The sequence below is a fragment of the Cynocephalus volans genome, chromosome 4, assembly GCF_027409185.1.
Source record: "Cynocephalus volans isolate mCynVol1 chromosome 4, mCynVol1.pri, whole genome shotgun sequence".
Lineage (NCBI taxonomy): Eukaryota > Metazoa > Chordata > Mammalia > Dermoptera > Cynocephalidae > Cynocephalus > Cynocephalus volans.
The window spans coordinates 50,591,239-50,879,596 of record NC_084463.1 but is presented as its reverse complement, the minus strand read 5'-3'; the positions used below and the strand labels follow the sequence as shown (position 1 = coordinate 50,879,596).

The 288,358-nt window shown below is 41.5% G+C and overlaps 5 protein-coding genes and 2 pseudogenes across 5 annotated transcripts; 4 read left to right on the top strand and 3 right to left on the bottom strand.

The window, feature by feature from the left end:
* Positions 1-4,847: 4,847 nt before the first annotated feature.
* LOC134376774 (histone H3.1-like) lies at positions 4,848-5,267 on the bottom strand. The gene has a single exon (XM_063095300.1). The coding sequence runs from the start codon at positions 5,256-5,258 to the stop codon at positions 4,848-4,850; it is 411 nt and encodes a 136-aa protein (XP_062951370.1). The 5' UTR covers positions 5,259-5,267.
* Positions 5,268-30,912: 25,645 nt separating this feature from the next.
* LOC134376771 (histone H2A type 3) lies at positions 30,913-31,744 on the bottom strand. The gene has a single exon (XM_063095295.1). It carries the CDS (start codon positions 31,729-31,731, stop codon positions 31,339-31,341), a length of 393 nt encoding a protein of 130 aa, XP_062951365.1. The 5' UTR covers positions 31,732-31,744; the 3' UTR covers positions 30,913-31,338.
* Positions 31,745-32,041: 297 nt separating this feature from the next.
* On the top strand, positions 32,042-32,422 carry LOC134376773 (histone H2B type 3-B). Its single transcript, XM_063095298.1, has one exon. It carries the CDS (start codon positions 32,042-32,044, stop codon positions 32,420-32,422), a length of 381 nt encoding a protein of 126 aa, XP_062951368.1.
* A 3,751-nt stretch (positions 32,423-36,173) lies between these two features.
* LOC134376130 (histone H2B type 3-B-like) lies at positions 36,174-37,084 on the bottom strand (annotated as a pseudogene).
* Positions 37,085-51,023: 13,939 nt separating this feature from the next.
* Positions 51,024-60,331, top strand: RNF187 (ring finger protein 187). Its single transcript, XM_063094794.1, has 5 exons — positions 51,024-51,211; positions 51,436-51,952; positions 53,171-53,263; positions 58,139-58,360; positions 59,160-60,331. The coding sequence occupies exons 1-5, from the start codon at positions 51,024-51,026 to the stop codon at positions 59,160-59,162; spliced, it is 1,023 nt and encodes a 340-aa protein (XP_062950864.1). The 3' UTR covers positions 59,163-60,331.
* An 85,209-nt stretch (positions 60,332-145,540) lies between these two features.
* Positions 145,541-275,677, top strand: LOC134376775 (death-inducer obliterator 1-like). Its single transcript, XM_063095301.1, is given in 19 exon segments — positions 145,541-145,562; positions 149,389-149,452; positions 154,509-154,627; positions 163,827-163,919; positions 197,531-197,589; positions 242,930-243,095; positions 245,093-245,930; positions 246,865-247,186; positions 249,314-249,514; positions 252,777-252,990; positions 265,351-265,795; positions 265,933-266,092; positions 267,240-267,356; positions 267,867-268,002; positions 268,242-268,746; positions 269,042-269,195; positions 269,894-269,983; positions 270,885-271,080; positions 274,654-275,677. Coding segments are annotated over 13 exon segments (4,047 nt in total). The 5' UTR covers positions 145,541-145,562; positions 149,389-149,452; positions 154,509-154,627; positions 163,827-163,919; positions 197,531-197,589; positions 242,930-243,095; positions 245,093-245,094; the 3' UTR covers positions 275,325-275,677.
* Positions 213,822-216,898, top strand: LOC134376759 (zinc finger protein 717-like; annotated as a pseudogene).
* Positions 275,678-288,358: the final 12,681 nt, after the last annotated feature.

Here is a 288,358-nt window from a genome sequence, read left to right as displayed (position 1 = left end):
AGTAAGCATTAAACCAGAACATCGTGCGCATCACAGGCAACTCACTAAGAGACTGAAAAGATGAACAGCAACCTCACCCTTTCATCAAGTTGAGTGGCTACCACCCATTCAGTACCTCATGGAGCTCTTGCAATTCAGAGCCAGGTGACATCTGAAGTGAGGCCCATCTCCTTCCAGGCAGCTGGAAGACGGAGTGTTGTCTTCCTCGATGATTATGAAGGAGATCAGAGTGTGCCATCCCAACATATGCTATGAGTACATAGGCATGGGGATTATTTTGAGCTGAAGACAATTGAAGAAACCTTTTTGGGGACTAAAAGCAGAAACTTTGAGAAATGAGGACTGCTGAAAATCTCCTCTCTAGGGGAGTTTTTATGGCCACGCAGAAGATGGAAATTCTGCACCAAGAAGAGTCTGCACAAACAATCCTTACTAAGCAACGCTTGTCTCCTATGCATGCCCTAGTCACCTTCCCATAATTCATCACCTGTTGTTAAAAATGGTATCTGAGTGTCTGAGCCTAACAGCGTCATTGGTTTTTCCTTTTTCTCTGAAACCTCCATGCATGTAAAATTAAAAACTTAAGATGAAAAGTGCATGCTTTTTCTCCTGTTAATCTGGCTTTTGTCAGTTTGCTTTGTAGGCCCCAGTTACAAACCTAAGAGGGTAGAGGTTTTTTTTCCTTCCCTACAATTACATTTCAGAAATAGCTCCAACGTCCTTCAGGATATATTCCTGAGGTGTCACACTGGCAAGAGGTGTGTTTAGTCATTAGCAGGATTTACATACGTTTGAATTTGAAAAAAAACAGAGCATGGGGCTGCTGGTTAGCTCAGTTGGTTAGAGCACAGTGTTACAGTGCCAAAGTCAAGGGTTTGGATCCCTGTACTGGTCAGTGGCAAAAGAAAAAAAGAAAAGGACAGAGGGTGAAATACTGAAAGAAAGGGTTATAGTTTGCCCTTATACACAGGGTCCCTGCCTGTTCCTCGCCCTCCCTGCTGCAAGCAAGATGTGGGATATTCAACAAGTTCTTGTTAAAATACTGCATCAGCCTAGGATTTCAGTATTAATTTTCTGTTAGGGACCCCTGGTTATTGGGCTGAGATGTTTTTTCTTTATAGTAAAACAATTGGAAACAGACTTATCCTCAAAAGGAAAAACTATAAAATCATTAAGGAGAATCAGAAAGCTCTTATGTATCCTGATAAGTTGTTAGGTTTACTAAAAGACAGGTCAGACAACAACATATATACTATGCCAACATTTAGGTAAAAATCATAATTAGATGATTGTATATGCACCTCTTGAAAAATATACAAGAAACTCCATCTGAAGGGAAAATTAAGGGCTGAGAAACCCCCTCCAATTGAAAAAGATTCAATTTTCACTATATAAACTCTTGAAATTCTTAAATCTTATACCATTTCTATAGATTGTCTTTTTAAAAATAAATAAAATTTTGAAGTGAAAATGTCAGCCATGTCAATTCGGAAACCAAGTCTAAACAGTTACAAGGCGGCTGTCCCTTCACTGTGACGGTCAGTGGCACTCTTTCAGTGTGATGCTGCTCCCTCCAGCCCCCATGAAGTTATTAACATTGCAGAGAAGACGAGAGAAAGAACCAGGCACTCCTGAAAAATGGTGTGCTCCATTGAACGGAAAGGAAGACGGGCCCCCGGAAACAGGACAGCAGGGCCATGGCATCTGTGTTCAACCCTGACTCCTAGTCAGGAAAGTCCATTGTGTCGTGTAAAGACAAATCCAGGTTGTGACGGACTGAATGTCTGTGTTCCCCTGAATTCCGTATGTGGAAATCCTAACCCCAAGATGATGGGGTTAGGAGCTGGGGCTTTGGGAGGTGATTAGATCATGAGGGTGGAGCCCTCATGAGTGGGATTAGTGCCCTAATGAAAGGGACCCTAGAAAGGGTCTTCACCCCTTCCACCATGTGAGGACACATGAAGAAGCTGCCATCTGTGAACCAGGAAATGACCTTGAGAAACTAAATCTGCTGGCACCCCATCTATGACTTCCAGCCTTCAGAACTGTGAGAAATAAATTTGTACTGTTTAAAAGCCACCCAGGCTATGGTATTTTGTTATAGCAACCTAAACAGAGTAAGACGACATAAGACAGATTAACAGGAGAAAAGCATACAAATTTCATTTTAACATATACAAGGGCGGCTTCACAGGAAAATGAAGACCCCCAAAGTGGTTAGGCCTAAGGGCATGTGGGCCATCAATGCCAGACACTGCTCAGTAAGTTTACATACCAGGTTGAACCAAGAGTAGTAATTTGTAAAGAAGTAACTAAAGTATATGAGGAGGCTAAACGAAGATACAAGTTATTTTAACAAGGTGTGTATTTTTCTCAGCCTCAAGTCCCCATCTCTGGTGATAAGAATCTTTCTGGTCTCCTGGTATAAGAGGGGCATGTTTCCCATGGGAGTCACGTCCCCTGCTTTCAGGAAGAAAACAGAAGTGCCTTTAGCTCAAGGTAATCCACATGCCCACCTGGCATATTTAGGGTGGTGTATTCTTCTTTCCTCCAATGCCCAGCCCTTTCTTTCCATTGTTTATTTTCAGGGTTTCACCTGTTGATTTTTAGAATGACTCATTTCGCTTGTAAACGCTCCACTCTGAGGCTGTCTCTGTAGCATTCAGGGGCTCACAGAATTCAGTAGCAGGGGAACAAATGTTCACATTTCAGCTTACTATTCCCACATGATTACGACTGCCAGGACAGTGACAAAGGCCCCAGTCCTAACTGTAATAGTTTCATAGTTTTATAAAAATGATTCAAATTTTCCAGATGAGACTAAATTAGTTCTCATGACAAACACTTGAAAGCAATTAACTTAAAAACAGTCAAGCAATTGTTTCCTACCACAGAGGGCAGCGTTACTTGTTCTGTACTTAGAAGCTATTTCCTGAGCGACCCCAGTTATATCACAAGGGGGAGAACCTGAGCCTCTCCTGTCTCAGTGCTCTCTCCTCTTCCAGCTTTTCTCAAGTCATCTTCTCTCTGCACCACCAGGTTGGTGGCATGGTATCTGGAGAGTGAGATGGCATCCCCATGGGGCCCAGTTGGTACATCTCTGTCGTTGGCCACCCCGCGCAGGTCTCAGCATGTCACTCTCTAGCTTTGGATCCATATGGTTCTGAGTCAAGGATTCACATGGGACCTGACGTTTGTGTTGCCTGCAAATCCCTGGATGTGGAACCCTTACTGGGCTTTATCAGTTCTGCCGTGCTTCCTAGTGAAAGAAAGTGAGCCGAGATGCCGGCTACCGTTCAAACTTTTATTAAAGAAAGAAATCTGCTGGGCTGTGTGCAAAGTAGCAGATAGCCCAGGGCTGGCCTGGAAAGGGGACAGCCCCAGGTGTGGGTGGTAGAGCTTATATTGGTATGTTGGTGCCAAGAGCTGGGTGATACCATATGCTAATGTGGATCAGGGTGGAGAACTGCGTCCTTGCGGAAGCAAAAGGGGTTTCTGTTTAAGTCAGGAGGCTTCTCCTAAAGGGAAGGGGGAGGGGAGTGGGCGAGGTGGGCGGTGACATTTTGTACTTGGGCTTGTCTAAAGTGGCGCTGGTTATGTTGCAGATCTATTACCTGGACAGGTCCGTTTCTTTCTGCTCAGAATTAACACTGCCTAGTGCAGAGCTGTGCCCCTTCCGCACAGACAGTCCTGGGGATGTAACACAAATGTGTGTGTTGGAAAGGCTTCCTTGAGTACTGTATTATTAGTCTGCTTCTGTTTATAACAGTCTCTGCGTACTGTTTTCTGGACAGTCCTTCAAGGATTTGTCATCAGCTAACTTACGTACATTCTAAAAGAGGAGATTTCAATTGTGTGCGTACTCATTTAGTTGCTATAGCGTTTGAATTGAGTCGGCAGGATATAGGCCGGGCTCAGAGGCTTCCAGATCCCACTATTGCATTCTGAGAGCCTCTTACTCACACCCCTTGCTACTCATAAGAGCACTTTTTACTATCATTGCTTCTACATGCAATACAAGCCTCCTTCACTCAACTGTAAGCCCCTGGAAAACCGAGTGGCCAGTGACAGTAGGGAATGGATTTTACTCTGTGTTCTCAGCACCAGAGAGTGCCTGGTTCCCATTAATTTAATAAAGCCTTTAGTGAAGAATTGTAATTTGTACCAAAGAAAGAAAATTCTTACATCCGTATCCTTACAGCCATTCTCAAGTTATCCCAACCTAAACTCCACTATTGGGTTCCTGGCTAACCACCCTGGTGACAGGATTTCTCCTCAAATTGATTCCTCGCCCCTCCTCCCCAGATTATCAGTCTACTTTATAGGGCTGGGACGCCTGTTTCAACGTGCCGGCATGTGGGCCATCCATGCCAGACACTGCTCAGGAAGTTAACTACCGGGGTAGAGCAGCTCCTTCCAATTAGGCTGTTAACACGTGACTCTGGACTTCTGGCCTAACTGGAGATGGGCTGAGAACACACACGCCTCTAACCAGCCCCACAGCAGATGGGCCAAGTTAACAATGCACCCACGCACTGGGCTTCCAACCTAACTGGCACTAAGCCGAGTTAGCGCGCGCCTATCTAGGCTGCCGTCTGAACAGATGCTCCAGTTAGTGCAGACAACTAGCGGGGCTCGTAACCTAACTGGCATCGGGCTGAGTTACCGCAAACACCTCATTAGGTTTGTTACCCAATTGATAAGCGAACAGAAGGGACAGAACCAGCATCAAACCAGCCAGAAACCCCCTGGACAACCGCCACGTTACAGCCACTTTCCCGACCAAGTGGGTGGCTCTGAAAAGAGCCTTTGGAGTGACAGGACCTCAGGGCGATCGCCCGTGGAGTCTAGACCCGCATCCCGCGGAGGCGGCGCGCCAGCTGCATGTCTTTGGGCATGATGGTGACACGCTTGGCGTGGATGGCGCACAGGTTGGTGTCCTCAAACAGCCCCACCAAGTAGGACTCGCAGGCCTCCTGGAGCGCCATCACGGCCGACATCTGAAAGCGCAGGTCCGTTTTGAAATCCTGCGCGACCTCTCGCACCAGCCGCTGGAACGGCAGTTTGCGGACCAGCAGGTCGCTGGATTTCTGGTAGCGGCGGATCTCGCGCAGCGCCACCGTGCCGGGCCGGTAGCGGTGCGGCTTCTTCACGCCGCCGGTGGCCGGGGCGCTCTTGCGGGCTACCTTCGCGGCCAGCTGCTTCCGCGGCGCCTTGCCGCCAGTCGACTTCCGCGCCGTCTGCTTGGTGCGAGCCATGACCACGAGGGAACTCCAGCTGCCTCAGCTCCTACTCGCACTGAGCGGCTCAGCGCTCTCGCTTTTATAGAGCCCGCAGCGCTCCCATTGGTTGGCCGCCGGGTGGCGCGACGGCAGGCTATGCTCTGATTGGCTCTTGAGGCGCTCATGCTGGGCGGCCTGCCCTTTATATTCTCGACTCACAGTCCTGGCCACGACAGCTGGCACCTGCGTGTTGGGGGTTGTTCCGGGTAAGCCAGAGCACTGGGCGTCATCACTCGCTTGCAGGCTCCGTCATTTAGTCTCAGCGCTCCGCTTTCTCTCCGTCCTCTCCATGGCTGGAGCCCATGAAGAACCCTCCAGAAGCTAGCACAACACATTGTACCTTTGCACACTGACAATGTTGAATTTTCCCCAGCAATGAGATCCTGAAAAACAGCCACAGTTAAAAGAAACCCCCAAACCCTTAAGACCTACAAAAAACCCCCTTCCCATATGGGTCAGAGGAGGCTCATTATGCTGAAGGAGTTTAAAACGTGCCTTTCTGGGGTCCACGGTTTAACTGTTGGTTAGCACCTGGTGCTGGTAACACCAAGGTCTATGGGTTACGATCCCCATACCGGCCAGTCGCCAAATAAGTAAATAAAAATATGCCTTCCTGTCATATTGACTATTTTGAGGTAGAGACACTTGAGCGTACACACGGCAGCACACGCACACCCAAAACAGCAGGTGCGTAAAGATCGCTTTGACTTTTTGTGCTGTTTCTTAAAAGCAGATGAAAGATGCTCTCCCTGTATTGGCAGGAAAGTTACATCGTTACCAGCAAGGACAGGAAGTTGCAGCCCAGGGAAATCTGTGCAAATCTCGTTAAACTAACCCTTAATGACTAGGAAGACCTAGTCACTTTTACACAATTGCTCTTCTTTGTTCAACCTAGTTTATGAGTACTTAGATCTAGTCACTTCTCACCCAGTTAACCACCCTAGCCCAAGCCTCTTTGCCTTATCAAATTCCACAACTTACTATTGTTTGTCCACCTGCTCCTTTGGGTCTTCATTTCCTTATAAAGGCTCCTGTGCCACGTAAAATTCGTGAGTAACCGGCCTTCTTTCCGGGCAGGGAGTGCTTGTCAAATTGGTATTGGCATTCTGATTGGCTGACATCCCACAGGCGTTTTATCCAATTAGAGAGCCGAACTGGCATCAGCTAATTTAAATGTGTGATTTCATCCAATCAGACGCTAACTTTATCTAAGTCCTCATTTGAATATGAGCCATAGAAATAGGGCCATTTGTGCTAATAGCTTTTTCAGGTTAATTGCTATTTCCACCTGCAATATGTTTCTGCACCCGGGAAATGTGACTGTGAGTGTGGGCTGCTGTGCTTTCCCGGTGGTCCCCTTCAGCAAGGCACACAAGTGCTTTCACACTTGGAATCTCTCTGACTTCTGCTGCTGCGTCTTTCTTACTCCTTCTGGAGAAAGTCCTTTGCTTTTCAGGTTCCTGTAATTAGACTGGGAAATCCAGGCTACTCTCTGTATGTTAAGGTGTGTAACCTTGATGACATCTGCAAAGTCCCATTTGCTGTGTGACGTATTTACAGGTCCCAGAGACTAGAGCATAGACACGTGGCGGGGTTGGTGACGTATTTAGCTGTCATTACTGGAATTACTGGGGATAGATAATAAAAACAAAGCTCGTACCTTCACAGGCGGGTTTATACGTGTTGATAGGATTTACGTCCTCGCCATGAGCACACACACACGGCTCAACAAAAAGGGATGTAACTTCACTGGAAGCGTTTTCAAGAACAATGTCACAATGAAACGGGGTGTGAGGGAGAACTCAATGCAGAAGTCCACGGTGCTATTTTGTCTGAGTTTCTCAAGGGCAGGGATGTTTCCTGTCCCCTCAGAGTGTGGTTGAATGAATGACTATGGAGCTATCGGAGACATAACAGATATTAGGGTTCTGTGTGGATACAGCACGCCTTCTACAGCAGAACATGTCTGCTCTCAGTGAAAAGAAATGAAGACAATAATGAAATCACAGCCTCCTAGAGTGTATGTGAAACAGTCGAGGGAACTTCAAAAAGTTCATGGAAAGATTTACATTATCTTTCAATACACATCTTTGAAGTACTCTCACGTGCATAGCCATGACTTTAACTATGACCATATGACAGGGTCATGCCAAATAAGAAGGTGACCTCAAAGTCTTTGCAAACTGATTAAAAGGACCAAAAATAAAGTGCTAAATGAGTTATTTTTCTTAAAAATATATGGAAAATTTCAAACATATAGAAAGATAGACAAAATGATGAAACAAACCAGCAAGTGTCAGCCTGAGACCAATCTTGACTCGTTTATTTATTGATTTTGGGCACTGGCCAGCGAGGAGATCTGAACCCATGACCTTGGTGCTGTTAGCTCCACACTCTGACCAACTGAGCTAACTGGCCAGTCCTTCACTCATTGCTACCTCTACCCTCCTCTCGATTATTTTGGAAAAAAGTCCAAAAATTGGGTTATTTCACATGTAAATATTTCTCTGAGTTCTCAGGCCATCCAAGTCCACTGAAAGAATGTAGTTCAATATTTCAGAGGTATAATTAATGACATTCATCAACAAATGACAGATCCCGTCTTCTAGGTGTGCATCAGAAACAGTCTTTCTCCAAGAGTATACCACACAGAGTTTATGGTCATGTGGGTTTTCAAAATGGCAATAGCAGAGCAATTTTATGAGACCATTATCAGGAGCAAAGTGTTTTCTCAGAGCCATGGTATATGAGTTTGCTGGGGCTGTCGTAACAAAGTACCGCGGATTGCGGGGTTAAAAAACAGAAATTATTTCCTCACAGTTCTGAAGATTGGAGGTCCACGATCCAGCTGTGGGCAGCTCTGGTACCGTCTGGGGCCTCTGTCCTCGGCTTGCAGAAGCATCTTCTACCGTGTTTCTCACACTGTCTTCCCTCTGTGCAGGTCTCTGTCCAAATTCCCCTTTTTAGAAGGACACCATGTGTATTGGATTAGGGCCCATTCTAATGACCTCATTTTAACTTGATGACCTCTGTAAAGATCCTATCTCTATATAAAGTCACATTCTGAGGTGCTGGGTGTTAGGACTTCAACATATGAATTTTGGGGGGACACATTTCAGCCCATAACACATGATCACTATCAATAAGATCTCATGGAACCACCACAAAGAAAGCAAAACTGACCCTAAAATCACAGCTTCCAAGCAAACAAAACCATGGTCCTTTAAGGTAACCCCTTGTAGCCAGTTGCCTCAGATATGCCCAGAGATTCCTCCCTCCTGGTGTTCCTGCCTGAGGCAGCGCCCACCCCTTGCCTTACTGACTTTCTTGAACAAATGGATTCTGGCAGAAGTGATGACATTTCTGAGATTAGGTTATGTGACTTCCCATCGTGGGTTTCTCTCGCTCTCTCTGGGGAAGCTGGTGTCATGCTGTGGGCAGCTCAGAAGAGACGTCCACATGAGTGAGTCCAGAAGCCAAAAGTCCCACGCAAGTGCTTGGGAGCAAATCTTGCCCAAGTCAGGTGTGAGATGACTCCAACCCTGATGGCACCCTGATCACAGCCTCCTGAGAGGCCACAGGACCCAGACACACTGCATTCAGATTCCTGCCTGTCAGACAGACACCGTGAGATAATAATACATGTTGGTTGCTTGTGTTCAGCTGTTAAGATTGGGGGTAACTTCTTATGCAAATATTTCCTCCGTTCCAGACCAAGATTAGCCATACGATGGATCTCTGTTTAGCTAGAACCTTGGGTCATATTGTGTGATATGAAAATTCACCTTAAGTAGCTGCCTTTATGCTGCTGTAACAGAATACAACAGACTGGGTGATTTATAAACAACAGAAATTTGTTTCTCACACAGTTCTGAGGCTGGGAAGTTGAAGGTCAAAGTGCTGGCAGGTTCAGTGTTTGGTGAAGGCCTTCTCATACATGGTGCTAAGTGTCCCTACATGGCAGAAGAGCAGAAGAGAATGAACCCACTCCTTCTAGCTCTTTTATGAGGTCCCTCGGTCCCTTGTCTTATCCATGAGGGCTCTGCCCTTATGACTTACCTCCTAAAGTCCCCACCTCTTAATACAATCAACATATGAATTTGGGGGGACATATTCAGACCATACCACTAGACTTTGCTCTCTAAATCAAGTGGTTAAGCAGTAAAACCCAAATTTTCAAGCAGTTTGTTTGTTTATTTATTTATGTTTTTGGTGGCTGGCTGGCACAGGGATCGAACCCAGGACCTTGGTGTTAGTAGAATGCTCTAACCAACTGAGCTAACCAGCCAGCCCCAAGGAATTTTACACCCAGTGATTAGAAGAAAGTACATTGTATAATAGTTGGGATTTCATAATAATGTCAGTTTTATTATCGACTCCTAAACAGCTCTAGTTTATCAAATCAGGGCTGTGGTCCTAAGTCAGGCAGCTTTTGGTGGTAGCTGCTGAGAAACAAACAGTTCCACAGACACAAACAGGCACTTCCTGCCCATGGCCTGTGGGGGCTGCAGGGCTCTGGGCTCCGCTCGGCTGGATGTGTTTCCTGTGCCTTCTCATTCAGGGGCCCCAGAGCTAGCAGTCGGTAAGTGGCACTCATCCCACGGGGATGAGGCAGGCAGTATTTGCTGGATGATATTAAATCTCAGAACATCCAACTCTTTGCCACAGGAATGCACTACCGTTTTCTCCATTCCACACTGAATATACATTACTTTTATTTTTATTTTATTGTGTGGGGGAGGTGGCTGGCCAGTACAGGGATTGAACCCTGGATGTGGGTGTTATCAGCACCATGCTCTAACCAGATGAGCTACGTGTCCAGCCCCAATGTGCATTATTTTTGAAGGGTGGCCAAACACGCCATCCTGAAATATGCCACGTCGGACTTCTGATCAAGATGGCAGAATAGATGGTCCCCAGTTTCACTCTCTCCCACAATCAACCAATTTACAACTATTAAAAAGCAATGACAGCCAAGCTGGGGCTGCTTGAGCTCAGGGGAATAGGAGGAGAGACGTACAGAGCGCATGAAGGCAGGAGTAGCCACGATGAGAGAAAGAAAGGATCACTCCGACTGTTTCAAGCCCCAATGACTTCAAGGCTGGCCCTGGTGAGCACACAGAGCAAGGGCTGGCAAAAGCCACAGCTTTGCCCTTCCCATGAAGTTGCTTGGAGGCAGCAGGGTAGAGGAGGGCATTGAAGACCCCAGGCCAGCAGGACCACTAACAGGGTTCCCGTGGACTCACATAGGAGTGAAGAGCCACAACAACTGAAAAAAAGAGCCACTCAGAGGCCAGTGAGTCCTTGCAAGGGACCAGTACATGGCCCGTTCCATGCGAACAGTTTGGAGTTCAGGTGGTGGGGGAGACGGGCCCACCAGGGGAACTAAGGCACAGCATGGACAGCTTACCTGCCCCCCAATCAGCACAGGACCACTCAGTGGTGACTGGTTAGGAATGTAGAACTGCAGGGGGTACAGTGTGATGAGAAGACTCAGGCCCAGACCAGAGTTTCCACAACCCAGGTGTATCAGACCTCATAAAACCCATTAGTACATACGAGGTCAACAATTAAAACCTGAGCTGCACAAAAAGCCTTCCCTAGACAATCAGCAGCAAAGTGGCAATTTAGCTCAACCACAGAGCTCAAATGCTGGTTCCCATAGGAAGTTCCCCCATTTTAGAAGTAAGCAAAGGACAACAAATTAGTCCCAGTGCAGAATTTAAGTGACGGGAACAGCAAATAATCCAATGCAGAACCGAAAGAAAAAACAAAAAACCCCATAGATCAGAGACAAAGTTCTGATATTAATCGACAAGAGTCTAACACCACCGAAGAACACCTATAAAACCTAGAAGGACTGGAAGCCCCTTGGGCTCCCAAGCTTGGGTCGTGGGAGGGCCAAGGGCCTCCATATCCAGCCCAGCATTGACCACCAAGCTGCTGCCAGAAGTGCCCCAGGCTCCCAGAGTTTGGGGGAGCTGAGGATCTTAACCCCACACCCCCAAAGTCCACATCCAGCCCAGCCACAACTGGGCCACTGCTAGAAGCCCCCTGACAGAATGTGGGGGTAACATGGGCCCCGATCACAAGCCCCTCCTCCTTCCTCTCTTCCATTCTATCCCATCCGCCTCCCCCCACAACTGTTCTGCAACATCTTAGAATGTAAAAAATAATAATAATAATAATTAACAAAAAAATAATAACAGTAACCTAAACAATAACAATCAGTCCAAAATGGCCAATACTTGATTAATAACTGACAGCTTCTCTCATCTTTGCCCCCACTTCCAACTTAGGACCAACCAAAGAAAGCCAAGTATGTGCCCCTAACCAGTCACATAAGATGCCTCACTTGTGCTTAGCTTGTGTCCGAGTCTGTTTTGTGCTGCTAGAACAGAATACCACAGACTGCGTAGTTTATAATGAACAGAAATTTATTTTTTTAAAAAAATCCACATTGGGAGAAGGGTTATTTTGAGCTGAAGGCAATTGAGAAGAAGATGCAAGAAAAGCTCTCTGTCCTCCCCCTACTTGCCGAAATGCAGGCCATAAATTTACAAAGGTGTCCCCCTCTCTTCTCTACCAGGCAGGACAAAAGTCATTCATCTGAGATGACTTTAGACCCTTATCAGCCAGAAGACAGCACCACAGGGATCCACATAACAAACTCACTAACTGACCTGCTTCTACCACTAGTTCCCCACGTATTCGCCTTTCCACAATTTGCTGCCCCAGAAGCTCAAAGTCCTTTTCCTTTGTCTCATCGCTTCTGTAAAGATGGATTGTCCTGCGTTGCAGATGCTGTATAAGCCAGAGATCTAACCACCTCTTCGAGAATTGCTCAGCTCCGGGCATCTCCCCTGTATCCATAAAATATACATGTTAAGAGACTTCGGTTTTCGTCTTGTTAATCTGCCTTTTGTTACAAGGGTCCCCAGCTAGGAACCTGGAAAAGGTAGAGGGAACATTACTTTTCTTCTGCTACACTCTCCTCCCAAGAAGGACAGCCAAAGGTCTCATGTCACAACAGCACCAGGCTTCAAGTCCAGGATCTGACCTTGACACTAAGATGACAAATTCCTTGTCCTCCTCTGCTCCCCAAGGTACGATGGAGAAGCAGAGTGGGACAATTTGGGAGCAACTCCAGTTTGTGACAGACAGGAACGCAGAAAGCTGGCAGTCACTGGCCCACAGGGAATCTGGAAGTTTTCTGCAGGAATGTTGCTGGGTCCCCCACTGGGTCCCCCTTCTTGGTTAGGCAAAGGCTCTGCCCCTGGAACATTCCCTGAGCATGGTTCTCCATGACTCCTGTGTGTGCCTTGGAAAGGTCTTTATCCAACACCCTCAGTCTCAGCTAAGGCGGGCTTTGGAGGATACGCTCTCCCCACGGGCCCAGCGGCTTTCTCCACCTGCTTCATGCTCATGGAAACTTGGTGGCTTCAAGGTCTTTTTCTATCTGTGGATCAATCAGAGTCTCTTTTAGTCCAGGCTAGGAGGGTGCTTCTGTTCATGCAAAAATTTAGGAAGAATTGCATCCAATGCCAGCCAGCTCCAATGTGGCAACTCCCAATGCTTGTTGACAGCTGGGCCTCTCTCCTGCTCTCTGGATTTAATTACGTGAACTTAGAGTCTTCAGGTCTTCTTTAGCCAAGAGATTTTTTTATTTGGACATTTCATTCCTGTGAAAACATTTATTGGGAGCCACATGATTCCAAGCAAACATTTGAACAGCGATGAAATAGCTGGACTAGAGACTTGGTTTTTGGGTTTGAGACTTTTCTCAATAGTCACATCTTTGATATGCAGATTGCTATAGCATCTTAATTTGTCCTGCAATACCTGTGTGATGCTTGATTCTATGTGTCAACTTGACCAGGCCATGGTGCCCAGCTATTTGGTCAAAAACCAGTCTAGATATCTCTGTGAAGGAGTGGACCAAAATTAAGGCTGCTGAGGTGAAATGTGAGGATCGACCTGGGAAATGTGAGCGAAATGTGAGGGTTGACCTGGGAAATCAAACCAACAAAGTTGGGAAGTGTTCTGAAGTCTATTACAACCTGAAAGATTTTATGAGAAAGTTTGGAAAAGGGAGGGGGACTCCCCACACCAGAGTTGTCCCATTTCATTGCTGGGCAAAATACAGAAGGTATAACCCACAGATTACAGCACAGGAGCAAAAAATGTCTATGTGCAGGACGAAGCATCTTTGTACAGGATGATGCTTTGGCTATTCTTAAAAATAACTTGGTGTCTTACTTAGAGTTAGGAGGCTGTATATTAATTGGTACATCAATAATTTAAAGAACTTACATGAATTCTTTGACTAAGAACAGGATGTCTCACCCAAGCCATGAGGCCCCCTTCAAGGCAATTGATATTTTTGAGATCTGCTTGTGTTGCTGAGTCAGCTACGGGTCATCAAAGGTATATTTTTAGATGTGATTCACATTTACAGTCAGTAGACTTTGAGTCACGCAGATTGCTCTCTGTAATGTGGGTGAGCTTCATCCAAACAGCTGAAGGCCTTGAGAGCCAAGACAGAGGATTCAATGTAGAAGAGACAATTCTGCCTCCAGACAGTAAAGGTGAATTTTGGGTGTCAGCTTGACTGGGTTACAGGGTGACCAGATATGTGGTTAAACATTGTTCTGGGTGTGTCTGCGAGGGCATTTCTGGATGAGACTAACAATTGCATTGGTGGACTGAGAAAAGAAAATTGCCCTCCCTAATGTAGGTGAGCCTCGTCCAATCAGTTGAAGGTCTTAAGAGAAAATACTGGGGTCTCTGGAAAAAGAAGCCAGCAGATGGCCAGCCAGATAGCCAGACTTGAACTGCAGCATCAACCCTCACCTGAATTTCCGGCCTTCTGGCCAGAGATTTTGGATTTACCAGCCCCATGATTGTGTGAGCCAATTTCTTAGAATAAATCTCTCTCTGTCTATCCTACTAGTTTTATTTGTCTGTAGAGCCCTGACTGAGAGGACCTGGAATCTGCATTTTCTCTTTTCTCCTTCCACACTAGTTGTTACAAGCCAAATTCTTTTCTGTGCTTATCATGTTTTTGTAATACCATATCACAAGCTACTAATAACATCCATTTATGCTGCGCTACTAACACTCTACAACCAGACTTCTCTGCTCAAAACCACAGTGCACTGGTGGCATTTTTGCCTTTTGGATATTGCGTTAGATGGTCTCACTGCACAACATGAATGTCTGGGTTTCCAGCCTGTCTTGAGTTTCCTGCCATAAGTTGTAGGAACCTGCTTCCCTACGAGTCATTTCTGTGTGATAAGGCTGCATAAAAACAGCCCCAAACCCCAGTGACTTACAGCAGAGCCCTGTGTGTTTCACAAAAACCACAAGCTATGGGAGGGGAGAGTAGGGGGCTTATACCAACACACTTTTCTTCTCTCAAAGTTTTGGAGGCCAGAGGACTGAAATCAAAGTGTTGGCAGGGTGGGTCCTGGGTGAGAATGGCAGAAACGTTCGGCTCAAATGACTCCATCCAAACCCTATGCTCTAAAACACTTTGACCAAACTCTAGCATCCCTTTCCTAAGGCTGCATTCCTGGATGGCCTTGTCCCCTTCTGAGTTCCTGTCTGAAAAAGCTCAGGCTACTGTCTTAGGCCATCTGGGATGCTGTAACAAAACACCATGAACTGGGTGGCTTATAAACCACAGACATTTATTTATCACAGGTCTGGAGGCTGGGTGTCCATGATCAAGGCATGGCAGATTTAGCGTCTGGTGAGGATCCATGTCCTGGCTCATAGGTGGCATCTTCTCACTGTGTCCTCACATGGTGGAAGGGGTGAGACAGCTTTCTGGGGTCCCTGTTATAAGGGCACTAATCCCATTCATGAGACACCATCCTCATGACCTAATCACCTCCTGAAAGCCCCACTAATCCCATCACATTGGAAGTTAGGATTTCAACATAGGAATCTGGGGGGACACACACATTCAGAGCACAGCAGCTGCCAAAAGAATTTCTGGTTTATTCTAGCCAACACCTGAAGGTAGCCTCCTGACCTTCTTTCTCAGAGCATTCAGTTAAAAACAAAAAGCTTACTATTGTGTGTGCTTTTTCTGTTGCTTTGAGATGTCTGTGTCTCCTACAACCTGGGAGAGTCTTTCTCAAGAAACTGAGAGCCATTCCTTTGAAATCAGGACAGCTTGTGGCTCAATGGAAAGGCAGATTCCTGTCTTTGATAGACACAGATGGCCTCATCATGTTTGCATTGACTAATCCTTTGTAATTTTTCACCTGAGCTTCCACTTGCCTCCAATCACTCTCTTTAAAATGCCCGATCACTGCTATGCAGATCGGACTGGAGCTCAGCTCTTTCCCCTACTGCAGCAGCTACTTCATGAAAATCTGTTTTTACCACTTGGACTGATGTCCGGCTTTGTTTACCTTTGACACAGGGGACGTAGAGGAGGACCTTTCCTCACCTCTTCCAGCTTTGGGCAACTCCGGCAATACCGGGCTTGCGGTCGCACCACTCCGATCTCTGCCTCCCTCTTCGCGTGGCTTCTCCTCTGTGTGTATCAACACTCCCTCTGGCCCTGTAGGGTCCTCCAGATCCCCCTGCTCTTTTTCTCTGTCCTGACCGAGAAACACAGGGCGCCTTGACGCCTCTGTGACCGGTCAGCTGCATGTTTTCATAGCATGCTTGAACCCAAGTGGGGGCCTTGAACATTCCCAGGCACTGATAAAGGTGTTTAGGTTGTTGCTGAAAACACTGAAGATCAAACATGTGGCTAAATACAGAGAAACTAACCTTGCCCCTGAGAAAAATTCCTTCGACCTTCCTATAAACCTCATAAACCAAAATCCTGTTGCAGACATACCTGGATGGAGCCTCTCTTTTCCTGTCAGTCTCAATGAAGCCATAGCCCTGTGCAGCAGGTCACCTGATAAGTACTTTGGACTGATCACCCTGGCATTCAGTGCTTCTTTCTTTGGGATCCCAATCGGCTCCATTCCAGGATAGCATGGGGCAGTCCCCTGTAGGAACTCCCTAGCTGCCATTTTGGGGTGACTCCACTGTAGGTTCTGCTGGATGGAACAGCCTTTCACCTAGAAAGAGTCATGTGATTGCACTTAGGGCTCACCCAAATAATCCAGGATAAGCTCCCTTGTCAAGATCTTTGACTTACATCTTTTTCCATATAAGGTGATATCCATAGGTTCTGGGATGAGGAAGTGAATATATCATTGGGTGACTATTTTCTCAGCCAACCACACACAGGTCCATGGGGAACAGAACAGGAAATATTATTCTTGGGGAGTGAGAAATGGGGTGCACAGTTGGGGGATATTTGCTAAACTCCAAGTAGACCAGTCCCGAAATGTGATTTGGGAGGTGGAATGTGGAATGTGGGGCAAACCCATCTCCCACCATGATCGAAAATGAAGAGAAGGAAAGAGCAGACGGGTGACCTTTCTTAAATTTGTATTGCTAAATGCGGTGATCCAGATGGAAAACCCACACACATACACACATGCATATGCACATAGGCTATCTGGCTTTGCCAAAGAGAAAGGCCACATATGAGTTATGTGAAAAAAAGAAATATTCATATAATCAGTGGTGCCCAAGAATCACGGTTCTACCTCATGTTGATTCTTGTTGGGTAAAACCAAATGGAGGACAAAACAGCCAGGAATCTGTGGACAATAGTGCATGATGCTGATCTCAAAATCAGGGGTACACAGATCAGTTGCCTATTTGTAGATATGCCAATTAACATCCAACATAGTCCAGTTGCCCTGTGTTTATGTGAAGAAATGCAGATAGCACAACCATTAGGACCCTGAGCCCCCCAAACAGCAGCAACCATGCCAAAGTCGCAGTATTTTTTATAAAATAACTCGAACATGTTCTTTCCCTCGAACAGTTTGTTACAGCAAGTGTGCACGATTCACCAGAACCACTAGGTTGAACTGAGCATCTGCTTTTAGAAATGTTTTTTCTTTGTGTTTGCAATGTTGCTATGGACTGAGCCTGTATGCCCCCCTCCCCATTTATTTGTTGAATCCTAACCCCCAGCGTGATGGGATTAGGCAGTGGGGTCTTTGGGAGGTGATTAGATCATAGATGTGGCGCCCTTATAAAAGGATTAGTGTCCTTATAAAAGGGTCCCCAGAAAACTGCCTGTCCCTCTCTCTGCCATATGAGGTTGCCACAAGAAGTCAGCAGTCTGCAACTGGAAGAGGGACCTCACCAGACCCTGACACTGCTGGCACCCCGATCTCGGACTTCCAGCTGCCAGAGCTGTGAGAAGTAAATGTCTGTGGTTTGAGCCCCCCAGTCTATGGTATTTTTGTTATGGCAACCCAAACAGACTGAGACAAATGTTCTCACTTAAGGATCAAAGGCATCAAAATTGTCATGGAAGGACTGTCAATGATCAGAATGACTTTTTTTTCCTTGTTTTATTTTTATTTTTTAATTGACACATAAAAATTCTACATATCTATGATGCACAACATGATGTTTTGAAATATGTGAAGATTGTGGAATGGCTAAATCGAGCTAACTAACATATTCATTACTTCACATATTTGCGTGATGAGAACATTTAAAATCCACTCTTAGCAATTTTCAATACATGACCATACATTGTTATTAACTATGGTTATGTTGTACAGTAGATGTCTAGAACTCATTCATCCTGCATAACTGAAACTCTGTATCCTTTGACCAGCATCTCCTCCCCCCCACCCCCAACCCCTGGTAATCACCATTCTACTCTCTGCTTTTATGAGTTCAAGTTGTTTAGATTCTGTATATAAGGGAGATCATGCCATATTTGTCCTTCTGTGACTGAATTATTTCACTTAACATAGTGTCCTTCAGGCCCATCTGTGTTGTCACAAATGACAAGATTTCATTCTTTTTTGTGGCTGAGTAGTATTCCATTCTGCAAATACACCATATTTTCTTTACCTGTTCAGTGGACGCTTAGGTTGGTTCCGTATCTTGGCTATTGTGAACAGTGCTGCAATAAACATGGGCGTGCAGATATCTCTTCAACATACAGATTTCATTTCCTTTGGGCATATCCCCAATAGTGGGATTGCTGGATCATGTGGTAGTTCTATTTTTAGTTTTTGAGAAACCTCTCTGCAGTTTCCCATAATGGCCGTACTAATTATCACAATGACTTCAAAGATCGATATATGTCCACAGGATAGACACGTACATGACCATTAAAAGGGAGCACAGTAAACACGAGAATCAGGAACAGCTGTTCATTCACTTATAAAAAATCACAGGCAAAACAGAAGTTGCACTTTCTCCCCCTACCCTCACCCTCTATGGACACTCAGCTCTTCAATTTAGTCTATAATACTAATTTTCCTTAAGAGCAACACAAACTCCATGAAACGTAGTTTAATCCACGTCTTCAGTCAAAACACGAACAAAAACCGAAATCCCATGATAGATCTGAAATAGTTTTTTTGCTATCAGAAAGCAAAGAGGCTTTCAACAATTTTAGGGGCTGTCCTAAAAGGACAAAAGAGACATTTTAAAACATCTCCCAAGGGCCACAGCGTGATCATTTGAGGATCAAACGCCACGAATAAAAACGGTTAATCAGAACATGCTTAGTCTATAAAAGAAGAGTTAACGTACGGAATTCCGATCATAAGACAAGAAAAGGACGGAAATAAGATTGTGTTGAATTTTTATTGATTTGGTAAAAAGGAACGCGTGGATGCATAGGGGTGTTTTGGGTTTTTTAAAGCATATGTCTATTTATAAAGTTTAGAGATGGACGTGTGTCTGTCTGTCTAAGCAGGAGAGAGTGAACAAAACCCTGAAAGCCCAACAGCGCCAGGGCAAGTGACCGTGGGAAGGCGCGTGGGGAAAGCCAGGCTGGGCCGGGTGCGCGCTGAGGCTGGCGGACCTGGGCTCTTTCCATCCGTGTGCGCCCGGGAACAAAGGCGGCCTGTAACGCGCCACCCCCTAGCGCGGGCTTTTGGAACCACCCGATTAGAGAACAAAGTCGACTTTCAGGAGGAGCGAACCGCAGCCCTTACATCTGGGGAATCCGCAATCCCGCGAGAAATCGGTGACGTGAAGCGTGTGAAGCCAGGAGAGCGCCCGAGATGCGGAGCCGCAGCGGGAGCGGCGGTCGGCACCAGGAGCCCGCAACCAACGTGGCCGAGCCTTTGAATCGACCCGCAGGGAAACGTCCTTCGGCGTTTCTCGCAATGAGTCCGGACTGTCTAGCGCTGGAATCCGGAGCCGGCAGCACCACCGGTCTCCCGACCCTCCGGGTGGCGCGCGCCAAAGCCCGTGCGCTGCGCTCCTGCGCTCCTGCAGCCTTGGATCCCCGCACCCCTGCGGCCGGGCACCCTGGCACACCGCCGCCCGTGCGCCCCCATCGCGCAGGTCCCCAAGACCGAGCCCGACCACGACGGCTCGGCAGGATGCGCGAGGCCGGTGCGGAGGCTGCGGCCCCAGGCAGTGGGCCGGAAATGGCGTCACGGGCTCCGAGTGACACGAAACTTCAATCTCTTTTTACCTTTCAGCCAAACAGCGTGCGCTTTCTCCCCGATAGCCTCTGGGGACCCTGAGGAGGCCGCGCCTTCAAAGTCCCTTTGCAGTGGATTTGTTGCATCTCAGAGCCAGTGGGGGATGGGGTGGGGGTCGCACCCTCATACTTGGGTTCCTAATTTTCTTTTCTTGGAAACTTTCTCTCAGCCCAAACCGGAGTGTGCTCGTCTGACTCTGGTGGGAAAGGATCCGGTGCGGCGGGGTCGCCCGGCGGTGGGACAGGGCCACCCTCCTCTCGTTGGCTGTTTTGCCACTGGAGCTCAATTTAATTCCTTCTCTCCCTCCACTGTCTAGAGGGAGAAGAGTCCTTTGCTTAAAAAAAAAAAATCATCGAATCTCCGTTGAGCATCTTAACTGCCAGGCAGAGCTCTTCGCACGCACGTCAGACGAGAACGCGCCTCCTGGAGCCTACATTCCAGTGGGGCGGGCGGTGACCGTGCACGTGAGCTGGTGGCGCCGCGTCGCAGAGGTTTGCACGCTAAGCAGAAACAGGGCCCTATAAGCCCGTGGTGGCGCCCCACGGTGGAGATCAGAGCGGAAACTGGCAGGAAGAGCCGCAAGGCCCTCGCGGTGGGCGCCCGCACAGGACAGAAGGAGCTGGCGGTGGGAGGAGACCTGGTCCGCGGAAACGGGAAGGGAGGAACTCACAGCCCAGCAGAAAGACTGGGGCTTGCTTCGCTCTCTGAGGAATGTCCACCCTTTTCCTCAATGGCTGTACTAATTCACCTTCCCACGAACAGTGTGCAAGGGTTGCCTCTTCTCCACACCCTCGCCAGCACTTATCTCTTGTCTTTTGACCACAGTCACCCTAAGGAGAGCGGAGATATTTCACTATGGTTCTGATTTGCATTTCCTTGATGATTGGTGATGTCGAACGTTTTGTCATATAACTGCTGACTTTGGAGAAACGTCTGTTCAGGTCCTCTGCCCACCCCACCCCCCGGCCCCCGTTTTTTTTTTTTTGTTTGTTTGTTTGTTTGTTTTTGGCAGCTGGCTGGTATGGGAATCCGAGCACTTGACCTTGGTGTTATAACTGCCCATTTTTTAATTGGGTTATTTTATTAATTTATTTGTTTTGCTATTGAGTTATAAGAGTTCCCTATATTTTTTGGATATTAACTCCTTATCAGATGTATAGTTTGCAAATATTCCTCCCATCCCATAGGTTGCTTTTAACTTTGTTGATCCAGCAATCCCGTCTCTGGGTATATACCCAAAGGAGATAAAATCACTATCTGGAAGAGATATCTGTGCTTCCATGTTCATTGCAGCCTTATTCACAATAGCAATATATGGAATCAACCTAAGTGTCTGTCGATGGATGAACAGATAAAGGAAATGTGATTTATTATTATTATTATTATTATTATACATTGTAACATAAAAATGAATATTATTCAGCCATTAAAAAAAAAGAAATCCTGCCATTTTGGGCAATATAAATGAATCTAAAGGACATTATACTAAGTAAAATAAGCCAGACAAAGAAAGACAAATACTGCATGATCTTATTTATTTATTTATTTATTTATTTTGCAGCTGGCCAGGACATGATCTCATTTATATGTGAAATCTAAAAAAGTCAAATTCAGTGAGTAGACTGGTGGTTGCCAGGGGCTGCGGGTGGGGGGTGGGAATGAGGTGATGTTGGTCAAAGGGCACAGACTCTCAGTTAACGACGGACCAGTTCTGCAGATGTACAGCATGGTGACTATAGTCATCAATAATATATTGTGTACTTAAAATTTGCTGAGCGGGTAGATGTTAAGTGTTCTCACCACTCACGTAGCTATGTGCATTGATGGGTGTATTAACTTGATTGGGGTATCATTTCATAATTATATGAAAACATCACATTGTACACCTTAAATATATACAAATTTTAATTGTCAATTATACCTGAATAAAGGTGGGAAAAAGTAAAAATACATCAAAAAAGCAGTCTTAACAATAAAAAGAAAAGACTGGGGCTTTTCCTTGCAGAGCCATGCTCAGCCCCTGGAGGGTTTCTGCGAAGTGACCTGAGGTGGTTCGCCGTCAAGGGCTTTGAAACTGTATAAGTAAATCTCCTCAGGCCAGAAACGTGACAGTTTTAAAAATATGTGGGGGGCGAGTCTGTCATCCACAAGCGCCCCACAGCATTCATCCTCCTCAGACGCGAGGTGCCGATAGTCTACACACCTGGATGGGTGCTGTCGCGGACATGCAGTTCCAAGAGCGCAGGTGTCCTCGGGACTCAAGCCAGGCAACGTTGCTCCTGCCCTCGGAGAAGTGACCTTGCTGTTGGGGAGACAGGAGTCACCCACATATCCACAATTCGACGGAAGGTAACATGCCCAGGCTCACTTGCCTTGGGGTAGCCTCCCACAGCTGCTGGTGCTGGGGACCCGTGGGAACTCACTTTGAGGCTACAGGGCCTGCAGCAGAAAGGCTCATAGACCATGTTAAAAAGTTCAAATCATGCAGTTTATTAAATCAATCAGAAACACACGTCGAAAAGCAAGGGGAAAGGGATGAGGTAAGTTGACTCATTTAGGGAAGGCATCGGTGGGGAGGAAAAGCTGCCCACCTGACCTTGGGCGCCGGTGGTCATAGGTGCTGACGCTCTGCCATCAGCCTTTTCCACGGATAGTGTGGTTAGGAGGGCCAGGGCTCAGGTGTGAGCAGACGCAGCCTGGAGGCAGGTGCGGCCACACGAGGACAGGTGGGCCTGCATGGGTGTCCCCAGCAGGTAGTGGAATTTAGTGGATGTTGATAAATATGGGTATTGAGTGCCTCAGATGTGTCATGCCTGTTGAGTATACCGGGAATATTCAGTGCCTCTGGTATATTTAGTGTTATGCTGATATTTAGTGCCTCTGGTATACTTAGTGATCGTAAATATTTAGTGCCTCTCGTATACTTTGTGACCCTGAATATTTAGTTCCTCTGGTTTATTTAGTACTCATGTATGCCTAGCTCATCTTGTTTATTTAGTTATCGTGAATAATTAGGGCTTTGGCATATTTTGTGATCATAAATATTAAGTGCCTCTCTCTCACATATTTAGTAACCCTGCATGTTAAGTGCCTCCTGTGTACTCTAACAATCATCAGAATTAGTGCCCAGATGCCTTCTGTTTATTCACTGCCTGGCTGAATACTCCCAGGCTCTCTTCCCTTTAGGGCCCAGGCCCTACTCACAACTTTTTTTTGGTGGCTGGCTGGTATGGGGATCTGAACCCTTGGCCCTTTGGACCCTGGAGCTGTAACACTGTGCTTGAGCCAACAGGCCAGCCACTACTTTTCTGTGCTTACCTCATCTTAGGAGACTCATCCATCCTACTGATGTGGGGCCTTCATGGCGTGAGGAAGTGAGAGGGCTCAGCCTGTTCTAAAACCAAGGGTTTTGTTTTACTGTGGGGTGCTGAGTTTCCTTACATGTTCTAGTTTCTTGACTTTCATCAGATATTTGGTTTGCAAATATCTCCTTCCAGTCTGCAGCAAGTCTTTTCATTCTCTTCACCTGGGCTTTTCAGAATGAAAGTTTTTAATGTTGATGAGGTCCAAATTATCAGTGTTTCCTTTCATGGATCATGCTTTTGGTGTCAAGTCTAAGAACTCTTTGCCTAGCTCTAGACTCTGATTTTTTCTGTATTTTTTTCCTACAGGTTTTGTAGTTTTACATTTTCCATTTAAGTCTGAGGTCCATTGTGAGTTAATTTTTGATCAGGCGTGAGGTTTAGGTTGAGGTTCATTTTTTCCCCTTTGTGAATGTCCACATACTCCAGCACCATTTATTGAAAAGGCTGTCCATCCTCCACTGAATTATTTTGTATCTTTATAAAAAAGGATCAGTTGTGTACATTGAGTGGAACTCTTTCTGGGTTATTCATTCTGCTCCATTGATCTATGTGTCTGTCCCTCTATTGATACCATACTGTCTTGATTTTTGTAGCCATAACATCAGGTAGAGTGATTCTTCCCACCTTATTCTTCTTAATAACGATTGTTTTAGCTATTGTAGGGCCTGCGTCTTTCCATAGAAATTTCAGAAGAAGTTTGTTTATACCTACAAAAAGACCTTGCTGGGTTTGTGATAGTGATGCTGGAGAAAGGGTCTGGGGAGGCCCAATAGCTGGCCTTAATCTACCCCATCCTCTTACCAGGTTCTTGACTCTGCCAAAGGAAAGAATTCAAGAGTATAGACATGGTAGAAAGTGAGAACAGGTTTAATATAATGCATAAGACATGAAGATTTCACAGAGAAAGTGTGGCCTACCTCCCGAGACTGAGCAGGGCCCACACTAAGTTTAATACAAAAGTAAGAAATACACATTCACAAAGCGCAGGCTGGCTCTAGAATGAACAAGAGCCTGCTAAAGGCATGAGTGATATAAAAAGAAAGAAATACACACTCGACAGGCAGAATGTGGGCTGGCCCCAGAGAGAGTGAGCAGCAGCCTTGCCTCCTGCTGGAATCCCACTTTTATGGTTTCACTATCTAATGCATATTCAAGCTATCTAATGAATATTCAACTAAGGGGGTGTTTCCCAGTTATGTAACCTAGTCCAGCACATGCAGAGTGGTCTTCTTTCAGAGCATGTTCATTGGTCAAATTCTATCACATGCACTGAACATATTCAAGAATATTCTGTGCTCTTTAGCACCTCTAGTGGAAGGTCATTCAAAGGATAAACTTCCTTACACTGAGCATGCTCGGTCACTGGGGTTGTATAAGCCTGTATAAATTCCTCTTACCCAGCCTGCTCAGCTACTTGATTTGCATAAGTCCACCCCTTGTGGTCTCAATCTCCCCTTGTTGGTGATGGAAATGGGTCCAACAAGCAACAGTAACTCTCCTCCAGGGGAGGGCCTAGAAGAGGAGCCTGAGACCTTGGGAAGTGGATTGAAACCCAGAGGTGTGTCTTGTAACCCAAACCCAAGGAATCTGAGCACCTCCTACCTCGAGAGGAATTATGTTAAATCTATAGATCAGTTCGTGTAGAATTGGTATCTGCTATGTGTTGTTGTCTAATCCGTAAACCTAGTATATTTCTCCATTTAATTAGATCTTCTTTGGCTTCTTTCATCCATGTTTTGTAATTTTCAGCATACATGTCCTGTACATGTTTTGTTAGATCTATGCTAAGTGTTTCACTTTCTTTGGAATGATTTTAAGTAGTATTGTGTTTTTCATTTGAGTTTTCCCATGTTCATTGATTATGTGCAGGAATGCAAATGACTTTGGGTTGATCTTGTATTCTACAACCTTGCTGACTTCACTTATTAGTTCTAGGAGTTGTTTTGTAGATTCTTTGGGATTTTCAATGTACACAATCATGTCATCTGAAAATAGAAGGTTTTATTTTTTTCCATTCCAATCTGTATGCTTTTTATTTCTTTTTCTTTTCTGTTCCTTATTGCTCACTGACTGGAGCTTTTAAAACTATGTTGAGTGAGTGGTGAGACAGGCATTCTTTCCTCAGTCCCAATAGAGGAAAAGCAGTCTTTCACCATTAATTATGTTGTTAGTTGTAGATTTCTTGTAGATGCTCTTAATCAAGTTGAGGGAGTTCTCTATTCTAACTTTCTGAGAGCTTTTTTGTTATTTGGATTTTTATTTTTGTTTTTTGCTGGCTGGTATGGGGACTGAACCCAAGACCCTGATGTTATTTTTACCACATTCTAACCAACTGAGCTAACTGGCCAGCCTGTTATTATTTTTAATTAAAAAAATTTTTTTTTAATCATGAAGGGCTGTTGAATTTTATCAGATGCTTTTTGTCAAATGCATAAGTTAATTATATGATTTTTCTCTTTAGCCTATTGATACAGTGAATTCCATTGATTGGTTTTAGGTAGATTGTATCGTCAAGCAGGGGAATTAAGTTATTAACGATTAAATTTAATCGTTCCTCTACTTTCCACTACCCACACTTACAACATAAATGATAAATGATTAGCAGGGAGTCTACTGAAGTAGTCAAGGTAAGAAAATGGGAGTGTATTAATTTCCTGTGGCTGCTGGAACAAATTACCACAAACTGGGTGGCCTAAAACAAAAGTAATTTATTCTCTCACAGTTCTGGAGGTCAGAAGTCTAAAATCAATGGGGGTTGTGCTCTCTCTGAAGGTTCTAGGGGAGGATCTTTCCTTGCCTCTTCTGGGTCCTAGTGGCCCCAGACATTCCTGGGCTTGTGGCTGCATCGCTGCAATCTCAGTGTCTGTGATCACGGGCCATCTCTCCTCTGCTTGTGTCTCTTATAAAGACACTTGTCATTGGATTTAGGGCCCACCTTGGTAATCCAGGACAGTTTCCTCATCTCAAGCACCTTAACTGAATTACATTTACAAAGACCCTTTTTCCAAATAACGTCACATTCACAAGTTCCAGGGATTAAAACATGGACATATTTTTTTGAGGCCGTCCTTCAGCCCACTATGGGTGGTATCCAAGACTAGGGTGGTAGCAGCTGAGATGGAGAGAAGTACACGCATCCCCGATGTTTCAAAGTTAACATTTGGGATGGTCTCCATGTTGGTAAGGAAGGAAAAAAGTGAATAGATGGCATGGCTGTGATCTGAATGTTTATGTTCCTGCTTTAGTTCAGATGCTGAAATGGTATTAAGAGGTGGGGCCTTTGGGAGTTAAGTCATGAGGGTGGAGCCTCATGAGTGGAATTGGTGCCCTTATCAAAGGGACTCCAGAGAGCTCCCTCACACCAAATCTGCTATGCCTTGATCTTGAACTTTCTGCCTCCAGAATTGTGCACAATAAATTCTGTTTATAAATCACCCAGTCTATGATAGTTTGTGGTAACAGCCCAAATGGAGTAAGACAGGCAGCTTTTATTGGTCTGTGTTGCTTAATTGAGTAACTGGAGGACGGCAGAACCATTTGCTGGCTGGAGAAGACTGGGGGAGGTATGGATGTGGGGGTGCGGGTGAGGAATGAAAACCCTCACGTGATTCTGATGCAGAGTGAAGTCAGGCCACCCTAGCTGGTAGAAATATCAAGCAGGTGCATGTGAGCATGGGGAGCTGGGAAGACATCTGCTGTCGACAGTGTTTGGGACTCACTGAAGCCATGGTGTGGTTGGGATCAAGAGAGAAGAGGAAAGCTCAGGGGGGAGCCACCAGATCCTGTGCTGGGTGACAGCCATGGTAGGGATTCCTCCCACCCAGCAAGCATGGCCTTGCGGCTCCTCTCATCAGGAAGTGGAGGCTGTCCCTCCATGCACTGAGCTCAGCGGTGGGGACAGTGTCTCACTTCCAGGTGGGGCCTCAAGGGTCCATGGGCTCACCACTGAGCCCCTAGCTGGCCATCAGTGGGCGGCAAACTCCATGAGCCTGCTTTAGCTTGTTCACCAACCGCCTGCTGTCTAGCAACCAGCTGCTGCCCCATGGGCACACGGCATGACATTTGGGCTGATGTGTTATTTCCCAGGAGAGAACTGGAAGGGCCTAGCCAGCAGGTGACAAGTAGGGGCCCAAGGGTGAGCTGAGGCCAGAGTCCACCAGGCGCTGGGGACGGCCTGGAGGCAGTCCAGGAGGGTTGGCTGCCGGCTGCAATGTCATGAGGCTGTGCAGCACTGCAGACCTCGTGTCCCCAGCCACTTGCACAGAAGCAGCAGGAGCCAGGTGGTGGGATAGAGCTGACCTGGAGGGAAGGGATGTGGTGGAGGCCTGGATGGATGCGGCTTTCAGGCATTTGCTGAGCCAGCCGGCATCCCACTTGGCCACTGAGGCCTGAGGCTTGGTGAGAGATGTGCAGGAAACCAGAAGCTCCTCGGGGCATGCTGACTCTGAGGACCAGCGCTGGGACGCTGTGGGACAGGAGTCAGAAGCACAGGTGGGGACAACAAGCTCAGCACATGCGAATCCAACAGGAGTCGGCACAGGGCACCCAGATGTGTTCTCCTGAAGGAGCCATATCATTCCTCTGCTAACCTGACACTTTAACCCAGAGTCTAAGGGGAACAAATTGCAGGGAGCAGGGTGGTCAATTTTTGAAAAAACGGAGTGATTCTTAACCATGTTGGTGCATTGTAACCTGTGAGAACTGACCTAGAGAGAGAAACTAAAGGTACAAGGCAGGGGCCCTGGAGACAGACCCAGGCCCAGGACGGGGGAGGAGAGGGATGTGGACACAGCAAACCCAAACTGAGGATTCAGCAAAATCACAAAGACTATTTTGGGGGATGTTTCCCAGGCCAGCTCAAGCTGCGTTCGTCCTCTGAGACCTGATCCCCCTTTTATCATCTTCCTTGATAAAATGCTCAACCTCAAGGACCTGTGGAGAGTGACCGAGATACTCCTGGTGAAGGCACCCATGTGCCAGTGACACAGCTGGCCAGGGAAAAGCCACTGTGCTCCCTCATGACACAGATGGTGGGTAGAGCCTGGCAGAGGTCAGCTGCCCACAGCCATGTCCGGAGTGAGACACTGTGGCCACCTAGAGTGGCTCGACGTCCCTCTTCCCATGTGGTCTCCTAGTGATGGCTGTTTCCATACCAAGGACAGCGCCAGCTCCGACTCATTATGTCAAGGTGGGACAGTGGTGTCCTGGAAATTACTAGATTGCTCCTCTTTCCCCCAGGCATCTGGTCTACCCTGTCTCCTACCCCTCTCAGAACATAGGCTTCCTTGATCTCTGCCTTTTCTTCTCCTGATTCTTATTACTTGGAACACGTTCATTTACTAGGTTCAGATTCTTTTTTTTAATTGAGGCAAAATTATGTGACATAAAATAAACCACTTTATTTCGTTTTTAGTCGGCTGGCCAGTAAGGGGATCCAAACCCTTGACCTTGATGTTATAACACCTGCTCTAATCAGCCAGCCCTTCCCTTGAACTTTAAAAAGAACCATTTAAAAGTGAACAGTTCAGGGGCAGTTCGTACATCTACAATGTTGTGCAATCACCACCTCTAGTTTCCAAACATTCTCATCACCCTACAAGGAAACCCTGTACCCATTTAGAAGCAGTCACTACCCATTTTTGTCCCTGCTCCAGCCCCTGGAAACCGCTAATCTTCTTTCTGTCTCTGGATTTGCCTATTCTGAACATTTTATATAAAGGAAACCATACAATATGTAGCCTTTTGTGTCTGACTTATTTCCAGACACAAGATTATAAACATAATATTTTCAAAGTTCATCATGTCATAGCATGAGTCAGTGCTTCATTTCTTTTTAACAACTAAATAATGTTCTATCGTATGGACAGACCACAATTTGTCCATCCATCAGTTGATGAGCATTTGAGTTGTTTCCACCTTTGGGATATTACGAATAACGCTGCTACGAGCATTTGTGGACAAGTTTTTACGTGAATTTATATTTTCATTTCTCTTGGGTACATACCTAGGAGTAGAATTGTGGGGCCATACAGTGCTTTCTTCTTCTTGCATCAGTCTGATAAGCTCTTACAGACAGAGGCAACTCATGGTATTTTATGTTTCTGAGCCTGATAACCTGATAGATGATCAGACTTCAAAACCAGAGCTGTCCAGTTGAACTTTCTGTGATGCATGGAAACATTCTCTCTCTATGCTGTCTAATATGGTATCCACTGGCCTTGTGTGGCTAGGATAACTTAGAAACTACACCTTTGCATTAAATTTTAATTAATTGAAAAGCAAATAACCCGTAGCTTGTTCCTGTGTATTGGACAGCTCAGCCTTAGGGGTGACAAAGTGCTACTCTGAGTGGACCTCTCACCACACTGCCTCCCTCTTAACACCCCATTTGAATAATTTCTTTAAAATCTGGAAGTCCACAGGGTATCTCAAACACCTAAGCCCTCAGCCCCTGAAAAAACTTTCTTCCTAATAACCACTTGAAGGGCTTGAAAGAGATACAAAGACTTACATAGCTATAAATACATAAGGACAAATTTCAGCTAGAATTGAAGGCTCTCCCGAGAAACACAATGGATGGATCTGGAAAGCTGTTAACACTCTCTTGGCCAGTCCTTGTGGTTTTGTTTTACTGAAACGGTGCCTGTTTGTTTGTTGCACTACCTACATACACTTTCCATGAATATCCTTTTGTTTTGATCCTCACTGTTAGAGGAGCAGTTGCTTATCAATTTTAGAGGCAAATAGGTGCACTTGGATATTTTCTAAAGACAAGCAGATTTGTGACTAGTTCCAGATGGTGTCTGGGGAGGCCTGGTTTGGGTAGACCCAATTTTAGTGAGATAAATGCATATTATATAATATTCTAAAATTGCCTTACTGGTCTGTCATAATAAAGAAAACCAATGAAAACAGTAGAGATTATAATAACAGGAAAAGGGTAACACTGACCTCTGACTTTATGGCAGGCATTTAAAAAAAGGGATAATCATGGATTAACTCATTTAATCCCTTCTCCCCCGTGAGGTAGGTGCTATGAACATGGCCATTTCTAGGCTGACTTTGCCTGGAGTGTCTCTGGAACTCTAACCCCTCCTTCATAACGGAATGTGGAGTTCAGGAACAGTCGTCTTCTCAAAAATCCACATATATTCGTATATTTCTTAACCTGACTCTGAAAATAATCATTTTAAAGTTCCTGAACTTGCGAACCTAGTTTTCCTTATCAAACTCACCATACATATTATTTTGTTCTGATTTTAGCAATTAATTAATGGGATCTTTGATGAATGTTTGACCAACCCAAATTAAACATATTAACTTCCTTTAAATAATTATCCAGGGCTGGCCGGTTAGCTCACTTGGGAAAGCATGGTGCTGGTAACACCAGGGTCACAGTTTCAGGTCCCCTACCGGCCAGCTGCCAAAAAAAAAGAAAAAGAAAATTACAAAATTATCCCATTCACAATTGAGTCTCCTTGAGACGTTTACACTTCCTTTTAAAACCTAATAATTTGGTTCAAGTATTGAACACATCTGCAGCCAACAAACCCTTTCCGACACCTTTAGAATTCCCAAATCAATTAAATCTTAACTCCTGCGGACATGTTAAAATTCGACAAACTCACTCACGCACTCACGTTTTTAATGGAAATACCAAGTTTTACCTATCAGAATGCCAAACGACAAATTCTTAAAAGATGAGAAATATTTTTGACAGATGAGTCGATCCAATTGTCTCTGGAGTAAGACATATTCGGTGATGTCCAGATGGAGAGCTTCCTGTAATCCAAGGTGACTTGCCACTAGCAACCATGAAGATGCCTTCAAGAACGGCAAGATTAAGCCCCCACCAGACGCTATGGGGTAGGAGTCAAAAGGGGCGGCCGCCGATCGGGCGAGTACAGCCTGCCGCAGACAGAACCCGCTGCCCACCTCGCAAGCGTGCGTGTCCCGCTCTGCCTAGACGCCCGGTGCCCGTGCGCACCCTCTCCTACCGCTGATGTGCACATCAATATGCGCTTGGGGACTGGCTCTTAAGCAATAAATGGCAGCGCCTTCAGTGCGGCTCTTTTGTGGAAACAGTGGGTGGCTCTGAAAAGAGCCTTTGGTGTCCTGTGCGGGCCCCCGGCCTCACTTGCCTTTGGCCTTGTGGTGGCTCTCCGTCTTCTTGGGGAGCAGCACAGCCTGGATGTTGGGCAGGACGCCGCCCTGTGCGATAGTCACGCGGCCTAGCAGCTTGTTGAGCTCCTCGTCATTGCGGACGGCCAACTGCAGGTGGCGCGGGATGATGCGCGTCTTTTTGTTGTCGCGCGCAGCGTTGCCCGCCAGCTCCAGAATCTCGGCCGTCAGATACTCGAGCACGGCAGCGAGATAGACTGGCGCGCCGGCGCCCACGCGCTCCGAATAGTTACCCTTTCGGAGCAGCCGGTGCACGCGGCCCACAGGGAACTGCAATCCCGCCCGAGAAGAGCGCGACTTCGCTTTGGCGCGCGCCTTGCCGCCCTGCTTCCCCCGGCCAGACATCTTGAACTCAAACACAGACAATCAGAACACAGAGCACCGGAGCAGCAACTCACACAGCAGCGAGGCCCAGCGAGCCCTTATATATGGTCCGGAGGTAGGCTAGATGGCAGCTCCCGATTGGACAGCAGCGCTAGCCAATCAGAAAAGGAAGCCCGTGTCTCCTAATTTGCATATGCCTTTCCCAGAGATGACGCACGCAACATTTAATCCAATCAGAAGTGAGCAATTCCTGATCCTTCATTTGAATACAAGACGTACAAATAGGGTTGCTCGGCGTGTAATTCGGTTTTGTTTGGAGACGTCTGCCGTCATGCCTGATCCGTCCAAATCAGCTCCTGCTCCCAAGAAGGGCTCTAAAAAAGCCGTTACGAAGGTTCAGAAAAAGGACGGGAAGAAGCGCAAACGCAGCCGCAAAGAGAGCTACTCTATTTACGTGTACAAGGTGCTGAAGCAGGTGCACCCCGATACCGGCATTTCATCCAAGGCCATGGGCATCATGAACTCCTTCGTCAACGACATTTTCGAGCGCATCGCCAGCGAGGCCTCCCGCCTGGCACACTACAACAAGCGCTCGACCATCACGTCTCGCGAGGTGCAGACGGCCGTGCGCCTGCTGCTGCCCGGGGAGCTGGCCAAGCACGCCGTGTCCGAAGGCACGAAAGCCGTCACCAAGTACACCAGCTCCAAGTGAGGCGACCCCAACGCTCCGACCCCAAAGGCTCTTTTCAGAGCCACCCACACGATCGAGAAAGGGTTTCCAACACGGCTCGGGGTTGCGTAACCGCGTGTGTCTGCATGCACCTCAGCGATTTTCTAGTTGCTGGGTGCAGTCCGGCCTGCGTGGCGCGCGGGTGAGTGGGTGTGTGCGCGTGTGTGAGCAGAACGGAGGAAAACAACTGTTCGTTAGCAGAAACCTGCGGCGGGAGCCGAGCAAGGGCCGCTGTGTTAACTCTCGCCTCCGCCCAGGGTCGTTAACGTACAAAAGAGATACACGGGGAGCTTTTGGCTCCAGAAGCCCTTCTGTAGCTAAAGGGCGCATTCCAGGGTCCCGCTCACGTAGACGCAGTCCAGGGCCGGGTACGGTTGTGTGCGGCGTGCGTCTTGCAGGTGAGGGGCGCGGTCACCTCCCTCAGTAGCACCCTACCCTCCCATGTCCCACTCCCTGTCGTGAGTGAGGCCCGGTGCACTAAACCACGAGTTTAGTGGGGTCCCGGGTGTTGTCGCGCTGCCCTGGCGGTGGCGTCTGGCTCAGTATTTCCTTATGGCCTTTCCATGCCTACCTGAACCAAAAAGACATCTTTAAGCGATGAACGTACTGGGGGGCTGTTTGCTTGGCAGGATCCCGCAAAGGCGAAACATTTGCAACCGGAAGGGCAAGCGCGGTGACAACGCAGCACTCTGCACGGGGGCCGAAGTCGAAAGCGACCCAGCTGCAGGTAGCTTTATTCTTTCTGCGGGGTTGGTGGGGGAGTGTCAATTTAAGAGGAAAAGAATTTCCCTTTCCTGAACAAATGTTACTTCTCTTTTCAGTCTCATTTTTTTTTTTTTTCTTTTTCTGTGAAGCGTTAGTGACACAATAACCCTTTTCTTACCCGAATTTATGGCATTTATTTGGAGAGTGCCATTCTGGTTCAGGGCAGCGAAGAGTCTTTATTCTGGAAAGGACATCGTTTACCTTTTGATCGGCTTGGCTCTTATTTACAAAAAGGGGATTCCTAATGGATTACTTCTTTGGACCGTTATGAGAATTAGGAGCATGGAGAGTTTGTGTCGCCTACGGCAACAATTAAAAAATTCAATCAATTTCAGTAAGAGATAGTTTTCCCCCCTCCCCTCCAATCATCTGTGCAAAGGGAGCCGGTTGCAGGCCCAGGCCGGGGCGGGCGGGGCTCGGGGAGGAAACGTCACCACCACAGTGACTGTATCAGTCCTCCCGAGCCTTTTTTTTTTTCTTTCTTTCTTCTCCCTGCGTGGGTCCACTGTAAGAGTTTTTGAAACCTTCACACGTTTTAAGATTGACATGTAAAATATTTTTATCAATAAGTTCAAATAACTGCAAAGATACATATCCCAAGTAGGTTTTAAAAGACAATTGTCACATCATCAGTCTTTTAAAGGTACTTATTGGAAAGTCAATTTGCTGGCGTAATCAAATGATAAAATTTATGATCATTCTTTAATAGATATTTACATGATTCTTTTCATCTCCTTGAACTCATATTTTCATTCCTTTGCTGCCCCAGAATTTCATCTTATGTAATATATATTTTGTATGTTTAGCAGTGTTTTATCTATCACCCTTCTCTACAAAAAATAAATATGAAATTTAAACATCTAAGTAAGTCTCTCAATGTTTTAAAAAAGCAACTGGACAGTACACACTTTATAATGATCGAAACCTAATTAACAAACAAAAAATAAAATTTTAGTAAAACTGACCTTTTTTTAATGAGATGGATGGATAGTGGCACCTTCCTTCCTCCCTCTTTCCATCCCTCCCATCTTTTTTTCCACTTGCCTCCGTGGTTCACACACCCATAGGTTTGTACAGAATCGGTGTGGTTGCAGTGCAAGCAGTGTACAGAATTATTTCTGTTCCTTCATTTTCTTTCCTTAATATAAAATATATTCTGAAAAAAACATTTAAAAATTTATAGGAATGGAAATTTTGTCATGGCCATTCTTCTCAATTCTCTGCCTTCCTAGTTATAATCCAAAATTAAACAGAGAGCCGTCATCCAAAGTAAGTAGGCCTGGCCAGGTTAGCTCAGTTGGTTAGAGCACCATGTTACAACATGAAGGGCAAGGCTAGGACACGAAGGTCAAAAAAAAATAATTTAAAAAAGTAATTGGGACTTGTCAACACTCTTAAAACTACCAAATCCAGTCCTCTCCACTATGAAACAGGTGTGCAGTGACCAACTTGGAACATCAAGCCCTCAGCCTCCTACCAACATAGATTTGGATTCAATATCCTAAACCAGCATTTGCAGTCAACATGAAACTACTCTCACAGAGCCACATAATTCTCTACCTTCATGCATTTAAAACATAGGTTTAGAAAAGTGACCAATTGTGTCAGCAGTTGGCAACAGCGTTGTTAAGTACCAAAGATGTCAAGGCACAAAGTGAATATATCGTAGTTTGCAAGTATAATTCTATAAAAATAAATTTAGGTGTGGATAATCTAAAACATTGATAACAGTTTTCAGTCCTGACTCCTCTGGCACAACTTTAAGTAAAAACAGCTGCCTCTACTTGCTGTATCAGCAGCCCAGGCCTAAAATGGGTGGGATTTGTCTCTGTTCCATCGCCTACGATCTATTAAGGGAGAAGCAAAGAAGGTAAAACAGGACCCCTGCTATTGACATTTTACAATCAAGAAAATGGAGAGAAATTGTATACAGAATCCACGTCTGTAATTACACTGTCACAACAGAAAAAGGCAAGTGTTAATGTTAAACTGCCAAATATGTGAGAATACACATGCTCCTTTAGTCTGGATCTGAAATAATTAAGCTAGATGCTTAAAACTAAAGTTCTGGAAGAAACTGGAGGGATTTTGCCCGCACAGAATCTAAAAGGCACTGAAGAGACTGCCCCTCCCCCACCTCAGCTAGACATTTCAAGTTGAATTTGCTAATTATTAGGCAGTAACCAAAGAATTCAAAAGGAGGAGCCAACTGGTTAGTTCAGTCGGTTAGAGCACAGCCTTGTAAACATCAAGGTCAAGGGTTTGGATCCCACACGGGTCAGCTGCCAAAAAAAAAAAGACTTTGGAGGGAATGAACTGTCCCTTTAAAAAGAAACTTCATAAGCAAGAAAGTGAATTTACTGTATGAAACAGTGTAAGAGGTTAGCTGTGGGTGAATGCGTGGCTGTCACTGGAGGTGGTATGGTTAAAGGGCCAGAGAGAACCAAGTCGCAAATCCATATCCCAGGCAATATTTGGGCTCTTGGAGGGTGGGTTGCTCTAAGAGATTCTTCGGCTTGGGGAGCCTCAGGTACTGGACATTTTTTAGAGGGAGGATAGCTAGGCCTGCATGCCCCGCTGTTACTTAATGTACCGTCATTCAGTGAACATCAATCAAACTTTGCCTATGATTTACTGGATTTTAATAAAAGACACTACATTTGCTTTACAAAAACCAATTTTCACCATTTGCTAGGCTTACGTTGATACATGTACATATATGTACACACACGCATAAATACACGTGGGGGATGAAATGCCAGAATCTCGGAATTGGGGACATTTTAGCTGAGTGGTGAAGGTGGAGACCAGCGTCCATGCACTTGCCGTTTTGTTTCCAACAGGAACACGTGGCATAGAAGAGGTGCTTAGCACAACTCTGGTGAAATGTTTGATTTTGGCTAGAAGCTGATTGTGTCTAAGTGGCAAAGTTGAGAGGGAAAGAGTCAGTGAAGGCCGGTCCCAAGAGTCACCGCCACAGCAGCGCTACAACACCCAGGGCTTCACCAAAAGATCCTCCAGCCTCACCCATGAGACACTGCAGGGAGATGGGCAAGAGATCTTCCTGGAGGTGACCCGCGCCCCTCAGGCACACGGCAGACGTCACAGTGACACGATATTTATGGATAGGATGCACGGGCGGAATTTGCATCATCTCCTAATTCTGCCTGTGGCGTTAACTCTGCAAGTCCTTGGGGGGAGTTACTGTGCCATTATACACAAAGAGCCTAGTTTTATCTCACGACTTGCACCCCCACTGTACAGTCGACCTTCCCCAATCACCCCAATTGAATCGCAAATCACAGAACATGTGACACCCTCCTTTCCGAGCTTGGAAGTGGCTCTGAAAAGAGCCTTTGGGGTCGGAGCGTTGGGGTCGCCTCCCTTGGAGCTGGTGTGCTTGGTGACGACCTTCGTGCCTTCGGACACGGCGTGCTTGGCCAGCTCCCCGGGCAGCAGCAGGTGCACGGCCGTCTGCACCTCGCGAGACGTGATGGTCGAGCGCTTGTTGCAGTGCGCCAGGCGGGAAGCCTCGCTGGCGATGCGCTTGAAAATGTCGTTGACGAAGGAGTTCATGATGCCCATGACCTTGGACGAAATGCCGGTATCGGGGTGCACCTGCTTCAGCACCTTGTACACGTAGGCGGAGTAGCTCTCATTGCGACCACGCTCGCGCTTCTTGCCGCCTTCTGCGCCTTGGCGATGGTCTTCTTGGACTCCTTCTTAGGGGCCGGAGCCAGCGGGAAGGCTCCGGCGAGCCAGTGAAAGCACCGAGACGAACAGAAATGCAGCCGGGGCAGGGTTATTTGTCATCTCTATATTCAAATGAAGGCTCCAAATCTCTAGCATCTGATTGGACACCCTGATGCCCGCGGCCATAACCAGAAAAAATTTATGTAAATAAGAGATGCCGGGTCTTCTTTCCTATTGGAGGATAGTTCAACCAATCCGGAAGCACGCCGGCCCCGCGTGGGAGCTCAGTGTGCGCATGTTTGTTACAACCCTTTGTTTTAACCCGGAGCAGATTTTTGTCTTCATGTACGTGGACGTGGCTGAAAAGGAAATGAAGACCGTCACAAACCCGCATCTCTCTCTGCTCTGGCTATGAGGCAAAAGCAGTGGGGACATTTTCTTCTGCCACTAACAGCTAGGGAGGGGAAGCTGATGCTTATTTAGCAAGAAGCTGATGCTTATTTAGCAAGAGAGGGGTGGGAATGGCGGCTTCCAACTGCTTTAACCATTTATTTCCCATTCACGTGTTTCCTCCCTAGACATCAATGAGATACATTCCTTTTAGAATTCAAGGGTAAATACAAACCGTTTGTTAGGAAACGCAGAAAATAGTACTGAATATATACTAAGTTGGAGGTAGTAGCAGGGAAGCTTTTTAACTGAAGAGAGGAATTGAGTGGGTTTCAAATGACATGCTAGTCTTTCATATTGTTATTATTAATGCCGACGAATCCCATTTGAAGTGACAGCCATGACGCTGAGAGCCTCATATGCATGATCTTGTCTGTCTCCTAATAATTCTAAGAGGTAGGGACTATTGTTGGTCCCTAATTACACACCAGAACACAGACTTTTGGAAGTCACCAGTCTCAAGTTGTCTCCTCCATCATATTAACGCCCAAGATAGAAACATACGTTGTTATATATTTCAGCATCACCTGGAGAGTTGTTTAGAAAAACAGGATCTTGGGCCCCACCCTAAATGGATTGACTCGAAATATGCATTTTGAAAAGTTTCATGTGCATGTTACAATTGGGAAGCTCTGGTCTGAAGGTCATTTATCTTCCCTGCCGTGGGCAAGTAACTCACCTTCTCTGCACCTCCATTTCCTCATCTGTAAAATGAGGATATCCAGGTCTACCTCACAGGGCTGCTGCAAGTTAATGTGTGTGAAGCAGCTGGCAGGATTCCCAGCACACATATAGTACCTGATTTCTGTTAGCTTCTTTCTTTCTCAGAACTGACCCAGCCACCAGCAGCTGGGACTGCCTCAGCTGAGCTCCCTCTATGCCCTGGACAGCTGCACCACATAAATATGTAGCAGGAGCTTTTCCCCTAGTCCCACCAGAATAGGGACTAAGCTGTCATCCCCAGGGCAAGGATGTGGCTTTCATTTCTGATCTCTGGAGTGGAACACAGGGCTTGGCACCTAGCAGAGGCCCCATCCGTGCTTGTAGAAGGAATAAGCCTGTGAGTTGCGGCAGTACCCTCTATATAAAAGTCTGTTGTCTGAGGTCCACTGGGCATCTTGAGACTGTGGGTTCCCTGTGCTGCTCTGGACATACTCAGCATTAAGCATTTTATCGGTTTTCTTTTAAAATAGGTGGTTGATTAACAAACATTTCTAGAGTGCTCACTAGAGCTGGGTAACACTTAACAAATACTTAATTCGATTTAGTTCTCATAACAGCCCTTCAGGGTATGCACTATGATAAAGATTCTTTGCTTTGACCAAACTTTGGTTTGGCTCCTGAACCTTCTCCTAGGCCCATCTATGCACTTTTTTTGAAAATCCAGATTTAGCAAAGGACCTTGTGAAGTAAATTTAGCAAGAATCCCCCACCCTTGATATCGGACCACCCTCGACATCTGATCATTTCTCATCCCCTCCCTGGCCTCTCTTCAGAAGAATCATGTTAGGTCACTTTAGCCAGAATCCCCCTGACCCTTAATGTTTCATCTTAGTAATTGTCCGTCCACTGACCCGCACGCTACTCCTTGGTTATATATTTCCACTTGCCCATGCTGTGTTCAGAGTTGAGCCCAATCTCTCTCTCCCACTGCAAAATCCCCTTACTGTGGTCCTTACACATATCTCCATGGCCCTAAATAAAGTCTTCCTTACCGTGCTTTAATGAGGGTTAACTTGAGGTTTTCCTCGTAGGAAAGAAGGAAGGAATGAAAGAGAGAAGGAAAAAGAAAAAGAAGGAAGGAAAGGGGAGGGAGAGAGAAAGAAAAAGGATGCAAGCAAAGAAACAGTGGCCTCTGGCTTACCCACATGGACAGACAGCTGTGCTTGGGAGTAATGGCTTGGAAGAGAAATTTAAAAAGGTTCAGAAGATTAAAACCAAAAAAAGAACACTCCCCTTTCCCCCTCTTTAATGGCTCTAGAGTACAGTGCCTGCTGCTGGAAGCCATTCAGTAAATATGTTGAATGAATGGCTGAATGCCTGAAATGAACACATTTTAACATCCTGGATTTTTGTGCAGCTCCGGATAGCACACTCTTTCCTACCAGGATAAAAGCTCTCTGAAGGGATTGCCCTCCCACCCCAGCCAAGAAGCCAGGACCCTTTAAAATCGTCACAAACACACCTTTAATTCAAATGACACATTGCAATGGCAAAGAAATGGCACTTACGTTTTGCTTTGTTTCCCCAAAAGAGTGTTTATTGTCGATACTGGAATAGCTTCCCTAAGACAGGCTACATGGAGACCCCACTGGGAGGGAGAGATCTGTCTGGGGGCAGCACCCTGCAAATTACAGAAAGGACAGATTAAAGGCATCTTAAGAGTGAGTTGGAACATTTTGGCTTTTAGAATTGGAGGAGGAGGGGGTGGCTGAAATGACAGAGCATGCCGTGGGTTTTGCAAATAACATGGGATCTAGATAAATGTTTGCAGATTGCAAAGAAGGAAAAGAGGCAGCCTTTGTCCTCCGCACAGCTTACAACTGGCATCCTGAGGACAAAGGCCTTCCCACTACCACCGGGAAGCATTTCCACCCAGGAGTCTCCTGTGGCGAGCGTCGACCTGGGGCGCTGGAAAGCCCCCTCTCTTAAAGATCTTGCTTTCTAGGGGCCGGCACTCTGGGACTTCCCAGCCCAACGCATGGAGGACCCGGGATCAAGGCAGGTGCTCATGGCAGCCAGCCACCCAGAAGCGCCCGCCGCTGACCAAGGAGAGGAGGCAGACCGGCTGATTTCCAACGCCCTTGTTTGCAGAAGCGGCTTCTATGGCCATTTCCATTTTATTCCGGTAAATAAAAAAGCTGCAAATGCCAACGACAGGTGGAAATGAAGGACAGGTAGCTGGGGAAGTAAAATAGAAGCGCGAAACCAGATGAATGCACCGGCCTGTGAAACGCTGCACACCATCCCGGCACGCCGTGCACAGGCGGGCGACTGCCCGGAGGCCACACGCGCTCACGCCCGGGCTCCCCGAGCCGCGCGAGGTCACGCGCGCAATGGGTGGTCGGTGCCCCCCGCGCTGAGGGAACCCGAGCCCCGTTCCCCCTCGCTCCCCGCACCTGAGCAGCGTCCTTCGGTGGCTCTATTTGTCCCGCGACGGCGCTCCTGCAGGTTTTCGTGAAATGTTCTTCAGCGGAAGTGCTCTGCCCACCCCAGATTTATATCATATTCTCTCTTCCTAAGTGTCAGGTCTGTTCAAAACGAATCTAGTGGCTTCAGGCAGTATTTGGAGAAGATATGGAAACCAGGCGACGCACATGTCACACGACTGAAAGACATGTTATGAAAAGAATCTGTATGTTTTCAGCAGGGGTGGCCTCCACCAGGGAAGGGAGAGCTGTGGGGTGGGCAGGGAGCGGAGGGGCAGGGGAGGAGATCGACGGGAGGCGCTCGGGGAGAGGAGCTGGGCGGACGGGCGGGAAGGGTGTGCAGGAGCGGGGGTGAGGGTGGGCGGGAGGTGCGCAGGGAGGGGAGTGTGGGGGTGGGCAGGGAGGTGGCGCCGGAGACCAGGGGGAGGTCAGGAAGCGAGGGGCGCAGGGAGGGAGGCGGGTAGCTGGCCACACCCCGCACATGTCCCCGGAGACGCCCTTGCTCGTCCTGCGCGGCTTTGCCTAAGGTCCCCCACGCTCCGAAGCCCCAAAGCAGCTGCATCCCTGCTTAACCCGCGACAGCAAACCACGGTGACGTTCAAAGACAGAGCACAGATGCGCATATTATACAGCAAATTCCAAACTCAGAAACACAAGTGAGGGACGCAGCAGTAAAGCTCAGCTTTGGAAAGCTCCGTGGAGTGCATCAGCCCATCGGTTTGCCAGGAGGGGACGGGAGGATAGAACTTGCCCCAACCGAGATTGTCCGGTTCGGATAAACACCAGCAACTGCGGCTCTTCCTCTGCGCGTGCGAGCTGCCCCCGACCGTGTGTGGGAGGGGACGGCACCTGTCCCCCTCGGTATCCAGGCGTCGCGGCACCCCTGTAACCCCAGCACGTCCCTGTCCTGCACCCGGCGCCCCAGCGCTCCTGCACTTCGGTATTCCGGCACCCTTGCGTCCCCTCACCCCCCTTTCCCGAGCCCTTGCAGCTGGGCACCCCGCAGCGCTGCGCCACCCTCTCGCGCGCTGCCCTCCTGGCGCCCGGGGCGCCCCGTGGCGCAGGACCCCAAACCGAGTCTTTGCAATGGCGTGGCAAGGGGAGCGAGACCCGCCTGGAGTGGTTCTGAGGCCCCGGGCCTGTGCACCGTCCTCGCCCAGCACAACACTGCCACGCCCAAGGACCCGCAGCCAGTGCGCCGCATCCGCGGCCACCAGCCCCTCGGGACTGCGCAGAATGCTCTTCTGGAAGAAACGCACCACGTCAATTAGGTGACCCGTGTTCCTTTTCCCCGAAGGTTTTTGACTTTTCTTTCGTCTTAGCGGGCCCTATAACATCTGGGCAGAGATGCAGCTTCTCCGTCGCGTTTCAAAGCATGTTGGTGGGGGTCGGGGGTGGGCATCGTGGGATCCTGTTTGCAATTCTAGACCCTTCAATCAATCCCAGTCTGAACTAGGAAATGAGCTCACCACCAAGTCTTTCGCCTTCTGTCTCTTCCTTCAAAGGCTCACTGGAGTCCGGACTGGAGACCCCGCCTCCTCTTCCTCTAATCTTGTTTTGGAGCCTCGGATTCTGGGGCCTGCATTCCTCCTAAGTCGTCGCCTCTACGGGGTATTGTCAGGGTTAGGCATTATTCGTATGCTGGAACACCAAATAAATTCTAACATTTAATTGAAAATTCCCCCTTCCAGAAAAGGAGCAAACTCCTGCAATTTCTACAACATTGAAATAAACCCCCAAAGGCCTGTAGCCCGTAGCTGCGTTGGGTGGCATCTTTGATTTGCTATTTTGAATTTCTTTACACCTGCACCCTCATCTGCATGGGGTTATCCACCTGCCCCATCCCACCTATAGTAACAACTTTCCAAAAACTCTTCCTTATTACTTGACAGATTTTTTGTTTCTTTGTTTTTTGGGGGGGCGTAATACTTTCACAAAATGTGACCTGATTTGCACACATATATCCACTTTTTCTTAGACCACATACTCAGAGGGGATGCCTCCTTCAGATTTTCTGGGACAGCCCTAAAGCTTTCCCACAGCTGTGTAACACCGGCGGCCAGCACACATGCTACTGAAGTCAGCAGACCCTCCAGAGACCAGCATTTACTTTCTTTCCGTGACTTTCTTTTTCCACAACCAACAATGGTTTTTGACTTCAGATGCAAGCAGTTGTAATGCCTTGGGTACCTTCCTCAGGTTATAGGAAGTTCCTGGGAGTTGCTCCTGTCAAATGGCAAACCAAACGGGCTTCCTGGGACCAGCTGAACACGGGTGACTATGCTGGAAGTGGCCAGGCAGTTTCTAAATGGGAGTAACAAACCCTTCCCCTAAGGCCCAAGCCTCAAACTCAACCCTTTTCAAAACTGAACTCACCTTCTTAGCCCGGCCCCTCTCACTCCACGGCACACAGAAAGACTGGGTGGGATCATCTCCCTCCCTCCCCATTTCCAACCAAAGGCCACACTTCTCTCCCTAGTTCAGCGTCACCAGGCTCTGGCCAACACTCACAGAGCCACTTGGGTGCAGCTCGTGCAGGGGCAGGCATTTGGGATTAGTTGCCCAGCTTTCTTAGGAACCTCCACTCTCACCTTGGCCTCCTTACAAATAGTCCACATTTCTGCAACCGGGTGTTGGAACATTCGGGAAGCTGGTGACATCTCTTCACCATGTAGTCCTTGCTATGCACACGCCATGCCACTGGGTACTCTACCCACAATCCCGAGCTTGCTCTGGGCCTTGTCTTGTTGTTTTATTTTTGGCAGCTGGCTGGTATGGGGATGCGAACTCCTGACCTTGGTGTTATAACACCGCATTCTAACCAACTGAACTAACTGGCGAACCCACTGTTTTAAAATAGTTTTTAAAAAAAAGTATTCAGGTTGGTGAGGCCAACAGATCAGGAGACAAATGCCATTAAAAAGAGAGTTTATTACTCACAGTTTAAGAGGAGGGGGCATGCATTGCCTCAGGGTCCACTCAAGGAAGCACCAGGGTCTGTCAGGAGGCAGGGGATCAAGGAGGAAATGTGGGCAAGAACCTTTATAATAGTCTGCATGAGAAGGAACCAGGAAGGCAGGGTACACAGGCTTAGACTGGCTGGACTGAATAATTTCCGCTGGCTCTGGGGCACAGAGACTGGCCCCAGTTGTTGAGTACCTGCCCTGGGGGGATGAGGCTGCAAGTGTGAGAGCCCTATAGAGGAGGTGATTGGGGAGTTGGCTCTGGACTGGTGGGTTTGTATAGGAAATGTCCAATCCCGGTGAATCATTTACTATCTCTAGTAATTGACTAGCTCTAAGAGGGGCCATCCCTTTGGCCAGCAGGGGCCCAGATGTGAAAGCATCCAAAAATACAAGAGATAAAAGGCAATTAATACACTTGTGTTCCTCTTTCTGCCAGGAATGCCGCTTGAAAGTGATCACAAACGGGGGCGGTGGGACAGGGGGATGCTGATGACACAAAGATTACATCCTTGCTCCTTGAACCCCCCACAATTTTGTATAGCTGTACAGTAAACCCTCATCTCACCACAGTGTCCCATGTTTAGAGAGATGGCTGTCATCAACCATGGCTCAGTATTGTCTCACGAACCCTTGGTGTGTGCAAGAATCTAAATCTCCCAAGAGAGCCAAAAAACTCAAATCAAACTGGAGCCCAGAGGAACCTGTGCTGGTAATCGCACTATTTGTTGGGGATAGGGGATTGTTAGGGGTTAAATTGTGTCCCCCCAAATATTCATAGGTTGAAGCCCTGCCTCTAGAATGTGACTGTGTTTGGAGATGGGACATTGAAAGAGGAAATTAAGGTAAAATGATGTCATTGGGGTGGACCCTAATCCCATAGGACTGGTGTCCTTATAAGAGGAGATCAGGACATAGACACACACAGTAGGATGACCGCATGAGGACACAGGGAGAAGACAGCGTCTACAAGACAAGGAGAGGGCCGAGCCTGTGGCGCACTCAGTAGAGTGCTGCGCTGGGAGCGCGGCAACGCTCCCGCCGTGGGTTCGGATCCTATATAGGAATGACCAGTGCACTCACTGGCTGAGTGCCGGTCACGAAAAAACGACAAAAAAAAAAAAAAAAAATTTGGCAAGACAAGGAGAGAGGCCTCAGGAGAAACCAGCCCTGCCCAGACCTGGATTGCAGACTTCCAGCCTCCAGAACTGTGAGAAATAAATGTCTGTTGTTTAAGGCACCCAGTGTATGGTGCTTTGTTATGACAGCCTTCGGGAAGTTGTAAGATTTAGACAGAAGAAGTCAGAGAGCTATAATATGCGTCTGAAAGATGTGCAAGGTACCAACTTTTTGAGTTCCAGTCCACATTTTCATCAACATTCAGGTTAAAGGTGAGAACCAGGTGCTGAGATTTGAGCAGAGATTCTACCATTTATTAACCTCAGGGCCTATTGTTCATTCACGTTAGGGTCCCTATCATTCATTTGCTTCAGTGCCCTTAGAAAGAAATCCCAATTTGCTTGGGTCCAGATGATGAAATGGTTTTAGAATTATACACAGAGATGCAAACTCTTAGAAATATTATTGCTTTTAGTTTAGGTATATTTGGACTTTTAGGGTATTAAATTATTTAAGCCATTTTGACACTGAGATTGAAAGATTGGCATGATAACTGCAATTAAAATGAAAAATTGAGTAATTGATTTTGATGCAATTCTTTAAGTCAAAAAGGTTAAAAAATGATACAAAGATTACCCATAATATTGCATAGTAAAGGCAACCTAATATTCCCCATCTGTAAGTTTGCCCATTCATTTTGCAAAAGTTATTTCCATCCCTGTTGAGGGTGCGGGTAGAGCAAAGTGAACGTGGGCCCTGCCCCAAGATGTGGACCATGGCCGAGCTCACCTGCACTGTCTCCTGGCCCTGCAGGTGACTCTGTAGGCCTTCTGGTATTTTCTTCATCCTTCTCTTTTTTTCTTCCCTTGGCCCCTGATACAGCTTGGATGTGTTGTCCCCTCCAAAAGTCATGTGGAAATTTGATTCCCAATGTGGCAGTGCTGGAAACTGATTGAGTCACAGAGGCGGATCCCTCATGAATGGATTAATGCTCTCCCTGGGGGAGGGGGGATTAATGACTGAGTTCTTGCTCTATTAGTTCCCAGGAGAGCTTGTTGTTTAAAAGACCCTGGCACTTCCTCTCTCTCTCTTGCTTTCTCTCTTTTGCTTCCTCTCTCTTGCTTTCTCTCGCCATGTGATCTGCTTGTACCCGCTGGCTGCTGCCACTTTCCACCATGAGTAGAAGCAGCCTGAGGGTTGTCCCAGAGTCATAAGCCAAATAAACCTCTTTTCCTTATATTACCCAGTCTCAGGTATTTCTGTTATAGCAACACAAAACACACTAAAACAGCCCCTGACTGTCATGTGTGTGGCCCTGAGCAACTGGGCCTTGCTAGAACTTACCCTCTTTCTCTGGCTGGTGCTGGTCCCAGCCCTGGACAGGAGGTCTGACCTCGGGGTTCTCAGGCTCTTTCTGTGGTCCTGCAGCGCCCAACACAACACCCACCCTGGCTTTGGCTGAGACATTTGGAAGTTAACCTCATCATCAGCAGCAAATAACTGATCGAAATTCCTGTGGAAATGGGCCAATGTTCACAGTGACAGATTTGAACACCTACCACTAGGACAATGATAAATCAATTACACAGTAAGCAGAAATATTAAGGAGCTGAATAATACAATGAATATCTTCAGCTTTTAGAAATATACCCAACAAGCAGAGAACTCACTTTCCTTTTGAGCCTTCAGGGAACATTAATGAAAACAATTCATCTGTGAAGTCACAGAGGAGGATTCCAATTACTACCAGGGAGCTTATGTCCTACATCCCTGGTGTGTAAAGTTACAAATCAATAGCCAAATTTTAGCTACAAATTCCATATATTAAGAAAACTAAATTATATATTGCTAGATGATGTTTGAGTTAAAAAAAAATTTATGCAAAGTGAAATAAGCCAGACACACAAGGACAAATACTGTAGGATTCCACTCACATCATGTCCCTAGAGGAGTCAAGTTCATAGAGACAGAAAGTGGATTGGTGGGTGCCAGGGGCTGGGGGAGGGGCAATGGGAGTTAGAGCTTAATGGGGACAGACTTTTAGTTTTCTAAGATGAAAGAAGTCCTGGAGATGGACGGTGGTGATGACTGCACAACAACGTGAATGTATTTAATGCCACTGAACTGTATCACTTAAAAATGATTAAGGGGCTGGCCAGTCAGCTCACTTGGAAGAGCATGGTGCTGATAACATCAAGGCCAATGGTTTGGATCACGCACCAGCCAGCCACCAAAAAAAAAAAAAAAAAAAAAGATCACGATGCTACATTTTATGTCATAAATTTTGCCATAATAAAAGAAATCATGTGTGAAATTTTAAAAATGTAGATTCTAATGAAAAGAAAATACTGTATAAGTAAAAATATATATATGTGACAGTGCTAAGCTATACTTAAGGGTAAATACAGCATTAAAAACACACTATCAGGAATGGATTCAGCCTTGAAAACAATCTTTCAAGTGGATGATTTTGAAGACCTAGAAAATCTTGGAAAACCATTCCTGCAGATAATGCTATAATTGCAATTTATATTTGCTACTTACCTTTTTCCTTTCAACACTTCATCAGTTGTTGGTCTAATCACGAAAATTCCTGTCCTGATTTTTTCTCTCTCTTCAAACCTTAAATGCTTCTTCTTTACTACAATTTCTCTTGAGGCAGGAAAATACAAATGGAAGTAAAAAAAAAAAAAAAAAAAGAGTATTTTAGGCAGTTTTGTGCAGGTATTAACCTGATGTGTGACACTTTTAGTCTCCTTTTCTGTAAGACACGGGAACTGGAACACATCCCCCAGTGTTAACATTTTTATGATCCCATTTTTTTCTTTTTCATTTGCACATGGAAAATTTGGAGGAATACCACAGTGACTTCAAATTTACCTCCTAGTTAACTGTATTTCTTAGTGCTCTTTCTGCCTTTTAGAAGCAAAGAAAATCAATTACTTTAAATTCCTTTTCCATGTGCCAGACGTGAAATTTCCTGAGTCATATCTTCTTCACCTAAACATTTTTGTACCTTTGATCATTTCTCTTACACATGAAGTTTATAGTCTCTTTACCACTTTTTCCTGTACACCCTGAATTTTGAGAATAGAACTTCAAGTAGGGTAAAGCCACAATGCAGTAAAAAACACATAAAACGCACATCAAATACACAAGTTGAATAGGAGATTATAAATTCCTGTAATTAGAATCCTTCACTTCTATTCTAGTGGTCTGTTTTGTTGCCGTTGCATTTTTTAAAAAACTCCTTTACCACCCTCTTACAGAAAATATTCAGATATTTTGTAGTTGCTTGCCAATGAAGTCCCTAAACATTTTACATGAATCAATTTAAAATATTATCTTGAGAAAAGGAAAAAGGTTCCATACTGCTATGGGTCAAATGTGTCCCAAAAAGGAAACCTGACCCCCATTCTAACAGTGTTTAGAGGGTGGGAAATCCAATTATGGTATTTGAAAGCTGGGGCCTTGAGAGGTGATTGCTTAGTGAGGACTGTGCCCTCCTGGATTAATTTTTTTTTTTTTTAGTGGTGGTGGGCATTGTAGTGGATTATATTATGTCCCCCCAAAATTCACTGAAGCTTGAATTGTGTCCCCCCAGTTTTATGTATTAGAAACTTGGCCCCCACTGTGACTGTTAAAAGGACTGGAAATCCTATTATGGTAATTGAAAGGTGGGGCCTTGAAGAGTGACTGGATTGTACGATCATGCCATAGTGAATGGATTAAAAACGGTGGTCAGGGGTGTGGTGCCGAGGGCTTTAAAAGAAGAGGAGAGTCTGTCTCTCTCTGCTGCTCTCTCTGCTTCCACCATCTTGCAATTTGAGACCCCTGGGTCACTGTTGCCACCACGGGCTGGACTTTGGACTTCCCAGCCTCAGAAACAGTAAGCAATAAATTCTTAATGTTTCCTAATAAACCACCCAGTTTCAAGTATTTTGTTATAAGCAACAGAAACGGACTAATACAGGCGTGGTTCTGATGGCTTTGCAGGAGAGCGAGTGAGAAGGTTATCTCTGTTTTGCTCCTGTGAATCTGGCCATATGACATTCTGTGTTGCTGTAGAGAGTCACTACCAAGAACAAAGCCCTCACCGATGTGGAGGACCTCGGCCTTCCCAGCCTCCAACCTATAAGAAATACACTTCGTTTCTTTATAAGTCTCCCAGTTTCAGGTATTCTGTTATTAAGCAACAGCGGCGGACTGGTCTTCTTTAGTTACTTGATGTTGAGAGTTGATGTGATGGGAATCCAAGAACATCAAGACAGCCGACACTTGTAAATGTGCTACCATCTTTTGGGTGTCTATGAAATGTAATATTGAGCAATGATAATGTGTAATATTGGAGCAAAGGCTCCACTCCGCCTCTGATGGGAAAGTGGAAGTCTTCAACTTTCCAAAAGATTCACGAACAGATGAGGGTGAAGGGGCACCTCTCTTCACCCGACCCCAGTACAGACAGCACCAGGCTAAATCTCTCATCTGAAGGCCAGAGAGGAGGGAGGCTGGAGCAAGAAATGCCAGGTGGCCTTGTCATCATGTTGGAAGTGGGGATGCCAGCACCACACTGTGGGTTCCGCTGGCAGTAAAGGGGAGGGACTGACAGGCAACCACATTTGCCAGTTCCCGTTTTCAACTCCTGTACACACATTTTAATTTGATGAAATGGAAGGCCTGTACAATTTGTGAGTCATTCTCCAGTTATTGGATCTTTAAGGTTTTTTTTCTCTCCCCAAATAGTTATATGACAAACATTTCTCAACAAAACAAAACAAAAAACACAAAACAAAAAAATTTTTTTACAGGCTTTACTTCCATTTTGGGTTATTTTTATAGTCTGATCGCTGAGAAGAGGTATTAACACATATTGCTGCATGGTTTCCCAGAAGCACTATCTGCAAAATCAAGGTTTTTCAGAGTTTTTTATTATTGGTCTAATTACTTAATAGTAAATAAAAGAAATCTCATTTTTATTTTCCTATTTCTCAATAACTGGTCATACTACATTTTATTTCCCAGATCTATTCAATCGTGTTTTTTCGTGTGAATTGACAAGTCCCACATGTGTGTGTGTGGGGGTTATCTTTCCATTGTAATCTTCCTTACCAAATTTTATGAATTCTCTGTATATTTGGGGCTAAAATTTTCCTGGTTTGGCTGTTTGCCTTTGAATCCTTCTTGATTTTTTTTTTCACTCGCAAGATTAGTCCAACATGACTTTTGTTTTTTGTTTTTTACTTGTCTCTCCACAGCAATCCTAGTTTATCCAGTTAATCCGCTTGAAGCCTTCTGTATTAGTCTGTTTCTGTTGCTTACAACAAAATATATGGAAATGGGTACTTTGTAAGAAAATGATATTTTTTACTTACAGTTTCTGAGGGTGGGGCGTCCAAAGTCCAGGGAACACATCTGGTGTGGTGACAGTGACCCCTCACATTGCACGATGGTGGAAGCAGAAAGCAGAGAGAGACTAACCTCATTCACTCCCTTTTTAAGCCTTCAGAAACACACCCATGACCACCAATATTAACTCCTTCATTAGGCATGGTCCCACAATCTAATCACCCCTTCAAGAGTCCACCTTTCAATTACCATAGTAGGTTTTCCCACCCTCTTAACAGTCACAGTGGGGGCTAAGTTTCTAATACATGAAACTTGGGGGATACAATTCAAGCTTCAGTGAATTTTTTTTGGGGGGGGCATAATTCAACCCACTACACCTTCTAACCTTTACTACATATAACTAAGCTGAGTTTGCTAGTCTCACTTCTTATTGCCTACCTAGTGCATTTCCAAGTCTACACCAGATTTTTTAAAAAAACCCTCCAAAACAAAACTACCTCTGAGTACCTTGCACTTGTATGAAATAACAGATTCATGTTCTAAAATTTAAAAGTTACTTAGGGTCAAATTACATATTTTTTTAAACCACGCGCTTACTAATTTTCAAAATGAAAAAAATAGATTACTCCTCCCCAAAAGGATTTTTTCTTCCGTTTGTTTTATTCAAAAACAGTGCAACAACATAATAAACTGGGTCGGAAGGTATTCATTTATAATTTTAGTACTTAAAGAGTTTCATTTTAGTTTTTCCATATGTGTTTGTATTTTTTATAGGTACACCCTATTTAAATTTTTTTGGTATCTTGATTTTCTTTAGCTAACATTGTGAAACATTTTCCCAAGTTGCTTACAAATGCTTATCTGACGTCCTCCGCTGCTCAGTCAATGAAAGGGAGCTTCCTCCCCTCCACAGTCCCCCGCACCCGTGTACAGCGCAGGGCGGACAGCGGACACCACGGCCGGCCCCAGGGGCCAGAGCAGAGGCCGCGCGGGGAGGTCCACGCGAGACCTGTCCACGCAGGGAGGGTCCGCCCTGGGAAGATCGAGCAGGATGGTGCAAGTGGAGGATGTCCACGCGGGGCTGGGCACACAGGACGGATGAGCGCGAGGACGCCCCACGTGGGACACTTCCACGAGGGCCAGTGCGTGAAGGACGGGTGCACGCGAGGACCTGAGCACGCGAGGGGTCCCCACACTCGGAGGAGCCGCCCAGGGCAGGCACGCCCACGAGGGGCGGGGCCGCGGGAGGGCCCACGCAGCCGCTTTCCGGACCCGTCCCCGCCAACGTGGGCGGGGTCACTCTCTGCCCAGGTCCTAGCAGCTACAAAAATGCCTTTAATAGCGGACTCTCCAGATAACAATAAAACTTTGTTTCCCTCTGGGTGATGAGTCATTTGTACGGGAAGTGACAGCTCTCGTAAGATTTGAAGGTACCGACGTCGGCCGGTCAACGGGCATGACAGTGACGCGCACCGCTGCCAGGACCCTGCGTGGAGCGAACCGCCGCCAGGACCCCGTCCCGCGCGCGCGTCCCCGGCGCTGACGTCGTCGTCGTCCCTGGCTCACTGTCGGTTCTGCTCTCCGGCCTGCCTGCGCCCTCTCCGGCCGCGCCTTCGCCGGCCCCGCCGCCCGCAGCCCTGGCGCTCCCCGCCGGCCCCGCCGAGGCCGCCTGCGCCCTGTGCCAGCGCGCGCCCCGGGAGCCGGTGCGCGCCGACTGCGGCCACCGCTTCTGCCGGGCGTGCGTGGTGCGCTTCTGGGCCGAGGAGGACGGGCCCTTCCCGTGCCCCGAGTGCGCCGACGACTGCTGGCAGCGCGCTGTGGAGTCCGGCCGCCCGCCGCTCAGCCGCCGCCTGCTGGCGCTCGAGGAGGCGGCCGCGGCGCCCGCGCGCGACGGCCCGGCCAGCGAGGCCGCGCTGCAGCTGCTGTGCCGCGCCGACGCGGGCCCGCTGTGCGCCGCCTGCCGCATGGCCGCGGGCCCCGAGCCGCCCGAGTGGGAGCCGCGCTGGAGAAAGGCGCTGCGCGGCAAGGTGCGCCGAGGGTGGGGGGTCTCGTGCCCTGCCCTCTCCGGGGATCCCGCGGCGCCCTGCGCGCCCCCTCATCCCTGCGTCCCCGCCTCCGGGCCGTGCCCTGTGCCCCTGCCCACCCCAGCGTCCCTAGCCCGGCAATGCCTTGTGTACTCGTCCCCACATCCAGACAGTGTCCCTTCTCCCATCTCTCCCCATCATCTTATTTCCTAACCCAACTGTGCCCTGCCCCAGCCCTGCCCCCTAGGTCCCCTTTCGCTCCCAAAGATTGACCACTTCCCCTCAGTGCTCCTTTGGGCCTGACGTCACTGCAGCAGCCCCCGCCCCCTGCTGGTGAGGCCCTGAGTTTCTGTCCTGGGGATGAGGCCTTCAGCCCTTGTTCAGTGCGTGTCCACTGGGCCGCCTTCTCCCCGACCCGCTGGGCCACACGGCCCGCACCTGGCTTCCCTTCAGGGTTACCCCCGTCCACCCTGTTCTGGAACATCCTCTGCTGTGCTCTCGACCATCGCGTGTGGTACCTGCCATGAGAGTCTGGCCACAGCTGGGTTGCAGGGGCCTGGTGTGCGCCTGTGGTGGGGTGAGTGTGGAGACAGCGATATTCTGAACGAACAGACAGCCAGGTCCCTGAGTACCAACAGTCGTGCCTGGTCCCTGCCCACTAGAGGAAATGACAGAGGCTAGCGCGGCGCGTTTGAGCCTGAGCCGTGTGCCAGGCGCTGTTTCCTGCGTTCTGGGGATGGCGCCTGTGTGCCACCCATGAGCAGGGGGAGGTGAGGGTCAGACTGTGTTTCTGGGCTCTCCTGCGGTGGAGCTCCTCCCAGTGGGCACAGCGACCGTCTTCTGGGTCAGGCAGGACAGTGGGCAGGGAAGGCTGTACAGGCCTGTGGTGCGGACAGAGCTCACACTAACCGGGGCCTGTTCACGAACGCGGAATTAATTATGAAACACACCTAAACAGCCGCCTAGCTCGGGCACCCAATTCCTTCTGAAAAGGAGCAAAGACCAGACACCTTTTAAAGGCTTGTAGCTGTAGCTGATTAACCCCCACCACCTTTTTTTTTCTGCATTTTATCTTCAAGGCCAAGAGCATGCACTTGAGGACTGTTTATGGGACAGTCAGACTGTTAGTGGAATCAGCCGTTGTGATGGCTCCCCAGACCGGGCCAAGCCGGGGGACCCAGACCTTCTGCTCATCACCCAGTAACTAACCTCTCTGTACAGGAAAACAAGGGGTCCGTGGAGATCATGAGAAAGGACTTAAACGACGCCCGGGACCTGCACGGCCAGGCAGAGTCGGCGGCTGCTGTGTGGAAGGCAAGTGGGTGTGTCAGAGTCTGTGTGAACTAGGGGACGCCTGGATGCAGGACTCTGGACAAACGGAGCTGGCCAAGCAGGCCGGGCCCCCAAAGCCGAGCAACTTCCTGGCCTGGTTGCCCAGGGGAGGGTACTCTAAGTGGACTTTGATGAACTCTAGGGTATTTTTCTAGAATGTGTTTGGGGTTATTCTGAAGTAGAATCTGGTGAGCTTTTTTTGTTTGTTTGGTGGCTGAAGGGTACGGGATCTGAACCCCAATAGAATCTAGCCAAAGTGAGTGGGAATCCTCTTTTACTCTCCACATTGTACTGGTAGGTGATTTGCAGCATCCACCTTTTTTTTTTTTTTTTTTAAATACACAGAACTCTTTTTGTAGTACTCTTGGTTCTCATCTGAGAGCAGCCCGTTATTTTCCAGTAGAACCAGCATTGTGCCAGGAGACCTTGCTAAGTATTTGTCTTGGTCTGTTTGGGGTGCTATAACAGAATACCATAGACTGGGGGGCTTAAACAGGAGACATTTGTTTCTCACAGTTCTGCAGGCTGGAAGTCCATGATTAAGGTGTGGCACATCTAGTGTCTGTTGAGGCTGCTTCCTGGTTCATGAAGCACCTTCTTGCTGTGTCCTCACATGGTGGAAGGAGTGAGGGAGCTCTCTGGGGTCCTTTTATAAGGGCACCAGTCCCATTCATGAGGGCTACACCCTCATGACCTAATTGCTTTCTAAAGCTTCTGCCCCCTAATACCGTGACCTTGGGGGTTAGGATTGTCAACGTGTTTATTGGAGTGGGGACACAAACATTCAGTCCATAGCAGGATTGCTTTCTTCCAGTGCTGTATGAGTCCATTTCTGTTGCTTATAACATAAATACCTGAAACTGGGTGATTTATAAGAAAACAAAATTTATTGCTTATAGTTTCAGAGGCTGGGAAGTCCAAAGTCCAGGGAACACATCTGGTGAGGGTCTTCTTTGGTGGTGGCTTCGCAACAATGCAGGGGTCTCAAGTGAGAGAAAATGGCACAGCAGAGAGAGAGAGAGAGTGCTCCTCATGCACTCCCCTTTTAAAGTCCTCAGAACCACTCCCACGACCACCTGTTATTAATCCATTCACTATGGCATGGTTCTACAGTCTAATCACCTCTTCAAGACCCTACCTTTCAATTACCATAATAGGATTTCCCACCCTCTTTACACTGTCACAGTGGGGATTAAGTTTTGGGGGGACATCAATCCACAGCATTCTGCCCCTGGTCCCCCAAAACTCATGTCCTTTTCACACACAGATGCATTCATTTCATCCCCAAAGTTTTAACTTGTTTCAACTCGAAAGTCCAAAGTCTCAAGGTCTCATCTGTGAAATCAAAACAAGTTATCTACTTCCAAGATACAATGGTGGGACAAGCATAGGATACATATTCCCATCTGGAAAGAGAAATAGTAGGCCAAAAGAAAGGGGTAACAGGTACCACACAAGTCTGAAACCCAGCAGGGCAGGCATTAAATCTCAAAGCTGGCGAATCATGTACCTGGAGTCTATGTTTGATCTCCTCTGTACACTGGTGAGGGGGTTGGGTCCTCAAGTCCTTGGGCAGCTCCGCTTCTATGGCTTTCCTGGTCTCAGTCCACACTTCTGCTCTCCCAGGCTGGTGTTCCACTCTGGTAGCTCCACAAGTCTGGGGTCTCCATCGCAGTCCCACTGTCACGGCTCCACTAGGCATGGTGCTGATGGGGTTTCTCTGCTGTATGTCCAACTCCACATTTCCTCTTGGCATTGCTCTAGGGAAAGCTGTTTGCAGTGACTCTACCCCTGCAACAAATCTCTTTCTGGGCCCCAGGCTTTTCCATACATCCTTTGAAATTGGGGTGGAGGCTCCCAAGCCTTCACAGCTCTGACATTCTGTGAGCCTGCAGACCTAACACCATGTGGACGCCACCAAGGCTTCTGGCTTAGAGCTTCCAAAGGTGCAGGTCCAGCCACACCTGGGGCTAATTTAGCCACTGCAGGAGCAGCCAAAGTAGCTGGGGTGTGGGTGCGGGTGTGGGTGATGGAAGCAACTTCCCAAGGTGGCCCTGGGCAGCAAGCCCATGGAGGGCACCTTGGGCCTGTTCCCCAAGACCATTCTGTCTCCCTAGGCCTCTGGGCCTATGATGGAAGATGCGGCCTCCAAGATCTCTGAAATGCCTTCAAGGCCTTTTTCCCCTTCGCTTTTCTTCTGTACTCATCTCCTTAGCAAAGTGTCCTGGGCTACACCCTTGCCTTTGTGTCCAGGGTGAAAGTTTTCTAATTTTTTGCTCTCTGCTTTCTTTTGAATTGTAAATTTTGGCTTTACCTCATGCCTTTACTGCCATGTCTCAGCATAGGCTGTTGTAAGCAGCCATGCATCTTCCTTAATGCTTCGGTTCTTAGAAGTTTCTTCTGCCAAATAACCTGGGTCAGCATGTTGAAGTTCCACATTAAAACTTTTGGGCATGAACAAAATGTAGCCAAGTTCCTTGCCAGTTCCTAGCTAGGGTGATCTTTGCCTCAGTTTCTAATAAGTCCCTTCTCATTTACATCTGAGATCTTCTCAGAATGGCATTTATAGTCCGTATTTCTATCAGCAATCTGCTCACCACCATTTAACCACTCTTTAAGATGTTCCAAACTTTCCCTGGTTTTCCTTGTCTTTTAAACTCCCACCAGCAGCTGGGCTTTTTCTAGCCTGTTCTTTAAAATTCTTCCAGTTTCTACTCAACACCCAGTTCCAAAGCTGTTTCCACATTTTCAAGTATTTGTTATAAGCAATATTGTACTTCTCTGGTACCAGTTTTCTGTATTAGTCCGTTTCTGTTACTTATAGCAAAATACCTGGAACTGGGTAATTTATAAGAAAATGAAACTTATTGCTTACAGTTTTGGAAGCTGGGAAGTCCATGGTCCAGGGAACACATCTGGTGAGGTCTTCTTTGGTGGTGGCTTTACAGCAATGTGGGGACTCACATGGCAGAAATGGCAGAGCAGAGAGACAGATAGCTCCTCATTCACTCTCCTTTTAATGCCCTCAGAGCCACACCCCTGACCTCCATTATTAATCCATTCACTACGGCATGGTCCTACGGTCCAAACACCTGTTCAAGGTCCCACTTTTTGATTACTGTAATAGGATTTCCCACCCTCCACTGTTGTAGTGGAGACTAAGTTTTGAGGGGACATCGGTCCACAGCAGGTGCCTTCCACAGCATTATACCCCAAGGTAATGTCACACTATAGTTCTTTTAGGTTACTCACCAGCAAAGCTACACATTAGTTTAAACTCTTTCTGGTGACTTTTTCCTCTTATATAGCAAAATCTGTACTGGTTTCTTGATTTTTATAGCTTCTGTACCCTGTTTTGTTTAGCATATAAAAACAAAGTGCTTTTTAAAACTACAGAAGCTCTCGGATTGTGGGTCTGCACCTCAAAACCAAGGCCACTGGTCCTACCACCGTGGTGGTGCCCTGTGCTCTGGATCCAGCCCAACCCTTGCCCACTCCATGGAGGCCTGAAGTGCAGGCCTTCCTCGGACAGGGACAGAGAGGTGACAGATTGGGTACATGATGCCTATTGGACCACATGCTTTGGGGACCTCCAGTTTTTTCAGTAACCCTGTGTCACCTCAAGGTACTTGTTTAGCCCACAAATATTAGCAGATAGTGACTTTTAATTTGGCTTTCTTTGGGGGGTTTTGGTAGAGATGCTAAGATGAGAGAAGCCTTCTAAATTTAAAGGAAGGGGTTTGTGACATCCCATGTGGGCCAGCATCTGACATATTCTCTCCCAGCCACAAAAGTGTTGGCCTTTCATGACCATGCTGTCACCTGCACATTGTGGCCCAAGGCCAGCTCAAAGACATCAGTGAGTCCAAGTAAAGTCAGCAGCATCCGGCCACACTCTCCTGTATCTGAGTTAAGTGGTGGCCGAGAAACGGCAACATTTTAGTTGAAGGCAGATTGGGTGGTGTTTAGCTTGTGGGGTTCAGGCGAGGGTGCAGTCGGGAAAGTCTTTAGAAAGGTGAGGGCATGTTTTGACTCAACAGTCACATGCCAGACAGACCCGTAGACCCAGCAAAGATGCTGAAGGATTCACCGTTCCCTCTGCCACGGGAGACCAGCAGGGTCTTGGCACACAGCTGAGTATTTTACGGTGCAGGGATACAAAACTTCACCTCTCCCCTAATAGGGTCCCAGGCGGGGCCCAAGAATTAAATTGATGTGACAGATGAACAGGGGAAAAGCATGCACATTTATTTAGCACAAGTTTATGTGGCACAGGAGCCCTCATAAAGAAATGAAGACTCAGTCAAATCAGTGACACACTGAGTTGCACAGAGACTAGTAAGTTATGAAAACACAACTAAATCATGTGGGAGGGTTAAGAGATAAGAGTTATTTTAACAAGGTCTGTGCAGAATTCTCTTGGCCTTGACTTCTTATCCTCGACGAGAAGAGTGTTGTTCATGGGGCTGGCCAGTGAGCTCACTTGGTTAGAGCATGGTGCTGATAACACCAAGGTCAAGGGTTTGGATCCCTGTACTGGCCAGCTGCCCATAAATTAAAAAAAAAGAAAAAAGACTTGTTTCTTTTGGTATAAGGAGAGTATCTTTCACACGGGATCATCTCCTGCTTTTAAGAAACAGCATGAAGGTCAGAGTGCTCTTGCTCCTGTTATTTAAGTACCTTTAAATTAATATAGCCAGAACGCAAGGGCAGCATATTTTGGGGTGACATTTTTAACTGCAAGAGCAGATGGGATTCTCTTCTCCCAGGGATGGGGCAGCAGTAGTGGGGGTGGGGGACAAGGTGTCCACTGGGGTCTTGAGGACACAGATATCCTTTCTGCTGCCCGCCCTATAGGGACATGTGATGGACCGTAGAAAGAAGGCCCTGACTGATTACAAGAAGCTGCGGGCCTTCTTTGCCAAGGAGGAGGAGCACTTCCTGCAGGAGGCCGAGAAGGAGGAGGACGCCCCGGAGGATGACCAATCCGACCCAGCCGAGCGGTTCCGGTCCCTGCTGCAGGCGGTGTCAGAGCTGGAGAGGAAGCACCGCGGCCTGGGGCTCAGCATGCTGCTGCAGGTTTGCTCGCTCATGCCACCTGGCTGTGGTCAGATTGGAGCATAGACGCTGCAGACTGCACAGGGTGGTTACCAAAGACCAGGCTTAGAACCTCTGCCTGGCTGCCACCTGCTGTGGCCTACTCGGGCTGAATTTCATGTATGAATGGGCAGTCAAGGAACATATATATATGATGGGGTCTTATGCTGAGGAGGGTGAGAAGTCCATGGCCTTCACATGGGAGGGGACTTTTGCACCCCAAATGCTGACCATCGAGGGCCACAACTCTGCTCCAGGACTCCAAAGGTGGGAGTGGCCAGGTCACCCCTCAGTGCATCTTTGCCCTCTGCCCTGGGGCCTTACCTGAACCTTGAGTCCTGCAATGACCCCCTCTGGGCTTCCCACAGCTGGGACTGCAAGGCTGGGACCAGCAGTTCCCTGTTTGAGAGGTGTCATTAATCAGCTCTGAGTGGTTCAGTCGCTTATGGCCTCCATGGGTGATGAGGCTTTTGCCTTGGGGAGATAGAGGTCTGGGGTTGGTGTAGGTGGGGGCATCAGATCACCTGCATTCTGGGTTTGCTGTGCCCAGGACCCAGATGTCTCTCTGTCTCTGTTTCTTTCCTTTGTTCTCTCTTCCTCTCTCTCTCATCTGTCTTTCTCTCTGTCTCCATCTTTGTCTCTCTCTTTTTCTTGTCTCTATCTCTCTGTATCTCTCTTCTCTTTCTCTTTATCTTTATCCCTCTCTCCTGTCTGTCTCTCCTGTCTCTGTCCCTCTGTCTCTTTGTCTCTGTCTCTTTTTCCCTCTCCCCTCCCCATGCAGTGATGGTGCTGATGCAGAAGCAGAAGGGACACCTTCCACAGCTGGCAGCAGCAGCAGCCCCCCCACCAGCCGCCCCTCCTCATCTCTATGGAAACCATGAGCTCCTGGACTTGGGGTGAAGCATTGGCCGTGCCCCCACCTGTGGTTGTTCCAGCTGGTTACATGCTTCAACAAGGTGTTCATTTTCCCTTTTCCTTGCTGCGGCGTGGATGTTTTCTTGTGAATGTTTTTGGGCTGTGAACATTTCCTAGTACAGGTAGCCATGGGGACACTACTCTGAGTATCCCCAACTCTCCACAGAGCTCCTGTCATGGTTCTTTCTTTCATCACTGACATGCCTGGTAGCTTGTGGCCGTGCCCTTTGCCCTGGGGATGTCACCTCACTGTCCCAGGGACCCAATCCTGCATCTGCCACACAGTGCCTGGGAAGTGCTGTTTCATGGGATTTTCTGTTCCATGGGGTGCTCATCACCAGGTCTGGAGGTCCCTGTTGAGGTTGGGTTTGGGGTTAGAATCAAGGAAAGACAGCACACGTAGGGCCCTGACTGCAGGTGGACCTGGCCCTGCAGGGAAAGGAAAGGGAGAGGCCCCTCCTCTGGGGGCCTTGCTGTGTTCCTACTTCTGGCTCTGTCCCCCTCCTCTCCCAGCCTGAGTCCCTCATCCCTTCACCGTCTGCCCCTCGGATGCTGACGGCTCCCTGGAACCTTCCCTGGGCTCCTTCTCACCTCGAGGAAGAGATCCCCTTTCGGCGGCAGTGGGCAGGTGGCAGCTGCAGGCCCCACCCTGGCATTTCATCTTGCTGTATTTGTGGCTTTTCTCACATCGTATTTCCTCTGGTGGGTGAATTTTGCAAAACCTGTGATGTAGCAGTAGCATGGTGGCCTGCAGCACCATTGTATATAGATTCATTAGTCCATGTGACAAAACTCAGCACTGAGTAGGCAGAATCTCGAGGTTGGGAAATGTAGATGCAGACACATGTTTAGATTCAGCCCTGAACAGGCGGTTTGGGGAGAGCTGGGCTGCGGTGGGGGAGGGGGGTGTTCTCTGATGAAGCTCTTCAGCCCTTGTAAGTCCCCAGCCTTCAGTACAATGACCGCCAGGCTCACCTGCCCTGAGTGTGGGCTGGGCTCTTGGTGCCAAATAAAGTAGGATTGCTCCAGCTTGTTTAATTCATGTCCCTCCTCTGGTCTCTGTGTGTCCACACGGCCTCTTCCCCCTCCCGGTCTCAGTGTCAAAGAAACAATTACTCAGTGCCGCTCATGAAAGCACAGCAGGGAGGACTTTACTGAGGACCATTGCTTACAGCGTAGGGCTCGCTGCAACAGGGTCTTGCAGTGGTGGAGAGAGATTGGTCTCAACTCTGAACATAGCAGGGGCAAGAGGGGATTTATAGCCAAGGAGCAGGGTGGGGGTCCATGGATGGAAATCACTAAAAGGGGACATCAGGGGGGAGGGGGATTCTGGTTAAATCAGCCTAACAGGATTCTTGCTGCAGACAGGCCAGGGTGACTGGATATCACCTCGGGGATGGGGGCAGATGAGGAGCCTGATCACATACAGGGTGGTCAGGTATCGAGGGTGGGGAGATTGTTGCTAAACTGACTTAACAAGGTTCTTGCTAAATCTGGATTTTACAAGGATGCACACAGACGGCCCCAAGAGAGACTGCAGGAGCCTGACTCGAGCTTTGCTGAGCAGAGCATCTGTTGCTGCTCCAGCCATCTCCCAGCCCTGAGACTTGGGTCCATCTCTCACCATCTTTCCATCTATTCAGGGTTCGGTCTCTTCTCCCCCAGCGTAAGGCCCCAGCCTGTTGCCGTTCCTCCGTGCTGTGCCCGCGATACTTGCCTGGCCACGACCTGACAACACACAGACTCTCTCCCAACACCAAGCTGTTCTTATCAGGGCAGCCAGATAACCTGCAGATTGGGAGGAAATTTCTCCAGTTCATCAAATCCAACAGCTGGTTCACATTCCTCGTCTCAACTCATGAGTCAGTGCAACCTTCTTTAAAAACAAAATTTTTTTATTGTGTATATTTATTGGGTACGATGTGATGTTTTGATATATGAATATATTGTGGAAGAACTGAATCAAGCTAATTAACATATTCATTACCTCACATATTTTTTGTAGGGTGAACATTTAAAAATCTACCCTTGGCAGTTTTCGAGTTTACGGTAATTGTTAACTATAGTCACCAAGCTGTACAGGAGATCTCTAGAACTGATTCGTCCTGCGTAACTGGAGCTTAGTACCCCTGGACCACTATGTGCCCAATGCCCCTTTTCCCCAGCCCCTAGTGACTGCCATTCTACTCTTTACTTTGATGAGTTTGACTTTTCAGAGTCTGCACATGAGTGAGATCATGAGTATTTGTCTTCCTGTGCCTGGCTTATTTCACTTAATGTTCTCTAGATTCGACCATGTTGTTGCAAGTGACAGAATTTCTTTTTTAAGTCTGAATAGTATTCCGTGGTGTATATATACCACTTTTTTTTTAATCCGTTCATCCATTGTTGGACAATTACATTGATTCTGTGTCTCGACTATTGTAAATACTGCTGCGATGAACATGGGGGTGCAGTCCTCTCTTCGACATACTGATTTCAAACCCTTTGGGTATATGCCCAGCAGTGGGAGTACTGGATTATATGGGAGGTCTTTTAAAATATTTTTGTTTATTTTTTTCAGCAGCTCCCTTGACCTTGGGGTTATAAGGCCGTGCTCTAACCAACTGAGCTATTCAGCCAGCCCTATTTTTAAGTTTTTGAGGAACCTCTGTACTGTTTTCTGTAATTGATTTATGTATTTGCAGTTCCACCAACAGTGTACAAGGGTTCCCTTTTCTCTACATCCTCACCAACACTCGTTATCTTTTGTCTTTTCGATAATAGCCATACTAACAGGTGTGAGGTGCTATCTCTTGATTTCAATTTGCATTTCCTTGATGATTAGAGATATTGAGCATTTTTTCATATGTCTGTTGGCCATTTGCATGTCTTTTTTTTTTTTCTTTAAAGATGACTAATTGGGCGGCCCGTGGCTCACTCGGGAGAGTGTGGTGCTGATAACACCAAGGCCCCGGGTTCGGATCCCATATAGGGATGGCCGATTCGCTCACTGGCTGAGCATGGTGCTGACAACACCAAGTCAAGGATTAAGATCCCCTTACTGGTCATCTTTTAAAAAAAATAAAAATAAAAAAATAAAGATGACCAGTAAGGGGATCTTAAACCATGACTTGGTGTTGTCAGCACCACGCCCTCCCAAGTGAGCCATGGGCTGGCCCTGCATGTCTTCTTTTAAGGAATGTCCATTCAGCTCATTTGCCCTCTTTTCTTTCTTTTCTGGCAGCTGGCCAGTGTAGGGATCTGAAGCCTTGACCTCAGTGGTACAACACTGACCAACTGAGCTAACTTGCCAGCCCTGCCCATTTTTTAATCGGGTTATTTCTTTTCCTACTATTTATTGAGTTGTTTTGGTTCCTTGTATATCTTGGATATTAACCCCTTATCCAGTGTATAATTTACAGACATTTTCTCCCAGTCTGCATGTTGTCTCTTCGCTGTATTGATAGTTTCCTTTGCTGTGAGAAGCTTTTTACTTTGATGTAATCCCATTTGTCTATTTTTGCTTTTGTTGCCTGTGCTTTCGGGGTCATAGCTGAAAATTCTTTGCTCAGACCCATGTCAAGAAGCCTTTTCCCTATGTTTTCTTCTGCTAGTTTTCCAGTTTCAGGGTCTTATGTTTAAGTCCTTAATCCATTTTGAGTTGAGTTTTGTGTGTGGGATGCTCCTTTCTTTATGGGCTTTCTTCCGGGGTCCCTCAGGCACCACCCAGCTTGGGTCTCCTCTTGCTGTAGGGATGCTCCTCCGTCTCCTTGGTGGGCTGCACTCTGACCTCTTCATGCTGAAGAACTTGGGGCTTCTGTGCTTGGTCCGTGTCTATCCTGCAGGCACCGTTCAGTGACACTGTGTGTTCTGTGGTCTCTCCATCACCTCTCCAGCATGGGTCTTTCTCCCTCACTCCATCCCATGTCCAGCTGCCTGCTCAACAACTTCTCTGAATATCCACCTCATACTCACCCCATCATAAACCAAGGAAGGGCCCGATTCTTCCAGTTCTCATGCATACATGCGGGAGGCATCTGAGTGCTTTCCTGTCCCAGCCCATGTTAGATCTGCAAGGGAATCCCGTTGGCTCTTCCTATAGCCACAGACCCTGACATGGCTCCACCTGCTAGCATGCTGGGGTCCGTGGCACTGTTGTCTCCTAGCTGGGACACCTGGGAACTTCACCTCCCTCCCCTCCATGTTCCAGCAATACACTCCCAACCCGGTGGGGAGACTGATCTTAAAAATTCATAGGATGAACAAGTCTAGAAATCTAATGTACATCATGGAGACTCACAGTTAATTGTACTGTATTTGGGATTCTTGCAAAATGAGTAGATTTCAGCTGGTCTTTTGCCACACACACAAAAAATGGGTACTTATGGGCGGTGATGGCTATGTTAATTTGCATTACTACATAGTAACCCTTTTGCTGTCTCTATACAAGGGTACTTCAAAAAGTCGGTGGAAAATGGAGTTAAAAGATAAGCCCATGAACTTTTTGAAGACCCTTCATATATCCATAACATCATGTTGTATACCTTAATTATACATAATAAAATTTATTTAAAAAAAAAAAGCCAGAGCCTGCTGCTGCTCCCAGCTGACCGGTCATGGTGGCCTCTATGCTGTTTCTTCCACATACCAGGTGGGCCACACCTTGGCCATTGTTGTCCATGGAACGTTCCTACCCCAGATAGCTGCGTGGCCAATTCCCTCACCTCCCTCAGGTCTGTGCTCAAACAATATTTCACACAAACAGCTCGAAACAGATGCTCCTTACCGTGAGAGCTCCGGGAGGCCACATAGTGCACATGTTCTGTGTGGCTTCTTCACAAGCAGATGTCCTTTGGGCTGTCGAGGGCAGGACTGGGCAGGAGGATTTTCTGAGGTTAGCACAGGGGGGCACGGGAGAGGAAACTGAGGCCAGACTTTGCAGAGAGGAAGGAGAAACAAAGGTTGGTTTGCTGGAAGGTAGGGGACATATTTTAAAGAAATTGATTGATTTATTCAGTATCTTGATACCCTGTCCTCTAAGTCTTATCATCAGAGCTTGGTGGGAAAGTCGTGGATAGCAGGGGACTGAAGCTTGATTTTAATTTCAGCATCCTTTGTCCAAAGAGAATAGATAAAAACATTAAGGGCCATTTTCTCATATGTTACTTAGTTGAGAAGCTATTATTCCATCAGGTTGACAATGACAACAAAATATAAGGAGATGCTTAAATTTGTTGGTAGTGGGAATTGCAAATTAAAACAACAGTGAGGTGCTGCTTTATCTCCACTGGGCTGACAAAAGCCGGAAAGCTAGTAATGCCGAGCACAAGTGAGGTTGTTGCATTGGATGAGCCCAGAGACAGCACGCAGTGTAGGCTGGGCTGCTATTTTGGAGATCAGTGTGCAGTCAAACTAAATATAGTCGTGTGTCACTTAACGACATGGGTATGTCCTCACAAATGTGTCCGTAGGTGATTTTGTCATCATACAAACGTCATGGAGTATACTCAGGCAGACCTAGATGGTACAGCCCACCACACCTAGGCTCTATGGTGTAGCCTATGGCTCCCAGGCTGCACACCTGTTCAGCATGTTACTGTACTAAATACTGTAGGTAGTTGTAACACATGGTATTTGTATACCCAAGCATATCTTTTGGTTAGAGCATGGTGTTGGTAACACCAAGGTCAAAGGTTTGGATCCCCATACCGGCCAGCCACCAAAGCAAACAAACAAAATATCTAAAGTGGGGAAGGTACAGTAAAAATACAGTGTGAAAGGTAAAATATGGCACATCGATATAGGGCCCTTAGCATGCATGGAGCTTGCGGGACTGGAAGTTGCTGTGGATGAGTCAGTGAGTGAGTGGTAAGTGAGCTTTGTGAAGGCCTAGGACGTTACTGTGCACTGCCGTAGATGTCATAAACACTGTACACTGAGACCGCACTAAATTAAAAAGAATAATTGCACTACGATGTTACAATGTCCACGATGTCACGAGGTGATAGGAATTTTTCTGCTTCATTATAATCTTATGGGACCACTGCAGTGTATGCAGGTCCGTGGTTGGCTAAAATGCTGTGCATGACTATGAGAGAGTGAGGCCAACCAGAAACCTGTGGACACACTGCCCACCTGCTTGCGTGGGTGGTAGGACTCTCTGCACCCTTGCTTCGAGGCTGTCAGAAGAGCCCGTTTGCCACCAGCACACAGGCCGGGCACCCCCCTCGAGAGTCTAGTGGTTTCCACAGGTGAGGTGGTCAGGTTTATAACAAAAAATAGTGCAGCTTCTACTCAATCAAAGGTTTCACAGCCAGAGTTAAGAAAGAGAGATGGAATCGGGGGATATTTGCAGTGCCCAAAGCAATGCAGTTAATACCTAGACTATGCAAGGAATTCCTGCAGATCAAGAAAAGCAAAAACCAAATGGAATGAAAAACTAAAATGGGCAAAGGTATGAAGAAGGAGCTGGTATAACAAAATGCCATAGACTGGATACCTTATAAGCAAATTTATTCCTCACAGTCCTGGAAGCTGGAAGTCCCAAATCAAGGTGTGGTAGATTTGGTTTCTGGTGAAGATCTGTTTCCTGGTGCATAGAGGGCATCTTTTCCTGCCCTCAAACATCAGAACTCTTGGTTCTCTGGGCTCTGGACTCAGACTGAACTACACCACCTCTTCCAGCTGTGGCCTCGCACGGGGTCCCTGTTATAAGAGCACTAATGCCGTTCATAAGGGCTACACCCAGTCACCCCCCAAAGACCCCTCGTTCCAATTCCACCCCATTTCAGGTTAGGATTTCAATATATAAATGTGGGAGGGAAGGGGCATGAGCATTTAGTCTATAGCAGGAGCCGAAAAGGCTTGGAAGCCTAGGAAGAGGGGCTCAAACTCGTTCGTTTTTCTGGAGCAACAGAAATTGGTCGCCAAGAGTAATGCCTTGACCTGTTAGGTGGGGATGAGAAAGCTTCCCCGCTGCAGCCTTCTGTGCCGTTGTGGGGGACGGACATTCTGCAGCACCATCTGGCTGGCTGACTTGGTCAAAATAAGGACATGATTACCTGAGGACCCAGCAATTCCATCCCCGGGTGTTACATTCCAAAGCCGTCCCCTCTCAGGTCTATGAGGGGATGCACACTTGGTGCTGGTGGCACTGCTGGGGTGGTGGCAGGCAGGGTGGACACCCAGCACCCTTCCATGGAGAGGTAGAAGATAAAACAGGCGAAAGAAAGTCAAAGCAGAAGAGCGGGACATGGCGTCACTGTGGGTGGCCCCTTAGGGCACACGGTCGAGTCACAGACGGCATCATCATCTCTGTGTCCTTACATGGAGGAAGGGGCGAGGGAGCTCGGGGGTCCCCATATTAAGAGCGCTAATGCATGCGTGAGGGCCCCAACGATGTGACCTAATCACCTCCTAAAGGTCTCTCTTCCTAACTCCATCCCAGTGGGGGTTAGGATTTCAGCATAGAAATCTAAATACCTACAAAAGTAAGAAGCAAAGTAGAAAAACACAGAACCGTTTACCCAAACTTAAAAGGTGTGCGCATAGAACAACAGTTTGTGGTTTAAAAGGCCGTTTTAAACAGATAAACAGGGAGGGAAGTGGGGGAGAGGACTGGGGAAGCAGGGGAATAAAAATGAGAGTAAAAGGAGACGGGAGAAAGAGAATGGGGGCGGGAAGCTGCAGCTGCTCTTGGGGCTGTCCTGGGGCTGTCCTGGCTCAGGACTTCTTTGTGGAAGAACGTCAGGTCCCAGGGTACATTAAGTCCTTCCGTTTGGGTTTTGTTTGTTTGTTTGTTTTTGTAAGTAGCACCTATCAAATCGTGGGTGGGGTAGGTGAGGGAAGGCTCAGAGGTTTTTGGAATATGAAAGTGCTATGCATACAGGAAAAGGTTGGGCCCACTGCAATAAATGAACAAGAACACTTCCATTATTCCAACATGCAGGTAAACTAATGTCTCAGTCTTCTCGGGAGGCTGTGCTCTGGCTCAGTGCTCCCCTTCCTTGACTTCTTGGGCCCCAAAGACTCGCGGCCAGGTCCCAGCAGCTGGGAAGCCTCTGCCCCGCTGGCCTCCAGCCTCCCTCAGCTGGGGAAGGCAGGCAGCTGTGCCCACCACAGGTTGTCCAAGGACCAGCGTCAGCACCCGCCCAGCACCTCCTCAAGGGAAGGCTAGTGCCTGGCAGGGGCTGGAAGCCCACCAAGTAACTAGACAACTGGTGACATGATTCAGAAAGTGGGGTCTCCATAAGTTCACGTGGGGCAAAGGGAAGGCCCCACTGCACCTTTGGACTACAGTCAGATGACTCAAAGGATGCAAAGATGAGGTGCTTTATTTTCTAACAAGAATCTTAATTTGGAGACCAGGGCTGGCAGGTTAGCTCAGTTGGTTAGAGTGCAACCTTATAATACCAAGGTCACAAGTTCGGATTCCTGTACCAACAGCTGCCAAAAAAAACCAAACCGTGGAGTCTGGTCCCCAGGGTGAGCTCTCACGGCCACTTTCAAGGCTCTATCAGCAAATGAGGGCTGCTCCGGACAGGCATTAACCCCACTAGTTTCGCCCTGCACACGGGCGCTTGAAGCCGTATGCAAATGAGGTGATTTTCTAGATCTCGTCTGATTGGACAAACCACTCCCTGAAGCAGCCAATGGGGCTCCCGTGCTGCAGAGCGTCTTCAGCCTGTTGGTGGGTACAGCATCCACGGCCCAGTGCCAAGGCCCCAGCGCGCGCTCTCCGCTGAGTAAAGCGCCGGCTCGCCGTGCCCACGCCGCCACAGTCCCCAGGCCCCTCCCGTCACTCTCTCCGGCGGCTGCAGGCAGAGTGACAAGGGGCGCGCGGCCACCTAGCGGCCGGGCTGCGGGAGCTGGCGCGAGACAAAAACAAGACGCGCATCAGCCGCGCCACCTGCAGTTGGCCGTCCGCAGCGACGAGGAGCTCAACAAGTTGCTGGGCCACATCGCGCAAGGTGGCGTCCTGCCCAACATCCAGGCCATGCTGCTCCCCAAGAAGACGGAGAGCCACCACAAGGCCAAGGGCAAGTGCGGCCGGCCGCCTCCAGGGGCCCGCAGAGGGCACACGTGCTCTTTTCAGAGCCACCCAAATAGGGAGAAGGGCTGCTGATCTGTCTCGTCCTCTAACCTCTCCCGTCCATCTGTGCCACTGGGACCCTGAAGTCCCTGAGGGAAGCTTGGCACCTGAGTTAATTGTCTTGACTGTTAGGTACAAAAGGAGAACCACCGTTGGCATGAACAGGCAATGTGGGCCTGGTCCACGGTCGCAATGTGTGCCTTAGTCTCCTGCAGTCTTTCTTACTCGATGGTGCCGGACGTGGATGCAGCAGCGGCTGAAACGATTCTTCCGGGGCGCTTTAGTTGCGAGCAAGGGATGTCCTCCGTCACGTCCCAGTTGAGGGAGTGCGTCACGGAGCAGAAGCCAGCCCCTGGAAATGAGACTGGCCAAGAAGTCTGTGGGTATCTGTCAGCGCATGCTAGGAGTTAGCTGAGAAACCTAGCAACACGGCGCACCTGTCCAGCCTGCAAAAAAGAGAGATGGATGCTGGATTCTGCCAGGCTCCACCCTCCGCCTCCACACACACCCTTCCACCAAAGCCTCTTTTAATCCCTCGCGCTAGAATATAAAGCTGTCTGTTAACTCACCTCTTCTCCCCGTGTTGCAGTTGTAGACTATCCAGCTAGGAACCCTAACTAGATAGAAGCAGCTGTGAATGAATGAAATCTGGCACAACGGCCCCCGGGGCTCAGCTGTAGCAGATGCTCTGTCTCCGGATTTTAGCAGAGCACCTTTAGAGTCTGTGTGCCCTGGTTGGAACGAGCGTGGCAAAGTCCTGTGAAGAGAAAAGCAAGGATGAAAAAATCTGCCAGCTTCCATTATTATTATTATTATTATTATTATTATTATTATTATTATTATTATTATTATTATTATTATTATTATTATTATTATTAATGCAAAAGGATCACAACTGTTTTAAGTAGAACACAAAAACTGCTTGCTGTACAAGAAATTTTCCTCTTCAGGGCTGACCTCCAATTTCCGGTCAAGCAAATCTCACAACTGTTCCAGAATTCTCCTCTCATTTTAGACCTCTGTTGGCCAGGTCTGAGCTTGGACAATCGCAAAGAGGTCTGCAGGTACCTGTTAGCCAGTCCTGGGAGTTAAACAAACCCTAGAAACAGGGAGAAACTAGCCAGCCTGCAAAAAAGTGGACTTGAAAAAAAAAAAAGAGTAATTCAGAGGCCTCGTTCCTGCTGCTTCCTCTAGTGTCCCAGAGGCTATGCTGTCATCTTAGGCTGTGGCTGTCCTCTCCCCAGCTGATGCCCTTCTGCACCCTGCAGTAGCTGCCTAGACCCAGAATTTCCTTAATGATTTCAGTTGACCAGTGTTTCAATTGCAAGCTGCTAGATGCCCTACCCAGGTAGGGTTTGTGGGTTTGTTTGTTTTTTTTAACCCAGCTACCATTGGCCCTAGTTTTTATATCTGTTACCTGCTGCTATGTAATAATACCACCTTCCACGTGGGTGGTAGTCATTCTTTCTGGAATACTTCAGCAAATGTTACTTTATCTATGCTTCCCAGTGGCACTCTTTGAAGTGACATCTCCACCCATTTTACAGAAGAGCCATTGGAGCTCAAAGATATTATTTGACTTGTCAATGCAGCAGAGCCTGGTGGGTGACTCAGATTGACTGAGCCTGGGTCTGGCAGTGGTCAATTTACTCCTGAGGGTTCTTATCCTGGGGTCCAGGTCTACGTGTTTCCCATGTATTAATGCTCTTACCAAATCCTCCAACCACTTTACACGCTGAGGTACTAGGACCACTGGCCAAGATCTTGATGGGAAACTGAAGCTGTGTGTTAAGAAAGGCCACGGCCACACAGCTGAATGGGCTGGGGCTTTGGCCTTCTGGGTAAAGCCCTCCCTGTCCAGCTCTGGGCCCTGGTGAAGATGGGCCCTCCACACAGGCCCTGCTGTCACAGCCTGTGCCAGGAGCTCTTTCTTGTTCACAGGGCAGCCCAGTCTTCTTCCTAAGGTGGGATTCGGACTAGACCATCTCTCAGGCAGGGCTGCTTAACTTGGGTTAATTCAAGCAGTTAGTGAACTGCATGGGGAGAAATTGCATCTTTATTTTCAATAACTACATGCATTTCCTCCCAGTCTGAATACAGACAACAAACCACAGTGATGTTGGTAGACCTGTGTCTCTGTGATCAATGTTACCTGACAGCATTTGTAGATATTGCAAAATATTATTTATGCCCATCGCTCCTGCAGAATTATGGCAGTAATTAGGTATTAGTGCATTAATAGAGGAGCACATTTATCACTCCAATAGAAATTTTATCTTTAACATGTTTTGACAATGGCATTTTAGTAAAGCCATTGTTCATTGTAGTCCCATGTGTTTTACTCATTTAAGGACAGTATTCTGGGAAGGCTCCAGGCTTCCCTAGGCTGTTGGAGGGATTGCTTCCACCCACCTCTGGGGTTCCATGGCACAGGGAGGTTCTGTGGCACAGGGAGGTCCTTGTGCTCCTGGTGCTGGCTTATCATGTGGGGAAGGGGTAAAAAAATCATATCTTCCTGGGTACCTGTTAATGCCCTGCCATCCTGAGCGTGGCCTGAGGGAGGCTGGAAACATCTGTGTCCATGGGAGACTGTTGGAAATGCAGTGTCTCGGTCCCGCCCGCTCCATGCCAGACCCAACTGTGAGACTCTGCATAGGGGGGAGGTGTTTTTCCTTTATTCTGAGTCCTTGAACAGTTCAGCCACAAGTGCGGTGGCTCACAGCTGTTTCAGCTGTTTTAGGTCAGTCCAAGAGCTCCATGGGTGTTTCTTTCTTCTTGTCAGTCAAGTGAGGCTTTGTCAGGAGTGCAGCCAATTCCCAGCATGAAGCCAGTTCCCAGGAGGGAGTCTGATATGGACTGAACGTTCGTGTCCCCCCATCCCTTCGCCCCGAGATGATATGTTGAAATCCTAATCAATTTGGTATTAGGAGGCAGGGCCTTTGGGAAGTGATGAGGTTGTTAGGGTGGAGCCTCATGAATGGGATTAGTGCCCTTGCAAGAGAAAGAGACTATAGAGCTCTCTCTGCCAAGTGAGGATATAAACACGAAGAAATCTGCCGCGACTTGATCTCGGACTTACAGCCACCAGAGCTGTAGGAAGGAAATGTCCGTTGTTGAAGCCACCCAGTCTGTGGTCATTTGTCACAGCAGCCTAAAGGGAAAACTCATGTTATGTCACTTCCAGTCCAAGCCCCACAAGCTGTGGCCCATTGCATCCCTTGGGAAACACTTGCACATACTCCTCGGACTCAGAGCTGGCTTCTGACTTAGTCCGTGCATGCTGCTATAACAAAATACCACAGACTGGGCGCTTATAAACAGCAGATGTCTATAGCTGACAGTCTGGAGGCTGGAAGTCCCAGATCAAGGTGTGGCAGATTCGGTGTCTGGTGAAGACCCCCTTTCTGTTCATAGAAGTGCCTTCTTTCTGTGTCCTCACGTTGGGGCCAGCCTGTGGCCCCTCCCAGGGACCGGCCTCACCCAGGCAGGTCTGTGCTGTTACACTCCATGAGACCACACGGGCACACAAGGGACATTGTGAGGGACCCTCGGAGTGCACAGCACCGACATTTTGATTATGTTTCTCAATCAGGAATTTGGACATATCCATTAGCTATAAACTGGATTATAATTCTCAAACTTAAACCTCTACTTTGGTGTTGAGTGACATGGATGGGCACACCTGTAAGGAATGAGTGTGTTAGAGTTCTCCCAAGAAACACAGCCAGCAGGAGAGAGAGAGAAAAACAGAGAGAGATTTAAGGAATTGGCTCACATGATTGTGGGCACTGGCAAGTATAAAATCCTCAGGGCAGGCCATCAGGCTGGAGATCAAGGGAACAGTCCATGTCACAGCTGAAGTCCCAAGGCAGTCTCCTGTCAGAATCCCATAGTAGTGAATTGAATTATGTCCCCCCCAAACTCACTGAAGCTTGAATTGTGTCCCTAAATTTTATGTATTAGAAACTTGGCCCCCACTGTGGCTGTTAAGGGGGTGGGAAATCCTATTATGGGAATTGAAAGGTGGAGCCTTGAAGAGGTGATTGGATTGTAGGACCATGCAGTGGTGAATGGGTTAATGATGGTCAGGGCGTGGTTCTGAGGGCTTTAAAAGAAGAGGAGAGTCTTTCTCTCTCTTGCTCTCTCTGCTCCACCACTTTCACAATGTGGTACTCTGCCGTCACTGTCGCTACCACCAAGACCCTCACCAGATATGTTCCCTGGACTTTGGACGTCCGGCCAAAGAAACTGTAAGCAATAAATTTAATTTTTTATAAATCACCCATTTCCATGTATTTTGTTATAAGCAACAGAAACAGACTAATACACCCATGTTCATCGGGGGAAGAAAAGTTTTTGTCTTAAGGCCTTCAACTGATTGGACATGGCCCACCCTCACTAGGGAGAACCATCCGCTTTATTCCAAGACTGCTAATTTAACTGCTAATATTTCCTTTAAAAAAAAGCCTCCACAGCAACAGGGTGTCTGCTGAGGACCCCTATATTCTTTGGCCAAATATTTGGGCACTGTTGTCTAGCTGAGGTGACACATAAAATTAGCCTTCAAGACAAGGAAAAGCTCAGCAGATGGGAGGCCTCCAGCACATGGAAAGCTGGGAACCTGAGCAGAAAGAAAGAGGCTAAAAGAAATGTTTCTCTGCCAAGGCTTTAACGGTTGTCATGTTCCATTTTTTCTCTTTAAAACAAAACCCAAAATAAGTAAATAAAAACAAAATGAGAAAAGAGCAAAACTTAGAATCCGCGGGATGTGGGAAGACAGATACAGCTGTGGACCAGGAGCCCAGATCCGAGTTTCCACGTAGGATCTGCCACTTGGGCAAGTGACATGCACAGTCTGGCCCCTGCCCCCTGCCCCCTGCTTTAAACACACCCTGAGAGGCAAAGCCTGCCCCTGTCCCCACTCCAGCCAAAGCCCTTTGGTCCCAGCCTCTGTTCCCCACCCCTTCATCCCAAACCTCGCCCGACCCCACCCAGGCCATCTCCAAGGAGACCCATCTTTGCCCATCCCCAGCCATCCAGGACATCTCCCATCCCCGTCCCTATGCTGACGGGCCACATGAACCCAACCTCCAAGGACCCAGGTCCCCATGACCTTCCCATCTCCGCACCTCTGTTCCAGGCTAGCCTCGTCCATCCCGGTCTCCCCAGACCCAGTGTGAGGCCCAGTGCGACCCAGCGCATCACCCGCGCCCAGGACCCCCAGTCTCCCTGGCCCCATGCCCACCTTCCTGTCCCAGGCATGGGGCATCCGAGCGCAGACTGTAGTCCCAGAGTGACAGCCTCTGCTGCTCTCAGACCTCCCATCAGCCTGGCGGGGGAGGCCAGGGAGGTCCTGGACAGGGGACACGCACTGCTCACCTCTGAAGACGCACCTGGAAGACAGCGAGGAGACAGGTGCACAGACCTGCGGCCAAGGCACCGCCTCCTCCCCTCCAGGTAGGGGCCACAGGCTGGCCCTACAATGCCCTAGGTCCCTTCCCCGAGAGGAGGGAAACAGTACCGCCAAGGGTCCCTCCTCATCTGAGGGTTAGTTTTGCAGTGGGACGTTTGCTTTGTTCATCCACGGATCCTGCCTGATTTGCCAGGGACAGCTAGTTCCAGAGAGGCTGTAAGATTCAAAAAAGGGAAGGTTGATTTGCAGCCAAGGTGGAGGAGAAAGAGGGAGCTCTTTTCACAGCCTGAGACTCCTGAAGTGGCTCTCCTTGGCCTCACCTGAGATCCTATGGAATCCCAATCCCTCCTGTTTGACTTTGCGGTCACCTTCTAGTTGTCCCTTCTGGCTGCCTTTGCGGTCACCTTCTTCAGATGTGTGCCAGGTGCCATCAGCAAGGCTTTTCCTGACCTCCCTACTTAAAATCCAATACTCCTTGTTACCCCTTCTTCCACTGTGCATTTTTACAGTACTTACCAGCATCCAATATTTTATATATGAACATATTTAATTTGATTGCTGACATTCCCACCTAAAGAATGAGAGCAGGACTTCTTGCTTTTTCTTCTTCCTTATTTTTAGTTCTTTCGCAGGTTGTGTTTGCTGCTCTGTCACAGGTGCCAGAATAATGCCTGGCATGTAGAAGATTCTCAGCACAGAGGCCTTGGAGGTGATATTGGCAAAATCCATATCGTTCACAGATGAGGAAACGAAGGCCCAGAAAGATGGAGGATTTCTTGAAGACACACACTCAAGGTCAAGTCGGGATTCATTTTCGACCAACCTTAGCTGCCGTGATGAAGGAGGGAGCAGGGCATCACCCTCTGGTGGCTTTACTCCTTCCTTGGGCCTGCATAGGGCTTGGAACACAGATCTTAAGGATTAGGTTCTCTGCCCGTAGCCCTTCTACCTCCAACCCCTCACCACCACAGTCTCAGGCCTTAGTAAACGTGGCGATGATGTTACCAACTCAATCATGCTGTGCAATGAAGCCGAGAGAACTATGTGAAGCTGCTTTGGAATTACCCAAAAGGATTTTGCAGGGCATGGCTTTAGATTAGGCTCCCCCAGGACATCTGACACCCCAAAGGCTGGTGCACTAGAGATTGAAAGTTGCACAGTTTACATTATAGGAGGGACTGGAGATGGAGCTGTAGCTGAATTATTGCAAGAGAACATCCCCAAGTTTGTTTGCTTGTGGCTAAGGACAGGGGCTACCCATATCTACCAGATTCACACTGAAATAGATGAGCTCGCTTCCTGGTGCACTGAAAATAAATGTTTGTGGATAAAAAGTGTCAAGGAAATCAAAATTATTCCCAGTTGAACCAGGCCAGCTATTTTGTGCAGCTTGACTTGAAGCTTGAGAAGAATCACAGGCAGTGGTCTGGTTAGAACCGGGGCCCCACAGCTCAGCTGCTCCTGACTGAGAATGTGCCACTGTCCCCTGGCAGAAAACATGATGCTCAGCAGTGAGGCCCATTGCAATGGACAGCCCTGGAGACAACAATCATTATCATACAGGTATATGTTTACGATTATATTCGCATATGTAATTACTCTCTTGATGTAGAGCCAGCACTTCTGGCTTCTCAGAACACCTAGATCCAGGTTTCCTCTTACCTGAAAGGAATAACCTATTTTCACCTCACCAGCTAAAACAGAACTGATTATTTTATCTTAAGGATTTTATCATCTTTACCTGATTTGCTGTTTTCTTTCTTTTCTCAGCTGGCTGCTCTTGTTGGCATTCCGCCTCCCAATCCCATCACCCTCCATTTCCAGCTCTCTGCACTGGTGGACATGTTTTAAGCTCTGTGGCTGCGTTGCTAGTACAGCCATCTCTTTGCAGGCTACAGGCTGATTTGCCTAAGAAATTTTGTTTTTAATGGTTGCAATTAGCAGTGCCACTGTTGTGGGGCAAATGCACAGAGGAATCCAAGACTGATGTCAGTGTTGCAGTTTTTACAGCTCTTTATTTTAGTGTTGCAGCTCTTTGCTCAGCGTTACAGCACCTCTTTTTGCTTGCAAGCAAGGAGAGCACTGGGGAGCAAGGACTCCTAAACCAGTGTCTCCCCAAACAAAGGAAAAGACCCCCTTATACAGCCTAAATTCCCACCCTTTTCCCTCCCAGGTTCCCATTCTGGTCCTCTTATGTAAATAAGGGATGCTGTCCTGCTAATTTTGGATTGGCTGATTGTGGGACACAGTCCGTCGGTCACTTCAGGAGCCTACTTTGCATCTGGCCCCTGGGGGGTGTGAGACTGCTGTTATCTCCCAGAGGGCAGGTGCAGGAAGCAGGCAAGCTACATTGCAGAGACCAGGGTCTGCAGTTTAAAGCAGCCGAGCATAGAGTTTCTAAAACTGTTTCTCAAGTGGAAAAGGGGAAAGCCTTAATAATTAGAAAATGCTTAGGGTTCCCTGCAACACCACACATTAACAGGAAATGTGACATTTATTCAACATTACAACTGAAGTCCATGTGTGCATAATTATGATTTGTGCTGATTATGCTAACAATCATAACAATGAAGCACAAAACTCTGTTCGTATTTCACTATGTGTTTGAGAGATCAAGAGATGGTGGGAAACTAAAAACAAGAAAATATCATCAATCTTGGTATTCGTTCCAGGGCTCTGCTCTAAATTTCTGCAGAATGAAAGGCACCTTTTGATCTGCTGCCTAGAGGGAGGAATACATTTGCAAATCAGGACTACAACTAACTACAGGGCAAGAAGCCCTGCATTTCTCAGGGAAATAACTTTTCAGAGTCCTTAAATGCACGTTACTGCTGACATGACTCTTGGCTGCATGTTGGATTCCTGCACATATAGGGAGTGAAAAGAGGCAGGAGCTCTGGAGCCAGGGAAGGGCCACGTTCCCTGGGTAGAGTGTGTTGGGTTCACCCCGAATCCGTGTAAGCCTGCCTGCTCTCCCTGGCAGGGCACTCAGCACAGTGGGTGGGAAACATGCAGCATAAACCAGTCTGCCTTGTGATCATCCCACAGTACAAACGGGAGGGTGAGGGCGAAGAGCGATTCAGTAACACACAGAGGTTAAAAGCAATGACCCCTCCACTGCGTGTTCCCTACAGTGGGGGAGCTTTCAGTGTTCAGAAAAGAGGCAGCTGGCTCATGTCGGGAAAGACTTCAGTGAAGGATAAAAAGGACTGTGAGATGATACAGATGGGATAGGAAAGAATGTTCCAAGATGAAAGAACAGCACAGGCACATCTGTGAGTATTGCTTCATAATATCAATGTTTGTGGTGGTGTCCCCAAGCATGTTTTAAATGCTTGGCACACGCAACCATCTGCACATATCACCTCTTGACCTGGGGTGGCTGCTCTTCAGCCTTCCCAGGAAGGATGCTTTATATCAGGGAAACAGCTGGCCCTCAGGCCAAAGAGATTGCAAACATGCCTCAGCAGAGCACAGTGTCACCTGAACCCCCTTTCTCTTCCACGGCTGGTTAACGTTAGGTACATCAAGGGCCTGCAACGGGCTTCTCCTCCCCTCCTGCTTGCTGGCTTGCTGGCTTGCTGGCAGTTGTAGAAGCCACTTCCTTTGCTTGGTGGACCAACAAATCCCTTGCCTGGGCCGTTGGGTATCAGTTCCTACACGTCCAACCTTGGGAAAGGTGCTTGTTTTGAGTGGAGTCCGGGATAGCCAGGCTGTTGTCTCTTCCACATCTGGAGTTCTCTTTTACGTTTGTATCCTGGGGACAAATGTTCCAATAAGTTGGAACTTTCATTCACTAGCACATTAATGATTTGTCAACCTAAATGACTTCCTGGTTACTGGAATGAGAAATATCTCATGGTGTTGTTGCCAGAGAACTGATTAATTGCCTAGTTATTTTTGTTTCGCACAGAAAACAGTTGCTACACTTGTCAGATCATATGCAGACTTCGCCTGAGTCTTGCACCCTCGTGAGCCCCTCCCTCACATACATACTTGATAGCCCCTTTACTATCTTAAAAAAAAAATCCTGCTCAGACCTGTAAACCAACACATTCTGAGAGACGGTGTGCAAAACCCTTAATGTGAAATGTGCAGACAGCTCTAACCAGAGCCTTTGGATCTGAATTTCGCTCCTCAGGCTCAGTTCAGCTTTTCATGGGCTTTACCGCCCTGGCCTCTGGCAGCAGCTTTAGCCCAGGTGACCACCACCTCGCCGTTGTGGGTAGCTTCAGTTGAGAGGCTTGCCAAACAAACAAACAAAAAAAGCACACCTCAGTGCTCTCTGCTTCCACATCAGCAAACTTAAACGGCTGCTTTTCCCTTTGGTGGATAACCACCATTTGAAATCTAATTTTTATGCCTACGGACGTTATCAGGAATGTAGTAATATCGAGTTCATCAGCTAGTCCGACCATGGCCTGAGCACTGGCGCCAGTAACACTCCTTCCACCATCAGTCCGGCCAAGAGCCCGCACAAACTGTAGGGGCGCTGGTTTCCTGGTCAAGAACCCTAGAAGAATTGTGCCCAAGAATAGGCCAAAGAGCAAACGTTAAGCTGCACAAACACCACTCCACTTCAAATTACACTAAGTTGTGATAGATCTTGGATGTGGCCGGTGCCATCTTGGACGCAGTTGCATCACCTTGGACGTGACTGACATTATCATGGGTGCAACTGGTGCTATATTGAGTACAAAACGGCCGCCTGTCGTTACACTACCTCTTGGTTTCCTAGACAAAGCAACCCTTCCACTCCCACCTGGCGGTTCCTACCATATTGACTATGTCACCCCTACCCACCACGCCAGCACCAATCCTGGGCCTGATCCCACACCCCCACATCCCCTCTCCCTCCCCCCACGCTTTTCGTGCCCATCAACCCATATAAGCACTGTACTCCCTTTAGCGGCTGCTGCTCTGCCATTTTGAGCGCAGCCTGGCAGATTTTTTTCGTTTAATAAAGCTTGAACGGTACCCAGTGTTTTGGCTCATTTTCTTTCAAGTTGAGTTCTAAACTGAATGGTGCCAACCAGAAGGAGCCCTGCAACATACAAAAGCACTGAAGAATTAGTGCGCTACCTGTGAGCAAAGCCCTTCTTCCTGTATATGTAAGCAAACGCACACAGCCGGGAAACTGCAGTGTTGGGCCCAACCTGGCCCACGGCTAGCCCACACCCACCCAACCCCAAACCACAGCTCTGTGCAGTGTAACTAACAGTGGCCCTGATAAGGGCCTTTCCTGGGACATTCCACACTCCAGAGTCTGGAGAGAGTGCGCCTGGCACCTGAGTGGGAAATGCTCTGTGGGTGCCAGACACCATCCCACATAAAGCACATTCTGTGGAGATCTCTGCGTCCTAATCCACACTCTCCAAAGCTCACACAAGAAAGTAGAAGGGCCGCAGAATCTTCCAGCAGTGCAAGCCACCCCCAACCTACTGCCCAGAAAAGATCAAGCGCATTCCCTAAGGCACAAGGAAACCCTGGCAGAAGTACTGGCAAGTGCTCTTGCATGCCTCACTTTATAAGAAGTTACCAGACCAAACTGAAAACCACAAATGCAAGGTCAAACGTCTTCTGGTCAAAAAATAGCCCTTTGGATTTGGCACCCTCTCTGGAGAAAAGTGGTACTATGGCGTGTTCTTTACTCTCCATTTACAGTTTGCAGGTTTAGAAAAACAAACAAAATGTGAACCACATAACAGTTATGGACAGTCAGAAATAAAAATGACATAAATGAGTGTGTTCATATTGTAATGTTACTTTTTAATTTTAAAATAAAATAGGGCCGGCTGGTTACCTCAGTTGGTTAGAGCCCAGCCTTATAACACCAAGGTCATGGGTTCAGATCTCCAAACTGGGCAGCCACCAAAAAAAAAAAAAAAAATACTCTTCTTTCTGTTGAACAACATGTTTTATTAACTGAAAAGTTTCTGAAGCTCAGCCCGGGGACAGCTTTGGGCATCAAGACAGCAACTGACACATCCCGCTTTCTTTGTAGATGCACTTTTCCCCTCTGAGCACCAACATGGCCCTTTCAGCTGGGGACAGCCCTTTGCTCCCAAGAACGGAAGAGCCAAGTGCCATCGCCTCCTTCTAAATCTCACCTGCGATGATCAAGTCCCTCAAAAGTCATAGAGATGTGAAGAGACGTGGTAAACATGTTCCGAGGGGTGCAAGATAGGAAGATTTATTGAAAGGAGTGTCTGGTATAATGGGGAAAATGGAGTCCACTTTCTTCTTTCCTTTGTCAGAGATAATGCTGGACCCTAGTTAAAGACAGATTTTATTCAGGAATATACTATTGCAATAGGGAAAAAAATCCAGCGTGAATTGAACTTGACTTCGATGTGTGGAGAGGTCACTGATCTTTTTAATGGGAGAATAAGGGGGTGGGGGGAGGGGATGACATCAGGGGTTCAATAGAGTCAGGGAAGTGAAAAATTACAAAAAGCAGGAAGGGGGTGTTGATCCATGTGAAACCCAACCGGGCCTGTGACTGGCTTTTATGGAAGTTAGGCTCCTACCCTCCCACAGAGGCTGGAAGATCTAGGCTGTGAAGGTTAATTTTATGTCAACTTAATAGTAATAAATTGAAACCATGTTGCTTTGCCTCCCATGGATTTGTCACCCCTTTTCCCCTGGGTGACGGAGCTGCCAAAGATTACTGAAAGCCCATCTTTTTTGAGCAGTGAGAAGCCTCAAAAAGGGGTTAATCTCCCATAGCCCTCAATAGCAAGGCATTGCTTCCATTTGGGAAATTAACCCTGAGTTGGGGTTCTCTTCCTGCATTTATTCTCCAGCCCAGGAAGTGACAGGAAGAGACATAGTTTTAACAAGTTTAACAATAGAAGCTGGTAACATTTAGTAAAAACAAGTCAGATGACACTCTGTTAGGCAATTAAGTGATCCACTAACAAAGGCTTGATTTAGCCCACATTCCGTCTCCCTCCAGCAGCCTTAGTAACTTCACATATCAATCAGCAACCAGTCTGTCTTTGAGCCAGCAACCTCTCTCTGTTAGCAGTCTTTATCTAGCCACAGAGACTAAATAGCCTGGGGAAAATTTCCTGTTTCTTGCAAGGTTAATATTTGAAGCTGCAAGGCTTTGGGAAACCAGGCCCTATGAAGTACATTTGCTTTATGAATCCTCTGCAGAACCAGATACTAATGCAGGCAGCACATGGATGATTCTCAGAAGTGTGATGCTGAGTGAAGGAGTCAAACACGCAAGGCGGTGCACTGTGTAATTCCTTTTATTTGAAATTCAAGATCAGGCAAAGAGGGATTATAACGTGGATGCATTAAACAGACCAACAGTGAGGTGGTGGTTATAAACCAACGACATCAACAAGGCCACTGAATTTAAGTGGACTTGTTATTCCAAACAAACACCAAGAGTGAATAAAAGCAAAACAAGGCAGAAGCTGCAGAAGGCAGACCAGTGGTTGCCTGGGGGAGAGGTGGGCATCAGGACAGGGATAGGAAGTTAACTTCCAGCAGATCCGAGGGAACTTCTAGTGAGGAAATGTTCAATCTCATAATGGGATGGCTACATGATTGTATACGATGATGAAAATTCATCAAACTGTAAACCTGAAACTGGCCAACTCTCTTATATACAAATATTACCTTAAAAAAACAAAAAAGAGAATTGCGAAAAAAATATATCACACTGAGGTTGAAGTAAGCAATTTGAAGAGCTCAGTGATAATTTGGGGTTGCTGTTAAAGGAGATGACCAGGGTGAGGACTCTTCTTCCAATTCTCTGTTTTCATCCACACAAATCTCAGCCTCTCTTCAAAGCCCATTTGGGGGCCACCTCACTTCCACCACATTTTATGGCCACTCCACTAACTAACCACATCAGTGCTCCTGACTGTGAATTCTTGGAACACCAGGAATGCCGAGCACTTTTTACATCTCCCTCATCTTTGTATGAGAAACTTGTCTCTCTGAAGCATTTATGGATCCCTACAGGGCCACCATTTGCTGTGTTCTTCCTGAGGAGGTACCTCCTGTATGTAGAAAGGCATGCCCGTCATTCAGCCCCTGTTGCTCAGCTCCACACCTGCTGCAGTGAGTTCAATGGGGGTCCCCAAAAGGTATTTCCAAATCCTAACCCCTAGTGCCTGTGAATGGAAATTTATTTGGGGAAAAAAAAGGTCTTTTCAGCTGTAATAAAGGTGTAGGTCTCAAGATGACACCATCCTGGATTAGGGTGGACCCTAAATCCAAAGACTATACGTCCATATAAGAAAATGTCAGGGGGTTCTGAGACACATGGACACACTGAGGGAAGAAAACCTGTGATGGCAGAGGCAGAAATCAGAATGATGCTTCTACAAGCTGAAGAGCACCAAGGATCACCAGCAGCACCAGAAGCTGGGAGACAGGCATGGAACGGATTCTACCTCAGGACCCCCAGAAGAAAACAACTTTGTGGACACCTTGATTTCAGATATCTGGTCTCCAGACCTGGGAGAAAACAAAATCCTGTTTTTTTGAGTCCCCCAGCACGTTGTGCTTTGCTGTGACAACCCCAGGGCACTCCCACAAGCCTCCTGTGCTCTGCTGTGGGGTGGGGGCCCAGACTCTACAAAGTGCACGTAGCTGCTCCCTGTTAGATCTGGCAATGGGTGGCAAGAGGTAAAGTGAAGGTTGGGGCACAGTCCTGATCCGTCCCTCCCAGAGCCACCCGGCCTCACAGTTCCTGACCAGTGTCGTTTCCCCAGCTCTCTCAGAACCAGCCACACTGCGACCCGCTGAGCAGTGCCCCCCTCACCTCCCAGCTCCTCCTCTGAGCTTCCCTCTACCCCCCACCACAGGACTGGAAGCTGTTTCTGGCAGTCACAAGCCAGCTCCACGACCCCTTTGTGGTCCCCTCTGGTCTTCCAGGCTCTTCAGTACCTAGTCTATTCCCTCTGTCAAAGTGCTGGTGTGGTTTCTGTCCTGATTGGACCCCGACTGATGCTGAGGGCAACCAGGAGTGCTGGGATCTTTGGCTTGGCCTCTGCATGGCCCTGCACCAACCTGTCATGCTGGGGGGGGGGGGGGGGGGGGATCTGAGGTAGACCAGATGTCTGAGTGGTTGCCAGGAGGAAGAGGAGGAGGAAGTGGATGAAGGCTGGTTTTTATTGAGTCGCTATCTACAGGAAGTACATGTCTGACACTGGGCTGGATGTTTTACACATGACTCTGAGTTCCTGTCACAAAATCACCCAATGGTGTACTTATTATTAGTCTGCCTGGGCTGCCATAGCAAAGCACCACAGACTGTGGCTTTAACAACAGAAATCGATTTTCTCACCATTCTGGAGGCTGGAAGATCAAGGTGCAGGCAGGGTTGGTCTCTCTTGAGGCCTCTCTCCTTGGCTTGCAGATGCCATCTTTTCCCTGTGTCCTCACATGGTCATCCCTCTGTGTGTGTCTGTGTCCTAATCTCCTCTACTTAGAAGGACACCAGTCCTATGGGATTAGGGCCCTTCCTAATGACCTCATTTTACCTTAATCACCTTTTCAAAGGCCCTGTCCCCAAGTGCACTTATATTTTGAGGTCCTGGGTGTTAGGACTTCAAAATATAAATGAGGGGGACATAATTCAGCAATTGCCATCACTTTACAGAGGAAAACAATGAAGATAACACAGGATGAATCACAGGCTCAGAGTTGCACCCTTAACAGTCCGGTCAGAATCTAGGGGACTGAACAGAGATGGGCTGGGCTGGGGTGAAGAGAACATGAGCCTTGTCTAGGGAAGGTCCCTGTCTGTTGAGAAGAATGCTGCTGTCTCCCTAACAGGTGTCCTGGGAGTCCCCTGGGAAACGTGAGAGGCCTCTGGGGAGCTGGTATCTTCCTGGGTCTCTCTGACCACTGAACAGATGGTCAGGGGCCTGGGGTCATGGGTCCAGAGGCAGAGAAATGGCTGCAGGGGGTCAGAGGAGAGTCCAGAGAATGTGTAGATCAGGCACCCATCAGTCGCATTGTGAAAGGAAATCTCCCCAGTGTCACAGTCCAGAAAAATACCCACCCGCCAGGGGCGCTGGGAGGGACAGACATGTATTCTTGGATAGGAGAGAGCCTGGTACCTCTTCTTGTAAAAATCCACTGCCCAGAGGCCATGGTGTGGGGACTTGGGGGTCCTTCCTGTTCGACCTAAACTCTCCAGACACATGCCCAGAATCCAGGCCATCCTGTCCCCCACCTCGACTTCCCAGTAATACCTCCCAGAGGAGAACTGCTCCCTGGCCAGGACACAGGGGTCCTGGTCAAACTCCCAGGGTTGGTGGGCAGGTCCTGGCCAAAGCATAGTCATGTCACACTTTTCTGATCATCAGACAGAATGAGTTTGGGACTTGCAGTGTCTGGATCCAGGGATGGGCTTACTGTGGAAAGAAGAGAAGGTCAGCTGTTTGGGGTGTGGGGTCCCCCGCATTCCCACATGGACCAGAAACCCCAGGGTTTGTCTCCCACATCAGGGAATTACTCTCTGTCTCTAGGAATCCCTTCACTGTCCTTGTCTTCTGTGCCAGGAGCCCATTCAAACAGCCTGTCCCCAAGCAGGCAAGACACACGAGCCTGAGAGCCAGAGTCCAAAGGCAAAAAAACACAGGACACCAGACTCAAAAGGCCACATAGAGTAGGATACCAGGTAAATGAAGTGTCCAGAGGGGTCAATCCAGAGAGAGAGAAAGCAAATTAGTGGTTGTCAGGGACTTGGGGAGATGGGGATGGAACAGAATTAGGGTTAGGGCTAGGGTTAGGAAAATGGAAATGGGGTGTAACTGCTTAACAGTTTTGGGTTTTTATTTTAGGGTGATGAAAGTATTTTGGAACTTGATAGACGTGGTGGTTGCATAGCAATGTGAACGTGCTAAATGCCACTGAATGGTATACTATAAAACGGTTAATTTTATGTTATGGGAATGTCACATCAAATGAAAAAATAGAATAAATTAAAGGAAAAAACCACAAAAGAACAGAAAGAAAAAGAACACACATAAAAAAGGAAACAAAGAAGTGAATAAAAAGAGCCACATGTCTAGCCCCTTGTGGATGGGATTGAATTTATCTTTTTTTTAATTAAAACTTGGGACAGTGAGGTGCTGGTAATACCAAGGTCACAGGTTCAGATCCCCACACTGGCCAGGTGCCAAAACAAAACAAAACAAAAACAACAAAAAAGCTTTCTTAAAAAAAAAAAAAAATTAGGTAGAACCAAAGTCTAATCAAGTTTATTAAAAAATAAAATTTTAATGGCTCTTTGGTGCCCCCTTTAGGAACGCATGTGTCGGTACACCACCCTCTTCCCAGTTTCCTCTCAGTTATTAATTAATCAAGCAGATAAAGAACCACTAAGGATAGAGGCTATTTAAACAGCCCGGGTAACAAATTTGATAGAATGAGGATATTTGAAACCTCGCCCCTAGAAATTAGTGTGGAGTACACATGCAGGATCGAGACATTCTGATGATAAGCACGATGAAAATAACTTTTCAAAGAAGACCAGTTATTACATGTTGCAGAGGCCGGATTCTGTGACGCGACAGGAAGATCCTGAGATGCTCCCAAGACCCCCACCCGAGGAGAAACACAGCTTTTCCCGGTTCTTCAATCACACGCTGAAATTTGTGTTATGCAGCAACAGAAAGTGAATCTAGCCATCCAGTACAACAGAGATTGAACTTCTAGATCTGTATATAAGACGTCCATCTAAGTTTGCATAAACACAGCATTAAATGACTTGAGAGTCAAGTAAGAAATTGTCATGGAACTATCAATGTATTTAAAGGTTAAAAATAATTATAATTCCTGGATGGCTTAACGTCGTGAAGATATCAATTCTTTCTAAATTAAACTATAAGTTTAATGTGTTTCCAATAAAGATGGAAACTTTTTAATACTTAAATATGCTAGTTTTGAAGTTTATATTAAAAAGTAAAATAAAAAAGTATATCCGGGAAAATTTTGAAAAAGATACAATATAAAATGAAGTAAATATGATAAAGTCCATTGCAGCATTATTTGTAAAAGCAAAACTGGAAACAATAATAGGAAACAATTACACCGCACTTCCTAGTTGCTTAGTACTATTACAAGTTATGTGAATGTATCATTTTATTTAATCCTGTCACAAACCCAGCAGAATGAATGGAGTCTAGGCTTACCCAATAGTAAAACATGCTACAATAATATAATTTTTTTAAATGTGGTCATAGCAAAGGAATAGATAAATCAATGAAATATAAGAGTTCAGAAACTGACTCTTTCACTATTTGTATTAAACTGCACATTGTAGTTTATTGTACAATTAAATTAGCATTATGTATCTCGGGGAACAAGATTAATTATTCAATAAATCGTGGCAGTGCAATTGGTTAGTCATCTGACAAAAGAACATTTGGACTCCAGTGTCCAAACCCAAATTCACTAAGCGTTATCAAATTTCCCTAGATAAAATTTTAAAAAGTAAAGTTTATGTTAAGAGAAACACTAAGAAACATAAAGTATCAGTTCAAGGACTCATAGCTAGTCACAAGACAAACAACAAATTTTAAAAAAAGTATTAGCAACTTATATCAAAGACGGGTAATAACCTGAATATATGTAATAAAGGGGGAAAGTGTTCTTACAAATCAATATGAGACACAAAAACAGCCTGAAAGAGAAACGAGAAATGATATGAATCAACGACTCATTGAGAAGGAAACATGCATGGCTCTTAAACACATGAAATATGCCCCAATAAACTCATGATAAGAAAGCTGCAAATACAAAAGAAAGATCAAAAAGTTTGATAGCACAGTGAGCTGGCAGGAGTGGGGGGAAGATGGCACTTAAAAGTCCACTGGTTTAAATTCAAATGAATTCATCTTCTAAGGAGTGAAAGATAATAATGTAAAATTTCAAAAAAAACCAAAATACCCAATTTCTAGTAGGCATATCCCTCAGAGTAGATAGCCAAGCATTCCAGTTCCTGGGCTGGAAGTGAGGCAGGGTAGAGCGGGGACTGGCCCCAGGGAGGCTGCTCATGGACAGTCAGGCTGCTGGAGCTGACTCCTGCTAGCTGCAGCTTGACCACCCTGTCAATCAGCTCAACCTTTTGCACAGCTCTGTGGTTTTCTGAGCAGGAAACAAAACCACCAAGTACAACAACGTACTTGTTCTTTGATTCTCAGAAAACAGCTTGCTCAAACAAAAAGGCACCCAAACCCCTTTTTCTTGAATATTCTTCCCCTTCCTTAAGAGAGAAATACACCCCCATCCAGGAACAACTTATAAACCCTTCTCCTAGAATTCAGGAGGCGTGCCTCATCGCGAGGAAATACCCGTGCACCTGCTGCCTGCACTTTCGCTCTGAAATAAACTGCGAGTGCAAGTGTGACACTGGCCTGGGAGCTTGAAGTTACTGTGGGTTCCTGACAGGATTCTTCCCTCGGGAAATCCAAGGACCTGTGTCTCTGACATCAGAAGTACCTGAACTTGCACAGAATAAAGTACGTACAATGGAATCCACTGTGCCGTTATTCGTAAAAGCAAAACCGTAAACGATAACACCAAACGCTTACACAGCACTTCGTAGACGCCGAGTCCTGTTATAAATTGTGTACATGCATTAGCTCATTTAATCCCCATCACAAACCCACCGCATAGAAATTGCAGGGGAGGGAAACATTTTATCCCCTTCTGCTCTTCTAGGTTCTCTGGCTAAAGCTTTGTAAACTGGACTCACAAAAGGCAGATCGATAAGCAAAATATAAACATGAGTGTGTGCGCAGGGGTACGGTGCTCACACACGCGAGCTGATAGAGCTTGGATGTGTCGTCCCCAACAAGCTCGTGTTGAAATCTGATCCCCAATGTGACAGTATCGGGAGCTGTTTAGGTCAGATCCCTCATTAATAAATAAATGTCCTTGGAGAGGGGTCGTAGTGAATGAGTTCTCACTCTGTTAGTTCCCACAAGAGCTGGTTATCTAACAGACCCTAGCATGTCCCCCACCCTTGCTTCCTCTCACATGTGATCTATTTGTACCCGTGGGCTGCCATGCCAATTTCCGCCACGAGCAGAAGCAGCCTGAGGTCCACATCAGACGCAGCTGTCCCAGAATCGTAAGTCAAATAAAACTCTGTTCTGTATAAATTACCCAATTTCAGGTATTCTGTTATAAGCTACAGAAACGGACCCATACACGAGCGCAGAGGTGAAGTGCCTGAGCGGGTGAAATGTGCTCATGCATGTGAGCGCAGACATGAGTTTCTCAAAGAGTTGCTTGGAACATGGAGTTAGGTAGACCCTCAGCAAAGGGACAACACGCTGTTAGAGAAGTGACAAGACAAAGGAAAAGGACTTTGAGTTTCTAGGATGGCAAATGGTGGGAAAGCAAATATATGGGAACCTAAGGCTGGTTAGTAAAGTTTGTTATGTAGGTCCCTCTGCTGCCCTCTCCTGGCTGATAAGGATCTAAAGTCATCTCAGTTCTTCACTTCTGTCCTTCCTGGGAGAGAGGCGAGGGGACACCTTTGTAAATCTATGTCCTGCTTTCAGGTAAACAGAGGGAGGGCAGAGCTTTTCTTGGATCTTCCTTTCAGTTGCCCTCAGTTAAAAAGAATCCTAATGCCAAAGCGGCATATTTCAGGACGGCATATTCGGCCTCGTTACAGTGCTATTATACCCATTCCAGAGACGAACACACTGAAAAACAGAGTTACATAACTTGCCCAAGGTTCGCTTTTGCTTTTTCTTTCTTCTGTTTTCACTGACTATTTTTTCTCACTTATTCAAGAAATTTAAAGTTTACTTTTCACATTTAGGTGTGTGATCCATTTTGAGTTGATCTTTCTGTGTGCTGTGAAGAAAGGGTCCGACTTCTTTTTTTCCATGTGCATATCCAGTTGTCCCAGGACTATTCGCTAAAAAGCCTATTTTTTTCTCCCTTTGTCATCCTTGTTGACAATCAACTGACTACAAATGTGAGAATTTACTTCTGGACTCTCAATTGCACTGATATTTTTGTCCGTCCTCTTGCCAGTCTCTATTACTATTGCTTGTAGCAAGTCTGAAATCAGCAAACGGGAATCCTGCATTTGCTCTTGTTTTTCTGTATTGTATTGGTTACTCTGGGTCCCTTGCACTTATACATGGATTTTAAAATTAGTTTGTCAATTTCTCCCCAAAAGATGTAGCTGGGATTTTGATGGGATTACATTGAGTCTGTATGTCAATTTGTAGAATACTGCCATGTTAACAATAACCATTAGATCCATGAACCAGAAATCTTTCCATTTATTTATGTCTTTGTTGTTTTTCCCACAGTGTTTTGCATTTTCAGTGTGAAAGTTTCATACCTGTTAAACGTACTCCTTTAAAAAAAAAAAAAAAAAAAAAAAGATGACCGGTAAGGGGATCTTAACCCTTGAGTTGGTGTTGTCAGCACCACGCCCTCCCAAGTGAGCAACCGGCCATCCCTATATAGAGATCCAAACCCATGGCCTTGATGTTATCAGCACCGCACTCTCCCAGGTGAGCCATGGGCCTGCCCTCGTTTTTTTTTTTTTTTTTTTTTGATGCTGTTTTTAAAGGAATAGTTGTCTCACACTCATTTTCAGATTGCTCACTGCTACTGTTAGAAATGCTATTGATTTTTTATTCAGTCTTGTAAAACTTATTAATCCTAATACTTTTTTGTTTTTAGTGTTTCCCTAGTATTTTCTATATACCGAAACATCCCATTTGTGAATACAGATTGTTTTACATCCTCTTGTCTAGACTGGATGTTTTTTATTTTGTTTTCTCGTGTAATTACCCTGGTTACTCCCTCCACTACAACTTTGAATAGTATTGGCCACAGTAGACACTGAGGGGCTTTTGTGGGGGCAGTAGGGGAAGGGGGAAAAAAGTTCCATCTTTCACTATAAAGTATGATGTTAACTGTGAGATTTTAGCAGATATTCTTCATGAGGTTGAGAAATGTCCCTTCTATTTTTAGTCTGTCAAGTGTTTTTAATCATAAAGAGGTGTTAATGTATTTTAAGTGCTTTTTCTACAACCGTTGAGAATCAATTTCTACAGAAGCTTTTAAATCAAAAAATCATCTTTCATTCCTATTTCTTCATCTCTGTCTCACAAACATAAAATCCCTCTGGAAGCAAGTTAGGCTCTAAATATACAAAACTGCTGAAGAGTGTACGAATAAGGACTCAAGACCTCTTTATCCAGTTATCCTTGCTGAAAGTGACAATTAGAAGTTTAAATATTAATGATATTTTCCATGGATGGAGGCTACCTAACATGTGTTTCCTTTATAATTTTCTCTCCTATTTATTCACTGCGGAGTGAGAATATTAGCACCAAAGGAGAAGAATGAGTAGAAAATAAACTATATCGAGGGTATGTATGACTAAAATGAAACAGAAAAATAAGCAGAACTTTATTTACACAATAAATATGTTAAAGGAAATAGAATAGATTTTGCCTAGAGATTTCTGATGTGGGTTTGTGCATTTTGAAAATGCTGTTTCTGGTTCCTTTTCCGAGACCCCTGATACCACCTTTTCTATTTCAGGAGCCTGGGTGGTGACCACTTTGTCTGACTCCATCATGTGTGGGAGGTGTCTGTTCCACATTCTGTCACATTACAGGTAAGAGGATTCTAGGAGCCACCTGTGTATCTGTTTTCAGGGAAGCATCTAACAAGTTTTTCTTGATTACTTGATTCTGCTTTCTGGTTTCTTCTCCCTGGACCCCAAGGGATATGTGTTCAATGCTGCTCTCTCTGCCCCCATCCCCAGCATAATGTGGGGACATGTACCCCCCTTCACTCATTACCCCACATGTGACTGGGAGATTTTTGGTGAGGCATTTGACCACAACCACAGAAAATCAAAATGCAAAGCATTAGGTGTGCTGGTCCCTTACAAAAAAAAAAATGCAAAGTGTTTATATCTTTAATTTGATTTAGTTAGTTTTCTAAATAGTGGAAGGTAAGGGTCCAACTTTATTTTTTTTGGATATGAGTATCTCAGCCCCATTTGCTGAAGAGGCTTTCCTGATCATGTAGCCTTGCTGCCTTTGATAAGGAATATTTGACCACTTATGTGAGGGTTTACTTCTGGGCTCTCTGTTATGTCTCATTGGTATAAATGTCTATATTTCAGCCAGTACCATACTGTTTAGAGTACTGTAGCTTTATAATATGTTTTAAAATCAGAAAGTGAGAGGCCTACAACTTTTCTTTTCTTTCTCTCTGTAGTGTTTTATAACTCAGTTGGTTAGAGCATGATGTTGTAATGCCAAGGTCAAGGGTTTGCATCCCCATACCAGCCAGCTACCAAAAAAAAAAAGTGTTTTAGATATTTAATATTTTTGATATTCATATAAATTTTAGAATTCTTTTTTTTCAAAAAATGCAGTAGTGTTTTTGATAGGGGATGCTTTGAATCTATAGATCACTTTGGGGCATATGGCCAATTTAGCAATATACATTTTTTAAATCCATGAACATGAGATGCCCTTCATTTATTTGTGTCTTTAATTTCTTTAGCTATGTTTTGTAGCTTTCAGTGTAGAAGTCTTTATCTTCATTTCTAAAACTTATTTCTAAGCACTTTATTGTTTTTAATGCTATTTTAAATGATACGGTTTTCTTTTTAAAAAAAATGATTTAGTTTAAATTGCCAAAACTTTATGTATTGATGCTGTTTAACATGATGGCTTTCTTTTTGATTTTTTTTTCAGCTGGCCAGTACAATGATCCTTGAACTTGTTGTTAGAACACCACATTCTAACCAACTGAGCTAAATGGCCAGTCTTAACATGATGTTTTGATATTTTTATACATTGCGAAAAGGCTAAATTGAGCTCATTTACATATCTATTACCCCACATACTTATCTTTTGTGTGTGTGTGTGTGTGTGTGTGTGTGTGTGTGTGTGTGTGTGTGTGTGTGTGGTGGAACACTCATAGTCTACTCTTTCAGTGATTTTCAAGCATACAATGCATTATTATTTGCAGTGCCATTAGGATGGACCAGCATGGGGGCCGAGACCTGCTGCTTCGGCAGCTCCTCTGCCCTCTTGCACAGCCCAGCTGCCACCACTGCGTCCCAGCACCAGGGCTCCTGCCCCACAGTCTCCACCTGCCCATGGACAGACACATCCTTCTTCCTGTTAGTCCAGACAAGACAGGGCTGAAATTTTTCCTGTAATCTTTCAGTGAGAAAGTTAAAAAACAAAAAACAAAAAACAACTCACTTCTTCCTCTGCCCCCTAAACAACTGTCCCCATCCATCAGCCTCTACCTCACCTTTTTACTTAGCGCATTCCCTTTTTTGCCTAATTTTTCAAACTTTTTGGAGCTTTTTCTGTGGAGAGGAGAAAGAAGAAAAGATAAATTTGAGAATAATGGGGAAGTGTGTGAGTTCAAATTCCTTTTACATGAGAACCTAAAGAATCCAAACTGCCACAAGGAGAGCTCCCAGCTGAGTCCTAAGGACTCTATGGCACTAGGAGCTCACATGTTGGTCACCTGGGCCCTGTCCACATTTCAGCTGAGAAGCTCTGTTTTTACAGTTTATATGTCAGTATGACAAAGTCTTATTTTGTGTAGCAAACATTTTTTGAAAGTCTCCAATTTGGTAAAAACTGTGCCTGACAGTCAAAAAAACAACAACAAAAAAATAACTTAGCTCTGGGTAAAAAATTCTGAGCTAAGATCCCAGGGAGTCTTAGAGTCCCCCCCATGAGCCCATTCCTGCCTCAGTGTCTCTGACCTCCCAGTCTCTGCCAGGCTCATTCAGGGGCCAATGCCCAGACCTATGTGAGGTCCCTGTTCAATCCTGGTGCTCCTACAGACAGGGGCCCACCCACCTGGAATCTTCTCTCCGTGTCTTCTTCAGTCAATGGATCAGGGTGCTCTGCAGAGCAGAGAGGATGGCATGGACTGAGGAGAAGTTCCTGGGGATCAAGCATTGCTGGGGACGAAAGAGAATGAACCATGAGTGGGGAGTTGGAGGCCACCTGCTCCAGCTTCAGCCTCCCCAGCTGACATGTCCCCTCCTGGATGAGACAGATGCCCAGGGAGACACAGGAGGGCACAAATGGAACCCAATGAGCAGCTCTCACAGAGGGAGGGTTTAGCTCAACCCGAGAAGGAGCCCAGGTAGGAAGTGGGCATCTGCCACTGGGAATCCTCACAATAATTTTTCATTGTAGATATGAGAAAACAGAGACTTTTGAATGTCAAATACCTGCTCAACAGAACACAAAAAAACAGTGGCCACATGTAGAGATGTGGCCTATCACAAAGGAAAACAATACAAAAGTGTTTTCTCTGATATCCTATGGGGGCGTGAACAGGGTCTTTGCAACTAACCAAGTTAGGGGTGGGTGAGGTGTGGCCAGATTCCTTTGAAAGTGCAGACTTAGGTTACTAAATTAAGAAAGCCCTGGGTCTCTCATGACAGGTCTTGCATCCAGGAGCCTCCTGCTCACCCTGCCCTCCCTCTGGGAACCTGTGAGCTTTCCCAGACTCAGCAAGACCTGCCACAGTGAGCCCCTTTCTCTAGAAAGGTGATCAGGACAATAATATGCTTTGTACTGTATATGGCACTGTCTTCGCTGCAAAAGGCTTTCACATTTTTTTAGGTCAAAACCAACTGTAAATAGGATGAGGAAGAGCAAGATGGCAAACCAAAGCTGCCTAGGGCATGTTCCTCCTTCAGAAAAGGACCAGAACCATTAACAGACAGCTGAATATTGCCAGGAGCCTCTGTGGAAGAGTGGAAGAGTGCAACAGAGGACTGGTGAGATCCCTGTGGAGCATAAAAGCCCAGGTGACAGCATACAGGGGAGAGACAGACACAAGGCTTCAGCTGCCGCATCTCCAACACAGAGATCGGCCCAGAAGGAATTTTCCCTTGCTGCGAAAAGGTAGGCAGAGGATCCACGCCAACCCCCGTCCTCACCGCAGAGGTGAGCGGATCTTTTGGCAGGACAAACCCAGAGCCAAGTGTGGGGAGCGGCCTAGAATACAGAGACTGCGTTACTCTAGAACAGGAGCACAAACTGTGCACTCCCCACCCCCCATCTTCGTGACTCAAGCTGATGCAGGGTGGTGCCATCTTAAAACCAGTGCTGTTGCCAGGAACATGTCCTGCCCTGGGGCTCTGCCCTCATCCCAGTGCACTCACAGGAGAGGCTACAGTGCCTTGATCCTGGCAGCCTGAGGCTTGGGCTCACAGTGTCTGTGACTGTGTTCTGCAGTCTGGGAAGTCACCCTAGTTCTGCTGAACTGATGCACCCCAACATCCCAGGCCAGAGATCAAACAGACAGATCCTCCTCAGGTGGACCACGCCCCACTCCTCCCTCTAACTTTCAGCCCCGCTGGCTGACTGAGTAGTATGCATCTGAGCCCCCAACCTGGAAAAGCAGCTCAGGAGTCGACCCTAACAAATACACCCTTGGGCTGGTGGAAATAAAGTGCATCTGTGACCTTTTGAAGAAGCAGCCAAGTGGTTCTGTCCCGAACAGTCCCATCTAGTGGCCTTGCCAGCAGTCCCAGAAGGGGCTGGATTGGCCCCCTCTCTGGGGCCTGCCTAGTGGGCCTGCCCACCTTCCAGAAGCAGCTGGATGGGCCACTTCACTGCATGTCTGCCTAACAGTCCTGCCTACTTCCCAAAAGCTGCTGGCCAGGCTCCCTCACTGCAGGCCTGCCTTGTGGCCCTTCCCACCATCCAAGAAGCAATGAGTGGCTCCACCTACCAACTGGGAAACAGCTGGTTGGGTCCCCTTGCTGCAGGCCTGCCTAGTGGCCTTGCCAACAGTCTGAGAAGCAGCTGGATGGGCCCCCTCACTGCAGCCATGCATAGTGGCCTCACCCACTTCCTGAGAAGTGGCTTGGCAGGTACACCCTTGGCAGACCAGCTCCTGAACTGCTGAGGGAATCATGACCTTGCTTCAGGCCGCAAGAAGTGGCATAGCAGCAGGGCCACTGGTAAACCTGCATTTAGCTAGCTGAGCCAAAGTGCACCCAAGCCCCTGGCTCAGAGAAACAGCTCAGCTGTCATGCCCCTTGGAGACCTTCTCCCAAGTCTTTGAACCATTGCACACACACTTATCCAAATGAGAAATAGCTTGTTTGGTGTGCCCCTGGCAGGCCCATGCCAGGTCAGAGAAGCAGTATGGTGACCCTGCCACCACTGGCAAACCAGTCCCAGAGACTGTGACATACCATATGCTCACACCCCTCATCTGAGAATAATCCAGCAACTGCACCCCCAGTGAGACAGCTGTGAACCAACCCTGGGATCTCTGTGAACCAACCCGCAATTCCTCTCCTGGCAAAGGTGTGCCACCACCACCTCAAACCTCCTGGGTATAAGTTGACTCGCAGACATAGCAAAAGTGGATTACAGTTGAAGAAACTACACAGAGTTTACACTACTGCATCCATTGAACTCTACCCAATCAACACCCTAGGATGCATTTGAGGTTGAAAGTCTTTCCCCATGTGAGCTACTATATAAAACTCAAAGAGGTGACTTTTCCACCAGATGCACAGATATCAGTGTAGAGAAACAAGAAACATAAAAAAACAAAGTAACTTAACAACACATCCACACACACACACACACACACATACGAAAAAAAAAAAAACCCAAAATAATGCTCCAGTAACTAATTCCAAAGAATAGGAAATTACTGACTTTCCAGAAAAGAAATTCAAATTAATAATCTTAAGAAAAATCACTGAGATAGAAAAGAACAAAAACAGTTCAATGAAATCAGGAAACCAATAATAATATTAATAAATAGATTTAAAAAAAATAAAAATCTGAAAACAAAAAGGCAAAGGGAAGAGAAATTAAACTATTGACAGATTCATCAGCACAAAACTGTCTTGAAGGCTTTATTCAATCTTTTTTTTTCTTAAAGCACTTATTGTTATACGTGATGATGCACAGTGCTGATAATCAATAAAGCTGCACAAAATATATGACTCAAATTCTATAGAAGGTTAGCAATTGTTTTTTATTTATTGTATATATTTATTGTTGTTATTATTATTCAAGAAGGCAGAGGGTCAAGTAGATTTTATTTTATTTTTTACTATTGGTTTATGTTTGTTTACATGAAATGAATACATTTAATAACCATTTATTGAGTTATGTAAAGTATAAAAATTCTTTCAGCCATTGTTCTAGAAAGTAAAACTCGTTCCTTTAAAAGGAGTTATTGCAAGATACCAAATGATTGCACACTATCTTACCTCATTCAATAATGTAGCAAAAGTATTTATATGTTCACACCTTACAGAAAGATTGCATAGAAAGGAGCTAAAAATCGATTACCCTGCCTTGCCAAAGTATGTAACTGGAATAGCAACTCTAATTGAAATGATTACATTTGAAATAATCCACATTCATTACCCAAGATCCACTCACCTTCTGCTCAGACTAAACGAGCAGGTAAAGGGAGACTCTGGAAGGGTTCTTCTGCATCCCTTGGGTCTCTGAGTGAGGTTCCCTCTGTGGGCCCCTTGCCCCCAGGGAGGAACACTGCTGTGGCTTCACTCTGATCAAGAGGGGCAATCCTGGGGCACCCTGTGGTCCTGCCTGCACAACATTCCACTCTGCAATCTGGGGGTCAATCCCAGATCCTGGCAGGTGTGGGTACATCTACTCCAATTACACTTTCAAGTGTTGAGAAAGATGAGCAAGCATGGATTTGGAACAACTGAAACCAAAGCAAACCAGCCCTCCAGGGCTCAAACCGAGTGTGGCACAGCACGCCACTCTCTGACGCGGGGCGCACGCCTGCCTCATGCCATGCACTCGCAGAAGTAACAGCTTGGACGCATGTATGATTATTAATTAACCTGTCTGACCAGCGCCTAATTTAAAAAAAGCCCAGAGAAAGCCTAAGCACTCAAAGCCACAAAGTAACTACATTTTACTTTTTTTAGTACTAAAATGTGTTTTCAAGTGTCATATTATAGATATTTATGCTAAAGATTTGCATTTGTGAGGTACCTCTTTACCCTCTTCACCAGTGTGGCTATTCACAAACCTTTTATGTGTTATATGCACCAATATTGTCCTTGAACACATTTTATGATCTAAGGAATTTCACTACATTTAGGGCAAATGTGTTTGGAGTTATGAAGCCAGCTCCATGTGGCTTCTCCCAAACGACCCAGCCTGTTTGCATGGGAGGAATGCTGATTCTCAGACCTGTAGCAATTTTCAGGAGAGTAAGTTGTATTAGAAGGGAAATAAATGTTACAGGTAATTATGAAAGACTTCATTTTCCAAGAGCATGAGAAAGTCTCATCAATCTCTCATTTTTGTTTCTGATGCTGTGAAGCCCAGTGGCTCCTGGAAAACTCACGGAAGAACTCCTTTGCTCACCTCTCAGTGTGGTCCCTGCTGTGATGAATCAGCCTTGCAAATACAGCACAGGAAATGAGCGGTGTTTGGGATAAAGGTCCTGTACGCAGCAGCCTCCTGAGCTACTGCTGATAGCTCCAAATCAATATGAGTCCTGTACATTCTTGCAAAAGCAAGAATTTAAGACAACGTGCTGACAAAATATTATAGGGAACTCAAGGTTTTTCTCCAAAGGGAGAAACATCAAGATTGTCAGTGGGATTGCTTAAGTTCAATATGGGCGCAGTTAAATAAATAATCAGCTCTCCCTCACTGGATTAAGGAAAGGCCTCCTTAACCTGCATCCAGCTGGTTTTATTTGCGGTTAGTGCTGGTTGCCCAGTTAGGGTGACACTAAATCACCCTGGGGACAGTTTGCTGTTGGAGCACAGATGCTCACAAGACCAAGTGTCCTGGGTATCTGGGACACAAATAACAAAATGTCAACTTCAATATCTACCTAATCAGTACTGCATATATCTACAGGAAAAACCCTGTTACAGCATGAAAATTGAAAGAATTTCACCGTGTAGGATGTTTGTCTGATTTCCTCTTTTTTCTCCCATGTTTTGTACGTCTCAGATTGTATACAGGGTCCTGGAATACTCATTCTGTTGTTGCTGCTAATTGCTTTGGCTTAATTAACCCCTCGTGATAGTTTTGGATCATCCTTGTAATTCTAAGGCACTTAAGTTTCTGCAATTTTTCTTCCTTAGGAAATCAACCCCTGCCCGGCCCTTCCCCTGCACAGCAGGGACAGGCTCAGTGCTGACAGGCCCTCATGAGACTCTCAGGTGCCCCGTCTCCTGTCTTGCTTGGGATGTTGTTTCTTGGATGCTCAAGGATGCAGCCCAGCAACCTATACTGAATTTTATCAACATGAGTTATTTTTAATAAACTCCACATTTTTCTCTGGATATGTTAAACACATTTGTATAAAACAATTTTAACAAATATATGCAAACCGATGAGATACTGTGTTCATTATCTATTGCTGTCTAATGATAGCACCACAAACTTACTGGCTAGAACAATGCACATTTACAGTCATGTGGGTCAGGCATCTGGGCTTAATGGGTCCCCCACTCTGGGTCTCACAAGCCTCCAGTTAAAGTGTTGGCCAGGGCTGGGGTCTCTTCTGAGGCTCACTGAGGTGGGCACATGTGGGGTGGAGCAGAGGGTCTCAGATGGGTGGTGAGCTGATTAAGGTTTTGAGTTAGAGCAAGAAACCTGCACCTCAACCCTTTGGTGCAACTGTTGAGATCGGCCCAGAGGGTGCAGAGCCCCTCCCCTGGTCCTGGCAAGGCTGTGCAATGTAGACCAGGGGGTTATGAGCAGCCTCACAGGAGCTCAACCCCATCCGTGCTGGAGTTCTCTGTGAGGGGGATGAAAGGACTTATGTGCCATGGCTGCCCATGGGGTCTGGTTTGGTGTCGGGGGTGGTGGGTAAGGCTCCAGCCAGGGCTGAGGTGAGCCGGCCCCAGCCCCATGAGGGGCAGCACGCCAGGACAGGCAGAGCCAGTGGCAGGCAGCAGACCTGACTCTGGGCAGTGCCTTGCGTATGCCCATGCCTGCTCCAATTTCTGTGTTTATATCTGCTTCTTCTGGTCCTGGCTGTCCTTGTGCTTTCCTGGATTGAGAAGAGGGTGAGAAGAGGCTCAGGGAGCCCGGAGAAGCCGGTCATGAGGTTTTGTAGAGGTATGGCCAGTGTGAAGCTGCAGGGACCAAGGACCGGGGTGGGCTTCCCGGGATGGGCAAGCTCCACAGTGCCCATAAAGGTGGCTCGAATGCTGTCTATTTGGATGTTGAAGAAACACCTGATGCCTGAGAGACAAAGATGACGGGAGAGGGTCTGGTGCCCCACATCCTCCTCCTACATGCACCCTTACCTGGAAAAGCACCTGCACCACGTAGCAGGAGCTAGCTATATGTGCGTGTTGGTGAAAATCATGCTTTCCTTTAGCAATTTAGCAGCAACTTGCTGTTTACATTGCTGCCAATATGTCAGAAGGTATTTTTTTCTTCAAATAGTTGATGCCAAAGTTAGGCTGAACTTTAAAATTCTGTAGTAGAGTCTCGGCTTCACAGCAGAAGCAGACAGAGAGTGGAAATGGCTGTGAAGAAAATGCATATTGCAGATGGCAGTTCATACCCATGTCACACTCAGCACAGCTCGAGATACGAAGAAGCCAATGTGCTAACAGCACGTTAAGCTCAGCAGTTACACTCACACGCTTTATCCTACAGAGGAAACAGGTTCATTCATTGATTGCACCGATGAACCATGCTCCCGCATTAAACTTCCTAAATATTCTGTGTCAGCTGCCTAGAAAATCTGAAAAGCGTGGAATACTACAAATAAAAAATAAGTACCTTGGTAAGCAGAAATTATCATAGTAAAGAAGAAATAAAATATGCAAGTAAACATAAGTAAAAATATTAAATTAATTAAAAATCTTTAACCAAAGTCCAGAGCCACATGACTTAATAAGTTATGTACCCCAAAGAAATGAAAACCAAAAGTCACAGAAAAAAACTACTAAGTGAATGCTCATAGCAATAATATATATTATACACCAACGTAGATACAACCCAAATATCCATTGTCTAGTGAAAGAAAAAAAGGTATGCAGTATATCCATGCAGTAGAATGCTGTTCCCCAAAGTGAATAAAGTAATGATGAAAAGAAATGAAAATCAAAAACATTAAGCTAAATGATAGAAAGCAGACCCAAAAGAAGGTGAAACTTATGATTCCACTTATAATAAATATTTACAAGTCTTACCTATACAGACAGGAAATGGATTAACGATTGTCTTGTTCTGGAGTAGTAAAGGGGGATGAATGCAAGTGAGATGAGTGATGGAAATATGCTGAAGTTAGACTGTGCATGAGGTTACCTAACTCTGTAAATATACTGTAAAAAAAGCGTGGAATTAAAATGTGATTAATATGTTATCTAAATTATATCCAAATAAAGCCTTTTAAAACTTAACATGGAAAAAATTAGTTAGGTTATTTCTGACTCTCAGAAACCCATGTCACAGTCTGAAAATCAAACCAATTTCTTGTTTATTTCAATGAATAAATGAATTAGAGGAAGAGAAAGAGGCAAGGACATAGTGGTAGCATGAAAACGTTCATAGTGGTTATGTATGCAATAGAAAAACAGAAGTTTCTAAAAGTATTAATGGACAGAAATCACATGGTTACTGTCACCAGGCCAGAAAAATGAAGTAAATGATAGTAATTCATAGTCAGAACAGTGCTCGGACTCACAGATTATTAGAAACATGTAACAATGCCATAGGGTTAAGAACACCTGTTATCAAATACAAGTCAGAGAAGCAGTCGCACATGAAGTTTACTAATGACACTCCTGTCCATACCTGCAGGTACTGTTACAGTAGTCTATTACCAACTCTGAAGCTGCACTATGGTCACCCATTTACAAATAATCCTAACAGCCAAATGAAACACCAAACTCCTGAATTTTTACCTCAACATACAACATGTTAACCTTTTACTTACACAGCACGGCTAGCATCCAGTGTATGAAGGTTTTCATAAAAATTGTTAAATTCTTTATTTAAAAGATATGAATATTTAAAATATTAGCAAAACAGGGATAATTATATAGTAAAAGCCATCATAAATTACCATCACACGCCTTCAGTAATTCTTATTTTCTTTCATTTTCAACTATTAACTCCAACTATTATGGTAGTATTTTAAAGTAAATCTAAGACAGCACGTCATTAAGCTTGTTGCAATTTCAGTACCTCTACTTAATGAATAAAGAGGAAAAATCATGAAAATACCATTATAAAACCTGATAAAATACAAATAATACTTCTTATTGTAAAAAAATACCAGAATTTTTAATGCTCAAAGCTTTGGGGTTCTACAATTTCCAAAGACTTTGCATAAAGCCACTTAATATTTTCAGTCAAATATTTAACCTGGAGACTCCAAGAGACTACAAATATATATATATATATATATATATTCTTATTTTTGGTCAGTAGAGCTTGAAAAAAATATCATTTTTGAGCATTTGTGGTGCACATTTGTTGTTTTGACAAATCCTTGTGACCTAGGGAAGGGTTTCCTTTATGAACAGAGCCCGTGGACATGGGGAGGGAGGTCTGCTCTGATTGGTCCTTTTCAGTATTCCTATGTTTTGTTAAGTCTGTTTGTCATTAAACACTTCTTAGTTAGGAATAGCGCTTTATAGAAAGAACAAGAGGAGGGGGAGGAAAAAAACAGAGGTAATTATGGCATAGGAGAAAGAAGAAAAAAACACAATAAAATTAAGTAACGTGAAATAACCTGAATCCATAGCACCTTCTAAGGGGCTCATGTTTCAATATTTTGGTCTTTTTGCATGTCTACATTTCTATGCATTTTTCTGAAAAATGCTTTAGGAAAAAAAAATTCTTAAAAATGGTAAAAATAAACTATGATGACATATGTTTTATTGGTGGAGGTCTATTGAAAGTAATAATCAAATATAGTAAAGCTGACAGACATAAAATCAACATACGTAAATTAGTTTTGATTCCATACACTAATTAAAAAACTATCAGAAAAACAAATTAAGAAAAAAAACAATACAAATCTTAGGAATAAATTAACCTAAAGAGGTAAGAGAACTATTCATTGAAACTCTAAATCCTTGATTAAATCAAGACACATATAAGTGGAAATATATTTCATGTTCAGGGAATACAATAATTAATTATTGTTAAAATTTTATGCTACCCCTAGTAATCTACAGATTCAATGCAATCTCTATCAAAATTTTAATGACAGTTTTCAAAGAAATAGAAAAAAATCTTAAAATTTGTATGGAACCAGACAACCCTGAATACTAAAAGCAATATTAAGCAAAAAGAACAAAGATAAAGGCATCACACTTCCTGATTTGAAATTATATTACAAAGCTATAGCAATCAAATCAGTATAGTACTGGTATAGAAACAGACAATAGACCAATGAAAGAGAATAGAGAGCCTAGAAAATAAATTCATGCATACATGGTTAATTAATTTTCAACAGAAGCATCAAGAATACACAGTAGGGAAAAGATAATCTCTTAAATAAATGGTGGGATAACTAGATCTACCCATGCGAAATAATTAAATTGGACCCTTTTATGTACACCCTATACCAAATATAACTCAAAATGTATTAAAGACTTAAATGTAAGATCTGAAACTTTACAATTTCTTTTTCTTGATTTGACACCAAAACTTAGGAAAAACAAAAATAAATAAGTGGGCTACACCAAACTAAAATGTTTCTAAACAGAAAAGACAACAATCAACAAAAAAATAGAAAAAAACTTAGTAAATAGAAGAAAATATTTGCAAACCATATATACAAAAATGGGTTAATATACCAAATATATGAGGAGCTCATACAACTAAATAGAAAAAATATATAACCTGAAGTCTTTGCTAAAGAAGCATAGAAAACAAATGGGTCAACTAACCAACAAAACCATTTTTAAGAAGTTAATAACAATTCTTCACAAATGTTTTCAAAAAATACAAGAGGAGAAAACATATTCCAACCAACTCATTTTATGAGTCCAGAATTACCCTCATATCAAAATGAACAAAAAAATCAGAAGAGAACACTGTAGACAAATATCTCTTAGAAAATGCATGCATATTATCTTAACATATAAATAGTAAACCAAATTGAGCAACTCATAAAAAGAATTATATAGCACGGCCAGTTGGGATTAAGCATAGTTATGCAGGTTGGTTTAACATGCAAAAATCAATTAATATAAAACACCATATTAGTAGACTAAGAAAACCTCAATAGATGTAAAAAAAAAAAAAAAAAAAAAGCAATGGAATTTTTTTAAAAATTTCATTACAAACAAACAAACAAAAACACTCAACAAACTGGCCATAGAAGGAAATTCCCTCAACCTGATAATGGTCATCTATAAAAAACAAACAAACAAACAAAAAACAACAGAAACCCCCGATTCATATCAAAATATTACACTTAATATTGAAGTTTGCATGTGTATTCATCATGGGTATAGAAACAATATAGGGCTGTCTATACTTTCACCACTTTTATGTAAAATTGTGCTAGAGGTTCTAGTCAGGTTAATTAGGCCAAAAATAAATAAATAAAAATAAAAGATGAAAATTTAAAAAAACTATCACTATACACAGATAACATGATACTATGTATGAATAACGGTAAGAAATCCAACAAAAAGCTGCTAGATCTAGAAATCTAATAAATGAGTCCATCAAGGTTGTAGGATACTAGGTCAACAAGCAGGAGTCAACTACGTTGATGTATACTCACAATGAACAATCTGAAAATGAAATTAAGAAAACATTTTCCTTTAAAATTACACAAAAAAGAATAAAGTAGGGATAAACTTAACCCCCCCCCCCAAAAGCACAAAACTTACACTCTGGAAACTGTAAAGCATTGTTGGAGTTTTTTACAAATCTAAATTAATAGAAAATACAGCAAATCAATCTACCAATGTAATGCAATCTCTATTAGAGACCCCACTGATTTATTTGTAGAAATTGACAAGCTGAATCTAGAATTCATTTGAGATTGCAAGGAACCCTTAATAGCCCAAACAATGTTGGAACAATACAATATAGAAGGATGCACATGTCCTGATTTCAAAACTTACTACAATAATAAGACAAAGTGGTATTGGCATGAGTATAGACATATAGAACAATGGAATAGAATTGAGATTCCAGAAATAAACTCACACATACATCGCTAACTTTCAACAAGGGTGCCAAAGCCATTCAATGGGGGAAAATATTCTTCAACAAATGGTGCTGGACACCTGGATAGCCACATGAAAAAAACTGAATTTGAACATTATCTCACACAATATGACAATTAAATGAAAATTGACAAAGACCTAAACAAAAGAGGTAAAACTACACAATTCTTAAAAAAAAAACATAGGGGGTAAATTTCCATCACCGTGTTTTGACTCTTAGATGTGATACCATATTGGATTTTTAGATACAACACCAACTGCACAAGCAACAAAAGGAAAATAGATAAATTGGGCCTCATCAAATTTTCAGATTTTTGTGCATCAGAAGACTTTCTCAAAGAGATGAAAACTTAGAGAATAAGAGAAAATATCTGAAAATCATACATCTTGTAAGAGTCTAGTATCCAGAATATACTAAAGACTCTTACAACTCAATAGTTTAAAAGGCCAAAACCCACCTTAAAGTGGCTAAATTACTTCAATAGACATTTCTCCCAAGAAGATGTACAAATGACTGAAAAGCACATGACAAGATGTCAACATCATTAATTGTTAGGAAAGGGCAAATCAAACACAGTGAGATACCACTTCACACACAGTAGGATGAAAACAATGTGTTGAAAAGGATGTGAAGAAACTGGAACTCATATATTGCTGGGGGGAATGGAAAATGATTCAGCATTTGTGGAAAAGTTTGACAGTTCTCCAAGAAATTAAACACTGAATTACCATATGACCCAGGAATTACATTCCCGTACTCGAAAAACACTGAAACAGATACTCAAACAAATGTTCATAACAGCACTACTTACAAATGCCAAGTGATGAGAAAAACCCCAAATGTTCATGAACTGATAAATGGATGAATGCTGGAAAATGGATAAATAAGATAATTATGGGTACTTATAAATAAATATATACATATCATGGATAAATGAATGGATACATAGATATCTCTCTATATAATGTTATATATAATTAGTGTTATACCAGCAATATTTACAATAGCTAAATGGTAAAAACAACCTAAATTTCTATCAACTAATAAATGGATAAACACTGAAAAATGGATAAGATAAATATAAATATTTACAAGTAAATATATACATATATTCATATATGTATATGCTATATGTATATATATATACACGAGAGTACTTCAGAAAAGTTCACAGAAAAATAGAATTAAAAGATAATACAAATATTTCCTTGAACTTTTTGAAGTTCCCTCATACACGTGTGCGTGTGTGTATATATATGATAAATGGGTACATAAGCATCCACAAATACGTAATGTTATTTAGACATAAAAATAAATGAAGGACAGACACACACTGTAACACAAAAACATTCACAGTGAAACAAGTCAGACACCAAAGATCACTTACTTTTATGAAATCTGCAAGAATGAGTCAATTCACGGAGCCAGAAAGCATATGGCAGGTTGCTAGTTGCTGGGTGGAGGTGGGGATGGGCAGTAACAGCTCAATCATCTTGAGGTTTTCTTATAGAGTCATGAGAATGACCTCCATAAAAACACAGGCTCCCTGGGTGAAGGTCTACTGAAAGTACTCTTCATAGAGCCCTCTCCACCTTCTGTTTTCTGATTGGTTGATAACGTGAAACTATCCAATCAGGGTTTGTCTACACGGTTCAATCAGAACGCGTCTTTCAGGAGCCCTCATTTGAATACAGAGTCTATAAATGGACCAAGTGAGCCCACGCTGGGCATTTTCTCTTCTGCGGAGCTGGATTTGGGACTGGTTTCTGCTGTGTTCCCCGAGGTGTCTTCCCCAGTTCCAGGACAAGGAGTTGAGAAGCCGAGTGATGACAGCAACGGGAAAGGCTGCTCCGCAGATGTGTCTGAAGAAGAGAAGAAGCAGGTTCCCCCGAGGGGGAGAACTTTGCTGGGTCCACGCGCTTCTCCATCCTCCCCGGACGTCTCAGGCCCGGTGAGTCCCCTCGTTAACTTCTGTGAGCGAGTGGGGAGGGTTTGCAGTGGGAGGAATCTCAGAAAGCCGGTAAATCCGTCTTAGCTGTCCAGGGAGCAGCCGCAGCCCCTACCCCGCTGCAGCCGCCGGCGGACCGGAGCCTCCAACAAGCCTCAGCACTGGTGGCTTCTGCACCCAGCCCTGTGTGGGGCCGCGGGGAGCGGCGGGCGGGACGCGGGTACCGGGCTGGAGCCCATGAGCCGAGAAGGTGCGGGCCTGACCGCCTTTGCCCGCGCCCGAGCAGGGCCACACAGCCCCGTGTCATGGGAGCTGGCGGATGACAGGCGACTCATCGTAGAGGCAAATGACGTTCTCATGCCAAACGTTGAAATTAGACATTTAAGTTATAGATACGTAATATCGCGATGCAGCGCCACTGACAAGATTGTAAATATGTTCCAGGCTAAGGGCTGCTACCACAACACACACGGTCATGGGGAAGCTTTTGGACCGGTTGATATGGAAGAGTATGTTGGTAGTTTCTCAGATGTTACAGGAACTGCACGTCTGTGGCACAATTCCACTTGGTCATGCTATACAATCTTTTCTGTGTTGTTGGATTCAGTGTGTTGATGTTATGGGAGGCTTGCTTGGCCTGCATTCAGTAGGTTCCATAGTTACTTTAGTTACTTTTTCCCTGTGATGCTTCCGAGTGGTTTTTGTATTATAGTAATCCTGGTTTAGTAGAACGAATTGGGTTGTGTTGCCTTCTCTTCTATTTTTTTGAAAGTATTTGTGAAGGGTCAGTATTATTTTTGTTTGTTTTTGTTTTGATTATGCATGTTCATGAGGTACAAAGTTGACCTCACCACGCGTGCCCAAGATGTGATGATCAGATGAAAACCATCAGCATGCCCATTACCACCGATTGCAATTACTCTCCATGTCACCCACCAAACTTCTCCCTAACTTACTTTCCCCTCTTCTCCCATCCACCCCAGGCAACTCTAGGTCTGTTCTGTCTCTCTGCAAGAGCAATGCACCTCTCTGTGGTCTTTCTCTTAGCTCTCACAAATAAGTGAGAACATGCGGTATTTCTCTTTCTGTGCGTGGCTTATTTCACTTAATATAATTTTTTCTAAGTCCATTTATGTTGCTGCAAATGGTAGTATTTCTTTTTTTTTTTTTTATAACAGTAGTATTCCATTGCGTAGATAATATCACATTTTCCGAATCCACTCATTCCTCAATATTATTTTGGATTGTTAATTCTGTGCAGTCATAGAACATACTCTATAATGTGTTGATTGATGTTAGGAACCTGGTAAAATGTACATTGTGAATATGAAAATAATTGCATTCTGCACTTGTTAGGTATAGTATTGTATAAAGAGTAATTAGGGTACATGGTTGATGGTGTTGTTAAATCTTCTGTGCATTTACTAATTCCTTTATTTGAGTTTTCTATGAATTATTAAAACAAAAATCTTAAAATCTCCTATTATGATTCTGGGAATGTTTATTTCTTCCTTTAATTCTATCAGTTTTTGCTTCTTTATTTTTAAGAATAATTCTGTTATGTATATACACCAACAATAACTGTTAGGTCTTCCTAATGAATTGTCCCTTCTACCATTTTATTTCTAGTAATACTATTTGTTATAAAGCATATTCTGCTATTTTATTTGATAATAAAAACTGTCATTGTAGACTTCTCATGCTTACTGTTTGTGTAGTATATGTTTTTCTATTCATTTAGGGATGGTAAAATATAAAAAAAAAAAAGACACACCCTCAAAGGAATTCAATAACTTCCTATATTTATTTATTTGTTGTAGCTGGTGTGTCTCTGTATGTAAAATGGTACCAACTGAATTAATCAACCATACTTTTTTTTTTTTGGACCAGTAAGGGGATTGTAACCCTCAGCACGGTGTTGTCTGCACCACGCTCAGCCAGTGAGCGCACCGGCCATCCCTGTATAGGATCCGAACCTGCAGCCTCAGCACTACCAGCACCACACTCTCCCGGGTGAGCCACAGGGCAGGCCCAATCAATCATACTTTTACTAACATAGTTTGAACGAATGCCCTGGATTCTCTCTCACACAAAATGGAATTTATCTAGATTTAAGCTATATCTTTAGTTCTCCACATAAAGGAAACTTTAGATTTCAGACTTTGCAAAAAAAAGTGTTTTCAGCACATTTTTCTTTCTTATAAATAATATCTTTTCTTTTATTTTTATTTTTATTTTTATTTATTTATTTATTTTTTTTAAGTTTTATTTTGTTGATATACATTGTGGCTGATTATTGCTCCCCATCACCAAAACCTCCCTCCCTTCTCCCTCCCCCCTCCCCCCCAACAATGTCCTTTCTGTTTGCTTGTCTATCAACTTCAAGTAGTTGTGGTTGTTATATCTTCTCCTCCCCCCCCCCCCGTTTGTGTGTGTGTGTGTGTGTGTGTGTGTGTGTGTGTGTGAATTTATATATTAATTTTTAGCTCCCACCAATAAGTGAGAACATGTGGTATTTCTCTTTCTGTGCCTGACTTGTTTCACTTAATATAATTCTCTCAAGGTCCATCCATGTTGTTGCAAATTGCAGTATTTCATTCGTTTTTATAGCTGAGTAGTAGTCCATTGTGTAGATGTACCACATTTTCCATATCCACTCATCTGATGATGGACATTTGGGCAGGTTCCAACTCTTGGCTATTGTAAAGAGTGCTGCGATGAACATTGGGGAACAGGTATACCTTCGACTTGATGATTTCCATTCCTCTGGGAATACCTTTTCTTTAAGTACAGGACAAAGGAAGTGAATTGTACAACATGTCCACCTTTCCATACTATAGAAAACATATAAAACATTTAGAATTAGCCAAGGAATATTTCTGTCTCATTTGTTCTTTTTAAAGTCTAGTGATTTTGCAAAATCACTGCATCATGGGGTAAACGATGTATGAAATGAAAAATTGTCAGTTTCCTTTAAATGGAGAATATAGAGTGGTTTGTAATTTACTTCCTGAGCTATTAGACATCCTCAAACATACAAACATGAATAATGGGTGTTCCAGAAGGAGAGAAAAAAGGAAAAGTCATTAAAACCTATTCAATGAAATAATAGTGGAAAAATTCCTAGATATTGGTAGAGAAACTGACTTTCAGATCCAAGAGACTCAAAGTTCCCCTCACGGATTCAATCCAAAAAGGTCCTCTCTGAAACACATTGTAGTCAAACTGGCAAAGCTCAAAGACAAAGAGAGAACCCTAAAAATAGCAAGAGAAAAGCATTAAGTCACCTATGAGGGAGTCCCAATAGGACTAACAGCAAACTTCTAAGTAGAAACCCCACAGGTCAGAAGAGAATGTGATGATATATTTAAAGTTCCAAAAGAAAAAAGTCTGCCCGCCAAGAATGCTATACTCAACAAGACTATCTTTCACATATAAAGAAGAAATAGTGTGTTTCACAGACAAATAAAAACTCTGGGAATTCAGTGCAACATGACCAGACCTACAAGCCATTTTCAAGGGATTCCAGCATCTGGAATTCAAAAAACAATGTTTAACACCAGGAATACACGAGAAAGGACAAATCTGATAGTTTGGACATGTCCCCATCAAAACTCATGTGGAAATCTGATCCCCAGTGTGGCAGTGTTGGGAGCTGTTTGAGTCATGGGGGTGGATCCCTCATGAATGGATTAATGCTCTCCCTAGGTGGGGGAGTAGTGAGTGAGTTCTCACTCTATTAGTTCCTGTGAGAGCTGGTTGTTTAGAAGATAGAAGACACTGGCACCTCACTCTGCTCTCTCTTGCTTTCTCTAGTCATGTCATCTGCTTGTGCCTGCCAGCTGCTGGCTGCCTGCTATTTTCTGCCATGAGTAGAAGCAGCCTGAGGCCCACACCAGATGCAGCTGTCCCAGAATTGTAAGCCAAATAAACCTCTGTTGTTTATAAATTACCCAGTCTCAGGTATTCTGTTATAGCAACACAAAATGGATGAATACAAAATCCCACTGGTAAAGCACATAGACAAATAAGAAAGAGAAAAACCTATACCATGCCACTTTAGAAAACCAAAAAACTCTGAAGACAAACAACAGAAAAGAAATGAACGAAAGATATTTAAAACCACCGCATGAAAGCATAAATGCCAAGAATTAGACAATACCTTTCAATAACAACCCTAAATGTAAATGGATTGAGCTCACCACTCAAAAGACATAGAGTGGCTGGCTGGATTAAAAAGTTATATCCAATTATGTGCTGTCTACAAGAAACCCACCTCACCTGTAAAGAATCACACAGACTAATAGTGAAAGGATGGAAAAGGGTGTACTACACAAATGGAAGGAAACCAAAAGTGAGTCACAATATCTATTCCTATATAGGATAAAGTAGACTTTAAACCAAAAAGTATGAAAAGAGACAAAGAAGGGCATTATATGATTAAAGGATCTTTTCACCAAGAAAATGTAATGATTATATATGCATTCAACATTGGTGCACCCAGATACATAAAGTAAGCACTATTACTCCTGAAAAAAGAGATAGGCCACAATGCAATAATAGTTGGGGACCTGAACACCATTCTCACAGCATTGGAAACATCATCTAGGCAACAAATCAACAGAGGAACACTGGAATTAAACACACTTTAAACCAATAGGACTAGGTGGACATATACAGAATATTTCACCCAGTAACTACAGAATATGTATTCTACTCATCAACACATGGATCATTCTCCAAGATAGACCACATATTAGGTCACAAAAAAAGTCCCAACAAATTTTTTTAAAAAATTGAAATCATCTCAAGCATCTTCTCAGGCCACAATGGATTAAAATGAGAAATCAATAACATGTGAAACTGGAAACCATAAAAATATATGGAAGATAAACAACATGCTCTTGAATGATCTGTGGGTCAAAAAAGAAGTCAAACAGGAAATGGAAAAGTTTCTTGAGAACAGAAGGCAGGAGCATGGCCACAACTTGGGGCCTAAGAGTAAGCCCTGGGCAGTCTTCCCCTTGCACAGACAGAGGGCAGGAGCATGACTATAACAGTGGGCCCGGGGAGAGGCAGCAGGCAGCCTTCCCTTTGGAGCGCAAGCAAGGGCTCAGTAGGTGCGAGCTGCTCCCCCCAGCCAAAACAGAAGGCAGGCGTGTACTGAAAACATTGCTTCTGCACAAATGGTCCACCACCATTTTTCTTTCGCCATAAAAAAGAATGAAATTCTGCCATTTGTTGCAACATGGATGAGCTTGGAGAGATTTATGTTGAGAGGTGAGAAAGTGTGGGAGGAGAAAGGGGGAAGGCCGTATTTGCTAAAGGACCATAAAAATTGATTACATTGTATAATGAAGAATATACTAATTATCCTGATCTGGTCATCACATATTGCACACAGGTATTGATATTCAATGATGTACCCCACAGATATGTACAATCAACAATTTTCCAGTAATAATTACTTAATTAAAAAAAATCTTTGCTAACATGTTTGGTTATATAAATTTTATGAGAGAATGTTACTGTCAATATTTGAGAGCAGATTCAAAGGTCCTCTTATTATTCTTGGATACTTCAGCCCTGTTCTCCATGCGGGTACCAAGTTTTGGCATAATCTGTGAAGATTCTGCTCATAGAAATTGTGTTTTGCACTGATTGGATTTTTCTTGAAATACTAATACAAGGGCTTAATTAAACTCTGTTCAGACTAATGTGGATATTTATCAGGATAGAGTGGCTGTTTGTATAACATTACTTGAAAATGTTAAAATGCAAATATACAAAATGTAACCTGGAGCAAAAAGCATTAAGGCAAACAATGTGTGTCTTAAACCTATGAAACAGCAGGGAGTATAATATTTGTGATAAAGGCTATGAAAAGGTTTCACTTATACCAGGGAATCCAGAAAGCCATTTGCATCCCTAGCACTGAAAACAAGCTAAAAAAATAACAGAGAAAACAAAAAGCTTTCACCTCTGGCTGATCTTTAGGCTCAGTGAAAACACGAAGTAAAGTATGTGGCAGAGATGTAAACAGCCTTGCTGAACTGAGAAAGAGAGCACCACACAGAACAAATTGCGAAGATCAGTAGTGAACTTTTTAAAAAGGATATTATTTTTATTTTGTCTTTATTCTCTTTTTTTGTTCCTCCAGGTGTTTAAAAAAGTATTTTTCAAACAATTACCTGTACACTAAACCAAAAGAGCAGAAACTTTAGAAACCACACATGACAACAAGTGCAGTTTTAAAGTTAGTTTGGAAAAGTCACGTGACAAATTTTCTGGCTGGCTGCTAAAGATGTGCCCTAACACACACACAGGTCCTGGATGAAAAGATCAGGATATTTATTTTAGGGAATCCAGGCATTTAAGAAAATATCTGTCAAATCACTAGATGATTACTAAGCTAGTGAAACAAATCTTCAAACTTCATACAGAACAAAAAAATACAGTACTTACTAAAATAGTTTACAAAAGTAAATAAACTATTACAACTCACAGCAAGAAACAACAGCATATCCTAGAGAGGGAGAATGACCTAACTTTTATATTATTCACATCACAACACTCAAAATTTTGAGTTTCCAATAAGAAATATGAGACAAATAAGTACACAATATTGTATGGCCTAATCACAGAGGAAAATGAATTAATAGAAAATGTGCTTGATGAAACCACATATAGTGTAAACATACTGACTATCCTTGTATCAGCAGTGGTTAGAAGTTAAGGACTCACTGTGGCATAGCCATTGACCACAAGCCTTGGAAGACATAGAAAAACTGAATATTACCAAGGAGGACGAGATGATGAAGTCCGCACAGTACGTGGCCACAAAGTAGCTCAGCAGCAGGATGATCTGGGTGGCCCCTTTCTCTGGGGAAATGCTTGGGTTGGAGCTGGTGCTCTGCAGGTGCTGGGCCTGCCTTTTGCACCTATACAAGAGAATCACCATGTGCACAGTTAAGAGCAACATGATTCCCACAAAGATGTCCTTAACTGCTGCCAGTGTGGAAAAGAACTTTGTTTATGAAGCCCATGGGAAAAAATGAGAACATTAATAAATGAGAAAGATATTTTCTGCCCAGGTCACATTTGGGGTGGCCACAGTGAAGAACAGCTGGCTGTTACAAAGGCACAAGTTGAGAATCCAAAAGATGAGAAAAAAACGGTGTGATTTGGAAATATGAATTTGAACTTTAGCAATTCAGAGCTGCTGGGGCTGATGGTGATGGCCTATAACATGCTCAGGAGGCAGATGGTGCCAATGGAGAGGCCCTTCATAATCTTGTTTGGGTAGGTGACTTCTTTACATTTGAGGCCATTCTGGAGACTTCCAAATCTATCTGTAGATCAGCATAGTGAGGAGCATCACTATGTAGATAAAGGCCTAGTGACTGATCGTTAGGTCAGAAGGCCTGGGTCTGAGATCCAGAGAAGTGTGAGGATGCAGAGAAGGGCAATGTTGGCTTTCCTTGGAAAATTCCAGCTTAGGAATAAAATACATTTTTTATAGCACTATAACAAGTATTTGTTATTTACCAGAAAAATTAAACAAAGCATATCTGGAAATATGAACCAACAAAGAAGATATGACCATGTTGTCTCTGTAATTGTGTCAGCCATCACCACCACCCACCTCACTGCCCATCATTGTTACTTTCATTGGAGTATTCTGGGTCATCCCTAAGCATCACTGGAGTATCTGCACCCCCCCCCATTATGCTATTTTGTCTACCTTACTCAGACACCACATATACAACGATGCCAATGAGCTCCCCTCTCTGTCTGCCCCCATGGTTCTCATTCTTTCTGTCCAGTTACAGTGACCATGTGTTCTGGAAGTTTTCAGTTCATTTGTATATCTTTTGAATTCCTCAAGAGCAGAAACGATGGCTCATGAACATTGGTATCTGCACACTGGCACACTGCTGAGCACACGTGTGCTTGGTAATGCCTCTTAAACTTAGGTGAATGACTAGAGATGAGTAGACAATCACAAGAGGAAATTCAAGGGTTTGGCTTCTCCGGTGTTGTTCTTTCTGATGTCATTACCAAGATGTGGTGTACTGTGTGGCTAGTCTTTTGGGCTATGGGTCCACTGCTTGATTTACCCTGGCCTTGGTCCTCAATAGCAGAGGGAAACCCTCCAACTTCATTAAGCTCAAGTATAAATTAGAATAACTCATGATATTTGATGCATAGAGATGTTGTGAAGATTGAATTTTAAATGTAGAAAGCTTATATATGATCTTAAAACATAGTAATCACATGCAATTATCAGGTGAAGGTTATATTTTAATTTATTTCTTGAAACTGGCTATAATTAAAACAGTGGAGAAAAACAAATGCTGGCAATGATGTGGAGAGAAGGGAACACTGCTACACTGTTGGTGGGACTGTAAATTAGTACACCCCTATGGAAAACAGAATGGAGGTTTCTCAAACAACTACAGATAGGTCTACCATATGATTCAGCAATCCCACTTCTGGGTATTTACCCAAAGGAATGGAGATCATCACGTCAAAGGGATACCTCCACCCCCGTGTTCAGTGCAACTCTGTTTATGATAGCCAAGATATGGAACTGACCTAAATGTTCATCAGTGGATGACTGGATAAGAAAAATGTGGTATATATGCACCATGAAATAGTACTCTTCCATAAAAAAGAATGAAAGTCTGCCGCTCACAACAACATGAATGAGCTTGGAGAAACTTGAGTGAAATAAGCCAAGCACAGAGGGAAAAATACTGCATGTCCTCACTCATAATTGGGAGCTAAGAGAGAAAGAAGGAAGGAAAGAAAGACCACAGTGGTGTGTTGAACTTGCAGGAGAGAGCAAACCTAGGGTTGCAGAATGGGGTAGGGGAAGTGGGAAGAGGAGGGAGGTCAGTGATTAATTGGGTGGGGGACATGAGGAATAATTGCAATTTGTGTTAATGGGCATGATGATAGTATTGATGTGGATTTCACATCTTGGGCACAAGTTGTGATGGTCAGCACTTTACCCCATGAATGTTCATAATCAATGAAACAAATAATTTATTCCCACTTACAAGTGGCTTAAACACATTACCATAGTTCTTTCTATACAGAGCTTCCCAGATTCCTTTGCCTTAAGCATAAAATAGAACTAATGACCATAATGTTAGATTTTTCTAAAGTTTCTGCTGACAGAAATGTGAGTTTTGCAGTGTTTTTTTCTTATTTTCCCACAGTCCTAAAGAATTATTCCATATACAACTTAAAATTCCCATTCCCTGGCACATGGTCCTAAATTACATGACAGGATAAAATAGGGCAGGTTGCCATCCCTACAAGAAGTCTACATTATAATTTCTCCTTACCCCATATGAACTAATGGAGTGGAAAAAGTGACCAACACATTTATATTTTTTCAAGTTGGTCCTTTAATATAGATATTAGTAGATGTTTAGCTCCTTAATAGAAGGGATCCATGCCTCTGCAGGAAATTTTTATCATCTCCCTAGAATTCTGGGTCTGGAATTCAAAATTACTGAATTAAATAGACACAATTTAGGGTGAATATTGAATTCTCTTCAAATATAAAGTCACGAATTTTCTCTAAAAGGAAAGACATGAAGTGGAAAATAGGTAATTATCAGATATTATCAGATATCCAGCAAAAGTTTTCTACATTAAAGAGGATTCAAATGAAGCAGATAAAATATCATCATGGTCCTCTATTAAGGCCTTATTCGAAGATTAAAGAAATTATATTTTCACCTTATGTTTTCTCATATTGTTCTACTTGTTTTTTTTCTTCCAAACACTTCTAGGGTGTTTTAGTTACCCTAATTGTTGTGAGTTAGCTCTGAGTGTGAGGAGTAACACAAGTGGTTTATTAGAGATTAATTTAAGTAATGTGGACTTTCATGTAAAAATTAATTTTGTAAGATAATAGTCTATAAATATGGTACTTTCTATTATAAGAAAACCAGAGAAACTGTGCCAAGAGTCTGACTGAACAGACCTTGTGAGTATAAAATAGGGGATTATTCCAGGACCCTCTGTCTGGAACCAAACTGTGTCCTTTTATTGCGTTTTCAAAATATGGTTTCTTCTCATATTTCCAAATCTCAAACAAAACAAAACAAAACAGAGAAAAATAAAACCAGAGACTTTAGGCATTATATTTCGTATAAATAAAATGGTAGCATTATGTAGTCTTTTGTGCCTGTGTTAATTAATCATAATGTTTTGAGAATCATTCAAGTTGCACATATTTGTTACTTATTATTGCTGAGAAATATTCTATTGTATATATACACCAAAATTTGGTAATTCTTTCAATAGGTGATGAATTTTACCCATTTTTGGTCAGGTTGTGTTTGTTCTTTTACTGAGCCATACAAGTTTTTAATACACTCTGAATACCGATCTATCGAATATATATATTTCAAAAATTAGTTCCAGGCTACTGGTGCCTGTTCATTTTCTCAACAGCATCTTACAGAGACCAAAATTTTTATTTTTATTTTTTATGGTTTATGCTTTGCATATCCCATGTTTAAAAAATGATTGGCTGTCCCTAGGTCACACAAATTTATTGAGTGCTTTTCTCCTAGAAGATACAGAACTTCAGCACTTGCATTTAGGTCTATAATCCATTTAAAGCTAATTTTTCAGTTATAACATAAAAACAGAACTGATAATCACTGTTTTGCATACAGATGTCCAATTCTTACAAGAAAATTTATTTAAATGATTATTCTTTTCCCTTTGAATTGTCTCAGTATGTTTCTTGTTATGCAGCTGATCACATATATGAGGGTATGTTTCTAAACTTCCTATATCATACAAATTATAATTTTTAAACAACAGCTCACCATCTTAAGTAATGTAGTTTTATTGTTGTCTTAATAATAGGTATTTTAAGTCTCTATTTTTTCAATATTCTTTTAAATAATTTTGATTTTTTGTGTTTTCAATTAAATTTTATAAACAGTGTATCCAATTTTACAAACACTGTAATTACATTTGCATTGAAATAGCAATGACTATATAGATAGAGAAAATTTACATTTTAACTTTATTGAGTCTTTCAATTCATGAACATGAACAACTGTACTTATTTAGGTCTTTAATTTCTCTGAGCTCTTTTTGACATTTTTCAATGTATTGATTGTACTTTATAATGCTTTATCAATATTTCACGCTGTTGCAATGATTTTGAAATTTATTATTTTAATTTTTATTGGCATTCTAAAAAAACACTATTTTTACACACTCAGCTTATTTCCTGTGAATTGCATAACTCAATTGTTTCAATAATTTTTTTTTGCTAACTTCTTAAGATTTACTACATTGAAGATTATGTTATCCAGAGAGAGAGGGGGAAAGAGAGAATTATATTACTTTTCACTCTATGCATTTTGATTATTTGAAATGTTTTTTTACATTGGCCCAAAATTTACAGGAATACTCAATAATCTACAATAATACAGGTAAAAAACTTAATACAATATAATTATTAAAAATATAAATTATTTAAATTGAAGCAGGAACAAATTTAAAAACTAAGAAGAACTGAACAAATTGAGTTCATCAGTGAGATACCATTTCCACAGGCTAGAATTTGAAGGGTGTGTTCTATCATGCTTAAGAAACAAGTATTATTACCACTACTATAATCATTTCATATTATGAAATAATGCATATCTTCTCCCTATCTGTATATGTTATTATATTATTATAAGATCTAATAATGATAGTATGTTGAAGAATTTTAAGTAGTACTTTTACTCAAAAATGAAGATATAGACATATCTCAGCAAGATAACAGTAGATCCCCCAGATATTTCCCCCCCCGAGGGAGACGTGACTTAACAACAATACACAGACCACATGGCTTTTGAAAGAACTCCAGAAAACATTTAAGACGCTCTAGCACCCAGTCAAGGTCAATGTTCGAACAAGATGCATTGAAGCTGGTAGAAAATTTTGTTACATTTACCACCCTAAATGACCCCTCTCCCCATCTGTCTTAGTCTGTCTGGCTGATATAACAAAATATCATAAACTGGGTAGCTTGTAAACAACAGAAATTTATTTTTCATGGTCTGGAAGTTTGGAAGTTTAATATCAGGGTGCCAACAGATTTGACGTTTCCTGAAGAACTTTTCTTTGTAGATGTGACTACTTGTCTGTTGTCAGCACCACGCTCAGCCAGTGAGCAAACCGGCCATCCCTATGTGGGATCCGAACCCGTGGCCTTGGTAGATGTGACTACTTGTATCCTCAAAATGTGGAAGGAGAAAGGAAGCTCTGTGGGACCTATTTTATAAAGTACTAATCCAACTTTTGAGATTCCTCCTTTAATGATATAATTCCACTTCAAATACCTATCTCTACAGCATACTTATAATTAGGTTTCAACATAACGAATTTTAGGAGAACACACACATTCAGCTTATAGCACCAACACAACATGACATGGTAAGAAAAAATCTTCCAACACCTAGCTTCTTCCTCAGGAGAAAAAGAGATACTGGACAAAGCATCTAATGTTCTGGCTTTTTAGGGGTCTTTCCAAGAGACTGTTTTCTGTCTCACCTGGCTCAGAAAGATAATAAAATGGGGGTTTGGGGGACAGACTGGGGACTTTTGGGAACAGACTAGTGCCACAGTTTGTTATATATAGCACCAGTGAAACTAGAATACCACCTACAGACACCAAGCTAAGCGAGAGATTACAGAATCCACAGAAGAGTCAAACCTTTTAATTAGAAAGTTACATAAACAAGCCCAGAGAAGACACATCCTGGAAAAGTTCAAGAGATCCCAAAATTCTCTTATCAAGATTATTGTTGAAAGTATCTCCTGTATAAAAGTCAGTTTTTTAAAATGCCCACATCTCATTTAAAACATCACAAGACATACAAAGAAACAAACAAAAAATGATCAAATTAGCGAAACAAAATTGATGGAAAATATCTCTAAAGAAATAGAATTTTATAAGTAAAATTCAAAGTAACCATCTTAAGATTTTTTTTTTTAAAGGATTGCTCAAGGAGCTCAAAACACAGATAGGTAACCAAACTAATCAAGAAGATGATAGATAAACAGAACGAAAATATCAACAAAGAAATAGAAACTATGTATTTTTAAAATAACCAAACATAAACTCTGTAGCTGAAAAATACAATATCTGAATTGTAAATTTGACTAGGTGTGTTCAACAGCAGTCTTGGCCAAGCAGAGGAATCAGCAAATTTGAAGAGAGTTCATTTGAAATTATTGAGTTAGATAAACAAAAAATAAATGAAGAAAAGTGAAAAGAGCTTGAGGGATTTATAGGACACCATCACACAGATTGGTAAATTCATTATGAAGGTCCCAGAAAGAAGGAATAGAGAAATCCAGAAGTCTTTTTCTTTTTAAGGCAAAAAATTTTTCCAAGTTTGAGGAAGGAAATGGAGAAATAAATTTTAAAATTTTCAACCAGAACAAATTTGAAAAGACCCACAAAGGGAAGCATTATATCAAACTATCAAATGGCATTACACACAGACAAAATTTTGAAGGCAATAAAGCTGATAATAATAATAATAATAAAGATGCAAACAATTTGAAGACATTCCATTTACATGGATTGAAAGATAATACCATCAAGTTGGCCATATTACCCCAATCAAGCATAGATTCCATGCTATAGCTACCTAAATCTTAATGGTTTTTTTTTTTTAGTTAGAAAAATATCTTTAAAACTTATAAGGAATGTAGAGACTGGGAATATTGAATATTATGTTGAAAAAACACATGAAAACAGGACCATTCACAATTTCTGAATTAAAAATTATTTACAGTGCTTCAGAAATCAGAACAATGTGTTACTGTATAAAAACATCTAGTCAAATAGTAAATAACAGATAACTCAGAAATGAACCCTTACACATATGGTCAGATAATTTTCAAGATGGGTGCAAAGACCAAACAATCCCTTCAACAAACATTGTTTGGAAAACTGGATATCACTATGCAAAGTTAGAAGTCAGATTCTTACTTTGCATCATTTAAAAAATATAAAAACTCAAAATGGATTAAAGACCTAAATGTAAAACCAAAACTTATAAAACTCCTAGATAAAGTATTTTAGAAAATCAAACATCATGGCATTGGATTTGGTAATAATTTCTTGTATATGACACCGGAAACATAGTTAACAAAAGAAAAATAGGCAAATAGGACTACACTCAAATTTCTGTACGTCAAAAGAAAAGATTAACTCAGTGAAAAGTCAACCTACAGATGAGAGAAAATATTTGGGTTTTTTTGTTTGTTTGTTTTTGTTTTTAAAAAGATGAACCGTAAGCGGATCTTAACCTTTGACTTGGTGTTGTCAGGACCACGCTCTCCCAAGTGAGCTAACCAGCCATCCCTATATGGGGATCTGAACCTGTGGCCTTGGTGTTGTCAGCACTGCACTCTCCCTACTGAGCCACAGGCTGGCCTGAAAATATTTGTTTATGTTTGTTTGTTAATTAATTAATTATTGGTTATAATATTCATGAGGTACAAAGCAAATTGTCAGCACTCATTCCTAAGATGTGATGGCTAGATCCACACTCGCAGCAAATTCTGATTATACCCCATGTCCCCCACCCAAGTATTCCCCTCAATTATCCTTGACCTCCCTCCCCATCCCCCTTTCCCCACTCCTTTTGTATTTCTACATATGTTCTCTCCCTCTGCAAGTCCAACACACCACTGGTCTTACTTTCCTTTCTTCTTTATTTATTAGCTCTCACTTATGGGAGAGTACATATGGTATTTATCCCTCTGTGCTTTGCTTATTTCACTCAACATAAGTTTCTCCAAGCTCCTCCATGTTGTTGCAAATGGGAGAATTTCATTCTTTTTTATGGCAAAGTAGTATTCCATGATGTATATATACCACAGTTTCTTTATCCGGTCATCCATCAATGGACATTTAGGTTGGTTCCACAACTTGGCTATAGTGAACAGAGCTGCAATGGACATGGGAGTGGAGGTATCCTTTCAACATGAAGATTTCCATTCCTTTGGGTGTATACCCAGCAGTGGGATTGCTGGATCATATGGAGGATCTATCTGTAGTTGTCTGAGAAACCTCCATACTGTTTTCCACAGCGGTTGTACTAACTTACTCTCCCCCCAACAGTGTAGGAGTGTTCCCTTCTCTCTGCATCCCCACTAGCACTTGTTGTTCTCATACATTTGATTATAGTCAGTCTAACTGGGGTGAGATGTTATCTCAATCTGGCTTTAATTTGCATTTCCCTGATAACTAGTGACGTTGCGCATTTTTTCATGTACCTGTTGGCTATTTGTATGTCTTCCTTTGAAAAATATATTTAGTTCCTTTGCCCATTTTTTAATTGGATTTTTTTTTGCTATGTAATTGCTTGAGTTCCTTGTATATTATGGATATTAATACCTTGTTGTATGTATAGTTAGCAAAAATTTTCTCCCACTCTGTACATTGTCATTTTACTCTCTTGATTGTTTCCTTTGCTGTGTGGGAGATTTTTCGTTTGTTATAGTCCCATTTGTTTATTTTTTCTTTTGTAGCTTGTGCTTTTGAGCTAATGTTCATAATATCTGTGCCCAGACCTAGTTCCTGAAGTGTTTCACCTTTATTTTCCCTTAGTAGTTTTACAGTTTCAGGTCTTATACTTAAATCTTTAATCCATTTTTTGTTGATGTTAGTATATGATGAGAGGTGAATGTCTAGTTCCATTCTTCTACATATGGATATCCAAGTTTCCCAGCACCATTTATTGAAGAGGTGGTCTTTTCTCCAATGTATGTTTTTGTTCCCTTTGTCAAATATCAGATGGCTGTAAGTCTGAGGGGTGATTTCTGGTTCTCTATTCTGCTACACTGGTCTGAGTGACTATTTTTATGCCAGTGCCATGCTGTTTTGGTTAATATAGATTTTTACTATGATTTAAAATTGGGTAATGTTATGCCTCTGGCTTTATGTCTTTGCTCAGGATTGCTTTGGCTGTTTGGGGTCTTTTGTTGTTCCACATGAATGTTGAGATTGTTTTTTTCCATTTCTGTGAAGAATGTCATTGGTATTTTGATGGGGATTGCTTTGAATTTGTAGATTGCTTTAGGTAGAATAGACATTTTCACAATGTTGATTCTTCCAATCAAAGAGCATGGAATGTCTTTCCATCATTTTGCATCTTCTTTAATTTCTTTCAATAGTGGTTTGTATTTTTCATTATAGAGATCTTTCACCTCTTTGGTTAAATTGATTACTAGGTATTTTATTTTTTGTGTGTGTTGTAAATGGGCTTACTTTCTTGATTTCTCTTTCTGTTAGCGCATTTTGGAGAATATAAATGGAAAATAAATGGGGCATTTATTTTGTGTCCTCCAATTCTTAATGAAATTATTAACAAGCTCTAAGAGTATTTTGATAGAGTCTTTAGGTTTTTATATATATATACTATCATGTCCATCAGTAAATAGGGACAGTTTGACTTCATCTTTTCCAATCTTGATGCTCTTTATTTCTTTCTCTTGCCTGATTGCTCTGGCTAGTACCTCCAGTACTATGTTAAATAGAAGTGGTGAGAGTGGGCATCCTTGTCTAGTTCCTGTTCTTAAGGGAAAGGCCTTCAGTTTCTCCCCGTTCAGAATGATAATGACGGGGGGCTTTTCATAGATGGCTTTTATTATGCTGCAATACTTTCCTTCTATACCTAATTGGTTGAGAGTCTTTATCATGAAGGGATATTAAATTTTTTCAAATTCTTTTTTAGCATCTATTGAGATAATCATACTTTTTTTGTCCTTGAGCTTATTGATGTGATGTATCACATTAACTGACTTTTGCATGTTGAACCATCCTTGCATCCCTGGGATGAATCCCAATTGATCATGGTGTATAATTTTTTTTTTATGTGTTGCTGTATTCTGATTGCTAATATTTTGTTGAGGGTTTTTGCATCTATGTTCATCAAGGATATTGGCCTGTAATTTTCTTTTTGTGTGTGTTTTTGTCTGGTTTTGGTATCAGACTTATGTTGGCCTCATAGAATGAGTTTGGGAAAATGGCTTCTGTTTCAGTTTTTTGGAACAGTTTGGGAAGAATTGGTATTAATTCCTCTTTAAAGTTTTGGTAGAATTCAGCTGTAAAGACATCCAGACCTGGGCTTTGTTCAAAGATTGCTGATTACTGCTTCAATCTTGTTGCTTGTTGTTGGTCTGTTCAGGTTTTCTACCTCTTCTTGGTTCAGTCTGGGTAGTTTGTATGTGTCCAGAAACATCCATATCTTCCAGGTTTTCATATTTTTGTCATACAGTTGTTTATAATAGTCTTTAATGATTCTTCTTATTTCTGTGTTATCAATTGTAATGGAGAGAAAATATTTGAATATTATACATCTAAGACTATATCTGGCCCTGATTGACACAAGCAGCTAAGCAGGACTACACTGTGCCTCCAAGCTCAATCTGAAGTTTTGCCCAGGCAAGGAGGTAAGCCACAACTGTAAATATCTGCAGAGTATAACCTTTGGTACTTCCCAGCATGAGTGGTGAAGTAGCAACCTCACACAGTCATACAGCCTTGTCTGAGGCTCCCTCAGGCAGTGAGGCAACCCTAGGTCTTTCCATTCCTATGAAGCATAGCTTCTGGCCATGCCCATTCAGAGGTGCCAAGCAGAAACACCACTCAGCCTCAGTGCCTAGACTCAGGTTTTGCTGTGTAAGGAGACAAGCCCATGGTGACAAGACATTTTTGCTAAGCATAGCTGCTGGCCCAGCCCAGCCTTAGCAGCCATGCAGTGACTATACTCAGTCTCAGAAGACATTCTTCTGTCCTGCACACCTGCAGGATCCAAACATTGATACCACCAGGCCAAGGAATACAACCTGTTTCCCTAACTAGTCAGAAGCACTCACCAAGCCTGGAAGCAGCTCTTTCTGACCACAGGTTTTAGCCACTGGTCAAACCAGACCATGGAGTCAAGCCAGTAGCTTCACATGACCTCAGAGCACAGGCAGTAGAGCAACCCAACAGCAAACTTTACCTTCCCATTTTTAGTATAAGCTGGCCCATTCGTAATTACAGGCTAGACTAAATAGTGAACATATGTACCCACCAAAGAACACCTGCAAAGGCTGAAATAGATGGCATTTCCATCAAGGGTACAGAAACCAGTGCAAGGAAACAGAATTACAAATAATAAGGAAAACATGATATCATCAAAGAAATATAATAAAGCTTCAATAATGGACCCTAAAGAAATAATCTGTGAACTGATTGACAAATAATTAGAATGATCCTCTTTAAAAAGTTTAGTGAACTTCAATAAAATACAAATAGAAAACTAAACTAAATTAAAAAACAATATATGAACAAAATGAGAAAGCTGACAATAAAATAGAAAAAATAAAAATGCAAATTCTAAAAATAAAAAACATAATGATTGAACTGAGGAAAATCTATAAAAACTTCAGCAGCTTTTTAGATCAAGAAGAGTAAAGAATCATTGAGCTCAAAGACAGGGCAATGGAAATTATCCAAACCCAACTCACATTTAAGGATGCACACAGACTGAAAGTGAAGAGATGGAAATAGATATCAATACAAATGGAAACCGAAAGAAAGCAGTGTAATTGTACTTACATAAGACAAGATATACTTTAAATCATAAACTCTAAAAAGGGACAAAGCAGGTAATTATATAATGATGAACGGGTCAGTTTATCAAGAGGATATACCAATCATAAATATATATATGCATATAATATTGGAGCACCTAAATATATGAAGCAAATAATAATACATCTGAAAGGTTGAGATAGACTGCAATACGGTAAAGGTAGGGGACTTAAATACTCCACTTTCAACAACAAATCTGTCATCCCAACATAACCAATGAGGAGATATTGAACTTGAACTACACTTTAGACCAAATGTACCTAACAGATATACACAGAACATTTCATCCAACAGCAGCAGAATAAACATTCTTCTCAAAAGCAACCAAAAACTGTCTCCTAAATATGTCACACATTAGGACACAAAGCAACTCAAACTTAATAAGATTGGAATCAGGTGAAACAGCTTTTCCAACCACAATGGTATGCATGTAAATATCATAATGGAAGAAGTCTTGGAAAATTCACAAATATAAAGAAATTAAACAACATGCTCCTGAACAACCCATGAATCAAAAAAGAAACTAAAAGGAAAACTAAGTAAACATATTGAGGCATATATTTGAGAAGGGGTTAATATTCAGAATATATGAAGAGTTCCTAAACAACAAACTAAACAACAAAAACAAAAAGCAAACAATCTGATTGAACAAAAGACTTGAATAATCATATCTCCAAAGATTTACAAGTAGCTAAGAACATGTGAAAAAATACGCAACATCACTAACTATTGTAGAAATGCAAGCCCAAACTACAGTGAGATATCACTTCACACCTCTTTAGATGGGCACTATAAAAATCAACAGAAAATAGCATGTGTTGAAAAGGACGTGAAGATATTGAAACCCTTGTGCAGGAATGTAAAATGGTGCAGCTTATACAAAAAAATTACGTAGCTTTCTAAAAAAAAATTATAATTTCCATGTGATTCAGTAATTCTACTTCTGGGTATATTGCCAAAATTATTTAAAGCAGGATTTTGAAGATATATTTGCTGACCCATGTATATTGCATTTTGAAAGCATTATTCACAATAACCAAAAAATGGAAGTAAACCAAATGTCCATTCACAAATTAATGGATAAAAATAATACAGTGTGTGTATATATTCTTTATTTCTTTTCAAGGTTCAATAAGATTCCAGTGCATACACATATATACAAATGTGTATATATATATGTATACTGGAATCTTATTGAGCCTCAAAAAGAAAGGATATCCTGTCACATATCACAACATGGGTGAGTCTTGAGAACATTATACCAGTCACCAAAGGCAAATATTGCATACTCATATGATGTGGTTTTTATAATTGAATTATGTTTTAACCTATATTTATTGAAAATGATCTAGGTATATCTTTTCAGAGATTTTGATCGTTTTCTGGCCTTCTTTTGACCCTCAGATTTGTTTTAGAAAGAGGAACACTGCAAGTTCCTACTATTACCTTTTGCCATTCAGGCTTTAGCACCTGAGGTTCAAATCAACATGTGTACGTGTTGATATATGTCAGGTAACGCTAATGTGTCCCAAATAAGTCTAAATTCTCTCACAAATATTTGATGTTCTTGTTTGGCTTTAGAGAAAGTATTAATTGTAGGTTTTAATTCAACGTGTGTTTTAGGTTTAAATTCATTTTAAATATAGTTGCTTCAAACCTCGCTCATTGGAGAGGTGGATCATTAGATGTAACTGGCATTTTGGGATTTTTAGGACATTTGCTGGAAAAAGAACCAAAGGGGTCAAGACAAAGGAAATAAGGAGGAGTCAGTGGTGGGGCAGTCGGAAGGAGATGAGTACTATATGGGCGAGGAGGGAGAGCTGAATACGAGAAAGCAACTGGAGGACGAGGAGGGGGAGGATTTAGTAGAAAAATGAGTAGTTTTTGTTGCTTATGGTTGTCAAATTTCTCATCACATTTGACCACAGAATATTTTAGTGAAGGAATTTTTAATTCAGAATTTCATTTGGAGTCCTCTGCCTACGAATCAAAAATACTGTCCATTGGGCCTAAGAAATATTTTTGTCTAAAGTGACTCTCCAATAAACAATATTGTTCTAGTCAATATTCCTCAAGTGACTGCTGAAGACCGAGATGATCCTTGGTGAAGATATGCTATAGAGAGAGACTGGCACAAGAGTTGTAATGAAAGTGTACATTACTGGAAGAGAAAAAAATTTAGACTGAGATGACTCCAAAAGAACTGGTGACGGTCAGTCCGTTCATAATTCTGTGCACCTAATTTCCAGGCCCCCAAAATAATGTTTGGCCACTTTTTAATGCAGACATCAAAATCCATGCCCCTACCAAGTGTAAACCAGGAAAAACACACTCTCTACGTTAAAGACATTTTATCAGGGCCAAAAATTTTGAAAGAAGGAAAACCTCATCCAGTTTTACTGGTGACTAAAAGCAATGTTTATCCAAATGGATGCTACAAACTTCCCTCTCTGGGAGGCTGGCCTGAACAATAAATTCAAGGGTCCTATGCCTGTGATCTACCCTCTGACTCTTCTTCTTATGAAAAATCATGTCTTTAGCCAACACAGTGCAAAAGAGTAACACAGAGACAGTGAAATGGAATGAACGAGATGGCCTGATTCCACCAAGAGTGTCAAATAAGTAAATAAATAAGGCCAATGAAGCCCAGGTACCAAACACAGAAGAAATAGCTGAAGAAATCAACACAAAGACAGTAGAGCTCAGATCTAGTGCTGACTTACCGTGTCAGCCATGATATAAGCCAGGAGCACTAAGGTGTAAGAGGAGAGCGAATTGTGCACCTGGTTGAACGCAGACATCTATGGCAGTGGGCAGCGCAGAACATATCGCAGTGGGAACTTTATGATAACTGTGGAAATAGAGGCCATCCAATGAAAAACAAAGAAAGATTATTCAGGAATTAATATAGCAAGAGGGTCATCAACCATCATCAATTATGTTTAGTGGAGGTTCAAAGGCAGAGGAGAAGAAAGTCTTTACAGTGGAAAAAAAATCTTTAGGTATGCACTGATTAAAGGCTGCTGTCACAGAAATCTGTAGGTAGAAAGCTGGAAGCAGAACCATCTGTATGCTTAGTTAGGTGTGCGTACTTGGTTTTATGGAGTTGGTTCCAAGTTAGAAGTGAAGGCAAAAATTAAGAAAACTGTCAGTTATTAATCAAGTTCTGACCATTATTGGCTGACTGCTATAAGAGCTGTTATGAGGCTTTCTGGACTGATTCCTGGAGATAATAGTTTGATTTCTTAGACTAGTTTCTAAAAATAGTAATTTTGCTTCCTGGGTTGATTGTTGTAGGTTGTGGTTATGGGTTCTGTTTTTATATATAGCCTGGCCATTGTCTTTTTATATATTCATCTCTCAAAATGAAAAGACAAATCACTGAATGTTAGAAAATATTTGTGAATCACATACTTAATATTGGACTTGAAAGCAAGATACAAAAAGACCTCTTACTACTTAATACTAAAACATAAATTGACTGATTTTTTAAAATGGGTAGGTAAGTGTAACACATTTTTAAAGGAAGTTATACAAATTGTCAGTAAATGGGAAAATACATATAATATCATTATCCATATGAAACATATCAGCACCACAGTGATTTATCATTGCTTTCCCACTAAAATGGCCATTTTAAAATAAATAATAAGTAATGGCTAGGCTGTGAAAAATACAGAAATCTCATATATTGCTGATTGGAATGTAAAATAATGGGGCCACTTTGATAAACTATTTGGTAGTTTCTCAGAATATCCTTAGAATTCCCCATGATTCTACCCCCAGGTAAGTACTCCCCACAAAAATTCACATCTCCACAAAAGGACTCATATGTAAATGCCAATCAAAGCACTATTCATAATACAAAAAATATAAAAACAACCCAAATATATTTTATATCCAAACAATAGAATGCTCTTCCACAATAAAAATACATAAAACATGTGCTGCAACAAGAAGAAACCTCAAACATTATGTTAAGTCAAAGAATACAGACACAAAAGACCACATCATTCCACTTACTAGACAGAAAGTAGACTAATGTCTGACTAAGGCTGAGGGTGAAAATATTCTAGACATATATTGTAGCTATGGTTGCACAACTTTATAAGTCTATAAAAATTATTGAATTCTGCATTTAAAACATTTGACTATGATACTATGCAAATTAATATCCATAAACATTTTAAAAATAAGCATTTCATAAAAGTATGAGATTGCTAAGTGACTTTCTGAAACTAACTCAGAATCTGAAAGCCAAAACAGTTTTGTGTCCATTTCAAAAAATCAGACGTGGAGTACCTATACATGTGTACTGTTAGCTCTGGTTGGGTTATGCTGTTGTTCAAGTTTTATGTTTCTTTCTGTATGAGCTGAATTTTCAATCCATTTTGAAAGTGGGATTTTTAGGCTTTTACTATTAACGTAGAACTGTTTCCTTTTTCATTTATTGGGTCACTTTTGCTTCATATGTATTAGGGCTCTCTGTTATGTGCCTATAAGATTATATCTTCTTGATATATTTGCCTTTTATTAATATATATATAATGTCTTTTGTAATCATTTGTAATGTTTTTTATTTAAAGATTTATTTTTTCTCTGATATTAGTACTGGATATTACGTGCATAAAATATCTTTATCCATCTTTTTACTTCCAAATTATTTATGTTTTTTGACTGGAAGAATCTCCTAAACAGTAATGTTGGATCATTTTAAAATTTATTTTAGCAATTCTTCTTTTTCAATTGTAAATTTTAATTAATTTTCCTTCAATCTAAGTACTGATAAGAAAAGACAAATTCTATCATTTTCGTAATTGTTTTCTACAAGTCATACTATCTTTTTTATTCTTCAGTCCCTCCACTGCTGACTTCTTTGTCTTTCTTTGATATTTTGTAGGTATAATAATTATTCTCTTCCCTTATCCATTTTTGATATATATGTTTTAAATTTTTCTCTTATTTGTTACCACAGAGATTATAATTTATTTAATCAATTCTTAAAGTTCTACTTTAAATTATCACCACCTTAGATTCAGTTTTATGCCCAAAACAACATATTCTACACTTTTCTATTTCTTCCTCTTTATGCTGTTTTTGTCACATATAACATCTTTATATATTATGTGTGCTTTAACTTAATTATAATCATTCTTAATTTATTAATCTTTTAAGCCATATAGAAAAGATAAAAGAAGAAAATAGAATTTCCAGAACAAATTATTTTTAATACTGAAATTTATATTTCGCTATGTAACTTTACTGGTGTTTCTTATTTTTCATATGCCTTCAATTAACGCCTAGTGTTCCTGCTTTCAGCCTGAAAGATACTATTTAGCACTTTTTGCAGTACAGATCTGCCAGCAAAAACTTCCTAAATTTTTTATCTAAAAATTTCTTATTTTATTCATTTTTAAAGGAATATTTTGCCAGATACAGTGTTCGGGTTGGTAGATTACACCTCATACTTTAAATATGTAATTCTGCTCTTCCCTCACCTTCATGTTCTTTGATGAGAAACCAAAACTATCCTTTGTAAATAAAGAGTCACTTCTCTCTTACTGCTTTAAAAGTTTTGTATTTGTCTTTTAACTTTTGAGTATAATATGTAGTTCTTTTTGAGTTTATCCTACTTGGAGCCCATGAAGATTCTTAGATTTCTGGACATATATCTTTCATCCTGCTTGAAAAGTTTTAAGTGATTATTTCACCCCAAAAATATTGCCCCTTTCTCTCTCTCTAGTCTTCTTTGAATTTCATAACACCTGTGTTGGTACACGTGATATTCAGCCACTTGTTTCTTAGATCTGTTTATTTTTCTTCCTTTCTTCTTTCTTTCTTTTTTCTTTTTCTGCTCAGATTAGATAATTAAAATTAACATATGTTCAAATTTGCTTATTGTTTTCTCTGTGTGATCAAATCTGTGGTTCAAACCCTCTGTATTTTTGTTTGTCTGTTTGCTATTGTATGATACTTTCCAGATTCATAATTTATTTTTGGTTCATTTTTTAAAATTTCTACTTTATTGATATTCTACTTGGTGATACCTCATTTTTCTTATTTAGTATACTTACCTGTACATGTTTCTCTTTTAGCTCTTTGAACATATTTAAGGCAGTTGATATAAAGTTTTTGCCTCATAAGCCAAATGTCTAGGTTTCGTCAGGGACAGTTTGTGTTAATTTCTTTTTAGTGGGCCATGTTTTTATATATCTTACATGCCTTATAACTTTTTCTTCAATAGTGGACATTTGGGACATAATGTGGTAACACTGGAAATTAGATTTATTTTTTTCTTTGTGTTATTGTGGCTGAGTATTGTTTTAGTTGTTTCTTCAGTGAGTTTTCTAACCTATCTTTATGAACATGGTCATTAACATTTCTGTTTTATTAGCTAAGTGGTCAGCTAGTGATTTGACAAAAATATACTTAATTGTCTGCCTCCCTCCCTAAAAAATAAATCTCCAAATCTTTGAAGTTGTGCTCCGTGTGTCCCCTTTGGCACGCCTGAGCCACTCAGTAAGTTTTTCCCCTTCATTTTTTGCTTGTTTGAGGGTCAAACAGAAGTGAGTGGTTAGGCCCTTCCTATGTCTTTCCTGAAACTGCTCATGGCCCTGTCTACGCACATTGTCTTGTAAGTTACCTGAATTATGTCGGCATTTTTCAAAGGTCTAATCCCTAAAGCATTTCACTGCTCATTCTTTCCTGCTAGGCATTTTGGGACAACTATTTTTGCTCCCAGTGAGATAGGTAGTTTATTTTCATGTGCTACATAATGAGGTTTTAGTCAATGATAAGCCGCATATACAATGATGGTCCCATAATGTAAAAGTACTCTATTTTTACCATACCCTTTCTATCTTTAGATATGTTTTGGTACACAAGGACTTACCATTCTGTTACAATTGCCTACAGTATTCTGTACAGTAACATACTGTGCAGGCTTGTAACTTGGGAGCAATAGACTATACCGTGCAGCCTTGGTGTTTAGTAGGCTATACCATCTAGGTTTGTGTAAGTGCACTCTGTGATGTTTGCACATCAACAAAAATCACATAATGATGCATTTCTGAGAACATATCCCTTTGGTAAGTGACACATGATTTTACTTTTAAATGTATTTGACAAACTTTAGGCTACTTTTTTGAAAATTTTTTATGTAGGCATTTACTACTATAAGTAGCCCTGTGAGAGCTACTTTTGCTGCATCTCACATGCTTTGTTATGTTGGGTCTTTACTTTCATGTATCTCAAAATATTTCTCAATTTTCTCTTTTAACACATTGATTACTTAGAATTTCATTGTTTATTGTTCATATACTTTTCAAAATGTCTAGGTATCATCAATTTCTAATTTTTTATTATGGCCAAAGAACATATTTTGCATTTCTTTTTTTAAAAAAATTGAAACGATTGTATAAATCCATGGGGAACAGCATTGAATATTGATACTTGTGTGTATTATGTGATGCTCAAAACAGGATAAGTATGCTCAACATTACACAATGGAATCATTTTTTGTGGCCCTTTGTCAGTTTACCTCTACATTGATGTCTGGTCACCTGTTAGAGCAGTTGCTTCTTCTATTACTCTGTAGTGGGCTTTGAGGGGAGAGGCTTCGTCTTCTTTTTCTGGCCTCTGCTGGTGACTCTCCTTGTTTCAGTGCAGTCAATTCACCTTGGCTGTAGCTGCTACTGTGGTGGTGAGCCCTGCTTGCTGCAGCAGTGGCTGTGGCAGTGGCTGTGACAGTGGCTGTGATGGACCACCAGCATGAAAGTGGTGTTTTTGGCTTGCTCCCGCCTTCTGCTGGGTGGAGGGTACTGCCCATGTCTCCTGCCTGGGACTCTGCAAACTCCTGCCCTCTGCTTGTAGTAGGGGCTACCTGCCTCATTAGTAAGTTGCTTTTTCTCCCTACTTATTTATCCAAAGTTTCAAAACTATTTATGAGTATTTTTATATTTTTTATGGCAATAGATTATTTATTTATGACTTATTTATGTATTTTCATGATTATTTACATAAGTTCAGTAGGAATTTGCTCTCTCTTTATAACAGGATACTGTTAAAAACATTTATTATATTACCAAGGCTTGGACTAAAATATTATATTTGAGGATGTACATAAAATGTCTTAGTTTAGTTATTTCAAGCCTTAGAGCAAGTAAATAAACTTGTCACTATCTGACAGGCCCAGGAACCTTAAAACTGTAGATAAAATCAATAGTCTGCCCTCGTTTGGTTTTTGCCTCAAAAGATTTTTTAATTTGGTATTTTCATATGATCAATAATATATAGAGAGAAATTTATGTTTCTTAAAAAAAAAACAAAAAACTGTAGTACCCCTGTTATTAGATTGTAGCCCAGTGCATTGTATTTGAGTATTAATTTATTTATAGACTGGACTACATTATACAATTTTCTAGATTCTTCCAATTCAAATTTCTTTCATGAAATTATTAAAATGAAAGCTTCTGTACTCCTGAAACCCAATGATCTACAACTAGATAAATTTTAAGGAATGAGTCTCATGCCTAACGCATGTACCACACAGAACGTTCACCAAACCACCCAATGCCATAGCCAGAGAAATTGAATTGACAAAGCAGGATGAGAAGTTGATGACTTCATGCTGTAGACAACCTTTTGTAACTCAGCACAACTAGACATTATATCATCTATACTATAATGAGACTCTTATCCCTTTTAATGTTTAACCTTTTCACTTGAAGAGATAATGGATGTTTGACTTATTTAGTTGATTGCCTGTAAGCCCAGATTTGTAGCTCAAACCTACTGTGCAAACTGTAATTGCCATATTACAATTAATTTTACTTTACGTTTTCTCTTTCTAAACTTTGTACCTGTTACTTGTTAAGTTTTTGCAGAACTACAACTCTTAACAGCATAATGCTGGCCTAGCTAGCACTTGGAAATAAAGCATACCTACAGGACAGACAAACTTGAACTTAACAATGGGCTTCTGGTAGATTTAGCCTGAAAGCCACACCTTTAAGCCTTTCATGTTACTCAGATATGGCTGAAAGGGTTTTGAGAGTGACTCCTAGCAGCCATTCACTCCCTCCAACTTAGGACCAGACCAACAACCCAAAACAGGTCTATCCTGGCACCGTGATACATCAAAGCCTAACTGTGGAGTATGCATAAAGCATATGCACTTCACAGGGCCTGATTTTACAAAGCCTTGCAGTTTCAAATATTGATCTTACAAAAAAACAGGAAATTTTCCTCAGGCTATATAGTCTCTGTTGTAAGATAAAGAATTGTAACACAGCAAGGTTGCTGGCTCAAAGACATACAGGTTACTGATTGATATGTAAAAATACTGGGAAACTGCTATAAGAAGAGAATGTTTTCTAAAATCAAGCTTTTGTTAGTGGGTCGACTTAATTGCATGTTACCAGCTTCTATTGTTAAACTTGTTAAACTGTACTTAGCAAAAACCCCACCTATGTTTCTTACTGTATCTTCCTGGGCTGAAGAATAAAGGCAGGAAGAGAACCCCAATTTGTGGTTAATTTCTCAAATGGAAGGAACACCTCGCTTTTGAGGGTTCATGGAGATTAACCCATTTTTGAGGCTTCTCACTGCTCAGAAGAGCTGGGCTTTGAATAATCTTTGGCGGCTCTGTCACCCAAGGGAAAAGGGGTGACAAATCCATGGGAGGCAAAGCAACAAATGGTGCCCTGTTTGAGGAAATTCTGATATCCCTGGATTGGAGACCGACCTGCCAAGCCTTGGAAAGGAAAAGAAAGAGGACGTCCTGACTAAAGAGAGGAAAGGAAGAGGATGTCAGCCACTCATCCCAACTAAAGGGAAGGTCCTGACAAAAGGGAGGGCCTATTAAAAGGGGCAAAGGAAAGAGGATGTCTGCCACTCCTCCCGACTAAAGGGAGGCCCTTACAAAAGGGGGGAAGAAAAAAGACACCCAGAAAAAGGAAGAGGACATCTACTCATCCTGTCAAGAGGGAAATCCTGGTAAGGGGGACTCACCCCAGTGAAAGGGATCACCGGGGTGGCTTTCGATTAAGCAATGGCACACCTGCTGCAGTGTTTAGCTAGGGCTTTGCCCAGGCATTTTGCTTTCTTACTCTTAATTTTCTATCTATTCTTGCGATTATGGGTAGTTTACTGTCTAAGAGGGAAGTTCAACGTAGTACAGTCCTTTTATGTCTCCTTAAAGCAGTAGGTTATAAAGTAACTAACTGTCCTCTAACTAAATTATTATTGATTACAGTGGTTTGGAAATTTTGTCAAATTGCTTTAAAAATTATTCAGGACCTTAACAAAAGGAAAAAACATGTTTATGCCGTTAACGAGGATGAAAAACAATCCTCACCTCCTCCTCCTTCTCCTCTAAGATTCTGATCATTAAGGGCAGTGCAGAAATCAGCCCCAGAAAGACCAGGATGAACAACATCAGGATCACACCCAGCAAGCACTTGACAACAGTGTCCTCCCCCAGTGAGCAGCTGAATACATTGTTCCAATTCAGTATATAACTTCCTTTTTTGTTGATGGGGTAAGAAAATCCATTTAATGACTCCTATTTCAGGAAGTAATTGGCAGAGCAAACCTGTGGGACTATATGGGGTGTTTAAAATAATGAATTGAATGACTTGAGATTTAACAATACTTGTTAATTGTCTGGAATGTAAAAAGGACTCAATCTGTTTTAATTCTAATTTTGCTTCTTCAGATAAGTAATGAGGGGAGGACAGATCAGTGTCTCTCTTTAGAGTATTAAACAAATGTTGTAATTGATAAGTACGAATACCCATAGAAGGGCGGAGCCAGTTAATTGTGGCCAAGTAATTTTTGTAAGTCATTTGGAGTAAAAGGCTCCTGAGTATTGAAAGATGTATTTTGTGGCCGTATACTTCTCTGAGTGATTAAAAAACCAAGGCATTTCCAAGGCTCCTTTTTTGAATTTTATCTGGAGCTACTTGTAAACCAGCATTATTAACTTGTTTAATTAAATGTAAATAAACTTGTGATAGCAGTTCCGGATTGTCATGAGCATTACCAATTTGTCTAGTTATAGCATTTTGAAGATGATTAATAAAATCTAAATAAGGCTCAGTGGGTCCCTGCCTAACAGTAGCATAAGATTTAGTAGGAGTATTCAGAAAGTGTGATGCCTCCTACTTTGTTCTTTTTGCTCAGTATTGCTTTGGCCATTCAGTATCTTTTGTTATTTAATACAAATTTTAGAATTTCATTTCTATTTCTCTGAAAAATGTCAGTGTAAATTTGATAGGGATTGCATTGAATTTTCAGGTCACATTGGTTATTATGGATGTATTAACAATATTAATTCTTCCAATTCACAGATACGATGAATATCTTTTCCTTTATGTGTGTCTTCTTCAATTTCTCTCAATAATATTTAAAAATTTTCAATGTACATATTTCTTACCTCCTTCATTATATATATATCTCTAAGTATCTTTTAGTCTATTGTAAATGGAATTGCTTTCTTGTTTTTTTTTTGGATAATTTATTTTTAGTGTATGAGAATGCTGCTGATTTTTGCATGTTGATTTTGTATCCTGCAACCCAATTGAATTCATTTATTAGTTCTAGGAGTTTTGGTGGAGTCTTTACAACATTATATATACATAAAATTATGTCATCTGCAAAGAGAAAATGTATCTTCTTTTCCAATTTGGATGCTTTTTATTTCTCTTTCTTGCCTAATATCTCTGGTATGTTTTTCCCTTACTATGTTTAATAGTACTGTATGAGTGGGCATCTTTGTTTTGTTCCTGAAATAAGAGAAAAATTTTTAACTTTTCACCTTTAAGTATGATGTTAGCTGTTGGCTTGTGTATATACTGTTATTGTGTTGAGATACATTTATTATACACCTGATTTGTTGAGAGTTTTTATTATGAAAGGGTGTTGAATTTAGTCACATGCTTTTTATGCATCTTATTGGGGTAATCGTGTGGCTTTTGTATTTTATTATGTTAATGTAGTGCATCACGTTTATTGATTTATATATGTTAACCCATTCTTACATCCCAGGGATAAATCCCACTTAATCATAGTGAATGATACTTTTAACAAGATGTTGAATTTGGGTAGCTTGTATTTAGTTAAGGATTTTTGCATTTATGTTCATCAAGATGTTGGTTTGTATTTGCTAGTTTTTTTGTTTGTTTGTTTGTTTGTTTTTTTGAGTGTCTTTGTCTGGCTTTGGTATTGGGGTAATGCTTGCCTGGTAAAATGTATGTGGAAGTATTTCTTCCTCATCAATTTTTTTGAAAGAATTTGAGAAGGTTAGAATACTGTTTCTTTACATATTTGGCAAAATTTATCCATGGATTAATCTTCTCCTTGGATTTTCTTTGTAGGGGAATCTTATTACAGCCGATTCAATCTCCTTACTTGTTATTGGTTTTATCAGAGTTTTTATTTCTTGATGGTTCAGATTTGGTAGTCATATGTTTCTAAGAATTTATCCATTTCTTATAGATTGTCCAATTTGTTGGTGTATAATGTTTATAAGTTTGTATGATCCTTTGTATTTCTGTGATATGTTGTAGTATCTCCTCTTTCATTTTTGATTTTATTTATTTGAGTCTTCTATTTTTTAGTTAATCTGGCCAAAGATTTTCCCATTTTGTTTATCTTGTAAAAACAAACCACCTTAGTGTTACTAATATTTTTATTGTTCTGTAGTCTCTTTTTCCCTTATTTCTCCTCTGATCTTTATAATTTCCTTCCTTCTATTAACTTTGGGCTTAGTTTGTTTTTTTTATTTTCTAGTTCCTTGAAATACAGCTATTGATTGTGTATTTGAATCTTTTTTCTTTTATGATGTAGGTTTTTAATTGCTATAAAATTCCCTCTTAGAACTGCTTTTGCTGTATACTATAAGTTTTTGTTCCTGTGTTTCCATTTTTGTCTGTCTGAAGATAATTTTTTAATTTCTCTTTTGATTTCTTCCTTGACCCATTAGTTGTTCAAGAGCATGTCATTTCATTTCCACATATATGTAGTTGTGGTCAGAAGAGATACTTGATATGACTTCAGTCTTAAGTCTGTAAGACTTGTTTTGTGGCCTAACAACTTGTTTTGTGGCCTGTCCTAGAGAATGTCACATGTGCACTTGTGAAGAATGTGTATTCTGCTGCTGTTGAATGTGTCAACCTAAATTAAGTCTGTCAAGGTGGAAATAATTTTGTAAAGTTTCTTGGAAGCCAAATGTGAAGACTGACCCAGGAAACACCATCCGACAGAGTCAGAGAAGTGCTCCAAAGCCTCTTGCATATGATATGCTTCTTTTGTTTTTCTGCTATGAAGATCTTATCTTTGTCTTTTGACTTTTGTTTCTAATATGTCATGGTGTAATCTTATTTTGAAATAAACCTGACTTTAGGGTTTTTAGCTTCCTGTACCTGGGTATTTGTATTTTTTCCCATATTTTGAAAGTTTTCAGGTATCATTTGAAACAGAGCAGGTTTCATTGATAAAGCCCCTCAAATATTTATATGAAAGCAATTTGTGGCCTTGGTCCCCCAAAATGAAGTGATTTAAAATTTGGGAACTGGACTCTCCAACTAACAATTAGGGAGCTGAGTTTTATTACTAGTAATCAAAGAAGGGAGTACAAAGAAACAGCTAAGCACAAGGATGTAGCCTAGGCAATAAGGAGGGAGCCCCTAGACTCCAGTGATCAAAGACAGTATATTGACATGTATCCTCAAGACATTTTTATGGGAAATGAGACCCAGCTTCTCCCACTGGATGAAAATGCTGACCAAATGTGGACAATAAGAACACCAGACTGGTTGGAGTGGGAAGCTTGATGGACAGGTCCCAGAGCTCTTACTTTGTCTTCTGAGATTCAACCAATCAGAAACGTCCACAAGCCCAACCCCAACCCACAAGTTTTTCCTTTAGGAATCCTTGATGGTAAACTTTTGAGGAGCCTGCGGTATTTTTCAGCATTAGGTGCCCTGGGCATCTTTAACTGGCCTTGTAATAAATGTCTACTCTCTGTCTTTGCAATACAGGTCCCTGTGTATTAGAATAGGGTGTCAAGTGAGGGAACACAATTGTGGTCGAGTGACACATTTCTTTAAGTTTTCTTCTCCTTCTCTCTCTCCCTCTTCTTCTTCCTTCACCTAGAATGGGAATTGTAGCTTTCTTAGTGCTGACTCATAAATCCTTTGTGCTTCTTTATTTATTTTTATTCATACTACTTTTTCTTCTCTGACTCTGTTTCCAAATAATCTGTCTTCAAGTTCAGATTCTTCTTTCTTCTTAATCAGTTCTGCTGTTGATGCTGTCTATTACATTTTTTATTTTACTCATTATTTTTTATCTATAAAATTTCTATTTTTATTATATCAATCTCTATTTTTTTATTTTGTTTGTGTGCTATTTTCCTACTGTTTGTTTTTTTGAAATTTGCTGAGCTTGCTTGAAACAATTATTTTGAATAACTCATTAGGCAGTTTGTAGATATTCATTATTTGGAAGTCAGCTGCTGGGAGATTATTGGGTTCCTTTGGTGCTGACAGTTCTCCTTTGTTTATATGTTTCCTGTTGCCTTACGTTGATGACAGCAAATTCTTTTATGACAAAAACTCACAACAAATTAGGTATAAAAAGAATACACCTCAACACAATAATACCATATATCACAGGCTCACTGCTAATGTAATATTCAGTGGTGAAAAGTTGAAAACATTTCCTCTAACTTCAGGAGCTTGACAAAGATGCCCACTGTCTATTAAACATAATACTGGAAGCCCTTGCCAGAGCAATTAGGCAAGAAAGAGAAATAAAAGTCAACCACTTGGGAAAAAAAGATACATTTTACATGTGCAGGCATTATGATCTTATATATAAAAAGTCCTAAAGACTTCACCAAAATAACTGTTAAAATTAATAAACAAATTCAGTTAGGCTGCAGGACACAAAGTCAACATACAGCAATCAGTAGTGTTTTTATACACTAACAATGAACTATCCAAAAAAGAAAGCAGGAAAGCAATCCCATTTACAATAAATTTTAAAAATGCTTAGAAGTGAATTTAACCAAGCAGGTAAATGATCTGTACACTAAATACTTTAAAACATTAATGTGAGAAATTAAAGACACACAAATCTATCTTGATTTAAAGAACTGATCATTTTAAATGTCCATACTACCCCAAAGTACCTACAAATTCAATGTAATTCCTATAAATTTTCAATGACATTTTTTACAGAAATAGAAAAATATTCAAAAATTCATACAGAATAATCAAAGACTTTGAGCAGCCAAAGCAATCTGGAGCAAAAGATCAACTTTGGGGCATCTCACTACCTGACTTAAAATAACCTACAAAATTATTGTAATCAAAACAGCATGATGTGAACTCAGAAACAGTCATTTGAATAATTAGAAAATAATAGCAAGCCCTGGGATAAATCCACACACTCATGGTCAAGTGATTTTTGACAAAGCTTCCAAGAACACACAGTGAAGAAGAGACAGTGTCTTTAATAAATAGTGCTGGGAAAACTGGATATCCTCAGACAGAAGAAAAAAATTGGAGCCTTATCTTAACCCATACACTAAAATCAACTCAGTCTTTAAACTTAAACACAAAGCTTTGAACTGTAAAAGTAGTATAAGAAACCATAGGGGAACAGTCTCTTGACGCTGGGTGTTGGCAAACATATGTTGGCATATGACCCCCCCAAAAGAATGGGCAACAAAAACAGAAATAAACAAATGAGATAACATCAAACTAGAAAACTTCTCCATACAAAGTTACAGTTAGAATAAGTTCTGGTCATCCATTACACACTAGGGTAGCAATGAGATCAGGGTGAAGCCCTTTGAAAGACAGGGCAAGCATTTTCCATGCCTGGACTCAGCATGGATACTGCTAATACTGCCGTATAGTCGGAGACTTCCTCCTCTTCCTCTTCTTCTGTTACACTTCTCACTGTGTAATTGAGATGTGAAAAAGATTAGCTAAAGTGACGTGAATGCAATGGGAAGTCTGAAGGGACTGCACCTCAGTAACTTCTCTGTTAGAAGGAGAAGCTGGGTAGTTCAGTTAGTTTCTGTTTTTATTGTAAAGACAAGGAAGTTTCACAAGAAAGATCATTTCAAAAGGATACAGAAATGGGCAACATGACAAAAGTTACCTACAGCTAAGTCTAACTTAAACAATAGAAACTAGTAACATCATTTAAATTAACAATGTGACATTCCAAAGTACCATTTGTGAAAAGCTAACTTGATCAAACTGGATCATTATCTAATCTAAAATATAATCTCTCCTTAAATGATTTAAGCAAAAGTGACATTCTTATGATTAAATCTAAGTATAATTGTCTCTAAGTTTCCACCAACAAACAGCTCACCCTTAGCAAACATTTTTTCACATTTTTCCCTACAGCAATTCTCTCAACATCTTTTAACAACCATCAGTATGTTAAATAATCAAAGTACATAATCACATCCCTAAACAGTGATTAGAATTGATTAGATGGGCTTTTGGCCGCTAGCCACAGACTGTTGTCTCCTAACGGAAGACTTTAGTCACACACATGTATTACCTAAAACCCCTATCTAAAAATTAACTGAGAATCAAGATTTCTAACCCTCCGCATTCCTCCTCCTCCTCTTCTTTTTCTTCTTCTTCTCTACAAGATTAAATTACATATTAGTCAGGTTGTCTTTTATTTTTCCCCAAGAAGTAATTTTGGGGTACAACAGAAATCATGTGAACAAGAAAAACGTCGACAGGAATGGCACAGAATATAGTCACCAAGGGTAGGAGACAAGGACTTTCAGTCTACTGAGAGATTCCCAATGGGAGAAGCAACATCAGATGGAAAATACAAACAGCACTAATACTGACAAATTTTTTTTCCTTCTGAAAATGGTCATAATGTCAATTTGACAGGTTCAGACACATGGCAACTTGTGGACTTTAGTAGAAGCCACCACCAGAGAAATATTCTTTAATTCAGAGGGGTTTGTTGATTATTGTTCCTGGAATCAAACCCTCAGGGGCTTCCTGTAGCAGGGAAAAAAGTCCAGGCCAAAGGGAGTGGGTCTATAAGAAGGCTGGTATGGGCTGCTTGGTTAGCTCAGTTGGTTAGAGCACAGCCTTGCGTCAAAGGTTTGGACTCCCATACTGGCTACCATCTAAAGAAAGAAAAAAAAAAAGACTGTTGTAAGAGCAGACTATTTTTTCCCCCAATGGCCTGGCTATTTACAATGAAGGCAGATGTCAGGGCCCATGTTTCTTTAGTTTGTGGTCTCTCATTTTGCTTTAAATACAAGAGTACTTCAAAAAAGTTTGGGGAAAAATAGGATTAGGAGATAATAAAAGCCTTTCCATGAACTTTTTGAGGTACCCTCATATGTATGAGGAGGTTCTCTTGATCCCTGTAGCTGCTATAGTTGTAAAAATATACACCTATTTTCTTTTGCAAAGTCTTCTAAAGAAGCATATTTTGATTCATTTATTATTGCTACTACTACTAAATGTGGGTTTTGGCCTAAATGCTCCCACCTTGCACACCATGGTGGTCACATGGACTGTTTCCAGTTACAGCTCCTCTGTTGAGTCTAGGAGGTTCTGAAAGAGCCTTTGAGTTCAGGGAGGCCAGGATCACCTCACTGGGAGCTGGTGTGCTTGGTGATGACCTGGTGCCGTGGTTGCTTGGCCAGCTCCCCTGCACAGGTTCACAGCCATCTGCACCTCGCTGGATGTGATGGTCCAGAGCTTGTCATGCACCAGGTGGGGGGCCTCCCTGGCACTGTGTTCCATGATGTCTACAAGACGTCATTGATATATGAGGTCATGATGTCCATGGCCTCAGATGACATGCCTGTGTCAGGTGCACCTGCTTCAGCACCTTGTACAGGTAGGTGGAGCAGCTCTCTCAGCAAGGCTTCCTGTGCCTCTTGCCTCCCTTCTTCTGCCTCTTGGTGGTGGCCTTTTGAATTTCTTCTGGGAAATGGTGTCTACTTGAGGAGCTGGTCTGGCGTAATTATCACACAGCTTTTGTTTGTGAACAAAACGGGTTTGTGAAGAATTGATATTAATAATTTATTATATGTGTTGCAACTTACCAGTTAAGCCATTTGGCTCTAACTCTTCTGTGTGGAAAAATTTAAATTTTTAAATGATTTTTTTCACACTATTTTTAACATTTTGCCCTAGTGACTGTACTTGGGTTTACCATGCACATGTTAACAATTCAGAATCACCTATAGATCTATACAAACTTAATTTCAGCTATAAATAGAAAAGCGACCCCTATGTAGCCCTACACCCTTCAACAGATAGCTTTACATCCCTGTCTAGCTCAATACCCCTTCTGTGTACAGCGTTTTAGGTCTTATTCTTACACACATTACATCTATAAAAATTAAAAATTTAACAATAATTATTATAACCATTGTTTTATAAATCTTTGTGTCTTTTGAAGAAGCTAGGAGATGAAAGAATAAGTATACATTTAATGATTTTGTTGAACTAACCTTTTTATTTATCATTGATTGTTCTCTTCATTTGACTTATATGTTTGAGTTACCATCTGGAGCCATTTCTCAGCCCACCTCCTTTGCTCCCACCCACCTCCTTTGTACTCTTATTGGCAACTATATTACACTTCTATATGTTACAGAAAGAACAATAAATTGTATATATACAGTTTTATACAATTGCTTTTCTAAATGTTATGAGAATAAAGTAAAAAAATGTGCATTTATACTGTTACACACTTTCATATTTAACTTTACTGGTGCCCTATGCTTTGTGTGTGTGTGTGTGTGAATTTGAATTATTGTCTGGGGTCACTTGTTTCCACCCTGAAGAACTTCTTTCTACATTTCTTGTAAGGCAAGTCTGCCAGCAACAAATTCTCTCAGTTTTGTTAATATAGATATGTCTATAATTTACCTTCATTTTTGAAACAGCTCTTTCTCTTTTCTTTCCTCTTTATGATAATTGCTATGTCAGAACACATTCACTAAAATTCCGTTCTTAGATTACTCCAAACAGTAGCCACTGTCCTCAATATTACCAACTATCATGAGCTCCCCATGATAATAATCTCCAAGCAATCTTGGTCTCATTCTGCCACTCAAACCCACATCAATCCCTGATGGCTCAAGCTGGGCATTCCCCTGTTTGAAGAAGAAGTTTGGTGGTAGCAGAGGCTTTGAGAAACACACTTGTACAGAATTCCTTTCCTACTTTGTGGCAGAAATCAGGGAAGAAAAGGCAAAGTTCAGGTCTAACACAAACACACACACACACACACACACACAGACACACACACACACACCCACAAACATAATAAATAAGTAAAGATTAGGTTATAGATGGATGGATGGACAGAACCTGGGAGTTTCTGGGCAAATAATTATCAGACACTGCAAGCATAAACTGGCACAAGGATTATGGAGTGCATATACTCTATGACCTACTGTTTTTTTTGTTTTGTTTTTTTTCTGTGACTGGTAAGGGGATCGTAACCCTTGGCTTGGTGTCGCCCACACCGCGCTCAGCCAGTGAGCGCACGGGCCATCCCTATGCAGGACCCGAACCCGCGGCCGCAGCGCTCCCAGCGCCGTACTCTCCCGAGTGAGCCACGGGGTCGGCCCTATGACCTGTTTTTTTATACCACTATACACACGATAACATTCTTCCAACTGTGTAGTATAATTAACTGAAGACTCACAAATTAGTTTATTGGATGAAAACAAACATCTTCTAATGGATTGGAAGAGAGTTACCATATTAATAACTTGTTTGTGAACAATTTTAAAGTAGATAAATTAGTTTTTCATATGCTAATATGCATCTTTAAAAACTAAAAGTGGGTTTTATTACAGCAATATGTATATCAGAACTAAAAAAAAAAGAAAGTTATTTATCAATATCATCCTGTAATTGGCCCACATTTGCATTTCCCCATTATTCCCACAATGTCCTAGATTGTCAAACCAGAAATTAATAATCACATGACTGACACAGGGATAGACATCAGTCCTGATCCATAAGGTCCTGGTGACCTGGTAACTGCATGCCCTGTGGCAAAAATAAACAAAATTTCCACTTTGAAATCTAACATAGAGCCATAGAGTTTATTGAGGCTGTATAGAGCGGGGACTTGCCGCAGGGAGGCTGCTCATGGACATTCAGGCTGAGCAAAAAGATAGCAGCAGCAGCTTGACCACCCTATCAATCAGTCAACTCGCTGTTCTTCAGAGGTCTGTGGTTTTCTGTGCAGGAAACAAAACCACAAACTACAAAAAAACCCTTTTTCTTTGATTCCAGAAAAGAGCTTGCTCAAGCAACAAGGCACCCAAACCTCTCTCCCCCTTCTTCCTGAGTATTTCTCCCCTTACTTAAGATAGAGAAACACCCCCATCCCAGAACAGCACATAAACCCTTCCCTAAGAATTCATGGGGCGGTCCTCATTCGCGAGGAAATGCCCGCACACTCTTGGGTGCACTTTCACTTTGTGTGAGTGTGACTCTGCCACGTAAGCTTGAAGGTACTGTCGGTTCTTGACGGGATTCTTCACTCAGGAAATCCAAGGACCTGCATCCCTGACATCACTGTGGGAAACGTGGTCTAACTTTTCAGTGAGACATCAGCACAGAATTATGGCAACGGCTCTTTGTGTGTCTTCTCTTCCATCTGTGCACGTGCCTTCCTGTTCACTCCACCTTCTGGGAAATGTAGTTTTGCCTTGCAAGGACGTCACCAATGCGAGACTGTGGGAAGGGCTTTCCGGGTTGGTTCTGCGCATGTGCTGCTCCGCCCACTCCGCCATCTTTTCTGTGGAGATTCCGGTTGCTGCTGCTGCACCAACGCTGTTCCTCAGATCCTGGGGTTGAATTGTGCGTCCCTGAAGGTGGGTGCGAGGGTGGAAGAAGGGGAGCGGGGCGGGTGGCCTGGCACTTGTTGGGCAGAAGCGCCGCGGGCCTCGGGCGGGCGGGGCCTGACGTGCGGCGCGAGCGCGGACCTGGGCCGGGCCGGGGAAGGGGCGCCCGGGCTGCGCTTTCCACGACGACTCCGTCAGAAGACGGCGCTGCCGGGTGTGCAGAAGCCTGTCCCAGGTGTCCCAGAACGGGGGCTCAGGTCCAAGTGGCCACAGGAACGTGGGTGGGGGTGTGAAGACAGCGAGCCTGGGAGGTGTGCGGGAGGCCACGTTCCAGCTCCGTCGTCAGGGAGCCTGGTACTGACCTATAGGACATTCACTTTACCCATCTGTAACATGAGCGTGTTGACGTTAGTGTAATGTCCGCAAATTCCCAGAGAAATAATTGTGAGGTGTGTGCAGACTGTTACTCTGTGGCAGTTGTGTTTGTGGGGTTTCTTGGTGTCTCTTCAGGAAGTCGAGTGTCTGGTCCCTCCTGCACTGTACGGCCTGCCTAGCGCTCCTGGTCTGAGTTTACAGAAGTTTATACCTGACCTAGTTTCCGGGGACAGTGACTTCTAGGAGGGAGATTGGGGCACTGAATGATGGTCAGGTTTTCTTTGGAGAGAAGGAGGTGTCGCTGTAATAGAACCACAGTTAGGGCTCTTTGCCCGAGGTGCAGATAAAGCCAAACTCTAACACCGAATTTCAGTGGAAAAGTAAAGCTTTATTTATAAGGCCAAATGACGGAGATCAGGTGGCTAACGCTCAGAAAAACTCCAGCTCCCCAGAACTGGCATGCGGGGTTGTTTTTGTTTGTTTGTTTGTTTGATTGATTTTTTATTAAGAAAAGGGTCAGGGGTTGGGGAAGGGGCTGTGGGGGTAACTGGTGAACACTTCTTTCTGATTGGCTGAGTCAAAGAAGCAGGGTCTCAGGAAACAAACGACTTTTGGTTCTTGCTATCACTCTTCCAGCTTATATCCATCTTTCTTCTGACAGTTTACCGTGGTCACCATATTCCGAGGGCTGGGAAAGTTCTAGTTTTTGTCCGTTAAAGACATCTCACGGATATATCTCGAGGCAATGTCTCCTCTTTCCAGAACTTGAAGGCTCTGTTTTAAGGTTTTTCTCATCACTTAGGTAACTTCCCATCCTGCCCAGCTAATTCTTTTACTCTCTTCCTCGATTGCTGATTGTAAATCCTAGCTCCCTAATTGGAGAGTCCTATTCTCAGAGCCTAAATCAGCATTAGCTTCAGGGACGAAGGCCACAGCTGGTTTTTATAAAACTTTGGCGGGAGGCGGGGAGGCTTCATCCGAATGGGATACCTACTCGGTGTCATTATAAAGTTTGAAGGAGAGCGCTCTATGAATAGGAATCCCAGGTGAAAGAACACACTTCTGGCCAGAACCCCTGCAAATGGTGCTTCAGAGCAGAGTCAAAACAATCCCAGACAAGTGAAGATTTAGCTTTCACAGTCCAAGCAATTATTTAGTTTAGTGTTTAGAGTGCACAAGAGTTGGCTGATAAATACCTCATTCAGTAGCTACCTGAGACGGGGTGATATTGGAAGGTTTGGACCAACTTTCAGAAGGGAGAGGTGAGTTTTACTGAGGAGGATAAGCAAGAGCCTAGGAAATGTTACTTATTGAAGGGGGGTTGAAGATGATCTCTGGGGCGCAGGATAACCTATCACACCTGAGAGTGTCTGTCTATGGTGCTTTCTCAACACTCCCATTTTTTCAAGCCTTAGTGCCTGAGCTCTCTCAAACCTAAGCCTGTTACCACATTTGGCATTCAGAGATAGGCAGATGTTTCCACTATCCTGATAGTTCTTCCTGGTATTCAGGAAGGGTTTGCCAAGGTATTTCTACCTTATAAGAAAGATGGGGGGAAAATGAATTTGAGGAAATGTGAATTTCCAGGGTCGCATGATTTGTTGAAGTTAGACCTCCTTACTTTTTGGCTAGTGTTATCTATTTTGTCCAAACAAATGTCTATTTTGAGATTATTTTTTTGTGACACTGCCGTCAGTTTAGATCAGACATTACCTTAACATACTTTGCCTTATGAATTACTATCCTTTTTTATCTCTAGTACTTTCTTTGAAGAGTTGGCTAGTTAGCTCAGTGGGTTACAGAGTGCAGCCTTATAACAATGAGGTCATGGGTTTGGATCCCCATACCAGCTAACCGTTAAAAAAAAAAAAAAAAAACCAAACGGTGGATTATGTGACCTCAAAGGGTTAACAACGTAAGTGTTTTCCAGTTAATGTCAGTATTCTGTTCTTAAAAATCATAAACTCTACAAGAATAAATTGGGAGCATATTTAACATTATTTAAAATGGGAAAATTAGGCAGCATCACACTTCAAACCAATGTCTTAAATTGTAATTAAAATACAGTACCACATTCACTTATAAGTAACAGACCTTTTTATGTTTTATGGTTTTTAAAGTAAATAGCCTTTTTTTATGATGTTAAAAAAAATCCGTAGTTTAATTTGCAAAAAATTGCTCTTTTTAATTCACATGACTTCTGTTAGTACCAGCACCTCACTGAAGTCCATCCAGCTGTCATTCTGTGTGATTTTTGAAACTTATGTGTGTGTGTGGTCGTGAAGTTCTATTGATTGTATTTTACATGTAATTTTAGTCTTTCTCCCCCTCATAATTTTGTTAATATTGCGTTCTGGGGCTTATATGTATCAGTTAGCATTTGCTAGGTAGGGAACTAACAAATATTCAATGTCTTAGAAAAAAGCAAACAACCATTTTATTTGTTTTAAGTACTGTGGATCCACATTTTGGGGTGTGTTCAGCTGGGCAGTTTCTATGCCAGTATTGCCTGGATATGAATGAGGCATTAGTCACCTGGTGACTTGACTGAGGCTGACTGGATCAGGATGGCTTCATCCACGTGTCCTGTGGTTTGTGCCAATTCCTGACTAGGCCATGTGTCTCCAACAGATTAGCCCCAGTTTTCTTCACAGTATGACTGTGTTTAAGAAAGCAACCACCAGTGGCAAGTGCCTTTAAAACCTATGTTTGCATCACATTTTCCAATGTCCCACAGACCAAAGCAAGTCAAATAGCAAAGCCCAGTTCATTGTCAGACACACAATATGGGGGCTTGGGTACAGCTCAAGGGAACATTACTGAAAGAGTAGACCACAAGATATATACATTATGTTCTTTTTCTTCCCCTATATAAATTATGGGCAAAAAATATCGAGGCACACAATGAACACTTTCCTGATGTTTACGCATATAAAAAGCAAGATGTGTTGTAGTGGAAACACTCATATGGAGTCCTGTGTGGAATCCCTTTATTGATAGTGAAATAGTTAATACAGCCTAACTATATTTTTATAACATTATGTTTAGTGAAGACATAATGTTTTTCTCTTTGGTTTAAATGACTAAATTATACCTTTATGTAAAATTAATTGTTACTAAAGTAGTAGGTAATGTATAAGGTGTCTTTAAAAGGTTTATGGAAGGGTTCATATTATCTTTAATTCAGTTTTTCCATAAACTTTTTGAAGTGCCCTCATATGTTTTCATTTAACAAAAAAAAAATCCAACAAAAAACAAATTATTGGTCTAATTTCTACCAATTAATGTCTCTGTTAATGCAGCTTCAGTGGGGTGTTTGTTGCTCCGTTTTGAGTCATAAAGGACTATTGTTTTTCAGGGAGGCTTTTTTTTGGGGGGGGGGTCATTTTCAGGTAACGTGCAGAGAGTTTTGGTCAGGAGAATCTAGGATCAAGCCATATAAGTTCTCTCCTTAATTCACTCCTTTTGCCTTCTCTTTCAGCTGTGCTGCCAGAGTAGAGTGCCCTATGGGTTTTCAAGAGCAGCAAGGAATGAATAAATCTTGTGTGAGTTTATTTTTTATTTTGTTTTACATTGTATTTTATGAGCTTTATGGAGTTCATGAATCAAAGTGGAAATGTGTTCCTCAGCTTGGAGGAAATGTACTTAAATAAGATCAATTTGACATGTAGATATAGCAGGCTGTAAGACCTTAGAATCATCTAAGTTGAATGCTGATTTGTCTCTGGTCCTTCTGATGTCATGGCAACAGGACAATTTCATTTGTTACATGATTGAAATGGAATCTGAGAAGAGTGTAAGCCAAATTCTCATGGGGCATCAAGACTTGCTGACACCAATGTCTGAAAGTCCATCTTCACTAGTCAGATAGATGATGTAGTGGAAAGCTTTTTACCACTAGTCTGGTAAAAAACACTTTCAGTTTTCTGCAGTGGAAACAGTTATCTAGTTCTAAAACACAACTTACTTAATAAGGTGTTTCTGGAGTTTCTGAAATAGTATGGTCCCGGACAACTTTTAGAAGGTCATACTTGATTCGTGGATAAAACCTGGACCATCTGGAGGTTTGAGTCAACCACAGGTTCTTAAATAACTCTCCATATGTTTCTCTCAGTTCATCTGCACTTGCAGGTGTGCAGCACACTATTCACAGTTATATTTTTTGACAAGTAATACTTACTGTTCATTCACATTTTAACCCACTCAATGTAGTCTTAGTTCAGTTCTTCAAAAGTTCACCAGTAATACATAGTCAAATCCAATGACTATTCTCTAGTTTTTGCCTTGCTTGAATCTCCTGCCATATTTGAAACTACTGTTCATGATCTTCTCCTGGAAATTTGTCTGTGTTACTTTCTATCATGATTTCACTGATGGTTTATTTTCTTTGTCTCTGAATTCTTCTACTTTCTCTTTGCTACATAGTTCATCCAAGTGGTCTGTCCTAGGCCCTGTTCTTCTCACTGTGCAATTTTTCTTCTCTGATTTGGTTCTTGGTAGTTTACACTCCTGTTTCCCCACCTTGTTCCTTTTTTCCAGCCCTTCTGACCATAGGTTGAAGTCTCTGTGGAATGCTTCTTTGTAGCTGTCCAAAATGTACCTTAATTTCAAGAAATTCAAAACAAAAATCACAGCCCCCTCTTTCCTCTTATATGTGATATCACTGTCATCTAGCCAAACCACTGAAATGGGATTTCTTTTGGAGTCTTCTTTCTTTCTTAGGCCTAATCTCATCTGGCGTCAACTCCTGCTGCTTTTATTTGTTCTTTTCATTTTATTCTAATGTTTGTATATAGTGCCACTATAGAGGCTATTGGTACTTACAAACACACACAAAATAACTTTGTTTTTTTGGAAATGCCATTCTTGTCAAAACCTGAAGGGTGTGTTTGCTGAGTGATGAGGTTCAATCCCTGGTGATCTGTGCTTCTGGCCAGCACAAGTGGTGAAATCATTAGGAGACCACAGGGAGAAAACATTCAGGAGTTGGTGGGACATGTTTGAACACGGGTCAATAAAAAGACACACAAAGAATAAAAAAAGAAGCACAGATTTTCATGATTTGTACCTTTTACTCTTTATAAATATGTCAGTGATTCTATCTGTAGTTTGTATTTCAAAAAGACCTGTCATGTTCTCAAACTCCTAAAAATTGTATTTAATTCTTCTATTTCAGGCAATTACTTAAAAATGAAAAGGGAAAACTGGATGGGTGCATCAGTCATAACTATATTTATGGACTAGAACTGTAATAGTTGGTTAAGAACAAAAAGTGACAACCTAATCAACTGAACATTTCATATTCACAGTTAAAGTTTAAGATCTCACATCACACATGAAATATGCTTTATTCATTTATTTTGAATCTAATATTCAGTCTACACCTACACACTCTGTGTCAAGTGAGAATATTACCTACTTCTATTAACGTTTTTACTGTTATGATTATCTGCTGTATAACAAAGTACCACAAAACTTAGTGGCTTAAAATAAGAATTTCTTCTTATTACATGTCACAATATTGTGAGTCATAGACTGGACAGGGCAGTGTGGGCTGGCTGCTACATGATGTCTCTGGTATTAGCTGGAAAGACACTAGTGGCTGGGAGTATTGGGCAGGCATCCAGCCTGCTCTTTGTGGCCAGGTTGGATTTCTTCACAGTCTGGCAGTCTCAGGGTAGTCAGGTTTGTCTGGCTTCTCCCAGAGCAAGTGTCCAAGAGGCCCAGGCAGAAGCTGTGAGGCTTATTATTATCTTGCTTAGAAGTCTGAGTGGATCTCAAGCACATCACTAGGAGCAGCCCTGATTCAAGGGGATTTCCCTTGTCAGTAAGAGGAGTAATAAGAATTTGCAGCAATTTTTAAAAAACCACAGTTTGCCACAAATTTTTACCACATGTGAAATAAACTTTGCCTCTCTCAAGAGCCTCAGAAATCTTTTGCTACTATAGGACTGGATGAAAGCCGAACTAAACCAGGCCCTTTGTTCTCTGGCCTTCCCTTCTCTCCAAGGCTGCTATGACATGATGCCTTTAGAAACCTTGTTGTTTACCATGCACTGTCTGTGTGTCATATCCTTAGAATGCTGAAATTTTTTAGTCTTTATTTTTTCCTTTTTTAAATAAAACACTGGGTTTGCTCTTTGCCAAAAGCGAAAGCACACCTGGGCTGGTGTTGTGGGTGCTGCTGGAGACTCATGGGGGCTGGCAGTGCACATACCTGCTGATAGTCTTTTCATGTGGTTTCCCACCACGGTGGTCTCAGGGTGGTTGGATTTCCTACATGGTGACAAGCTTTCCCTAAAATTAGCGTTGCAAGATACACTCGTAAAGCTGCACAACCTCTTGTAGCCCAGTCTCCAAAGTCCCAAAATTCCAGTTTTGCCACGTTCTGTTGGCCAAACAGGTCACTAAGGCCAGTCAGGTTTCAAGGAGAATTAGTTTTTCCCACAGGGGGAGGAAGAGGAAAGAAGTTGCAGCTGTCTTTAATCTGCCAGAAATGTCATTATTATGTTTGTTCCAAGTTTGTCCTAATTTTCATTGTGAATATTTCTTTGACTCAGGTTATTTCAAAGTATGTCATGTAGCTTTCATATATTTGAGAATTTGGTGGATATATTTTTGTTGTTGGTTTCTAATTTAATTTTATTGTGGTCAGAGAAACTTCATAAGATTTCAGTCTTGAGTCTTGTTTTATAGCTCAATGTGTGCTCTGATTTGGTGAGTGTTCCTGTATTTGTTTTTTTTGTTTTTCATGACAGAATACCTGAAACTGGGTTATGTATAAAGAAAAGAGGTTTATTTTTTAGAGTTTGTGAGGCTGGGAAGTCCAAGATTCAGGGGGCACATCTGGTGAGGGTCTTCTTTTTTGTGGGAGCTCAATAGGGAGTCCTGTAGCAATGCATGTTAGCACAGGGTGAGAATAGCAAAAGTCCTACAAAGCCACCAGTCTACACCTATGATAACCCATTAGTTCATTAACCCATTACTCCATGAATGAATTAATCCATTCAAAAGGGCACAGTCCTCATGATTCAATCACCTCTTAAAGGCTTCACCCTTATGATACCATAATTGGATTTCCCACCCTCTTAATACTGTTACAGTGGAGATCAGGTTTCCAACACATGAACTTTTGGCAGATACTTTCACCCATAGTAGCTCCAGATTGTGCTTTATAGAGATCAATTAGGTAGAGTGGAAAAGCCACACTCAGTTTCTCCCATTATACTCTCTCATAATATACTTCTGACTCCAGATATGTAGGGATTTCTCCCCACACACTGTGCACGCAATCGATTCTGCAGCAGAGACCAGCTGGATGTCCTCCAATTCAAATCTGTTCTGGCACTAGCTACCTAGAGATAGCATCTGATCCCATAAGTTAAGACCTCAGCCCTCAACACTTGTCCTACTTCAGATGCTAATTGCAAGTCCAGGTCCCTGGAACTTCTGACCAACGAGGTATAAATCAAGGTTCCCATGCCCCCTTCTTTCTCTTTAGGCTAGATTAATTTGCTACAGGGGCTCAAAGTACTCTTCCTTATGTTTATCAGTTCATTATAAAGAATATTTCAGAGCATACAAATAAACAGCCAAATGAAGATATACATGGGGCAGGGTCTGGAAGGTTCCTAGGCACAAGAGATTCCATTCCCTTGGAGTTGGGTGCTCCACCCTTCTGGCACATGGATGAGTTCAGCTGTGCAGAAGCTCCCCAAACCCTGTGTTCTTTGATTTTCCTGGTAGCCTCATTTTCTAGGCATGATTGATTAAGTTATTGGTGACTGCTGATCACCTTAGCCTTCAGCCCCTCTCCCCTCCCTGGAGGTTGAGGGGTGGGTTGAAGGTCCCAACCCTCTAATCACAAAATTGGTTCCTCTGGCAATTAGCCTCCATCCTGAAGCTACCTACGTGCAGCTAGCCATCAGCAACTCATTGGCATGCAAAACACACCCATCACTTTGGAGATTCTAAGAAGTTAGGAGTTGTATGCTAGGAGTTGGAAGGAGACCAAATATGTATTTTTACAATATCACATAAATCAAAATTTGTCATTTAGGGCTGGCTGGTTATCTCAGTTGGTTAGAGCTCTGCCTTGTAACACCAATGTCAAGGGTTTGGATCCCTGTACTGGCCATTCGCTCCCCCCCACACAAAAAAATTCCCCCAAAACCCAACAAAATTTGTCATTTACATCTGTTCTTCCTGGTTTTTCTAAATCTGGCTATTCTATCAGTTACCGAGAGAGGAGAATTAATTCTCCAGCTATGACTGTGGATGATGGAGTTTGGATGTGTTGTCCCTTCCAAAACTCATGTGGAAATTTGATTCCCAATGTGACAGTGTTGGAAACTGATTGAGTCATGGGGGCAGATCCCTCATGAATGTATTCATGCTCTCCGTGGGGGAGGGAGGATTAATGAGTGAGTTCTCACTCTGTGAGTTCCCGTGAGAGCTTGTTGTTTAAAAGACCCTGGCACCTCCTCTGTCTCTCTTGCTTTTCTCTCTTGCTTCCTCTCTCAATCTGCTGGAGCTGGGATACACTCTTCTCTCCTGTCCACGGACATCAGAGCATGAGACTCTTTACCTTTTGGGTTCCAGAACTTACACCAAGGACACCATCATCTTCCCTGGTTTTGAGGCCTTTGGACTTGGACTGAGCCATGCTACCAGCATCTGGTTTATAGACGGCCTATCGTGGGACTTTTCTTCATAGCCACGTGAGCTAATTCCCCTAATAAATCCTTCTCATATAATTATAACATATCCTATTGATTCTGTCTCTCTGGAGAACCCTGACTAATACAGAAAATTGGTACCAAGAAGTGGGTGTTGTTATGCAGATACTTGAAAATGTGGATGCAGCTTTGGAACTGGGTAATGGGCAAAGGTTGGAAGAGTTTGGAGGACTTAGAAGAAGAGAAAAAGACAAGGGAAAGTTTGGAATGTCTTAGAGACTTATGTGGTGGCGAGGAGAATGCTGATAGAAATGTGGACAGTAAAGGCCATGCAGATGACAAGGTCTCAGGTAGAAATGAGGAACTTATTGGGCATTGGACAAAAGATAACCATTGCTACACCATAGCAAAGAACCTGGCTGCATTGTGTCAATGACCTTGGACTTTGTGGAAGTTGGAACTCTGTGAACCAGAGTATCTGGCAGAAGAAATTTCTAAGCAGCAAAGCATTAAGGATGCTGCATAGTTACTTCTAACAGCGTATGCTGAGTTATGCTGGCAAAGGCATGACATAAAGTCAGAATTTAAAAGGGAAGCAGAGCATAAAGTTTTGGAATATTTGCAGCTTGGCCATGCGGCAGAGAAGCAGAGAGCAGGAGAAAAACACAAGGGTGAAGCAGATAAACTGGTTGCTAAAGACATTGTCTTGGCAGCAGGCATCCAGATGCTAAGAACCAGGACAATGAAAAAAATGCCCTAAAGGCATTTGAGAATTCTGGAAGGGTGCCCCACCCATCACAGGCCCTGAGGCCTAGAAGGACTGAGTTGTCCCAGAGGACAGACGTCGGGCACAGCTGCCCTTGGGAACCTGCTCCCTGCATCCCAGCTGCTCCAGCTAGAGTGGCCCCAAGTTGTGGTTCGTGCAGCAGCCCTGGAGAGTAGAAGCCTGAAACCTCGGTGGCATCCACACAGTGTTAAGTCTGCAGGCCAGAAGGACGTGAGAGCAGTGGAGGTATGGCAGCTTCCACCCAGATTCCAGAGGATGTATGGAAAAGCCTGGGGACCCAGGCAGAGACCTGCCACAGGGGAGGAGCCACTGCTGAGGCCATCTACTAAAGCAATGATGAGCAGAAAAGTGGGGGCCAGAGCCCTCACCAGGGAAATGTCTAGTACAGCCAAGGTAGCGGGGCTGCCGCCAGGACCCCAGAACTGCAGGGCCATTGGCAACATGCAGTGCAGGCCTGGAAAAGCTGCAGGCACCAGCACAGCTCACTGGGTTGTGCCTGGCAGAGCTGTGGAAGTGAGGCTGCCTGAAACTTTGGAGGCCCAGATGCCCAATTGTGCCCAGGATGCAGGACTTGGAGTCAAAGAATTTTTGCAGGACTTGGAGTCAAAGAATTTTTATTGATTTCTGCTTCAATTTTTATTTCTTTCCTTCTGCTTACTTTGAATTTAATTTGCTCTTTTCCTCTCATTTCCAAAGTAGAATCTTACATTATTGATTGTAGATGTTTTTTTCTTTTCTAGTATATCCATTTGGTGCCATAAATTTACTTCAAAGCACTGCTTTTGCTGTATCCTTCAAGTTTTGATAAGTTGTGTTTTCATTTTTTATTAGGTTAAAATAGTTTTTAATTTAAGATTTTTTCTTTGACCTGTGTATTATTTAGGGTGTGTTGTTTAATCTCATTCTGTTTGGGGATCTTCCAGTTATCCTTCTGTTATGGATTTCTAGTTTAAGTTTATTGTGGTCTGAGAGCACACATTGTATGATTTGTATTATTTTTAAGTTTGTTGAAGTATGTTTTATGGCCCAGAGTATGACCCGTCTTGGTGATTATTCCATTTGAGCTTGAGAAAAATGAATATTCTTCCATTGTTGAAGTAAGCAGTCTACAGATACCAATTATACCCTCATATCATTGAGTTTTACTATGTCTTATTGATTTTTCTTCTTTCTGGATCTCTTTTTTTGTTTTGTTTTGGGAGGCTGGCTAGTAAGGAGATCTGAACTCCTGATCTCAGTGTTAACTGCACCATGCTCTAACCAGATGAGCTAACCAGCCAGCCCTGGATCTGTTCGTTTTTGATATAGGATGTTGATGTCTGCAGTTGTGATGGTGAATTTATCTATTTCTCCCTGTAGTTCCTTGACAATCAGTTGTTAGGCACATACACATTAAGAATTGTTGTCTTCTTGGAGAATTAACCCCTATCTTGTGATGTAATGCTGTTTTTTGTTCTTGATAACTTTCCTTGCTTTAAAGTCGGCTGTATCTGAAATAAACATAGCTACTCCTGCTATCTTTTGGATAGTATTAGCATTGTATATTTTTCTTCATCCATTTACTTTGAATTTATTTGTATTTTTGTATTTAATGTGGGTTTCTTATAGAAAACATATAGTTGGGCCTTATGTTTTGGTCCACTCTGACAGTCTCTGTGTTTTAATTGGTGTGTTTAGAATATTGACATTGAAAGTGATTATTGATATAGTTGGGGTACTATCTACCATATTTCTTACTATTTTCTATTTATTGCCTTTTTGCTTTGTTTTTACTTTTGTCTTCTATTCTTTCTGCCTTTTGTGGTGTTAACTGAGCATTTTATATGATTCTGTTTTTTCTTCTTTGTATTTTTTTTTGCTTATGCTTTTTTTTACTAGTTACTCTAAAGTTTGAAATATATATTTATTTAATATATATTTATAATCCAAGTCCACTTTCAATTAACAATATACCACTTGACAGGGAGTGCAACTACCAAATAATAATAAAACAATTCTGATTCTTCCATCCTTCCATTCTTTGTATTATTGTTTTCACTTCATTTTAGTTATATATAAGCTTACATGACCATGTGTATGCATGTATATGTTATAAAAGCATGCATAATTGTATATGTTGTTTCTACTATTTGTACCACCTGTTATCTGTTAGATTAAGAATTTAAAAAAAGTTTTATTTTACCTCTTATTCCTTTTTTATGCTCTTCTTTTCTTTATGTAGATCCAGATTTCTGACCTATATCTTTTTTTTCTCTGTAAATAATGTAACATTTCTTGTGAGACAGGTATACTGGCAACAAATTTCCTTAATTTTTATTTTTCACTTTTGAAAGAAGATTTTGCTTACAGAGTTTCTGAGAAGATGTTGGATGTAATTCTTATCTTTTTCTTGTATAGATAAAGTGTTTATTCCCCTCTCTGGCTTCTTTTAGATTTTTCCTTATCTCTGATTTTCTGTAGTTCAAAAATGATACCTAGGTGTAGATTTTTGGCATTCATCCTGCTTAGTGTTCTCTGAGTTTCCTGAATATTTGGCTTGGTTCCACATTAATTTGTGGAAATCCTCATTATTGTTTCAAATATTTCTTCTAGATTTTTCCCCCCTCTTCTTCTGGTATTCTCATTGCTCTGTTATAGCTTTGGTAGTTATACCGCAGTCCTTGGATATTAGGGTCTGTTCTTTTCAGTCTTTGTTCTCCTTGCTTTTCAGTTTTTGAAGTCTCTATTGACATGTACTTGAGCTCAGATTCCTCAGCTGTCTCCACTTTCCTAATTAAGGCCATCAAAGACATTCTTCATTGTTTTTGCAGTATTTCTGATCTCTAGTATTTTTTAGTTCTTTCTTAGGACTTCTGTCTCTCTCTTCACTTACATTGCCCTTCTGTTACTGAATGAGGTTTACTTTATGCATTTGAGCCCTTGATATATTAATCAGAGTTTTAAAAAAATCCCTTTCTGATAATTTTAACATCCTAGCCATGTTCTGTCGCTTCAAATTGTGGGTATTTTTGTTGTTGTTGGGATTTTTGTTTGTTTGTTTTTTGTCTTTTAGAATGCCTTGTAATTTTTTTAAAGTAGCCGGACATGATGTTACAGGTAAAAGGAACTTCTATAAGTGCTGTAAGTAGGCATTTAGTAATGTGGTGTTAAGGTATAGAGAAGGGGGGGAAGGTGTTTAGTCCATTCAGGCTGCTATAACAGAATACCTTAGCATGGGCAATGTATGAACAACGGAAAAGTATTTCTCTGAGTTCTGAAGGTTGGAAAGTTTAAGATCAGGCTCCATGAGATTTGGTATCTGATGAGGGCCCATTCCTCATAGGTGATGCCTGGTTTGTGTCCTCACACGGTGGAAGGGGCAAAGAAGCTTTCTTTGGACTTTTTATAAGGGCACTAATCCCACTCATGAAGGCTTTTGCCATCATGACTTAATCACCTCTTAAAGGCCCCACCTCTTAATTCTAGTGCATTGGGGATTTGGTTTACACATACGAATTGGGGCTGGGGGAGCGTCAGACTTATAGCAGAAGTGTCTGTAGTGCTTTGATTGAGTCTTGTTCTTTTTATGAGCCTCTGTCTTTGGACTTTGAATTTTGCAAGTGTTTCTCCATTTGTTTTTTTCCCTTTAGGTGGGATAGGATGTCTGCAGTTGGCCAGAATTTTCATATGGAAGGCTACAGTGGGCTGGAGTTGAGTATTTCCCTTTACCCTGGTCATAATACTACAGCAGATTAGGCTCTGGTTAGTAGTTTCTCCTGAGGGCAGGCCCTGTTAGGAAGAACAGAGTGTTCCAGCATATTTCAAAATGGTTTACCTTTCCCCCTCACTGTTGGAAGCAGTAAGGGGTTTTCTTTATTGTTTTCTGTAGAAACCTGATTGAGCTCTTGGAAATAAATTGTACAATATGTGGTGGCCTGCCTATGACTGGGTCCCCTGGAGTTTTAACCCTCAGACTTATCTATACTGAACCTTCGTCAATTTGTCAATCACAATTTGGGTTTTCCTGCTCTGACACTGGTTCCCACGGTGATTTTCAATAGTAAGTCTCTGCTTCTGTAAGCCATGACTGTATATTTGCCTGACTGCCTCTCTAATCTTGGGGGCAGTCATTTGCTCTGTAATAACAGTTCCATGATATTTGTTGGTATTTCAGTTTCTTCAGCTTTATATTTTTTGTTAGGATGGAGTGATGATTTTCAGGGTTTTTGTCTGCAGGAATAGAAACCTAGAATGTATTTTTAAAAGTGCCTTCATAATATGTATGTAGATAATCAAAGGATTTTGCTTCGTATAGCTATGAAAATGATGAATTATATTGGTAGGTGTGTTAATACTGAGCTTTCCGTTATTCATAGAATAACGGAAAACTCAGAAAAATCCTTCCTGGTCTTGACAGTCTATTTCTCTTCTTCTACCTTTAAATATTATTGTTTCTGTAGGTTCTGTACTTGTTTTGGTTTCTTTAAATTCAGTCTTGCATGTTCATTATCTCTGATGTCTAAAGGTACCATTGAAATTCCAATACTTTCCAAATCTTTTATCTTCAGCTTAGCTCTTTCTCTCTACTGAACCCTGAAATCATATATCTAATTGCCATTTGGACGTCTTCACAGATATTTAAAATATGTGTCCAAATCTGTAATTTCTGCCCATTATATTCTCTCATTTTCCAAATTTCACTCCACAGTGCCAATACCTAACTAGTTGCAGGCATACAAATAGTCTGGGAGTACAACTATTATTTTTATTCTCTGCATGGCAAATTAGTACCACCTTCTGATTCTGCTTTTACTTTTTTTCTCTTTTAAAGGATTCCTTCTATTTTGTATGCTTACTGCTCTGTGTCCTGATACATGTGGTCATCTATTACCCTGTTTCTCTCTGACTCTCCCTTCAGCCCCTTTTTCATTATCTTTGTACAAGATGACTATTCAAATGCAAATCTTCTTATGCAAGTTACAACTTCTTACAGGACCTCATTATTCACACCCTGTGGTTTGGGAAGGGCAGTGTTCACACTGAGTGAATACAAGCAATCCTTTGATGTATAGGAAAAAAAATTGGGGGATATTTTTGTACATGCTTTTAATTTATAAATAGGAAAACATGAACAATGAGTGCATAAATTTTTTGCTGTTTGATTTAGGTCAAATTGTGTTTATCTCATCACAGTCCAGGATCATTCACCTAGACACGGTGCTGTGTATAATTCCATTAATGTGGGGTGCGTTCCTTGTGCCCTTTTGACTGGACTTTTGCTGTTGCCTCATATTCATGAGAACACGTGGTTCACGTGGGAGAACTAAATGTCTTTAGCACTTCAGTGGAGTGCAAACTGAATACAAAATAGAGCTATTTAATTCTTTCTTCGGCCTATATTAAACTTGTGTCTAAATTAGTTCGTCTAACCTATTATTTCAGTTATGTATTTATACTTATATCTTTATAACACATGCAAGCTTCTTTCTTGGAGGAGCAGAATTTTATTCATACTTTTATCTCTAGCAACAGGGATGATTCTAGATCTATAAGGTATATTTTGTAACAGTTTTTTTATAATTAATAAATTGTTACAGTGGCAGCATATTCCTACTGTGATCTTTTTCTTCCACCATATGAAGTACAAAGAAACCACAAATTATGTAAGATACGTATGGTGCATGCACACACAGAATTGTGAACTCCCAGATTCCTGTTTTATAACCCAGAGCTAGTGACTTGAGCTGAGGAGAAATGTGCTGTTACAGGGGTTGGTATCATTTGAGGATGTGGCTGTGGACTTCACCTGGGAGGAGTGGCGGGACCTGAGTGATGCTCAGAGGACTTTGTACAGGGATGTGATGCTGGAGACCTACAGCAGCCTGGTGTCATTGGGTGAGTGACACTCTGCAGTGTGTCCCAGGAGCAACACTTTCTTCTTTGTTGGTAAATATAGAAACCATTTATAAGGTTTAATGATATTTAGTAAGATTTCATTCACCTGAAGAATGTTAGTGCTGTCCCTTTCCAACGAAAGGTTCAAATTTGCCACTTCATTTCACAGCTTCTGAAGCTGGGCTCTTGTCATTTGTATTAGTTTGTTTCTGTTGCTTATAGCAAAATACTTGAAACTGGGTGATCTATAATGAAAACAAAATTTATTGCTTACAGTTTCGGAGGCTGGGAAGTACAAAGTTCAGGGAACACATCTGGTGAGAGTCTTGGTGATGGCAACAGTAACTCAGGGATCTCACGTGACAGAAGTTGGCAGAGCAGAGAGAGACTAACCTCTCATATGCTCTTCTTTTAGAACCCTCAGAACCATGCCCTGGACCACCATTATTAATCCATTCATTACAGGATGGTCCTACAATCTAATCACCTCTTTGAATCCCCACCTTTCAATTACCATAATATGATTCCCCACCCCAACAGTTACAGTGGGGATTAAGTTTTGGGGGAACATTCAACCCAAGGCATTCTGCCTCTGGTCCCCCAAAACTCGTCTTTTTCACATACAAATATGTTCATTTCATCCCCAAAGTCTTCACTTATTTCAACCCTAAAGTCCAGAGTCTCAAGGTCCCATAGTGAAAGTGGCACGTTACCTACTTCCAATATACAATGGTGGGGCAAGCATAGGGTACATATTCTCATTCGAAAAGGGACAAACAGACCAAAAGGAAAGTGTATCAAGGCAAACAAGTCCAGAACCCAACAGGGCATGCATTGAATCTCAAAGCTGGTGAATCATGTACCTTGATCCCATGTTCGATGTCCTCCACTGCGGCATGAGGTTTGGGTCCCCAAGTCCTTAGGCAGCTCCCCTTCTATGGCTTTCCTGGTCTCAGGTGATGCTTCAGCTCTTGCAGGCTGGTAGCTCCACAAGTCTGGGGTCTCCATGATGGTCCCATTCTCATGACTCCAGTAGGCATGGTGCTAATGGGGTTTCTCTGCTACAACTCTGAACTCAAATTTCTGCTTGGCATTGCTCTAATGAAGGCTCTATGTGGTGACTCTGCCCCGTGACAGTTCTTTTCCTGGACCCCCAGGCTTTTCCATACATCCTTTGAAAATGGGGTGGAGGCTCTCAAGCTTTCACAGCTCTGGCATTCTGGAAGCCTGTAGACCTAACACCATGTGGATGCTGCCATAGCTTTTAGACTGCATTTTCCAAAGCTGGAAGTCCAGCCAAACCTTGGGCCAATTTAGCCAGAGCTGGAGCAGCCAAGGTGCTGGCGTTTGGAAGCAGCTTCCCAAGGTGGCCTTGGGCAGTGAGCCCATTGAGGGTACCTTGGGCCTGTTCCCTGAGGCCATTCTGTCTCCCTAGGCCTCTGGGTCTGTAATGAAGGACACAGCCTCTAAGATCTCTTATATGCCTTCAAGGTCCTTTTTCCCTTTTCTTGATAATCCCTTTCTTCTACACTAATCTCCTTAGGAAATAGCTGCTGGTCTATACCATTGAATTTTTCTCCTGAAAATGCTCTCTGCTTTTCTATCACATGGCCAAGGTGAAAGTTTTCCCTTTTTTTGCCCTCTGCTTTCTTTTGAATTATAAATTCTGGCTTTATGTCATGGCTTTGCTGCCATAACTCAGCATGGGCTGCTGCAAGTAGTTATGCAGTTTCCTTAATGCTTTGCTGCTTAGAAATTTCTTCTGGCAAATACCCTGGGTCAGCACTTTGAAGTTCCATATTCCATAAAATTTGGGGCATGAACAGAACATAGCCAGGTTCATTGCCAGTTCACAGCAAGGGTGATCTTTGCCTCAGTTTCCAATAAGTTCCTTCTCATTTACATCTGAGATCAGAATGGCCTTTACTGTCGATATTTCTGTCAATATTCTGGTTGCCACCATTTAACCAGTCTCTCAAACATTCCAAATTTTCCCTGCTTTTCTTGTCTTCTAAACTTTCACCAGCATCTAGGCTTTTCTTAGTCTGTTCCTCTAAGTTCTTCCAGCCTTTCCTCAACATGCAGTTCCAAAGTTATTTCCACATTTTTAAGTATTTGTTATAAGCAACACTCCACTTCTCTGGTACCAATTTTCTGTGTTAGTCCATTTCTGTTGCTTATAAAAATATACTTGAGACTGGGTGATTTATAAACAAAATTTATTGCTTTTAGTTTCAGAGGCTGGGAAGTTCAGAGTCCAGGGAACACATCTGGTTAAGGTCTTGGTGGTTGCAACATTGATCCAGGGGTCTCACCTGGCAGAAAATGGTGGAGCAGAGAGAGAGACTAACCTCTCACATTCTCTTCTAAAGCCCTAAGAACCACACCCCAACCACCATTATTAATATATGTACTATGGCATGGTCCTTTCCAAGGCCCCACCTTTCAATTACCGTAATAGGATCTCTTACCCCAACAGTTACAGTGTAATTAAGTTTTGGGGAGACATTCAGCCCAAGGCATCATTCTTTCAAGGACCTAACTTAGCAATTTGGCAAAATCCCACATTATTTCCCATAGGGCTCTGCATTACCAAACCTGAGGTGATCTTCAAGTTGGAGCGAGCAGCAGAGCCATGGATGATAGAAGAACACCCAAACCAGAGCCTACAAGGTCAGCACAAACTGGGCAGGGAGGCTGGGAAGAATAAAGCCTAGCAAACACTGGCAGTGTTGAGCTGTTTTTACGAATATTTTTCTGAGGTTTCAGACCTTAGAACAGCTCGTCTGCATACATCAAACACATACATTATATAATCTCCAAAGAGGGCTTTCATGTATATATCCCCATCTATTATTTTCTTGATTATTTTATATACTTCCTAAAATTTAATTCCTACCATTCTCTTTTTAGACTTTTTTTTTCTTTGCTGTTTACCTCAATATTCTTGGTTACTTTCTTTTTCTCCATTCTCATGGACATTTTATTTCAGACTGTATTAGTTCATGTCCTTTTGCTTATAAATAAATCCCTGAAACTGGGTAATTTATAAGGAAACAAAATTTGTTTCTTATGCATCTTTAGGAGGGCAAGTCAGAGGTTGAGGTACATATCTGGAGAGGGTCTTCTTCCTGTTAGGGACTCTCAGCAGAGTGTGGAGGTGGTACAGGGTATAACAAGGTGAGAGTTGGTAAAGCATGTCCACATGCTTTCTTTCTCTCCTTATAAAGCCACCAGTCTATTCCCTGATAACCCATTAAGTCATTAACCTATTAATCCATGAACAGATTAATCTATTTATGATGGCATAGCCCTCACTATCTAATCACCTACCAAAGGCCTCACCTTTCAAATACCATAGTTGGATTTCCCATACTCTTAACACTGTCTCAATGATGATCAAGCTTCAATATGAGATTTGGGGGGACATTTGGACTATACCATATATTTATTTGTTTTTTAAGCACATCCTAATTGAGCAGGTTTTAAGCACTGTTAATTTTATAGTTATACTTACAATAGCAATGATCTAAATTATGTCTCTCTTTTATAGAGTTTACATTGTAGTGAGAGAGAAACAAGAAAATAATATATGTTAAGTCATTGTATTGTAATCATGAGGAATATTTAACCAGAGTGAGAGAAAAATGGTATGTGAGAATTTAGGAAAAATGTTCAGAAAAGGCAGTTTTAGGAATATTATTAAGTGTTTACTTTGGCATAGCATTAGTTCAAATTAACTTTTCCAAATTTTACATATAATCTATACACGAATGTAAAATCTAAATTTGGGTGGACATGACTATTGGAGATACAAGTTTAGAAATCAGTGTCCTACAGCTGGTATTTAAAGTCATACTTACAGAGAAGGTCACCTAGGGAGTTGATAAGAAAATGAGAAAAGAGGTCCATGAGCAAGGCTTTGTGCCATGAATCAGAAATCGTGAAGCTGATTAGGACTCAGCATAGGAGCATAAAAAAGGCTGGCCTGGACTTGGGAGGAGAACCAGGAGGTTCCAGGTTTGAAGACCAAGTGAGCAAGGGTTTTATATTGACGGGCTCCGATTTCTCTTTGGGAGTGGAGTTTGAAGTTAGCATTTTTCCCTTCTCTTTGTGAAAATCCTTCTAAAACAACAAAGAGAATGAGAGATGTGTGAGAGAGACTTCATTTTCAATGAACTAGAAGACAACCAAAACTTCAGTGCACTAAACAAAAGCCTTCAGAAATTGAATTGCCAAGCAAAGGATTGTGCACAAAAAAACTGAGGATAGAATGCCAGTTGATCTTAGAAGGAGCTAGAAAACAATTTTGCAGCCTGGGTTGCAGAAACAAATCTTTTAGACCAGCAGAAGGGGAGTGCTCAGGGTGGTAAACAAGCTTTTTGAGAAGCAAGAGTGAAGCTAAATGAGGATTTGTAGGAAGCTGTCTTCATCTAGTGTAGGGAAAAGAAGATTTTTTTAATTTCAAAACCCCCCAGATGCCTATAGCCATTTTGAGCACCAGAGTGAAAACTAAAGAAACATTGGTTCAAAAATGTGAATCTAATCCAAATTCCTGTTGAAGGGACAGAGAATTGGCCTCCTACTTTTGAAAGTAGCTGATCCAGGAAAACCTTGCCACTGTTAAAGCAAAATAATACGAAAAAAAAAAAGCAGTATGAGACAGCCACTATTGTTATAAAAATAAAACAGTAAAAGAACAGGGTGAACAAATGGCAGGTGATAAGCAATTGGTTGAAAACTATGACTAGACAGTAGGTGAAAATTTTATCAAATATTTCTTCATGAATAAAAATAAAGAAGCAAAGAAAAACATGATTGAACATGAAAAAATAATATAATAAGGTAGTATGTAGAAAAAAACAAAACCTATACCCATTATTGATTTTTATTCAATCCTGTTTCATTAGGACAGGGAGAAACTTCTTTAACTTTATGTGCACATTCTGTAACCAATGCTTATGTGGTTCATGGATATGGTTATTTTTTTTCTCATTTCAGATGTCCAGATAGTAGATAACCTAATTGAGAAAAGCCAAGAAAGTCCTGCTACACATTTGTGGCAAGGTGTAATCACCAACAGCAACACATCAACTGAGGAGAGAGTTGAGTTAGGAATAAAATTTAATTTAAGCTCAAATCATTTTTCAGATCTGATTATAAATAATGAAAACTATTCAGAAATGAGGACTGAGGAGTTTAATGCATATCAGAACACAATTCTTCCTAGAGAGCCTGATGAGATGCATGATGGAGAGAAAGCTGATGACTGTAATATGACTGGGAAATCGCACAGACATCATGAGCATCTTAGTCAGCATAACAAGATTCAAACTAAGCAGCCTTTTAAATATAGTGAACAAGGGAAAGCCTTCAACATAGAGCCAATATTATTTACACATAAGAAGTTTCATATGGGAGAGAGCTCTGATAAATGTAATAAATATGGGAAAGCCTTTGATAAGTCAACTCTTATCACCCAAGATATAACTCAGGTATCAAGAAAAACTTTTGTATGTAACATATGTGGAAAAATATTCTATAAAAAGTCTAAACTCACTGTACATCAAAAAATACACACAGCGGAGAAACTCCATAAATGTAGTGAATGCGAGAAATCCTTCTTGAAGAAATTATCCCTTATAATCCATAAGAGGACACATGCAGGGGAGAAGCTATATGTGTGTAATGAATGTGGAAATACCTTTCAGCAGAAGTCACTCCTCAGGAGGCATCAGAGAACTCACACAGGTGAGAAACCATATGAATGTAAAGAATGTAGGAAATCTTTCTCCTATAAATCACACCTCAGTAGACATAAGAGAATTCACACAGGGGAAAGGCCCTATGAATGTAACGAGTGTGGAAAAACCTTTCACCAGAAGGCATACCTTAGCACACATCAGATCATTCACAAAAGGGAGAAGCCTTATGTGTGTGATGAGTGTGGAAAAATCTATCACCTGAAGTCTCTCCTCAGGAGGCATCAGAAAATTCACAGTGAGAAACTATATGAGTGCAAAGAATGTAGAAAATCTTTTTACCATAAATCACACCTCAATACACATCAAAGAACTCACACAGGGGAAAGGCCCTATGAATGTAATGAGTGTGGAAAAACCTTTAACCGTCAGTCAAACCTCAGCATACATCAAAAAATTCATACAGGGGAAAGACCCTATGAATGTAATGAATGTGGAAAAACCTTTCACCGGAAGGCAAACCTCAGCACGCATCAGAGAATTCACACAGGTGAGAAACCGTATGAATGTAAAGAATGTAAGAATACTTTCAGCCTTAAATCAGTCCTCAGTGTTCATCAGAGAATTCACACAGGTGAGAAACCATATGAATGTAAAGAATGTAGAAAATCTTTCTACCAGAAGTCAAACCTCAATAGACATGAGATAATTCACACAGGAGAAAGGCCCTATAAATGTAATGAGTGTGGAAAAACCTTTAACCGCAAGTCAAACCTCTGCACGCATCAAAAAATTCATACAGGGGAAAGGCCCTATGAATGTAGTGAGTGTGGAAAAGCCTTTCACCAGAAGTCACACCTCAGCAGCCATCAGAGAATTCACACAGGTGAGAAACCATATAAATGTAATAAATGTAGAAAATCTTTCTATCGTAAATCCCTCCTCAATGTGCATCAGAGAACTCACAGGTGAGAAACCATATAAATGTAATAAATGTAGATCATAAATCACACCTTAATAGACATGAGAATTTAAACAGGGGAACGGCCCTATTCGTGTAATGAATGTGGAAAAACATTTCATCAGAAGTCAAATCTCAAAAAAAAAAAAAAGTCAAATCTCAGCATGCATCAGAATTCACACAGATGAGAATCCATGTGAATGTAAAGAATGTAAAGACTCTTTCCACCAATTCACACTTCAGTAGACATGAGAGAGTTCACAAAGGAAAAGCCCCATGAACAAAATGAATATGGAAAAACCTTTCACCAAAAGTCACACCTCAGGATGAATTAGAACTCATACAAAAGAGAAACCCTATGAGTGTGCATCTGTCCCTCCGTATCCACAGAGGATTGATTCCAGGACCCTCCATGGATACCAAAATATTCGGATGTTCAAATCTCTTATATGAAATGGTATAGTACATCAGTAATATTCTCCTGCATGTTTGACATCATGTCTAGATTACTTACAACCTGAACACAATGTAAAAAAATATATAAATAGTTATAGTGTGTTGTTTTTGTATAATATAGTGTTTTTTTTATATTTCAAATATTTTTGATCTGCAGTTGGTTGAATTTGCAAATTTGTGTCCCATGGATATGGAAGGCTGACTGTAATGAATGTAGAAACATTTTGTCTCAGAAGTCCCACCTCAGCAGACTTTAGAGAATTCACACGGGAGAAATTCTGTGTGGCAGACACTGGCTATTTATTTTTCACAAAATATTCTCTTTTCTCTTGTACACACAGTTAGCGTGCATACTCAGCCTCCAGTTAATTGTGTGTGTAACAATGTAAATGAGCTCTGTTCAAGGGAATATGGACACAAGTGATAAACATTTACTTCTGGGCAAGCCTGAAGTAAGGGGGCCTGTCTAGCCACTTCTGGGATCATTCAGGATGGAACTGCCTGGCCACTTCTCCGGGAGGAGTGGATGTACTTTATTTCCTTACGCCCAAGGACTTATTCTTTAGGTTATAGATGCATGAGCTATTTTTCTGGGTTAGGGGCTAAGACACACAACTCAGTAAGCTGGGGGAGTGGTAGGGAGGAGAAGGAATTGGGGGTGGTCTACCTGAGGAGGGTCTGCCTGCCTGACCTCTGGTCAGAGACTTGGGGATGTGTAAGTTCAGCAGGACTAGGGTTGGCTTCCTGGACTGCAGAACTAGAATCACAGACACTGTGAGTATGCTGGGACAAAGCAGAGCCTTAAGGCTAGAGAAGTGCCATGGCTATTCACCCCAGAGCAGGGCATGCTGCTGGCAATGGCTCTGGTTTCAAGATTGTGCTGTCCTGCCTGGGCTTGGGTCACAAGGTCGGGAGGTGGGGAGTGCACAATTTGTGCTAATGTTCTAGAGCGATGCAGTGTATTCTAGGCCACTCCCCACACTTGGCTCTAGGCTTGTCCTGCCAAAGGATCTGCCATTTTCTGGTAAGGATGGGGGTTGGTATGGGTCCTCTGCCTACCTTTTTGCCTCAAGGGAAAATTTCTCTTACCTGATCCTGGTGTTGGAGACATGGCTGCTGAAGCCATATGCCTGTCTTTCCTCTGTATGCTGTCACCTGGGCTTTCATGCTCCACAGGGATCTCACCAGTCCTCTGTTGCACTCTTCCACTCTTCCACAGATGCTCCTGTTAACATTTAACTGTTAGTTCTGGTCGTCTTCTGTGAGGGGAACATGCCCCAGGCACCTCTAGTCCACCATCCTGCCCAGCCTCAAAGCCTGTTTTTAGACATTTAAACAAAGTTAATTCTTTCAATCTGTGAACATGAAATATCTTTATTATTTGTGTCTTTTTTTAAAATCAATGCTATATAATTATCAGTGAACAGATTGTTCAACTCTAGTTAAATTTACTTTTAATTTTATCTTACACTGTTGAAAATAGGATTTAAATTTTTTTTTTCCGATAGTTTGTTATGGTATACAGACAATACTGGTTTTTGTGTTATGATTTTGTGTCCTACAACTTCACTGAGTTTATTTTTGAGTTCCAAGAATTTTCTTGTTGGAGCCATTAAGATTTTCTATATATAAGAACATGACATCAGCAGACAGACAATTTCACTTAGTTTTTTCCTATTTAGTTACCTTTTTCTTTTTTCTTGCCCAATATCTCTGCCTAGGAATTCTATTACTTATCTTGTTTCTAATCTTAGAGGAAATGCTTTCAATTTTTCATTGTTTAGGATGATGTTAACTGTGGGCTTATATATAACACATTTATTTTGTTAAGCTACATATCTTTGCCTAATTTGTGGAGAGTTTTTATCAAAAAGATGTTATGTTTTGCCAAATACTTTCTTCCTGCATTTATTGAGATGATGATATCGTTTTTGTCTTTTTTTCTGTTAATATGGTGAATCACATTTATTGATTTGGGTATGGTAAACTATATTTGCAACCTAGAGATAAATCCTACTTGATAATTGTAAATGATTCTTTTAATGTACTGTTGAATATGGCTTGCTAGTATTTTGTTGAGGATTTTTACATTTATGTTCATCTGGGATATTGATTTCTAGTTTCCTTTTTTTTGCAGTGTCCTTGGTTTTGGTATTAGGTGGCTTTGTAAAATGAGTATGGAAATATCCCCTCCTCATCAGTTTTTTGGAAGAATTTGAGAAAGATTGGTATTTTTTAGATGTTCGGTAGAATTTAGTCACGAAGTCATGTGGTCCTGGGCTTTAGTTTCATGGAAAACTTATCACTGATTCGTTCTCCTTACTCATTATTGCTTTGTTCAGATTCCTGATTTTTTCATGATTCAGCCTTGGTGAGTTATATGTTTCTAGGAATATATTCATATTTTCCAGGGTATCCATTTTGTTGGCATATAATTGTTTGTAATAGTGTCTTATGATTTTTTGCACTGATGTGATAATGTGAACATATATATTTGGTCTTCATCCCCATCTCCTAACATACAACTCCTAAAATCCTTAGAATCTCCGAAGTGATGAGACTTTTTGTATGCTAATGATGTCTGACAGCTTCAGGATGGAGGTGGTCACAGAAAAGACCAAGACAGGACTTTCAGTCCCTCCCCTCCCAATCTCCAGGGAGGAGAGAGGGACCAAAGGTTAAAGTTGATCACCAGTGGCCAGTGATTTAATTAATCCTGCTTATGTAATAAAGCTTCCATAACAACTCGAGGGCTTTATTCAGAGAGCTTTCAGATGGTTGGACACATGGAGGCTTCCGGAGGGTGGTGTGCCCAGGAAGAACATATATGGAAACTCTGCGCCCATTTCCCCATACCTCAATGTCTGCATCTCTTCATCTGTATCTTTTGTAATATTCTTTATAATAAATGGTAAAGGTTAAGTACATGTTTCCCTGAGTTCTGTGAGGTGCACAAACTAAGCAAACACAGGAAGGTGGGTATGGGAACCCTGATTTATAGCTGGTTAGTCAGAAGTTCCAGCAGCCTGGACCTGTGACTGGCATCTGAATGGTGGAGGTAATCTTGGGGACTAAGCCGTCTCCCTGTGGGATCTGACACTATTTCCAGGTACATAGTGTTGAAATTGAATTAGAGGACATCTAGCTGGTGTTTGCTGAAGAACTGCTTGCATGCTTTCTGGTGGGGAGTAATCTGCACACAGAGATACAGAAGTTGGTCTTCTGTGTTGCTTGTGCTCTGAGAGCACAGGACTGACAGTATGTGTTTTCCCACTTTCACAGTTTTTCTCATACCAGTACAGATGTGTTATCAGTTGTAATGTCACCTGTTGCATTTCTGTCTTTTTTCATTTGAGTCTTCTTCCTTTATTTCTTAGTCAAGCTAAGAGCTTGTCAGTTTCGCTTAGTTTTCAAAAATTCATCTCTTAGTGTTGTTGACTTTTTCAATGATTTTCCTAGTCTGTTCATTTATTTTTACTCTGACATTTGTCATTTTCTCCATTCTGCTAAATTGGGTCTAGTTTATTCTTTTTCTAGTTTCTTGAGTTGTGATGTTGGGTTTTTATTTGAAATCTTTTTTTGATGTAGGTGTTTAATGCCATAAGTTTCTCTATTAGAACTTCTTTGGCTGCATCTCATAATTTTGTATATTTGCTTGCTTTTTTATGTCTCAAATTTTTAAAAAAATTTTTCTATTAATTTCTTCTTTGACCCAGTAGTTGTTCAGAATTATTTTGTTTAATTTTGACATATTTGTAAAATTTTCATAATTCCTACTATTATTGATTTCTGTTTTCATAGCATTGTGGTCTGAAAATATACTTGATTTGCTTTTAGTTTTTTTAACTTGTTATGACTAGTTTTATGGCCTAACATATGATCTGTGCCAGAGAATATTCCATATGTACTTGAGAAGAATATATATTTTGTTCCCGTTGGATGGAATGTTCTGTATATGTCTGTTAGGTCCATTGTTCTAAAGTGCAGTTGATGTTATAATCCACAGAAATGAACTAATACAGAAATTGGTACCAGAGAAGTGGGGTGTTGCTTATAACAAATACTTAAAACTTTGGAAGTGGCTTTGGAACTGGGCATTGGGTAGAGGATGAAAGAATTTGGAGAAGCAGGCTAGAAAAAGACTAAATCTGGTGAGAGTTTAAAAGACAAGAAAACCTGGGAAAATTTGGAATGTCTTAGAGACTGATTAAATGGTGGTGACCAGAATGCTGATGAAATATGGACAGCAAAGACCATTCTAAGGAAGTCTCAAATAGAAATAAGAAGGAGTTTACTGGGAATAGGGGCAAAGATCATCCTTGCCACAAACTGGCAAGGAATCTGGCTGCATGCTCTTCATGCCCAAAAGTTTTATGGAATGTGGAACTTACAGGTGCTGACCCAAGGTATTTAGCAGAAGAAGTTTCTAAGCAGCAAAGCATTCGGGAAGCTGCATGGCTACTTGTAACAGCCTATGCTGAGTTATGGCAGAAAAAGCATGACATAGCACCAGAATTTGTAATTCACAAGAAAGCACGGCGCAAGATATCAGGAAACCTTCAGTCTGGCCATGTAAAGAATGAGATGGTGTCTTTGGGAGAGGAAACCAGTGGTATAGCCCAGCAATCATTTGCTAAGGAGATTAGTACAAAAGAAAGGGATTGCAAGATAATGTGAAAATGATTCCAAAGGCGTTTCAGAGATCTTGGAGGCTGCCCTTCTCATCACAGTCCCAGAGGCCTAGTGAGAGAGAAAGGAAGAGGCTCTAGGGAACAGCCTCAAGGCACCCTCCATTGGCTAACTGCCCAGGGCCACCTTGGGATGCTGGTTCCCACACCCTAGTTGCTCTGGTTGTTCCAGCTATGACTAAATTGGCCCCAGCTGTGGCTGGACCTACAGCTTTGGAAGCTACAAGCTGGAAACCTTGGTAGCATCCACATGGTATTAAGTCTACAGGCTCCCAGAATGCCAGAGATTTGCCACCAGATTTTAAAGAATGTATGGAAAAGCCTGAGGACCTAGAAGAGATCTATCACAGAGGCAGAGTCACCACATAGGGCCTTCACTAAAGCAATGCCAAGCAGAAATGTGGGGTCAGAGCTGCAGCAGAGAATCACCACCAGTTTTATGTTTAGTGGAGCCCATCAGTGGAGGACTTATGGTTCATCCACATGAGAGAGTGCTGTGTAGCCATCAAACAGAAGGTAGATTCATATGTTAATGTGGAAAGAGATTCTGGGTATACTAAAGGGAAAGTGCAAAATGGTATGTTATAGAATTCCATATGGGTACAAAAAGAGGCAAAAGATATACATGTTAGTCAACAGATATAGGCGTAACATATCTAGATAATCTGGTCAGAATCAAAAAACAAACAAAAAACCCAAAACTGTGAACATTGTTTACCTGCTGAGGGTAATGCTGGTTAGGAACAGGAAGGAGGATGTTTACTATTGACCACATAAACTTGTGCGTGTTGTTTTAATTAAAAAGTATATATTAGAAACAATTTTATAGCTTATTAAAACTCCTCATTGTCAATGAGAAAACCAAATCTCTGCTCCTTCCATTTCAAAGAGAAATGAGCAGAGAGGAAGATATCAGAAACCATGATTGACCATAAGTTGGGTGCAAGACTGTTTCCCACATAGTGTGCAGTGAGTCATCTCCCTCTTACACCAGCTCCTCCATTCCCCTCCCCTGAGGAAACCATTGTGACCAGCTATTTCTGTATCTTTAAATAATTTAATTCATACACAAGTGTATGTCTGCTTCTCCCACCATCCAGCCCTGGTCTTTTTCTAGAGGAATTGTGGCATATTAGAGATGACATCTCATGCCTTGATTTTTTTCATGTAACTATATTTTATCAGCACCGCACTCTCCCATGTAACTGTATTTTAAAAGGCTGTATGTTGGTCCATGGTTTGGATTAACTATAGTTTAACTGCACTCCCCTGTTGATGCACATTTAGGTTATTTGACATGTTTTGCTGTTAGAAGCAATTCAGTGAAGACCATTTGTGTACATTCATCTTTGTGCATACATGGGAGAATCCGTCAGATGAATTCTGAGAGGTCTCCCTGCTCTACCAAAGAGCAAGTGTATTAGTAGATTTTGTCCAGAAAAAATTGTTTTTATATTTGTTAAAAATAAAGATTATTCAAGTATTTTGTGATAGGAGCCAACTCTCTTGCAATAGGGGAGACTGAGCTCAATTCCTGATACAGCAACGGTAATTGGAGATTTATAGCCAGTGGCACCATGAGGGGGTCAGTGGCTCGAAAATTACAAAGAGAGGATATCAAGAGTGGGGATGTTCTTGTTAAACTGACTTAGTAGGACTTTTGCTAAAAGCAGGGCAAGGTTGAGGCTGAGTTGAGAAGAGGGCTCAGTGGAGCCTGACTAAAGTTTGCTCAAAAAGGTACTCTTTGTCACACTTTTGATTGACATTACTGACTGTCCTCCAAAGATGTTGTGCTCCTACTGTGAGCCTATTAGTATGTACAGGATGCCCCATTTTCTGCTGTTACCAACCAGTTGTTTTCAAACATGTCCATCCTTGTCAGTCACATATGCAAGACTAGTGTCTCCTTACAAACTTTATGGTAGTAATATCAAAAGCCTTAAATGAGTGCATCATCCTTCCTAGGAATATGTCCTGAGGAAGTAATGAGTGGTGATGCTCATCACTGTGTTGTTTATAAAGGTGAATAAATCAAGGCAGCCTAAAAGTGCCTGACAGAATCTGTTGAATTAATTACAGCACAAGGATAAAAATTTTTACAGCCATTAAAAATCATGAAAAAATATGAGTCAGGTTTCAAGTTTACTTTTTAGTAACATTTATGTTTTCTCACCTGAAATCTCAAAGATTAGATAATTTTCATAAATTTTGCATTAAAATTTTAAATTACTCAAGTAATTAACATAGGTATTAGAACATGAAGCAAAAAGTGAAACACCAGCAGTCCCTTATCCCAGTCATTCCCCTTTTTAGAAATAAACGCAGCCAGTTTGGTGAGGACTAGCAGACCATTTGCTAAAAAGCATTTCATGCTGTGCTTTTACTTTTTTTTTACTTACGTAAATGAATAAATTTTCTTAAAACATGAATAAATTCTGCCTTAAAACGTGCAAACAACACTATTATGTGGATTAAGTGTTTCTGTCATGTTTTGGCTCTAAATCTTGCTTTCTACAGAGAAAACCACCATAAATGTGCTGGTATGTCTCCTTGATTTTTTTTTTTTCTCTTCCTTTTTCTTTTTCTTTTTAAATTTAATCTTATAATGACAAGGGAAGGCATATGTGATTGTTTTTTCTTTTAATTTGCATTATGGAAAGTTTTATATGCTAGTAAGGTAGAAAGGACACTGTAATAAACTCAACGTACACATCACTTAGATCTGAAAACTACTACCATTTTGCCATATTTGCTTTAAAGTGTTTGTTTTTTCTGCTGATGCCTTTCAAAGAAGTCCAAGGTTTCCTGATATTTTAACAAGAATACTTCAACATGCCCCTTTAAAAATGAAGGACATTACCTTATGTAACCCAACCCCCAAATCACACCCACTGAGATGAACTGACTCCACAAAAGCATTTAATACTCAGACCATATTCAGATTTTTGAAAACAACCTTTATGGTTTGTTTGGGCAGCTATTTTTTGGAGTGTTGTTATTAATAGACAAGGCAGGGACCTCTTTTTATTCTCCATTGCATGTCTGGTGCTTGTCATAGGCAAGACACAGAGTGGGAAGGCAGGAAATATCTGTGAATGAGCCAACTAATATCTTGTTAACAAAAAGTACAGGGAACAAAACAATCTATTCTGCTTTTTACTTTTTATTTTTTTAATTTTTAGTTGACACAACAATGATTATTCATATTTGTGAGGGACAGTTTGATGTTTTAACACATGTATATGGTGTATGATATTCAAATGAGGGTAACTGGCATATTTTACAGTAATTTCAAATTCACGTAAGATTTCAGAAATAGAACACAGCTTCCACATGATCTTCACCGTATTTTCCACTTACTAACATTTCTGAGTCTTGAGAATGAGTTGCAGACACAGTGTCCCATTGTTACTCCAGTGTGAAGTTCCAAAGTACAAAGACACTCTCCTATGTAGTAACCATATGCAATAATTGAACAGTGATAGATGTTAACCTCAGATCCTCAAAGGTATCAAAATGTTCCTGAACCTTTTCATGCCCCTCAAAATTTAAATTCCTTCCTCAGAGTCGTCAGTTAGAAAAGCAGCCTCCAGAATTGTTTCTGTGCATCCTACACAGGCTATACGTGGCATTTCTTCAATCTTTCTGTCACAAATGTATGTTTTGAAGATCATGCTGTATCAGCATAAATATATCTGATAACTTAAAAGTCAACTTTAGGTCATTTAACTGAATTTTAATTGTTTCTTCCTCATTTTAGAAATCCACTGCATAGGTATTTTTCAGTGTGCATGGTTATAGCTGAATGTCACCATTCCCTCCTCATGTTTTGCTACCACCGTCAAGACTCCAGTGACTGTACTCAGTCCATGCATGTGTGTGTTTTGTAAGATCTCCTAGGAAGGTGACTGAGAACAGGAAAAAGCACTTTAAGTGCTAAACCTCGTGCCAGATGGGCAACAGCAAGGTCTTTACCCACTGGTCTTCCACCTCAGTAGACAGCAACTCTGCCCTCTTTTTGAAACAATCTAATGAGCTGAAAATAGAATCTCATGTTTTTAAAATTCTATCCATTGCTGGTGACATTAATCTTTCGTCTATATGTGGGTACTCAAAAAGTTCATGGAAAAGATAGAATTAAAAATAATAAAAATCTTTCCATGAGCTGTTTGAACTACATTTATATAGCAGTTAATTTGAGGCACTTGAAATAAAGCCTTCATTGGCACAGTGATGGCCATAGCAGGTGTTTAATAAAAGGAATATATGTGTATTTGTCCCAGTACTTTCTCTTTGTCCTTCACTGAGGACTGTCACTGGGTAGCAGATCCTGCTCCAAGCAAGCTTGCTGTGCTAAACATTTCAATATTCAAACTTTCATTTTGTAAAACCATTATGAAGCACCTGCTGTATACCACATCTACATTAATGTAGGTGGGTCTGCAGGAAGCAGCTAACACGTGATGATGTCACATTTTAATGAGGGGGGATAGTGTTATCAACCAGAAAGGAGTTTGCCTACCTGTCTGCAGTCCAATCCAGTAAATCTGTACACCAAGATTTGTAGTAGGCAAGATTAGCATTTATTGGAGATAAATAATGCTTCGACCAAGGAGATCTAGCCAGCTAATGCTTTACCTGAACTCCCTGAAGGCTTAAAGGTTTAAGCATTTATAGGATAAATTTTGAGAGTAGCGGCCTGAGGGTCATGCTGGATTTTGATTGGCTTGCAGTGCAATCAGCATAGTTTGGTTAATGTCTTCCTTGGCTTCTCAGGGCCTGGACAGTACATACCTCATCACAAGGTTGCAGCTACAGACTGGAAAACAGCTTGACACATGTAAGTAATGTCATCCTGCCCCATGATGAAGATTTAGAATGTCAAATAATCATGGGAAAAGATTGAAATTCGAGAAATTCATGCTAAGCTGGCCTCTATTTTACTTTGTTAGACAAGTGTACTCCTATTTTGAGGTATTCAGTCAGCAAGTTTGCCTTGCAGACTTGCTCCAAGTCTGAGGCCTGCTTCAACCATAGGAGAAAAAGATCAGAGGATTAATTATGGGAGTCTTGCTGTTGCAATTAACCCCTTCTCTTGTTCTTTCCTCAACCTGAGGGGGTAGAGATGGACAAAGACCACTCTGACTACTTCTGGCTGGACAATGTCAAAAAAAAGGACATCAGGATTTAATTCAAAAATTAGAAACATGTATGTTAAAATAATCCTGTATTCCAGGCTGGATTACCTTATTTTGCAAATTTAGAATATTAGAAGTCTTTCTGGAATCTCAGATACTACATACACACACAAATGATATATATGACTGTTTTATATAAACAAGTACTATGTAACAAAGGATATGTGGCCCACATTCTGTTATCACTTATCTCTTTGATTTTTGTTCCTTGAGTAACAATTTGAGATTAGCCAGGGGCTCATAAGAATATTTGCATGGCCTGACAGAATCAGCTTTGGGGACAAGAGTGTTCTTCTCTTCTGCATTTTTATCCTTTTATGTGCTGGGTCTTGTGTGTAAAATACAGAATTATACCCATTGGTTACAGATTACAGCACATAAGCAAAGATGTCTATTGGACGAATAATGCTTTGACTAACTCAGATGTAACTTGGTGGCTTATTCAGAGTTAGCAAGCTATACATTAATTGATACATCAATTTTCAGAACTTATGTGAATTATTTGTTTAAGAACGGGGTATCTCAGCCGAGTCCTAAGGCTCCCCTTCAAGGCTGTTAATATTTTTACAGAACTTCTTGTGTAGCCGAGTCAGCTACAAAACATCATTTCCCCGTTTTTGATCAAAATGTTCCTCATGGAAGCATTGATGACCAATTTCCTGATTGAAAGGACCTTCAGTACTGGAAAGGTCATTCCCACATTGCTGTGTTCCACATTGGTGGGAAAGATGAAACAGCACTTAAGATGAGTTAGGGCAATAGGAAGTGAGGTTAGGAACCTAGAATAGACATAATATTTTATAACCAATTGAATAATTTAAATGACCATTATCCTGTCAAGAGAAAAAAATAAACAGAGGGTTAAGAGTCACATTATGACATTTGGCAGTTTGGTGAATTATTTTAAATTATTTTGTAAATTTTTATTTATTGAAACATTTGATTATACATATTTGTGGGGTACAGAGTTAAGGATCAATAATTATGCACAATGATGATCAAGTCAGTAATTAGCATATTCATTATTACAAAACAATCATTTCTTTGTGTGGGGGACATTCTGTCTCCTCTCTTCTAGTCATTTGATAACATGCAGTAAATTATTGTTAATTATATATGCCAACCTCAACAGCACACCAATAGAATTTATTTTTCCTAACTAGCTGTTTGTATTTATTAATCTGTTTCTTGGTATTCTACCTCCCCCTCTCCCTTTCCTCGCTTTAGAAACCACAGTTTTGTTCTCTCCTGAAAGTTCAACACATTACAATTATTGTTTCTCTCTCCTTCCTTCCTTCTCTTTTTTCCTTTCTTATCTCCCACTTATGAGTGAGGACATGTGATATTTATCTCTGTGTCTGGCTTATCTCACTTAAAATAATTTTCTCCAGGTTCTTCCACGCTGCTGCAAATGACAGAATTTAATTTCTTTCTATGACTGAGTAGTAGTAGTCCATTGTGTATATATACCACATTTTCCTTATCCACACATTTTCCTTATCTGTCAGTGGACATTTAGGTTGGTTCCAACTCTTGTCTGTTATACATAGAACTGCAATAAACATGAGAGTGCAGGTATTTCTTTGACCTGATGATTTCTGTTTCATTGTGTATATACCAATAGTGGTATTACTGGATCATATGGTAGTTCTATTTGTAGTTGTTTCAGAAACCTCCATATTGTTTTCCATAATGGCTGTACTAATTTACAGTCCCACTAACAGTGTAGAACTGTTTCCCTTTCTCCACATCCTCACCAGCACTTGTTATTCTGTCTTTTTGATAATAGCTAATCTAGCTGTGGTGAGATGATATCTCAATGTGGTTTTGATTTGCATTTCCCTGACAGTGAGGTTGAGCATTTTTTCATGTACCTGTTGGCCATGTCTGTATCTTCTTTTGAGAAATGTCTATTAAGCTCCTTTGTCCATTTTTAAATCTTTTTATTTGTGTTTTTACTAAGTTGTTTGAGTTCCTTGTATGTTCAAGATATTAATCCCTTGTAGGATGCATAGTTTGCAAGTATTTTCTCCCATTTAGTAGGTTGTCTTTTCCCTCTGTTTTTTGTTTCCTTTGCTGTGCAGAAAGTTTTTAGTTTGATATCTCATTTGTTTGTTTTTGCTTTTGTTGCCTGTGCTTTTGAGGTTTTATTCATAAAGTTTTTGCCCAGTCCTACATCCTGAAGTGTTTCCCCTATGTTTTCTTTTAGTAGTTTTATAGTTTCAGGTCTTATATTTTTTAAGTCTCTAATCCATTTTGAGTTGATTTTGGTATATGTGATATGTGTGTCTAGCTTCATTCTTCTACACATGAATGTCCAGTTTCCCCAGCACCATTTACTAAAGAGACTGTCCTTTCCCCAGTGTATGTTTCTGGTGCCTTTGTTGAAGTCAGTTGGCTGTAAGTACCTGGGTTGATTTCTGGGTTCTCCATTCTCTTCCATTAATCTATGTGTCTTTTTATACCAGTACCATGCTCTTTTGGTTACTGTAACTTTGTAGTATAATTTGAAGTCAGGTAGTGTAATGCCTCCAGCTTCATTTCCTCCCCCGCCCAAGATCACTTTGGCTATTTGGGGTCTTTTGTTGTTCCATATGAATGTTAGGATTGCTTTTTCTATTTCTGTGAAGAATGTCATTGGTATTTTGATGGGGATTGCATTGAGTCTATAGATTGCTTTGGGTAGTATGGACATTTTTACAACATTAATTCTTCCAATCCACAAACACGGAGTGTCTTTCTATCTTTTGGTGTCCTCTTTAATTTCTTTTATCAGTGTTTTGTAGTTCTCATTGTAGAGATCTTTCACTTCCTTGGTAATTTAACCAAGGAATTAAGTTAAATTCCTAGGTATTTTATTTTTTGTAGCTATTTTAAATGGGCTGGCTTTCTTGATTTCTTTTTCTCTAGTTCATTGTTGGCATATAAGAATGTTACAGATTTCTGTATATTAATTTCTTATCCTGAAACTTTACTTAACTCGTTTATCAGCTCTAGGAGTTTTTTGGTGGAGTCTTTAGGTTTTTCTCTGCATGGATCATGTCATCTGCAAACAGGGACAATTTGATTTCATCCTTCCCAATTTGGATGCCCTTTTATTTCATTTTTTTGACTGATTGCTCTGGCTAGTACTTCCAATACTGTGTTAAATAGAAGTGGTGAGAGTGGGTATCCTTGTATTTTCCTATTCTTGAAGTTTTCAGCTTTTTCCCATTCAGGATGATGTTGGTGGTAGGTTTGTCATAAATGACTTTTATCATGTTGAAATACTTTTTTTCTATACCTAATTTACTGAGAGTCTTTATCATTAAGGGATGTTGAATTTTGTCAAATGCAAATTTTACCAAATGTCATTACTGAGATGATTATATGTTTTTGTTCTTGATTTTGTTGATGTGATGTATCACATTTATTGATTTGCATATGTTGAACCATGCTTGCATCCCTGGGATGAATCCCACTTGATTATGTTGTATAATCTTTTTGATGTGCTGTCGAATGCTGTTTGCTAATATTTTGTTGGGAATTTTGGGGTATATGTTCATCAAGGATATTGGTCTGTAGTTTTCTTTTTTTGTTGTGTTTGTCTGATTTTGCTATCTGGATGATGCTGACCTGATAGAATGAGTTTGGGAGAATGACCTCTTGTATTAGTCCATTTTGTGTTGCTATAACAGAAATACTTGAGACTGGGTAATTTATTATTTTTTTTCTTTTTTAAAAGATGACCAGTAAGGGGATCTTAACCCTTGACTTGGTGGTGTCAGCACCACACTCTCCCAAGTAAACTAACCGGCCAACCCTATATAGCGATTGAAACCTGTGGCCTTGGTGTTATCAGCACCACACTCTCCCAAGTGAGCCACCATCTGGCCCCAAATCTATGTCTTTTGAGTGGGGAATTTAATCTGATTATATTTAGGTTTATTATTGAAAGGTATTGTCTTACTCTTGGTATTTTGTTGGGTTTTTTTATGGTTGTTTTATATGTCTTTTGTTTCTTTCCCTTTTATTGTTTGTCAGTTTGTAGTGGCAAGATCTAGTTTCTTTCTCTTTCTTGTTTGCACATCTGATTTATCAGTGGGTTTTATTCTTTCTCTTTTATTCATGGTGCTTATCGTTTTTTGAATTCCAGATATAGGACTCCAGTTAGGATTTTTTGTAGAGCTGGTTGTGTGGTGATGAATTCTCACTGTTTTTGTTTGCCTGGGAAATACACTATTTCCCCTTCATTTCTGAAGAATAGCTCTGCTGGGTATAGTATTCTTGGCTGGCAGTTTCTTTCTTTTAGTACTTTGAATATACATCCCATTTGCTCCCGGCCTGTAAGGTTTCTGCTGATAAATGTGCTGTTAGTCTGATGGGGACTCTATTATAGGTGACTTAATGCTTTTCTCTTCCTGTTTTTAGGATTCTCTCTGTGCTTGACTTTTGATAATTTGACTACAATATGTCTGGGAGAGGACCTTTTCAGATTGAATTTGTTTGGTTATCTGAGCCTCTTGGATCTGGGAGTCCATATATTTACCAATACCTGGGAAATTTTCTATTTTTTCATTGAAAAGTCTTTTCTTTTCTCTTCCCATTCTGGAATACCTATAATTCAGATGTTTATATGTTTGAAGCTCTCATAGATTTCCTTCATTTTAAAAAATTATTTTCTTCTTTTTCCACCTGGGTTATTTCGAAAAGACTGTCTTCAAGATCAGAAATTCTTTCTTCTGCTTGCTCTAGTCTGTTGCTTAAGCTCCTGGTTATAGTTTTTATGTCACTGAAAGAATAGTTCAGTTCCAGAAGTTCTGCTACATTCTTTTTTAAGGTATCTATCTCCTTGTAAACTTACTCCTTCAAATCCTGGATTGTTTTTCTCATTTCATTGTGTCATCTGTCTCAGTCTTTCTATATCTCATTTAGTTTTCTTAAGATTGTTGCTTGGAATTTCTTTCAGTCATTTGAGAGGTTTCCTGCTGTTTGGGGTCTGGTACTAGAGAATTATATTCCTTTGGTGGTATCATATTTTCTTTCTTTTTAGTATTTTTGATATATCTATGTTGATGTCTGGGCATCTTGTGGAGCACTTGTTTCTATTACTCTGGAGTGGCTTTTGAGGAGAGATAGTCCCTACTGTAGATGTGTTCTATATGGACCATTGAGTTTTAGTTTCAGTTCCAGTTAGACACAGTAGTGTAGTCTCCATGTGGTTACTTTGACTATTCACTGTTGGAGTTGTCTATGTGTCCCTCTGTGGCCTGGGTACTGGGACACTCAGTGATTTCTTGCTGAAGTGAATGACACTGTATTGAATTGTTGTGGTCATGGGTGAGATCTTGAGCTCTTGGGAGAATTGCTGGGTGCCCTGTCTCCTTTGCTGATGTGGGTGACCCTGAGTGGACTAGCTGTCACCCTGGCTAGTTTCCCTTGGCGTGTGCATCGGAGTGTAGTGAAGCTCCTCAACTTGAATGGACAACCCTGGATGAGGTTTCTCTTTCCTGTAAGCAGATACACCTCCTGGGCCCTTGCTTCTTCCATTTGGGGGGATGGGGTAGTGGTGGCTACGAGTTTTCTTCCGTACTCTATTTGGCTATCCTGAGTTTCTGCACTCACCAGCATCTCCACATGCATCCTTCTCTAGGTCAATGCAGTTGTGTGGGCTTCGCTAGTAGCTCCCACCACTGGATTCATGGCCACAGGGGCAGAGTAAATTCCCCTGTGGATTAGGCCACTGGTTCATGGGACTGTGCTTGCTCACCTCTCTCCTGCAAGCAGAGACTCGTCCCTGGTCCTTTCTTGTCCTGGTTGGGAGATGAGGTGCTGGTGAATGAAAATTTTCTTCTATACTCTATTTTGCTATGCTTAGTTTCTGCACTTACCAGTGGTTCCATTTGTATCCCTCCACAGGTCAATACAGTCGAATGGGCTGCAGGAGTAGTTCCCACTACAGGGTGCATGGTGATGGGTGCACTGCAAATTCCCCTGTGTGTTGGGCCACTGGCTTGGTCACCTCTTTCTGGCAGCTCCACACATGTCCCTCCCCAAGTCAATGCAGTCATGTGGGCTGCATGAGTAGTTGCCACAACTGGGTTCATGATTACAAGGACAGTGCAAATTTCTCTGTGGGTCGGGCCATTGGCTCATAGGACTGCACTGTTATCTCTTTCTGGCAGCTCCATGTCTGTCTCTCCCTGGGCCAATGAAGTTGTGTAGACTCTGTGAGTAATTCCCACCACTGGGTGTATAATGAAGGGGCAGTGCAAATTCCTCTGGGCAGTGTAAATTCCTTGCTGGCTCGTGTCTGTGCTCACTCACCTCTTTCCTCTTCTGCCTGGTAAAACAAGGAACATCTGAATCTGGGCAAGGTGAAGCTGATAGTGCCCAGGCTGGGCGTCAGCAGGGAATAGGGTAGACTACTGGGTGTGTAGATGGGCAGGAGTGCTGGCAGTGCTCTGGGGCCAGGTGGCAGTGGTGCAGGTGGCAGCAGGCCAGGGTACAAGCAAGAAGAAATGGTAGGAGGTGCTCACTGCTGAGCAGGTTCTTTCTGCCTCCAGGAAAAATTCCTCCTGTGCTAATCCCAGTGTCAAAGACATCATGGCTGAAGCTATGTACCTCTTTCTCCTCTGTGTGCCACCATCCTGGGCTTTTGTGCTCCACGGCGATCTCACCAGTCTCCTGCTGCAATCCTACACTCTCCCATTGGTGCTGTCATCAATATTTAGCTGTCTGTTCATTGTTTTGGTCTTTTTCTGTGGGAGGAACATGCTCCGGACACCTCTAGTTCGCCATCTGGCCACAGGCCACTGGGGACTTGCCTCAAAATTCATTGAGTTTCAGCTTTTAGGCCTACAGGAACAGGCAGTTTTCAATTTTAGTAATTCTATGGAAGAAATTTGGATTGGAGGAACCTACAATTTAAGATCTAATCCAGTCTACAGGTAGATTTTTAAAAAAATTAAATATGATGCACAGAGCTATAACCTAATAGATTTATTATAGCTTTTCTTTAGAGATATAGCTTTTTCCCTCTGCATTGATCACATAGGAATCCCAGATCTAATAAAAAGCAAACAAAAAACCCCACAAACTCTTGGAGCTAGGAAGCCAAACTAAGGCAAACTAGATTTTACCTTTAGTCTTAATGTTCTTGGGCCTGCCAGGCAGTGACAGTTTTATTTACTCACTGCAAGGCCAAGAACTCTTAAAGTCTGGCATTTTATGCAAATTTTCAAATATGATATTGTAGTCAAAGTGTTGGCAATATTACCAAAGTTCCCAATTGTATCCTATTATAATGAGAGAAAATTCTTATTGAATTTTGTAAATAACTGTATTGACATAATCATAAGCATACTCACAGGTTTCAAACATTGGAGAAATCAAGTAGGGAGGAGAGAGTAAATGTTTCGATCTTTGCTTTAAAAAGTATATTTTACCAAATTGCTGTAAGTTATAGATAACTTACAAGAGAAAGTTTCCTTAAATCTGTAAAACTAAACATTTAGGTAAAGAACCAACAGTGTTAAGTAAAAGTCATAAAGGCATTATCTTTATCAGTTATTTAACCTCATGTAATTAATTTTTGTTTTGCTTGATCTTGATTAGCAGTTTTATAAGCCCATCATATTTCTTATTAGAATCCCCCAAATTTTTATTTTGTCTATTGATCTTAAACTTATTCAAAACCTATGTTTAGGGGTACTTGTTACAGTCTTTTCCATCAATCTGACTGTAGATGATTTCAGAGAAAAATCAAAACTGTGATGACAGAGACTTAGAACAGTCATGGTTAAAATCTGGTGAAAGCTTATTATAATCAACAGTTGACCAAGAAATCTGACTATTTCTATTGCATACAGCACCTTAAGATAACCAGAATCATGACTGATAGTGTCACATGAGGACCATTAGATCTATACAAATATATCCTTAAGAAACATTTAACATAACCAAAATATGACTGATAACAAACTGTAACATTTACACCATCAACATATTTATAAATGGAGCTGAAAGAAAATCTAGTAATATTTAACATTTGACAGTCCTTCCCACATAATTTAGTTAATAAGCCTAATTATTTAATTTCTCTACAAGATGAAAGATATATTCTTTGAGGCTCTCCAGGGGCCCAACTGGAAAAATCTCAAAGATTTAGTTCAGTATGCTGATATTGGGAAAGCCCATCAAGAATGCCAAAATGTTTACAACATTTGATCAAAACAGTATCACAGGTTACCATGAATTACTATTCATTTATTTAACCAACGTGATGATGAGAGACTTCAAAAGCAACTCAGAAACTTACATGGATGTAAAATCTTAACCCTTCCAAAGTTCAGTTTTCCCAAGTAATGGAAAACCTAATAGAGACAACATAGGAAATTACAGTGATAAAACACAAACTCTTTGTTACACCAGTTACCAAAAAGGTAAAGAAAAACAAGTGTGATTGTTTCTCCTTACAGGAAACCTATTTTAGATAACCTGTAAATCAAACTTAATGAAAAGGTGTTTTCAGTTTAATCAGACAGAGGAAGAAATTGTCCCAGGCTATGAGAGTAACAATCCAAACATATCAAGGAAAAGCCAAGAGTATAGAATCAAATTATATTAGAGAAGAAACATTGCCTTTCTAGGCCTTCACTACAGAACATTTCAGTGTCAGATGATAACAGCAGAGTTAGCTGATGAAAAAGAGTTAGTCACACCCTTTCAGGGGCTGGCCAGCTAGCTCCTCTGGTTAGAGTGCAGTGTTATAACATCAAGGTCAAGGGTTCAGATCCCTGTATAGGCCAGCCCCCCACCCCACCCCACCCCCTACACACACACGCATACCTTTTCAAAGGTAGGAAAAGTGGGGGCTGCAGGCAGTTATAACCTGCAAACTACATACAGTGGAATTCTGAGACATGAATCTGAGAAGCTTCAAGAGGATGATTTTACCTCAAGAAATAAAATTATTTTTCTAAATGAAGAAGACAGTATTTCCAACCTGAAAATAGGGAGATTAAATGAATCTCAGGAAGAAATGTGACAAAAGTAGAAACTGGTTTAGAAGATGACAGTTAAAAAACAAATTTTAGAATTAAAAATCAAAACCTCTTGCAGTTTTACTAAGAGCAGAGCAGTTCTTCAGGAAAACCTTATTCTAATGTAGGGGGAGATTTTAGTTCTGTGTTAGTGTCTTTTTTAATATCAAAACTCAATCTTTAGAAAGACTTAGAAATAATTTCTAATTAAGGCCAAGTTGACCACATAAAATTCTTTTTTTTTTTTTTTTTAAATTTTGAGTGTATGAAGATTTATTTATTTACTTATTTATTTATTTTTTATTTTTTATTTTTTTTTGTCTTTTTTCGTGACCGGCACTCAGCCAGTGAGCGCACCGGCCATTCCTATATAGGATCCGAACCCGCGGCAGGAGCGTCGCCGCGCTCCCAGCGCCGCACTCTCCCGAGTGCGCCACGGGCTCGGCCCGATCACATAAAATTCTTTCAAAATATTACCCTTCACAATCATTATTGCAACTTACTCAAATGTTTCAGTGAAATACTTTATTTAGACTTTCTGTTTTGTCTCATATTTACTCTTTCCTAAACAACCATTTTGCTTTAGGACAAAAATTTATTACCCAACATTCTTTCTCATATGAAATTATTCTCTTTTTAACCTTTTTTACAAAAACTGCATCTTCATACCCTTCAAATTTCTGGGGATTCAGCTAGAAAATTTTCCTTGTAGACTTCCTCCAAAGCTGAAGTCTGCTGCAGCCCTAGGGGAAAATGGTCAGCTGATCAATTATTGGTGTCCTGCTGTTACAATAGATGAACCAACAAGGGCAGATAGTGGACAAGCTGAATGGTTGGTATGCGGGATTTCCTTGCACAATTCTCTCCACTTTTGCGTAAGCTTGAAAATCCTTACTAAACACCATCAGCATATCTTCCTACGGGTGAATATGGCCAGGGGAGAATTTTTCACTTTTCTTCTCTTTAATGTCTGCAGTTTCTGAACTTCTGTGCAATGAGAGGAGCAGCCTTGTCTCCCCTTTCCTGGGGTGAAGTGGAGCCACCACTCGCCAAGTCAGGATCAGGAAGGAACGTGGAGGGTTGTGGGGAGGGGACTCCACTAGGACAGATGGGGGCTCCATGAAGCCTCTGGACCCCATTTTCACAGGTCCCCGTTGTACCCACAGGAGGAGACAGAGCCTTTCCATGGCTGCAGTTGATGTGGGACCTGCCCACCCCCTGCCTCTCTTGTTCCCCCCACCTCAGCTACATGGGCGCCCTCCCTGCCTTCCTACCCCAGACTCCTGCCTGTCTAGGGCCTTTGCTGGTCCCTCTTCAGAGATGATCTTCCCACAGACATCCGTCTGCCCTCTTTTCCTTCTTTCAGTCTGGAATTACATGTCACCTTCCCAGGAGAACCTCCCTGGCTACCTCATCCAGAGCAGCAGACCACACACCCTGCCTTCCACCTCCTCACTTTAGGTTTCTCATGAGCATGGGCAGCTCTCTAGTATGGTATATATACTTTGTTATTTTCTGTGGGGTGGGCTTGTCTGTCTTCACGCTAGAATAATGTATATTCAAAGATGACAAGGTTTTTAATGTCTGTTTTAATCTGTTTTGTCCCCAATCCTAAAACTCTGTGTAGCACCTAATAGATACTCAAAAATCTTTTTTTTAAAAAAAATTATTATTTTTTTGCATTTTAAGATGTTGTGTAGCAGTTGGGAGGGAGTGAGAGAAGAGAAAGGGAGAGAGGACAGGTGAGAGGAGAAGGAAGGAGGGGGCGTGGTCAAGGCCTGTGGCCCACCTCTTTCTGGCAGGGGATCCCAGGGGGTGGCTGGATGTGGATGTGGGGGGGGTGGCTGCAGACTTTGGCCCTACTCCTACCCTGGGTTGGGAGCCCAGGGTGCTTCTGGCAGCAGCTCGGTGGTCATCACTGGGCTGGATGCAGATGTGTGGGGGGGCATAGCTGAGGCCCTTGGCCTCTCACAGGCCTGGCTCAGGAGCTCGGGGCACCTCCAGTGATGATTGGTGGTTGTTGCTGGGCTGGATGCTGATGTTGGGGCATGGCTGAGGCCCTCAGCCCTCCCCCCACCCTGACTCAGGAGCCCAGGGTGCTTTCTTCCAGGTCTTCTAGGTTTTATAGATGTTCTTTGGTGGTATTAGACCTTTACTGATTAATATCACTTTGTCTCTGATCTGTGAGTATTTTGTTTTTTCTTTCAGTTCTGTGTTGGATTATTCACTGTTCCCACCACTTAAATTCTGCACTGGAACTAATTTGTTGTACTTCAGTTACTTTTAAGATGGAGGAACTTCCTGTGGGGACCAGTACTTGAGCCCTGTGGTTGAGCTAAATTGCTGTTTTGTTGCTGATTCCCTAGGGAAGGCTTTCTGTGCAGCTCAGGTTTTAATTGTTGACCTTGTAAGCACTTCCGCATCTTGTAAGGTTTGATATACTGGGTTGTGTGGGAAACTCTGGTCTGGGCCTGAGTCTTTTCAGCAAACTGTAACCCCTGCAATTCTATATTCCTGACCAGTCTCCACTGGGTGGTTCTGCACTGATTGGAGGGCCAATCAGCTGTCCATTCTATGCCCCAGTGTTTTCCTAGTGGGCCTGTCTCCCCCACATCCTGCACCCCAAACACTTCCCATGGGACAGGCCATGCACTAGTCCCTTGTGATGACCCACTGGCCTTTGAGTAGCTCCTTTTTTCAGTTGTCTGTGGCCCCTCCTGTGTGAGTTCCATGGGAATTGTGTTGGTGGTCTTGCTGGCCTGGGGGCCACCAAGGCCTGCTTTTCCCCTGCAGCCTCCAAGCAACTTCATATGAAGGGCACAGCTGTGTCTTTTGCCAGCTGTTGCTCCGTGTACTCACTAGGGCCAGTCTTGAAGTGGTCAGGGGTCAAAACAGTGAGAGCAGTCCTTTCCTTCTCTCATCTTGGCTTCTGCCTGCATGAACTCCATAAGTCTCTCCTCTTCCCCTGAGCTCTAGTGGCCCCAGCTTGGCTGTTGTTGCTTTTTAATAGTTGTGAATTGTTGGATTGCGGGAGAGGGTGATGCTGGGGACCATCTATTCTGCCATCTTGATTGGAAGTCTCAAAAATCTTCACTGAAGCCTTACTAAAAGATTTTTTTTAACTTCAAGTAGAGGGCATCAAATTAGAAGATGAGATGAGAAGGATGGCATGAGTGTAATAACAGACTCCCATCTCCTAGGCTGTCTTCTTCCAGTCACCCACCCCAAAGCCTCTGTGGCCCTGAAATTTGCAGTCCTACATCTTGGCTCAGTTCTCTGCAGCACAGTGTCCATGAGGGTGGGGATCTGTGGCAGGATGATGACCAGATCCATGAGCTGGTGGAGGAAATGGGTTTCCATCTCTTTTACCCATAAGATGATAAAGAGGTGGTGTTTACCTCAGCTTACCTTTGCCTTTCTCTGCAGCTGATTAAAGAGTCTGGCCCTGTGTTCTCACTGCATCTGGGCTCCCATCATGTCATCCTGCTACATGGACACCAAGACATAAAGGATGTCCTCTGCAGTCAGGCCATCGAATTTGAAGGTAGAGGGAGATTCCTGACCATGGCTAAGTCCTTCACAGGATAGGGTGTGTCTCCAGTCATACCACCGGTCTACTGGGCCTCAGATTTGTCCTTTTTATTTTTGAAGCAGCCCTTCCTGAGTGGCTGGAGTGTGCGGTGTGCTGGGTACCTGCTCCAGACACCAGAACCACTGTCACCATTATAGCTTCATCCCAGCCCACTGGGACTGTAACCACATCTACTCAAATCACCTGCTTTTTCTGTCCTGTTCCCTTTCATTTCTTTTTCTCAAATAAGTCAAATTTAGTTGGCGTGTTGAGGGTATGAGGGAGGTAGCAAGCAGGCAGGTGTGTGCTTGTGATGTTGGAGGGAAGAACATGAGACGGTGTTACACGGGCAGGGTGAGCCTCAGCTTTGCTCATTTACATCTGTGCAAGTTATTCATATTCTTTTGGTGCCATTTCTTTATCCTTAAAATGAGGGTTGAAATGTCCACTCTCTTGCAGAGTTGCTGTGCCAAGGGAATGGTAGATACTGTATTGGTTCGTCTGTGAGTTGATCTAACAACTTCAGTTTGTCTCGGCAGGAAAGGTCCCTGTAGTGGACAAGAGGAGGTGGAAGTGGACACTTGGGCACACTTTCTCTGTGCCCCCCATTTATATTTCCTTTGTGTTTTGTGGGGGTATCACCTTAATGTTTATATGAGAGAGGGTATGGATTTTTTTTTATTCGACTGAGCAGAAAAGTACAGGCATACCTCAGAGATACTGTTTTCTTCCAGACCACTGCATAAAGCAAACATTGCAATAAAGCTTGTCACATAAAACTTTTTTTTGTTTCCCAATGCATATAAAACTTATGTTTATACTATGTAATAGTTGATTAAGTGTGCAATAGCATTGTGTACAAAAACAATGCACATACTTTAACTAAAAATACTTTATGGCTAAAATATGCTAACAGTTATCTAAGGCTCAGTGAGTTGTAATCTTTTTGCTGGCGGAGGGTCTTACCTCGATGTTAGACGTTGCTGACTGATTAGGGTGGTGGTTGCTGAAGGTTGGGGGGCTGTAGAAATATTTTTAAAATAAGAAAACAATGAAGTTTGCAGCTTCTACTGACTGTTCCTTTCACAAAATATTCCTCTGTATCATGTGATACTATTTGATAGCATTTTACCCAAGGTAGATCTTTCAAAATTGGGGTAAGTGTTCTTAGTTATCAACAAAGTTTACATAATATACTAAATATTTCATTGAATTTTCTACAGTGTTCACAACATCTTCACCAGGAGTAGATTATGCCTGTGAAAGGTGATTAAATCACTTTTTGTCATATATAGACAAAATAGAGCTGGGAGAGGCATGAGGGAGGTGCACTTTTATTAGTCCATTTTTGTTGCCTGAAACAGAATGCCTAAAACTGGACGATTTGTACAGAAAACAAAATTTATTGCTTACAGTTTCTGAGGCTGGGAAATCCAAAATCCAAGAAACACATCTGGTGGTGGTAACAGTGACCTATCACATTTCAAGATGGTGGAAACAGAGAGAATGGTTCATCTTTCAGTTGATCTAACTCCTCATTCACTCTCGTTTTAAAGTCCTCAGAACCATGCCCCTGACCACCATTTTTAACCCTTTCACTATGGCATGGTCCTATAATCTGATCACCTCTTCAAGGTCCCACCTTGCAATTCCCATTATAGGATTTCCCACCCTCAACATTTACAGTGGGGATTAAGCCTCAGTGAGGTTGGGGGGGGCATCCAATCTACAGCAGGCCTCATGCTTTCTTATCTAAGGTAAGAGCTGTTTCCAAGGACCTTCTAAAAAACCCATCAGAAATCCCTTAACATTTTTCATGTCCTTCAGGCATCTCCTGGTTTGCATGAATGCATATGTATCTGAAAAAGTTTATCAGTAGACATTCTTTGGAACTGCAGTAATTCAGATAGGATGTTTGAGAAGAAACTGCCCAGTAACAGCATCTCAAGTAATGAACTAATGACAAATCTGACTTTGACTCTCAAAACCAATAAACTGTATTTCCAAGCATATTACATGAACCTCTCCGTTTTTGCTAATAAATGCTTTCTCTTACCATTTCCTGAATGCATTTGTGGCTCTTCATGGTATGTGTTGCAGATTATAATTCAGTTTTATATTCCAGAATAAGATGAAGATATTTGGAGATATTTTTCTGTAATGTGCTTTTTCTAGGTTAACATATTTTGTGCCAGAAGTGGCCCTGAAGCAGGATTGCTTCAGAGAAAGATCAGAGACTCTTGGGATCAGGTGAGGTACCTACAGAGCCATTTCAGCTTCCCTTTTTCATGCTTCACTTCTTTCTGCCCAGGTAAATCCTTTCTCAGGTAAAGATCCCTTCCTTTGGCAGGAGCTCCCTGTTGGGTTTTTCAGAATCTTTAAAAAAATTTTTTTTTTACTTTTTAACTTTTATTTATTTATTTATTTATTTATTTTTATTTTATCAATATACAATGTGGTTGATTATTGTGGTCCATTACCAAAACTTCCCTCCCCCTCCCTCTCACCCCTCTCTCTCAATAACCTCATATCTGTTCATATGTCATAACAATTTCAAGGAATTGTGATTGTTGTGTCTTCTTCCCTCCCCCCCAGTTTATTTGTGTACTTATTTATTTTGAGCTCCCACAAATAAGTGAGAACATGTGGTATTTCTCTTTCTGTGCCTGACTCGTTTCACTTAATGTAATTCTCTCAAGGTCCATCCATGTTGTTGCAAATGTCAGTATTTCATTCGTTTTTATAGCTGAGTAGTATTCCGTTTTGTAGATATACCACATTTTCTGCATCCACTCATCCGATGATGGACATTTGGGCTGGTTCCAACTCTTGGCTATTGTAAAGAGTGCTGCGATGAACATTGGGGAACAGGTATACCTTCGACTTGATGATTTCCATTCCTCTGGGTATATTCCCAGCAGTGGGATAGCTGGGTCATATGGTAGATCTATCTGCAATTGTTTGAGGAACCTCCATACCATTTTCCATGGAGGCTGCACCACTTTGCAGTCCCACCAACAGTGTATGAGAGTTCCGTTTTCTCCGCAACCTCGCCAGCATTTATCATTCACACTCTTTTGGATGTTAGCCATCCTAACTGGGGTGAGATGGTATCTCAGTGTAGTTTTGATTTGCATTTCCCAACTGCTGAGTGATGTTCGGCATTTTTTCATTTGTGTGTTGGCCATTCATATATCTTCCTTTGAGAAATGCACATTTAACTCTTTTGCCCATTTTTTAATTGGGTTACTTTTTTTTATTGTAAAGTTGTTTCAGTTCCTTGTAATATTCTGGGTATGAATCCTTTGTCAGATGTATATTTTGGAAATATTTTCTCCCATTCTTGGGTTGTCTTTGAACTCTGTAAATTGTTTCTTTTGCTGTGCAGAAGCCTTTTAGTTTGATATAATCCCATTTGTTTAGTTTTCCATTGGTTACCCATGCTTTTGGGGTCATATTCATAAAGTCTGTGCCCAGTCCCACTTCCTGGAGTGTTTCTATGTTTTCCTTAAGAAGTTTTATTGTTTCAGGGCGTATATTTAATTCTTTAATCCATTTTGAGTTGATTTTGGTTTATGGTGAGAGGTATTGGTCTAGTTTCATTCTCCTGCATATGGATATCCAGTTATCCCAGCACTATTTACTGAAGAGGCAGTCTCTTCCCCAGTGTATAAGCTTGGTGCCTTTGTCAAAGATTAGATGGCTGTAGGTGTGTGGGTTGATTTCTGGATTCTCTATTCTATTCCATTGATCAGTGTCGCTTTTTATGCCAGTACCATGCTGTTTTGGTTATTAGAGCTTTGTAGTATAGCTTAAAGTCAGGTAGTGTTATGCCTCCAGCTTTATTTTTTTTGCTCAGCATCGCTTTGGCTATGCGTGGTCTTTTATTATTCCATATAAATGTCTGGATAGTTTTTTCCATTTCTGAGAAAAATGTCTTTGGAATTTTGATGGGGATTGCATTGAATTTGTATATCACTTTGGGTAGTATGGACATTTTCACTATGTTGATTCTTCCAATCCAAGAGCATGGGATATCTTTCCATCTTCTTGTATCCTCTCTAATTTCTGTCAGCAGTGGTTTGTAGTTCTCATTATAGAGATTTTTCACATCCTTGGTTAACTCAGTTCCTAAGTATTTTATTTTTTTGGTGGCTATTGTAAATGGGCAGGCTTTTTTGATTTCTCGTTCTGCATGTTCACTGTTGGAGAAAAGAAATGCTACTGATTTTTGTGTGTTGATTTTGTATCCTGCTACTGTGCTGAAATCATTTATCAATTCCAACAGTTTTTTTGTAGAGGTTTTAGGCTGTTTGAGATATAGGATCATGTCATCTGCAAACAGGGACAGTTTGACTTCATCTTTTCCAATCTGGATGCCCTTTATTTCCTTCTCTTCTCTGATTGCTCTGGCTAGTACTTCCAACACTATGTTGAATAGGAGTGGTGAGAGTGGGCATCCTTGTCTAGTTCCTGTTCTTAAAAGAAAAGCTTTCAGCTTTTGCCCATTCAGGATGATATTGGCAGTGGGTTTGGCATATATGGCTTTAATTATGTTGAGATACTTTCCCTCTATACCTAACTTATAGAGGGTCTTTGTCATGAATGAGTGCTGAACTTTATCAAATGCTTTTTCAGCATCTATAGAGATGATCATATGGTCCTTGTGTTTGAGTTTATTAATATGGTGTATCACATTTATTGATTTGCCTATGTTGCACCAACCTTGCATCCCTGGGATGAATCCCACTTGATCGTGGTGAATAATTTTACATATGTGTTGCTGTATTCTGTTTGCTAGTATTTTAGTGAGGATTTTTGCATCTATATTCATCAAGGATATCGGCCTGTAGTTTTCTTTTTTGGTTATATCTTTACCTGGTTTTGTTATCAGAATGATGTTTGCTTCATAGAATGAGTTTGGGAGATTTGCGTCCGTTTCAATCTTTTGGAATAGTTTGTAAAGAATCAGTGTCAATTCCTGTTTGAATGTTTGGTAAAATTCTGCTGTGAATCCATCTAGTCCTGGGCTTTTCTTTGTTGGGAGCCTTCTGATAACAGCTTCAATCTCCTTTATTGTTATTGGTCTATTCAAATTTTCTACGTCTTCATGGTTCAGTTTTGGGAGCTTGTGTGTGTCCAGAAATTTATCCATTTCCTCCAGATTTTCAAATTTGTTGGCGTATAGTTGTTTATAGTAGTCTCGAATGATTCCTTGTATTTCAGATGAATCAGTTGTAATATCACCTTTTTCATTTCTAATTTTTGTTATTTGAGTCTTCTCTCTTCTTTTTTTTGTTAGCCATGCTAATGGTTTGTCAATTTTATCTTTTCAAAAAACCATCTTTTTGATTCATTGATCTTTTGAATTGTTTTTTGGGTTTCAATTTCATTCAGTTCTGCTCTGATCTTAATGATTTCTTTCCATCTGCTAACCTGTCTGTCTTTGAGCCAGCAACCTCGCTGTGTTACAATTCTTTATCTTACAACAGAGACTTTATAGCCTGGGGAAAATTTCCTGTCCTTTGCAAGGTCAGTATTTGAAACTGCAAGGCTTTGGAAAACCAAGCCCTGTGAAGTACATTTGCTTTATGCATACTCTACACATATCAGTTAACATTTAGTAAGTAAGGAACTAACCAAAATTCAATTACTTAAAAAACACACACACACACAAAGCATACAAAAAACAACCATTTTCTTTGCTTGAAGTTCTGTGAATCCCCATGTTGGGGTGTGCTCAGCTGGGCAGTTCTCATGCTAGTGTTCCCTGGATTACAAGTTCAGCTTTACTCTCCTGGTGCCTTGGCTGAGGCTGGTTGGTTCAAGATGGCTTCATTCACTTGTCCTGTGGTTTGTGCTAACCCTTGGCTAAGCCCTGTATCTCCAACAGATTAGCCCCAGACTTCTTTACTGTATGACTGTATTTAAGAGGCAAGCATCAGTGTGAAGTACTTTTCAAACTGTGTTTGCATCATATTTTCTAGTGTCCCATTGACCAAAGCAAGTCAAATGGCAAAGCCCAGTTCATGGAGAGAACATACTATATGAGGGCTTGGGTACAGCGCAAAGAAACATTACTGGATGAGTGGGCCACAAGAAATGTACATTATGTACTTTTTTTTCTCCCTTTATAATTGTGGACAAAAAATATTGAGGTTCAAGATGCAAAATTTTGTGACGTATAGATATATGAAAGCAAGATTTGTTGTACTGGGAACATTCATGTGGAGTCCTGCGTGGAATCCCTGTATTAGTAGGGAAATAATTCAGCCTAAGTATATTTTTATAAAACTAATTTTAATGTGGACATAATGTTTTTTTCTTTGATTTAAATTATAACTTTAGGTAAAATTCATTGTTGCTGAAGCAGTAGGTTATGTACAAGGGGTCATCAAAAAGTTCATGGAAGGATTTGTATTATCTCATAATTCAGTTTCCACAAATGTTTGAAGTACCCTTATGTTTTCATTAACCCACAACCAAATTGTCTACTTTCTAGCAATTAATGTATTTGTAGATGCATTGTCAGTGACGTGTTTGCTGCCTCTTTTTGAGGCATGAATGACTCTTCTCCTGTAGGAAGGCTTTTTTCTTTCTATTTTTGACGGTTTTAGACAGGAGAATCTGGGATCTAGCCACAGCAGTTCTCTCTTGAATCCATTCCATTTTCCTTCTCTTTCAGCTGTTGTTCCAGAGTTTTCTATGCATTTCCAAGAGTGGCAAAAAATGAATAAATCTTGGGTAAGTTGTTTGTTTATTCTTTGTTTTACATTGTATTTTATAAGCATTATGGAGTTCATGAAGAATTAAAATGCAAAACTTTAAGTAAAACTCAGCCTGAAGAAAATGTACATACATAAGATAAAGTTAGCATGTAGATATGGCAGGCTGTAAGACCGTATAGTTGTCTAAGTTGAACACAGATTTGTCCCTGGTACTTCTGATGTCATGGCAAAAAAGGCAGTTTCTCTTGTTCCATGGCTGATGTGGAATTGAGAAGAGAGTATGCCAAATTCTCATGGTACATCAAGACTTGCTGATGCCACAATCTGACAAACCTTCACTGGTTTACATAGATGATGTAGTGAAGTTTTTCACCAATCTGAAAAAATAACGCTGAGTTTCCTGCAGTGGAAATGGTTACTTAGTGCTAAAGCACTTAATAGGTGTGGGGTTTTTTTTGTTTGTTTTGGGGGCTTTTTGTGAGTCTCTATTATAGTGTGGTTCTAGACAGCTTTTAGAAGGCCGTACTTGATTCATGGATAAAATGTGGATTGTCTGGAGGTTTGAGTCAATTGTAGGTCCTTAAATAACTCTGTTTCTCTCAGTTCATCTGTACGTGCAGGTGTGCAGCATACTATTCAAAGTTATTTTTTCTGGCAAATATTCCCACGTGAACCCACTCAATCTAGTCTTAGTTCAGTTCTTCAAAAGTTCACCAATAACCTAAATTATAGTCTCATTCTCTAGTCTTTGCCTTACTTGAATCTTCTGCCATATTTGAAACTACTGTTCATGATCTTCTGAAAATTCTTCAGTGTTACTTTTTGTCATGATCTCACTGGCGGTTTTTTCTCTGAATTGTTCTACTTTCTTCTCTTTAATGTAGCTCATCCAAGTGCTTCATCCTGGGCCCTGTTCTTCTGTCTGCAGTTTTTTTCCCTCTGATTTGGTCCTCTGTAGTTTTTACTCATATTTCATACCGGCTTGTTCCTCTTTTCCAACCTTTCAATCATAGGTTGATGTCTCTATGTATGGAATGCTTCTTTGTAGCTCTCCAAAACAAACCTCAAGCTCAAGAAATTCAAAACAAAAACCAAACCTGCTCTCTCATCTTACATATGGCATCACTGCCATCTAACCAGTGACCCAAACCTCTAAACTGGGATTTCTTCTGGACTCCTCTCTCTCAGGTCCAGTCTCAAGTGGTGTCAACTCGCTGCTTTTGTTTGTTTGCTCTTTTTATTTTCTTCTGATGTCTGTATACAGTGTCACTATAGGGGCTGTTGGTACTTGCAAGCACACACAGTAACTGTTTTACTTGAAATGTCCTTCTTGTCAGAACTTGATGATGTGTTCACTAGGTCATGCAGTTAAGTCCCTGGTGAACTGTGCTTCTGGCCACCACGTGTGGTGATGTCTTTGGGAGTCCACAGGGAGAAAGCATGCAGGAATTAGTGGACAGGTTTGAACAAGGGGCAATAAAAAGACATGCAAAGAATAAAAAAAGAAAGCACAGATTTTTATAATTTGTAGCTTTTGCTTTTATAAGTATGTCAGCAATTTTATGTGTAGTTTTTCTTACTGCGCAATTAATTGTATGTTTGTAGTTCAAAAAGACCTTTTGTGTTTTCAAACTCTTAAAGATTGTACTTAAGTTTTCTCCTGTTTCAGGTAATTACTTAAATATGAATAGGGAAACATGGATGTGTGCATGATTCATAACTATGTTTGTGAACTGCAGCCGTAGTTAACAGTTTCTTAAGAACAGAAAGTGACAACCTAATCAACTGAATATTTTACATTCACTATTACAGTTTGAGATCTCATATAACATGTGAAATGTGCTTTATTCATTCATTTTGAATCTAATAGTCAATCTAAATGTACACACTACATGTTTCAAGTGAAGGTACCACCTATGGTCTATTCACTTTTTCAGTCTTCTGATTATTTGTTGCATAACAAAGTACCACAAAACTTAGTAGCTTTAAACAAGAATTTCTTCTTATTACATGTCACACGGTTGTGGGTAAGTAGACTGGACAGGGCAGTGTGTGTTGGCTGCTGCATGGTGTCTCTGGTCTTGGCTGGAAGTACACTAGTGGCTGGGGACATTGAAGAGCATGCAGCCCTCACTTTGTGGTCAGGTTGGACTTCTTCACAGTCTGGCAGTCTCAGGGTAATCAGGGTTGTCAGGCTTCTGCCAGAGCCACTGTTCAAGAGGCCCAGGCAGAAGCTGTGAGGCTTTTTATGATCTCCTCTTAGAAGTCCCAAAGCAGCTCAAGCACATCACTAAGAGCAGCCCTGATTCAAGGAGAGGGCGATTAGATTTCACCTGTCGATAAGAGGAATAATAAGACTTTGCAGCAATCTTTAATATATAACAGTTTGTCACAAATTTTTACGTGCAAAATATACTTTGTCCCTCTCAAGAGCCCCAGAAATCCTTTGCTATTATGGACCTACCTAAAAGCTTAACATAACCAGGTCCAGGGGGCCTGTCACCCACCCCTCCACACACACCCAGCTCTCCATGAGGAGACTGGCATGAACATGTGGGTACTTCCCTTCAGACATGGTTAGTGGGAAGAGGAGGCTCCTGCAGGCACTGGTCTGAGCAGTTACTTATTCCCTTTAGGCACCTGCTCTACTTCTTTGATTAGGGCCCAGCCCTCATCCCTGGAAAGATGCCTCACGCCTCTTCATTCTGCCATCTGGGCTCTTGCCATTCTCTGTCAATATCCTTTTTCCTTAAATGCCTGGGTATGAAGTTGACTGACTTGCTTAGCTTATTTCTTACTGTAAGTTGGGGATCCAATGGCTTCCTTTTCATTTTTTATCTAACTCTGACCTTTTGATTCAAGGAATGATTCAGTGTAATCACAACTTTAAAAAGCATGGACTTCCTGTGAACTGAAACCCATAGATCAAAACTACCCCCACCCACTCTGAGACACAGGCCCTTTGTTCTCTGGCCTCCCCTTCTCTCGAAGGCTGCTATTAGGTGATGTCCTTTGAAGCTGTATTTACCAGGGACTATTTTTTTTTCACATCCTAAGGTTCTTAAAATGCTGAAAATATCTTGCCATATCTTAAAAAAAAAAAAAAAAAAAAAAAACTGGTTTTGATCCTTACCAAAAATGAAAGCACAGCTGGGCTGGTGTCCAAGAAGGCTCACTGCTGGCTGGCAGTGGGTGGTACTGGAGACTCATGGGGGCTGTTGGTGCACATACCTGCTCATGGTCTTTCCATGTGGTTCCCCATCAGGGTGGTCTCAGGGTGGTTGGGTTTGCTACATGATAACTAGCTTTCCACAATGCAGTTTTGTAGTCCAGCCTTTGAATTCCCAAACTTGCAGTTTTCCCATGGTCTGTTGGCCAAACAAGTCACTAAGGCCAAGCAAGGCTCAAGGGGAATTAGTTTCTACCACAGAGGGAGGAGAAGGAAAAAAGTTGTGGCCACCTTTAATATGCCAGAAATGTCATTGTTACAAATGTTTGTTCCAAGTTTATTATAATTTGCCTTGTGAATACTTCTTTGACTTACAGATTATTTCAAAGCACATCATATAATTTTCAAATATTTGAGACTTCTGTGGATATATTTTTGTTGTTGGTTTCTAATTTAATGCCATTGTGGTCAGAGAACAAATTTCTTAAGATTTCAGTCTTGAGATTTCTTTTGTAGTTTGATGTATGCTCTGTCTTGGTGCTCCTGTATCAGTCTGTTTTTAGTACCTGACACTGGAATATGTATTCAATACTATTCAATCACCTCTTAAAGATCCCACCTTTCAAATACCGTAATCAGATTTCCCACCGTCTTTACACTGTTACAATCGGGATCAAGTTTTTAACACATGAACTTTTGGAAGACACATTCAACCCATAGCAGCTGCACATATGCTTTATGTAGATCAGATAGGTTGAGTTGAAAACCAGTCTGTTTCTCGTATTATACTCTCACAGCACACTTCTGACCCCACATATGTGGGGATTTCTCTCCACACACTAAGCAAACAATCAATTCTGTGGCAGACACCAGCTGACTGTACTCCAATTCAAATCTATTCTGGCACTAGCTACCTAGAGTTAGCATCAATTCTCGTAAGTTAGGAGCCTTCCTAAGACTTCTCCCACTTAAGATGCCAGTCACAAGTCCAGGTTCCTGGAATTTCTGACTGACTAGCTATAAATCAGGGTTCCAACAACCTTCTTCTTCCTCTTTAGGCTAAATTAATTTGCTGGAGCAGCTTACAGAACTCAGTGAAACGCTTATGTTTACCGGTTCATTATAAGGGATATTTTAAAAGGTACAAATAAACAGTCACGGGAAGAGTGAGGTCTGTACAGGGTGAGGTCTGGATGGGCCTCAGGCACAGGAGCTTCCATTCCCTTGGAGCTACGTGCCCCACCCTTCTAATAGATGGATGATTTCAGCTGTCCAGTAGCCTCTCAAACCCTTGCTCTTGGGTTTTAATGAGGCCTCATTACATAGGACGATTGATTAAATCGCTGTCCACTGGTGATCATAACCTTCAGCCTGTCTCTTCCTCTGCGAAGTTGAGGGGTGGGCTGAAAGTCCCAACCCTCTAATTACAGTGTTATTTTTTCTGGCAACCGTCCCCAATCCTGAAGCTATCTAGGTGCAGCCAGCCATCAGCCAGATCATTAGCATGCAAAAAGACACTCTTCCCACTTTGGAGATTCTAAGGATTTTAGGAGTTGCATGCCAGGAGGTGGGGATAGCGACCAAATATAGACTTTCATGATATCGCATAGGTCACATTTTGTCATACATATTCCTGATTTTTTATATGGTTCTTTCATGAGTTAGAGAGGAGTATGACTTCTCCAACTATGATTGTGGATTGTCAGTTTCTCGCTGTAGTTCTGTTGTTTTTTGTTTTAGGTAAAGTCATATACTGCATAATGACATTTTGGTCAACAACAGACCACATTTATGATGAAGAAATAGTCTACATAGCCTAGGTGTGTAATAGCTTATACCATCTAGGTTGTGTAAGTACACTCTATGATGTTCACACAATGACAAAGTCACCTAATGACACATTTCTCAGAACGTATTGCAGTCATTAAGCCAACATGACTGTACTTTGAGGCTCTGTGTTTAGGCACAGATGGATTTATAATTGTTACATCATTCTCACATATAATACTTCTGTTATTATGAAAGTGCTCTATTTCTGGTGATATGTTTTGTCTTGAAGTTTCTTAAAGATTTTTATGCTTACTGTCTGTGTAGTATACCTTTTTCCATTTTTTTAACTTTCATTTTGTTTGGGTCTTTGTATTTAAAGCATGTCTGTGGATAGCATATAGTTGAATCTTTCCTATCAAGCCTGTCAGTCTGCCTGAAGTAGAATATGCACTCCAATTGTATTTAAAGTAATTATTAATAAGGTTGGATTTAGATCTGCCATTTTGCTACCTGTTTTCTATTTATCTCAATTGCCTTTTGGTTCTCTTGTTTTTGTTTTTCTAAATTCTGTTTGGTTACTTTTGGGGGGGTGTCAAATTTTCTAATGGTTCTGTTTGATTCATGTATTGGCTTTTTTAAATGATTTTTTTAATATATATAAAAGATGACCAGTAAGGGGTTCTTAACCCTTGACTTGGTGGTGTCAGCACCATGCTCTCCCAAGTGAGCCAACTGCCCATCCCTATATAGGGGATCTGAACCCCTAGCCTTGGTGTTGTCAGCACTACAGTCTCCCAAGTGAGCCATGGGCTGGCCCTAAAATGATTTTTTAAATAATTTATTTTTAATTTTGGTGAGAAACACAAAATGTACATAAAATTTACCATTTTAAATGTTTCTTAACCTTTAAGTAGTGTTAGGTATAGTGACACTGTTGTGCAGCAGGTATCTAGAACTTTTTATCTTGGAAAACTGAAACTCTATACCCACTAAATGACAGCTTTCAATTACCTCCCTCCAGCTTCTGTCAAGAACCATTCTACTTTGTGTTTCTAAAAATTTGGCTTACATCAGTGGAGCCTTACAATATTTGTCATTTTGCACGTGGACTATTTCACTTTGCATAATGTCTTCAAGGTTCCATGTGACAGCATATAACTGTCAGGATTCTCTTTGTTTTCAAGGTTGACTGATATTCCTTTGACTGTATACACCATATTGTTTATCCATTCACATTTGTCTGTGGACATTTTGATAGCTTCCATCTCTTGGCTAAGTAAATAATGCTGCTATAAAAATTGGTGTGTAAATGTCTCTTTGGTATATATTAGATATATACATAGAAGTTGGTTTGATGGATTATTTTGTGTATTAGTCTATTTCTGTCACTTATAACAAAATACCTAGAACTAGGAGATTTATAAAGAAAACAAAATTTATCGCTTACAGTTTCACAGGCTGGGAAGTCCAAATGAAATAGAGCTCCCTGCACCCTCATAATGTACACTATCTGCTTCTGTAGAATTGCTTGCTTAACCTAAGTAACTCCATTTTACCCGCCGTCTGACCTGCAGACTACCCCCGCTTCTGCGTGAAAAACCGTTGACCTCACAGAAACGAAAACCATTGCATAGAAACAGGAGCCATACACAGTGAACTATTACATGGGAACAGGAACCGTATACAGTGAAAATTTGTATGGTTGATTGCTCTAACGGCTCATTTTTGGCTTCTGTAACCTAGCTACCTAGCTTGCTTTGTGCACCTGGACAAACCTGTGTCAATGGGACGTGGTTTCTGCCTTTAAAAACCCCACAAATCCAAGGCCCGGGGCCATTCTCCCTTGGTTGCTCCTTGAGAGACGGTCACTGGCCAGCTGGAGTGAATAAACTGCCCTTTTCTGCACAAGTGGCGTGTAAGTGCATTTTTGCAGGAAGGTGCCTCACAACACAAAGTCCAGGGAACACATCTGGTGAGGGTCTTGGTGATGGTGACAGTGACTCCTCACATTGCAAGATGGTGGAAGCAGAGATGAGAGACCAGCCTCCTTATTTACTCTTTTTAAAGCCTTGAGAAACACACCCATAACCACCATTATTAATCTATTCACTATGGCATGGTCCTGCAGTCTTATCACCTCTTCAAGGCCCCACCTTTCAATTACTGTAGTAGGATTTCCCACCCTCAGCAGTTACAGTGGGGATTAAGCCTCAATGAGGTTGGAGGGGACATTCAATCTACAGCCTATAGTAATTATATTTTTAGTTTTTTACAAAGCCACTGTACTTTTTTTTTTTCCCCATAGCGGCTGCACCATTTTACATTCCCACAAGTGGTTCACAAGGATTATAATTTTGCCAACATTTGTTATTTTCTATTGAGTGTGAAGTAATATCTTGGTTTTTGATTTGCATGTCTTTGATGGTCAGTTATGTTAAGCATCTTTTCATATGCTTGTTAACCATTCATGTGTCATCTTTGGAGCCATGTTTATCCTTTGCCCATTTTTTAATCATGTTTTTTGGTTATTGAGTTGTGAGAATGTCTGTATTCTGGATGTTAGCTTCTTATGAAATATATGATTTGCAACTTTTTTTCGTTTTGGGGGTGTTATTGCAAATAGTGTGTTTTTCATTTCAAATTCTGCTTGGTGATTGCTGGTATATAGGAAGGTGACTGACTTTTGCATGTTAACACTTTATCCTGCAATACTGCTATAATCACTTCTTAGTTCCAGGAGTTTTTCTGTTATTTTGGATTTTCTGTGTAAACTGTCATATCATGTGCAGACAGACACTTTTTTTTATTCCTTCCCTGTCAGTACGCCTTTTATTTTGTGTTGTTGTGTTATTGCATTAGCTAGTACTTCCAATACAGTGTTGAAAGGAGTGGTGAGAGGGTACATTCTTTGTTCCTGATTTTGTGAAAAAGCTTTGAGTTTCTCACCATTAAGTATGATGTTAACTGTAATTTTCTGTAAATAGTGTTTATGAAGTTGAGGAAGTTCCCTTCTATTCTTAGCTTACTGAGAGTATTTATCATGAACGGGTGCTGTATTTTGTCAAATACTTTTTCCTCTATTGCTCTGATCATGTGATTTTTCTTTTAAAGTATGTTGATGTGATGGATTACATTAATTGATGTTCAAATGTTAACCAGCTTTGTGTGCCTGGAATAAATCCCACTTGATCATGGTACATAATTCTTTTTGTAGATTGTTGGACTAAGTTTGCAAATATTTTGTTGAGGACTTTGTATGTTCATGAGAGATAATTATTTGTAGTGTTTTATTCTTGTAATGTTTTTTCTGGTTTTGGTATTAAGGTAATGCCATCCTTATATAATGAGTTGGGAAGTATCCTATCTGCTTCTATTTTCTGAAATAGATTATAGGCAATTGTTATAATTTCTTCCTTAAATGTTTGGTTGAATTGATCAGTGAACAGATCTGGGCTGGGTGCTGTTTTGAAGGTTTTTAGTTATTTACTTAATTCTCATAATATATATAGACCTACTAAGATTGTGTGTCTCTTCTGAGTTTTGGTAAGTTTTGTCTTTTGAGGACTTGGTCCATTTCATCTCGGTTATTAAGTGTGTGCACAGATAGTTGTTCCTAGTATGTCTGTATTATTCTTTTAATGTGCACAGGATCTGCTGTAGTAATGTCCCCTTTTTTATTTTTGATATTTGTAATTTCTTTCATCTGTCTTTCATTCTTACCCTGGCTATGGGCTTATCAATTTTATTGATCTTTTCAAGGAATTGCTTTTTGAGTGTTGCTGTTTATTATCTTGGTTGACTTGCTGTTTATAATTTGTTGATTTCTGCTCTATCTTATTATTTCTTTTCTTCTGCCTCCTTTGGATTCAATTTGTTCTTTTTTTCTAGTTTCTAAAGGTAGAAACTTAGATTATTTTAGATGTTTTTTCTTTTCTAATTATTCATTCAGTGCTATCAAAGCACGGCTTTTGATTTATCTAACAAATTTTGATACCTGAGTTTTCATTTTCATTTGGTTAAATATTTTTTAATTTCTCTTAAGATTTTTTTCTTTGACCCATGTATTGTTTCATTGTTGTCACTTCATTTCACTTATACACAATCTTACATAACTATGTATGTATGTGTGTGTGTAAAAGCATAATTGTATACATGGTTACTATTGTTATTGTATACATGTTATCTGTTAGATCAATTAAGAAAAATAAAAGTTTTTATTTTACCTGCACTTATTTCTTCTTTAATGCTCTTTGCTTATGTAGATCCAGTTTATCTTTTTCTTCTCTCTAAAGAAATTCTTTTAACATTTCTTGCAAGACAGTTTATACTAGTAAATTTTCTTAATTTTTGTTCATATGATAAAGTCTTTATTTCTCTTTCACTTTTGGAGGATGATTTCACAGGGTGCAGAACTCTAGGTTGGTGGATTTCTTTTCTGAACGCTTTGAATATTTCACTCCACTCTCTTCTTGTCTGCATGCTTTCTGAGATGTTTGATGTAATTTTCATCTTTGTTTCTCTATAAGTAAGATGATTTCTCCCTACTTCTGGCTTTTTTTCAGATTTTTTTTTTTATCTTTGATTTTCTGTAGTTTGAAAATGATATGCCTAAGTGTAGATGTTTAGAATTTATCTCTTTTGGTGTTCTCTAAGCTTCCTGGATCTTGGTTTCATGTCTGACATTAATTTGTGGAAGTTCTCAGACATTATTGTTTCAAATATTTCTTTTGTTTCTTTCTCTCTCTTCTCTTTCTGGTGTACTTATGAGTCTATGGTACATCTTTTGTCATTTTCCCAAAGTTCTTGGATATTATAATCTGTTCCCATGCATCATTTTTCTCTTTGGTTTTCAGATTTTGAAGGTTCTATTGATGTATCCTCAAACTCAGAGATTCTTTTCTCTCAGTTTCATTCATTCTAATAAGCCAATCAAAGGTATTCTTCATTTCTGTTACAGTATTTTTGATCTGTGGTGTTTTTTGTTGTTGTTGTTGCTCTTGATTTGTTTATTTCATAGAACTTTTATCTCTCTGCTTACAATGCCCATCTGTTGTTGAATGCTGTCTACTTTATCCATTTGAACCCTAAACTAATTTGTCACAGTCTTAAAAAAAAAAAATTCCATGTTTGATAATTTTAATATTATAGCCATTTCTTCTGATGCTTGCTCTGTCAATCCAAATTGTGGGGTTTCTTTTGTCCTTTTGAATGCCTTGTAATGTTTTTCTTTATAGCCAGACATGATGTACCAGGGAAAAGAAAAACTGCTTTAAATATGCATTCAGTAATTTGGTGGTAAGGTGTGAAGAAGGGGAGCTGTCTTAGTTTGTTCAGATTGCTATAACAAAATACCTTAGAGTGGGTAATATAAAAACAACAGAAATTTATTGCTTCCAGTTCTGGAGGCTGCAAAGTCTAGGATCAAGGTTCTAAGGTATTCTATGTCTGGTGAGAGCTCATTTCTCATAGATAGCACCTAGCTTGTGTCCTCACATGGTGGAAGGGACAAAGAAACATTCCTTGGCCTTTTTAAAATAAGGGCACTAATACCTCTCATGAGGGATCTGCCCTCATGATTTAATTGCCTTCCACGGGGCCTATCTCTTAATTCTGGTGCATTGTGGATTAGGTTTCAACATGTTAATTTGTGGGGACACAAACATTCAGACCCTAGCAGAAAAGTTCCATAGTCTTATGATTAAGTCTCATCATTTTAATGAGCCTGTGTGTTTGGACTGTAAACTTTAGAAGTATACTCAATTTGTTTTTATTGTTTTTTCCTTCCCTCCTTCAGTGGGACAGGATGGCTGGATTGAGCCAGAATTGGATATTTGTCTTCTTCCATGTGGAAAAGCTAGAGTGGGTTGGAATTTAGTATTTTCTTACGCCCAGGTTATTTAGGCTGTGATAATAGTACCACAGGTTAGGCTGGTTAAGTAGTTTTAACTAAGGGCAGGCCTTGTTAAGAAGAACAGAGTGTTCTGGCATAATTAAAAATGGTTTGACTTTTCCTTTCACAGATGAAGCAGGAGGGTTTTTGTTTTTGATTTTTTTTGTATGTTCGTTTTGTTTGGTGGCTCATTTATGACCAAGTCCCCCTAGAATGAGTTTGCTTGTTTTGGCAGCTGGCTGGTATGGGGATCCGAACCCTCAATCTTGGTCCCCTCGGTCCCCTAGAGTTTTTAACCCTCAGAGTTGTCTACACTGAGTCTCCATCAATTTGTCAGTTACAACTCACGTTTTTCTGCTCTTACACTGGTTCTCGTGGTGGTTTCCAATAGTAAGTCTCTGCTCCTGTAATCCATGACTCTGTATATTTGGCTGTCTGCCTCTCAAATCTTGGGGGCAGTGATTTGCCCTTTGTCCCTCTCTCTTATGGTTCCAGGAAGTTGATTTTTCAGTCTCCTCAGCTTTGTATTTGTTGTTATGATGGAGTGATGATTCCACTCTTTTTGAGCAGGAATAGAAACCAGGAATGTATTTCTAAAACTACCATCTTAATGTCTATGTAGATAGTCAAAGGATTTTGCTTCATACAACTACATAAATGATGAAATATATTGGTAGACTTCTTAATACTGAGTTTTTCTTAATTCATGAGAAAATTCCTTTCTGGTCTTCATAGTCTATTTCTATTTTTCTATAGTTAAATATTAATGTTTTTGCAGATCCTGTACTTTTTTTCTTTTTATTTGATGTTATACATTTATTAACTCTGCTGGCCTAAAATACCATTGAAATTCTTATTCTTTACAAATCTTTATCTTCAGCTTAGATCTCTCTCCTGAACCCTGGAATCACGTATCCAATTGCCATTTGGAAATTCTCCCAGATATTTCAAATATAATGTGTGCAAGTCTTTGTCTTTTCTGCCCATTATATTCTTCTTCCGTTTTCCAAATTTCACTCTATAGTGTCAGCACCTAAGTAACTGCGATCATGCAGATAGCCTTGGAGTTAAAATTCTTTCATTCTCTGCACAGCAAATTAGGACCAAATTCTATTTCTGCTTTTACTTTTTTTTTCGTCTTTTTTAAAGGATTCCTTTCCTATTCTGTATGCTTACTGCTCTGTGTCCTGATGTAGGTGGTCATGTGTCATCCTGTTTTTTCCTCTTTGACTCTCTCTTCAGTCCTTCCCTTTTCTCCTTCTAGAGGATGATTGTTGAAATGCAAATCTGGACAGGTGATGTATTAGTCCATTTTGTGTTGCTATAACAGAATTACCTGAGACTGGGTGATTTATAAAGAAGAGAGGTTTATTTGGCTTACGACTCTGGGACAGCTGCATCTGGCATGGGCCTCAGGCTGCTTCTACTCATGATGGAAAAGCGGTAGGGAGCTGGTGGGTACAAGCAGATCACGTGGTGAGAGGAAGGAAGAGAGAGAGAGAGAGAGAGAGAGAAGGTGCCAGGGTCCTTTGAAGCAATGAGCTCTCACAGGAACTAATTGAGCGAGAACTCACTCATTAATCTGTCCTCCCCCAGGGAGAGCATTAATCCATTCACGAGGAATCCGCCCCCATGATTCAATCAGTTTCCAACACTGCCACATTGGGGATCAAATTTCTACATGAGTTTTGGAGGGGACAACACATCCAAACTCCATCACATGACTTTCCTGTTCTTACAGGGCCTTATTATTTATACCCTGGTTTGAAAGTGGTAGTGTTCACCCTGGCGTGGACAAAAGCAGTCTTTTTGCACTGCAGTAGTTAAAAATCAACAATGAGTGCATAGAATTTTTTGCTGCTTCATTCAGGTCAAAGTGTGTTTATCTCATCACAGCCCAGGATTATTCACTGAGACATGGTGCTGTGTGTAGTACCATTATAGTAGTATGTGTGTTTTGTGTCCTTGTGACTGGACTTTTGCTGTTTCCTCGTATTTATGAGAACGTGGAAGAGCTAAAGATTTCAGGGAAGTGCAAACTGAATACAAAATACAGTGGTAGTTTCCCATTCTTTCTTACCCCAGTCTATATTGAACTTGTGTCTAAATTAGATCATCTAATGCATTATTTCATGGATGTATTTATAGTTATGTCTTCATACCAGGTCATAAGCTCCTTAGAGAAGCAGAGTTTTATTCTTTCTTTTATCTGTAGCAATAAGGATCGTTCTAGATCTAAAAGGTAAATTTTTAACATTTTTTGTAATTGATAAATTATTACAGTGGCAGAATGTTCCTACTGTGATTTTTCTTTCTTCCACCATATGGAATACAAAGAAGCTGCCTGCATCTTATGTAAGATACATATGAAACATGCACACAGAGAAGTGTGAACTCCCAGATTCTTGTTTTGTGACCTGGGGATGGTGACTTGAGTTGAGGAGAGATGTACTGTTACAGGGGTTCTTGTTTTTTGAGGATGGGGCTGTGGACTTCACCTGGGAGGAATGGCAGGAGCTGGATGATGTCCAGAGGACTTTGTACAGGGATGTGACACTGGAGACCTATAGCAACCTTGTGTCATTGGGTGAGAGGGTCTTGGCAGTAAGTCCCAGGAGCAATAATACTTTTTTGTGATTCTTGATAAATATAGGAACCACATATAAGGTTTAATGCTATTTAGGTAAGATCCATTTCATGAAGAATGTGAGTGTCATTCCTCTATAATAAAAGTTCAAATTGGCTCCTTCATTGAACAGCTTTTGAAGCTGAGCTTTTATAATTTTTCCAAGGATCTGACATAACAGTTTGGCAAAGTTCTATGTTATTTTCAATTAACAGGGCACTGCATTGCCAAACCAGAGCCTACAAGGTCAGCACATACTGGGCAGGGAGACTGGGAAGAGTAAAGGCCAACAGACATTGGCATTGCTCAGCTGTTTTTACCAATATTTTTCTCAGGTTTCAGGTCTGAGAATAGCTGGTGTATGTACATCAAGCACATGCATTTAATAATCTTCAAAGTGGGCTCTCACACTTATTCCCCATCCTTGTATTTGCTGAATATTTTTTAGTACTCACCCAGAATCTAATCCTTCCCTATCTCTTTGTAAACCTTTTTCTGTGTTGTTTGCTTTCTCAGTGTTCTTAATTGCTTTCTTTTTCTCTATTCTTGTCAGTTTTTCTTTTTTCAGACTGTATTGGTTTGTTTTCTGTTACTTATAACAATACCTGAAACCAGGTAGTTTATAAGCAAACAAAATTCGTATCTATCAATTCTATAGGCTGGGAAGTCCAATTTTTGGGAGTTGCATCTAGTGAGGGCTCTCTTTCTGGTGGAGACTCTCAGCAGAGTCTGGAGGTTGTACAAAGTATCACACCATGAGTAATGAATTAATCCATTCACGAGGGTATAAATCTCACTATCCAGGCATGTCTGAGAAGCCACACCTTTCAATACTGTAGTCACACTTCCCACCCTCTTAATACCGTTAAAGTAACGGTCAGGCTTCAATACATGTTTTGAGGGGATATTCACACTATAGCACAGAGATTTATTCTTACATTCATTTATTCTTTTAACACATATTAATTGAGTAGATATTAAGCATCTGTAATTTTATGGTTGTGCTTATAACATCAAAGATCTAAATAATGTCGCTTTTTCATAAAGTTTACTTCTGATGAGAGAGAAGCAAGAAAATAATATATGTTAAGTAGTTGTATAAGAATCATGAGGAATATTTAATGACAGAGAGAAAAAATGTGAGCATTTGGGATGGATTATCAGAGAAATAAGTTTAAGGAAGATTATTAAGTGCTTACTTTGATATAGCTTCAATTCAAGGTAACTTGTTTTTAATCTTGACATAATACGTACTTAAATATAAAATCTAAATTTGAGAGTGGACGTCACTATCAGAAATAAGAAATTTGGAAGTCAGTTGCCTAAAGCAGGCATTTAAAGTCATAGTCACTGAGGAAGTCACCTGTGGAGTTGATAAGAAAATGAGACAAGAGGTCCAGAAGTGAGCATTATATACCATGAAGTAAGAAATCATGAAGCAGAGGAGGACACAGCATAGGAAAGGGCTGGTCCTAGACTTGGGAGGAGAAGTAGGAGATTCTGGGTCCCAAGGCCACATGAAGGGTATCATGTTCAGGGGCTCAGATTTCTGGTAGGAAGTGGAGTTTGAAGTCAGCATTTTCTCCTTCTCTTTGTGGAAACCATTCTAACATAACAAAGAAAATGAAAAATGAATGCAAATGTCCATCTTTTATTAAAGTAGGAGATAGCTGAATCTCCAGTGCACATAAGAAATGTGGATTATCAAGCAGGAGTGCATGCACCTGAAATTGGGGGAGACTGCCAGTTGATCTCAGAAGGAGCTAGAAAAACATTTAGCAAGGATGGTGAGCACAGCCTGGGTTGCAGAACAAAATCTCTTTGACCAGCAAGGAAGGGGTGCCCAGGATGGTAAACTGAAGCTCTCTGTGAAGCAGAGAAAGTCAGGTTAAATAAGAAATTTGGAGGGAGCAGGTTTTATCTAGTGTGGGAAAAAGGATATTTCTTATTTGAAAAAACCCCGGATACCTTTAGACATTCCATAGTGACGAGTTAAGACTTAACAAACATAGATGCAAGGCCAACATCCTGGATAAGTGACAAATAATTGGCCTTACCTGAAAGTAACTGATGCTGCAAAATCTTGCCATTTTCAGAGCAGAATAATGAGATAAAGAGCAATCTGAGACACCCACTGTGAAAAGAGTAAAATAGTGAACAGGGTGGACAAATGGCTAGTGACAAGTACTTTGTTGGAAACTATGACCAGGTGAATAGTCTAATAAGTATTTTCCTCTTTAATTAAAAAAGTAAACAAGGATGCAAAGAGTAACAACTGGACATTAGAAAATACATTAATATAATGTATTACATTAAGTACATAAGAAAAGATATGTACTTATAAAACCTTACCCATTATTAATTTTTAAACAGTTTTGTGCCACTAGGATTAAAAGAAAATGATTTGCTTTAATTTGAGCACATAATGAGCAGTGCTCGTGTGTGGTACACTGATACGTTTTGTTGTTGTTGTTCGTGGGTTGTTTTTTTTACAGATTTCCACCTGGTCAGTGACCTAATTGAGAAAAGTCAAGAAAGTCGCAGTAGACATTTGTGGCCAGTTGTAATCACCAACAGCAAAACGTCAACTGAAGAGAGAGTTGAGTTAGAAAAAACATTTCACTTGAACTCAAACCGTATTTCGAATCTGATTATAGAGAGTGGAAACTATTCAGAAATGAGGCTTGAGGAGTGTAGTGTCTGTTGGGATGTGCTTCTCCCCAGAAAGCCTGGTGAGAAGCATGCTGCACAGAAACCTTATGATCGTAATATAAGTGAGAAACCCAGCAGAAATAGTGAACATCTTAGTCAGCCTCCCAAGAATCAGACCGAAAGGCAGCAGCCTTGTGAAGATAATGGACAAGAGAAAGCCTCCAGCACAGAGACAACATTATGTGTACATAAGAAGGATCATATGGGAATGACCCCCTGTAAATGTAATAAATATGGGAAAGCCTGTGGTAAGTCAGCTGTCATTGCCCAAGAGATAACTCAGGTAGGAAGAAAAACTTTTCAATGTGATGTATGTGGGAAAAAGTTTTATAAAAAGTCTAAACTCAGTAAGCATCAGAGAATACACACAGAAGAGAAACTCTACAAATGTAGTGAATGTGAGAAATCCTTCATTAAGAAATCATACCTTACCATACATAAGAAAACACATACGCGGGAGAAGGATTGTGGAAGTAATGAATGTGAGAAAGTTTTCTATCAGAAGTCAGACCTTACTGTGCACCAGAGAATTTACACAGGGGAGGAGTCCTGTGGATGTAGTGATTGTGGAAAAACCTTTCACCAGAAGTCACTCCTAAGCAGGCATCAGAGAATTCATGCACATGAGGAAACTTACAAATGTAATAAATGTAAGAAAACTTTGTACCGTAAATCATCCCTCAATAGACATAAAAGAATTCACAGAGGGGAAAAGCCCTATGAGTGTAATGAATGTGGAAAAACTTTTCACTACAAGTCAAACTTCAGCCAGCATCAGAGAACTCACACAGGTGAGAAACCATATGAATGTAAAGACTGTAAAAAATCTTTCTCCCAGAAGGCAAACCTCAATGCACATGAGAGAACTCACACAGGTGAGAAACCATGTGAATGTAATGAATGTGGAAAAACATTTTGGCGGAAATCACATTTAAGGATGCATCATATTTCTCACACAGGGAGAAAACCCTATGAATGTAATAAATGTGGGAAAACATTTTGGAGTGAGACAGGCTTCAGGTATCATAAGAAAACTCACACAGGTAAAAAACCGTATGAATGTAAAGAATGTAAGAAGTGTTTCTATAGTAAGTCAAGTCTCAGTACACATGAGAGAACTCACACAGGTGAGAAACCATATGAATGTAAAGAATGTAAGAAAGCTTTCTTCAAAAAATCAGCCCTCACCATACATCAGAGAATCCACACAGGTGAAAAACCCTGTAAAGGTAATTATTGTGGAAAAACCTTTCAGGAGAAGTCAGGCCTCAGGAGACATCAGAGAATTCACACAGGTGAGAAACCACATGAATGCAAGGAATGTAGGAAAACTTTCTACATTAAATCACTGCTTAATGCACATCAGAGAATTCACACAGGTGAGAAGCCTTATGAATGTAAGGAATGTAGGAAATCTTTCTACAGTAAATCAGACCTCAGTGGACATCAGAGAGTTCACGGAAGTGAGAGACCATATAAATGTGAAGAATGTAAGAAATCTTTCTATCGTAAGTCCAGCCTGACTGTACATCAGAGAATTCACACAGGTGAGAAATCATATGAATGCAAAGACTGTAAGAAAGCTTTCTACAGTCCATCAGCCCTGGCTGTACATCAGCGAATTCACATAGGTGAGAAATCATATGAATGCAAAGACTGTAAGAAAGCTTTCTACAGTCCATCAGCCCTGGCTGTACATTAGAGAAGTCACACAGGTGAGAAACGATACAAACGTAATGAATGTAGTAAATGTTTCTCCACTAAGTCAAAGCTCACTATTCACCAAAGAACTCACACAGGTGAGAAACCCTATGAATGTAATGAATGTAGAAAAAGATTTGGCCAGCGGAGAGTTCTCAGTAGACACAAGAAAATTCACACAGGGGAAAAACCCTATGATTGTAAAAAGTGTGGAAGAGCCTTTCGCCGGAAGTCACACCTTTGGAGTCATCAGAGAACTCACTCAGGAGGATCCATATAAATGTAAAAAAATGTAGGAAAACTTTCTACCATAAGTCAGCCTTCAGTGGATATTAGAAAACTCCCACAGATGAGAAACCATATGAATGTAAAGAACGTAGGAAATTTTTCATCCAGAAGTCAGCCCTCACTAGACATGAGAGAATTCGCACTGGGGAAAAGGCCTATGAATGTAATGAATGTGGAAAAAATCTTCATTGGAAGTCACCAGAGGGTGCATCAGAGAACTCACACAGAGGAGAAACCCTCTACAGTTCCTTGGTATCCACTGGGATTGGCTCCTGCACCCACTGCACATACCACAATCTGCTTGCAAGCTCCTTATATAAATGGTGTAGTATTTGTGTAATGTCGTGGTGTATAATTAACATCCTGCCTAGATTACTTTGAATAGTGAATCAATGTGAAGACTATGCAAATAACTGTTATAGTGTCTTTATGTATTTGTATTTTTATTGTATTATTACTTATCTTTTATCAAATATTTTTGATCTTCTGTTGATTGAATCTGTGGATATGGATGCTGTGGATATGGAAGGCTGGCTGTAATGAATGTGGAAACATCTTTTGTCAGAAGTCACACCTCACCAGACATCAGAGAATCAGGAAAGAAAGTCCTGTATGGCAGAGACTTGCTATTTATTTTTAGATACCAAACTGTTTTCTTTTGTACACACAGCTAGCTTGCATTCTTGGCTTCCCTTTGTTGTGTGTGGAAGCACGTAACTGATCTCCATTCAGAGGAATATGGACACACATGACAAACATTACTTTTAGGGCTGGCAACACCACCACCAACAAAATCCCCATATAGATCTTCCTGGTTTCTCATGGCCCTTTGGGACTGAAGTGCAGATGATCACCAGGGAGGCCTTGGGAGCAACAGGTTAAAGAAGGCCACCAGGATTGAAGACATAAGAATTTGATTGTTGAGAACAGAAATCTCCCCACTTTTATTCCCAAACCCTCCATTTATACTTTACATGGGTGAGAAATTTACTCTTTTGGGCCATTGTACCTGTGATCTGTTGCTTTACAACACAAACAGCCCCTGTAAGCTAATTGACATTTTGAGCTTTCTGACAGAAGTTGCCAGTCCTTGTAGATAGAAGATTCACACAGGAGAGTAAGCTGTATTGTTGCCTTTTATTCTTATCAGTTTATGGAATAAATCAAAGAAATCATGAGGAGAAACAGCAACAAATTTTGAACCCCTTATCAGGAGGGACATCTCATTGAATACTGAGACTAAAGTAAATCTTTATAAATATCTTTAATGTTTCAACACTTTTAACAAAATTTCCAAGCATATTAAATATCAGAATTTGAAGTGGAAACTATCAACATATAATATGTATATAAGTTTTCAAAAAGAAATGATAAATATAGTATCAAAACTATTTTAAGAATATTTGACACTAGACAGATAGTTAAGTGGTGATACTGCATGCCAGGGGACATTTGCCATGTCTGGAGGCATTTTTGTTGTCACAACTGGAGGTTGGAAGGTGTTACTCCATCTAGTGGGTAGAGGCCAGGGATGCTGCTAAACAGCCTACAGTGCATAGAACAGCCATCTCAAGTATGTAGGGTTTATGCATATAAGTATTCTACTTAACAGGAAGTTTTCTTAGTGGAACCACACGTAAGTGTAGGTGGGGATGTATACGCTTAGCATAATATACTTTAAGGTTGTATCTTTACTTTAAATGCCATTCTAGCCTCTTTATAGCTTGTTAAGTATATTAAGTCTACAGTATTGCTCTACACAGTTTTTGTACTCTCCTAGTGTATGTAAATTTCTATGATCATTGTTACCAAACTGTCTCAAGTAGAGAAATAAATTTTTCCAAAGTTTGAAGCTAACATCAAGCCATCTGATGTGTCTAGTAGAAACATTTCTATAGAAATGAGCAAATCAGGCACATAACTGTTAATCTAAACAGCTGTGAACAATACTACTCTTTTTGTTCTATGCAGTGAAATGCAGTCTCTAAAAGAAAAATTTCCCCTTTTTGTTCCTACTTTTCATATCTTTGAATGTGACAACAGCATAGTTATGAGTACCAAGTGCTGTGTAACTGTTTTTGTAGTAATGGAATGCTGTGTGTGCCTTGCCACTGATAGAGGGGCAGCCTGGTGAATCCAACCTCTGTTGTGTAGCACATCAGGCCTAACTTCTCTGGGATTATTTCTTCCACTCAGTAACAGGGATAATAGGATCTGTCCCCCAGGGTTATTGTGAGGAGTAAATTAGATAAAGTGAGTTGGATATTACCTGGTACCTAATAAACAATGTATGTTCTGTAGCTATGATGGTATTTGTTGTTATAACTTATAAAACTTTCTCTGTAAGAATTTGTTAGTTGGCAATAACTGTTTGGGTACCCAAGAGTCATCTCTCACTTTATGGTGAAGTCTTGATTTGGTTTTGTTACCCACTTGTACAGAAGAGTCATTCAGGCATTGATCTTGGTTGAGTTCTTTATGATTAACTCAGGCTAATTTTTTCTTTAGTGGTCTTTTAGGGGTGAACATGCAACCCCAATATGTACAGTGTCCTACTAGAAGGATTTTGTGGTATGTCTGGGAAAGTCTCCTCAAAGGGAAAGAGACATAGAAAAGATGGTTCTTCTGCATCAGGACATTGATTTTTGTGGCATGCAGGTGTGGGGCCTGAGAGTGGCAGGACAGAATGCTGCAGAACCAGCATGAATTGAAGTGATGGGCCACTGAAATACCCAACTCAGCAGCTGCTCTGTTTTGGGACATTTATGCAGAGCATTAGGTTTTTTTGTTACATGAGAAAAAGCCACCAACGTATTGACTCAAAACAACATACATTTACTATCTCAAGTTCCTGTGAGTCAGGAGTCTGGGCACAGTTTAGCCAGATCCTGTGCTCGGAATCTGAGAATTCTGTAAGCAGGATGTTGGCAGGGCTGCATTCTTATCTGGAAAACTCTCACCTGGGCAATGCTCTGCTTCTGAGCTCATGCAGGTTTGGGCAGGATTTGTTTCCTTGAGGACATATGACCGAGGACCCCTTACTCACTGGCTTCTGACTGGAGGGTGCCCACATTTTTGTGCTTCTCTGTAGGCAGGGCACACAGAGCTGCTTGCTTCTTTAATATTAGTGAGGGAGAGCTTTACTCTAGTCTGCTAGGATAGTCCTTTAAAAAAAAAAAAGATGACCTGTAAAGGGATCTTAACCCTTGAGTTGGTGTTGTCAGCACCACGCTCTCCCAAGTGAACTAACAAGCCATCCCTATATAGGGACCCGAACCCACGGCCTTGGTGTTATCAGCACCACACACTCCCAAGTGAGCCACGGTCCGGTGACCACAAGTGTAACAACCCTGCACCTTGCCATATTCTGTTGATTAGAGCCTGACCACAGGTCTCATCCATACTCCAGGGTGGAGGATTACATGAGGGTGTGACTCAGGTCACATCAGGGTGTCAGCCACATGCACATTTTTATTTGGGGAGGAGGGGCAGTGAAGTTATGGGTTTTTCATCAAGCAGAAGGTATCTAAAATGACAGGTTAATTTTATAACATTGCATACTGCAATTGTGAGGTAGAATTACTACTTATCAGAAATTGCTTCAAGGATAGCTGTTAATACATCCTTGATAACTCCAAGCAATAGAAATGTTGTTTGTTATTCCATTGTTTGGAGGAAATGTGTTAGTATATTGATAAGCTTTCGTATAAATAGAACATTTTGTTTGAAACACAGCATGGTGTCTGGCTTTTCTGTTCTTTAAACTTGAATACAGATATCACTGACATTGAGTTGTTCATTAATACCTCCTCATAGTGTCATGACTAGATTTGGTGTATAGATGTGATCTAACTTTACCACCTTCTGACATCACTTTATTATTACTTATGACTAATGTACTCCTAACGTTCTGTTTATGTGCACAGGCTGCTGTAACAAAATGCCAGTCTGTATGATTTAAACAACAAAGATTTTTTCCCCACATTTCTGAAGCTGGAAAGTTCCAAATCCAAGTACTGACTGGTTTGTTTCTATTAAGGCCTTTCTGGATTGCAGACAGCTGCCTTCTCACTGTTTCCTCATGTGGCCTTTCACCATTGCTCAGCAGAGAGAGAGAGAGAGGGAGCAAGAAATCCCTGGTGTTTGTTTTGTAAGGACACAGCAGTCTTTAAGTATTCAGGCTTGCCTAATTACATCATTTATCCATGAGTACCTTTTTCAAGTATCTGTCTCCGAATACAGTTGCATTTGGGGTTGGGGCTTCAACATATGAGTTTTGGGAAGGCACATTCAGTTAACAGCCACTTAATTGAAATACAGTCTTCATTGTTTACCATGTTATAATTTGGAGTGGCTATTGTTTTTGTCCAACATTTCTTTCCACATTATCTTAGTATTAGGCCAGCTTTGTGACCACAGGGGCATCACGTGACACACATGTGACAGCCGTCATGCTGCATGTCCAGGCCTGCATGGTGAGTTTCATCCAGTGTGGGTAGTGGATCCTCCGTGCCCTCTGTACTCATGGTAGTCACAGACCTGTTTGTGTGTGGGCCTGGTGCTGCAAAGGTCTGTTTATGGGTGGAGAGATGCTGTGAGCCTAAGGTCCAGGCAGTCTGGACACCTCTGAGATCCTCACCATGTGCCTCTTGCTATGATTGCTACTGGACCCGGTGTATTTTCTATCTTTCGTGTCTCTTTTAAAATACTCTCGTGAAGTGGGTTACTACTATTTACAATTGTCCTAACTTGACCAAACTTAATCTGGCCTATGCCTTACCTATTTTTAATTTCACTGAACTATAGTTGTGCATAAATATAATGTCTAAAGTTATAGTAGATTTTCACTTTTTACTGTGGAGTAAATCTTTTTCATTACATTGATTCTTAGTTTTATTTTAAATCATGTCAACTTTCTTTCCACACTTACAAAGCCCTATCTGAATTTTGATTGAATTTGCACTGAACTTAGATATTACTGGGCATCCATTTGGGCTAGAACACTTCATCTAGGTGGGGTGGGCCATTCCTAGGAGACCAGGCTACAAATGCAGTGTTGGGGATACAATTCTATATTTAATAGATATGCAACATAACCACTGCCAATTTAGACAAGCCCAAGTACAAAATGGCACCGTCCACCTCCTCCCCTCCCCTCCCCTATTCTCTTTTACAAGAAGCCTCATGGTTTCAGAGAAAATGAAACTTGGTATTTCCGCATGTGCAGAACTCTCCATTCCCATGACCTAACTCAATCCCCACCCTGGAATTACATCACCTAGCTCTTGGCACCAACGTACCAATATAAGCTCCCACTCACTGCCCTATGTTAGCTGCTGTCCCCCATTTTCAGGGCCGTCCCAGTCTGTCCTCCATTTTGAATACAGCCTGGCAGATTTCTTTCTTTAATAAAGCTTGAACAGTACCCAGCATCTCAGCTCATTTTCTTTCATTACGGTGCCCAAACCCAGGAAGGGCCCTGGCTGGACCATCGGATGATCCCCTCTCTCTTGGGTTGATTAGCTCTTGGCTGCCCTTCCCAAACCTGCCAAAACTGGATGCCTCTGGGACTCTCACCGTTTCAGACCAATGCATCCAACACCAGTCTCAATTCAGGGTGAGTCAGTGGGTCTGTCCCACCTACTTCTACCAGTTCCCCCGACTACTCTCTATGGCTCTGGTCTCTATGAAGCCCAGGCGCCTGGCCAAAGGAACTCTTCTTGTGCCCCCCAGCTATTGGAGGGTGCTCCTCCAGCTGGTCAGTGGCTTTCCTCTCAAAAAGAAGGTGGACACCAAAGAGGACACCCTTTGCTGGCACTCTTGTACCAGGACTGGCTGACCTTTCTTACCCTCTACATAGGATCCTCTCGATCCAAACCTCCATGCTCTACACCCTTGGGCTGTCTCCTGGCCAATTTTTTGGTCTCCAGGGAGATGTTAAGCCTAAACATCTTGTTTTCTGCTGTACTCCACACTGCACGCCTCTGGGCCATCTCCTGGCCAATTTCTCCACCTCCAGGGAGACAATTAAACTTGAATGCCTTGTTACAATGGATCCCAGTGCCTACAAGATGGCACTCAATTTAGATACTCACTGAAACAGCAAAAGCTGTAGCGATTCCTGTATGTTCAAGCCTTCTCCTATCTCTGAATGCATTCTTCTGTCAAAATTGTCCTATGTCTCAAATTCTCCTACCTCATGCTCAACCTCCCCTTCCAGACTTGGATCAGTCTTCTGAGTCGTCAGCCCTCCACATTTCTCTCTCTTCCCTCTACCTGGTCTTGAGATGCTCATCCTCAGCCACCGAACACCTCTCCTCCCCCTTCATCAGGTAACAACCCCGCCTCAGCTCCAGCTTTTTATAACTCTTCCGTGAAGTGGCTGGTATGGAAGGAATTGTCCGAGTCCATGTACAGGGAGCAGGTCTGGATGGCGGCTCAGGTACATGCTCAAAATAATAGGTGGCCTGTGGGAACCATTGCTGTTCCTTGCACAGACCCCAATTAGAACTACCAGGCTGGCCACGGGGATCAGGATCTCCAGGATAACATGATCACACACTTGATTTATGGCCTCCAAAGGCTACTCACAAGTCAATTATGACAAGCTTAGAGGAATCACAGAGAGATCTACTGAAAATCCCAATGAGTTCCTAACCCACCTCTCTGAGGCTTTATGTGAATACACATGTATAGACCCAAACTCCCCTGCAGGCATGCTCCTCTTACACTCTCATTTCATTACCCAATCAGCCCCTGATATTTGGGGGGAAAATAAAGTATGAAAGAGATCAGGCCAAATGCCAGCTCCTGGCTAATGCCATCCATGGCTCACATACTCCAAAGCCAGCTTCCTTAAGCGGCAAGCCACCTGAGAACTTTGAATGCAGTCCACTGGGCCACTTGGCACAGGCCTGTCATAACCCTAGGCCCCCTCCTGGGGCCCTGTCCTCACTCCAAATGGCCAGGCCACTGGGGGATTGACTGTTCCACTCTCCAGAAAGGGAGTGGCCCAGTCCCTAACCCACAACCTTCAGCTCCACAGCCATCTCTACTGGAGCTTCTAGGCTTTGCCCAGGAGGAGGACTGATGATGCCCAGGGCCTGAGGCCCCCATGGAGATCACCACGCCTGAGCCCAGTGTAACTCACCTTGTCGCAGGTAAGCCAATCGCTTTTGTCATTGATATAGGGGCCATTTACTCTACCCTTCCTGAATATGCAGGACCAACAACCCCATCCTCTATCACAATAGTAGGGGTCATGGGATGAGAATACCACCCACAGATCACTTAAGCCCTCCCCTTCACCCTACATCACACCCAATTAACACACATTCTTAATAATGCATCAATGCCCAACCCCCCTTACTGGGACAGGACATTTCTTTTCAAATTCAAAGCTACTCTTACCCTAAACACTTTAACTCCCATCTCCAGCAGGAAGTACCTTCAGAAGAATGAGATCTCCACCCTTTTCCCCTTTTTCCTATACGTAAAAGGCAGGAATAATAGATCTGCAACATAACCAGCGCCATTTTAGACAAGCCTAAGTACAGAATGGTGCCATCCACTTCCTCTCCTCTCCTCCCCCATTCTCTTTTACAAGAAGCCTCATGGTTTTGTAGAAAATGAAACTTTTGGCATTTCTGCATGCACAGAACTCTCCATTCCCATGACCTAACTCAATCCCCACCCCGGAATTACATCACCCAGCTCTTGGCACCAACATACCAATATAAGTTCCCACTCACTGCCCTATGTTAGCCACTGTCCCCCATTTTCAGAGCAGCCCTGGGCTGTCCACTTTGAGTACAGCCTGGCAGATTTCTTTTTTTAATTAAGCTTGAATGGTACCTGACATCTCGGCTTACTTTCTTTCAATATTTTAATACATGTACTTATTGTAGAATAATCAAAACACTCACGTACCTATAATCTCACATCCTTATTTTTTTGTGGTGAAGACGTTTAAAATCAACATTTTTAGCAACTTTGAAGTATTCAGTACATTACTATGAATTGTGTTCACCATGCTATGCAATAAAGCACCAGAACTTACTCCTGCCTACCTGAAACTTTGTTCCCTTTGACCAACATGTGCTCTTTTTCCAACCCCTGCTGTCCCATGCCTCAGTCTCCGGTAACCTCCGTTCTACTCTCTGCTGTTAGACTGATGGGAGCTCCCTTATAGGTGACTTGATGCTTTTCTCTTGCTGCTTTTAAGATTCTCTCTCTGTTTTTGAGCTTTTGCCAATTTTACTGTAATGTGTCTCAGAGGACCTTTTTGGATTGAATCTGTTTTGGGATCTTTCAGCCTCCTGGATCTGAAGGTCCGTATCTCTCCCTATACCTGGGGAGTTTTCCACTATTGTTTCATTGAATATGTTTTTAATTCCTTTTCCTTTTTCCTTTCCTTCTGGAACATCTATGATTCAGATGTTTGTGCACTTTGGGTTGTCTGCTAGCTCTCTTAGATTTTCCTCATTTTTTAAATTCTTTTTTCGTCCACCTGGGTTATTTTGAGAAGACTGTCTTGAAGATCAGAAATTCTTTTTTCTGCTTGTTCTAGCCTGCCATTTGTTTTTTCTTTTATCAGATGAACACTTCAGCTCCATGAACTCAGCTAAACCCTTTTTTAGAACATTAATGTCTTTGTATGTTTTCTCCTTCAGACCCTGGATATTTTTCTCATTTTGTTGTGCTGAGTCTTCTTGTGTGTCATTGACTTTCACTAAGATTGTTGCTCAGAATTCCTTTTCAGTCATTTCAGGGGTTTCCTGTTCTATAGGATCTGGCATTTGAGAATTACTATATTCCTTTTTAGTGTCTTATTTTCTTTTCTTATTTTTTTTTAAACATAGTTTTAGTCTCTCACCTTGATTTCTGGTCATCTGATAGATCACTTGCTTCTTTTATTACTCTGGAGTCTGGAGTGGGCTTTGAGGAGAAAGACTGACTCTTCCTTTTCCAGGCTCCTCTGGTGACTCTCTTTGTATCATTGCACTTGAATATGTGGTGGGCCCACCTGCATGAGGATCATGGCTGCGCTGTGGTGGCAAGCGGTCCTTGTGGTGGCTGCTGTTGTGGTCCACATCTGTGGAAGTGGTTTGTGGCCTCTCTGTCTCTGTGGCAAAACTCCTCCTGCCTTCTGCATGGGCCGGAGTGGGGTTGTTTGGGCCTGGGTATTTCCCTGCTATGGCCCTCCTTGTCATGGCACCTGTGCTTTTCCTGCCTCCTGCATGGGTGGAGGTGGAGTTCTTCCCTTCATCTTGAGTGTGGTGGTTATTTATTTGTTTTACAAGTTTTAGCATACACATCTAGAACCCTGATTTGGAGGCCTTGTCTAGCCAGGGGTCCCAGGATTTTCCTTCAGACATACGACATCCACCCAGTTAATATTCACAGGTGCTGTTCTGCTGTCTTTGTGTGCACATCTGCAGGGACCCTCAATGATTAATCTATCACCCATGGAAAGAGTGAATCATTTACCAGCTGCTGGAGTGTCCTGCATCATCTGTGCAGATCTTCGAATACCTGTAGGTCACAGATGCTGTGTGCAGCCACCTGGGCCTCCCATAGCAGAGGAGGATACGAAACTGTGGTAAAAGGGTTAAGAATATTTTTTAATTTTACTTACACAAAAGTTTTCTGATTTATCATGTTTGATGCCTCTATAATTACCATTTGTATGTATGTGCGTGCATAATATGTAAAAGTTATTTGATTAGTTCTGTGTTGCTGATTTCTTAACTTATTTCTATTACTCTTCTCAGTGTTGAAATCTGCTCTGAATATTATTCTAGGACATATTAACTGGGATTAAACCCTGGCTCTACCATTTACTGGATATTTGACAAAATATTCTCATAAAAAAAGCAAGATTTATGTATTTGCTCTGATAGGTTATTTATGTGGATTTATGCATTAATGTACTTTTTAAAACTGCTAGAATGACATCCTGTGTATAGTCAATGTTCAGAAAGAAGTGGTGTTGCTATTCTTAATGTTATATTGAAGCCTGTATGTCACAGACAGTCCATTCAGTTCAAAGTCATCCAGGAATCCTTTCCTCAGTACTCTACCTCTGTGCTACTCAAAAGTGTGGCATTTGGACCAAAGGCATTGGCATCACTTGAACTTGTTAGAAATGCTGACACTCAGGACCAACCCAAGACACCTTTAGATCAGAATTTGCATTCTAATAAGATTTCCAGTTCATTGTTGCACACATTAAATTTTGAGAAGTATGCTTCTTACTCACCATGACTGTTTTTTTTCTAAGAAATATACATGACTTATCCTAAATGATATAAATATGGAACTCCAAAATGTATATTCCTATACTGATGCTTTAATTTTATATTTTATATCCCATAAAAGCATAGTGTCTACACTGGTTATGTAAATCTTATGTCATTCTTTTTGCACAGAGTTAGGAAATACATTAGAGAATATTACGATGTTGACAAGTATCTTATTGGATAATTCAGGTCACTTATATGAGTCAGGACATGTTTTCCTAACTCTGTAATTTTATCTTGGGTCAAATGAAGAACTCTGCCCATGGTCACAGGGTCATTGTGCTATTTATTTATTTATTTATTTTTATTTCAGGGACTGTCAGCATTCAGAGATGGGGCCGTAGAATTTTCTCCAGAGGAATGGGAATGCTTGGTCCCTGCTCAGTGGAATTTGTGTAGAGATGTGATGTTAGAGATCTACAGAAACCTGGTCTCCCTGGGTGAGGATAACTCCCCTCTAGAATTCCCAATCCACACCAAGGTTTTTATTTCCTTTCTATGTAGAAGTTCTCTTGAAAGATTGCGCTTTGCATATGTGTGTTTAAGATTTCTGTTTTCAAGAAAAAAAAAGGTGGGGTTTGTTGGTGGTAAAGAAAATCTTCATGATGTTTTATCTTGATGTTAGTCTTCCCTTTCTTGAGGTGATCTTTATCCTTCACTCTAATTTAGTAACAATTCTAGAAATTCAGTGGCATAAAATATTGTTGCCCACACCTTATAATACATTTCCCCCTTTTGTATTTGATTCGGTAGTAATTGGAAGTGGAGATCAAGATTCGCAAATTTGTAATGCTTTCAAAATATTCTAATGGGTGTGCCAGGAAAGTATTTTGGGATATCGTTTTGTACAGTCTTCCAGAGTGTTCTCTGTTCTCCACTGAGCACAGAATTAGATGGATTAAAAAAATCTCATCGAGTCATGTGACTTTTTCTGATAAAACAGGCCTTCCTGTCTTTAAGCTGGACCAGGCCATCTTTTTGAAACAGAGAAAAGAATACAGGAATATGCAGAGAGAATGACCATCGCCAACCTAGGTAGGTGAGCGTACGTGAGCAGATAACATAGGTCAGGACAGGTCCAAAGGTCAAAGAAGAAACCAGACCTTAAAGTGGGAATTGGGAAGATCTGCTCCAGTGAAAATAATTTTGGGGGAGCCTAGGTTTTTTTCTCTTGTTCTCACAGAGGTACATCTTCTATTTAGTGCTCTTACAGTTTTCTGATCAGTTTTCTTCCCCTTCAGTTACCTTTTTTCAAATTAATAGTGAGAGCTAAAGCTTTCTTTATGGTCTCACGATCTGACTACTCTTCCATTGATTATGCAGACCTGGGTTAATCTGGGCATTTGTCTGAGGACCTCTATGTTAAGTCATTTTAAGTTTTTTTTGTTTGTTTCATGTCAGAAGTGTGTGACAGGTGTGGTGAAACATACTGGGGTTTAGTTCAAAAATCCTAGAAACAGTGTAGACAGATGTTACGTATTTCCAATCCCATGAAGTTTTCAAAGGCAATTATACAGAAATTTGGACTCAGTAATTTCATCTTAGCACAAAGCATCTCCTTAAATAGAGGAAAATCTAACCCTATATCTCACCTCTAAATTTTCTTTTTTTTCTAGCCTAAAATAAGATAGGAATTTAAACAAATTCTGCAACTCTGAAGTAGTGTAGTACATTTTTTACTATAGAGAATTCTTAACCTAGTGTCCATGGGAGCTTAGAACATTGGCTAGCATGTAGTAAAGTTCTGAGTGTTGCTTTACGTCTTATCAGTGTATAATTTGGTCTGATTTAGTATGAAGATTACTGAGAATGTGTCCTCTGTTTTTTCTTGCTTTTTTGCCCCTCTCCTCCATTTCTTCTTCACTTCCCCCCCCCTTTTTTTCATGACATGGATTTTTTGCAAATATAAATTGTATATATTAAAGGTGTACATTGTGATGAGTTGATATAAGTATACATTGTGTAATGATCAACATGTTAACTAACACAGTCATCATCTCACAGTTACCATATTTTTTTGTGGTGGAAACACAATGTGCTCTCTTAAAAAATTCCAAGTGTACAATAAATAGTTAACTATAGTCACAATGTTTACATTAGATCCCCCAAATTTATCTTGTAACTGAAAGGTTATAGCCTTTGATCAGCATCTTTCCATCTCACTACCCCTGGCTGTCAGCACCCACCATTGTGTTTTAACTCTACCTTTTTTTTCTTAGATTTTACATGTAACTTATATCAAAATATTTGTATTTTTTCTGTCTTATTTCAGGTACCGTAATGTCCTATTAGGTTCATCCATGATGTCACAAGTGGGAGGGTTGCCTTTTTCTTCGCGGCTGAATAATATGTACATGAAGGTACTTTAAAAAGTTAATGGCAAGAATCAAATTATCTTTTCATTTTATTTTTCCAAGCACTTCTTGAGGTATCCTCATATATACCACATATTACTTATCCATTCTTCTGTCAATGGACCTTTAGGTTGTTTTTATATCTTGGCTATTGTGAATAATGTGCTATGAACAAGGGGGTACAGAAATTTTTTTGACATACTAGTTTTATTTTCTTTGTGTCTATACCCAGGTGTGGAATTGAATGATTGCAAGGTAGTTCAATTTTTAATTTTTGGAGACACCTCCATATTGTTTTCATATTGACTGGATCAGTTTACATCCCTACCCATAGTGTAGGAGAGTTTCTTTTTTTCCCACACCCTCAACAACATTTGTTATCTTGACTTTTTGATAAAAGCTATCTTAAGGGTGTGAGGTGATATCTCACTGTGGTTTGATTTGCATTTCGCTGATGGTTAGTGATGCCAAGCAGCACCTTTTCATAAATCTGTTTGCTACTTTTACATCTTCTGTAGAGAAATATATATTTAGGTCCTTTACATATTTTTCAATTAGATTTACTACTTTTTTTTCTTGTTTTATTTTTTGCTTTTAAGTTTTGTTAGATCTTCATTACTTACCAGGTATATTTTCTCCCAGTCCATTGGTTTCCTTTTCATTTTGTTCTTTGTTTCCTTTGTTGTGCATAAATTGTTTAGCCTGGTAAACTCGTGTGTGTGTGTGTGTGTGTGTGTGTGTGTGTGTGTGTGTGTGTGTGTGTGTGTGTGTGTGTGTGTGTGTGTGTGTGTGTGTGTGTGTGTGTTGCTTCTTCTTTGCTCTTTTTGATTGTGCTTTTGGTGTCATAACCCCCAAACTTATTGCCACGGTCAATGTCATGGAGATTATTCTCTCTGGCTTCTTGGAGTTTTACAGTTTCTGGTGTTATACTAAAGTGTTTAACTCATTTTGAGATAATTGTTTTATGTGGTACAAGATAAGTGTTCAGTGTCTTTCCTTTGCTTGTGGATATCCACTTTTCCCAGAAATTTTTGTTGACGAGACTACACTTTGTTTTATATCTTGGTGGTTTGTCAAAGATTAGTTGATCTATACTCGTGGGTTTAATTGTGGTCTGTCCTGTTTCATTGGTCTTTGTGTCTGTTTTTATGCTGTTACCATCCTCTTCTGATTACCTTAGCTTTGTAATGTAGTTTGAAGTGAAGAAGTGTGACACCTCCAACTTAGTTGTTCTTTAAAATTGCATTGGCTATTTGGGGTCATTTGTGATCCCATACGAATTTAGAATTTTATTGCTGTTTTTCTGAAAATTGCCACTTGAATTTAGATGGATTCCTTTGGATCTGTAGATCAGTTTCTGTAGTATGAACATTTTATGGATTTTAGTTTTGCATTTCATAAACAAGGAATGTCTTTCCATTTATTTGGGTCTACTTTAATTACTTCTGTCATATTTTGCAGTTTTCACGGAACAGATTTTTCACCTCCTGTGTTAAATTTACTCAAACATTTTATAATTTTTGATGCTATTGTATATGGGATTGTTAATTTTTTTTCTTGGATAGTTCAATGTTAGTGTATAGAAATGCAACTGATTTTTATATGTTGGTTTTTGTGACCTGTTACTTTACTGAATGTTTATTAATTTTATGGTTTTGTTTGGTATAGTCTTTAAGGTTTTCCATATGTAAGATCACATCATCAGCAAGCAGAAACAATTTTTATTCCTTTTGTATTTGAATTTTGTTTGTTTGTTTGTTTGTTTGTTTCATACCTAATGGTTGTAGCTCTGTCTTCCAGTACTATGTTTATTGAAGTGATGAATGTGGGCATCCTTGTCCCGTTCCTGAGGGTAGAGGAAAAAATTTCAACATTTTCCCACTGAGTGTTATGTTACATAAGTGCTTATTATATATGGCCTCTGTGCTGAGATATATTTTTTTGTATGTGTATTGTTTAGAGATTTTATTATGAATGCACGTTAAATTCTGACAGATGTTTTTAATGCATTCTTTGAGAGAGTGGTATGATCTTTGTTTTTCATAATGAGATTGTGTTATACCATTTTTATTGATTTGCATAGGTTGAGCCATCCTTGCATCCCAGGGATAAATTCCACTTGATCATGTTAGAGGATCCTTTTCAGGACCTGTTGAATGTGATTTCTAGAATTTTGTTGAGGATACTTACTGGTATTTTCATCAGGAATATTGCCTCATAGTTTTTTTTTTCTTGTAATGTCCTTACCTGGCTTCAGTATTAGGGTAATGCTGTCCTCATCAAGTGAGTGTGGAAGTGTTCACTCCTTTTCAGTATTTTGGAAGAGTTTGGAAAGGATTAGTATTATTTTTTCTTTTGATTCTTGGTAGAATTTACCCCCACAAAGTCATCCATCCTTGAGCATTTCTTTGTTGAGAGATTTTTGATTATTGCTTCATCTTCTTACTAATTACTGGTCTGTTCAGATTTTCCAATTTTTTATGATTTAATTTTGGTAGGTTTTCCATTTTTAAAAATTTATCTATTTTTTCTCAGTTATCTTATATTTGGCATACAGTTGTTCATAGTGGTCCTTTATAATCCTTTGTATTTTTGTGGTATCACTAGTAATGTCTCCTCTTTAATTTATACTTTTTTGAGCTCTCTCTCTTTTCTTAACCTTGGTTAACCTAGCCAAATCTTGCCAATTTTGCCTTTAAAAAAACAAAAAAAAAACTCAATTCTTAGTTTGATGTTTTCTGTTCTCTTTTGAGTTTCTATTTTATCCCTTTACACTCTAACGTTCTTTCATTCACCATGCTAACAGTGGCATTATTTAATAGTTTATTTTCAAGTTTGTAGTAGTCCATTCCTTTTGCTTAAAAGAAAATACATAAAACTGGGTAATTTGTAAGAAAACAAAATTTATTGCTTACAGTTTTTGGAGGCTGGGAAGTCCAAAGTCCATGGAACACATCTAGTGAGGTTCTTCTTTGGTGATGGCTTTGTAGCCATGCAGGAGTCTCAACATGGAAGAAAATGGTGGAGCAGAGAGAGACTCTCACGTGCTCTCCTTTTCAAGCCCTCAGGACCATACTCCTGACCATTATTAATCCATTCTCTTCCACATGGTCCTACAGTCTAATCATCTCTTCAAGGCCCCACCTTTCAATTACCACAGTAGGATCTCCCACCCTCCACAGTTACAGTGGGGACCAAGTTTTCAACATTTGGAACTTTTGGGGATGCAGTTTAAGCTTCAGTGAGTTTGGGGTTGGACATTGAATCCACAGTATTCCACTCCTTGCCCCCCAAAACTCATGTTCTTTACCCATACAAATATATTTATTTCATCCCCAAAGTCTTCACTTGTTTCAGCTCAAAAGACCCAAGTTCAAAATCCCATCTGTGAAATCAGAATAAGTTATCTCCTTCCAAGATTCAGTTGTGGGACAAGCACAGGGTACATATACCTGTTCCAAAAAGGAGCCATAGGCCAAAAGAAAGGTATAGCAGGTCTCGATGGAGTTTGGATGTGTTGTCCCCTCCAACACTGGTGGCAATTTGATCCCCAATGTGGCAGTGTTGGAAAATGATTGAGTCGTGGGGGCAGATCCCTCATGAATGGATTAGTGCTCTCTTAGGTCGGGGGAGTAATGAGTGAGTTCTTGCTCTATTAGTTCCCTCTAGGGCTGGTTGTTCATAGGACTCTGGCACCTCCTTCCTGTTTCTTGCTTCCTCTCACTATGTGATCTGCTTTTACCTGCCAGCTGCCTGCTGCTTTCCGCCACAAGTAGGAGTCTGAGGCCCGTGCCAGATGTTATCCCAGAATCATAAGTCAAATAAATAAACCTCTTTTCCTTATGGATGACTGTCTTAGTATTCTGTTATAACAACACAAAGTGGACTGATACAGGTCCCAAACAAGTCAGAATCCCAGAAGAGTAGGCACTAAGTTTCAAGCTGGTGAATCCTCTACCTTGACTGCATGTTTGATGTCCTCTGTGTGCTGTGGTCTCCAGGTCCTCAGGCACCTCCACTCCTATGGTTTCCCTGGTCTAAAGGCCATGCTTCAGCTCTCTCAGGCTGGCTTTGCTCACTGGTAGCTTCACAGTTCTGGAGTCTCCATTGTGGTCCTGCTCCCACCCCTTCAGTAGGCATGGAGCTGATGGGATTTCACTTCTGCCACTCTAAGCTCACATTTCCACTCAGCATTGCTCTAGTGAAGGCTGACTGTGGTGAATTTGCCCTGTGACAGATCTCTTCCTGGGTCACCAGGCTTTTCTGTGTCCTTTGAAATCAGGGTGCCTCCACCTTGGGAGCCTCCACTGCTCTGGCATTCTGCCAGCCTGCATCATTAACAGTGCATGGATGCCTTCAAGGCTTCTGGCTTGTATTTTCCAAAGCTGTGGGTCCACCCGCACCTGGGACCAGTTTAGTCACAGCTGAAGTAGCCAAAGCAGCTGAGGTGCTGCTGTGGAGAGCAGCATCCTGAGGTGGCCCTGGCCAGTGAGCCTGCAGTGGGCACCTCAGGCCTGTTCCCCAAGACCATTCTGTCTCCTTAGGCCTTTGGGCCTGTAATGGAAAAGATAAACCCTGAAATCCCTTCAGGATCTTTTTTCCCTTCTCTTGCTAATACTTTTCTGTATTTCTCTCCTTAGCAAAAGGCCCCTGGGCTACACTCTTGCTTTTGTGGCTGGGCTGGAATTCTTCAAATTATTTGTGATATGCTTTCTTTTGAATTGTAAATTCTGGCTTTTCCTCATGCCTTTACTGCTATAACTCAGCATAGATATTTATAAGTAGCCATGTAGCTTCCTTGGAAATTTCTTCCATCAAGAACCCAGGATCAGCAACTTTAAGTTCCACATTCCATAAAACTTGTGGGCATGGACAGAATGCAGCCATGTTTCTTGCAAGTTCATAACAAGGGTGATCTTTGCCCTAGTTTCCAATAAGGTTCTTAGTTTGATTGAAACCTCCTTAGAATGGTCTTTACAGGACATATTTCCATAAGCACCATTTAACCAGTCTCTAAAATATTCCAAACTTTCCCTGGTTTTCTTGTCTTTTAAACTCACGCCGGCGTCTACACTTTTTCTAGCCTGCTCTTTCAGATTCTTCCAGTCTTTTGCCCATTACCCATTTCCAAAGCTGCTGCTTCCACATTTTCGAGTATCCCTTATAAGCAACACCCTACTCTTGGTACCAATGCTCTGTTGTTCTGTTTCTGTTACTTACAACAAAATACATGGAACCAGGTAATTTGTAAGAAAATAAAATTTACTGTTTATAGTTTTGGAGGCAGGGAAGTCCAAAGTCCATGGAACACCTCTAGTGAAGGTATTCTTTGGTGTTGGCTTTATAGCAATGTAGGGGTCTCACAGGGCAGAAAATGGCAGAGCAGAGAGAGAGACCCTCATGTGCTTTCCTTTTAAAGCTCTCAGAGCCACAGCCCTGACCACCATTATTAATCCATTCACTATGACATGGTTCTACAATCTAATCACCACTTCAAGGCCCCATCTTTGAATTACCATAATAGGATTTTCTACCCTCAGCAGTTACAGAGGGGGCCAAGTTTTCAACACCTGGAACTTTGGGGGACACACTTTAAGCTTCATTGAGTTTGGGTTGGGACATTGAATCCACTGCAAATTTCCTTGGGGGTTAAACTTAGATCATCTATTTCAGATCCTTTTTTATTAATGTAGTAATTATTCACTAGAAACTTTTTTCCTAAAAGTGCTTTTGCTTGATCTCATAAGTTTGTTTTTATTTTTGTTCATCTGAAGATAGCTTTTGATTTTTCCTTAATCAGTTGGCTTTTCAGAAGCATATTTGGAGTAGTTTTGATTTCCAGTTTTATGCCATTGTGGTATAAAAAAACACCTTGATATAAATGAATCCTTTTTAAATTTTTTAAGATTTGTTTTTTGTTTTATGTTGGTTTTTTCCCAGCATATCTCTCCTGTAGAATGTCTAAAGAATGTTTCATGTATGCTTGAGAAACATGTGTTCTGATACCTTTGGATAAAATGTTCTGTATACGTCTTTTATGCTCGTTTGGTCTATAGTGTTAATAGAATTGCACTGATTCCTTGGTTTTCTGTCTGAATGATCTATTGTTTTAATTCAGGTTTTGAAGTTTTCTATTATTACTATATTTCTGTCTATTTCTACAGTTCTATAAATATTTTCTTTATATATTTATAGTGTGTGTGAGTGTATATATATATATTTATTGCTATATTCTCTTGACAAATTTGCCACCTTGTTATCATGTAGTGATCTTGACTCTTGTGACGGATTTTTCCTGGAAGGCTATTTTCTCTAAGTATAACTACTCTTGTACTCCTTTAGTTATAATTTTTATGAAATTTTTTTCTATATCTCTTTTAGTGTCTGTGTGTTCTTATATCTAAAATGATTCTCTTGTAAGCTCTGTACTGTTGGATTTCATGCTTTATAATCAATTAAGCCACTCTCTCATTTTCTGCTGCTTTAACAGTACCACAGACTGGGGAACTTACAAAGAGTAAAAGTTTTTTCTGACTCATGATTCAAGAGGCTGGAAAGATCAAGAGCACAATGCTGACATGCTGAAAGGGCCTTCTTGCTACATCATTACATCACAGAAGGCATGAGGGGTGACAGGGGGCACGAGAAAGAGAGAGCTCACTCTTATTACAGGTGCATTCTTTCAGTAACTAACCCACATCTGTAATAATGACATTAATCCATTGATGAAGGCAAAACATTTATGATCTAGTCACCTCTTTAATGACCCATCTCTTAATACGTCACAATGGCAATTAAATTTCAACATGAGTTTTTTTTTAATTATAAGAGGTTGTGGAGCAGTTGAGGGGGAGGAGGAGAGAGGGAAAGAGAGGGAAATAGGGTGGGAGGAGGAGACAGGAGAGTGTACGTGGTTGAGGCCCGTGGTACCCTCCTCATTCCAGCAGGGGATACCAGGCGCTTCCCGTGGTGACTTTGTCATTGCTGGGCTGGATGCAGATGTCAAGGGGGTTTGGTTCAAGCCGTTGGCCCGTACCATCAACCTGAGTTTTGAAGGGACATTCAAACCATAGCTTCCTTCCCTTGCTCTACAAAACTTGTGTTCTTACATACAAAATTTATTCTGTCACAGTAACCCTAACGTCTTAGCTTGCTTTTTAGCATCAATTAAAAAGTTTAAAGTCCTGAGTCTCATCTAAATCAGACACGTGTGACACTTTAAGCATGATTCATCCTGAGGCAAATTTTCTTGAATTGTGGGCCTGGGAAATCAAAACAAGTTATGTATTTCCAAAATACAATGGTGATCCAGACATTGGAAATTTTATGAAGTTTTAAAGAAGGAAATAGGCAAGAATAAAGGAGTAATGGGCTCCATATAAGTTTTAAATCCAACGGGGAAATCTTAAATCTTAATCCTCCAGAATAATCTTCCTTGACTCCATGTTTTGCTTTCTGGGCACATTGATGCATTTTGTGCACCTGCAGAATGAACACCACCAAGGCTTATGCTTGTACCTTCTAGATTGGTGGCCTGAGTCACACCTAGGGCTAATTGAGCCATGGATAAGGTGACTACAAAACACTCGCAAGATTCATGGGGCAGAGACCTGAGGCAGCCCTGGGCCATGAGCCCTTCCTATCCTAAAGGCCCTATCTTTCTGAGCCTGTGATGGGAGAGGCAGCCTCAAATATCTCTGAAATGCCTTCAGGGTCTTCATTCCATTGTCCTGATGCATAGCACCTGGCTTCCTTCTGTTCATGGTACTTTGTTTAGCAAACCTTCTCTTGGCCACACAGTTGGTTTGTTCTCCTGAAGATGCCTTTATACTCTTTACTTGGTCAGACTGCAAATTTTCCAAATTTTTTTGCTCTGCTTACTTTTTAGTTATAAATTTTATCTTTAGATAATTTTTCTCCTTTTGCATCTTACCGTATGCAATTAAAAGGAGCACACATCTTCTTCAATATTTTGCTCAGAAATGTATTCTGTCAGATATTCTAGTTCCTTGCTCTTAAATTGTGCCTTCCCTGTGGTATTTCCCAGTGATACCATGGAAGTTTTCCAAGCTCAGTTCCCTGTATGAAGGATAGTGGGGTGGCAAACATTGGGAGTGTCTTGCTTGGCTTTTGCCATGTGAGATTAATAGTGATGTCAGTAGTCTCTGAGCAGTCTTGTTTCTGGTGCAGGTGACATCAAACTCACCAAACATGGCAATGTACTGCTCCATGAAATGGTGAACTGATGCTGTTAGCTTTAATAAAACTTAATAAACATTAATTAAGAACTTAGTACAACTTCTATATCTTTAAGCCATGGCTGTCAGGTCAATATTGCAGTCTTGAGATATGCTTTTTTGATTAAAAACTGTTTTTTGGCTGTTTTCAAATCTTTGTATAGGTGAAGTAGTAGCTTAGGGACACTTATGAATTAATAATGTTTTCTATAGACACAACATTATATTCTTTGTAGTCATGGAAAAATAAAAAATACTTTGCAGTCTTAGTGAAGGTATTCATCTTTGAGATTGGAGGATTTAATCTTATTTTGGAAATGTCACTGCATTCTAAAAAGTTCAAACCTCATACTTCTGAATATTTAAATTTTGGACTTGACATTTACTAAGTATTGATAATACCAAACTGGCAAACTTGTTTTAAAAAAATATAAAGTAATTAAAATAAATAAATAAATTGTGCCCTCCACAAGTTCTAGGACATGGACATGATCCTGCCACATCCTTACAACTATATAAAAATGATGGTCTTTTTTCCAGTTTCCAATAATACCTTGTTCCCCAGTTCTAAGAACTCATCAGAATGGCCTGTACTGTCTACATTTCTGCCAACATTCTGATCACAACCACTTAAGTCGTCTCTAAGAAGTTGCGGACTTTCCCTACATTTCTTTTTCTGAGCCCTCACCATAATTTCCCTTAATTCTTTGTTTATGGCAATCTAAGCTTTTTCCAGCCTGCTTCTCTAAATTCTTCCAGCCTCTACCTTAAGGGGTGAATGGGTTGTCTTCATGTGGGGAGGGGAGGGATTAGAGTGGGGACTTTGGCTCCCAGTTTCTTTGCTAGTGCAGTTTGCAGGTCCTGCTGTTGATACTGTAAGTTTTTCTAAGGCCATGGGGTTCTAATTCCCTTGGGGTCAGTTCTGTGCAGCTCAAGGCAGTGGTTCTCTTTAGTATTTACTTGTGAAATGTACCTGATGGATTTATACTTCTGTTAACAAGACACATCTTACCTTTTTTATGCACCTATTCTGTGATACAAAGTGACTTCCGATTGACTGTTGAAGAGCAAAGACTGAATGTGTTTTTTACAGGCTGGCTTCCTGTTATCCTTGAGTCCCTGCAGCGTGGCACATGTCTGAGAGGCTCTTATGTCTGATGGACTCAGAGGTCCATTAGGAGAGTTTTCCTTAAATGGGGTCTCCCTTTTTCATTTCTTTCTTAAATGGTGGGTCCCTTAAAATGGAAATCTAACATTGGCCTCTGTGTGGTTAGTATCAAACGATGTATATTGATTCCATTATAAAGGTTGTATGATCATCAGTGGAAACATCTTAATCAGGAAAGAGGAGGTCAAAGAGCACGGTCTGAATTGAGCTCACCTCTTCTCGGTGCACACACTTGCCTGTGATACAGTCTTCATTGCCTTGGCCTCAGTTTACTTTTGTTAGTAATTTAGAGGGTAAGTTCTATGAAGTTGAATAGGTAATTGTACATATTTTAATAAGAATTCCGTAGCCTTGACTATGAAACATAATGAGTAGGTGATTATCTTGTGTGTAATTTGTAAAGTAGATATTTCTCTCAGTACCAAACTTAGTTGCTGTTGTTTTGTTTTCCATTTGCTAATGGAGATATTTAAGTGGTATTTAGTATACATTTATTAAAAAAGCAGTTTTTTTTCCAACATGAAGGTAGCTTTAGTGTGTTTATGTTGTCAAGATAAAAATTTAAGCTATATGCAAAAAACAAAGCAAAAACACCAGAAGGGGCACTGTCCGCACATCCCACATTACCACGTGCTGGTGAGCACGGATGTGTGCACATGGCAGGGTGTGTACAAATGTGGCTACCATGAGGGCTGATTTGCCCTTTTCACTCACATGTTGTCAAACTCTCTTCATGGCAGTGAGTGGAGGGATTTCATTTTAATGTTGCTCTTAAAGTTTAAAAATTACTCTTAAAAACTCCTAAATTTACTCCTAAAAACTTCTGAGAACTTGAGAGCTTTTTATTTATTTGGGTTATATTTGTTGATATTCACCCCATTTAACATTGAAAGTGAGACAAAGTTTTTATTTATTCATTTTTAAATACCTTTATTTAAAATAATAATTGTTTGCATGATAACCTAAATAACATTTTATGGACACTGTGTCCCCAAACTAAAACAATTTAATGAGAAAGGTGGCATTCTTTTAAAAGTTTTTACATATCTCTTTGTCTTAACTGACAGCAGTTGGATTCTCAGATCTGCTGCCACATTCAAGCTAATACCACCATCATTTAGCTTCTGGAAAACTCTGTTATATACACCTGAGGGGGTAACAGAGGCACATAAAATTCTAGTGTTGTGAAAATAGCTTTGATCCTGGGGACCTCCTGAAAAGGCGGGGCCCACTGGACCACCCTTGACCACCGTTTGAGAACCTTTGCTCTCCGTGATGATTACACTCGTTTTATTGTTGTTAAAGGAGAGTTTGTGGAACTGCACATCTTTAAATAAGTATGCTTCAGTTATTTACTTCAAGCAGATTTTTGAGTATTACAAGTTGAGCATTAACATTTATAATGGTTATAAAGTTATGTATCCTAATACTTATAGTTGTTTTTAAGTAACAACATTTTGGGAGGCTATTTTTTTTCTTTAGTTTTTAAGAAATTCACTTCTGGCAGCTTAACATTTTGATGAGTTGGGGGATCTGAAGGGAAAATCTAGAGGTTGTTGTAGAACACTCTTGTGGAAAAAAGTGTTTAAAGTTTCTTCTGATACCTGAAGTGTGGATATGTACCGCTGCTATGCACATATCCAAGGAATTTTCAAACTAGTAGAAATTGCAGATTACAAAGGCTCTCCAGGTGTGTTCCACAGACCCCTGGGAGTCCCCCAAACCCTTTCTGGGCCTGAGAGGTCAAAACTAGGTGTACAGCAGCAGCTGGGCACTGTGAGCTGACATGTGCACTGTGATGCAGAGGCGGATCAGAGCGCAGGTGCATTGTGCTCTTCCCCACCATGCACTGGGTGGTTAAAATATGCCGGTTTCCCTTCTGGGCGTTTTTGATGAAGCAGTAAATATTAATTTTAGTAAGTCTCAACCCTCAGATAGACGTCTTTTCACCTGTCCCTGTGATGAAGGGACAAGTATACAGGACATCTGCTGTATCCGGGATGGCATTTCCAGGAAGGCTCTGGTGGGACTGGCTGAGTCCTGAGCTTCTCAGGTACATCTCAGGGAAGCCAGCCCTCCTGGGCATGACAGCAGACAGACGGCACTTTCCCAACTCTATTTGATAAGTCTTTTCCCCAAAATGAATGACGTGAGTCTCAAGGAAAGCAATGGACAGTATTTGCTACTAATGATACAGTTCAAGCTTTCATGCAAAAATTAGAGTTCTGGAAAATTTGTATCTGCCATCATGACTTTGATGATGTCTTCCCAGTAAATAAGACTTCTGAGGATGTTGGAAGTGACATTAACAAACGTGTTTTTTTAATACCATCTGATGGAGTTTGTATGTGTTGTTCCCTCCAAAACTCGTGGAATTTTGATCCCCAATGTGGCAATGTTGGAAACTGATTGAGTCGTGGGGGTGGATCCCTCATGAATGGATTTGTGCTCTCTCTGGGGGAGGGGGGATAAATGAGTGAGTTCTCTCTCTGGTAGGTGCCAGTTGTTTAAAATACCCTGGCACCTCCTCTCTCTCGCTTCTCTCTCTCTTGCTTCCTCTCTCACCATGTGATCTGCTTGTACCCGCCAGCTGCCTGCAGCATTTCTGCCATGAGTAGAAGCAGTCTGAAGGCCCATGCCAAACACAGCTGTCCCAGAATCGTAAGCCAAATAAACCTCTCCTTTATAAATTACCCAATCTCAGGTAATTCTGTTATAAGCAACACAAAACAGACTAATACATCATCTAATGAAATGTGTTGACATTTGGTGTCTCTGCCCAAAACTTGATGAACCATTGTTTCCAGATGACCGACACACGAGTAAAAGATATGTTTAAAGTGCAAAACAGTGGGTTTTAGTTTAGGAAAGCGTGAAAAGTTCATTCATATGGTTTCAGTTTCCATGTTGCGGCAAACTTTTATGAAACTACTACTTGTTAAGATTTGGTATAGTATCAAAGAACATCCATAATTATGTGAAAATATTGTAAAATGCTCCTCCATTCTTAATGACATCTGTATGAGGCAGGGTTTTCTCTCATTTTTTCACCCACAGAATATGTGGACTGACTGCAGAAGGAGACTGGAAGTCCCACTGTCCTTTATTAAGACAGAGATTTGCAAAAATATAAAACAATGCCACTGTGGCTCTAATTATTTTAGAGATAACGTTACTTTTTTATTTAAAAAGTGTGCATGTATAATGGGTTTATTTTTTAATATTTAAAATTTAGGAAATATCAATGAATATATGAGAGTGATTTAACAGTTCATGGAAAAATAGAATTAAAAGGTAATGGTAATCTTTCCATCAGCTTTTTGAAGACCCCTTAAACAAAGCTCTTTGTGGTCCTCAACTTTTAAGAGTATAAAGGAGCCCTGAGAAAAAGTTTGAGAGCTGAAGTGTGAAGATCAGCCACATGTCCTTGCTTGAATTGTCACTTTTCAGCCTTTTTGTTTCAGGCTTTGTTGTTAACAGACCTATTAAGAAAGGTTGGCATATGTATACATAATACTTATATATACATATACATATTACACATGCACAAATATATATTTATTTTTTAACCCAAGATTTCGTAGCGTTATCCTGACTTCTTGAGTTAGTAGGAAATGGAGTTTTTAGCTGAGATAAAATGTGTGCTTAGAAAAATAACTTATAAGTTCAGTACATTCAGTGTTACCCTACAGTTTACTTTCCGAGTTTCAGAGATGCCCACTTTTCTCTTCCTTTCTGGAATAAAATTTTTTTTATTAATATGTGTTTGACCACATTACCCGTGTAATGTGCTGGGTACTTTGCAAAGTAATGTAGTAATTCTGAGTTGTGTTGGATATTTAACAATTTTTAAAAAAAATTTTGACTTGATATTCATGTTTTTATTTCTCAAGCTAAGTGAAATTTCATATTAGATTTTTTTGTGTTGAAGAAATTATGAAAAATCAATTTTGCATGTTTAAAATGGTCTATGCTATTCTAAGTATGTCCTTTATGTCATTGTACTTAACTGAAATAACTACATTTTTTTCTGACTTATTATTCAGAACTCAAATCAAATCCAGAAACATGTTTATTTTTCAGATTAACTAATAAATTGAATTTTTTAAAATGGTTTTTCATTCCTGAGAACATATCAATTTCTTTGCTTTTATAAATGTTCAGTATTGTGAAATATAAAAGTGTATTTCCAAATAGTTTCTGAATTCTTAAAACAATCATTTTAAGGGTAGGTTTACTTCATTGAAGAGATTATGTGACCATGATGATGTCATTGGGCTAGTTGGTGAACTCTGAAGTCTAAATGGTCACTGTCTCTTTAAAAGGATGAGGCGGAATGTTTGCCTCTCTGTTCCGAGGTCACCTGGGAGACCACAGTTAGAGGGGCAGCTCGAGCAGGTGAGAAGGTAGGAGGTGGTAAGCACTGCTCAGGAGGGTGGGCTCTCGGGCAGATGTGCTAGAAAAAGTAGAAATTTAGGTCCTAGCTGGAAATAAAGGCCTGTCGAGTGAATGTTTAGGATGTGGTTATTGAGAGGATCTACAAGGAGAAATGTTTTTTAAGTACACTTAGGTGAACTGTGGAATGTTGGTGTTCAGTAATCATGAACACTAGTCTTCTAAAAATTTTCTTAGGTTTTTAATTAAAATGATGATATAGTGACAATATTGAGAATTTTTGAATAATTAAATTCATATATAATTTTGTTCACCCTTTTCACATTTTGTTCACGTTTCTCTGCTGTGCGTTGGGTTTTATTGAGCTGGGTTTATCCCAAGACCAGGCTCATACCCGGGAAGAAGCTGATGCTGGATGGCTGATCTCTGAGCCCTCATCTTCTGCACCTCTGCCAGCCTCCCCTGGGGGAGTCCAAGACTGGCCTCTCCTTCCTGGGCTGTCCTAGAACCTTCGCTCAGAGTGTAGTGATAATATATGCTTTTCTGTGTATAAGTCCTTAAAGGAGAGGGTGTTGTATGCTTTTTTGTTTTCTAACTCCCTGGGTGTCTTGTGGGTGACATAATGTACACTCAAATATACGATCACTCAAATTTTGGTGCCTTTTTATTTTAAAACTACTGATATGTGGTTTTAGTTACAGGTATTTAAGAGCTGTAATTTTTTGTTTTTTTGTTTTGTCTCTAGATATTTGAGTTGTTGAAAACATGAATCCTGTTACTTGTGAACAGTGACTGACAACAGTGATGTGAGGCCCGGTTGTCTACTTGGACCAGAAGATTTCATCGGCCAGGTTTTTTGTTGTATTTCTGATTCCAGGAGAAAAATTGTCCAAGTTTTCAGTGTTGGGCAGGTAAAGTATCAATAGTGTTAAACAGTGGCAATTAAATTTTAACTTAATAAGTTTGTATTTAGCATTTCTAAAGTGGCAATATGTGTAAATAAACTGATTTAATGTACCATTCATGTTTATTTGAAATATTCTAAACTTTAGCCTGAAATTTTTAGTTGTGTTTAATTATTTGAGAGTATTAGATTCAGGTGCTAACACCGAAGTCAAGGGTTTGGATCCCCTTATTGGCCAGCCACCCAAAAAGCAAAAACAAACAAACGAATATTTGATTCACAGTGTTCCTTTATTCTTCCTGCAGGAAGCCATCCCCACGGAGGCAGGTTGCAGTGGTGGGGGGACTGCATCCACATGCCTCGTTGGTGAAGGCCCCTCAGGCTGTGTGTTTAGTAGAAATTCAAAGTGTTGTTTGAAAATTGAAACTTGACCCACTTTCAAGATGTCTATCAAATTTGCTGCAAATTTGATGATTTGTGGAAGCAGAAAATTTTTTTTTCAAAAAAGTAAAATTTATAGAGAGAATGAGGAAGCAATTATGATTTAGTATATGATTATATTGTAATTATAAGTTAATACTGTAATATAACAACTGCTCTGCTGTATATATTTATAAGGAGCAGGTCTCTGCATTTCATGTTATTTCTCACATTTAAAACCCACAACTTTTGAGGGCAGTTTTGCCTCCTGGATGAGACCAGCTCAGTGTGACTTGTTTGGGATCCCCAGCTGGCATGGGAAGCCCCCCTTTATGTTTGCCACCATCATGGAAGTTCCTGTGCACGCTCTGGGGGGTCTGGGGTTTCCACAGTGATGCTGGGTCACTTTGGCGACCGGTTTAGTTCAGCTGTGTTGGGGGAGGAAGGAAAGGGTTTGCTTCTCCCCTCAGCGGTTTCTGAGTGACCAAGGAGTGTGTGGGTCAGGTTTGCAGTCAGGCAGCACCTACAGCTAGACAGGAAACTGGGAAGTGACAGCATTTAGACAGAAGCAAAAAAAAAAAAGAGGTTGCAAGTGATCTTAAAGTTTGTGTTATTTATATATTTTAAGGTTTTCATTTTATAACTGTCCTTTCCGTCAGATGGAATATGGCATAAACCAGTCATAATTAGCATTTAAATGTGATTAAAGCCTGCACAGCTTGGAAAATAATTCTCATGGTACTGTCTTTTTCAGGTTTTGTTGATTTAAACAAGAGTAAAAGTTTCACAAACATGACCCTTTACAATCTTTTAGAAAGAAAAAAACAGAGAAGAATGGTATACCTTAAAGCTATCGTCTAGGTCAGTGTTTTCTAAGTGTCTAAAGTTATCTGTCGCTGCGGACAATATCCATAAAACTCAGTGGAGTAAAACAAGGCCCGTTTCATGTCTCTGAACCATGTGGAATCAGGGTGGTCCTCCTCCCACTTGGCATCCAGGAGGGTCACTGAGAAGTAGCTAGAGTCAGGGCTGCTGTGGAGGGTCCACGGCAGTGTCCCTCCTGGGCCTGGGTGGGGGTGGCTGAAAGCTGGGCTCCGCTGAGCTCCTCCCCTCCACATGGTCTCCAGCAGGGGGTGGTCAGCAGCCTAGGGCTCCAGAGCCCAGGGTGGACATGGCCAGTTCCCTTGTGGGTTGTCAACCTCGCTCTTGTGATCGTGTCCTTACCCCACTCACGCTGGTGCTTACTTCCTATGTTCCCTGCTCCATGTTCTGTAAAGCCTTGTCCTAAGCAGGTAAATGGCAGCAGGACACATTTGACTTGCTGACTATCTTTTCCTGCTAAACATTAGATATGTAACTAATTAAAGTTTCCTTAATGAGTCTCTTGAAATCATCTCACATGCCACACTTCATGAAACACTGATTAACAGGACTGACTGCTGCACTGCTCCATGTCTTGTAGATAGAAGGTGGATGGTTCCATGTCCTCTTATTTACATTGCTCCCTCCTGTGTGTGGTTGAGTTTGTGTGATCTTTTCATTCAGTGGCTTGCTGCTAATGATGTGATGACATTTTCTCATTAGGTATGGAAGATAAAGGTGACCTGAGCAGTGCGGAGGCACCTGAGACTATCAAACCCACAAGGAAAGGCTTTAGCAAAACCCGGGGATTTGGAAGAACCACTGTTGCTAAGCGAGAGGGTATGGGAGACATGGAGGCAGGCTCGCTGGGGCAGCAGCCCCCACGGCAGCACAGCCTGGCCCTGGGACGCACTGGGAGGCAGCCACAGCGCACCGAGCGGGTGGAGGAATTCCTTACAGCAGCTCAGCACCAAGGAAGACAGAATGTTCCTGTCTCCCTTGCGGATTCCAGTGAGCCAACGTCTTGTCCAGTGCCAGATGTTGAAACTGCCTTGGAAGGGAGCGTAGGAAGTACCTCTGAGATGAAAAGTGGCCCCCACTCTGGTTCCTTGAGTGTACAGGAGCGACCTGCCTCTTCTGGAAAGGCCACAGGAGGAGAGGACAAGGAGGACACCTCCGACAATGACAGTGATGGCCTGACTTGGAAGCAGTTTCAGAATCGCCTATGGAGAAAGCAAGAGCAAGAGCCACCTGACAGGCCCCTGAAATGCATCCAGAATCACCTGAGAAAGAAGCGTCGGGAGGAGAATCCCACGGAAACCGTGCATGTCGAGGCAGGCACTGCTGTTGAGAATGCTCTGCCCAGCAAGCAAGAGCCAGAGACTGTCCAGAGGGTTGTGTCCCAGGCAGTGACCAATGATCAAGAGAGTCAGCGGGAGAGGTTAGCAGCTCAGCAAGTTAAAGGTGAATAGAGCAGGTACTCGGGCACGACTAAGCCTGACTGTGAGCTGCACAACCCCAACACCCTGGACCACATGTGTCTCCAGCCTCACAACAACAGGCAGGTCATGGGAAGACAGGGATGGGCTGTCCCAGCTTTAAAAGAAATCCGGGTGATGAAAATAGTGTTTAAATTTGTTTTGATTTTAAATGTTGCAAAGCTAGGCTGGATGAATAATTTTTTCACTCAAAAAAGACGAACTTATCATTATCAAAAAAGGAATGAAAGGCCTGCCTAGAGCCACCCCTCCCCTGTGGTAGCCACCGGACATGTGGCTGTTTACAGTCAAAGTGGTGAGCATGGGAGGAGGTGAGAAGCCCCTGTCCCCCACCCAGCCACATCCAGCCAGTGGCTGCCGAGTAGACCACACATGGTCCCAGGAATCTGTCAGAGTACTCCCCTAGACTGTTCCTTGGGAGACAGCAGAGGGCCAGGTGCAGACTGGTTTAACCCCAGTGTGGACATGGGGGCAGCTCAGAGTCTTCACTAGACTTTGGTGTTAAGGAATCTCTGTTGGCTTGTTGGTGGGACAAAGGCATCATTGCTATTTTGAGGAGACGTTTACTGAAGTAGTTAGGGTCCAATGCCTTGAAAGCCTATAGCTCACTCCAGCCAAAAAAGGATAAAGAAATTTAGTTGAGTGTTAGGAAAATCATGAGAGGGACATATGTGTTCTTTGTTCTGTTCTCTGTACTTTTCTGTATATTTGCATTTTCTTTTTTTTTTTTTTTCTTTTTTTTTTGTCTTTGTGACCGGCCGCACTGCGCTCAGCCAGTGAGCAGTGCACCGGCCATCCTTATATAGGATCCGAACCCGCGGGCGGGAGCACTGCTGCGCTCCCAACGCCACACTCTCCTAAGTGCGCCACGGGGTCGGCCCTATATTTGCATTTTCTAAGCAATAGAATGTTAAAACCTATTAGACTTCTTGATTTGTCAAAAAATGAGTGTTTGTTCCTCACGTCCCATTCCTAGTATCACTTTTATGATTTCAGGTTTATGAGTTGCTGTGACCGATGTGAAGAATGGTTTCATGGCTATTGTAGGGGCGCTTCTCAGGCTCGAGGAAGGCTTCTGGAAAGGAATAGCGAAGATTATATCTGCCCAAACTGCACCGTTCTCCAAGTGCAGGATGAGACTAATGCAGAAACCACAGATCATCGGGAAACTAAATTTAGACCTGCAGATGCTGATGACACAGATTTTACCAGTATAGGAACAGTGGAGCAAAAATCTAGTGAAGACCAAAATATAAAGAGGAGAGTTGAGAAAGCAGCAAATCCAAGCAGAAAGAAAAAACTCAAGCTTTGCCAGCCTGTGAGTATTTTGGCTACTGAGGTAAACATTAAGGGGATGAACTTATGGGTTCCAGACTTGCTATTGGTAGAAATATCAAGGCTAGAAAAGTTTCTGTCTTGGAATAAGCTAATTTCTACCAGGACGGGTGCTGCATCTGGGGTGGGGCCTCCCGAGCTCTGCCCCTGTCTCCTGCCCACACCATCTGGACAAGCATCTGTACCTACCTCGTGTGCTGTTGTGGACTTAATTTTTAATTCACTTTTATTTCCATGTTCTTGATGTTACTTACATATTTTATGTGTATCAGCAGCATTGTTTTTCAATTGCTTAGGTGCATGTGCCCCTCTGTCTGGACCCCACACACACCATCTCGAGCTGCCTTGTGGTTCTTGTGCCATCTCAGTGTGGGAAACCCTGAGAGGTGGTGGGGCTTGCATCAGTCCGACCCTCACTAGTTCTTGTGCTCATTGTATCATTTCTCTGTCTTGTGGCTCTTTACTTGACTCTCCTTCCCACCTGGTTTTTATGCCCCTCTGGGACTGTGATTGTTTATCATTTTTCCCACATATGTTAGCTTCTGCTGTTGAGAGCTGTCACATGCTGTCATAATCTCCATTCCAGTGCCCACGAGGTGGCCTGACTCAGAGCATGTTTCTTTCTGGGTCTTCCTGAGTCCCTGGCCTAGCCCTACCCTGGCAGCTTGTCTTCTAACAGAGGCCAACTGACCAGGAGGCTTTGAGGTTGCTGTGTCTTGAAGTATCTCTGCCTTATGAACACTCTTGCACTGTGTTAGCTGCAAGGTGGAAGTGCAAGGACTGAGCCATTTATTTTATTTTTTATTTATTTATTTTTTTTTGCCTTTTTCGTGACCGGCACTCAGCCGGTGAGTGCACCGGCCATTCCTATATAGGATCTGAACCCGCGGTGGGAGTGTCACCGCGCTCCCAGCGCCGCACTCTCCCGAATGCACCACGGGCTCGGCCCGGACTGAGCCATTTAAATAAATGTGCTATGAAAGTATTAAGAGTGACTAAATGGAAATATGACATTACTGTTAATATCAGAATCATTAAGAAAATTAATAGGAAAATTATCTATTTCATGTCTTTATTGTCAATGTCTTTGACTTAAGCCTATATAAAATTTTATTCTAAGTAAAATAGATTCTATGGAGGAAAAATAACTATGTTATTTAATTTGAGAAATAAGTTTTCACGTAAGTACATTTGAGGGACACATTCATGTGTATTTAGTCTTGACCATCAAAGCAGAAGCAACCAAGTGTACTTCTTGTGCTGTATTAGGTTTCTGTGACTGCATAACACACTACCACAAACTTAGCTTAGAACAACACATATTTATGGTCTCGGTTTCCGTAGTTCTCAAGCCCGAGTATGGCTTAGCTGGACCCTCTGCTCAGGGTCTTAACAGGACTGCAGTCAATCAGAGGCTCAACAGGGGAAAGATACCCTTCCAGAAGCCCAGAAGCCCTCATGTTGTTCAGTATATAAGTATGTCCCATGCAATTTTTGTGGCATACTTATATAATGTTTTTTGTTTATGTGAAGTTCAGATTTAGTTGTGTGTCCTGTATATTATCTGGCAGCCTTACTCAGATCCTAACCTTGGTTGTCCCTCTCAAAACAGGGCAGCTTATTTCACAATCAGCAATAGAGTCTCCTCTCTTCAGAAAAGGCCAGTTTTTCTTAAGGGTTTTTGCCTGATGAAGTCAGGCCCTTTCTGGTCATCTCGTTTGAGGCCTCGATTACATCTCTGCACAATTGCCCTGTAGCAGAAGCTGATTGTGGATATGAAATCTCATCATGTCCATGGACCTTGCTCACACTCAAGGGGGAGGGAATTATACAGAGGACATGTACCAGGGGCCGGAGTCCTGAGGGTCACTTTAGAGTTCTGCCCACCACAGATGATGTGAAGGACAGTCAAAATGTGAATGCCTTGCCTCAGGGAAATACATTCATGCAGTTTGGATAAATAAAATAAGGTTTTATTCATATTAAAAATACTGTTGGTATCTCTTCATTTAAAACAGTGAGCTTGGTATTCTACATAGTGATTTTACACAGCATTTTAATGTTGAAATTGGCAAGCACACTGTCTGAAGCTCCCTGTTTTGCTCTGCAGGTGGTAGAGGCTCTGGGCACCTCCAGGTGTACCCGCCTTGGGTGCTCCAGTGTGGTGCAGTCCAACTTGGCCTACTGCAGCAAGGACGGTATTCTTACAGATGGTGCAGCTACTATGAAATGCCTAAGTTCAGGCAAAGAACAGAAGCCAAAATGTAAGGAAAAGATCAACATGAAGCTAGAAAACCTCCATCTTCCACAGGTAAGCTGAATAAGACCAGCCACTTGAACAGTTGGAGCAAAATTTGTGTAAAATTGTTTTCTCCTTGATACTTATTTTTTTATTTATCTGCAGAATGTAGGGGACAGCAGGTACAGACGTACTGCAGATAGTATCACCTTTACTTTTGCCTTCCACCTTTTCCGTGTATTTGTTTTTTATTACCCATTAGCTGAAATTCAGTCATGTAAATGAAGTGAAGCAAAGGCAGGCAACTCACTGCTGCCTGGAGAACATAAGACTTCAGGACACTGGCAGCAGTCTTGAAAAAAGAGTTGGTAGTCACCCGACCGAGTTTGTATAGAGAGTAGACACACACGGCAGTTGGGAGGGAGGTGAGCTCTGGACAAGGCTACGTTCTTCATTTGAGACCTCACTCCCAAGATTGTTTGTTTATTATTTTTATTTTTTAATAGACTTTACTTTTTGAGCAGTTTTAGGTTCACAGCAATATTGAGCAGGAAGTAGAGAGATTTCCCACTTATATCCCTGACCCACACATGTGTAACCTGTCCCATTATCAACATTGCCCAACAAAGTGGTACATTTGTTACAATTAATGAAACGGATTTACACATTATTATCCAAAGACCATAGTTTACATTAGAGTTCACAGTTTTTTGTGTATTCTGTGGGTGTGGACAGATGTTTAATGATATGTATCTACTGTGGTACTTACTGTTGCAGACTTTCATTGCCCTGAAATCCTCTCTGCTCTGCCTATTCATCCATTTCTCCTCCATTATCTCTGATCTTTTTACTGTCTCCATAGTTTACCAGTTTTTTCTTATCTACTCCTTCTGTTTTATTTTTTGCTAAAAGAGAAATTTATTTAATGTAAATGCATATATTAGTAAAAAAGAAAGATCTCAAATCAGCAATCACCTTTGCCCCTCAGGAAACTAGAAAATGAAGAGCAAACTAAGCCCAGACCTAGCAAAGAATGTAAATAATAAAAATTAGAGCATAGAAAAAAGAAACAATATAGACAAAAGTATAGGGAAAATCAATGAAACTAAATGTTGGTACTTTGATGAGATCCACGAAATTGGCAAACCTTTATCTAAATGGACCAAGAAAAAAGAGAGAAAACTCAAATAACTAAAATCAGACAAGAAAGAGGGGTCACTACAACAAAATTGACAGAAATCAAAAGGGTTATAAGAGAATACTATGAATAATTGTTGGTCAACAAATTAGATCATCTAGGTGAAATGAATAAATTCCTAGAAGCACACCACCTACCAAAACTGAATTTTGTAAGAAGCATTTTGGACAGAACTATGGCTAGTAAGATGGGTGATTACCATTTTTTGGATTGCTGCTGTAGGACTCCCTTGAGGATTTCTTACAGGGCTGGTGATGTGGTGATAAACTCCCACCATTTTTGTCTGGAAAATACACTATTTGTCTCTCATTTCTGAGGGATAGCCTTGCTGGATATGGTGTGCTTGGCTGGCAGTTTATTTCTTTTAGTATTTTCAATATGTCATCCCACTTCCTTCTGTCCTACAGAGTTACTGTTGAAAAGTCTGCTGTTAGTCTGATAAGGCCTCCCTATAAGGTGACTTGATGCTTTTCTTTTGCTTCTTTTAAAATATTGTCTTTGTCTTTGAGCTTTGCCAGTTTGGCTATTGTGTGTCTTGGAGAGGATTATTGGGGTGAATCTGTTTGGGGATCTTTGAGCTTCCTGGGTCTGGAGGTCCATGTCTCTCCCTGTTCCTGGGAAGTTTACCATTACTATTTCATTGGATAGGTTTTCCATGCCTTTTCATTTCTCCTCCTCTTCTGGAACACCCATGATTTGAATTTTTGTGTGCTTAAGGTTGGCTGCTAGCTCTCTTAGATTTTCTTCCTTTTCAAAAATTCTTTTTTTCATTTCATTTCTTTTCTTTTTTTTTTTTTTCCTCTCCCTGCCTGGGTAATTTTAAAAAGTCCATCTTCAAGATGAGAAATTATTTCTTCTGCTTGTTCCATCTTCCTGCTTAAGGCTATTGGTTGTATTATTTCGTTGAGTGAATCAGTTCCATGAGTTCTGGTCATTCTTTTGTAAAGTATTAGTCTCTTTGTAAATTTCCACCCTTATATCTTAGATTTTCTTTCTCATTTCTTTATGTTGTCTGAGTCTTCTCTTAGCTCAGTGAGTTCCTTTGAGATTGTTGCTCATAATTCCCCTTAGGTCCTTGCATGGGTTTCTTGCTATATAGAGTCTGGTATTTCTGAGTTACTGTATTCTTTTTGTGGTGTCATATTTTCTTGGATTTTCATATTTCTAGTATCTCTATGTTGATGTCTGGTCGTCTGTTAGAGAATAGTTGCTGCTTCTTCTGTTACTCTGGAGTGGGCTTTGAAGAGAGGGATGTACTTTTCTTTTTCTAGACTCCACTGGTGGCTTTCCTTGTGTCAATGCAATCAGGTATCTGGTAGGCTGCCTGCATGACAGCTGTGTTACTGTGGTGGTCTTGAACTGCTTTTGCAGCAGCCGTGGCTGTGGTAGTGGTTGTGGTGGCCCACCCACGTGGAAATGGTGTTTTGTTGTGCTCCATGCCTGCTTCTAGGCAGGAGATGCTGCCCTCAGTTCATGCCAAGGACTCCAGGCATGGCCTGCTTCCAGCTAGAGGAAGCTGCCCTTGGCCTCTGCCAAGGTTGTCCTGTTTTGGTACTCTGTGGAATTTGGGGAGAATTCAGGGATGGCTGGAAATCACAGGTTCTTGTCCAGGCCTGTCCTGCGGCTCAGATTGACGTTACATTTATGACAAGGAAAGTGTTAACTTGTACTGTTTGGAGAGTTTGCTTGATTATTTTCAAATGCTTATGTAACTTTTAGGTGACTTAATTTTTAAGGTTGGTCATTTTGAATCATAGAACTGACAAAGAAGTGGTTGCTGCTGCACCCAGGAGGAGAATGGCAGCACCAAGCATGCCCTGGGCTTGGCAGAGGATAAAAAAACATCATTTGTGCTCTTCTTGCATCCTGTGTCACTGCTCTCATACCTCAGCAAGGATCCCTCTGTGTCAGGGATCTCCTTGTCGCTCAAAAAGTTGCAATCCTGAATAAGAGGTGGGAGTGCTAAGGGTTGGCTGGATGTGTAAGGGTGGCCAGACTGCTGCTGAGCAAATGTATGCAGACTCAGGGTAGATGACCCAAAGAAGAAATAGGATTATGACCTTTCTTGCTCAGTGAAATGAAGTGGAGGTGTACTTTCTGGCCTTCTTAATGATTGGGGTTTTACTGATTATCCAGGGAGGCATTAAAAGCTCTTCTCTGCACAAGAGACCGGCTCCAGAAAAAAAAGAAGGCACAGTGAAGAAGGCAGTGGTGGCTTTTTCTAGGAGCAGGTCCCTCGGGAAGGAGACAACTTGTGAAAGCAGCGTGCCTTCCTGGGCAGGAAACCAGGATTACAGTGCAGTAAAGCTGGAAAAGACTTCCACTGGCTCGTCATCACTGTTGTGCAAACGTATGTATCACCTGGGGGCTGGCCTCCTGAACCCCTCCCACTCTTTCCAGATAGCCGTTTCCTGAGCCTGTCCAGGACTGGGGGTTGCAGTTGTGTTTTAATGCTTGTTATAAACCCTGGCTGCACCATGAGGGCTGGAAACTAATGCCCATGTCCAAGATACCACCTGACACCTAAAATCTATCTCTAGTCTGTTGGGACTTCCAATCAGTGTTTTCCAGAATGGTATACAAATCTCATTATTAAATGTTTCACCTTGATGATTAAGTTTTTAACCTGTTTTTACTATCGGGCTCTGATAAGTATTCGTATTGTCTTCAGCAAAATCTGAATAGATAGACTGCCCAGCATTTAAAATTCCTCATTGTCCAGACATCAGTTAATCTTCTTATAACCCATATAAAACTTTGGTTTTCACACATGATCTGCTCTCAGCACATAAAATCATCCCCTTTTTTTATATGTTCTGGGAACTTCTGCAAATTAGTGTTGCATCTGATGTTCAACTTAGGTATGCTTTTCAGGAGTTAAATTTATTTCTGACTGGACAGGTGGGAGTTTTTCCATGTCCTACTCATATACCGCACACCCACATAACATGCATTTGAATTTTGAAGGGCATTTACTGCTGCTCTGTTGATCCCACAGTGAGTGAGGGGTGTGCTTACACATGTGGAACTGCAGGGTGTGCTCACTAAAGGGAAAGTGCTGAGAATTCTAAGTGTGACTGGCTCCCTAGCTCACCTCTTGAGCTATTATTAAAGATCAGACTATTAAAGGTCATATCCTGGCATACATTTCAAATTAATGAAATGAAGTTAGTTTAGACAGATCCATGAAACCCCAGATTAGATCATGCAGCTTTAGATCTTGTTTCTCAGACTAATGCTGCAGAATTAAATTATAGAAATTTAAATTAGACTCATCAGGTACATTTTATTTTATTATAAAACTGCTCAAATCAGTTATTTATGCCGTTCATAGTGCATCTTTTTCCTTTTAAACAAAACACCAAAAAGGTTAAATAGCCCTAGGTTTCAGGATTGTAAATGTGTTCTGTGTTTTCCTTTTTGTTGGCCCTTTAATACATCACTTGATACACACACCCGCACGCACGCGCGTGTCCTTTTGGTTATGTAAACAGCCCAACACCTAAGAAATGGAGTCCCAAGTAAATTGAGTTAACCAATTACTGTATTGTAACGAATCTCCATACACCTTAGATTGTTTGAGCTGAGAATTTCATGCTAGCAGATAGCACGTCTCATATGTTCATTAAGTTACAGCAGCTCTACAAAACAGCACTTTTACAGAGCTGATGAACAGATGTAAAAATAAGCATCACCTTTCTGTGATGGATAGGTAGCAGTCACATTTTAATACTGTGGTAAAATGCTTTAACTGAGTTGATTATAGCCACTTAAGAGTAAAGGAAAGAAAACCCAGGGGGTATAAATAACTACGGGAGAGATAATTTGGGTGATTCATTTTAGTTCAGTTAGTTTTCCTCTGTGTCAACCAGAATTGGAGAGCTGACCCTGAGACTCCAAGTGTGGGGGTTGAGGAGAGTGTGTGCATTGGAGAAAGGAAAAGATGAGGAAATAATTTGCCCTAATCTCAGTCTTATCTCCTATGTCACTCAACTTTTGATGGGGGACAGGGATGGATGGAAGCCCAGATCAGTGAGGCTAATTTCTGTACTCAGGTTTTCTCCTTTGGCCTTTCCCACTTCTTCCATCAGCTCTTCACTGATGCTGATACGGCTGATTAACCTTCCCAGCACATCTCTACATCTCAAAATTGAAATTGATGGGTATCCAAAACTTATAAGGGACATACTTTTGAGCTACTTGCTTCTGATCATTTTCTGTTTCCCCAGAAATTTCATCTTTCCAAAAGATGGTTGGGAAGAGAGTAGGGTCATGGGTAAAATAATCTACCTCTCTCTCCCACCAAACATCTCTTGGACTTTGTGATAGCAGGGCACATCCTCTGAGTCCTGAAAGGTACAGCGGGAGGGGGCATCATGAACACAGACCATCGTAACTCTGCACCCCATGAAGACCCTTTGCCTCCCTGGCTGGCTGCGGAGATGTCTTCAGGTGGTGGAGGTCTTGAGGCTGATACCGGGTCCACTTCCAGTCTGTATGACTGTGTACATTGTGAGAAGTCCTGTGGCATAGAGCTGAGCATCGCTGTTGCTTGTGGAGGTGACTGTGACAACATCCAGTGTGCTTCCATGTGGCTGGTGCTGCCCTCAGGGTGTGGGCACAGTTACATCTTCTCAGTGACCTGAGCCTTGTTGTGCAGGAAGCTTTCTGCTGCTGCTTTAAGGAGGTGTGCTGCCTGTTAAAGTATCCTTCACATTCTCAAGGTGATGGTATTAACATGCAAATGTTCCTCTGATTTTTAGTAAATTGATTTTTTGGGATTTCTATATAATTTCTTTAGTTTACAGGCACAATTTGCATTTTAGTTCTCCCCGAGAGCATGTTTCCCTTGTGTTTTTATATCTGTTTGCTTCCATATTGCTTCTCTTTGTTTCCACTGTTTACCCCCCATTACTCAAGGCATGAACTGGGCTGAAAATTTTTTTCTAAAGTATTCTTCATTTATTACAATTATGAAATGGAAGTGGCTGGTATTTATATTCACAGGCACAATTCCCTGTATTTTGGACTCCCAAAGGCTTGTTAAGTAATTTAAAACACTTGGGATGTGAACAGATTTTAACTAGAAAATAGATTTCTTTCTTTTTTTTTTTTCAAAAGATGACCGGTAAGGGGATCTTAACCCTTGACTTGGTGTTGTGAGCACCACGCTCAGCCAGTGAGCGAACCGGCCATCCGTATATGGGATCCGAACCCGGGGCCTTGGTGTTCTCAGCACCGCACTCTCCCGAGTGAGCCACGGGCCGGCCCAGAAAATAGATTTCTACCATTTAATTCTAGCTGTGGGAGTTGAAATGGAAAACCTTAATAGCCTGCAGACCTAAACTCAGATAATTGCTTGTGCATGTTCTCCATCTGAAAGCCTTGTCCTCCTGCTCATGTGTGTACACGTGCCATGCAGGTGACCAGGCACAAGGTGAAATGGATCCAGGAGAACAGGTGTCCTCAAGGCTAAATTCTGGCATGGGCTCCAGAAGCACATTGCAGTGAAATCATAAGGAGCAAATTTCCTGTAATAGAACAAACATATGGAAGAATACTAGAACCCAAGGATGTTTTGTAGAAATTTAAAAGTGGTGGAGGGTGTGTCGGTATTTTAAAAGTTGCATAAGCCGTTTTCCTTCGTCTGTCCCAGGGTTGTCAGTGACAAATAAGTGAGGCTGGGAGTAACCAGACATTGTACATCTAAACCAACATTCTCCTCCCAACTGAAGAAATATCAAAATTTGTACTGATAAAGGGTTTAGCTTGACAGCTGGTTTTTAATGTTATCCACATAGCTGGAATTTTCTTTAATGTCAAGAATGACATTCTTTTGGTATTTTAAAGTGTCTTACTTTTTAAATTATTATTATTAGCATATTCATTATTACAAATTATGATTTTTCTCTATGCCCTTTACCTGACCCATCAGGTCCCAAACTCCCTCCCTCCTTCCATCCCCCCATCTCTAGTAACCATTAGTTTCTTCTGTCCTTCTGAAAGTTCAAGGAATTGTTGTAGTCTTTTCTGTTTCCTTATTACTTTGTTTCTTTGTTTTTTAGCACCTAGTTATAAGTGAGAGCATGTGGTATTTATCTTTCCTTGTCTGGCTTATTTCACACAACATAATTTTCTCCAGACTCATCCAGGTTGTTGCAAATGGCAGAATTTTGTTCTTTTTTATAGCTGAGTAGTATTCCATTGTGTACATGTATCACATTTTCCTTATCCAGTCATCTGTCGATGGGCACGGAGGTTGGTTCTATATTTTGGCTATTGTAAATAGAGCTGCAGTGAACTTGGGAGTGCAGGTATCCCTTCGATATGATGATTTCCATTTCTTTGGATAAATACCCAGTAGTGGGACTGCTGGGTCATTTGGTAGTGCTGTCTGTATTTGAGGAAACTTCTTACTGTTTTTTATAGTGGCTATGCTAACTTACAGTCCCACCAACATTATAGAAGAGTTCTCCTTTCCCCATATCCACACTAGCATTTGTTATTAATGGTCTTATTAATGGCCGGTCTAACTGGCATGAGATGATATCTCAGTGTGGTTTTGATTTGCATTTCTCTGATGACTAGTGATGCTGAACATTTTTTCACGTACTGTTGGCTATTTGTGTCTTTGAAAAATGTCTATTCATCACGGAGAAAAAGGAACTCTCATACATTGTTGGTGGGACTGCAAAATGGTGCAGCCTCTATAGAAAATGGTATGGAGATTCCTCAAACAATTGCAGATAGATCTACCATACGACCCAGCTATCCCACTGCTGGGAATATACCCAGAGGAATGGAAATCATCAAGTCGAAGGTACACCTGTTCCCCAATGTTCATTTCAGCACTCTTTACAATAGCCAAGAGTTGGAACCAGCCCAAATGCCCATCATCAGATGAGTGGATACGGAAAATGTGGTACATCTACACAATGGAATACTACTCAGCTATAAAAATGAATGAAATACTGCCATTTGCAACAACATGGATGGACCTTGAGAGAATTATATTAAGTGAAACAAGTCAGGCACAGAAAGAGAAATACCACATGTTCTCACTTATTGGTGGGAGCTAAAAATTAATATATAAATTCACACACACACACACACACACACACACACACAAAACCGGGGGGGGGGGGGAAGATATAACAACCACAATTATTTGAAGTTGATACGACAAGCAAACAGAAAGGACATTGTTGGGGGGGAGGGGGAAGGGAGAAGGGAGGGAGGTTTTGGTGATGGGGAGCAATAATCAGCTACAATGTATATCGACAAAATAAAATAAAAAAAATAAAAATTAAAAAATAAAAAGAAAAATGTCTATTCATCTCATTTGCCCAGTTTATAATTGGATTACTTATTTTTTTACTGTATAACTGTTTAAGTTCTTTGTATATTCTAGATATTAAGCCCTTGGCAGATGTAGAGTTTGCAAATATTTTCTCCCATTTTTTAGGTTGTCTTTCTGCTCTGTTGATTGTTTCCTTTGCTGTGCAGAAGCTTCTTAGTTTGATATTAACTCATTTGTTTATTTTTTATACTGTTGCTTGTGGCTTTGGGGGTCTTATTCATAAAGCCTTTGCCCCCTCCTACTTCCTAGAGTGTTTCCCCTATGTTTTCCTTTAGCAGTTTAATGGTTTGGGGTCTTTTATTCAGGCCTTTAATCCATTTTGAGTTGATTTTGGCATATGGTGAGAGATACTGGTCCAGTTTCATTCTTCTGCATATGGATGTCCAATTTTCCCAGCACGATTTATTTACTGAAGAGGCTGTCTTTTCCACAGTGTCTTTTCTTGTTGACTGTCAAAGATAGTTGGCTGTAAGTATGTAAGTTGATCCCTGGGTTTTCTGTCCTGTCACATTGATCTGAGTGTCTGTTTCTATGCCATTACCATGCTGTTTTGAGCTTTGTAATGTAATTTGAAACTGGGTAGTGTTATGCCTCCAGCTTTTTTATTTTATTTTATTTTTTTAAAGCTCAAAATTGCTTTAGCTATTCAGGGTCTTTTTTTATTCCGTATGAATGTTAGCATTGCCTTTTCTATTTCTGTGAAGAAAGTTGTTGATATTTTGATGGAGATTGCATTGAACCTGTAGATTGCTTTGGGTAGAATGGACAGTTTCACAAGGTTAATTCTTCCCATCCAAGAGCCTGGAGTGTCGTTCCACTTTTTATGTGTCCTCTTTAGTTTCTTCTAGGTGTATTTTGTAGTTCTCATTGTAGAGATCTTTCACCTCCTTGGTTAAATTGATTCCTAGGTATTTTATTTTTTTGGTGACTATTGTAAATGGGCTTGCTTTCTTGATTTCTTTTTCTGCTAGTTCATTATTGGAGGATAAAAATGCTACTGATTTGTGGGTGTTGATTTTGTACCCTGTGACATTATCAAAATTGTTAGTCAGCTGTAAGAGTTTTTTGGTAGTGTTTAAGTTTCCTATGTATGAGGTCATGTCATCTGCACACAGGGACAATTTGACTTCATCCTTTCCAATGTGGATGCCCTTTATTTCTTGCTCTTGCTTGATTGCTCTGGTTACTACTTTCAGTACTATGTTAAGTAGGTATGGTGAGAGTGGGCAAACCTAACTGTTTGTCTATTTTATTTATCTTTTCAAAAAACAACTTTTTGTTTCATTGATCCTTTGTATCATTTTTGGGGTCTCCGTTTCATTTAATTCTGTCCTGATGCTATTTCTTTCTCTCTTGTACTTTTATGATTGGACTGTTGTTATTTTTCTGGTTCTTTGAGGTGTCGTGTTAGGTCTTTTTTGTGAAGTCTTTCCATTCTTTTGATGTAAGCACTTATTGCAATATACTGCCTTCTTACTATTGCTTTTGCAGTATCCCACAGGTTGTAGTATGATGCATCTTTTGCCATTAGTTTCAAAAGAATAACCCATAGGTATTCAGGAGTCTGTTGTTTAGTTTTCATGCCCTTGAATAGTTTCCAGAAATTTGCTTGTTATTGATTTCTAGTCTTAGTCAATTATGGTCAGAAAAGTTACTAGGAATGATGTCAGTTTTTAAAAATTTGCTGAAACCTGTTTTGTGCCCTAACATGTGGTCTGTCCTGGAGAATGGTCCATGTGCTGATGAGAAAAACGTGTGTTCTCTAGTTGTTGGATGAAATGTTCTGTAGACGTCTGCCAGGTCCAGTTGGTCTAAGGTTAAGTTTAAGCCCTGTGTTTCTTTGTTGAGATCTGTCCAATGCTGAGAGAGGGGTATTCAGGTCACCTCATATTATTGTGTTAGGGTCTATCTCTTTCTTTAGGTCTATGAGTGTTTGCTTTACATCTGGGTGCTCCAGTGTTGGTTGCATATATGCTTATTATTGTTAATGTCTTAACTGGAAAGATCTGTATCATTATATAACTACCTTCTCTGTCTCTTTTTATGGATTTTGGTTTGAAGTCTGTTTTATCTGATAGAAGAACAGCCACTCCTGCTCAGTTTTTGTTTCCATTTGCATGGTTTATCTTCTCCCATCCCATCACTTTTAGTCTGTTTCTTTATAGGTGAGGTGGGTCTCTTGAAAACAGCATATGGTTGGGTGTAGCTTCTTTATACAATCAGTCAATCTGTGTCTTCTTAATGGGGAGTTTGGCCCATTTGCATTTATGGTTGTTATTGGTAACTATTGCTTTATTGCCTGTCATTATATTGCTTTTCGTTTAGATGTTTTCAATATCATTTGTTCCTTTCTTCCCCTTTTATTTTTCACCCTCAATGTTAGTTAGACTTTTCAGGTAACACGATTTAACTTCTTTCTCTTTCTTGTTAGCATTTTGGTTTTAATGGTGGGTTTTGGTCTTTCTTGTAAATCCAGGAGAGTGATTATCATTTTTCAGTTTCTGGATGCAGGACTCCTTCGAGAATTTCTTGCAGGGCCTGTCATGTGGTAGTGAACTCCCACCATAATTTTTGTCTGTCTTGAAAATACACTATTTCTCTCTCATTTCTGAAGGAAAACCTTGTTGGGTAAAGAATTCCTGACTGGCAGTTTTTTTTTTTTTTTTTTTTTTTTTTTTCTTTTTCCGTGACCGGCGCTCAGCCAGTGAGTGCACCCGTCATCCTTATATAGGATCCGAACCCGCGGTGGCGGGAGCGACGCCGCGCAGCTAGCGCAGCACGCTACCGAGTGCGCCACGGGCTCAGCCCCTGACTGGCAGTTTTTTCCTTTTAGTGTTTTGAATATATCATCTTATTTTCTTCAGGCCTTTAAGGCTTCAGTTGAGAAGTCTGCTGTTCGTCTGATGGGAACTCCTTTATAGGTGACTTGACACTTTTCTTTTGTTGCTTTTTGTCTTTAAATTTTGCCAGTTTGACTATAACGTGGCTTAGAGAGGATCTTTTTGGATTGCATCTGTTTGGGGATCTTCGGGCTTCCTGGATCTGATGGTCTGCATCTCTCTCTGTGCCTGGGAAGCTTTCTGTCATTACTTTCTTGGTTACGTTTACAATGACTTTTCATTTTTCCTCCCCTTCTGGAATACCCATGATTTGGATGTTTGTGCACTTGAAGTTTTCTATTAGCTCTCTTAAATTTTCATTTTACCCCCCCCCTTTTTTTGTCTGCCTGGGTTATTTGAAAAAGACCATCTTCTGGGTCTGAAATTGTTTCTTCTGCTTGCTCTCGCCTGCTGCTCAAGCTTCCTGTTTTGTTTTTTATTTCACTGAATGAATCCTTCCTTTCTGGTTTTGTTACGTTCTTTTCAAAAGTATTAATCTCTTTGTAAATTTCCTCCTTCATTACCTGGATATATTTTCTTGTTTCATTGTGTTCTCTAATTGATTCTTCTTTTATCTCTCTGAGTTTTATTAGGATCAGTGCTTGGAATTCCTTTTCAGACATCTCAAGGTTTTCTTACTTGATGGAGTCTGGAACTTGAGAATTACCATATCCCTTTGGTGGTGTCACATCTTCTTATTTATTTGTATTTCTGTTATTTTCATTGGTGTTTGGTCATCTGATAGGACACTTGTTTCTTCTATTACTCTAGAGTGGGCTATGAGGGAAGAGACTTCCTCCTGTTTGTAGGCTGTGGTGGTGACTCTTATATCAGTGCAGTCGGGTGTGTGTTGGGCTGCCCTGGCTCCTTTTGGGTCAATGTGCATGGCCCTCTGGGGCTCTGGTGGGCCTGCAGCTGCAGAGGAGTTTGGCTTGCAGGATCCTGCACTCACCTGGGTGCTGGCTCTGTTGGTATGTGGAGGCCCTCCAGGGCTCTTGGACGTGTGGGTGGGCCTGCAGCTGCATTAAGGAAGTGCCCAAGCTTGCAGGTTCGTAGAAGAGAAACAGTCCTTACAGCTGTAGCTGATGGTGAGGATTCAGGACACAGTGAGAGTGAGAGAGGGTCTGGAGCCCGACTTCCCTGAATCAGTCACCAGCACTGAGAAGTAGTGTGTCTCATCTGTTCCTTTGCCTGTGAGGAGCCATCCAGTGTGTGCGGTCACTGGACATGGGTATCTGTGGGGTTGGTTGGGACTGTGCAGACTTGAGCTCTTGCCCTGTATTTTTCATCCCTGTCTTGCTGCAACTTCCATGTGGGTTACTGGGAAGATTCTACCCAGAGGAGCACATTAGCATAGTTCCTTTGCTGGAGGACAGATTATCTCCTCCTGGTTTCTGTGAGGCCCTCTAGTGCCACCCAGCATCCAGCAATGCTGTATTGCCACAGCCATCCTTGTAGTGAGACAAGACACCTAGTTTCATGCTTTGGGAAATTAGCCCACTAGGGTGTGCTGTTGCTCCCTGTGCCCAAGGGCCTGCTTCGTTCTATAGTCGGCTGGACCCCAAACAACTTATTTCCATTGTAAACAAATGGCCAGGCCCGGCAGCAGCAGTTTCATCTGGGGCAGCAGCCTGGTCACGGGCAACTGTTCCTCCTGCTGCTAAGGTTTAAGGCAGCTCCCTAAGGCAATACCTTTCCTCCCTACAAGCAGGCCCCATGGGTGCAGATGCTAAAGGAGGCTGTGTGGACAGAGTGGCTTCCCTCCTGTCCAGCGGACAGATGGAAGCGGACTGGGTGACACACCTCTGATCATGATGCAGTTACTGCTGCTGTTGACCAGCAGAGAGCTCAGCAGCTCGCAGGGGTGTTTCAGGGGTGTCTCAGAGGTGTCCCTGAGAGGTGGTGCTGCTATTTTTCTAGAGTAGGTTTTTTTCTGGTTGGTCACAGAGTTACTCCTTGCCCTCCTGCAAATTTATACATGACATAATTCACTAAAAAGTGAACTTACAAGTTTACATTTTAGCGGTGCTCAAAAATGAGTTTCTCTTTTGCTGCCATTCCAGCCGAGCTGACCCAAGTCCAGCACCACCGCTGCGGTTGCCACTCACAGTGGGACAGAAGTGCATGCAGGTCCCTGGGGCAGCTGCTGGGTAGAACTTTTGGCATATTTTGAACATTTTCCCTCAAAGTAGAACAGAGGCTTAATATGTGTCACAGGAAACCAGCAGGTAAACTGTATGCAACTGGCCCTGTAGTCTCCCAGTGATAGAACATTTTACCAATAATTTACTTATTCCTATTTATATACTCTGTAAAGAGTATGTAAAGGATAATGAAGGTTGGCTTTTAAGAGAAGTAGCCAATTTTATAAAATAGCATCTTCACGGTTAAGGAAAGCAATCACCTTTTGTAATGTATTACATTATTAATTTACTACTACTGCTCTTGGGTAATAGGTGACTTTAGTCACATGTATTGGAAAGTCCCAGAAACAAACTTTTGGTTTTTCCATGAATGAGTGAGCAAATACATCAACTAGACAAGTCGTGGAAGTATTAATCATTTGTGGACATCTCATTTTAAAGCTTATAATTTGGAGAAATGTAGTTAATATTTTTGAGGTGAACATGTATTTGTAACCTGAAACAAGGTGATTGTTAAATGTCACTAAGGTTTGGTTTCAGGTCACATAGCACAGGTGTCCCATGTGCTGCATTCAAGGTGTTTTGGAAATGCCTTAGACCAGTTTTTTAGAGTTACTTAGAAGTACAGTGTTAAAATATTCTCAGAAAAATTTCTGTTTGTAAAAGCAATGACTGAACTGCTTTTGGGTCACAATTTCAATCATGCCAGGTTCATTCTTTTCATGACTGCTGGATGGTCAGCTTCCTGGCTGGTGGTTAGTTACATACCTCTCTAGGCCAGTAGTTGGTTCATGGTGCCCTTGCTCAATGTCAGAGTCCTTTGACATTGTGATCTAGCACTTCTTCCTTGCTGTGCTTTACATGTTCAGCCCTTCCCTGTCCCCTGTACATCTTCCCCCATGGAAAGGGGGACTCTGCAGATTTAATCTAATCTAAACTCTAGGAGCCGGTCAAGTTAGATGCAGCAAACCTCGCTAGCTAAATCTGAGTTGTTAAAAAATAAATTTCCAAATACTAACGTACTGTGATCCCTTAGGTATACAAGTTTGATCGGATAAAATAATACACGTAAAAATGTCAAAACAAGGTGTCTGGACAGTAAGAGGTAGTCTTTGTTGTTGTTTCTAGCATGTCATTGTTTTCTATTTTGTCAGACACTGTCATTGCTGTATAGTGCACTTCATTTGGAGACCCAGGTCCCAGGGGCATGAAGCATTTAGAGGTGTGGCTGTTGTAGCATGTGAGCCACAGTCCCCAGGGGACACAGTGGTCTGTGGAGAGCCTTGACCACTGAGGCTTAGAAATGCTGCCAAGTATGGGGTTCTGTGGGCAGCCACCTGTGGCAACGGGCAGGCAGGGTATGAGGTTGGAAAGGCTCTACCTGTAGTAGACATGGCGTCTGCACCAGAGCTCCTTCCTAGCTGAGGGGTTGCAGTGATGATCTTTGAGTTCTGTTGGACTATATAGGATTATAATGCAGAGTGTTCTTTCCTGGCATGTAAAGCTTTTTGTGCAAGTTGAGGGCTTTTGAGGTTTTTTTTTTTTTTGAGATTTTGACTATAATCCTTGTTTTAATTAAAAGCACTAATTTACTGTTTACCACATTAATTGAATAATGACTAGAGGGCTGTAAAGGAGGACATTTATACAGCAACATCATTATATTGTTGGTTGCCAACTCTTAGTATGGAAACCTGATTGACTTTCCCCATCTTGACTTTCCCCCTCCTCTCACCTTTCCATATTTCATCAATGGCATCATCTCCAAGTGACTCGTCTAGTAGGACAATATAGCATGTGAGACCTCCCCCCCTCCATGCTCAGATGTGGTGGCCACAGAGGTCCACTCGGGGTTGAATGTGCATGTAAGGAGCTCTCGTCTGTTTACCCTTCCTGAGAAGACTTTTGAAACTCAAGTTTACAAAAAAATTGCACTTGAATTCTTAAGTGCTATCCCAAACCTATGTCGGGTTTTGTTTGTTTGTTTGTTTGTTTTTGGTAAAATGAAGTGTGTCTGTCCTTCAATTTTAAAGCTCAGCTGAGGAGTAAATTGTGTCTTTGATTATGGAGTTTGTTGGTTGAAGTAAAAGCTTTAGTATAATAAGATAATAATGCATTTTTCTATCTGAAATAAGCCATAGTCACTATCATAAATACTGCTGGCAGCCCTTAATTATGCTTCTTTTCTGAATTTTAAGATTTTAAAAATCCTTTTTTCTAAATGTATCCTATTCAGTAATGCCTAGTAAGCTCCTGCTAGTTAAGGGTGGGTGTGCTTTGAGGCCTGTTCTCCTGTGTCACCAGCACACCTGCACTCTCTTTTGCAGCTAGGAAGGCAGACGGAAGAGCAGAGGAGAAGGCAGCGGTGGCCTCGGCCTCAAAGAGAAAAGCCCGCCCGGGCTGCTTGGTGGGCAAACGACCGTCACCAAGACATCTCGCTCCAAAGAAGTCTCCTCCTTTTGCTAATGTGGCAGCAGCCAAACCAGCCATTAAAAAGGCACCCTCTGGCTTCAAGGGCACCATCCCCCAAAAGCCGTGCCTTTCGGCCACCCCCTCAGGTGGCACTTCCGCTGTCAGGCACAGGGCTGCTTCCAGACAGTTCCCTGGATCTGCTGCTTTGCCTGGAGCCATCAGGAAGCCGGTAACAACTTCTCTTCCTGTGGCTTCTCCAGTCCCAGGACACCTCAGGACCTGGAGCCCTGCGCAGTCACAGCCCAGTTCACAAATTCGGCAGAATATACGATGCTCCTTGAAAGAGATTTTGTGGAAAAGGTGAGTTGTTTTCCTTGGCTTTTATCTGTGGAAGCTCTTCCATGTATAGTGTGATCATTTCGACATTGCCCCACCGTTTAAAAATGTAATGTATCCAAATGCAAGGGGTTTATGCAGTTTCTTTTTCATTCCTTCAGAGTCAGTGACAGTGATGACTTAATCATGACAGAGAAAGAAGTAGGAAACATTGCCCTTCATCTGGAGAAGGAAATGTTTAACTTGTTTCAAGTTACAGATATTCGCTACATGAGAAAATACCGCAGCCTCCTGTTCAACCTCAAGGATCCTAAAAATCAGGTGTGTGTGGTCTCTGTGTACTGCAATATTCCTGACGCAGAAGGAAACTTGGTGTGTGTTTTCTATTAGCTGAGTTTCACAGTAATACATCAAACAGCATTTGCAACATTTATATTCTTTCCATGAAAGTTAGGAAGTATTTTTATCCTCTGTGACACTTCTGTATGCCCCCATGTACTTGGTGTTATTTGAGGATCTTTCTGTTCCCTACCTTAAGTGGACTCTTGTCAGTGATCTCAGTGGCTGAAGTTCATCTTTATTTCACCAGATTAGCCTCTTCTAAACATTGCAGTGCCAAATCACATGCCCATCCCTTCATTGGCGCTAAAGTAAAGTACAGATTCTTTAATCTAGAATTTGGGTGTGTCCATATTCTGGCTACAGACAGCCTTTTCTGCCTTATTTTCTTTTCTCTCATCATCACTTGAGTGAGCCCGACAATTTGGGCTACTTCACAGTAATAATAAGGAGCAGCCCCTCCAGTTCTCACCATTTGGACGGGTGCTGCAGGGCAGCTTAGCCCTCATAGCAGGCGTGGGGTGATGGGTTTTCTCATGTTATCAAAATGGAAATGAATTCTGAACAGGGTGAGCTGCACACCTGCTGAAGCATCTTGCCTCCTGCCACCAGGGCTCACAGTCTTCTGGTCCTGTGTGTCACTCTCTGAGCTCTTAGCTGTGCAGTAGAACCAGGGTCAGAACTCTGCATCTCATCATGGTTAACAGCCCCCCAGCACAAGTCATTTCTTTCTGTCTGTATTCCTAACACTGTATCTTCTGACCTGTATTCCAAATTGTGTACATGATTTTGTTTTTCCTGTGGAGGTGACTTTTTATTTTCTAAAGAAGAATCAGTGCAACATGGGCCTTGCTTGACTTTGACACCCATGTTTTCTGGGCCTCCATTTGCTCTCAGCTGGGTGGTCTGTTGGATGCTCTCAAGGGACTGTTCGGGGAGGCAGGTGAGGTTGTGCCTCTGCAGGGCTTGGCGCAGTGCTGCCCTCCATTGAAAGCTTCGGTCTTTGTCCTGTGGTCCTTGAACCTCCAGGCAGAGTTTTTTGTGCTGCTTTGTTGTTTCTGTAGCCTCCACATTAACACACACAGATATTGTTTGAATGAATGAATGAATGAAATATGTTTCTTTACAGGGACTCTTCCATCGTGTTTTACGTGGAGAAATTTCTTTGGCAAAACTTGTGAGAATGAAGCCAGAAGAACTTGGATCTAAGGAAATTTCCCTGTGGCCAGAGAAACTGATGAAATCTGTGAGTACTGACTTACGATGGCTGCTTCAGATACTTAACTTTACCAGAAGTCAAATAATACACTGTTTGCAGGAGTGATATGCTTTCCTCCTGGAAAACAAGGTGGAGGGCTTGATTTTTGTCTTTTTTTATTTTAGGTGATAGAATCCAGAGCTAAATTGTGTAATGAAAGCAAAAAGACTGACATTAAAAACAGGAAACCATTGCCTATATAAAAGATTCTACACCTGTGTCAGACTTAGGTGTGAGCATTTGGTATTTTCAGGGTTCGGAAAAGATAGAGTAAAATTTCTCCATTCCAAATGTTTTCAGGTGTCCTAAAGTATTGGTCAGGAAGGACACAGAACTTATAACAAATATATATAATTTCATTACTTCTCAAGTACTTGTATCCAGTGATCCTTTTTTTTCTTCTAGTGGTTCTTAATCACATCAACCTTTTTTCATGTGTGCTGTTAATTTGGAAGTGGCATTGGAAAATAAATTACCTACCTTTCTTTTTTCTTTGAGGAACAGCAAGAATCAGTACAAGCTGTCCCTGAAAAAAGCCCCCAGCCCCTTTTGGACGTCCGTAGCAGTTTGTTGAAAGATACAACAAGCCACCACGAGGCGCATCTTTTTAATCTAAATTGTAAAATCTGTACAGGTGAGCATAATTTTGGGATAATGTTAAACTGGATTTTGTTTAAAATCACCAATCCTTGTAAAGGTGAGTTTAAACCAAAAAAAAAAAAAAAGTCTAGAATGGATCCCTGGAGTTTATGAAGTTAGCTCCTCTCTTTACATTGTTGCTTTTGGGTTCTCGTAAGCAATTACCTGCTCATGAGCACGCTGTGCTCTTGGATGTGTCAGATTTCTCACCATGTCTTTCCTCATCTACCTCAGGTCAGATTTCCTCATCAGAAGATGAGCCACCTCTGAAAAGACAGAAATTGTTGGCTTCTGCTAAGAAAGAAGACTTAAAATCCAAGTGTATCAACTCTCCATCTGATCCAGTTCCTAACTCAGCTGATGAAGGAACACCAGGAACTCTGTGCAGAAATGCTTCTGAACCAGACCTGGAAAGTGCTTCTCATCCAAACCTGGAGAGAAAGTATTTCCCTGGGCCCCCAGGAGATGTCATTACTGAGCTCTCCCCAGTGGAAGACCGTGGGAATGCGGTGGTCACCACTGTCATTATGTCAAGCTGGGACTCCAGGACTGCTCCAAGTGGATCGTGCACAGTCACAGCCTCCACAGCAGCCCAGCCAGACAGTGCCCACGTGGTAGAAACCAAACAAGACACACCGATGCCTGCTTTGACTTCTTTGGCGGTGCCCAGGTTCATACTGGCTACGCCGTCCTCATCCCCTGACCCAGGACACTTGTCAGTTCCATCACAGAATATCAGGTGTGTATTTCAGATATAGTCTGAAAGAGCCAATGAAGTTTTCTTTTAAACTAATGAACGGAAAGACAATTGGTGATTTCAACTCTGAATTTTACTCAGAAATACAATTCAGGTTATTTTTTTTTTGACCAAAATGTCTATTTATATCATTATGATTAAAGCATTTAATTGGCAAAAATAAGCTACTAAAACTTGTAGGAATTTACTTTTACTTTTAAGCACATGGTCTTCATTCTTTTGAAATTCTGATTGTCCACAGAGAGATTTCCTTATTTTTCCTGGTTTTGTTTTACAGTGTCTCTGAGTCACATTCCTCTGCAGAAGGAGATACGACCCACTTTTTATCTCAACTCCGCACCATTTGGAAAGGATTTATTAACATGAAAAGTGTAGCAAAATCTGTCACTAAGGCATATCCTGTCTCTGGGTGTTTTGATTATCTCAGTGAGGTTAGTACCAAAAGTGTATGTGTGTGTGCTTGTGTGTGTGTGTCTTTCACAGGAGTTCCTCTACTACAGGCAGACATGTGACACTCTTACGCTGGCTGCCTGGTTACTTAAGTACGTCTGAAAGCAAGATAATGGTTGCCGCAGTGGGCCAGCAGGTTTGCACAGAGCAGAAATTTGAGCAGTGGGGCAGCCCAGTGATCTGTTTAGCAGTGATCTGTTTTGCAAGGGCATTTACCACACGTGTTTGCCCAGCCACCAGCATGGCCAGGCGTCTGTAACCTGCATAGTGTGGGTGGCAGGTGTAACCCCCTGACAGGTCTTTTATTTTTCAAAGTTAACAAAGATGGCACTAGAATTATGACCTTAGGAAGGAGTGGCAAGTCAGTTATCCTCACCAGGATAACTGAATCATTACTGTATGTGTGTGTGTGTGTTCACAAAAGATAACGTAAAAAGGTTGGGCAGCAGTTTCTAAACAATGCTGTTTGTCAGAAAGTTATTATACCACCTTTGGGTTTGGGAGCTCGTAATCCTGGATGGTAGTTCACCAGTCAGTATTTAATACGGTTATCACCATTTTCCTTGGAATTGTTGTTTTCTTGAATTTTGGGTAGTTTGGTGCCTTCATATTACTACATTAGTCTCTTTTTGAACACTAGAGTTTCACAGGTGATTTACTCAAAGTACTTTTTATTTAGGACTTGCCCAACACAATTCACATCGGTGGGAGGATCGCACCGAAGATGGTTTGGGATTATGTTGGTGAACTCAAGTCTTCTGTGTCTAAGGTATCCGCTTATAGTATGGTCTCTGCAACAATGGAACATAGAGCTTATTTAAACATCTTTTTTAACCTGTCATTTTGATTGTTAACACTTGAAATGTCAGCCTGTAACTTACTAGATACTTTCAGGTGAATGTTAAAATAAGTTTATATAGTTACATTCCTATGTGGCGGTGTGTTTGAGAAATACAATGATAGAAATTTCTTTTCTTGTTTATTGTAATCATGTATATATGATTACATTTTAGTAAAAAAATGTATAAACTTTATTTCCTCATTTTTATTTTTATTTTTTTATGATTGAAGGAGTAGAATGGGAATTTGGAGGTGATCTGGCAAAGGGCACTCAGCCTGGGCTCTTGAATGGGTTTTGGTTTTCTGGGAACCCCTGAGATTTAGCTACAGCTGCGTGTGTCTGTGTGTACAGTTTTCCATCAGATTCCCAAAAGGGTTTAGACCCTGTGCCTAGTTTAACCCTCCCATGTGGAGACACACAGGGAATGGCTGCAGATCGTGCAGCTGCTCACCGTGCCCACAGCCGCTGTGCATGCGGGAAAGCTTACACGTTGCTCCAGACGCAGGTAAGCCTACACCTTACATGGCCTGTGCCTCTCACAGGAGAGCTCTCTGAAATTGAGGCTGTGAGTAGAAGTCATTTTAAAGGGTCTCCTGCTGAAAGCAAGACTTGAGTCAAGCATTCGGATGCTTGATTGTGAATTTCTTTTACTACTTCATTATTTCATTATTTCAAATGTTGGACAATAGGGCTGTGAAAGTCAAAATCAGTTGCTAAAATCTCCCATTTCAGGCTGTACCTTTGAGGTGTGGGTAAAAATTTTAAAGCAGATGCTTTCCTCGCATGGCCACAGGTGAAGGCTTTCCCCTGTCCTCTGTTTGCATTGTAGGAGCTCTGTCTGATCCGCTTTCACCCCCTGACAGAGGAAGAAGAGGTTGCCTACGTTTCTCTCTACTCCTACTTGAGCAGTCGTGGCCGTTTTGGTGTTGTACCTAATAAGACCAGGCACATCAAGAACCTCTACCTCATCCCACTGGGTGCTAAGGACCCTATTCCATCCGCACTCTTGCCCTTTGAGGGACCAGGTAAGCACCAACTTTCTGGGTGGCAATTACGAGCATGTGATACCCACACATATTCTCCCCTGACATGGAGTCCTGCTGAGTTGGAATCCTGTACGGACCCCTCCACTTCCTGGGCTTGTGTCGGGGGCTGGATTCCATCACCCCCAGCATGGCCCATGCACCGACTAGAGCCCACTCTTAACACCTGGCATGGGCTTGGCTTGTGCCAACTTTCTGGAATTAAATGCCCATAGAGGTATTGATTGGTATCAGTATGTACCCCTTGTCCTTGGTTTCTTTTCCCATACATGTGACTTAATTTCAACCACTGAATCTGAGGCTAGACCTTCCACCATGAACTCAAGGGACACAGACATGGAGCTAAAAAGTCTTCATATATACTGTATATGCTGGTGTTTTGGAGGGCATCAGGTGGGGGTGTCGCTTCTGTGGAAGTGGAAGATGGCACATTTTAACTGCAGCTGGTCTTTCAATATCTCACGTACCTACTTGCTTATTTTCACACACTTTATGGATAGTAAACCTCACAGCAGCCCTCACATGGGAGGTGGGTAAGTAGCATCCTGTGCCCAGCTGGTGCCCGGCCTCCCACGGGGCTGCCTCCTCCCTGCTGCAGCTGGCATGGCCTCTGCTTCTGTGCTTTCTTGGGACACACACCACTCTCCAGGTTAACACTCATGACACAGGAGCTGTCAAAATGGGGTGAGCCCAGAGAGTTACCTCCGGGAAACCTGGTCCTCTCTTGCTCCTCCCCTAGATGTGGGGCACAGTTGGGGGTGCTCATGTGGCCTTTTGCCCTGATTTGTTTGGTATTGTCATGCTGGACACATCTGTCTGACAACAGTGTAGAGCACCATTAAATTTGAGACAAGTCCCTTCATCTCAGTAAACATTGCTTCTAAGGTCCCAGATAGACAAGTGAATTTTATTGTTTCTTCCATGAATATAAGTTATTTCCAAGGTGCTAGTTATATTTCAAATATTCATGCAACCATAACATAACAAATATGTGAGTCAAGTGATAAGACTTGACTATCTCAAGATAGGAGTATGCATTTTGGGATAGGCCTATTTAAATTTAAAATCTTTGGGAAGATTGCTGGGGATGTTCAAAACCGTGGAGCTTCACTAGATCATTTCCCAGTGTGTGCAGATGAGATGGGCGAGAGTTGAAAGTATCTAAAAAACCAGCTGCTTATTAGATGCCAATCTCTAGACAGCTTGCTGTTTTCAGGACAAACATAAATATTGAGTAACCTCACCTATGATGAATATGACAACAAAGGTCAAAGCCAGCTTGCCAGGGCTGGGATATACTAATTGTTTTTATCAATAAGAATATTAGGCTATTAAAAGATAGTCGGAGTGAAGCACTTTACAAAGCTCGGGGACCATGTCTTCCTGAGTTTAACACAATGGCTTGCCTGGGCAAATCACATGCAGTTGATTCATGCAAGAAACTTGATTTGTGCAAGAGCCCTGATGTTGGCCCTTTAGAAGTTGAGCCTTTCTCTGAGTGACGTAGTCCCTGGTGACTTCCCCATGCAAAGACCCCCCAGTCCTTGCCACCCGGTGCCCCACCTTCACCCCGGCCAAGCCCACTCCTACTTCTGCTCCTGAGACCAAGTTTGTAGGGAGAGAGCCTGGCTTACAGAGCTGCCCCACAGACAGAACTTCAGCTGTGACTCAGTAGGTCCGAATGTGCTCAGCAGTTAAACCTGTGCTGAAGCTCTGGGACCATCTGCAGCGGAGATACTTGGTCCACAAAGGCCATGATAGCTGATTTAACAATTGACCAAACCCCAAAACTGTGTTCAAATTAGCTATAAAGTATTCAGTAAATAGCTATTTTGGTGGAAGAAGTACTATTTGAAGATAAAATGCCCATAATGAATGCTAATTAGGAAATTAACTTGATAAGTTGCTCTTCGCATTGGCCAAGCAGGAAATTTTGGAAGTGTGCTCTTCAGTGTGGTGGCCAGACGCCACATGCTATCCCCTCCTTTGCCTTTTCTTTTGCTGACACACTGCTGTTACCAGATGGGGCAGGGAGAGGATGTTTTGACAGAAAGTTCTCATGAGAGGAGGGTGGCGTGGTACTAGGATATGTTGTGATCACAGCTCACCCAGGGGTGCCTTCAACACGAGTCTCTTACACAGCAGCCTGTGAAGCAGGAGGCTTTAGGACACCCTTAAGGAGAGAGGGGAGCAGAGCGGCATCAGTCTGCAGAGGCCGGGTTGCCCCAGCTCAACCTGGTGTCCTCCTCCTAAGTGGCGGGCAGGACATCCACCTGCACTTGTGTGCTCAGCTGTCGGTAATCAATTCCGTACTGAATTTTGGAAGACTCACAGCAAACGTATTTAGAACTATGAAAACAACACTGTGAAGTGATGTGTGATCATCTCTAAATCACAAAAAGAACAGGACAATCTTAGCAGTGCTTTAAATTGTAAGAAAAAAGTGTGATTACCTCTTGTATATCATGTAATGTTATCTGTAAATTGAATTTATACAGGTTGACTGATTGTATCCTTATGCTATTGAAACAAATATTCTGTCCTTCGTGAATCATTTTTCTGTAAGTTACTGTTTGTGACTTGGCTGTTTAGTTAGTTCCCCTTTGGGAATTCTTGATGGAGTGTGAGTGTGCGGGTGGGGGATCATTATGGGAACGTTAGCATTCCTGATGTAAGTTGTCACAACTTAGGATCTTTGGGGTAACCGTTTCTTAACAAATACCTATTCTGTAAACTGATGCTGTACCCCAAAGCTCCCAGTCTGTCTCCGTGTGACTGTCCTTCCCCACCAGTGTGCTGAATGCCTCAGCGCTTTACTTAAGCACAAGCCCTGTGTTTACAAAGACTCAAACATTAGCTAGTTTTTGATAAATTAATGCTCATTGAATTTTTTTCTAAGCCTAAAACATCTACTTTAGCTATTTCAGTCAGCATTATTATTTCATTCATTGTAATTCTGGTACCAGAAACTAATGAATATACCGAATGGTTTTTGTGCTTTATTGATCATTATAATCCTATTGGTCATTGTGTTGCAACTCATAAGTGAACGAGAAAAGGGGCTGTTACCTTCTGGATATGTCAGAAGAGGCATCATAAGAGCGTATCTGTCATGCGTTCGTTTAAAAGACATGCTGGTCCACATGCACTTTTGATTCCTGCAGGTTAACAATGTTAGTCATTGCTGTAGTGCCCTTCCTGCCACCTGCACCATGCTATTGCTTTAGCATTGTGTGTAATTTTTTATAAAATATGTAACAAGTTCTGACAATTGGGGTGAGTTTATTCGTGAATTGGGCCCTTGGTTCTGTAGTTGGTGGCTGGGGGGCTAATCCCTCCCTTTCAGCTGCCGCCATCAGGACTGGGTAGGACACTGGGTAGGACTGGTGGTGACTTCGTGGGATGGGAACCATTTGGTCTTTGGCAATTAGCTTATCAAACACTTGGCTTTATTTTGCCACATAATTTCTCGGTGAAAGCCCTTAACAAAATTTACCTCTGAAAGATCAAAACTGGATTTAGATTCTAAAATTCACACAATATTTTGTTTTTCAGGTCTTGAGTCACCACGTCCAAATATAACCCTTGGGTTAGTAATCTGTCATAAAATAAAACGTCCTTCAAGTGCTGGAGAATTAGACAAAATTGAGAATAAACGGCCTCGACTTCAATAGGAAGAAGTGGAAGGTTCCATCTACCCCAAGATAACTGCAGCCCCGCGGTCTGAGAAGCCCTCCAAGTGTCCCCTGTACCCTGCAGGCACTGCTGTTGGCTCCGCACCCACAGGGTCCCCTCCACTTCCACCCTGTCTTCCAGAACCATCAGAGTTTAAAATACAGTCATCCATCAAGCCAGAATCTGCCCAGATTGTCACAGCCTCAACTAAGCGAGCAGCAGTCACTACAGCAAATTCCTCTGTTGTGTCACTGCTGGAACCCATCTTGCAAATTCTCTTCGGAAAGAAGAAATCATTTGAGCCCCCTGCCAAGGAGTCTGTCGGAGCTCTTCCTTCCTTCCACCAGGACTCCAACACCAAGGCAGACGACGGGGTGTCCGCAGCTCCTTGGCCAGATCCGACTGTTCAGCAGTTTGGTCAGTTCTCAAAGGCTCAGGCTCCAGAGGAAGAGGAGGAGGATCAGCCGCACAGCCCTGAAGAAGAGCAGAACCTGGAGAGAGCCTTGGATGCACAGCTCGCCGAGCGAGGGAAAATAGTGATTATTAGTTAAAAAACTACAAACTAAATAGAAAACTTTTCACTGTGAAGTACAAGATATGCCTGTTGTATTTTTCAAGTCCTTCTGAAGTGTGAAATAAGAGAAAACCTGGCTAATTTATTTGACTGTACAAATACATGTTGATAATTTTTATATTTTCATGAACTTTTTCAGATGCAAAATTAGAGAATTTCATATGTTCTTTTGGAGTCTATTGCATTACACATCACTACAGATTTTCACTTTATAGCACAAATTTTCAAGGAAATATGGAGAACATGTCTATTTGGGGTGTTTGTGTTATAAACCAAGTGTCGCTATGTTAAATTACCTTAAAGCAGGGGTCATTTCCAATATTTAATATGTTGTGAAGGTTTTTTTTTTTTCTAATTTAAATATACAAAAGTAAAAATGAAGTTTGTTTCTTTAGGTTTTGTTGATAGAAATTTCTGTAAATTGTATTTATATTGCAGAGTATTTTATCACTGTATATTGGGCTGTCAGGTTCTGTTATTTGAAGTAGAATAAATATCTACAAAGAGTTTTGTCTCCTGTGTCTTCACTCAGCCTTTTTGTCCTAACACTGGGCAGTCAGAGGTTGGACAAGGGCACCTGGACCCCCAGCTTCTGTTGCCCTCGGCCCCTTCCTGAACTTGGGGGATGAGCCTAGTTCATGGCTGGCCACCCGGGTTCCCACATTCTTCATCACTCTGCAGGTGTCACACACCCCTGCTGGGGGCCACCAAGGAGCCTCCCTCCCAGGGAACCACAGAGCAGGGTGAAAAGGACATGAAGTCAGGGTGTAACAGTGAGGAGGTGCAGGGAGGGGCTGAGCATGTGGCTCCTGGGTAGGTTGCCCCCTAATCCCAGCTCATTGGGGTTCAAAGGAGCATCCAGCTGCCATTCAGGCTTCTTAGGAAGTGACTGGTTGGGCAGAGTTGGTAGCCCAGACTTAGTACTTGCAGGTGAAGGGGAGATGGTGTGTGGCCACAACTAGAAGGAGCATGTGTGTGTGGGTCTGGCCCACCTTCCACATGACAGATCGATGTGGTCACCCTTGGGCCAGCACTTAGCTTCTCAGCAATTGTCTATGTCCACAACTCAGCCGTGAGCATAGACACCAAGGGAACATTCCTGAACAAAGCGTTGACCAGCCCAGACAGGACAGGCCTTGTGTGACAGAGTGTTCAGTGGGGCTGGTGTCTCGTTTCCCAGACAAGCTCAGGCAGACCTGAGGCAAGTGTAACAAGGGAGGGGACTTCATAAGGGGACCCCTCTGACCACCTGTGCTAGCCACACAGCCCCCACTCCCTTCAGACTGCTGTCACAGCCATTGGCACTGCCTCCACAATGGCCCCATCACCTCAAGGGCCTTGTCAAGCTGAGTGGTGGCATGTGTGCAGGTGTCCCTCATGGAAGACTGCTCTGAAGCGAGATCCTGGTAGCTGACAGTGAGGAAAGTGGAGTTGGTTTGTCAGGTCCCCTCGCCTCATATCCGGCTGGGTGTGACTAGGCACATCCTTTGTAAACAAGTGATGTAAGAGTAGAGTTAGTGCGCACGCACCCGGGCACCCCTTGGCTCATTGCCGCTGTTGTGTACTTCAGTATGGAAGGCAGCGGCTCTGAACTGCTGGTCAGTGGAGCTCGTTTCTGAAGAATAAAGCATGTCCACTTTGCCAGCAGCTGTTCGGTTTTTCTTTCCCTTACCTGACTCAGAACCTGCACAGGACGAGGCAGAGGGGCCTGCGATCCAGCCCAACAGTGACACTGCCAGAGAGTGGAAGTTCCAATTCCACTACACAGACATTAAGGTGTGCCTGGCACAGCCCCTGGCTCCACACTTTGTGGCCTGCAGGTTGCCATCAGGGTGGCCTCCCAGATGCCTGGGAAAATATGCCCCCACTTGAAAGCCCTCGGGCCTTGCAGGCCTCGGATGTTGTCTGGTCTCATTCTCGTTCACCCCAAAGCCCTGTTGAAACCCTCCTGCTGCATCAGGCAGCTCTGCCATGCTCCTTCCACTGCTCAAGCATCTGTCCACCCCGACATCCCCTCCAGGACCAGCTCTAATGGCTCCAGCCCGTAGTACCATTTGGCCGACATCACCCACAACACTTGTGCACTGTGCCATGCATGGCTCTCTGGAAACCTGACAGGTGAGCAGTCCAGCCCCAGCCTGTTCCTAGACAAGGGCACAGCCATGTCCACCTCACAGGGCAGAGAAATACCCGGGCCAGAGATCCTGGGCTGCCAGTGCACAGGGACCACTTGGGTGTGGCTCCTAGTCCTGGCACATCTGTTGAGGCAGGTGTCAGAAAGTGGAAAGAGCCATCTCTCTAGAAAACTCAAAGGTGTTGGTGCCTCCAGTGGAGGGTAACACCCAAAGGGAGTGGGTAACCCCTGCCCCTCCGTGCCACACCAGGCCCTTGGCCCCACTGAACTCCATGGCATCAGCAACGGTGGCAGCAGTGGGGCCCTTAGCTGTGGCTGTGCCCTGGGAGGGACCTGAACAGGAGGGTTGAAAAGGAAAGGCAAGAACCACGTGGGTTCAAGCACAGACAGGACCTCATGCACTCAGTGGCAGGGCAGGGCCAGGGCACTCGACTGGTAGCCACCGGGTCCTGCACCTGCTTCCTGCAGGACACTCAGCAAAAGAGAGGAAGTCAAACCAAAGTCACCCATAATTTTATACCCAGCACTGACTGCTGTTGACATTTTGGAATATTTCCTTAACCTTCTTTTCCTCTCTCTCATATTTTGTTTAACATCCCATTTCCTAGTCCTATAAAGCTATTGAATAATATTTTTAAAAAATATTTAAACACTGCATATTAAAGACTTAAACATTAAATTCAATATTGAACAAAGTTAATTTTTCCAAATATTTATATATCAGTTACGAACATATTTAATCAAGTACTCCTAAGGACTTAATTAAAATCACATCCATAATGAAGGTTTATCAGATGCTCTTAGGTACTTACATCTTTAAGAGCAAACAAAACACAAATCCCAGTGGTGACAAGACACGCATCATGTGGTGTCCACACTGCTGGTGCCACAGACACACGCCCGTCCCTTCCTCCTCCTTCCTCTTCCTTGTGTCAGCCTGTGGTCAAGGAGGAGAATGTGACAGGACCAGACAGATGACAGCCAGTGAGGGGGACAGTGGGAGACAGAGACAGAGAGATGGGGTGAGACAGAGACAGGGAGAGACTGAGACACAGAGTCACAGAGACAGATAGAGATACAGAGATAGGGAGACAGAGAGAGATGGGGAGAAACTGAGACACAGGGACAGAGACAGGGTGAGACAGGGAAAGACAAGGAGGGACAGAAAGAGGGACAGAAAGATTGAGACAGTGAGAGAGAGGGATCGATATGGGTAGACAGGAAGAAAGTGAGGGACAGAGGGACAGACAGGGAGAGAAAGAGCAAGAGAGTGAGAGACAGAGACAGAAAGAGATAGGGAGACAGCAGGAAATACAGAGACAGGGAGAGGTAGATGGGGACAGAGACACGGAGAGATAGCGAGACAGAGTCAGAGAGAGATAGAAATAGGGAGAGACAGAGACAGACGGAAGCTGGAGAAAGAGGCTCTTTCAAAGAATCATCACTTACTTGATCAGAAAACCACAAGCAAACCTCTGTGAGAAGCGCTCCAGGTGGAAGAATCTGAAACTGGAATTGGCGAATTCATTAAGTTTGAGTCAAAACCTCTGGGGTGCCCAGTCTTGGACGTTTCCACAAATTAAGGAGTTTTACCTCCAGAAACACGACCAGGCTCTCACGTAGAAGATCACAAAATGATTGCTTTCAGCTTCCAGCAGGAGGGGAAAGTAGGCATTTAAAATACGCCCATTGAATTCTGTCCTCCTTAACAGGTGCTGCCTTCAAAGGAAACGATTTCTTAAGAGCCTAATAACCAACGAGATTTTACCGGGGCCAAACCTCCTGGGGCAGGGGAAATGCCCAACTCCATCCCTCTCGAAGCTTCCAGTCCCAAGAAGGGGATAAGGACTGAGAAGCAGTTATAAATGTCATAAGCCAAAGAGACAGAGTCTTCCTAACCACTGGAACTGCCAGTGACCTCTCGGATGGAGCACCCCTTCTACACTTCACCGTGGTGGGAGGGGGACTAGCTGCTTTCTGAAATGTGAAGTTCCTCGGAACTGTACCATGAGGTAGAAATTGAGGCAAGAAGAGATCCGCTAACTGATTCAGGATGGACAACGTTCTGAACGTGACTTAGCTGTCCTGCCTCATTGCCCCCACTCTTCCTAGGCACCCCCATGCTTCAGGGCATGTCAGGGTGCCCCTCGTCCCCAACACGTCATGATCCTCTACACCTCTGATGCTTCTTGTTCAGTCTGCTCCCTCGGCCTGAATGCTCTCCTTTGCCCCTTTTCTTTCTTATTTTTTAAGCAAATTTAAATTTTATGTGTTGTTTCAGTACATGCATACAGTGTTTAATGATCCAGTCAGGGTAGTTAGCATAGCCATCATCCAAACATTTATCATTTCTTTCTGATGGTGGCAGTCAAGATCCTCCGTGCTGGCTACCTTGAAATGTACAGTACGATATTGTTAGCTATCGTCACCCTGGAGCACCGGAACTTAGTTTTCCTGCCTGACTGTAACTTTGTGCTCATTGACCAATCTCTCCCCCTCCCCCTCCCCAGTACCCTCCCCAGCCTCTGGTGACCACTATTTTCCTCTCTACTTCTATGAGAACAACTTTTTCTACATTTCACATATGAGTGATGTCATGCAGTACTTGCCTTCCTGTGCATGGCACATTTCCTCAACATAACGTCCTCCAAGTTAATTCATGTTGCCTGGAATCCTACAGTATCAATGCTGTGTGTCAGGGACATATTTCTATAGTTTTCTTCAAGGCTCTTTTTTTGGTTTTAATATCAGGCTGATACTAGCCTCCTAAAATGAGTTTAGAAGTATTCTCTGTATTTTTTCTTCTGTTTTGTTTCTTTGGAAGTATTGAAGAAGACTTGGTATTGGGTGACTGTAGTTAACACAAAAGTGTTTTATAGTCGTGAAAAGCCAGAAGAAAGAATTTTGAATGTTCCCATCACACATATTAAACTGGTACCTAAGGTGATGGATACACTAGTCATCCTCACTTGATCATTCCAGTTTCTATACAGATATCCAAATGTCACACTGTCCCCTAGAAGTGTGTACACATTATATGTGAATGAAAAGGATTAAAGGATAATGATAGTTATTAATATTTCTTTGGGTGTAGGTAGAATTGACCCACAAAGTTATCTGGTCCTGAGCGTTTTTTCATAGGAAGATTTGCAGTACTAATTCCATCCCTTCTTTTGTTGTCGGTACAGTCAGGCTTTTTTTTTTTTTTTTTTTCCTATCTCGATTCAGTTCTGGTAGGTTGTGTATGTCAGTAAAAAAGGATTTATTTTTTCTTTGTTATCAAATTTGTTGTCACCTACTTGTTTAAAATTGTCCACTATGATTTTTTGATCATTTTGAAGTCATATTGTTATGTCTCTTTTCAGTTTCTGATATTTTTATTTCTCTTTCTTTGCATAATAGACTAAAGGGTTTGTTGATTTTGTCTTTTCTGATGTTTTGTTTTGTTTATTTGGGAGGGAAACATTTTTTCTTGTTTTTCTACCCTTTATTAAACTCTGTCCTAATCTTATTTTCTGTCTTCTTTTAATTGTGTGCACAGTTTGCTCTTCTTCTGCTTCCTTGAAGTGTATGTAAAGTGACATTGCTTATTTGAGATCCTTTTAAATATAGAGGGTGATGGTTCATAAGATTCCCTCATAATACTGCTTTGTTTGCAGCACAAAGGTTTTAGTATCTTGTGTTTTTATTTTCCTTGATTTGAGATATTTTTCTAATTACTTTTTAATTTTCCCTTTGGCCCAATGGTCATTCAAGTGTGTCTTGATTAGTTGTTCTGTACTAGTAAATTTTCTTATTTACTTAAAGTTATATATTTGTAGTATCATTACAAATGATCATTACAAGTATCATTGTTTGGAAAAGATAATTGGGATTATTTTGAACTTCTCAAATTTTTTAGACATTTTATAAGCTGATACACATACTATTCTGTAAAATGTTTCCTATGTTCTTAGAAAGAAGTTAGATTTTGCTGTTGGGTGGAAATTTGTGGATATTTTTGCTAGGACACTTTGGTCTAGAGCATTATTCAAGTGAGCAGGTTCTTTAATCATTTTCTCTGTGGGTGTTTCTTTCAATATTAAAAGTGAACTATTTAAGTTTCCTACTGTTAATATACTGCTGTCAGGGTTTTTTTGTGATACGTCAGTATTCATAAATTATAAATGTGTACAATTATACATTATGGAAAAATATATGTGTGGATTTATTTATGGGTTCTCTGTTCTGTTGGTGTATATTCCACTTTGTGTGTCACTACCATGTTGTTTTCTTTACTATAGCTTTGTGATATATTTTGAAGTCAGGAAGATTGATGCCTCCAGCCTTTCTATCTTTACAAAATATCCCTTTGACTATTCTGGGTCTTTTCTGGATCCATATAGGTTTTGTGGTTGTTTGTTGTGTATTGGAAAAGAATGATAGTGATTTCTTTAAATTTGTAGATAGGTGGAGATAATTTGGATATTTTAATGGTATTAGTTCCCTCATCCAAGAACACTCTATGTGTTTCTACCTACCCATTTCGTTTTAAGTTTCTATCATCAATATTTTATAATCTTCTGTAGACCAATATATTAATACTTAGTTTAAGTTTATTCATATGTATTTCATAGTTTTTAAATATATGAGAATGTTTTCTTCATTTTAAAAAACATTTTAAACTTAAATTTGTGTTTAGAAACAACTCTAGTTTTGTATCCTGCAACAATAGTAAATTTGTTAGATATAACTAGTGTTTTCTACATTTATAAACATCTCATCAACAAATAGGGACAATATTACTTCTTCCTTTTTGCTTTAGATTCTTTTTATTATGTATTTCTTATATAATTGCTCTGGCTGGGACTTTCAGGGCTATGTTGAATGGATGAGGTAAGAATGGGCATACTTGCCTTGTACTGGATCTTACAGGCCAATATATTAGTTTCTCCCCATGGATTTTGATGTTAGCTCTGTGGCTTTATTATATACCCTTTATTGTAATAATGTAAGTTTTCTATACAGATTTGGTTGAAACTTTTTGTATCATGATAGATGCTGGATTTTTAAATGCCTTTTTATAGCATTTTGAGGTAATCGTGTAGTCTATATTTTTCATTTTTTAAACGTGGTGTATCACAGTAAGCAATTTTTGAATGTTGGATGATCCTTGAATTCCAGCAGTAAATCCATCCTGATTGTGGTATATATTCCCTAATGTGCTGTTGAATTTGGTTTGCTCATATTTGGGGGGAATTTATACATCAATGCTGTATGTCAGGGACATTTTCTAGTTTTCTTCAAGTTTCTTTTTTTAGTTTTAATATCAGGCTGATACTAGCCTCCTAGTATGAGTTTAGAAGTGTTCTGTGTATGTTTTCTTCTATTTTGTTTTTTTGCAAGTATTGAAGAATTGATATTGGGTGACTGTAGCTATCACAAAACTATTTTAAGTAGCCAGAAGAAAGAATTTTGACTGTTTCCATCATACATATAAAACTGGTACATAAGGTGACTGATACACTAATCATCCTGATTTGATCATTTCATTTTGTGTACTGGTATCCATATGTCACACTGTGCCCTAGAAACGTGTACAATTATTGCATGTGAAGGAAATGTAGGAAAAGATAATGATAGTTATCTTCTTTGGGTGTTGGTAGAATTGACCCACGAAGTTATCTGATCCTGAGCTGTTTTTCATGGGAAGATTTGTAGCACTAATTAAGTCCCTTTATTTGTGGTTGGTCCATTCAGGCTTTTTTTTTTTTTTTTTTTCTCTTTTCTCGATTCAGTGCTGGCAGCTTGTATGTCAGTAAAAGAAGTATTTTTTCTAAGTTACCAAATTTGTTGTCACATACTTGTTGAAAATTGTCTACTATGATTATTTGATCATTTTGAAGTCATATTGTTATGTCTCTTTTCAGTTTCTCATTTTATTTTCTCTCTTTTTTGCATAAGATCTTAAACGGTTTGCTGATTTTGTCTTTACTGATTGTTTAATTTTGGGGAGGGAGACATTTTTGTTGTTTTCTACTCTTTATTAATTTCTGTTTTAATCCTATTATTTTCTATCTTCTGCTATTTTTGTGCTCTGTTTTTTCTTCTTCTGCTTCCTGGAAGTGTACAGTGACATTGCTTATTTGAGATCCTTTTAAATATATAATATGGTTGTTCATAAACTTTCCTCATAATACTGCTTTGTTTGCATCATAAAGGCTTTAATATCTTGTGTTTTTATTCTCGTTGATCTGAAATATTTTTTAAATTACTTTTTAATTTTCTTTTTGGCCCAATGGTCATTCAAGTGTGTCTTGTTTAGTTTTTCTGTACTAGTAAATTTACCTCTTTTCTTAAAGTTATAGATTTGTAGTTTCATTCAATTTTATTCGGGAAAGGTACTTGGGATTATTTTGAACATCTCAAGTTTTTTGAGACTTATTTTGTAAGCTGATATATATACTATTCTGTAAATTGTTTCCTATGCTCTTAGTAAGAAGGGGGATTTTGCTGTTGGGTGGAAATTTGTGTATATTTTTGTTAGGATACTTTGGTGTAGAGTGTTATTCAAGTGAGCAGATTCTTTCATAATTTTCTCTGTGGGTGTTTCTTTCATTATTAAAAGTGAACTATTTAAGTCTCCTACTGTTAATCTACTGCTGTCATATTTTTTTTGGTGATATGTCGATATTCATAAATTATAAATGTGTATAATTATTATATACTATGGAAAAATATATGTGTGGATTTATTTATGGGCTCTCTGGTCGGTTGGTTTATGTGCCTCTTTGTATGTCAGTACCATATTGTTTTGATTACTATAGGTTTGTAATATATTTTGAAGTCAGGAAGTTTGATGCTTCTAGCCTTTCCTTCTTTGTTTAATATCCCTTTGGCTATTGAGAGTCTTTTCTGGCTTGACATACATTTTAGGGTTGTTTTTTCTATATTGGAAAAGAATGATAGTGATTTCTATGAATTTGTAGATACCTAGAGACAACTTAAATATTTTAACACTATTAGTTCCCTCATTCATGAACACTGTATGTGTTTCTATGTATCTACTTCTTTTTCATTTTCTATCATCAATATTTTATAATCTTCTGTGTACCAGTCTTTAGTTAGTTTAAATTTATTCATAAGTATTTCATACTTTTAAAAAATATGAGATTGATTTCTTCATTTTTAAAAAGCATATTTTCTGAACATATGTATATGTTTAGAAATACCATTTGTTTTTGTATCCTGCAACATTAGTGAATTTGTTATTTAAAGCAGTGATTTTGTGGAGTCACTAGTGTGTTTTAGATTTATAATCATCTCATCAACAAACCAGGACAGTATTACTTCTTCCTTTTTGCTTTGGATTCTCTTTGTTTATTTCATGTAATTGCTCTGGCTAGGACTTTCAGGGTTATGTTGAATCAATGTGGTAAGAATGGTATTCTTGCCTTGTACTGGATCTTACCAGCAAAAATTTTAGTTTCACCCAAATGATTTTGATCTTAGCTCTACAACTTTTATATATACCCTTTATTGTAATAATGTAAGATTTTCTGTACAGATTTGGATGAAGATTTTTGTGTCATGAATAGAGGCTGAATATTTGAATGCTTTTTTATTGTATTATTGAAGTAATTATGTGTTCTATATCTTTCATTCTGTTAGTGCAGTGTGTCACATTAAGCAATTTTAGCATGTTGAATGATGTTTGCATTCCAAAAGTAAATTGCACCTGATTGTGTTATATAACGCTTTTAATTTGCTGTTGGATTAGGTTTCTCATATTTGGGGGGAATTTATGTATCAATGTTGTATGTCAGGGACTTTTTTTTGTAGTATTATTCAAGTGTGTGGTTTTTTTTTTTGGTTTTAATATCATGCTGATACTAACCTCCTAAAATGAGTTTTGAAGTATTCTCCACATTTTTTCTTCTTTTTTGTTTTTTTGGAAGTATTGAAGAAGAATTGGCAGAGTGACTGTAGTTACCACAGAGGTATTGTCTTGTTTTCAGTAGCCAAAATATAGAGTTTTGAATGCTCTCATCACACGTACAATAATCATACATAATGTGATGGATACACTTTTCATTCCGTTTCATATACAGGTATCCAAATATCACACTGTGCCCTAGAAATGTGTACAGTTATTATATGTGAATGAAAAGTAAGAAAAGATAATGATAGTTACCAATATTTCTTCAGTGTTGGTAGAATTGGCCACAAATTTATCCAGTCCTGAGCATTTTTTGATGTCAAGCTTTGTAGAACTAATTCAATCACTTTATTTGTTGTTGGTACATTCAGTCTTTGTTCTTTTGTTTGTTTGTTTGTTTTTGTTTTTACCTCAATCAAGTTCTGGTACATTTTATGTCAGTAAAAAAAGTATTTCTTGTAAGTTATCAAATTTGTTGTCACATACTTGTTTAAAATTGTCCACTATTATTTTTGGAGCATTTTGAAGTCTCTGTTTATGTCTCTCTTTTTTAAAATTTTGTTTTCTCTCTTTTTTTGCCTTATAAACTGAATGGTTTTTTGATTATGTTTTTTTCTGTTTGTGTGTTTTGTTTTTGGGGGTGCAAAACATTTTTTCTTGTTTTTCTACTCATTATTAATTTCTGTCCTAATCTAATTTTTTTCTGTCATCCACTAATTTGTTGCTCTGTTTGTTCTTCTTCTGCTTCCTTGAAGTGTAAAGTGACATTGCTTATTTGAGACTTTTTAAAATATATAATGTGGTTGTTCATAAACTTCCCTCATAATACTGCTTTGACTGCATCTTAAAGGTTTTAACATCTCGTGTTTTTATTTTCCTTGATTTGAGATATTTTTCAAATTACCTTTGTATTTTCTCTTTGGCCCAATGGTTGTTCAAGAATGTCTTGTTTAGTTTTTCTGTAGTTGTAAATTTTCCTATTTTCTTAAAGTTATACATTTGTAGTTTCATTCAGTTATTTTTGGAAAAGATACCTGGGATTATTTTGAACTTCTCAAATTTTTTGAGAGTTATTTTGTAAGCTGATATATAATCTGTCCTGTAAAATGTTTTTTATGCTCTTAGGAAGAAAGTGGATTTTGTGGTTGGTTGGAAATTTCTGGATAATAAGTTAGGACTGTTTCTTATAGAGTGTTATTCAAGTGAGCAGATTCTGTAATAATTTTTTTCTCTGGGTGTTTCATTCTTAAAAGGGAAATATTTAAATCTATCATTGATATACTGCTGTCAGGTTTTATTGTGATGCGTCAATATGCATAAATTATAAATGTGTACAATAATTATATATTATTAAAATATATGTACGGATTTATTAATGGGCTCTCTGTTCTGTTGGGGTATATGCCTTTTTGTATGTCTATACTATATGGCATGGAATACTACAACTTGGTAATATATTTTGAAGTCAGGAAGTTTGATGCCTCCAGCATTTCCTTCTTTGTATAGCATCCCTTTGGCTATTTAGGAACTTTTGTGGTTAAATATACATTTTAGTGTTATTTGTTCAATATTGGAAACGAATAATATTCATTTCTTTGAATTTGTAGATATCGAAAGATAATCTGAATATTTTAACACTATTAGTTCCCTTATGCATGAACACTGTATGTACTTGTACCTAACCATTTCTTTTTAAATTTCTATCATCAACATTTTATAATCTTCTGTGCAGTCTTTTACTACTTACTTTATGTTTATGCATAAATATTTCATACTTTTTAAAAATATGAGATTGTTTTCTTCATTTGTAGAAGCATATTTTCTGAATATATATTTCTGTTTAGAAAACCACGAATTTTTGTATCCTGTAACATTAGAAAATTTGTTAATATAACAGTGTTTTTGTGGAGACACTAGTATTTTCTGCATTTATAATCATCTTGTCAACAAAGAGGGACAGTATTACTTCCTTTTTGCTTTGGATTCTTTTTATTATTTATTTCTTATATAATTGCTCTGGCTAGGACTTTCAGGGCTATGTCAAATGGATGTGGTAAGAATGGGTATACTTGCCTCATACTGATCTTACAGGCCAAAATTTATTTTCTCTCCACTGATTTTGATGTTAGCTCTACAGCTCTTATATATACCCTCTATTGTAATAAAGTAAGTTTTTCTATACAGATTTGGCTGAAATTTTTTCTTACATGAATAGATCCTGAATTTTTAAATGCTTTTTTATTGGATTATCAAGGTAATCGTGTGGTCAATATCTTTCATTCTGTTAATGTGGTGTATCCCATTAAGTAATTTTAACATGTTGAATGATCCTTGCATTCCAGCATTAAATCCCACCTGACTGTAGTATATAACCCTTTTAATGTGCTGTTGAATTTGGTTTGCTTATAATTTGCGGGGATTTTACTACCATAAATGGTTGGATTTTATTATTTTTCATAGTTCAATAGTATTATCATTGTGTACATATACCATGTTTTCTTTTTCATTCACTTGTTGTTGGACACTTAGGCTGGCTCATCTCCTTGCTCCATTTCTTTCTGAGGTACATCTACTAATCCTTCTAATTGCATGTCACCTCTTCACTATAATCCCTTCCCTCAAGTCTTCATTCTTCCAGATGCCATCAGAATCAAGCCCTTCCTCCTCCTCTATGTTCTGGTAATTTCAGTCATGCTGCTTTTAAACACTTATCACATTATATTATGGTGAATTACTTACCTGGCTTTACTAATCAGTTTAAAATTCTTTGAGATGTTTCACAAATGTAAATGAGCTCTGAGTTAGGTACTGGCCAGGTTTTGGGTGTATTAAAACAAACCTATTTCCGGCACTCAAAGTATTCCTAGGCTTGTGAGGAGGGCAGATAATGATTCTGTAACAATAAGGTATGTTACAATGTGCTGTAAAAAAAAATAGATATACAGTCATTCCTCAGTAC

Coding starts and splice junctions, on each gene's coding strand:
- LOC134376774 (XM_063095300.1), bottom strand. CDS start 5,258: ATGGCTCGCACCAAGCAGACGGCGCGGAAGTCGACTGGCGGCAAGGCG.
- LOC134376771 (XM_063095295.1), bottom strand. CDS start 31,731: ATGTCTGGCCGGGGGAAGCAGGGCGGCAAGGCGCGCGCCAAAGCGAAG.
- LOC134376773 (XM_063095298.1), top strand. CDS start 32,042: ATGCCTGATCCGTCCAAATCAGCTCCTGCTCCCAAGAAGGGCTCTAAA.
- RNF187 (XM_063094794.1), top strand. CDS start 51,024: ATGAGCGCGAGGACGCCCCACGTGGGACACTTCCACGAGGGCCAGTGC. Junction 51,212..51,435: donor CCGGACCCGTCCCCGCCAAC/GTGGGCGGGGTC, acceptor AACCGCCGCCAG/GACCCCGTCCCGCGCGCGCG. Junction 53,264..58,138: donor CGGCGGCTGCTGTGTGGAAG/GCAAGTGGGTGT, acceptor CCCGCCCTATAG/GGACATGTGATGGACCGTAG.